Source organism: Lynx canadensis, chromosome D3, assembly GCF_007474595.2.
Source record: "Lynx canadensis isolate LIC74 chromosome D3, mLynCan4.pri.v2, whole genome shotgun sequence".
NCBI classification, from domain to species: domain Eukaryota; kingdom Metazoa; phylum Chordata; class Mammalia; order Carnivora; family Felidae; genus Lynx; species Lynx canadensis.
Window position 1 is genome coordinate 17,908,102 of NC_044314.2, and position 266,494 is coordinate 18,174,595.

Sequence of the window (266,494 nt, forward strand, 5' to 3'; positions counted from 1 at the left end):
CTCTGGGATAAACTCCTAGACGTGAGTTCTTAGGGCGCAAGGCACGTATGTTTTGTTATGTGTTTCTGAATTTCCTCCCAAACAAGTTGCACCTTGTGCACAACCACCGAAAGCTTTCGAATGCCTGTTTCCCCATAAACACTGTCAGCACAGTGCAATTCCAGACTTTTTTTTTTGTCTTTGCCAGTGTGATCGGTGAAAAATTGTTCCTTACTGTTTTGCTTTTGCATTTAATTAACGTTTCTTTCATTGGAAGGGGCAATCATTCACGCTGGCTGGAAATTTAGGGAAGTTCAAAACGCAGTACTGATACACAGCATAGGCTGCTCTAACTTTATGGAAGAATTGGAACACCCTTCTTTCTATTGCTCCAGTGGTGGCCACCAAGGCTTAATCACGTCCTGGTTCTAGTAAAAGACAAACTTTTCTTGTACTGGAGGCACACCGTTTCTGGACGTAAGTAAAGAAGAGCAAATCACAACCCGCTAAGTAGTAAGAACCAGAGAGAAGTAAGTTGTTTAGGAGACTTTAAGATAGTGGTGGGTTGTAGTTGGTCAGATCTTTCCGGAAGCCAATCTCCAGATAATAAATATCCAACAGGAGCGATGGTTAAATAAATCAGCAGCAGAAGAAAATACAACTATTGGGAATGATGACTATGCAGACCATCCCACAAGAGCTAATAGGCACATAGGGTGCCAGGGCAATGTTCTATGCCAAGGGAGACCACAAAGGATAGGGCCCGTTCTTGGGTATCAAAGGGCTCACAGTGCTGCTGGGAATGATTACAGGTAAATGGTTAACATACAAGGGCTAAAGGCTTCCTTATGCTATGGAAACTATTGTCTGGGGATGTGTGGGGCAAGGTTTACTCAGAGCAAGTTACTCTGGGGATGGAGACAAGATAGATGAACGAGGAAGACTTTTTTTTTTTTTTTTTTTAAGGTAGTCTCCATACCCAGCGCAGGGCTTGAACTCACAACCCTGAGATCAAGACCTGAGTTGAGATCAAGAGTTGGACGCTCAACCGACGGAGTCAACCAGGCTCCCTGAGGAGGACATTTCAAGCAGAGGCAACATGAAGTGCTAACTAGAATTCAGTGAACTGCAAGCAACTCGCAATAGAGGGAGTTTAGGTCGCAAAGGATGAGGGTTGAATTTGGGAATGTGAACCGCTTTCGTGACACCACGGTAAATGACGAACACAGCATAAGACAATACATACAAACTTCTTACGATCACATAAAACTATGGCTACCTATACTAACAATGGCCCCAAGGCAATTTGGGAAATGGTTGGTTCATCATATGAATTCAGTTTAACTGGTGTTATCAACTCAGTTCAATGGGATGTTCATTAATCACATTTTCATATAGAGAGATCGTAGGTAATTGAACTCTTTGTAGAAAAAAATAACTGTGGACTAATGCTTTATATTTATGTATTCATGAATATGAAAGAAAGAGAAATGAACTTTAATAATGTGCTGAGGACTGATACGTCCCCTAACACCTCTTGCACGTTGAGCATGGGTAGTAACTAACTGAGAGACACTTAGTTACCTTGATGGTCAAGATTTCTTTTGCAATCATATTTTTTTATTCAAAGTGTTGGTCAGAAGAAAGAAGGCAATAAGTAGTAAAGGAGGTGGAAAGCCTATAAATCAGAAGGAATTTGGAAAATTATTTGTGCAGACTACAGATTATATCATCTCTATCCGTTGTTTTAAATACCATTTAAAAGAAAGTGGGGCAGACTATTTGAAGCTTCTAATTTGGCGTGTTGCAAAGACAGATTCACCTAATAGATACCTTCTTATCATGTTTAAAATTCTGGAGCTCATCTGGAAGACGGCTGGGAAGAATTTATCTTCCAAATGCGTTAAACTGGACTGTTCTGCATGGGTTACAATAGGACCTAGTCCTGCATGGGTTACAATAGCATGAATACCTTTCCACTGGCATTAAATGCTTTAGCTTAAATGACCACCGAGCTTAGTAAAGAACTGAATACAGGCAGCATCACCTCCCTTTAACATAGTTTTTATTCTTGAGCTCATATCTTGTAGAACAAAAAATTCTAGGACATGAATTTTCACTAAAATTGAGCTAGACCTTTTGGTAACCTCCCCAGCCTTCCTACCCACATCACGGAAATGCATAGGAGTGTTGCCAAGAAAGGAAAAAAGAAAAAAGAAAAAAGAAACAAAAAGAAATAAAGGAGATTGCGAGCTACAAAATCTGAAAAGCATCGTCATCCTTATTTAGAAATGACTGTTTCGGTTCATTACTTTCCCAAGTGTGGTATTATTTCCCCCTTGCAAGGTAAAGGTGTTGGTTGCCGAATGGGAGTGGCTTCTCAATAAAACCAGAATGCAGGGCGCCTTGGTGGCTCAGTCGGTCCAGCATCTGACTTCAACTCGGGTCATGATCCTGTGGTTTGTGGGTTTGAGCCCCACGTCAGGCTCCGTGCTGACAGCTCAGAGCCTGGAGCCTGCTTCAGATTCTGCGTCTCTCTCTCTGCCTGTCCCCTGCTCGCACTCTATCTCTCTCTTAAAAATAAATAAACATTAAAACATTAAAAAAAAAAAAAACCCAGGATACTATTCAATCCCATTGGGGTTCACTGAGAAAGAATCACAGAGGCTGGTGAAGTCAGGGCTGCCGCTAAGACAAAGAGGTGACTCACGTAAGACACATTTCAAAATCAATCCTTGTTGCATGCATGAAACACTTCCAGGGATTGACCTGACAGGGCACCCTGAAATTTGGCATGGATCTTTCAGAGAGGACAAAAGTCAGGACTTTGAGTTGAGCTACTTCCTTTATCAGCAACAGCAGCAGACATGTTCTGAGAGTCGCCTTTTCAATGACCCGGAAGGCATTATGGGAGGGAAACTCAGTAGGACGAGGTTTGAACCTGCCTTTGTCTGGTGGGTTCTAGGTGAAATGAGTTTCCGAAGAATTTCTCTCACCTGGGATGAAACTCTTTCGCCTTGTTACAAGTCTTCTTCAAATCCAAATCTCTTCATGAAGCCTACCCTGGCATTTGTTTAAATCTGCAACAAAATTGCAATTCATTCTCCCACTCCTAATCTCTTCGCCCTGCTCTATTTGTATTATTTTTTAAGGTAAAAATCTTTTTTTTCCTATTTTTTTAAAAATCTTTATTTTTGAGAGAGAGAGAGAGACAGGGTGTGGGGGGCAGGTACAGAAAGAGGGAGACACAGAATCAGAAGCAGGCTCCAGGCTCAGAGCTGTCAGCACAGAGCCCGACACGGGGCTTGAATTCACGAACCGTGAGATCATGAAGGTACAAATCTTAAGCGTACAGGTCGATGAACTCTTATATATGTATACACTCCTCTAACCATCACCCAGATCAAGATATGGAACTTGAGAGGCATCTTAGAATTCTAAGTATTCTATCTGAATATTCAGAATATTTAATTCTTTGAAAAATGTTCAAAATGCAATTTAGGAAGATTCAAAGCAGCTTATAGGATAAAGGGTAAAGGGTAGTACTTTTACAGGAGGCTAGAAGTCTCCCGCAGTGGCCTCCTCCCAGACAGTCCTCCTCTATTTTTTCCAAAGCATTTTCACTTTTGATACAATTTGCCTGATTGGTTCACTGATGTATCCAAGCAACTAGAACAGCGCCTACTATGTGAAGTTGTTAAATGAACGAATCTTTGAAACATTCCCCATGATGTTCCTTTATCCACACCTCTCTTCACTCTCCACTCCACTGAGAAACAAACCAACTTCAAATCTTCAGTGTCTACACAGGAATATTAAATGCAGCCATAGCAGTGTTATTTATCTGATCTGAGAGCAGGGTGGATTGGATGTGTCTTAGGATAGTCTCTCTTCTGTGCGATGTTTTCTTAGATTGAGCACCTTCTTGTAGACCTGCAAGAAGGAAGGATCCTTCCTTTAATCTAAAGTCATGTCCTGATTCTTGGGTTTATTGGCGTTTCTCCTAGTAGGGCAGAGCCCTCCTCCTGACTCTGTTGCCCCTACTAATGCCAGCCGCTGGTCTGGAGAACTTGGGTCAGCTTCGTGCCTCTGTCTGCCACTCAGTTGCAGATTCTGGCCACTCTGTGCCCTGTCACTTCTCCTGCTGCCGTCCCTGAGAATTCCTCCTTTTTTCCTTCCCCTGGCAACTCCTTCAGGCCCGCCTTTTGTTGCTTTACTAGCTTCCTAAGTGGTGCCCCCATTTGAGTCTTCTTCCAGGCTAGTCCCATTGCTTTCCCTAAAACACAACCTGGATGTCACAGCTGTAATCACCAACTTTCAATGCTTTGCAGGTGCTGGCAAAAGGAAGCCGAAACTCCTCAACCTGCCTTCAAAGGCTTCTAGGCCCTGATTCCTTCTCCAGCCTTATGTATTACCACCACACTGTCAGCCAACTGGTCTTCCCCATCGTAACTAACTGGGCCCTATGTTTTCTAGCTTCTTCTTCTTCTTCTATTTTTTATTTTTATTTATTTAAAAAAAAATTTTTTTTTTTAATGTTTATTTACTTTTGAGAGACAGGGAAGAGCACGAGCAGGGGAGGGGCAGAGAGAGAGAGACACAGAATCCGAAGCCGGCTCCAGGCTCTGAGCTGTCGGCACAGGGCCCTACGTGGGGCTCGAACTCACCAGCCGTGAGATCATGACCTGAGGCGAAGCCGGACGCTCAACTGACTGAGCCACCCAGGCACTCCTCCTTTTTTTTAATGTTTATTTATTTTTGCGAAAGAGAGAGAGAGGGAGACAGACGATCCAAAGCAGGCTCTGCACTGACAGCAGAGAGCTGGATGTGGGGCCCCAGTTCACAAACTGTGAGATCATGACCTGAGCTAAAGTCAGATGTTTAATCGAGCCATCCAGGCACGCCTGTGTTTTCTGGCTTCTGTACCTTTGCTCTGGTGTTGGGCTCAGAAACTGGAAGGAACCATTTGAGATAATCTGGTCCGGTCTCACTTATAGATGAGAAAACTGAGGCCCAGAGAGAGAGTGAATGACTGACCAGCCGACCCAGGCAAAAGTCAAGTGTGTAGGGGCACTGGGCTGGCTCACCTGGCAGAGGGAGAGACCCTTGGTCTGGGGGTTCTGAGTTGGAGCTTCACATTAGGTGTAGAGATTTTTTTTTTTTAATCAAGTGTGACTAATGAAAAAGAAATACAGGGTAGTTTATGGTTTAACAATATCAGTTGATTCATGCACCTGAAGATCAAAATGAGTGGACTACTCTTTGAATGTCTTCTCCGTGTAAGTCTGATCCCTAAAAGTGTGGACCTCCGAGGCCCATCTTAAGCATGGCTTCCTCAGAGAAGACACCCAACTGGGAGCCTCCTTAAGCCCCTAGTTGAGTGTCTGAATTCACACTCAGGCTCATGACCTGAACCTCTCTGATCTGCAGGTAACTAGATATTCACTTAGGAGTTCTATCTCCCCTACTACATGTTAAGCAAACCTTTTCATTCATCTTTGACTTTCCTCCATTCTCCTTAGTGACTCTTGCTAGTGGGTGAGCAGTAAAATTCCGCGGAGTGGAGTTTCCGATGTGGAGTGTGATATATATACTGTCAAGGAGGCATGAATGCAAGCCCAGACCCCAGCTAGCAACCACGCACGCGAGCCAAATTTTCCAGCTACTCCTTGCCATTCACCTGCTGCACCTCGGCTGCTTTTGACCCCAAACCCCTAAAGGCAGAGGAGCTAGGTCTCCGCACAAAGCCTGCTTGCTTCGACTACGGTAAGTTTCTCCAAGTCTTTTGGCGCCGGCCCCTTCCCCACTCCCTGCGCAGCGAACCGCGACGCGCGTTCGGTGACCAGTCCTGGAACGTGACTTGGCGGCGTCGAGAGGGTACAGCTCCCCTTACCGAGGGGGGGCAGGTCCCAGGCGAGCCGCGGCCCGGCCAGCTTTCCGGGCTGGGGAGGTCACCGACCCCGGGCGGCGGCCAGGCCAGCCGAGGGCGGCGGGAAAGTGACGCGAAGCTGGTGGGGCGGGGTGGCTAGCGCGGCCCCCCGGGAGGCGGGAGCGCCAAAGGAGCCGACAGCGATCGCAGCTGCCAAGTGGCAGGTCGGGCGAGGCAGGGGACGAGCTCGGGGCACCGCCTGGGTGCCCACTTGCCGCCAGGGCGCACGGAGGGCGCGGGGCTGGACCTGGGCCGCGTGTGCCCGCCCTGGGGCTCGCCGTCCAGCCCCTCTCCGCCCCCGGGAGGGACAAAGGGAGGGCAGACGGCCGGGCCCGCCCCCAGCCCCAGCCGCGGCTGCCAGTGAGAGACTGGAGGCACCACCCCGGAGCGGAGAAACCAGTTTGGCCGGTCCCGGGGAGCGGAGGGAAAAGGGCGGCCGCCGAGGACTGGCGCTCGGACGCGGGGCGGGGGAAGGCGGGGAGCCATTGGCGAGAGGCGAGAGCCGGAGGAGCCGCCGCCAACTGGACACGCTTCCCGGGGCCCCGGGCCAGCCCCGTGCGCCATGAAGCGCTAGCGCCGCGGCCAGGGCTGGGGCCGGGCGGTGGCGGCGACAACGGCCAGGTGCGCAGCGAGCGCGCGGAGGGGCGCGCACCCGACGGATGTCCCAGCAGGGGCCAGCGAGCGCCAGGTAAGGAGGGGCGCGGCGCCGGGCCCCCAACTTTTCCCACGCAACCGGCCCCGCAGTGTCCCACAGGTCACCTGGCCGCCCCGAGCGGGCGGACTCCCAGGATCGGGGATGCGGTGGCAGCAGCTGTCCGCGCCCTCGGGCTCCGGAGCCCGCACCGGTGGGACTTAGGCGGGGGTCGCGGGAGCCTTCTCGGCCTCGGGGATGGGGAGGCAGCGCTGTGGAGACGTCCGTGCGGGTTTCACCTGCTGGGAGGCGAGGAAACTCGCAGGTGGCGTTTGGATCGTTTGGGTTTGCCACGCACATGTCCGGGGTTAAGCTTTGAGGGGCGAGCGGGGCAGGACTTGCGGGTCCTTGGGGAGTGCCGCTGGCTTCCCTGCAGTGTCTGCCGCCCCTCTGGAAGTCTCCCTGGCCGGGTTCTGCTGGGGCCCCCTTTGGGAGCCGATACCAACGAGTCTGAAAAAGACCTTAGGACCTCGGGTACCCTGGCGCACCTGCGGGGAGGGATGGAGGGCGAGACCGCCTCCGCCGCGGCGGCTGCAGGACCAGGCGCCCTCCTGACATCTACCGCGAGCTTTAACTCAGGTTGGGAGGTGATGCGGAAGAGGGACGTTTTCCCCGGTGACCGTAGGGTCGTATCCGCCAGCTCCCGCGGCGGGGCCCCAAGCCATCTCCTTCCCTCCCCGGTGTGATACCCGGCGCTGCGGCTTCGCTGGTGTGCGTGCAGAGGGGCAACGTGTTGGGGCGGGGCGGGGAGGGTGGCAGAGAGTGGCAAGTGTTGTAACCCCCCCCCCCCACCCACGCCCTCACACCTCCCCAAGCGAAAGAAAAGCCTTCCGTTGTCAGCCCGACTTCTCCGAGGGGCTTGTGCGCGCCTGGTCCTGGAACGCGGCTCCGAACTCGCATTGGCGACGGCTGTGGGGGATGCAGAACGGGGGAAGGGAGTTGACACCGGGGAAGGGAGTTGACACCAAAAGTAAGGGGCGGGTGGGCCCCATTTCCTCCCGATGAGTCCCGCTCAACCCCATCTGACTCCGTCGGCCTGCCCGCGGTGCCCCCGGCGGGCTCCAAGTCCTTCTTGGGTAGCTCCGGACGCCGCCGAGTTCCCCTCCCGGAAACTGCCCGCCCTGTCGGCCTGAGAAAAGATTCTCTCCCATCTTCCTGGTTGCATTGTCTGCAGATTTCTGTCTCTGCTCCTTGAGAATTAAGTGAGACAACACAGGCCAAGTGCTTGAAGATCACCGCGCGCACAGTAGGTTATGGAGGAAGGCTGACTGCTTTTAGGAACAAAAACTATAAAACATGTGTGATAAAATCTCCAGCGATAGTACATGCAAGCGCATATGAAAAAGAGGAAACACAGACTGTGCAGTGAAAGTTCTAATTCTCATTGTCTCACGGGTACTTTTGTGTTTCATCTAAAACGCCATTCATTAATCCTGGGCCTATCTGGTGAAGGCCTCATCTGAGCCTATTACAAATGGTTACGCAAAAGATATTCAATGTTTATTAGCCGATTACTTTCTTGGGGGTGGGGGAGTCTGCCTGCAATTACTCTCTGAATTTTCTTAATGACTTCCATTATGTCCTTGTGCTCATTTTAGGTAAGAACGCTTAACCATTTTCTTCATTCGTTATGTCCTGGTGGCTGCGCTTTGGTAATTCTTGGTGATTCTCTGTGTCTGTTCCCGAGGACCAAACGAGACTCATGTGGCTTAATGCTGGTGAACACAAGCGCCGTCTGAGCGAGGGCAGCTCTGGCTATCTTCAAACTTTCCTTCTGGTTTTTATTTTAAGGAAAATGCATGCCGATGTGCCCTTGTTCTTGACCGTGACAGAGCCAGGAGATTTTTTTTTTATTTTGTTTTTATTTAGTTAAAACATTTTTTAATAGGTATTCATTTTTGAGAGAGAGAGAGACACACACACAGAACCCAAAGCAGGCTTCAGGCTCTGAGCCGCCCAGGCATCCCCCTATTTATTTAGTTTTTTAAAGTTTATTTATTTATTTTGAGAGACGGGGGGGGGGGGGGGGGAGACAGAGACAATCCCAAGTAGGCCCCATGCTTTCAGCACAGAGCCTGATGCAGGGCTTAAACCCACAAACCATGAAATCGTGACCTGAGCCGAAATCAAGAGTCAGTCACTTAACCAACTGGGCCACCCAGGAGCCCCTAATTTTCAGTTTTTAAGTTGAGGCTTTAAAATAATAATTTGGTAAAGCAAATGGCTTAACAAAAAGAAGTCTGTGCGATAAGGCAGGCTTAGTACTGGTCCCATGTTTCATTTGGATTTCAGTCTCTGAGACGTTAGCATTCATGGCATTGACCAGATCTGGCTATAGGTTTCTTTCCCCCCTGTCTGCCTGCCTTCCTTTCTTCTTTCCTTTCTTTTTCTTCCTTCTAAAGCAAGGAGTAGTGGATTTAGATTCCCACAAGTTTCCGTTATTTTACTTATTTTAAATTGTATTTGATTTTTAGAATTTATTTTTGTTATATTTACTTTTTTTTTTTAAAGTTTGTTTTGAGAGAGCAAAGGCACATAGGAGCTGGAAGAGGGGCAGAGAGAGAGAGGGAGAGAGAGAGAGAGAGAGAGAGAGAGAGAGAGAGAGAGAGAATGAATCCCAAGTAGGTTCCTCACTATCACTGCAGAGCCCAGACCCGGACATAGGGCTCAAGAACCGTGAGATCGTGACCCGAGCTGAGATCTAGAGTTGGATGCTTAACTGACTGCACCACCCAGATACCCAATATGTACTTACTTTTTCAATTGTCTAACTTTAGATGAATTCCTGAATTTTCTGAACCTTGATTTATTAAAAAAAAAAAAAAAAGATGTTATCAACTTCCTTTGGTTGTTGAGAGGATTAAATGGCAGAACAGGTGACTGTCCCTCATACACAGTAGGTGTTCTTATGTTGTTTTATTTTCTTCATTAAACTGATATTTTAAAAATAGTATAATGCCCAGATGTTTAGTGTGTTTTTATTTTTTATTTATTTATTTTTTAACATTTATTTATTTATTTTTGAGACAGAGAGAGACAGAGCATGAACGGGGGAGGGTCAGAGAGAGAGGGAGACACAGAATCCGAAACAGGCTCCAGGCTCTGAGCTGTCAGCACAGAGCCTGATGCAGGGCTCGAACTCACAGACTGTGAGATCATGACCTGAGCTGAAGTCGGACGCTTAACCGACTGAGCCACCCAGGCGCCCCAATGTTTAGTGTGTTTTTAATATTGCCTTGCTAGTTTGAATTCCTTTTTAGTTTTTCATAAACGACATTCATGAAATCCAGGTGATCCTTATAACTTGAGAGAGATTTGAATCTCCTACTTACCTTTGCTCTTTAGTTTCATCATTGTAAAGGAAGTCTGTGCTCTTATGAATGCAGAGGAACTTGCTTTCTAGTTACCAGAACAAGTTTTGTGGGGTCCCTTCGTGTCACGTATGTCTAAAGAAAACTGCTTTTAAAGTCTCTTAAGCACTGAATTTTAGATCTGTTTCTATATTTGCTCCTCGATTTGTCTCCTGGGAAGTTTCTGTGTGTGTGTGTGTGTGTGTGTGTGTGTGTGTGTGTGTGTGTGTGTGTGGTGGGGGGGCGGGAGAGGAGACCCCCCCCACCCGGGTTGTGAGTTTTCAGGTATTTGTTAGCATCATCAATTAGATTAATTGTACTCATAACATCTGTAAGTGCTTTGTTACTTATTGAGATCAGTAAAAATTAATTTGCTGCCATAGAGTTTTAATAACACAAAAAGAAGGTGGTTTATCCTTTATTTTGTTAACCGAGTTACTCCTGAATCCCCATCCCTGTGCCTGGTTAAAGTGAACTCCCAGTCTAAGATCTTTTAAGGTCCTGGGTTATTGAACACCTGGCAGGATGGAGGAAGAGTCTAGAAAGCATGGGTATATAAAATAGTCTTGTTTCTTGTACTTGCTCGTAGAAAACAGAGGAATTATCATCTGATCAGCTAGGAATACATTAGTACTTTTCCTAACACTTTGAAATGTATCATACTTTTAAATAAATTGTTTCCAGGGACACCTGGGTGGTTCAGTCAGTTAAGCATCCAACTTCAGCTCAGGTCATGGTCTTGCGGTTCATGGTTTCAAGCCCCACGTCAGGCTCTGTGCTGACAGCTCAGAGCCTGGAGCCTGCTTTGGATTCTGTGTCTCCTTCTCTTTCTCTCTCTCTCTCTCTCTCTCTCTCTCCCCCCATTCCTTGCTCGCACTCCATCTCTCTCTCTCTCTCTCTCTCTCTCTCTGAAAAATACATATTAAAAAAAAATTTTTTTTAATAAATTGTTTCCAAAACATGCCCCATGGGAAGTATGTTTGATAACTGGTTCCCGGGGAGTACGGAGCCCAGAGGCAGCAGTAAAATAGAGGTTGGTGACACATGCTTTGGAGTCCTTTGACCTCGCTTGGAATCCAGGCCTTACTGCTTTCTTAGCTGTGTAACCTAGGGCAAGTTACTTAATCCTTTTAGCTTACAGGTTTTTTAATCTGGAAAATGGAATAATAATAACAGTACCTCACAGGGTTGTGTGATGAGTTCCAAATGAGAGAACTGAGCGAACTTTAGCTTGGCCCAGCCCTCGGTGAAAAGTAGTCGTTAATATTCCTGTTGTCATTGATACAGCTCAGTAAATATTTATTGTTCATCCAGCAATGGCCTTTCTCTTAGACGGTGTAGGAAGCAGGACTCACTCTGCGTGTTTGTATTTATTTAGCAAACATAGGTCCCCGTTTGCACTGGGCACTGGTGAGAAAGCGTTCCCTAAGGTAGGGGAGAGATTCTAAACCTCCCCATGCAGGGCTTGAGTTCCGGACCACAGGTGTCCAGGGACAGACAGTGTGGTGTTTGAGGGTCCTCTGTGACCCGGGGATGTGCCTGCGCAGTCACAGCCACGAGTTGCTGGGTGTTCCTTCTGCACAGCGGAGGCCCTTGGGACGTCAGAGCACTTCTGTGTCGACTTTACCCCCCACTTCCTATCTCTTTCCTCTCCCTTGGCCTCTAGATTTCCCCCAATATAAATAAATAAAAAATCAATTCCTTTTCCCTGTTCAGCACTCAACACTCACGAGCCGAAGCCTGAATCTTCCTTAAAGGATCGGTGCTCTCCACAAATGGTTCTCATTTGGGTTGTCTAGTAAGCGTCGCTAAGAACAGAGACCCTTGGGACAGTCCCATGCATTCCTTCATTGTAAAAATGCCCGTCTTCTCCCGGCGCTGTCCTGGGGATTACCTCCTGGCTTCACTGAAGCCCGTTAGGTTGCAGAGGGCCCGAGTTGGGGGTTTTAGGTTTTCTTTCCTTCCTTGGTAAGAAAGCAGACCCGGTGTTTTCTTTCTCTCTGCTCTGGACACTGCCCCTCCTTGCAAGGAGGGACGGTTGTCTAAGACCCTGGAGGATGGCCCAGCTCACTTCCTGCTTGAAAGCTCTGTGTCCGTGATTGGTGTCCAAGCTAGCGAATTTGCAGAGCGGGGCCTGGAAGCTGGCTCTCCGTCTGGGAAAGGGCACTGACTCCTTGGGTGGCTGAGGTCACCCTTGTCCTGGGACAGCCTTTCAGTGTCAATGGCCACCTCCCCTTAGTGTGACTGAGAATCCTGTCGCTTCTGCATTGAGTACGTGTGTAGCCTGACCTTTGGCTAGTAGCTTTGGTCTTTATTTACAGGGCCTTCGTCGATGGCTTTGTCTCTTTGCTGAGTGGCTTTTGTTCCACCAGACTTGAGGTTTGTTTGATTTAGAACAGGCAGTGTTTGAAATCAGTTTGCTCACCTTTTCTCAAGTTGAGCTGGAATATCTTCCTTGGAGCTCCTCAGGCACCAAATACTGTTCCTACATAGCCTCCAACTGTCCATTCTTGCTGTTAAGGAATCTCCCATGCATTGGATGCATTTTTTTATTTTATAAAGTGTGATGTGACTTGTACACAGGTTCTTACTCTGTCTTCTTGGGATGCAAGAGAGTACGGAGACTATTCTCCGAGATGTGCGTATATGATCTCTGGATCCAAAAGAAACATTGAATGTTCTCTATAAGAAAATAGATAACCGGGGTGCCTGGGTGGCTCAGTCGGTGTGTCTGACTTCGGCTCAGGTCATGATCTCACGGTCCGTGAGTTCGAGCCCTGCGTCGGGCTCTCTGCTGACAGCTCAGAGCCTGGAGCCTGCTTCGGATTCTGTGTCTCCCTCTCTCTCTGTGTCTCTCCTGCTCACGCTCTGTCTCTCTCCTTCAAAACTAAATAAACATTAAAGAAAAGAAAAGAAAAGAAAAGAAAATAGACAACCATTTGTCTTGGATGGTTTAAATATTCACGTTCGTGAGAAGGTGGGTCAGATTTTGTACGTTTCATGCTGGAAAATATTGGCCTTACTGCCATATTGGGAATAAATTTGTGGCCTTCTAAGCCAAGCACTAGCAAATGCTATATCAGAAATTCTGGAGGCTTATGACACAAGCAAAGTGACTGTGTGGGGTTCATCAGACGGAAGAGATTGTAAGGATTATGTGAAAATCTGTATTCTGTTCTGTGCACCAGAACTGCACGATCTCACCTTCGTGCAGAAGTTTACTTCATGGGCGTTTTGCTTTAACTGTGGCAACATATTCGTAAAATTTACCAGTTTTAAAAGTGAACTCAGTGGCATTAAGCACATTCGTGCTGTCAGGCTACTATCACAACTGTCCATCTCCAGAATTTTTCCATCATCCCGTTTTGAAATATTATACCTGTTAAACAGTATATATCCCCATTTCTTCCTCACCACAGCCCCCAATAATCTCTCTACCTATTTGTCTCCATGAATTTGGCCAAGTTCCTCATGTAAGTGCAATCATGCAATATTTGTCCTTTTGTTACTGGCTTATTTCACACAGCATAATATCCTCATGCTTCATCCGTGTGGTAGCGGATGTCAGAATTTCCTTCTACTTCCTTTTCATTGCATCTTTTCATCGCATCTTATCCTATTGTGAATAATGTCACTGTGAATATGGGCAAGTGGCTGTCTGCTTGTTCATAGGAGTTTTTGAGATCTTGTTTGGTTTTGCGAGATTTATCTTTCCTAGTAAGTGGCTTAAGGGGTGCCTGGGCGGCTCAGTCGGTTAAGTGTCTGACTTCCGCTCGGGTCATGATCTCATAGTTTCTAAGTTTGAGCCTCTCATCAGGCTCTGTTGTGATGGCTCAGAGCCTGGAGCCTGCTTTGGATTTTGTATCTCCCTCTGTCTTTGCCCCATCCCCACTCACCCTCTGTCTCTCTCAAAAAGAAATATACATTAAAAAAAGAAAAAAAGAAAAAAAGCAAGTGGCTTAAGATGGGCAGGCCTGATTTCTCCCAAATCACCTTTCTCTTCAACAGCCTGTCGATGAGAGCACGTGGGACTGCTGGAGGCTGGATGCGTGGAGGGCATGTGAAGGGCATGACACATTTCTCCTTTTCACCTGCAGCTGCCCTTACCAAGCTGGTCCATGATGTGGCTGACAGTCTGCCCTGTGCCCAGGAGACCCGGCTTCACAATCTGGAGACTTCTGCAGAGCACAGATGTCTTCCGGGGAGGACATTGTGTAGTAGACAGAAAAAAATCCTTAACTTTCCTTCAGAATTGACTTGGATTAAAATAAATGTATTTTTTGGTGGAAGGACGGTTAGAATGTGATATTTACATGCTTGAAAAATTGAATACCTGAGAGATTGATTTCTACCTTGGGATAGAATCCATGGTTTTCAATAGAAGCTTCAAGGCCAAAGGTCAATTATAGACTGTAGAATGGAGGAATGATCTCATGTTGCTTATACATGTAGCGGGATAAAAACCAGAAGGCCTTCTCAAATGATTAGATGTCAGTCTATTAGGTTAAAGATATCTTTTTTTTTTTTTAAGTTTATTTATTAGAGAGAGTGAGGGAGGGAGAGGCAGAAAGAGGGACAGAGAGAGAATCCCAAGCAAGGCTCCACACCGTCAGCAAGGAGCCCGATGCAGGACTCGAGTTCACGAGTCCTGAGATCATGACCTGCGCCAAAATCTGGAGTCAGATGTTCACCTGACTGAGCCACCCAGGTGCCCCTAGGTTAAAGATATCTTCATCTATATTTTCTAAAGAACAACGGACTCTCATGAGTTTATGTTCATACTGGGCCCTAAAAATTAGCCAAAATAATCATTTGCATATTTTAAAAGCAGAGGTTTTTTTACAAGCAGAGTTAAAAAATCTTCAAACTGGGGCGCCTGGGTGGCGCAGTCGGTTGAGCGTCCGACTTCAGCCAGGTCACGATCTCGCGGTCCGTGAGTTCGAGCCCCGCGTCGGGCTCTGGGCGGATGGCCCGGAGCCTGGAGCCTGCTTCCGATTCTGTGTCTCTCCCTCTCTCTCTGCCCCTCCCCCGTTCATGCTCTGTCTCTCTCTGTCCCAAAAATAAATAAACGTTGAAAAAAAAAATTAAAAAAAAAAGATCTTCAAACTAAGCCCAAATGCCACATCCTTGGGTGTATTCCATCTTCCTATCCTATCACAGCCACTAAAAGGAGGTTGGGGCTGCCAAGGCTGATCCCTCAGAGGTTTGATACTTTGTCTAGTTCTACTTCATGAAGATGGCTTAGAATTCTGTTTTATCAGTCTTTAGCTTGGAGAAACCTGGTGACAGTTGTCAAAGGTCATTTGGAGAACCTCAGACTGTGTGGGGAGTGAATAAATGGCATCCTGGCTCTTTGAGATCACTTGGACCGACACTCTTTTTAACGTTTTATTTATTTTTGAGACGGAGACAGAGCATGAACGGGGGAGGGGCAGAGAGAGAGAGAGACACAGAATCGGAAACAGGCTCCAGGCTCTGAGCCGTCAGCACAGAGCCCGACGCGGGGCTCGAACTCACGGACCGCGAGATCGTGACCTGAGCTGAAGTCGGACGCTTAACCGACTGAGCCACCCAGGCGCCCCCCGACACTCTTTTTAAAGCTGCGTCTTGGTTAGCTCTTGGTCTCCCTTCCCGAGTTCCAGGGTCAAACAAATACCCTCTGGGTGTCTCCTAGGGAACTTCCTATCTCCCCAGTCATTCCACAGACTGGACCCTCCTCCTTAGCCCTACGGTCTGAAACAGAGGCCTCCTTTATCCATGCTGCCGGCCACCCAACGGGTGTTAAGCACATCCTGTGTGCTGGGCACTTGACATCTGTCAGTGAACCAAGTAGATGAAGAGCCTTGCTCTCATGGAGCTCACGTTCTAGAGGAGGGGGGAGACCGTAGATAATAAAGGTAGCAAAGGGGTAAATGATGCGGTATGTCTGGAATAAGTAAAAGGGGGGATAACAAGAGAAAGCTGAACAGGGGAGAGGGGGAGAGGGTCAAGGGAACAGGTTGTATTTGTAGCGTGGAGAAGGTGACATTTGAGAGAGAATGTCTCCCTCAATGTTCTCTCTCTCAGCAGAGAGAAGGGGAACCATGAAGACCTGGGAGCGGAGTGGCCCAGGCAGAGGGGACTGAAGGCTCGGTGCAGAGGCCCTCATGGGCAGGTGCTCGGCTCCCGATTCTTCTGATGAAGTCAACGAACAGGTGGTTGGCTCTTTCTCAACCCTGTGAGCATGGAGGGGGCTGGGAGAAGATGAGCGGGTAGGGGAGCCCCACCACGAAGGGCTTCCTAGGTGTATAAGGACCTTGGGTTTGACTTTGTGTGCAGGATGCGGGGGGCAGTCGGTGCAGGATGTTCCCCACTGGAGTAGCGTCATCTGTGGTCTGGTTGCATTTTAAAAGGGTCATTCTGGTCGTGGTGGTCCTAGGCAGGAAGACCAGGTAGGAGGCTGACCCAGGTGAGCCATGATGGAGGCTTGGACCTGGGTGAGCTGAGAAAGTTGTGAAGAGGCTCTTCAGAAATGTGCATATTTGTGTCAAGTTTTGGTCCAGAGAACTTTACCTTTGTTTATCTTCAGGGCCTGTCTTCCTGCTTTTGGAAGGGGCGTGGGGGAGAGGGCCGGTGTTAGAAAAAGAAAATGATTTGCGTAAAGCAGAGGCCCTTACTGCACTGGAAGGAAGATGGTCCGTAATCCACGGGGTTTGTGGGGCAAGGAGGCCTTCGGTGCCGGAGAAAGCCGGCTGCCCCTCCAGGGCTGCTGCCCCGGATGCCACCTCCTTGCCGGGCATTGCCTACTTGGGAAGGCAAGCTTTTCCCAGCCCTCGGGTGCAGGCAGGCCACCTACATCTCCATTCACATATGCTCTCTTTTTTGAAACCGCTTTATGGAGCTATAATTCACGTGCCATACCGTTTATCCTTTCAAAGTGTCCAATCCAGTGGCTTTTAGGAGTTACAGAATTGTGCAACCATCACCCTACTCCATTTTAGAACCTTTTCATCGCCCAAGAAAAGAGATCCTGTACCTGTTAGTGGTGCCTCCTATTCTTTCCTCCCCTCAGCTCCTGGTGACCTCCAACCTGCTTCCCGGCTCTATGTATTTGCCTATCTGGACGTTTTGCATAAATGGAATCATACAACATCTGTTCTTTTGTGACTGACTCCTTTTACTTAGCAGAATGTTTTACCTAGGATTCTCATCCCTGCGGTAGTGTTGATCAGTACTTAGTTCCTTTTCCTTGCTGAACGCACAAGTTACTTTTGCACATGATGCATTCTTGAAAAAAAAAAAAACACAGGAAATGTGCGTTAATCACAAACAACATTAACTTTCATGTGACAAAGGGAATTGTTTGTGCCCGGAGAGCCGTGTGTGTGTGTGTGTGTGTGTGTGTGCGTGCGTGCATATGCATGCTTGCATGAATTTGTTCCCTTTCACAGTTGAATACAAAGTGCATGAAATCTGTGAGCGCATCTGAGGACCAGTGGCTTTCTGGTGTCTTAATGATTTTCTTTCATTCAGTGATTCAACAATTACCTATCAAATCCCCACTACACACCAGGGCCTGAGCTAGGTAATGGTGGTTAATAGAAGGATGAACAAAACAATGTCCTCCTCTTCATGGAGCTTACAAGGGTCGTTTGGGGTGGGGAGGTAGGAGTAGATATTAAGATATTGAACAAAGGAGATATGAAACCAACTGATATTAGAATTACAATCTATGAGGGGCGCCTGGGTGGCTCAGTCGGTTGAGCATCCGACTTCAGCCAGGTCACGATCTCGCAGTCCGTGAGTTCGAGCCCCGCGTCAGGCTCTGGGCTGATGGCCCAGAGCCTGGAGCCTGCTTCCGATTCTGTGTCTCCCTCTCTCTCTGCCCCTCCCCCGTTCATGCTCTGTCTCTCTCTGTCTCAAAAATAAATAAACGTTAAAAAAAAAAATTAAAAAAAAATGGTTAAAACAGTACATTTTTGTTTTTGTATATTTTACCACAATGAAAAAAGTTAGCCCAGGAGGGTCTTTTGGAAGAGATTATACTTGACAGCTGAAGGATGAGAAGGCACCAGTCAAGGCTTCCCCTGGTCCAGTCGATGGGAACGGCACATGCAAAGACCATGTGGTGAGAACTTGGTCTGTGTTCTAGGAGCTGCGAGAAGGCCAGAATAGCTGGGGGAAGTCATGTAGGACCAAGAAGCATGGGACGAGGTAACTCAGACTATGATGCGCAGAATGGGTTTGGGGGGGCAGGAAACCAGTTAGGGGGCTCCTGCAGTGTTTGTGAGAGAGGGATGGGGGCTCGGAGGGGGGGCCAGGATGATGGGAATGGAGACGAGGTGTGGAGGGTAACAGTTGTGTTTGAGAGGTGGAATCTTGGTCTTGGTGTGGATCAGATTTGCGGACCTCATAGAAGGGAAGTGTCAGGTGATTCTTGGATTTCAAACATAAGCGACTAAAGACATTGGGGTCAGCGGCAGAGGGGCAGGTTGGAAGGGGAAGCATTTAGCTTTGGCCCAGGTCCAGTTGCTGGGACACCCTGGAGTGGCTAGAGGTCAAGGTTCCAGAGGTTCAGAAGTCTCGGCGAGAGACACAGAATTTGGGAACTTGGCCATGTGGAGGTGGGTTTCCAGAAATCCACAAGGACATGGGAAAACTCATGAAACCAGTTTCTATCCTTCTATCTTCCAGCCTTTTAATTTTGATAGATTTTTGTGAAATTATACATTCAACTTTTTTTTTTTTTTTTTTTTTTTTTTTTTTTAGCAATAAACCATTTACATTTGAGTACAAAAAGCCCTTATGCAAATACACAGGCTCTGCTTTATGGATGGCGAGGACAGGGAAGGTTGATGCAGTATTGTCTAACAGGCGGGACAACCACACACATCGAAATGCTTATCAGATGCAGGAAGCGGCCAGTGTGTTTTGAACGGGAACTTGACAAAGTCCGGGGATTTCTCATGGACACCAGGGCATTGAAATTGTGTGGTATGTGTATTGACTGGCCCCTTTGTGTAAGGGAAGGAATTGTAACCTGCCTCAGATCTCAGAAACCAGAAATCGAACTCCATTTTCTCAACGCCCAAGGTGAGAGCTCCTTCCAGAACCTCCTAGCTGAGAGTTGGAAACGCAGTACAGACGACTCAGAAATTGGTTAGCAAATAAAAATACAGGGCACACAGTTAAATTTGAATCTCGGATAAAGAGTGGGACATGCCGTGTTTGGGACATACTTATACCAAAACAATTATATTGTTTTATCTAAAATTTGAATGTAACTTCATGTCCTGTGTTGCATTTGGAAAAATTACCCAGAATTGAACTTTTGGAACATAAAGATATTTGCGATTTGAGGACTACTGGGATATTCCACTTGATGACTTCTGGATTTTCTATACATGTTTTTAAAATTTGGGGAGCGATGGGGCGCCTGGGTGGCGCAGTCGGTTAAGCGTCCGACTTCAGCCAGGTCACGATCTCGCGGTCCGTGAGTTCGAGCCCCGCGTCGGGCTCTGGGCTGATGGCTCAGAGCCTGGAGCCTGTTTCCGATTCTGTGTCTCCCTCTCTCTCTGCCCCTCCCCCGTTCATGCTCTGTCTCTCTCTGTCCCAAAAATAAATAAACGTTGAAAAAAAAAATGGCAGACTTACTAGTATTTCATCATAAAGCACTGTGGTAGACTCTTTTTTTTTTTTTTAAAGACTTTTTTTTTTTTTAATTTTTTTTTTCAACATTTATTTATTTTTTGGGACAGAGAGAGACAGAGCATGAACGGGGGAGGGGCAGAGAGAGAGGGAGACACAGAATTGGAAACAGGCTCCAGGCTCTGAGCCATCAGCCCAGAGCCCGACGCGGGGCTCGAACTCCCGGACCGTGAGATCGTGACCTGGCTGAAGTCGGACGCTCAACCGACTGCGCCACCCAGGCGCCCCAAGACTTTTATTTTTAAGTAATCTCTACACCTAGTGTGGGGTTTGAACTCACAGCCCTGAGATCAAGAGTCGCAGGCTCCACTGACTGAGCCAGCCAGGCACCGCTGTGATAGACTCTGATAAAGCCCAGGCTATTGCTTAAGGAGGAAAGCATTTAATACAAAAAGAAAAAGAATGACAATGACATATTTGATCATTAAAATGCTTTCAAGAGGAAAAAGAACAGGAGAAGAACTTTTCTTTTAGAGGCAGTTGCCTCCACTAACTTTACCTGATATGAAATGTCGTTGAATTCTAATGCGACAGAACACAGTGCTCTGTCTCGGGGTCTCTTCCTGCCCTGCGTTCTTTGCCTGTGACTCCCCTCTCCGCCACTACCTGCTGACCAGGTGCTATTTCCTCCTTGAAGACTTCCTGATTCTTCACCCTCCCAGGTCAAAGTGAGGGGCCCCTCCTCTGTTCTGGTCACTCTCTGTACATTCCTGACCCAGATCTCACCATCTTAGAGATGGTAACTAGCTTTTACCAAGGCAGCTTGATTTAGCGGTAGTTACCTAGACACTGGTTTTCTTTTTTTTTTTTTTTTTTTTTAACCTTTATTTATTTTTGAGACAGAGAGAGACAGAGCATGAACGGGGGAGGGTCAGAGAGAGGGAGACACAGAATCCGAAACAGGCTCCAGGCTCTGAGCTGTCAGCACAGAGCCTGACGCGGGGCTCGAACTCACGGACCGCGAGATCACAACCTGAGCCGAAGTAGGACGCCCAACCGACTGAGCCACCCAGGCGCCCCCCGCCAAAATTTTTTTTAACGTTTATTTACTTTTGAGACAGAGAGCATGAATGGGGGGAGGGTCAGAGAGAGAGGGAGACACAGAATCGGAAGCAGGCTCCAGGCTCCGAGCTGTCAGCTCAGAGCCCGACGCGGGGCTTGAACTCACGGACCGTGAGATCGTGACCTGAGCCGAAGTCGGACGCCCAACCGACTGAGCCACCCAGGCGCCCCTAGACACTGGTTTTCAAAGAACAGTCCCCAGAGCCGCAGCAGCAGCAGCAGCAGACTTACTGAATCAGACACTTGGGAAGTAGGACCCAACTGGTTCTGAACGAAACTCTCAGATGATTCTGATGCCTGCTCCAGGTTGAGGTCCGCTGGTCTAGAAACTTCCGCTGAGTAGGATTCTGAGGTCACGTCCAGCCATGGCAGGGAAGGGTGTATCAGGATTCCTTGGTGATATCACCTTGCGCAGGCGAGAAGCAGGACAGATGTGGACCCGGGGCTGTGCCGCCTCTGAACTATATTGTAGTCCCTGGTCTATTTCTCTCTGCGCTAGGCTGTCACCTCGGTGAGAAGAGGGTCTGTTTGGGGCTCACTGGGGCAGCCCAGCCCCCAGCACAGTGCTTACATCGTAGTAGCTGTTCTACAATGACGTGGTAAGCAGTGCAGTCAGACAGATGCCTTTTTCCACACTTACAGTCACTGGAACTAGCTGCCATTATTAGAAAATGTCCTCTGAGGAAAGGGGTTCGAGGCTGGTTATTGTGTAGTGACCCCGGGATAAAAAGAACCAACCGTGGTCTGATCAAGTGAACTTTATGGTTTTCATTCCTTTGGTAAGATGCCAGACGCCTGCCAGTAACCGCGTTCTTGGACCTTATTGCTTCTTAAAATAGTCACACACGCAAATTGATATTTTAAGATTTTTTTTTTTTTTTTTTTAGCATCAGCTTCTGGTCCATATGGCCATCCTTTGCAAATGCCACAAAACACCAGGGATTACTTTTAGTTAGCTCCTACTTGGGAAAAGCAGACTCTTGTGACATCTTGGTCTGGGTAAGAGGTCTTTTTCCTACTGATACTCAGAAACTTCTCGACCATTCGATAACTCTGAGCTATAAAATATTTGCAGGTTGGGGCGCCTGGGTGGCGCAGTCGGTTAAGCGTCCGACTTCAGCCAGGTCAAGATCTCGCGGTCTGGGAGTTCGAGCCCCGCGTCAGGCTCTGGGCTGATGGCTCGGAGCCTGGAGCCTGTTTCTTTTTTTTTTCCAAGTTTTTTTTTTTTTATTTTTTTTTTTTTCAACATTTATTTATTTTTGGGACAGAGAGAGACAGAGCATGAACGGGGGAGGGGCAGAGAGAGAGGGAGACACAGAATCGGAAACAGGCTCCAGGCTCTGAGCCATCAGCCCAGAGCCCGACGCGGGGCTCGAACTCACGGACCGCGAGATCGTGACCTGGCTGAAGTCGGACGCTTAACCGACTGCGCCACCCAGGCGCCCCTGGAGCCTGTTTCTGATTCTGTGTCTCCCTCTCTCTCTGACCCTCCCCCGTTCATGCTCTGTCTCTCTCTGTCCCAAAAATAAATAAAAAACGTTGAAAAAAAAATTTTTTTTAAAAATAAAAAAAAAATATTTGCAGGCAAGGGAAAAACAGCTAGCACCAATCTCCACTCACTGTTTCCGTTTGGGTCTATGTTTGTTATCAGAAGACTGAATAAAGACAAAGAGTCTTCAAGATCGTTAAGACTGTAGTGGGGTTAGTACCACTACACGTGTTTCTTGTTAGATAGAGCAAGGTCAAGTTTAACATGGGGCCTGGTTTTATTCAATCAATTCTAGTTGCTTGTCCACAAAGCCAGAACATGAGGAAGTTGAAGGGATTTGTGGGGCTCTTACCCTAGGCTGGTTGTGAACTTTCAGGACCGAAGTCAGCAGCTTTATTAAAGGCTTTGTAAAAGCATCCCTAACCTCATCAACCAGAGGCGATTTGGGGCCGTAGGGGACATTTTAGGGTGTCACAACTCAGGGGGTGCTGCTAGTGTTTACGACACCTCACGAATGCCTTCAGCACGCAGGACCCCTCCCACAACGAAGTGTCCCCGCCCACAGTGTGCAGTGCGGGGGTTGAGAAGTCCTTCCTGACACCATGGACGGGAGTCTTCTTAAAATGCCAGTTCCCCAGGCGCGCTTCCCCTTCCGTTAGGTAATTTCCGTTTCGGTATCCTTGACAGTCGGGTTCCTGGTGGGTTTCCGCGGCAGCCAGCTTTTTCTCCCTGCCAGCCTGTAGTCTCCACTCGTGTGTCTCCAGGGCAGCGCGGTCACAGCGCATCCAGTGCTGACCCCCCAATCGGAGACCCCTGGACTCGAACCATGACCCCTTTTCTCCCCCAGATTGCACCACCCAGACCTCCATTTCCAATCTGTCTCTCAGATCTGCTATATCTACCTCCACGAGATCTTGAGTTCACCTGGTCAGCTCCATTGCCATCCCCTTATTCAAGCCGCCACCATCGCCACCCTCCTGGATGCCCCTCCCCCCAGGACCCCCCTCACTGATGTCTCCGTTCCCAGCCCAGAGCAGCCACTCAGGTACTGGTGCACACCGGTGCCCAGCTGCAGACTTTTTTGTAGCTCACCACTGCACTGATAACACTTCCCTCCTTCCCGTGGCTCCCCAGGCCCAGCCCGCTTCCCCCACCCTCCCCTCCCATTTCATTCTTGTCCTACTTCAGCCTCTGGAGCATGACGAGCCCCTTCCCTCTCCCGGGACCTGCTCATTTGTTGTTTTCTCACCTGAAACGCTCTTCCCCTCGAGGACTCCTTATCTTTTGCTTTTGGGCTCATGTATCATTTCCTCAGAGCATTCTCTGACCACCCCCATTAAGGTAGGTCTCTCCCAGGGCATGCCCCTTGCCCTCTTTCTTGTTCCTTTATTTACTTGTGGGATTTTTGGTGTGCTGCCCCCGGAGTCTGGAAGCTTCCTGAGAAGGGACCACATGTGTCCCGCCCTCCACAGCTCAGTGGCTGACAGAATGGCTGAAGCTTGTTCTTGGATTACTATTTGTGGGACATTAGTGGGAGTGCTTGCTGCCTGGGTGGCCTGGTGAGTGAAAGAAAGGAAATTAGCTTGCAGGGGTGAGGGAAGGAGGGAAGTAGGAAATGTCAGGCCGCGGGAGCACCGAGAAGGGAGTTATTAACTCAGGTCACGGGTGTTCAGGAAGCTTCCCAAGAAGCCGGAGGACAACCTTGAAGAACGATTGGGGGTTCCCCAGGTTTAGGAAATGATAAAAAAAATTCAGCTGGGGTGGGGGAAACGCTTGGGATTAAATGGAGCCTAAAGAAATTTTGGCCTCTGATATGCCCACACGTGGATGCGATGGACCACCCAGAAAGTGGCTTCTTCCACCGTGTAGACCACTGCCTTCTCAAGCATCAATGTGCATTTGGATCTCCTGATGAATCTTGTTAAAATGTAGACTCGGGATTTGGTGGAAGGTGAAGTCCTGCAATTCTCACGATCTCCCCTAGATGATGCGCCAGCTGCGGGTCTGTAGGACCCGGAGGATGGGGCAGACCAGTCCTATTGAAAGAACAACAGTTCTGTCATCATGTGCCCTTTGGTAAATGGTAGAACACATGGCTTCCGTGTTTTCGCCAAGATTTAACTTTCTTCCCGACTTTCTCGTGAAACGCAGGAGGCATCTGATGGCTTCGTTTTAGGCAGCATCTCCCAGGTGTGTTTGATAACCTTAAAGTCCTTATTTTACACAGGCCTTTCTATGTTATCAAAGGAAATAGAACATAGAGTTGTTGGTGAGCCCCTTGCGTCTACCCCCTTATATGTCTGTTGTCAAAGGACCACAGCAGGCATGTTAGGACTTTGTTAAATATAAACCCACTTACATATCCCTCCTGCTTTCCTCCAGGTGCATCGTCCTGTAATCTGCACATTGTCTCTTTTATGGTTTCTCTGAAGCACGTTTGTAGCTCGGACAGTCTGTTCTGTGACACCTGTCGTACTTCTGTGCGCCCCCCCCCCCCCCCCGCCGCCTCCCCTATAAGCCAGCGTATCTTTTTTTTTAAAAAAATTTTTTTTTTTCAACGTTTATTTATTTTTGGGACAGAGAGAGACAGAGCATGAACGGGGGAGGGGCAGAGAGAGAGGGAGACACAGAATCGGAAACAGGCTCCAGGCTCCGAGCCATCAGCCCAGAGCCTGACGCGGGGCTCGAACTCACGGACCGTGAGATCGTGACCTGGCTGAAGTCGGACGCCTAACCGACTGCGCCACCCAGGCGCCCCAAGCCAGCGTATCTTTAGAAAAGACAAACTAGTATTAATCCAGGCCAGTCATCATTCAGGGGGCAAAGCCATTTTCCTAAAAGAACCGCATCACAGTCCAGACTCAAACAAACGATTTCACATTATCTGGAGTCTTTCTTAAGATGTATAAACCAGAAATGACTGAGAATTGTCTGTGTGGGGGAGTGTTCGGTCTTCTTGGCCTTGCAGTAAATGAGGTTCTCAAACTTGGCTGCACATTGGGGTCACCTGGGGAGCATCAACTGCACTGATGCCTGAGTCCCCTGTGGGGGGATGCTGGGGAGGGGGAGTCTCCCAAGCAGGGGAGTTCCGGGGTGGGGGGGTGGATTCTAATGCATTGTCGAGGCTGAGAATTGCCTGGAGCGTAGATGCCATAGGAGTCTATGGGATGTCTTTTACTGTGTCAAAAATTCACCCAGGTTTATGGAAATGTCTGAGGATCAGCATAGGGGGGAAGTGATTGAAATAAAGGAGCAGCGTAACTCAGACACCAGACTGGGTTCTGTAACCAAGGCTGGGTGGTCTTGATCGAGTCCGTGACCTCGTAGCTCACATCTGCATAGTGATTTGCTGATGACAAAGCACCTTCACGTGCAATATCTTAGTTTCACCAGAATTCTAAAGCGAGGGCCGAGCACCTGTTTCCCCTCTGCCCTTTCTTCAAGGAGCACAATCGGTTAGGATTCAGCTTCAGTGTTCTTCTGGCCTGGAGCCCCTCCCAGGCACTTCCCAGGGTGCCTTAGGGACTAGCCTCCACGTGTGGTCCTCTCCTGGTACTTAGGGTATTGAACTGTCATAATCTATTACGGTTTCTGTCCCCTTGAGGGCATATCCTATGCCTAGTAGACATTCAGCAACTGATGATTTAATTCATCCACCCATCATTACTTGCCAGGTGGGGGACCCTGGGCCCCGGGAGATGAATTACAGTTCAGTGCTCACCACCACCCCCCAACCTTTTCTGAGACCCAGATTCCTCTTGTAAAAATGAAGAGTCTGGAAATTTTCTCCAATATCCCTTATAGCTCTAAAATGGGTGGTTCTATCTTACAATTTTACCTATTTGTTGCAAAACCTCAACAAAGCTCTCCAGTCTCAAGAATAACGAGGAAAGAGGTAAGATGAAGGCGATTCACCAGTTGGCAGGAATTGGAAATTCATGTTTCACTTCAACCTGGACCGGTGACCCGGTCCTGACTGTCGTGCACCCGAATCACCTCGGGAGGTTGAGAAAGTAGAAAGTCCCGTGTTGCGCCCCTTTTGGTGACGTTCCCCAAGTGATTTTGAAGTAGGCCAAGCAGTGTTTAAGGGCCGCTGTTTGCTGTCCTGGAGATTGCTCCCATCTGAGCAGCGGTGGTTTTATGAATGAAATTTGAGCCCGTTTTTGTGAATTCTAAACCCAGAGTGGCCCCGTTGGTGCAGCCAGCGTCGGCCAGCTGCATTCACTGCACACGTATTGCCCAGACGAGGAAGGGGACTTCTGTTCAGAAGGGGATGGAGTCGGGGACGCGGCTTACTGAGACCCGGCTCTTGACCACTTAGGAATCACTTCCTAATCGGGGTGAGGAGGGGGCGGGCAAACAGAAGGAAATGTGGAACCATATCTTCCTCCTCGAGGGTAACACTCTTCGCGGAAAAAATAAATTGTTCACATAGTGTGTGCCCTCTTATTTGCATCAGGCAACCCCTTTGGCTGAAGCCAGTTAAGAGATTTTGAGGGTTGTAAAATGGAAGGGCCAGCCAAGTATATCTGAGAACTTTTTCGTTTAAAAGGCGTGTGTGGCCTTTTGAGATCTAGTCTCGTGAGATCTCATTCCACTGCATTCTTTTGGCCAAAGCAGGTCACAAGGCCAGTCCAACTTCAAGGGGTCAAGCGGCAGATTTTCATATAGGAATGAGTGAAGAAGGGGGCTATTATTTTAATCAGTTTACCACAGTGATTATTATCATCATGATTAGTAAGTGGTTATCAAACGAACTTAAAATTGTATTAATTGTACTCGTCTGTTTCCCAGTGAAGATTAAAATGAATAATTTTGTAACGTGAGCATAATAATGTTGGTATTTATTTAAATTTCTCAGGTTTTTTTGGAGTTATAGGCATATAATTCTGGCTTCCCTTTGCTTGGTTCATGCTGCTTTCTATTTCTGCATTTAACTCCACTCAAAAGTGTTAATAGAGTTTTCCTCTTTTATTTAAAACTACCCACAGAAAAATAATAGTTAAATATACAATCAAGGAGGCAATCATCAACCCCACTCTGGTCACCACCTCCAAAAATGCATCCATATAATAAAAAGACTTGACTAAATGAGTAAAAAAAAAAAAAAAAAAAGAAAGAAAGAAAAGAAAAGAAAATCCACATTGTCAATGTAATTGTACTTTCCCTGCCCTGACAAACACCTTCCGAGAAGTTTTCTTTTTCTAGGTCTTTCCCCCCACCCCCATCCCAGCTCTGATTGGAAGCCAGCCTACCATCGCTCAGCAGTATGATAAGATCTGACTCCTAATTGTTAAATTCCCGAAGCTGTTAATGTATGTCAACATGCAACAGGATGTTCTTTACAGCTGCACATCTTGACTTGGGAGCCAGGCCAAAGGGAGCCATTTATGGAGTAAATCCTGTAAAACCTTCGGTTAGGTTCACAGTCATTGTGAACTCAGGCATTTTCATTGTAAAAGGTCTTTTTCAAGAAATTGACAAAGTAAATATTTTTCAATCCTTTCAAGGGTTTACCGAAGTGAGTGAAAGATTAAAATGCCTTGTTTAAATTACAACTTCAGATGAAAAAAAAATTCTCCATATTTATTGGCTTCAGATGAAAAAAAAATTCTCTGTATTTATTGGCTTCTCCAAGATAGTTGCCCATATACAGACAAACTTGGGAATATGAGATTCGTGATAATCAAACAGGAGGATCTGCAACGTGGACTTAAAGGTCAGTTGATGTATCTGACTTTTGAACTCGGGTATTTATATCTGCAGTGATTTGCAGTGGGCTCAGCAAAAAGAGAATGTTTATATGATTACCTGGGTGTTTTGTTTCTCTTTTATCGCATAACACAGGTTAACAGGTGACCATCACTCCCCCCAAATAAGATATAAACACTACATTCAGTGTTGCTAAAATAAAAAAGCAAATGTATCAGACCAGGGCTGATACCACTTTGATTTTATTTATTTATTTATTTTTTTACATTTATTTATTTATTTATTTATTTATTTATTTATTTATTTTTTATTTTTATTTAAAAAAAAAATTTTTTTTTCAATGTTTATTTATTTTTGGGACAGAGAGAGACAGAGCATGAACGGGAGAGGGGCAGAGAGAGAGGGAGACACAGAATCGGAAACAGGCTCCAGGCTCGGAGCCATCAGCCCAGAGCCCGACGCGGGGCTCGAACTCACGGACCGCGAGATCGTGACCTGGCTGAAGTCGGGCGCTTAACCGACTGCGCCACCCAGGCGCCCCAACATTTATTTATTTTTGAGAAACAGTGAGACAAAGTGTGAGCGGGGGCAGGGACAGAGAGCGAGGGAGACACAGAACCCGAAGCAGGCTCCAGGCTCTGAGCTGTCAGCGCAGAGCCTAACACAGGGCTTGAACTCACAAACCGTGACATCATGACCTGAGCCGAAGTCGGACGCTCAACCGACTGAGCCACCCACGTGCCCCAATTTTTTTTTTTTTAACATTTATTTATTTTTGAGAGACCGAGACAGAGTGCAAGTGGGGGGAGGGGCAGAGAGAGAGGGAGACACAGAAGCAGAAGCATAATTTTTAAAGCTAATTTTGACTTTTGTTTTTGCCTCCTCTGGAGCCTTCCAGCCCTGTGAATGCTCATGGTGCTTCACATCTACCGCTGCTCTTTGGAGGGAAGTCGTGGCTCCTGGCTTTCATTTTACTGCTAGACCTCCTCTCATGCTTGGTCCATGCGAGCTGTCTCAAGGGACTTTTTTTTTTTTTTTTTTTTTTTTTTTTTTTTTTTTTTAACCAAATTTGGGGCCCTGCTAAAATGCTCCAGGATTCTCCTCCGTGCGATCTGTGGCTTCTGCTGTGGGTGGGTGGCCTCGCTCCTTGGGTGGGAGCTGGACCTGGTGATGCACTTGAAACGAACAGAATACGGGAAACGCCCTGGGAGGTCACTCCCAAAGCTAGCATGCAAAGCAAGACCCTCCTCTGACCTGCTCTTAGAGAAGCCAGCCTCCCTGTGGAGACACGTGTGTGGCCCGGAACCAAGGGCAGCCTCCAGCCTGCGGCCCACGAGAAGCAGGATCCTGCCAGCACGCAGAGCTGGGAAGCGGAGGTTAATCAGTGCTGAGCCCACTTGTCCCTCCAGGTGCCCAAAGCCTTGGCGGGCGCCGTGGTAGTTGCCTCAGGTCAGGGCCCAAGATCCTGAGCTACTGAAGCTGAGATAATACTTGTGTTTTATTTATTTATTTATTTATCTATTTATTTATTTATTTATTTATTTATTCGTTCGTTCGTTCGTTCATTCATTCGTTCATTCATTCATTCATTCTGTGTATTTGGTTTCGCGAGAGAGAGAGTGCGGGAAGGGCAGAGAGAGAGGGGGACAGAGGATCCAAAGCGGGCTCTGTGCCAACAGTAGAGAGCCCGATGTGGAGCTCGAACTCCCAAACCGTGAGATCATGATCTGAGCCGAAGTCAGACGCTCAACTGACTGAGTCACCCAGGCGCCCCAAAACTTGCGTTTTAAACTGTTAGATTTGGGAGCCGTTTGTTACGCAGCAGTAAATAACAAACGCAAGGACAGAGGTTTAAGGTGCAATTAAAACGTGCCCTGCCTTTGGGGCGCTCACCATCCGTGTAGTTAGTAAGCTCTGTATTCGCCAAGCATCATGGGTAAACCAAGATGTGACACCATCATTGTCATTTTCTGATGGAGGACTCCAGCAAAAATAATTTCCAAGCTTCGGTTTTGTCGCACGTCTTTTCCAGTTTAATGTTGTGAATAAGCGATACACGCGAATGATGCAATCTTCAAAAGGTACGAAAGGGTACAAAGTGTAAAGACAGTCTTCCCCCTTTCGTGTCAGTGCCCATTTCCCTTCCCACGGTCAACAGCTATTACCAGCTTATCGGTTAACTTTCTAGAGATAGTCTTTGCATTTACAAATGTGTACATTACCAATGTGTACAGACCTATCCCGCCCCCACAAAAAAACTCAGATGGCCGTGGAATTTGACTTTCAACTTGGACTTGAAATCAGGAGTACAGTTGATACACAACAGATTGAAGACTTAATGTAATTTCTGCCACTGGATTCTGCTCTGAACTTAACAGATAAGAAATTAACTTAAGGAAACCGTTGAAAACCTTTGAGAGAAAGAAAGATAACGAGTTGTGTAATGATTGGGCTGAGAGAAACCATCTGGTTTGCCCACTTGGCCTTGGGCCGGATAGTTTTTTTGTGTGTGTGTATTTAAAAAATTTTTTTTTAATGTTTATTAATTTTTGAGAGAGAGCGTGAGTGGGGGAGGAGCAGAGAGAGAGGGAGACACAGAATCCGAAGCAGGGTCCAGGCTCTGAGCTGTCAGCACAGAGCCCGATGCAGGGCTCAAACCCACAAACCGTGAGATTGTGACCGGAGGCGAAGTCAAATGCTTAAATGACTGAGCCACCCAGGCGCCCCAAATGTTTATTTATTTTTGAGAACGAGACAGAGTGCAAGTGGGGGAGGGGCAGACAGAGAGGGAGACACAGAATCCAAAGCAGGCTCCAGGCTCTGAGTTGTCAGCATAGAGCCCGATGCAGGGCACAGAGCCTGACGTGGGGCTTGAACTCACAAACTGTGAGATCATGACCTGAGCTGAAGTCGGACACTTAATGGACTGAGCCACCCAGCCGCCCCAGGCAGGCTAGTATTTAAAACATCCAGATGAGCTCCTCTGGAGAGCCTTCCATAATGAAATATCTTCTTGATCCTCAGGGGAAAGGGGGAGATGAAAATAACTCTCCGTATCAGGAAATGTCCCCACAGTTGTTCCAGTCTTTTCTCCCTAAGAACCCTTCATATTGTGAAAAATTAGGGGTGTGTGTGTGTGTGTGTATGTGTGTGTGTGTGAGGTGGGGGGTTGGTTTGCTTCTGGGACCAAATCACCTTTGGGGAAGTAAGATGCCTCCCGATTAGCTGTGGAGTGAGTCCCGAGAGCAGATGTGAAGAGAAGGGCTTGCTCTCTGTTCTTCTTTTTACTGCCTCAGTGGTAGAGACTCAGAGTAACTGTCGTTAATGGTGTGGGTGGTGTCCCGGGCCGTGGAACAAGTGAACTCCTTCCTCCATTGGCCTTGCGACCTTTGCAACACATCTTAACCTGTTCTTGTCTCCGTTTCCTTTCTGCAAGGTGAAGGTAACGAAGCCTCAGCTTTAAAGGATGGCGGAAGCCTAATTAACATGGTCTGGGAAGACCAATAAATGCCTTGGAAGAAAGGTGCCTTATGAATTTGAGGTGGTTATTATCATTACAGTCATTACATTTAAAATTATAGGCGGCATGCCAAACGAGTCACGACAGAGGTGAAAGAATAATTGGACAGAATTCAGCTGAATACAGATGTTAGTTTTGTTTCCTTAGTGTATAGTATCGGGTTTGAATGGAATTGGATCGTAAAGGACGCTCGCCAGATAGGTCGATGCATTACATTTATTGTTCGGAGCATGGTCGGGGAGAGCACCTTACAAATAACAAGGATGGTGGTTATTCAGCAACTCACGGCTCCTTTGACTAGAGTCCAATGTATGGTCTGTTCCTTGTTCTGGCATCGTTAGTAGAAATTTCTTCTTTTTTTTTTATATTTCCTTATTTATTTTTGAGAGAGAGCAAGAGAGAGAGAGTGGGACAGAAGCAGAGACAGAGACAAAGGATCCTAAGCAGATTCTGCACTGAGAGTGAAGAGCCCGACATGGGGCTCGAACTCACGAACCGTGAGATCATGACCCTGAGCCGAAGTCAGACGCTCAACCAACGGAGCCACCCAGGCGCCCCAGTAGATACTTATTTTTATTCTCAAGCAACACATGAATGGATAGATTTCAAGTGAACGCTTGCTTATTTCACTGCTCTCTGACAAGACCTCTGTCTATATGTAGAAGTCTGTGAACCAGTTAATGTTCCTTTATTTTAGGCCACTCCTCTGTGACCCCGATGATATGGAGTGAGAATTCCTTCTTCCTTCCTGCCTCCTTTCTCCATCTCCTTCCTTCCTTCCTTCCTTCCTTCCTTCCTTCCTTCCTTCCTTCCTTCCTTCCTTCCACCAAACATTTGAGTACCTGCTATGTGCCAGGCACTGTTCTAGATGTTCTGAATTCATCAGACAAAAAGAGATCATGTCCCTGCCCTCAAGGAGCTTCCGTTCTCATGGGGAGAGACAGAGAATAAGTGCGCTAACAGGTGTTTGCGGGCTGGTGATAAATACAACCGGGGGGGGAAAATAATTTGGGACAAGGGGGTAGAGAGTGACCATGAAGGTTTACTGTTCTGCATGGGTGACTAGGGAGGCCACAAGGTGAGCGTTTGTCCACAACCATCTATGAGATACCTACTGTGTGTTGGGCTGTGTTTATCCACAACCATCTATGAGATACCTACTGTGTGTTGGGCTGTGTTTATCCACAACCATCTATGAGATACCTGCTGTGTGTTGGGCTGTGTTTATCCACAACCATCTATGAGATACCTACTGTGTGTTGGGCTGTGTTTATCCACAACCATCTATGAGATACCTGCTGTGTGTTGGGCTGTGTTTATCCACAACCATCTATGACATACCTACTGTGTGTTGGGCTGTGTTTATCCACAACCATCTATGAGATACCTACTGTGTGTTGGGCTGTGTTTATCCACAACCATCTATGAGATACCTACTGTGTGTTGGGCTGTGTTTATCCACAAACATCTCTGAGATACCTACTGTGCTCTCGGTGCCCAGTTACCACGGCATTTAAACTGTGCAGGCTCACCTGCCCAGTGCCCCTGGTTCTCCTTTACATCGCTTTCCATATCACTTCCCACGTTCTAACAGACTTGAACATGTACTTCTGTCCGTCTCTCCCACCGGAACGTCCACTCCCTGAGGGAAGGGAGTTTTGTTTCTTTTGTTCAGATGTGTGCCTAGCATCTAGTGAAAGCAGCTGCCTCTCTCGCTGAAAGGTTTTCCGCGAGCCCTGTGCCTGCGCTGCCTTCGCTTTGCCTCTGTCTTGATCATCTGCAAGCCAGAGGACCGTAGGAACTTCCTACAATCTTGTTCGGCCACAGATTGACATCATCTCTCCTAGGAGTCCCTGGTCAGGGTTATCATTTCTAAACTGCATATCTGATTAGGCAAGTTCCGGTAGAAGAGGCCCCAGGCTCTTTACACAGACGGTTTCCCTCCTTCCACGCTCTGCTTATGCTTTAAACCCCAGAGCCGTCCTCACTCGTCCTGGGACGTCCCTGCCCCTTCCCACATCTCCATGTCCTCGCTGTCCCCGATACCTCTCTGTCACAGTGTAGCTCCTTCTGTGGACCCCTATTCCTGTCTGTCTCCCCCGAGACTGAACCTTCAGAAGGACGGGAGCCGTGACTTCCCCACCAGCAGCTGACTGAGTACGTGTTGGAAGGCTTGGAGACGTTTGTCCAAAGCACGAGAAGCTCCTCATGGCCTCTGCTTGCTTAGCCTACAAATTCCAAATGCCTGTCACCTGCAAGGCCTTCCCAGCCTTGCCTCAGTCTACCTCTCCAGCCTCCTCTTTCAACCATCATTTTCCAACCCCCACCTACACTGTAGGTGTAATCCTGCCTCCCATGGTTTCATCTCGTGAAATGCCTCTCTTCTCTCACTTCCCTGATCACCACCCAACTTGACCTTCAGGGCCTGACTCAAATAACTTCCCTCCTCTCTCCATCCTTTCTTGGAGTCCCTGCTCTCCTCTGTGGCTTCTTCTTTTAGCACCTGTCACACTGAATTATGGTGAGATGTGTATTTGTCCCTGTTGCTGCATAGACCATGCATATGAAGATAAAGCTCCTATTTTATATGTCACTATATACTTTACATACCTCTATATATTTCATATTTATATATATATATCTTTATGTGTTTGCAGATATCATTAAAAATTTTTTTAATGTTTATTTTTGAGGGAGAGAGCATAAGCAGGGGGAGACACACAAAGAAACAGAGGGAGACACAGAATGCGAAGCAGGCTCCAGGCTCTGAGCCGTCAGCACAGAGCCTGACGCGGGGCTTGAACCCACGAACTGTGAGATCGTGACCTGAGCTGAAGTCCGACGCTTAATCGGTTGAGTCACACGGGCGCCCCTGCAGATATCTTTAATATACTTCGTATATATTTCTAACTTGTTGATCACATGATTTGGGGGTTAATAGAAGAAATGGTGGAATTTTACAATTTTGGAGGCCTGCTCCCTATGTCTGTAACTCACCGATGTTAACAGAGTTACAGGTTTGACCGCCGTGCAGGAAGGTTTCCTGTGGTGGGAATTCGTGGCTTTACAGTGTGGCTTGTTTGTCTCAAAGCCAAAGGGAGAGCCTGCCTGTTTCTTCTGAGAGATTTTTCATGAGTTTCTGGGCCTCAGGCTGTGCCTTCCTGTGTCTTCCTGAATGTGGTTTTCCTGCTTCATTCAAGAAAAATGTGGAGGGCGCCCCTTGACGTTACTGAAAAACTAAATTCTCTTGTTTGACACTACTCGGATCTTTGGAAACTGGATGTGTCCTGATCAGATCATTGGTCTCCAGCATCGGGGACTGTAGGAAAATTTAGACCTGAGACAGCACCCCAGAGCTGCTGTGCGTGTGGCCTGAGTGACCGACTCCTGAGGCTGGTCACTTATCACAAAGGAAACACTGCGACAGACTTAAAGTGCAGGTGCCTAAAAATGTCTACTCAGCCTGATTTTTAGAAGCTTAGTCAGGGAAACCTGGTAACCTCAGATCACTTAGGAATTAGGAAGAAGGTGAACTGAAGGGTCAGAAGCAAAGCAGAAGAGGGAATTGTCTTGCAATATGAGATGCCCAAAGCCCACTCCTGGGGGGGGGATGGGCTCTATGAAGCTCACTAAAGCCATCTGTATGTGCAAAGGACTGCTAACCTATTCGCTAGAGTAGGGGGCTTGTCCCCAAGAGAAATGGCTCTTTTGTGAGTTTATGAATTGTTTGGGGGGGTGGGAAATGACCATCTTAGTTTTTCCATCAGCTGTACTGGAACTGAATCCAAATTTCCTCCTGATAAAAATTGAAGTCCATATCTCTACTAGAGAGGGGACATTAGATAACCCTTGTCTGACTGTCCCTTTTCTGTTCTTCCAGCTCTCTTTAACAGTAGGGCATGCTGAGGGGCACCTGGGTGGCTCAGTCGGTTGAGCGTCCGACTTCGGCTCAGGTCGTGGTCTCGGGGTTTGTGATTTCGAGCCCCATAGCGAGCTCTGTGCTGTTAGCTCAGAACCTGGAGCCTGCTTCGGATTCTGTATCTCCCTCTCTCCCTGACCCTCCCTTGCTCGTGATCTGTCTCTCAATTTCTCTCTCTCAAAAATAAACATTAACACACACACACACGCACACACACACACACACACACACACAGCAGGGCATGCTGAGATGTTTTCCCTTTTAGGTGTATCGCCGTGCACTTGAAATCTGCCTCAGTAGGCAGGCGCCAGTATACCTGACCTTGTATGTGCTTTGCCCCACGGACAAGCCACTCTTCTGGCTAGCTCGAGGTCCCCATCCCACCTGTCCTTCTCCTCCAGGCCTTTGCCCCCCGCCCCCTTGAAGCTTTTGTCTCACAGTGGGTTCCAGGGAGTTCCTCGGTGAGTCCCAGTGGGCCGGAACGAGTAGAAGGAGCTTTGTGTCTCATGCAGGCCACAGAGTGAGCCAGGTGAAGAGTGGGGAGAGGGCTTCTGCCAGTCCACGCTGAACAGAAAGAAACATTGTTGCAATGGTGACTAAATCCCATGGTACCATTTTGTGTAGAACACAGGCCTCTCAAGGCAAAGGAGCATTTTGTGGATGACCCTGGAAAGAGATCCCTTCTGATCTTCGCATAGCAAACTCAAATCTTTGAGTCTCTGGGTGAGATTCAAGAAAAAGGAGTTCCGGGCATGATGGGTTGTGAGCAGGATGCTGGGACTGGACTGATTAGATTTGAATCTGGGCTCTACAACATGCTGGTTGTGGGATCCCGGGAGAGTTTCTAGGCCTCGGTGTCTTCATCTGTAAAATGGAAACGACAGAATCTAATCTCCCTGGGCCCTCGTGAGCTCCAGACGCATTTGCTTATTTAATGTTAAGTGCTTGGGAGAGTCCCTGGCACATAGTATCAGCTCAAAAACTGCTGGCTAGTGTTATCAACACATTAAATCAGAATAACAAGTAAACAGTTCTTGGAGACTCTATGTCATTTGCTGTGTGTCTGGAATGCTCCTGGCATGGCCCTTCCGATGAACCAGCTCTCCAAGCCCCGTCTCCATTTTTTCCGGGGTCCTCTTTGGTGTTTCCTGCCACTTGAGGTAATCCACAGGCTAACTACTTCCTGCTTTACTTTGGCACCCAAGGGGCCTAACGCAGAGTTTCTTGCCAGTCATTGCTGATTTTAACCAAACCAGGAACTGGTGAATAAATGGCCTTCCACTTGTGGTGATTTGGAGTGGAAAGGCCATGGACGTCCCTGAAAGGGCTCTAGAGAAACTGGTTTTAACCTGAGGAAGGGTTCTAATCAGAGCATGGAGGAGGGAGCCAATTAGAGCTTCATTTCCAGCCCTACAGGGCAGATCTGGGCAGAAAACAGGGCTGGGGCAGTGATGGCTGGGCTCTCGTGGTTTTGAGCAGTGCAGACACTCCGCTCTTGTTTCTTTCTGAGATGCCCCTCCCCTTAACACGCCTGGGCGGGGCGAATGTTGAACAAAGAGGTGACATGTGGTCTGCCTCTGCACTCTTCCCAAAGCCCCCTGTCCCTTGGCATCAGGACCTTGCTCAGATAACCTGGGAGGACCTGTCTCCTCGCTGGGAACTTGCCTACCAGATCCTTCAAGGGGGAGGCGGAGGGTGGGAACTTGGGTGTTGCCTCCATATTCAGGTTCGTCAGTTAGTTTCTGCACAGCTGGGAAAAGAAAAACATATCTGGATTTTTATTTGTAGCCGTCCTCACCCTCTGCTGGCTTCTTGGCTTTTTAATTAGCTAAAAAATGATGGCTGGTATGGTCAGCCCAAGGGTTAAGCTTCCCGCCTGGGCGTGTGTTTCATTTTACAGCATAACTCATTTCCTCCCTGCATCAGTTTCCAGTTGTCCTGGCTGGGCGTTTGTTACCAGCTTGGCATGAGATGTCTCTTGCCCTTTATTTTTTAGAACTTAAAGTAAGGATTAGCAATGTAATATTATGAATCCTGTGTATTGAATTGGGTAGAATACACAATAGAGAAAAAGCCTTCAAAGCTTAGCTGTTTTTGGCAGGTAAGCAGTAAAATGGCCTTGTAGAATTTTAATCTAGGGTGTTTTATCCTCCCTCAGTTCCCCTGGCTGGTTACTTTGAGGATTTAGAAGTGGCTTTGGAGAGTGATTCTAGGATTCTTCTCAGTGGCTTGGAAAAAATATTCTTCCTCTGTCCTTATACAAGCATATGATGTCTGTCTAGGGTATTTATAGTGCGGACATACATCGTGAGAAACTGCCAATTGTCTAGGTTTTTACTCTGTAATTAAAAAAAATCAATTTAGAGCTCCCTGTGTGTTTTGATTCACGAAGGCTCAGTTACATGCTGGTTTAATGCTATAAAACCGAGATGCCTGGCAAGTCTTTTTCTTTTTTTTTTTTTTTTTTAATATTTATTTTGAGGGGACGGAGAGACAGAGAGAGAGAGAGAGGGAGACGGATGATTTGAAGCAGGCTCTGCACCGACAGCACAGAGCCCGATGCGGGGCTCATACTCACGAACCATGAGATCATGACCTGAGCCGAAGTCGGACACTTAACCGACTGAGCCACCCAGGCGCCCCGCCTGGCGGGTCTTAAAGCCAGTCTTGCTTTCTGTCTCAGGAGCTAGAGCTGGATCAGGTGGGATAAACCTAGAATCAGAGGGACGTGTGCCACTGTCTTCTCCCTAACCCCCAGGCAATGTCTGTGCTGGACTTGAGGCCTCCCAGAGAGGTAATGATCTGCCCTTAGTTCTTAGAGTTAGAGCCTTTACTGCTGGAAGCCCTTCCTGAGGCTCCATGTTGCCTTGAGGAAAAACTCTAAGGTCCTTAATGCTGTTGATACTCTGCTTACCCCTCACACCCTCCCGTTCACTTTCCCTTTCACCCTCCCACTTCCCAGCCCAGGGAAAGTCTTGGGTTCCGAGAATAGGCTATATGCCTTCTTCCCTCTAGCCCTTTGCAAATACTCTGCCTTCTGCCTGGAACGCCCTTTCCCTTCCAGTCACCTGCCTCTCTCCTGCGTGTCCCCTGGGTCAGTTTAGATGTTCATTCCTACAGCACCTCCTCTAGGAAAGGCTTTCTTGGTCCCTCCTAGGACCGATAGGTGCCCCTGCTGGTAGGCATCCTAGGTTGATCTCCATCATAGCCCCTACCACATGGGATTGAAATCGCTTATTTACCTATGGGTCTCTACCCTTATACTAGAGCTTCTCAATGTGTGGTCCCTGGACGGCAGTATTAGCATCACTGAGGAGCTTGCTAGAAGTGCAGATTCTCAGCCCTTGGCTCTGACCTCCTGCATCAGAAATTCTGAGAGTTGGGCCTACTAATTTGCAATTAACAAGCCCTCCGGGGAAGTCTGATGCCAGGCAGGACTTGAGAACCTGCTGAGCGGAACCGTAGGCCCTGTGAAGGTGGGGATCTATTACGTTCTATGTGCCACTGTGTCCCTAGCCTGTAGCACACTGCCTGGCTCAGAGTAGTAGATCCTTAAGAAATACCTCCAGAAATAATCAGTTATTCTTTGGGCAACTTGTCCGGTCCAGAAATTTTTAGCCAAAATCAATTTAAATCTCTTTGTTCTCTAGAGGAGGTAACGAACAACTGAGTACTTTTTGTTGTTGTTGGGGTAAAATTGAAACAAAATAACAAAACTTACCATTTTAACCATTTTTAACTGTACATTTCAGTGGCATTAAGTAAATCTTTTTTTTTTTTTAATGTTTATTTTTGAGAGAGAGAGAGAGAGAGAGCGCGCGCGCGAGCAGAGTGGGGGAGGGGCAGAGAGAGAGGGAGGCACAGAATCCGAAGCAAGCTCCAGGCTCCGAGCTGTCAGCCCAGAGCCCGACGCGGGGCTCGAACTCACAAGCTGTGAGATCATGACCTGAGCCGAAGTTGGACGCCTAACTGACTGAGCCACCCAGGCGCCCCGAAGTCGATCTTTATTGTCGTACAGCCATCACCACCGTCCATCTCAAGAACTTCATCTTCCCAAACTGAAACTCTTCCCGTTAAACAGGAGTCCCCATCTCCGTGTATGCCCAGTCCCTGATAACACTGTTCTACTTTCTGTCTCTATGAATTTGACTGTCTCTAGATACCTCATATAAGTGGGATCATAGTGTGTCCTTTGGGGACTGGCTCATTTTACTCGGCATCATAGCTTCAAGGTTGTAGCATGCGTCAGAATTTCCTTTTTAAGGCAGAATTCTATTCCATTCTATGGCTATACCACACTTTGTTCACCCATTCATCAGTTGATGGCCATCTGAGTTGTTTCTACCTCTTAGCTATGATGACTAAGGTCGCTGTGAACACACGTGTACAAATACCTACTCAAGTTTCTGCTTCTGTTCATCTGGGGATATACCCAGAGGTGGAATTGCTAGAGGATATGGTAATTCCGTGTTTAATTTTTTTTATTATTTATTTTTATTTTTTATTATTTTTCTATGCTTGATTTTTTTTTTATTTGAGAGAGAGACAATGCAAATGGGGGAGAGGGACAGAGGGAGAAAGAATCTCAAGGAGGCTCCACACTCAGTGCAGAACCCAATGTGGGGCTCGATCCCACGACCCTGGCATCATGACCTGAGCTGAAATCAATAGTCGGACGCTCAACTGACTGAGCCACTCAGGCGCCCTTGTATGTTTGAGGTTTAAAGGAAACACCAACCATAATGTTTTCCACAGTGGCATCACTTTATATCCCACCAGCAATGAACAAGGATTCCAACCTCTCCACATCTTTACCAACACTTGTTATTTTCTGGTTTTTGACAGCCAAGAACTTAAAAGAGAAAAGCTTACTTGAGGATAATGTCAGAGAAAGTGCTCTGAACTGTCTTAAATGTATTTCCTTGATCACTTAAAACTTAAAATACGCTGAGGACTTATTGTATAATAAGTTGTTGAATTAAAAGAAAATCGTTAGAGGGGCACCTGAGTGGCTCAGTCAGTTAAGCGTCTGACTCTTGACTTCAGCTCAGGTCGTGATCTTGTGGTTCAGGAGATCGAGCCCCACGGCGGGCTCTGTGCTGACAGCATGGAGCCTGCTTGGGATTCTCTCTCTCCCTCTCTCTCTCTGCCCATCCCCTGCTCATACTCTCTCTCAAAAATAAAAGAAACATTTAAAAAAATGTTAAAAAAAAAAAAAAAGAAAACAAAAATTGAAAATTCCAGTTGACCCATGGAAAGGTTTGTTGGAATTTGAAAAACAAAAAAGCATATGAAACTTTACATAGTGAAATGTTACTGGTTCCCGATGCAGTTTGTGGAAACAACTCCAACTATAGGGAATAGTTTTTTGACAACCCTTCTATACTTGGAATTTATCCTAAGGAAATCACTGAATAACTGCAAGAGTGTATGTTCAAGAAGTTTCATTTAGCCCCCGAATTTCATAGAATTGCAGATGTCAGTTATCTTTGGATCAAGGGAAGTAATTTCTTTTTTTTTTTTTTCCAAGGGAAGTAATTTCTATCAACACCTGGTTGGCATCTCTTAGAGTTCTTTAAAAAAAAAAAAAAAAAAAGTTTAAGGCTCTAAAGTCATTGTGATGTATCCTATCTGGGAAGCACACTACATATCCGGAAATACCTATGGGTTTGGTAGTTTAAGTGACAGAGATACATCCCGTTGGAAAGACATCATAAGTGCTCAAAGGGAAAAGTGGAAGAGCAAGAAAGTAGACTTCTGTGTTGATGTTGTATGTATGGACCTTATACCAATGTTCCATGTACATATCTTTGATTTGCCCTAACTTCAGGATCAGCACTAAAGCTCGTCCTACTCGAGGAGGTATTTAAACTAGGAAACCTATATGTCATTGTACATTTGTCAAGCCCCATACAATGGACAACACAGAGACCGAACCCTAATGTAAACTGCAGACTTGAGTTAATAGTTAATTATAATGTGTCAATATTGGCTCCTCGCTTGGAACAAATGTATCATACTAATACAAAATATTCATCACAGCTTCAAGACCAAGGGCTAAGGGGCTGGATTGGGCATTTTCTGTACTTCTTGCTGAATTTTTCTGTAAACCTAAAACTATTTTTGAAAAAGTCTAATTAGAAAAAAACATTTTTTTTTTAAGCTGATGAATTTAAGAAACTTCGTGCCAGAAGGGATCTCAGACATCTTCTAGAAAAGCCTTAGGACCTGTTCCCCGGTCTAGTTTCAGGTATGGATTAGCAGTCTATTGTTTTGAAAAGCATTCCGTGGGATTCTTGCGTGCGGTCAGGTTTTAGAACCAGTGATCTGGTCAGGAACCTTCGCTGACAGATGAGAATCTGAGTCCGGGTGGGGATGTGGCCTGCCTAAGGCCATACAGCGAATGCCTGCTGTGCTGGACCAGAGTGTAGGTCTCTCTCCACTACTTTGTACTATCTCGGGGACCTCCGGAAAGGCCACTGCATTTTATCCTAACGGTTACTTGCAGCGTAGATGGCACAATTTCTCTGGTCTCTTTAAAAAGAAAGAAGGAGGGGGCGGGAAATGATGCCGCTGGCCCCTTGGCTGGACAAATCCAAGCTCCTCTTGTTCTAAGAAAATCTTTTTGGTGAAGGTATTTTTGATGACTTCTTTCACTTTTAGTAATAAAAATTCTCAGTGATTACTGATTCTAGAACATGTTATTCCAGTTAGACATTCTGATCTTTTTAAATGCTTTCTCTGGGACAGAAGCCATTTTTTTTTTTTTTAAACTGTAGAGGTGCAATTTAATTAGAATCCATTAAATACAGATTTGAGGCGTGTGAATGATATCTATTTATGTTAGCTGTATTTCTCTGAAACAACTTTTGGGCTTTACAGTTTTGTTTCTGCAATGTCCTGGTGAACAAAGAGCAGGGTGATCATATTTTCTTGTCAGAGTTTCACGAAGGGGAAAAGCTGTCACAGGAGGTCTGGGAATAAACTCCAGGCCGTGCATTACTCATGTGCTGTATCTTGTGGGAGCCACTGGCTTCTCTTTCCCTCAAGGGAGACCGGTTTTCAGTTTGGCAAAGGTGGGAGGGAAAAGTGAAGGTAGGGACGGGCTGGCTCTGGGAGGGGGTCCTCAGGCATTTCTGGAACTGGCTCTGCTCTGCACGCCCTGTTCCCAGCCTTTGGGGTCTTGGGGACAGGACTTTCCCCTCAGGTGGACCTAGGACAGAGGCTCATGAGATGTTCCATCCACCCAGGCCTTCTCCCACAGTGACTGTTTTTAAAATGTGAATCCCCTGAGACTATTAATTATGTTGCTACACTGAATTCATCTGTGGCTTTCTGCCATTTATATTTCTGTGTGCTCATTAAAATCACTGATCACTTTTAGTCATTCTCTTTGCCCCCTTGTACACGGGAGCGATTGGCAAACCTGGAGAAGTCCCGTACCATGGCACGACCCCCTTCCTGTTGGTGCGCAGAGAGCTTGGCGTGCTGGCTCTCTCCGGCGCCTTTGAGTTTGGGCGCTGGCGACAAAGTGGAAGAATCTCCTAGTGGCTCTCCTTCGTGGTGGGAAGGATGGGAGGGTGTCAGCAACACCAGTCGGAGAGAATTAGCGTTGAGGTGCAGTTGACTTGCCAAGGCTCAGGACTGGTGGTGGGTTTCCCAACAGTGGTAATGGATTTGTTTTGAGTCATCCTAACTTAAAAAAAAATTTTTTTTCCCCTGGTTCCTTTTGACATGAGGTGTCAGAGACCTGTCAGGGATGAAAGGTTCACAAAGCACCTTTCTTTTTTGTTCCCTTGCCATATTTAGCTTGCTACCATTGGGGTCACCATTTTAGATGGAAATGTGGCCTGGGGAAAGTCCCTGGAAGTCATAAGTATCTTGCCTGGATGTTAATAATAAAGTCACTGTGGTAATATAATAGCCCTGGTAAACTTGAGTTCCTGGAGGCGAGCTGGACCCTAGACCGACCACCCACTCTGGAGTGCTGGATGAGGGATTCTGTCTTCACAGAACGAGGAAAGGGAGCAAAGCATGGTGGGATCTGTGGATTTTTCTAAAAAGTCTCCCAAGGAAATGATGTATACACACACATAAATGGCTTTCTACTTGTAAACAGTGCCTGAAGAGTGACTTCTAGTGATTTCCGGGCGATATTAAGTAAAAGAAGCAAATGCAAAGGGGCATATATGTTGCACTTCTGTATATGAAAGATAAAAAATAGGCAATACAGGGGCGCCTGGGTGGCGCAGTCGGTTAAGCGTCCGACTTCAGCCAGGTCACGATCTCGCAGTCCGGGAGTTCGAGCCCCGCGTCAGGCTCTGGGCTGATGGCTCGGAGCCTGGAGCCTGTTTCCGATTCTGTGTCTCCCTCTCTCTCTGCCTCTCCCCCGTTCATGCTCTGTCTCTCTCTGTCCCAAAAATAAATAAACGTTGAAAAAAAAATAGGCAACACATATATCTGCTTATCTTTTTGAAAAGAAACGCAGGGAAAAGAAGCAAAAATTAGTGAAGTTAATTACCAACAAGGAGTGGGTGGCAAAAAGAAGGGGATGTGTGAGAGAGAGCCACTTGGCTAAGTAAACCTTTTTGCAATGTTTTTGTTTTGACTTTTGGGAGCACGTTCATGTTCTACATATTCAAAAACGAAATTTAAGCCAACAAGGAAGGAAGGAAAAACCCTAAGGTGGAAAACAAAATGAAATGAATGAACCCAATTGCTTTTCAAGATTTTTTCTTAATGTTTATTTAGTTTTGTGAGAGAGAGAACAGACAGAACGTGAGCTGGGAGAGCCACAGAGAGAGGGAGACATAGAATCTGAATCAGGCTCTAGGCTCTGAGCTGTCAGCACAGAGCCCAACGCGGGGCTCAAACTCGTGAATCACAAGATCATGACCTGGGCCGAAGTCAGATGCTCAACTGACGGAGCCACCGAGGTGGCCCCCCAATTGCTTTTCAAATGAATACCACAACCACAAAGAAGAGGGGGGGGGGAAGAGAATGAATCCAAGGAACTATGAACACAGTATTTTACTGTCAATACTCAGTCTTCGACAATGTGTGGGACAAAGGCAAAAAACATCCTCAACTGGTTTTATATAGTGATTTTGGCAAAGCGATTCTGAGGCAGTTGTATGTTAACACTGTATGTCAACATTGATGTTAACATTGTATGTTAACATTGATGTTAACATGTATGTTAACATTGATCAAATGAATAAGTGTATGGTTTGGGGAGCCAAGCTTCTCACTGAGGAAGAAGGAACATACAATAGTTGTAGTTGTGGGGATCAGTTAGAATTGGAGGTTTTGTCATGAGCTCAATTTCTGAAATGTGTATGCAGAAGCATTCCCGTATAACATGTATGTGTTTGTATGTGCGAGTGTATCTGTATGTATGTGTGTATATTCTGTCCACCAAAGGGCCAAAAAGCAAAGACACCCCAGCAGCAATGAGTGCATCTAGTGCCCAGACCTTGGTCTCTAATGCCCTTCCCCACCCAAAGGAATGGGCTGCGGTAGGACAGGTGCAGTGAACCCGGAACACCTTGTTCCTTTCCAAAGTAGGGTTCCTTTCCAAACCCTACTCCAAAGTATGGAAATACTCAAAGAATGATGAGGGCCCACCACAGGACATATGTGCCAGCTTGATGGGACTCCCACTGGTCACAGCTGGGGCAATTTGAACACTAAAGTAACTGTGGGCAGTAAGGAGTTATAAACCGTTAGGGAAAATAGAATTTAGGCTTCCATATTGATAACTGGTTGGTAAATAGACAAATAACCGGGAAGAAGGGAGACCCTGCTTCCAATGGAATGCTCAGGCCGGCTGACGCATACTGGAGCTGGGAGTCCTGTTCTGGGCACCATGATAGCCAAGACTGGATGGGGCAAGAATCCCCAGGGGACGCCGCAACCAGGAGGAAATTTTGATAACGAGCAGGACATTCCCATTGTCTTCGAGTGTCTCTCCACAGATTACAAGTTAACAAAAATACAGTGGAGAAATCAGACAACACCTTGACCGAGTGGTGAGAGTTAAATCAGCAACGAGGGGCAGAGGACAGACACTATGTGCCTCTGGCTGTGGCGTCCCGAGGAGGACACAGCATCACCTATGGCATGTTGCAGCAAGGGTGCATAACTTGGATTCAGTGGTGAGCAAACATCAAAGCCCAAATGAGGAATGCTCTGTTGAAAAGGAGAGGAGAGGAGAGGAGAGGAAAAGGTGGGGTGGAGACTGTATTCTTTAAAAACCTCAGTGCATCAATGACCAAAAAAAAAAAAAAAAAGAAAAGAAAAGAAAAGAAAAGAAAAGAAAAGAAAAAAAAACATTCCAGATTAAAGGACTTGGCCATTTGAAGTAATCTCTGATTCTAGTTTGGATCTCATCCTGGAGGAAAACCACTAAAGACATTATTGAGTCAATGACAAAATCAGAATATTAGATAATGTATTAATGTTGAACTGTATAAAGGTGATAGCTACATTATGATTAAGGGGATGGAAGAGACTACCCCGGAAGTAGTTAGGGGTCCAGGGATGTGGTGTCACTTACCCTCAAAAGGTTCTGGCGTGGGCGCGCGCGCACACACACACACACACACACACACACACACACACCGCACACACGTGAAGAGTGAGCTAAGCGTAAAGCAATTGGTGTAAGATGTTAACGGATGAATGTGGGTCAGCAACAACAAAGATTGCTAATCTGGAAATGGTCTGTGGTTCGGCAGATGATTTTTCTTTTCTTTTGCTTTTCTAGGAAGTTTTTGGCAAATTTGTGGCTCTCTTATGGATCCTAATTCAGAGCGGCCTGGGTGGATTAACTTCAGAGACCGCTTTCTCCTTGGCAGATAGAGAATTTGAAAATTGCCCAGACATGCCTTTGATGTGCTAATTCCTTTGCTAAAAGGGAAGGAGGGAGAAGCAGAGCCAGCACGGTCCTTAAAAACACCAGTTCTGGAGTGACATGGACCATGATTGCAGTTCCAGCTTGCCACTTAACTAATTGTATGACATTGAGGAAATCCCTAACCTCCAAACCTCGGTTTCCTTATCTGTAAGATGGGAACAGTAATGGTATGTGATTCTCACAAATCCAATTCCTGCGGGGGCAGGGGAGGGTCCGGCTGGGCTGGCCGGGTGGGGACCGTGGCAAGTGGGGCACAGGACACATCACTCAAAAGAAGAGCTGCTACCCCACCCCCGCTGATGGTTGTCTTGTCCAAATGTTTTCAACCCAAGAAAATTGGGAAATCTGGATTTTATCCAAAATCAACAGATTTTTAAAAATGAGGCTAATTAAAATGTAAATAAACCAGGAACCCTCACAGAGCCAAATAACACAGGCCGCAATTTACATTCAACTGGCAGGGGGTAGTTGCTGCTCTAACTCCAGTGGGGTCGGGGAGGCGGTCTGGGCGCTTGGGAATCTAATGTCTGTGCCCAGAAAGGCTGCCCCCATGTTCCGCTCTACAGGGTTCATAAGAGAATATGGGAGGATTTTCTGTAGTCAAGGCCTGGAAAGATTAGGCTATTGACTACTTCTGTCTATTCTGTAAACAGTTAAAAGTTACAGGCTCCCTCTGGGAGCTTGCCTGTGTCAACAGTTGAGGCTGAGCAGCTGACCAGGGAGGGAGCCCAGCCTGGGATCCACAGATAGTGAAGAAATCAATCATTAAACACGCAAATAATCAAGGATTAACTGGATTAAGCCGTCGACGTGAAACTGCCAAAACCATAAGAAATTTCCTCGAGGATTTTTTTTGTCTTGGTAGGGAAAACAAAAATGAGAAGATTCGGTGTCTTATAACCTTTCCCTTTCCAAATGTTGACGTGGTTCTATGATACGTGAGTTGTACTGCTCAACCGGGAGGCTATCCTAGGAGCAGTTTCATAAAGCAGTTCTGATGCGAGTGTAATATGTGAACACGAGAATACGTTCGGCGCGGGGCTCTCCAATGTACAACTACACATTGTTGATAAACAAGCAAGACTATTTTTGGCTGGCGGGTATCGCGTGTCTCTTGTTGGCAAGTTCTGCACCGTATATTGTGGCAAGGGTGTCAGATGGAAAGACGGCTCCTGTTTCTGAAAGCAACGCTTTCTCTTTCTTAAAAGAAAAGAAATACCCACTTTTATCCATCCGGCAAAAATATGGACTGGAAGGTGTTGCGTTTATCTTCTACTTTCAATTGCAGAGTTTGAGTTTTATGACCTGTTTCCTCTTTACTCAGGAGATCTGAAAAAGGAGGTAATGGATACACCCCCAGGCTGCTTTGTTGTGGGGCAGCTGGGAAAGTAACCTATCTAGTGTCTCTCTCACCACTAGGGTGACACAGCAGGTTACGAGCTAGGTATTCCCCTAGCTATTAATGATTCACAGGAAGGTAAATTTGAGCCCAGGCATGGGCCGTAGTAGCTTCTCAGCTGTTCCCGAAGTGTCAGTTTGGTCCCACAATTCTTAGTGTTTCAACCTCTCACGTGGGATTCACAACGACTGGTGTTTATTGTGCCTTCCCTTTGAGCCTGGCTCTATTCCGGGAGCTTTCTATACATCAGCTCATTTCATGCTCAGGCAACCCGAAGAGGCAGACACTATTATTTTACCCATTTTGCAGACAAGCAGGCTGAGGAGCAGCAATGTTACTTAACGAACTTTCCGCACAGTTGGCAGGAAGCCGTGGCTCCAGAACCCATACTCTTTTCCACTGCGCCGGAATGAATTGTAGGCAGACTGGGGATGCTGTAACCGGGCACAGTGAAATGACCTTGGCAACTGGAGAATTCGGACGTGGCTGTAGTTTCATCCCTTATGGCAACAAGCTGTGTGACCTTGAGCACTCCATGTAAACTTTCTCGGCCTCAGTTTGCTCATCCATGAAATGGGGGTAATAATATTTTATCACATGCCGGAGAAGAAAATAATGTGATGAAAGATGGGGACAGTGTTTGAGCTAAAAATTATTCTTTTTAAAAAAATTTTTTTGTTTATTTTTTTTAACATGTATTTATTTTTGAGAGAGACAGAGACAGAGTGTGAGCGGGGGAGGGGCAGAGAGAGAGGGAGACACTGAATCTGAAACAGGCTCCAGGCTCTGAGCTGTCAGCACAGAGTCCTGATGTGGGGCTCGAACCCACGAACTGTGAGATCATGACCTGAGTCGAACGAAGTCTGACACTTAACTGACTGAACCACCCAGGAGCCCCCAGATTATTCCTCTTTTTAATGTTTATTTTTGAGAGCGTGCACGTGTGCATGAGAGCGGAGGGGGCACACGACAGGGGGAGGGGCAGAGAGAAAGGGGGACAGAGGATCCAAATCAGGCTCTGCGATGACAGCAGACAGACCAGTGAGAGGCTCAAACTCACGAGCCGAACTGTGAGATCATGACCTGAGCTGAAGTCAGATGCTTCACCAACTGAGCCACCCGGGTGCCCCAAGCTAAAAATTGTTCTTAAAAGAAAGGCAGTTATAACGCACAAAACGAGGTAAATGCTAAATGTGCACAGTGATCTGAAGAGCAAATATGCCTCCTCTGGTTCGGATGGCACAGCCCTAACTTACAAAGCGTTTCTGTTTTCTATGCCCTTTCCGTTTTAGGAACTATTCAGTGAAATTCACTCTTTGTGAAATATGAAATGTTCCATTGCGTTTAAAAATACTCTTTTTTTTTACCCATGAAGAGACTTATTATTTAATATCTTGGTTATGTCATATCTGAGTTCTCAAGATGGGCCCGTGGTTCCTCAGAGCCTGTGTTATGAATTAGGACGCATATGCTTCAAATGATAGGGACCTAAGTAAAGACCTTAGTTTCTTCTAAATCTGGTTTATCGTTTCATTTTTTTTTAACTGGGGAAGATTTCAAACATATAAAATAGAAACGATCGTATAATGAAGGCCCCCCCCAACTTGTTCATGGCCATGGCCAGTGAATGGTCTTCCATTTACACTCTACTTCCTTCCCCATAGTATTTCAAGGCAAACTCAACCAGTGCATCTTTCCATTAACATTAAACCTGGCTTTGAAATTTAAGTTTGTCTTACTTGTTCATTCCACGATAAAGAGTGTTTGCTATGCAAACTTGGAGGAAAACAAAAATCTGCGTTTGAGTGGTTAGATTACCAACTCTCACTCTTCTCTAGATGATACCAGAATGATAGTTTTGCTTGTTTTCATCGGGGTCCACTTTTTAAGGGGTCTTGGAGTTATTTATAATCTAGAAAATATATGATGCCTTACACAGTCCCAGTTCTCTGAAACCTTACCCCAGTGGCTAGAGAAAGGGTGATGGAAGGGAAAGGAGGTAGGATTTGGATTCAGATGATAACCCCTCGTTCTGGCCCTCTGGCCCTCTGAAGCCTAACTTCAGTTCTCAGGCTTTGTAGGCTTATTATAGTTTTTAATAAACTTTTATTGAGAAAAATATTATTCCTGCTATCCTGTTGATGCTGTCTTGTTGCATTTTCTGACAAATGGATCACTGAAATTGTTCACTCTGTAGATGCTTGAGTCCCAGGTACCATACGCCCTGCTGAGGGTTTTACATGAGATTAAGGTTGAGGACTGTGTAAAGTAGGCCTTATCTTCATTTTGTAAATGGAGGAGGCTTATTGAGGATATTTTCCCCAAGGTCCCCCAGGTCATAAGTGGTAAGGGATTCCGCCTCACTTGGGACACAAGAGACGTAGGGTTTGGTCCTGAGCCTTTGGAATTTTCTATTAGAAACAAGACCAACCATGATACAAGGTAGAGTATAAAGAATGGGTTGGGGAGACAGTAAGTTCACGTGCAGATGAAAAAGCCATTACATCAGGATATGAGGATGTGGGAACAAAGTGCCTTGTTGGCCTTGGCGAGCAATATGTGAATGTGTCCCTGCGAGTGGATGGGAGACAGACAGAGCAGAGAGGTGCCTGCCATGGGGCGTGGGCGACAGGTAGACCAGGCTAATTTCTAAAGCTGTGTGACACTAATAACTTCCACAGAGGCACGTGACTCAGACGATCTGTCAATAGCTTGTGAAGACACCTGGAATAATCCCAGAGATTTCTCATCTGACCTACCACAGCCATTTCTTGAGAGCTGTTAACTCAGATTTCAGAATGTGTTGAACACTAACTGCGTTTTGTATTTGGTCTAGACAGCAAAATGTCAGTCTCATTCAAAGGAGTCCTCTCTTATAGATAGCCTAAGAGTTTAAACAGGGACCAGCATCTGTAATATGTACATCTCATGTGATACAGGCAAACATATACAAATTAGCTGCATCAGGGATGGGGCAGCATTCTTTTCCGGGCACGGGGTTTTCGACTTTGGAAAGCGAAGATACAAATTCGTTACAGCCAGAGCTCGAAGGTGAAAAAGAGGAAAAGGGAGGGTGTAGCCTCTGAGTTTGGGTTGGGGTGGGACAGACCTGTTAGGCAGGTCTGGCTGAGGAGTGCTCAGAGGTGGCCTCTTTTGTGGCCAAGAAATTAACATTGGGCCTTGAGTGTAGTTTGGCTTTTCATTGACTATATGATGACAAAGCATGTGTCACAACTATGAAATACTGAGGGACGGCCTTAGGTAAACCCAGAGCACAACTGATTTCAGAGTGCTTTTAAAACATGCTTCGAAAAGATTTTTAACTAGTTCCAAATGCTCGAAGTTCAAATCTATGCGGTATTCAAAGGCTTTAAGTAGGTTTTTTTACCCCCTTGGGTTATGTATCCGACTTTGGCTCAGGTCATGATCTCGCGGTTTGTGAGTTCGAGCCCCGCGTCGCGCTCTGTGCTGACAGCTCAGAGCCTGGAGCCTGCTTCAGATTCTATGTCTCTCGATCTCTCGGCCCCTGCCCTGCTCATGCTCTGTGTCTCTCTGTCTCTCGATAATAAATAAACGTTAAAAAAAAAAAAAAAAAAAGCCCTTGCGAGAGATGGGGGTTGAACTCTGGATCTATGGAGAAGGGGGGCTGTAAAAGAGCAAAAATATTCAAATGTATCTTGGTTGGCTGCTTTACATTTTGTTTCACTTAAGAGTTTAAATGAAAGCTCTTCCTGTATCACGTGACATTGCAAGTGGAGGTTGGGAGTGGGGTAGGTGTTGCTAAATCAAACCCAAGCCCTCACCACCGAGCTACTGTTCCCCAAAGGGAAGCAAATGTTGACAAAGAAGAGAAAATATCACCATAGAATGTTCTGGAATGAACTGGCATTTTTGGGGGGTCATGATTTTTTAAGAGATGGAGTAGGAAGCTTATTTAATTGGCATTCTGTAAAAACCTCTAAACATTTTGATGTTTTAATCAGTATTAGATACCTCTATGGGTTTATGTTTTCTCTTAAAGTGCAGATCAGAATAGAGGTTTGTGCAAGGCCTGCATTAATCGTACCTACCTGAGCGGGCTGTCCTTATATGCATTAAATACCGGTTTCTTCTGGGTATTCCCTGCAAATAATTCTTAAAACCTAGTTAAGTGGTAAAACATAGCATGTTTATCTTTGGGTAATTAGAAGAGAGAAAAGAAAATATGGTCACTTATGCTTTAATTATACAAGTTGTTAACAAAAGCTACCCACAGTTTTCCCCTGTAGGTACACAGTCATGGTAGGGAGGTGAATTCTGAATTTATAGACAGAATAAGCAATATCTGACTTTTAACATCCCTTGTAGGGGGGTGGGGGATGCTGTGTACCAGAAGTACTCAGAATTCGCTTCCATAGAATCCAGTGTTTATTATAGGATAAGTCTTTTTCTTTTTTTGGGGGGGGGGGGTGGATAAGTCCTTTTTTAAAGTGCTTATTTGGGGGCATCTGTGTGGCCGAGTCAGTTAAATGTCGGACTCTTGATTTCAGTTCAGGTCACGATCTCATGGTTTGAGAGTTTGAGCCCCGCCTCAGGCTCTGAGCTGATGGTGTGGAGCCTGCTTGGGATTCTCTCTCCCCCCTCTTTCTCTGCCTCTCCTGCAGCGTTCTCTCTCAAAAGAAACTTAAAAAAAAAAAAAAAAATTAAAGTGCTTATATGACACTTAACGTTACCAAAATGTTGCAGTAAAACAAAAACAAAAACAAAACTGAGCGGTAATGATAGCAAAAAAGATTTTTGAGAGGAGTATTTTATCACTGACCTTCTCCATTCATGGTGATAATAAAGTAATACAAATTATGACTTTTTAGTTGGTTTTGCCACCATTTTTTGAATCCTCTACAGGGGATGTGCTTTCTTATTACCGGCAAGCTGGACCAATGAACTCCTCCTCCCCCTGGTCGGTCCCGGCAGGAACAGCCTGTCCCTGAGTGGCTGCGGGAATTGGGATCCATTGGGACCCATTGGGATCCATTGGGAATTGGGTGCATTAAGGATTCTGCACCCAATCCCTATTGCGTGTGGTTTTTCCACACCACTGAACTATTCTCTGACACCAGCTGGGTGTCCTACAATTCTGCACAACTCTGACCCTGTCTACCTGGAGATAACATCAGGGCTCAGTTCCGCAACACTGCCTTCTCCCTGACTTCAGACACCCACTGCCAGTCTAGATTGTCACCTGCTGCTTATGACGGACAGGCTCTAGTTGGCCGGTTCCAACGACCCCCTTTTGGGGTAGACTTAATTTGCTAGAGCAGCTCGCAGAACTCAGAAGCATTTTACTTACTAGATCACTGGTTTGTTACAAAAGGAGGTGACTCACAGCCGGATGGCAGAGGGGCACAGGGCAACGCAGGAGGAAAGGTGCAGAGCTTGTGTGTCTTCTCCAGGCGGGTCATTCTCCCCGAATCTTCGCGTGTTCACCAACCCCGAAACCCCAAACCCCCTCCTTTGGGGTTTTTATGGAGACTTCATTACATGGGCATGACTGATGAAATCAGTGGCCATTGGTGACTGAATTCCTCTCCCGCCCCTGTCGGTCCCCTCTCTTTAGGTTACCTTAGGTACTTTCCAAAAGCCACCTCATTAACATAACAAAAGAAGTTTATCACTCCCATCACTTGGGAAATTCCAAGGGTTTTAGGAGCTCCGTGCCAGGAACGGGAAGAAAACCAAATACATATTTTTCATTCGAAATCACAATATCACGCACCTCTCCCATTCTTAGTTCCTTGGGAAAATGGGCTAAGGCAGGAGTCATCGTATCCTTTTATTTATTTTATTTTTGAGAGCCATAATTCCTTAAATAAAAATTCTCTAGTATTCTGTTGTCAGATTTGAAAGAGATGGAAGGGGCGCCTGGGTGGCTCATTTGGTTGAGCGTCAGACTCTTGATTTGGGCTCAGGTCATGATCTCAAGATCGTGGGATCCAGCCCCACGTTGGTCTCCACACTGAGTGTTGAGCCTGCTTAAGATTCTCTCTCTCTCTCTCTCTCTCTCTCTCTCTCTCCTCCCCTTCCCTCCCCTCCCCTCCCCCGCCATCCCCCGCACATATGCGCTCACGCTCTCTCTTAAATTAAAAAATAAATAAAAAGAGACATCAGACGAACTGCTGTTCTAGAATCTGTGCAGAGGAGCGGTGTGCAGGGGCACCTGGAAAACCACCTGAGCAGTCCGCGTGGGGAGTGTGCAGAGTAGAGGCCAGGGGGACACCGGGTAGCTGGAGGGACTGCTTCCTTCCATGTAAACAGAGGGCAGAAGGCATTTCATACAAAGTCAGAGACCTGGATTCTAGGTAATAGCAGAGAAAATCTCTTCCAAGGGTGGACACACACTTGCTAGAAGGGTCCTCCGGTTTATGCCCCTCCCTCTTTCTCATTTTCCACACACTCCAGCCCCGGAGTTTCGCAGTCAAGAGGATGATGGTGGGATGGCTGGACACGCACCCATTCTAGCTCCAACGTAAATTTAACTGTATGCCTTGTAGTTATTTGTCTCTTCAGGTTAAAGTGGATTAACTAGCTCTTCTCCACTTTGTGCCACGGAGATATTAATAGTACAATTAAGTACCGAGCGTTGTGACTAAGAGCATAGACTGTTGACCGGGAGTTTTATCCCAGTTAACCACCTATACGTGCTTGGGCAAAGAACTTAATCTCTGAATCCATTTCCTCATCTGTAAAATGGGGAGAGTAATTTGACTCTCGACAAATGATACTAAGTTAACGTATATCAAGCCATCAGCCCTGTGCTTGGTACACAGAATATGTGTCTGCTCTCTTGGCAACACTCACCAGCATCATCCCACGAAAACCCTGAGCGCTTCGGAAGCTGTTTAAGCGTTATTACAAATTCTGAGAACCATCGGCTATGTGGACACCGAGGCACCCCTGTTCCTTTACCTGGTCCAAAATCCGAGAGCCAGAACAGATAGTTAGAACTGTGTCTGTCAGAAGCTCTGGGGATGGTCCAAGCCAAATGCAAGTGTTTCCAGAGGACATATAAAATATTAACCACACGTTTGCAACACGGTCTTGGTCCGAACCTTCGGGTGTGAATTCAGCTGTCTGGGAAGGGTTTGTAATCTAAGTTGAATCCCCTGGGCTGACTTTAGACCCAGCAGAGGAGACAGTGATCAAATATAAGATGCGGCCCTCATCCCTTGGACATCTGGCACCCAGAATCTGTGAAGGCGTTAACTTTCAAATGGAACGCGACGTTCTGTTGACCAGACTCAGATATTCATGAAACCAGGGCAGTGTCTAGAAAAATATCTGGTAAGCGTCCCAATCCTACTTGATGTGTCAGTCATACGTGATATCCGTTTAAACCTTGGGTGCATATTTATAGGTGAATATCTGGCAAACGTGAAGCCTACTTACGTATAGAAAGGGTGCAAGGAGGGAGTTCTAAGACTGCTTGTATTTGCAGTGGTGGAGGCCACAGAGCTTTACAATGCAGATGACGAGGGATGAGGAGCTAACTTTTCAAATCACTCTGTTACTGGACCTGTGTCCAGGGCTCTTGAGGGCTGTTGTCCTTGGAGCATGAAGGTCACTGGGTTGGGGTCTCCATCCGTATAGAGTTTAGGTCAGTGAGGATTCTCTCTGTCTCTCTCTCTCTCTCTTTTTTAATGTTTATTTATTTAGTTTGAGAGAGAGAGCAAGCCTGTGAGCATGGGGGAGGGGGAGTGAGAGGGAGGGAGAGACAGAATCTGTACTAATAGCCCAATATGGGGCCAGATCTCACTAACCGTGAGACCATGACCTGAGCCAGAACCAAGAATGAGATGCTTAACCAACTGAGTCACCCAGGCACCCAGCAAGGGCTCTTCGAGGGGAAAAAACAGACAGACTAGACTTCATGGCATCTTAGGATGGTTAGGAGAGAACTGGAATCTTAGCATTTACTAAGGCTCTGGGAAGGTGCAGTGATACAAAGGAGTAAACGTGGTAGGTTTCACCTTTCCTGCCCCAACACGGAAGCCCTCGCTTCTCTGAGATCAAGACACCTCCTCTGGATGACACCAGCCTGCTCTAGTGCGGCTGTTTTTGGTTTTTCAGTCATTTGCAAAGAGAGAGGCTGATAGTAAAGAAAGCGTGGGTGGCCATAGTCCTCATACCCTGAGGCAATTTTTCTGCCTCTGTGACAGATCTTAAGAAATTTGGGGGCAGATAGATCTGGTTGAAACCTCATCGTATGACCTTGGAGAAGTCACCTAACCTGTACTAAAGCCTTCAAAGCGAGGATGATAGTTTCTTTGGGGCTATGTTGTAAGGATTTCATGAAATGAGCCCAGGACGTAACTGACAGCTTGGTAGTCTTTGGCTACAAGGGGTAGGTAGGGGTTACCAATTGGTGATTATTTTGGAAAGAGAAACACACACTGTAAGTCTCTTCTTTCAGAGCAAAAAATTATTTTCTAACATGTGCCTGTGTATTATTTACAAAGCTGCAGCATTAGGACACAATTCTGATTTCTGACTTCCCCTTTTAATGTTGTATTGAAAACATTCCCTACGTTTCTCTGGCTGCCATTTTTAGTGGCTACCCTAAAGTCATCATTTATAGCACCATTATCCTCTTGGACTTTCAGGTGGTTTCTGTTCCTGCTTTTTATAGCTAACCATGACAATCAATCCTTTTGTGTGAATAGTTATTTTACTTGTTTGTTTATATTGGCAGACCTTCTATAGATGAGATCACTGGGTCAAATGTTATTAATATCTTTCGTGTTCTTGGTGCGTAAGATGTTGTTATATTGTTTTCATACATAAGGAATGTACCACTTTCAATGCTAGCAGCAGTGTGTGTGTGTGTGTGTGTGTGTGTGAGAGAGAGAGAGAGAGAGAGAGAGAGAGAGAGAGAGAGAGAGGTATGAGAGAAGGAATTCATTCATTCAGCTAAACCCAGGCAGCATGAGATGTAGTCATCGAATATGAAATTAACAGGCATAAATGGTGTCTTGGTTTTCATCCGTGTGCCTTCTTTGATTGCTAGAAAGAGTAACTTTATTATTCCAGTTACTTCCACGTCTGTGTGTTTCTTATTTGTGTTTATTAGTCCAATTACTTACACATCTGCATCTTCTCTTTCCCCTTCTATTCAAACAAGCAGTCCTATTGACTCTGAATGGGGAATATAAGCTGTCCCTTTGTAGATGTCAAATGTTAAGGTTTATTACAGTTAGTTCTGGAAAACTATGCTGACTCTTATGTCTTTCTGTAGTGTAGTCTTTATGTTAAATGTGTCCCTTTCTCAACAGGTTGGTGACTCTTCAACCATGAAAGTAAATAACTCGACAGATTTATTTTTCATTTTTCCTTGGAGGTTTGCTCTCGGGCAGTTATGAGTTGTAAAGCCCCAATAGTTTTATAGTACTTAAGCATGAATATAATTCAAAAACCTAATCGTAGAGGCAATCGCAACAAAGTCAAAATGAGGCCATTGTCACTGACAAGTGACTATGAAGCTTGACTGCAAAAACAACAGTGCTTTTTTCCTGGTAACTTTCGGTATTTATCATAAAAATACATTGTGGATTGAGGCTGAGTCTCTAAAGTAAACATTTGGGGGAATTCTGGCATTATTATCCTATGGGAACCGGTTCTAGTCTTTTGTTTACTTTTGGGTTTTTTTTTTCCCCATAGTTTTCCAGACAAAAGCATGGCAGCCCCACCCGGCCTTAATTTGAAACACATTTTTCCAGTTTGCCACCACCCTAATTCAGGCCTTTATTCCTCCTTGCTTCAGTGACATTCACACAAGGAGTGTTGTTTCTGAATGTGGCTGCGGAGGTAATACGACTCGAACTGCTTGGTTTTACAGATGACGAAACCATGACGGACGATGCTCGGTGTTCAGGGTGACCTCTGGCCAGTGTCCCTGCCTGGCTCTCACCTTCCGGGCCACCCACACTCCCTCCTCTATCAGATTAATCTTCCCGAAGCACCGTGTGGGTCATGTTCCTTTCCTTGCAGACGCCTTTGCTGGTTCCTCTGGCTCTCTGGAACAGAGCCTGGCCAAGCCCTCATGGACCAGGGAAGGGGACTCCAGACAGCCCTTCCCCAGCTCTTCTCTTTGCACCCCTAAACCTCTCAGGTGGGCAGGTGCCTCACACTGGATGCTGCCCAGCCTTCCCCCTGGCTCTTTCTTCCTCCTCCCTGAAAACCTCTCCCCCGTCCACGCTGGGTGCTGGCTCGCCTATACGACTCCCATATTCCCAGCTCAAAACACCTAGGAGAGACGGTTTGAGTACACGGCTACGTGATAGAAACTGGGGAGCATTTAACATTTTCCCGCCCATTGGTGTAGGAGAGATCACAAAGTTTGCTTTCTTTCGCTTGTCAGTGTCTCCATTTCTCTCGCTTCGGTTTTTCTCGTGACTGATGGGGCGCCCAGTTGGTGTGTGGCCGGAGAAAGCAGCGGCTGCTTGAAATAGGGGATCAGGCTCAGGAGTTTCCTGGACAGAACTTGAATTCCAGTCTGCAGCCACCTGTGTTGACCGAACCGCACGGTCTGTATGGCACAGACTTGGCCGCGCAGGCAGAGGGCTTGACTCTCATCTGATGTCACCGGGCTTCACCACTCTCTTTGGTAAAAGGGCAACAAATGCGCCTGGCCGCACATCTCAGAATAAGTCCGTGATGGCCGTGGGAGGCGCGGGGTGTGAAACTTACTTGGGGAGCTGTAAGAGGGCGCCTCATATTAACAGGAAGTAGTCGTCCTTGCTGGAGGACACCAGCCAGCTCATGACAGAGTTGGGACGATATCACCAAGAAATCCTGTTAAGTTGCACCAGGAAAAAGAAAAAAAAAAACTGCCCTTCTCTGAGAAGTCAGAGTTCTTAGGTTTCCCCTGCACCTTTTGCGACGGTAGCCAGCAGAGCCGTACGTATGCGATGGTGGTCAGCTCCTTTGTGGCAGAGCGCTCCGCGGTGGACTTTCAGAGGAACCGAGAGCTTGACGCTGCGGACCTAGAGAAGCTTTGTCTTCTTCTTTCTTTTTTTTTTTAAGTAAAAAAAAAAAAAAAAGTTTATTTTTGAGCGAGATTGAGACAGAGCACGAGTAGGGGAGGGTCAGAGACAGGGCTTGAACTCACAAACCGGGAGATCATGACCTGAGCTGAAGTCTGGTGCTTAACCGACTGAGCCACCCGGGTGCCCTCAGAGAAGCCTCTTCTATCCCGAGTAAAGGTCTTGGCTGATTGACCCCCACGGTAGTGACATCAATGGTCCCTTAGTTTTATGATAGTTATTCCAGGCTTCCAGGCTTTCTAGGTTTTGGTTTAGGAAGAAATAAAAAAAAAAGTTATATATATGTGTGTGTGTGTATATATATGTGTGTATATATATGTATATATATGTGTGTGTGTGTATATATATGTGTGTATATATATGTATATATATGTGTGTGTGTATATATATGTGTGTGTGTGTGTGTATATATATATATACACACACATATATATATATAACCCCGTTTGTCCTAGGGACAGTAGAGTCCTGTTGCTTCGGTAACTGTATAAAGTTTAAGTTTAATCTAGATCTTAGATAAGCTTTATTATCATTGCTTCAAGAGATCGCCTAATTATATGTCATCAAGCTTCTCGGATTTTACTCTCAAGAGTATCGGGCAGATTCCCAGTAGGGTGGGCACGTGTCTAGTGCCAACTAGGATAATAGAGAAGGTTTCTGCCGCCCTCCTAGATTGGGCTCTTCTTCAGGATAACTGGGAAATAATCATGGCCGTATTCGTTACTTACCCAGAATCATTATTATTTGTGATCAAGGATATGCGTGTTAGTTCTCTCTTGTTCCAAAGTACTCCAAAACTTGGCAGCTTAAAGCAACACCCTTTTGTTAGCTCCCGGTTTTTGTGGATGAGGAATCCAGCACCACTGAGTGGGGTCCTCTGTTCCAGGGTCTCTCTCACAAGGGCGCAATTAAGGCATCAGTCCAGGCTGGGGTCTCATCTGAAGGCTAGAGTGAGGCAGGATCCACGTCCAAGTTCATGTGATTGTTGGCAAAATTCATTTCCATCCCCCACCCCGAAAAAAACCTTTTTTTGCAGTTTTATTGAGGTATAATTGCCGTATAACCTTGTTTTAGTTTAAGGTATACCACATAACGCTTTGATATAGGTATGTACAACTATAAACTTAGTTAATATTCATCACCCTCATATACTTAGAATTTTTTCTTGTGATAACTTTTAAGACCTACTCTATTCATAACTTCCAAATATACAATACATATGGCCAGCTGTGGTCCCCTTGTTGTACGTATTCATTTCAGTGGGGGTTGTTGGTCTGAAGAGACCAGCTCCTTGCTGGCTATTGGCTGGAGAGTCACTCAGTTTCTTGCCATGTGAGCCCCTCCATAGGACAGCTGCTTCATTAAAGCCAGGAAGGGGAGAGAGCTGGCTGGCAGAAGAAGTCATAGTCTCTTGTAACCTAATCATGACTAAAACATCCCATTACCTGTGTTATATTAGGTTGGTTGAAAGCAAGGTGTTACGTCCAGCCCACGCTCATGAGGAGGGGGTTACGTGAGAGCGTGAACGCCAGGCGGTGGCATCATGGGAGGCATCACAGTATCTGCCTGCCAGAGTTGTAATTTGTTATATTTAGTTTAGAACATATGTTTTTATATGTTCTTTATGTGTATGTATATGTACATATACATACATAGTATAGAAGACATAAAAATCTAATGCACAAATTTATTATATCATGATCTACATTATGTTAAATACTTTGCATTATCGTTAATAATATTAATATATTAATTTAATTAAATTAATTTTATATTTAATATAGTATATTAAATCAATATGAATTAAATATAATTAAGACACATCTTAGAAATACCCTTTCTTGTTGAGGGCTTTAAGAGTCATAAAAAAAAGATTCTGGAAGTAGAATGAACAAAAATGAATTTTGTGACTCTTACTGTCTAATTGGACAGGAATCCAGTCCTACGACAAAGCTGTCATTGACCAGGCACACTTGGCCTTCCCCGGCCTCTGAGCCCCTTGCGTACGCACACAGATCATACCCTAGCCATGACAAAACTCAACTTTTTGTTCCTACTTTTCCTCCCTTTAAATCGAGAAACCTTGTGATCGCAGCAAAAGGTTGTGTTTTCGTTCCTGCTGACTTAAAGCTTTTATTGCAAAGCAGAAAGTTCATTCTTTTTGCCTGGGTTCTCTTTTTCTCACTCCTTTGGCGCCTCCTCTCCCACAAAGGAATAAGGATTTCATTCATTCATTCATTCATTCACTTTGCGGGTAGCTCGTAGCCAAGTATATAAAGGTGACAAGTGATGGGGTGTTAGGATCCGGGTTTGAAAACTCTGTCCTTCACCCCTTTTGTCTTTGGGGGTTTATGACCAAGAGGGCTGAACACAGCAGAAGGCAGGATGGAAGATGAAGTGCCACTTTATTAAGAGCCGGAAAAGACCCAAATCGAGCTCTGGTATAAATGATGCCTCTTGGTTCCTCTCCTCCCCCATCATCTCCTCTACCCTGTACTCCTTTTTTAGGCAGGCTTGCAGAAAAGTCTGGAGTCTGCTAACTGGACAGGGACAGAACAGGGAGAGAGGAGGATGGTTGCCAGGAGGCACAGCCCATCCTTGCGTGTTGCTCTCATGGAGATGGCAAGGTGGGGAGCAACCCACACACTACCTGACTTTAAACTCAGGTAATGGGATCACATGACCCCCCCCCCCCCCCCCACTTAGGGCTGCAGGCTCTGATCGGTACTTGTATCAAGGCCCCTTTCTTGGGAAGGAGCAAGTGGAGGGGACGGACGAGGAGTTGTCCCCTGTGGCAGGTGGATGTTAAGTCTTTGTTTTGCACATCCATCTCTTAAGGAGTCTGAAAAGAACCTGATGGAAACTAGCATGTATATTGTACCTACTCTCTGTGGGCTATTTCTAGGGGCTTTTACAACCTTCGGTTATCAAAAGGAATTCTCACAGTATTTGGAAGGTAGATATCCCCTACCCCTCTTTCTCTGTCTCTCTCTCTCCTTTTTTTTTTACACATGAGAGAAAGGAGCTTCCAAAATGTGAAGGAATCCACCCAAGTTATAAATTAGTGAGTGGTACAGTTGGGAATGGAATCCAGACCCATATTCTTTTCAATAAACCATGCTGCTTTTCAGATTAAGCAGGAGCTGAGTAAGAATAATTTCTAAAGATCATGTGACCAGAACAATCCTTGAATGCTATATCCCTTTGATGAATTAAAAAAAAAATTCTGATAAATCTTTTGCCTACTTGCCCTGACATCTAGTCCCACTAACTTTGGACGCCTTGGTTGATTGTTGTCCCACTAACTTTGGACGCCTTGATTCCAGAGAAGTACCACCCTGCACCGGGTACGGCTGTGTTAGTAGACACACGATCACCACTCGCTCATGCGACGAGGGAGATGATGGTCTGTTGGCTGGGCCAGCGTGTGTCCTCTCCAGTTACACAGCTTGCAATAATTGAGACACTACTATTCCCAGTCAATAGGACAACTGTATTAGGGGCATTTTCCCACCACTGCCCCTGGTCGTTTGTTTCATATTCCCAAACCAGGCCCGATTTACCCAGGTCGGTGATGATTTCCTCTGGTTGTGAGCCTTTGATATGAAGCACTTGTTTCGCCGCTGTCTCTTAGTATCTTTTGTTTTAGTCCACAGGTCAACGGACTTTTTCTGTAAAGAGCCAGATAGTAAATATTTTACAGTCTGAGGCCATATGGTGTCCATCACAACCATTCAACTCTGCTATGGTATAAAAGCAGCCACTGACGATACAATGAGGAATAAGCAAGGACGTGTTTGAATAAAACTTGATTTGCAAAAACAGGTGGTCGGCCGAACCTGGCCTGTAGGCTGTAACTTGCGAACTCCCCTCCGGACTCTAAACCCCCTAAGGGACAGAGGCAAAAGGGCCTCCTGTGTGTTAGACACTTGTCATGTGGCAGGAGATAAAAAAGAAAGATCAGGGCTCAACTTCAATACCTTCAGTACCTTCCCACAGGCTGATTTAGTTTTGTGTATGTAGTAAAATCTTAGGCAATAAGTTTTCAGTGGCCTTGATAGAGTGAGGCTCCTAAAAATCTCCACTGTGTACAACTTCCGAACGTAGAAGTTTTTCTTCGCTCTTATCATTGCCGTCAGCTTTCCCCCTTCATCCAGTGACTAATTGAACTCTTTTGCGGTGTGGTGGGTAGGAGCTATGGAGCGATGGTAAAGATATCTTTGTTTTTGGTAGAAGATTACTCTCTAAGTCCTTGAGGGCTTTATCAAAAGTGAATTTGTTCTTTCCCCCAAATCTTTGAGTGGCAACTAGAGGGTAGGCACTGAGTATTCCCAGATGGGACTCTGTTCTTGTAGAGTTTGTAGTCTCGTGGAAGAGGCAGATGACAAGTAAAAGCAAATGTATATTTAAAGATCGTGGTAAGTGCTAGGAAGGAAAGAGAAAAGTAAGTGTTTTGGAGATTGGTGGTGGTAGGAAGAAGAGGGCAGATGCCTCTTTAACACCATCAGTGAAAGTGGATATTGAATTTGAGAGCTAAAGACTGAGAAATAATAGCCATGAAGAGAATTGAGAGAAGAGCTTTTCAGGCAGTAGGAAGGGCATGTGCAAAGGCCCTGAGGCAGGAAAGATTTCACTTGCTTAAGCTGAAAGCAAGGCCATGGGGCTGAGGATTAGTGAGGAAGAAAGAAGTTGTAGGAGGGCGCAGAGCTCCCAGAGTTGGGGGAAAGCTTGGATTAAAAGAGTAGTGGGAACCCATAGTATATTGATCTGCTTGGGCTCCCGTAGCAAAATACTACTGAGTAGGTGGCTTAAACCACAGACATTTATTTTCCCATATTTCTGAAAGCTGGAAGTCCAAGATTGAGGTCCCAGTAGGGTTAGTTTCTGGGGAGGCCATCTTCTTAGCTTGTAGGTGGCCGTCATCTTTCTGTGGCCCTTCCTCTGTGCGTGCACAGAAAGAGAGAGAGAGCTCTGTGATGTCTCTCTCTCGTCCTGTAAGGACACCAGACCCGTCAGATTAGGGTCCCACCCTTATAAAATTATTTACCTCTTTAAAGGCCTGATCTCCCCACACAGTCACATTGGGGGTTAGGGCTTCAGCCTATGATTTTTTGAAGGGGGCACAGCTTTGTCCCTAACACGTAGGAAGGGTCTAAGCAGGAGAGTGGCAAGAAGTTGATTGAAAGCTGTTCGGAAGTTGATTGTAGGCGTGTAGTTAGAGTGTATTTGCAGCATTGCAGCAGCGAGGTGATGGCAGTGTGGACTAGGGTGGTGGCCTTGGAGACGGAGAGGCAGGAGTGGACGGGAGGTGTACGTTCAGGCAGAAATGATTGGCCTTGCTGTGTCTCGCGGCTGTCCAGTTTACTTACCTGGATCCCCGAATGACCTGGTAGTCTCCAAAGGGTCTGTTCCCCGTGCCTGGGTGAAATGTGAGCTGCTTCTCACTTGTGCATTCACCTGGCAGGTGCTTCATGAGGGCTGAGCAAGTGCACACAGGGCTGCAGTGTGCTGCAGGGGTGGTAAGGGACACAACAAAGTTTCCAAATCCATGTTCTAGACGGTGCCTGCCTTCTTCACATCATGGCTTAGAGCAGGAAAGTGGCTGACGTCACTCAGGGCTTCAAAGAAAGGATTTCTTCCCACTTTTTCTCTGGTCGTGCTCTGATGAGAGAGCTAAATGGTTCCCATGTGTGTCTGCATTTTACACACGCACGCACACGCACGCACACGCACTGCAGAGAACTTCCACTCAGCTCAGAGCTCTGCTTTCCAAGCAGCCCACACAGTCTGGCCTGGGGCGGATGTTCCAGTGCTGAGCTGGCCGGTTATGCAATGCCTTTGCTCACCCTGGATCCCATCCTCCTGGCCGTTGAATCCACTGCTTTGTGTCTGTCTCCTCCCCCCAACCTCGAAAGACTGGATCCAGTCTTAATGTGGGAAATAAGCACGGAGACACTTGGCCGTAATAATGATGAGGGAACCGATCACATACAAAACGTTTCCAGAATGCGCTAAACGCCCCTGACCTGGACACCTAAAAATGGTTAAAGTGGTTAAGTTTATGTTAGGTACTACAATAAAAGAAAAATTGTTTCTATACTGGTGCTTTCAGACTCATTAATATCGTACATGTCCCTGTAACGGAGACATGAGATCCTAACTTACGCCACTTAGCAGCTGACCCTCAGTGTCCTTATCTGTAAGATGGGACAATATTATCTATCTCACAGGGTGGTCCTGCTTGAACCACTTCCATTATTTTTGTTCTGAAAGATTGTTGGCAAAAGTTTTGCCGTTAAGAGCTTGGGAATTTTAAAGAGAGCGTATTAAATTTAAATAGCAGCTAAAGCATGGGTGGCAGTATATTACAAAACCACAAATGAGACATGTTTGGAACCCCGAGATAGAGTTATTTACTAGCGCACAGAAAATTGGGAGAGCAGGAAAATGTTTCCTTCTGCAATCAAAAGGTTTTTAAACGGAATCCGCCTGTGCTTAAGTATAGTCCTATAATAAATAGTCTAATATGTTACCTCCTGGTGAGAGGCAGATACAGTTTAGAAGTGATTTCAGGAGATGGAAATGCAGGAAGGGATAAATCCCCACACCATTTCATTTGTTATCATAAAGGACATTTTTTCTAGTTCTGGAAAGAATTGAAAATCACGAAATCACGTTTGCGTACTTTCTGTCGTGTTAGCACTGTATTGGGTATTTACTGTATGCTAGGTACTGAATCGAGCACTTGACATGGGTCATTTCACGTAAAGGATGCGTGACAATTGTTGACGTTTTGGACAGTGAATATATGTCTGAGTAACTGGGACTGTTCTATACATACGGATTGTTAACCCACCTTTCAACTCAACATGTTTGGACTTTTCCAGGTCATTAAAAACGCTTCGGGTCATGATCTGAATTGTCTCATAGTGTGACGATATCACAATTTATTTACACAGTTACCAAGCATTGGACACCCAAGTTGCTTCTGGGTTTTATGGTTGTAAATAATATTGGACAAAATATATCTATATTATAAATATATACTATATGATAATACATATTAATAATAGATAGTATAAATATTTAAACATTTCATACATGTTCAATTATGGCTATAAAACTTCACAGGTCCAAGATGTTAGATTTGGTACGAAGCATGCAATCAGCTAAGTAGTTCCACTCACGGCAACTAACCCTTGATGAAAACGTATAAGATGCTGTAACAGAAGAGTAGTATATAGAAGATCCCTCCTTGGAAAGCAGTTGTTTTGCTGCAAATTTTTTTTTTAAGTAAGCTATACACCCATCATGGGGCTTGAACTCATGACCCCGAGATCAAAAGTTGCATGGTCTACCGATTCAGCCAGCCAGGCGCCCCTTTGTGGCACGTTTTTAATAATTATTGTGCAAGCTATTCAGAGAGTTGTGGTTTTCTCCTCTGTAGAGTAGGAATAACAATAGTACCCTCACCAGGGTCGTGTGGGAAGTTTCAAGGAGCCAATGTCGGTGAAGCAGTTCATGCAGGGCCTGGAGTCCAGTTAGCGCTATATAAATGTGAGCTGCTGTTATTAACAACGTCAGGTACATGGCAATATGATGCTTATATAAATAACGCCAGGCTGCATGGCTATCTTCATGTGACCCATGGTAGTTGTGTAAATATTTTCCTAATATGACTAGAGTTGTGCTTATCACTTGTGCATTCACTTTAAACAGCAGCATACACACAAGCACAAATTCCAGATACAGGATGTCGGTGGGGGTAGTTAGGAAGAGAGGTGAGGGAGTGCTCCCAGGAAGTAAAAGGTGAGGATCTAAGACTTAAATGTATCACAGAGTGTGGGGCGCCTGGGTGGCTCAGTCGGTTAGGCGTCCGACTTCGGCTCAGGTCATGATCTCCCGGTTCGTGAGTTCGAACCCCCGCCCCCCCCACGTCGGGCTCTGTGCTGACAGCCTGGAGCCTGCTTTGGATTCTGTGTCTCCCCCTCTCTCCGCCCCTCCCCTGCTCATGCTCTGTGCCTCTCAATAATAAATAAACGTTAAAAAAATTTTTTTAATGTATCACAGAGTAAAAGCTCAGAATATTAGCATTAGGGGAAACCAGATGTCTTGGGGCACTGTGTCTCAAACTTTGCCAGCAACCCGCAGTAAGAAATGCAATTGCATTAAGACCTACAATGCAAATAAATGTGTGTGTGTTTCATCAGACGGTTTCATCAAACAGTACTGACTCTTACGACGCCTGCTGTGCCCCGATGCTTTATTAGCTGTTTCATTTTATTTTAATGTTGGTTATGACTTAAATTTATTTTGCTTGGTAGAGACCCGCAATTTGAAATACTACCTTAAAGCTTGTATACGCTTAAAAAAAAAAAGTTTGCAGCTACATTTTTGTTCTTAATTCTTGCTCAAGCATGCAATCACTGATGAATGGTTTTCTTTTTTTTTATTTTTTAAAAAGTATAATTTATTGTCATGGTAGCTAACATACAGTGTATGCAATGTGCTCTTGGCTTCGGGAGTAGATTCCCACGATTCATCGCTTACATACAACATCCAGTGCTCATTCCAACATTAATTTTTTTAATGTTCATTATATTTGTGAGAGAGAGAGAGAGAGAGAGAGAGAGAGAGACAGAGAATGAGCAGGGGAGGGGCAGAGAGAGAGGGAGACACAGAATCTAAAGCAGGCTCCAGTCTCTGAGCTCAGAGCCCATCGCGGGGCTTGAACCCACAAACTGTGAGATCATGACCTGAGCTGAAGTCAGATGCTTAAGCAACTGAGCCACCCAGGTGCCCCATGAATGGTTTTGTTCTTATTTGCTTGGTAATTTGAACTTTGGGGTCATTGTTCAGACACACTTGCACGTTCATTTAAATTATGTTCCGTTAAAAGGGCATTGCTACTGGGCGCAGGCAGAAACTGGGCTCGAGTCATAACTCACTCTGGTTTCTCTTTCTTTTAAACCAGGTAGTTCCAGTTTGCCAGCAGGATGAGTTCTGAAAGAGACTCAGAAACGACATTTGAGGAGGATTCTCAGCCGAACGATGAAGTGGTTCCCTATAGTGACGATGAAACAGAAGATGAGCTCGAAGACCAGGGAGCTGCGGTTGAACCAGAACAGAACCGAGTCAACAGAGAAGCAGAGGAAAACCGGGAGACATTCCGAAAAGGTAACCTCACTGGGACCGGAGACTGGGTCCCATCCTTGTCTGTCCTCACTGGGCAGCGACCACAGGTGCACAGGATGGCCAGTCTGTGTTAGGTTGGCCAGGAGGTATCTTCCTCCTCTTCGGATACAGCTGGGAGAACGGGGGCAATGGGCTTGGACAACAATGGGTTTGGACGCTTCGTTCCCAGCGTGCAGGGCTGGTCAACCCACCTGACACGTTCTGTCCAGAAAATGGAAGGTGTTGGTTGGTGTCTACTTTTAGGAGGGACTTGTATGCGGAGGAATTTGCTTGTTACTGCATCAGGAAGCTTGGAGTTGGCACACCTTTGGTTCAGCCGTTTGTGAATATGATTCGGTGTGGGCTGCTTGCTATGAGGGGCAACGGCAAACAGCCCTACCTGCCCAGAATCAGGGCAATGTCGAGGCCCGGTCTGGACCAGGGGTCAGGGCCAGACAGTGACTGTTTTAGGCTCTGTGTGCCACACGGGCTCTGTCACAACGACTCAGCTGTACCAATAGTGCTTAAAGATAGCCGTAGACAGTCAGTCCTTGAGGCCACAGCGGAGTGTACCTTACTTTTATGGGGATGCTTTTCCCGCTGTGGCTTTTCTATTTCGTTTTCTGCTGGTTCTCCCACCCTGGCAAGAAAATGGGGTCTCTCCCTGGGGCGGTTGTGCTCCGTGAGGAAGCTGAGCCTTTTCTCTTCGGGCCCCAGATTTGCTCCAGGTTTCAGGTTCAAAATATTTCTTCCATGGTCTCTCAAATTCCAGCTGAATAACTTTAGATTCTCATTTCTAGGAATCTCCACGAAATTACTGTTTCTGACTCTCTGGATGCCTGCCTCCACAGCCTCAGTCAGAATAACCTCTGGTTCTATCTGGCTTCCCCAAAGTCTCCGTCGCTGCCCTTCTGTCCTCCCGGATCCCCCAAAGTCTGCTTCCTTTGTGTCACTCCTTGCTCCCCTCTTTTTTGCTGCCGGGTTCTGCTCCCTGGTCAGCTTGGGGTTGTTTTGTTTTGTTTTGTTTTGCTTTTCAAACTGTTTCACCGGTAGAGAGAGCAACATGCAAGAAATGAGACTTTGGGGACGATTCCTCCTGCTCTGGTCAGAGGCTGCCTCTCTCCAGCTCTCCCGTGTAGGGAGGATCTCCATGGGGGAGAACATATGTCCAAATGGGTCCCCTCCAAACCTGGGCCCCAAAACCGGGCAGGCCATTGATCTATGTATACTGTTTGCCGTCCTTAGTTTTCTGCATCAAACATTTAGAACGATCAGAACTTACTGTAGATTTCCAGCTATCATTTTAAGCTGTCGAATGTTGAGCTTAAGCGCTTTTCTGCCTTGAAGCAGAAGGTATGAAAATCACGGTAGCTGAGCTAAATTAAAATGGAATCACTGCCAGTCTGAACAGGAAATGTGGCCTCTGAATAACAGGTCCAGACTGGATGTTCGAATGGGGATAAAGCTGAAAGAGCCTGACAAATTAGCGGGGAGTTCTAGCTGGCTGCCTCACATCATGAATACGGCGTTTCTTCCTCATTCTTTCCCCAGCTGAACTTCTAAGTTGCCTGTCACAGTCTTGGAATCGCTATCAGATGTGGATATCTGATGAGCTGGCAGAGAACCGGCTCCGTGGGGTTCAAGGTGAACCTTGCTGTTGGTGCTTGGTGCCACGCTATCAGCTGTGTGGTCCGGGACGTAACAAAGGACCGGGGTTGGGTGCCTGCAGAAATGTCAGAGAAGCACGTACTCGGTGGGAACTCTCACCTCTGGTTTTTTTCCAACTCTACCTTCAGATCCAGGTTCTCAGGGCCCTTTCCTGATCGCTCAGTCTGTAGGTCATCCCTCTTATAGATTTCTACTGTCGGAACGCGGGTCGCCAGGGAGGCCAGACTTGATCTTGGCTCTTCATGGTCTCTTCCAGTGGTGGCTTATATTTCTCGGGGAATCTGGTGGGTCTCATTTCTTTTTCTTTTCTTTTCTTTTCTTTTTGAAGATTTTCTTTTTACGTAATCTCTACATCCAATGTGGGGCTCGAACTCACAGCCCCACAATCAAGAGTTGCACGCTCTACGGACAGAGCCAGCCAGGTGCCCCTGCTCGTTCTCATTTCGTAAAACTCCTGTCAAACAACCTTGCTTGTGACTTTTAGAAACACACCTCTACCTGCCCTTCCCCAAAGCACAGAAGACATTCAGTAAGTGCCAGACCTCTCTCCTGCATTCCTTCTCCTGCCCTGCACGCCCCCCAACAGGTCTGCTTCCTCCCCTCCTCCCTCCTTCCATCCTTTCCTTTTTCCTCTGCACCCCTCCTTCTCCCTTCTTGTTTTTCATATTTTCGGTCATTTTCCCAGTTAAGGTCAGCGTCGCTCCTTTTTAAATGACCCTCTGTCTGTCTTGACGTTTTCCATGAAGGATAGTTTTCTCCAAGGAATTAATTCTTTAGAAACCAGAGCGTGAGTCACTCTGTGACGTCCTGTCAGGCTGAGGAACACCAGAGGCCAGTGCGCTCTGTAGCAGAACAGGATCTCTTCAACAGCATCCTTTTAGGGCAGAAAGTTGGTTTTTTAAAGATGCCCTAGCGCAGCTGAGTTAAGCAAGCGTTCTGAGAGCTCCATTATGAATGCTTTTCAGTTGAAGGACGTTTGTCGTGAGCTGTGAGGCTCCAGAGCAAGGGTAAGTAAACACGCTGTTAGAATGTGCCACAGAGGGGCGCCTGGGTGGCGCAGTCGGTTAAGCGTCCGACTTCAGCCAGGTCACGATCTCGCGGTCCGTGAGTTCGAGCCCCGCGTCGGGCTCTGGGCTGATGGCTCGGAGCCTGGGGCCTGTTTCCGATTCTGTGTCTCCCTCTCTCTCTGCCCCTCCCCCGTTCATGCTCTGTCTCTCTCTGTCCCAAAAATAAAAATAAAAACGTTGAAAAAAAAATTAAAAAAAAAAAATGTGCCACAGAGGAAGAGATAAACCCACCGATTTTACTGGAGTAATTTTACCCTGAGTTTACTTTGAGCAAGGATTGGGAAGAATAAGTGGGAATGTTTCCCATGCTACGGGATGAACCTTCATTTCCTGATGAGCACACGGGAGCAGTATTTCCCAGTGTGCATCCTGGGAAACCCTTCTTTTGCAGATGCTCCAAGGCACAAAGATTCTCTAGCCCCTGAGACCGGAAGCTCCGAATTCTTTAACCTCTTCTTGGAGTTTAAGGTTGTCCATTAGCTGAAAAGGATCCAAGAAATTCATGCACGAAAGAAACCAGTTCAAGGGCGCCTCGGTGGCTCACTCAGTTCAGCGTCCAACTCTTGGCTCAGGTCGCAGTTCATGGGACCGAGCCCCGCATCAGGCTCTGTGCGGACAGCATGGAGCCTGCTTGGGATTCTCTCTCCCTCCCTCTGCCCCTCCCCCGGCTCGTGCACGTGCACATACTCTCTCTCTCTCTCTCAAAGTAAATAAAGATTAAAAAATAATAATAAGCCAGTTTAATTTTATTCAGCCACAGGTTCCTAAAATCCCTTGACTCTAGAATGCTGTGGAGTTTTTTAATTTGCCTTTTTTTTTTTTTTTTAAACCATCCCACCCATCCTGGTGTCCGCTAGGTCAACTCAATTCTGTGCCGGCCAGGAACCAGCTTAGAGATGAAGCCCTTGGGAATAAATAAATGCTCGGGGTAGCACTGGATCAGTGCAGACTGGCCCTTTCTTCTGAGCCTGGGGATGAATGAGAAGGCTGTCTCCTGCCTCCCAGGGAGCACTGCTCTCCGACCTCTCCCGTCTTCCTGCTCTGCTGGCTCACAAATCACGGATGTGCTCACTGTCCTACCACAAATTCCTGCCTGAATCCCGCCTTCTGCCACAGTTGGTGTCCTGTCTCCTGTTCTCTTGGCCAAGCTTCTGGAAACCCATTTCTCTCGTACTGCATCCTCTTGGGCCCCTGGATTCCTCCTCTCCATGGGCTGCCCTCTGCCCTCCACGTAATGCTGTCTTAAAAGTCACCAAGAACCCCAGTGCCAAGGCCAGTGAGCTTTCTGTCGGCCGTCATATTCCAACCTGTTTTCCCCGAAGTGCTTGACCTTTATAACAGTCTCTCCTTGGAGAGTGCTGACCTTGGCAGGAGACAACACCCTCTTGCCCAGCACCCCTCCTGTTTTCTTGTTCCTTTTGAAGAATGTTCGCAACCCTCCTTCGTACTCCATTCTCTCTCTACAGGGCTTCCTTGAGCAAGCTAACTCCCTTTAACCTGCTCACCTACCACATCTCTGCGTCACTCTGAGAGGCAAGGTACATGGTGAGGAAGAGGGAGGACGCTGGACTGCTTTCTAGCTGTGTGACCTTGAGGAAAGGGCTTCTCTCTGTGCCTCAGTGTCTCCATCCATGAAATGGGCATAATGTAGTTGTGAAGGTTAAATCAGAAAATAAAATGGGGCACGTGGGTGGCTCAGTTGGTTGAGCGTCCGACTTCAGCTCAGGTCATGATCTCCCGGTTTGTGAGTTCGAGCCCCGCATCGGGCTCCGTGCTGACAGCTCAGAACCTGGAGCCTGCTTCAGATTCTGTGTCTCCCTCCCTCTGCCCCTCCCCTGCTTGTGTGCGCGCGCGCGTGCTCTCTCTCAAAGAATAAAGATTAAAAAACAATTTTAAAAAATCAGAAAACAAACGTAAAGGATTTAGCACAGCTTCAGGCACACAGTAAATGCTCAATAAATAGTAGCTCTTATTCTCCACTATCCCCTCTGGCCAGTTCCTCCCTTAATGTCTTCCATATCAAAGTGAAAGTGTCTACCCTGCCCTATCATCTCCTCTCATCTGTCCATCATCGAACCTTCTTCTCGACCCCTCTACTTTCTTTTGGGGCACTCAGATTCTCCTGGACCCCCAAGGTTAAAGCTGTGGACTCCTTCTTTTATTTTATTTTATTTTTTTTAAATTCTTTTTTTCAACGTTTATTTATTTTTGGGACAGAGAGAGACAGAGCATGAACGGGGGAGGGGCAGAGAGAGAGGGAGACACAGAATCGGAAACAGGCTCCAGGCTCTGAGCCATCAGCCCAGAGCCCGACGCGGGGCTCGAACTCACGGACCGCGAGATCGTGACCTGGCTGAAGTCGGACGCCCAACCGACTGCGCCACCCAGGCACCCCTGGACTCCTTCTTTTAAACAGCTCCTTCTGTCCCCACATCCAAGGATGATGAATGGTTGGAGAGGTGGATGGGATAAAGAACAGTTCATTTTCCCACCAGTGAATTTGCCCGCATATTGAGGAAATTGGGGGTGATTTAGGGTCAGTCACCCCTGCCTCTGCCATCTTCTAAGCCTTTCCCATGAACACAGCCTTCTCCAGTCTTTTTGTTCGCGGACCTGTGGACTCTCATGCCACTCCCACGTCTGCTCTCCTGGGCCCCAGTGGTTTCTCAGGTGAAGCTGTGGGTCTGGGCTGAAGTAGGGCAGTCTACCTGCAGGAGGTCAAGGCGCAAGTCTCTCGAAACAGAGAAGGCAGAAAACGGTGGAAAAGTTAACCCCTGCACACGTACAGCCGCAGGGACAAAGCTAAAGCTTGCAGAAAGAGCCTCACTCATGCAATGACTTGCTCTCCTAACGGATGGACCTGTGGTTCTGCTCCAAGGGCTGGGACACAGGAGCCTGCCCTACTTCCTTGTGAAAAAGGTTGCCTGGGCTGCCAAATGAGAGATGAGGAGGAGCTCATCAGGGGAAGGGAGAGGGGAGGCAGGAGGGTCCTGAGTAGGGGAACACATACAGAGGCTCCACGGCAGGAGGAAGGCGGTACGCCTACCACATGCAGAGGAACTAAAAGCCTGGGGAGCAAGGCAGTTATGACAAGAGGAGGTCACTGTGGGCTTCCCCACCAGCTTTTCGGCACCTCTCTCAGTGAGACTTAAAAACTGAGTGACTGGGGCTCCTGGGTGGCTCAGTCAGTTAAGCGTCTGACTTGGGCCTAGGTCATGATCTCGCTGGTCCCGAGTTCAAGCCCCGTGTCAGGCTCTGTGCTGACAACTCGGAGCCTGGAGCCTGTTTCAGATTCTGTGTCTCCCTCTCTTTCTCTCTGCTCCTCCCCCACTCACACTCTGTCTCTCTCTCTCTCTCAAAAATAAATAAACATTAAAAAAAATTTAAAAATTGAGTGACTATGATAGAGAACAAATGGAGGATTGATCAGGGGAAGAGGGTGGGGGGATGGGCTAAATGGGTGATGGGCATTCAGGAGGGCAGTTGCTGGGACGAGCACTGGGTGTTGCATGTAAGTGATGAATCACTAAATTCTACACCTGAAACCAGTATTACACTACATGTTAATGAACTAGAATTTAAATTAAATCTTGGAAGAAAAGGTACAGTTTGTAGATACCCTGCCCACCAAAAAAAAATCAAAAGCTGAGTGACTCGTTGTCTATTGCCCATCTTCCAGCTAAGCTGTAAGTGCTACAGGGCCCGGGGGCTAATCTGTCTTGTGCCCCGTTGGGGTCAGGGCACCGGGCTCCGTGCCTGGTACATTGGAGAGGCTCAGTGGGCATTTGTGATTGAACATGTCAGAGAGCTTCACAGGTATGACTAGGGAACCAGGTGAGCGCTTTAGCGGCCTTCCCTGGTCAGGGAAGGCTTCCTGGAGGTGACAATGCCTGAGCTGAGGCCGCAGGAAGTATGAGAGGTAAATCAACCCCAGTGGTGTCAGGAGCGTGGTGTTCCAGGCTGAGGCACCTTGAAGGGAGGCTCCAAGGAGCTGAGCATTCAGGGAACAGAGAGTCAGTTTTGGAACCTAGATGATGGGCCATGCTGGAGTTTGGACATGCTGAAAATAACATGGCTAGATGTGCAGTAGCCGCCTCCCACCGCGGCTTCTCCATAGTCATGCTTGCTCCTCCCAGTCTGGCCTACATGGGGGACAAAGACTTCACTGCACGTGGGATCTGATGCCAGCTCCTTCCATGTGGCTGACGACTCCTCCCCCTTCGGCTCTCGGTGTTGTCTCACTTCCTTAGAGAAGCCTTCTCTGAGCCCCAGCCTGGAGCAGACCCCCTGTAGTATGAGCTTTCCTTCATACCCGTGAGGGCACTTATGATTATATCCTTGAATGACCGTGTGACTCTCTCCCACTAGACTGTTGACTTCATGACAATTGGGGCCATGTTTATTCCATGCAAAGCACATAATAGTCACCCAATAAATATAGTGGGTACATGGATTTATTTTAGAAATCCCATGTTGGCAAGAGCAGGGAGAAGGGAGTAGACAATAGTCCAAGAAAAACTGGTGAGGACCTAAACCAAGATGGCCGGGATAGAGAGAAGGAGACAGATCATGATGAATGTTAGGGATTTGGGGGCACCTGGGTGGCTCAGTCACTTAAGTGCCCAACTCTTGATCTTGGCTCGGGTCATGATCTCCCAGTTGGTGAGATTGAGCCCCATGTCTGGCTCTGTGCTCCCAAGCACTACTTGGGATTTTCTCTCTCCCTCTCTCTCTGCATCGCCCCCATTCACACACATGTGCTCACTCCCAAGCAATCACTCAATCAATCAATAAAATTAAAATGTTAAGGATTTGACATTCACAAGTCCCATTAGATCTGAGGGTCAAGAGAAAAGGAGGCCTGAGGAATAACTTCTGGCTTAGGTGCCCTAGGGGATATTCCAAGTTATCTACTGCTGCATGAAAAACCACTCCAAACTTACTGGCATAAAATCATCATCATGATGTTCACAGATTCTGTGAGTCCGGAATTCAGACAGGACATGGTGAGTGGTTTGTTTCTGCTCTAGGATGTCTGGGCCCTCAGCTGTGAAGGCTTGAACAACTGACATGATTTGAATCATTTGGGGCCCGGAATCGTTTGGAATCTTCTTCACTCATGTCTGACACCTGAGCTGGGTAACGCAAAGGCTCAGCCGGGTCTGTAGATGGGAGCATCTCTGCATGGTTTGGGCATCTCTATGGCACTGGGCTGCAACGGAGGGTCCCATGAGGGGGGCCACCTGAAGAACGAGCATCCGGAAAGGTCAAGATCAAAGCAGAAGCTGGTTGCAGAATTCAGGCAGCCTCACTTGTGTTGAGCACCTCTTGGTTACGAGAGAGTCACCGAGGCTAGGTCTGATTCAAGGGAAGGGAAATTAGATGCCGTTTGTTGATGAGGTGTAAGAAGGTTACATTGCAGATTGGAAGATATTGTTGCAATGGCCTTCGGAAGTGCTTTCTGCGAAGGTGGATAACAGAGCCGTTTGTAGGGATGAGTAATGCAGGGGGAGGGCCCATCGTAGGTCAAAGAGAGAGCTGTTGTTTTGAGCCTCACTAGTTTGGGATATCGGTGAGACATCTGCTTGTGTTGCTGGGTACCTGGCAGTTAAAAATATTTGATGAAGTGGTAAGAAATGACTTAGAATGGAACAGCCTTGTTGCTGGGAAGTGATAGCCTTTCAAATCCTTAACCGCGCGGTGATAGACAGCACTGAGCTTCGGTTCCCAGACTGCCATCCCAGTGAGAGTAGTTACTTGACTCCTGGAGTTTGCTGTGCCCATGTAAGTGGCACGGAGGGGACCGAGCGACTGCAGGTAATGGCTGTAGAGTCTCTCCAGTGAGGACATGCCCCTGACCCCTTCCACAAGCACATGTGCACACTCCCACCCAGCACAGCCAGCCGCCAGCACCCGGGCTCCTGGGGTGTTCACTTGCCTGCTTTGCATACCTTCTCGTGCTTGAGGTTAGCAAAGACACGGGACTACTGCGTATTAGAACTAATTCTGATTCTACCGTTTTGGAATTAGGGCCGATTCAAACAGAGGCTCCAATGTCATTTGTCTTTGATTTTCGGTTGAAGCCGAAAATAGCATTGTGAACAACATCATGCAGGGAATGCTAAGCCGCTCCCAGAGCATCTTCTAGGCACCTCTGAGGCGTGTGCCTGGGAGAAGCTGGTTCATTCACACCCAGCTGTTCTTTGCAAGCAGTCCCAAAGACCTTTCTTCCCGGCTGGGTCGAGTGGCTCTCTGTGCTTGAAAATATACAACTGCCTTTCTTTCTCTTTTTCTTTGAAGTCAGCTCTAGGCCCAATGTGGGGCTTGAACTCACAGCCCCAAGATCAAGTATTGTATGTCTACCAACTGAGCCAACCAGGCACCGCAGAATTGCATTTCTTTAAAACTCTCTTCCAACTCAGAATGCTGCTCAACATTCTGCTCAGGGGCGAAATGATCGGCGGTTAAGATGGCAAGTTCAATTGTTAAGGTTTAAACGTATCACTGCGTGCACATCAAGACATACAGAGGAAAAGAAGTTGTCCTTGGTATGATTTCAGATCGGATGTGGCGTCGACAAAACAAAGACACCGTCTCCCTGATAGAAGGGCTATCTTCCGAGAAGAATCTGGAAGTAAGGCTGTGGCTCTCTAGAGCACCTATGAATTAATTTTCACCTGGGATCAAAAAACAGATTAGCCCACTGAAATATGTAAATCATAGAAGATCCATGAAGCATGCTGGGGGGAGAGCTCTGTTCTCCACTCAAGTGGATGCATTGTGAATTTTCGACCATGGGGAAATTCCACACTGGCTATTTCTTTTTTTGTCCCTAAGAAGCTGTGGCCTGCCTTCTACCGCCTTAGCTTTATGGTTACCATAGCAACTGTCAGCTTATAAAACGAAGGGTGTGTGGGATGTTCCTGGCCGAGTGACGTGTGATGGGGAAAGGAGAGATGAGACTGTGCTACCTCATTTTATAGAACTTGCTTGGGAGTAACGTCATTTACGACCGAACCTTGACCAGGAAGCTCTTACTCATGGAGACCAACTTGGCTGTTGTTTTTGTTAGTGCCCGTTTGAAACCCGAGTCTCTAAAGCAGATTTTTAATGATAGGAGTGTCACCTTAGGAAGACACTCTAAGGTGGTGGTAGTCGGGCGGGGCGGGGGGGGCGTGGGGGGAGGGTGTGGTCTCAATCCCTCGGATGCAGCAGAATCTTGGGTGGAGCATTTAAACTCCACAGGTGCCTGGAATTTCATTTTAAAATGAATCCCACCGGGTTCAACATCACATCGGTGCAATAGTCTGACGCATCCCCTAGAGCACCTGCTCCTGAGAGCGAGGTCTATTAGCTAGCCTTGCCTGGGTGCTAATTAAATGCAGAACATTGGGTTCCTCTCAGCCCAGCCAATCAGAGTCTACTAACAAGATGACTAGTACGCGCATCAAGTTGGGAAAGCACCACGAGAATAAAGATTCTCTGAGGGAGAGAGACGTTAATTTCAAAAGGCAGTCGAAAATTTGAAGTCCTGCCTTGCTCAAACCCTGTGGTATGTTGCTTCCGTGACAAGGGAGGGCTGTCGGGAGGACTGGTCACCCTCAGGTGGGAGGGAAGAAGGCGAAAGACTGAGAAAAAACCCTCCTCCTGAGCAGTGGATGGCAACCTCGCTTGCAAATTAGGATCGCTTGGGACCTTCTCTGGGCTCAGCCCGGACTAAAGCAAAAATCCCTGGGGCTGGAGCCCTGGGCATCAGGATGTGATAAAAGCCCCTCTCGGGGATTCCCAGTTGAAAGAAACTCATCCCGCCGAGTGCATAGGAGTCCATCTGGGATCTTGTTAAATTGCCATTCTGGTGCGTGGGTCTGGGGTGTGTGGCCTGAGGTTCTGCATTTCTAACCGGGTCCAACTTGTCCACACTTTATGTAGCAAGTGCCAAGAACAAGGAGCAAAGTTGTGTGTGTGTGTGTGTGTGTGTGTGTGTGTGTGCGCGCGCGCGCACGCATAAACAAGCCGCAGCATCTGGCCTTTTGCTTTCATTCTCTCAGTGTTTGAGCTCATTGCTTTTCTTTTTTGGGGAGATGGGGTGGAGTAAGGGAGCAACAGAGCTGAATGCTCTGAAACCAGCTGAATACACACAAACCAGCAGATAAACATCATTTCTTGACTCGTCGCTCTTGCCTGCCCGTGGCTAATGTCTTTCTCGCCTTCTCAAGAGCTGTTCAAACCATCAGTGCTCTCCCGAGGGCACCCACTTTGAGCCACCTCCTCTCCATGTGAGAAACTCAAGGCTGTGCAAACTCACTCATCCTTCTGCGCCCCTCCCCTGGGGTGGCCTCCTGTGTCCCCGCTTTTCCTGTGTCATTACCCTCTCTGTCCTGGCTCCTTCAGTCTCCCTCCTAAAACCACCTCCATACTCACTTCCGATGTGATCCATTCACGCTCAGGGTTTCAACCCGAATCTGCATATCCAGTACCTTCCAATCTGTATCTCTGCCCTCAACCTCAGCTTGGAGTCCAGATCTGTTTTTGTGGCTCCTGGATGGTTTCCTTCCCCATCCCCCTCCCCCCCCCCCCCATGCATCCTAGAGGTTCTTCAGTTCACCAGCCTCCCAACTAAACTTCCACCTCTGTGTTCTCTAGCTCACTCTTGGCATCTCTGTCCATCCAGTCACCCAGGCTGGGATCCTGAGGTCACCTTTTTCTCACTTCAAGTTCTCATTCTTTCTTGCCCACATTCAGACAGTTGTCCTATAAGTTCTTGGATCTGTCTGCTATTTCCAGTCCCTTAGTTCTGGCTTGGGCTCACATCAATGGCTGCAGTGGTCTTCTGCCCTGACACTTGTTCCCTTCAAATACATCCCGCTCACTGCTGCTAGTGTGACCAGGGCAAACCGCCAACTGACTGTGGCATTGCCGTCCTGAAGCCCTGTGGCTTGGCTGGGCATCAGAAGCCATGACCACATAGACTTCCATCCTTTCCTGTATTCTTCCCTCTTGATTTATCCCCACTCACCATTCCACTGCCTTTCAGAAAAATATTTTTTTAAATAGTAAATAGAATGGTATAATGACTGTAAGAAATCAAGCAACATACACACTGGCTTTATATGTAAACCTATAGAGGGAAGGAACTGAATTGCAAACGTACTGTTTTGAAAGGTAGTACATGCATTTGGAGATAATTATTGAAGGCAATGGTGAAAATGAAGTCTCCTTCCGTGCCTCCTCTGTTCCTCAGCCATGCAGTTTTCTTTCCCAGAAAGAAGCTGATGTTGTCAGTGTCTCAAATGTCCTCTTGGAAATATACATACACTTGTAAGTGCAAAGAAGACTTACAGACACGTGCCCTTGCATACCCATAGATCCATAGACACACGTGTGCCAGAATGTGTACGTGCGTGCATCCCTACTGTGCGTCAATTCTGTGTGTCACATGGCTGAAAGCACAGTATGGTACACATCCCCTGCTTTTGTTGCTTAGCGTAATTTGGAGATCTTTCCTCTGAGTCCATAGAAACCCGCCTTTTTCTTTTCTTTTCTTTTTCTTTTTTCTTTCTTTCTTTCTTTCTTCCTTCCTTCCCTCCCTCCCTCCCTCCCTCCCTCCCTTCTTTCTTTCTTTCTTTCTTTCTTTCTTTCTTTCTTTCTTTCTTTCTTTCTTTCTTTCTTTCTTTCTGACTGCTTAGACTTTTGTCATGTCAATGTTTAACCGGCTGCTCGTGGAAACATTTGGGCTGTTTGTAATCTTTCTGATAAATAGGGCTTCACTGAAGAATGCCGAGCCGCATCATTTCTCCCATGTGTGAATGTGTACATGGGGGATCGATTCCTAGAAGTGGGATCGCTCCTTCAGTCCGTGCATGTGTGTGTTAAAATCTGGTAGATATGGGCAAATCGCTGTCCACGGAAACCACCTAAGAGCGCCTGACCCTCCACTCTCTTTTCAACCCAGTGTGTCCTCACATTCCTTACTCTTGCCAACATTGTGCCATTACGAGATAAAAAATTGGTACTTCCCTGAAGAATTACGCTTCTTTTCTACTGAACTTGAGTAGCTTTTCGCGTATTGAAGAGCCATTTGAATTTCTCTTTGTAGGAGAGGTCTATTCATGTCCTTTACCCAATTTTCTCTTCTGTTGTTTGTTGCTTTTTCTTTCTGATGTTAAGCTTTTGATCTCTTTCCTCTGCTGGCTGACTACAGTCCGTACCCACCCATGTAGCTATTTGGTTACTGGTGTCTAAGCAAGAATTCAGAACCAGCAGTAAGGATGCGGGGCCGGGTGAAGTTTACTTCCTTTTCCAAATGGCAGCAATCAAAGGTTTTTGGTGACCGTAGGAACACTCTGAGTATCATGTAGTAACGTGTAGACGTATTGAATACACATTTACCAAATTCGGGGATGGTTTTGAGCCACAGCTGGTTGATGTTAAATGCATCTCTGGACACATGCATTGATGACTTTACACAACGTTGTTAGTTGATATCTTCCTAGCTTTTTACCGAGGGGACACACGTGCATTTTTTGCCTGTAAATTTATTATTTCTTCTCTTTTCTTAGTCAATATTTTCATTCTAGAAAATGGGACAAGATATCTTCTTTTTTGAAGTAATTTTTAAAATTTTTTAAATATTTTATTTTATTTTGAGAGAGAGCGAGAGAGTGCTAGCACGAGCAGGGGAGAAGCAGAGAGATGGAGGGAGAGAGAATTCTAAACAGGCTCTGCACTATGGTGCAGACATGGGACTCGAACTCATGAACCGTGAGGTCATGACCTGAGCCGAAACCAAGAGTTGGATGTTAACTGACTGAGACACCCAGGCGCCCCATGGGACAAGATATATCCTTTTTCTGTAAATTAGCCTTGTGGTCCAAATGTTTTGTAAAGTTCTCTGTTCCAAGTGAGTAATTAGTTAATGTTTGATCAAAAAGACAAATCTTTCCGAATGTTATTTTGCTACTCTTCCTAAAGGTATGTGCTTTAGCAGAGCATTTCTCAAACCATATTAGTAGGTGTTCAGTAATTTTAACAAAATGTGCCTGTGGTCACATTGATTTTGAAAAGACTGAATTAAATAAAATTTTAAAAATGCCTTCTTAGAGCCTTTAGTATATTACTGGGCCCATTGAATGTCCAAAGGGGGAAAAAAAATAAAGGATGCAGTATTTTATGCTGTCTTTTGCAAATGTATTTGACCACAGACACAGCTTTTGCTTTTTTTATGGCCTCTGCTTGAAATATTCCTCAAGCAATTAGCATAAAACTCAGGGGAGGATTAAGAGAAGGCATCAATTTATTTCCCTCTGATTTGTCTGAATTACGCCAGACAAGAAACCTTGTTGGAAATGGGGTTATTGACTATTTGACTACAATCAGATTTCTAAAATTAACTAGAAAACTCCTGCGGTTAAGCTCAGTATGTTGCAGATGAAGATAACGTGGTTACTTTCTCTGGTCTCCCTAAGATGTTATCAAAAGCATAAAATTAAGAGACCGAGGTCATTTCCAGTAAACCCTCCACGGGTCCTGCTTGAGGCCAAATGCTACTTTGCGTCAGAGGCGTCCACACCAAAATGGCTGGGGATGAGGTGTGGTGCTGGGACAGACAGAGGAGCCACTAGCTGGGGGGTTTAATGATGAGGGAAAAAGAGCCAGGAGGGGGACCAAAGAATCCAGCTCATTACAAGGGTGGCTTATTCTTTCCTGTTGAGTTTTTCTGGGATCGATTTTCATCCCTTCCCTTTGGCCTTTTCTTGATTCTTGAGGAATCCTGTCAACGTTTTTTTTCTCAGCCTTCCTGAATCTTAGAACAGCGGCTCAGTGAAGTTCTGGAACACTGGTGCCTGGAGGTGTGTCTTAAGTCATCAGCAAGCCAAAGTAAACCACTAAAAGCACATGCATTTTCAAATTTCCGTGACATAGAATAGATTTAGGATTATCCCATAAAATATCCATTTTACCTACTTTTATTTAGGTGTCCTATTTGAGTGGAAAAGAAATGCTCTGATTGCATACGTTATATTCTGATTGCATAGTAGATAATGCACATTGCAGTAGAGCTTATGAGTTGTCTTATGGTTCCAGTTTAATCTTCCCATTTGATAAAATTGCACTTTAGCTACAGAGGTGCTGGGAGCTTCTGCGTTTGCAATGACACGATCATTATGATTGCCCGATGAAGGGCAGCCAAAATGATGCAAGAGGAGTTTTCAGTAATGGTATTGTGGTGTTTAAAGAAGGAACAAGGTTAATTATTTGCATTCTTCAGCAGTCCACGCTTGTCCCTTTTGCAAAATTATCTGTACTTCCGATGAGGGAGAAGTCTAGAAAGTGAATCATTTGAAAAAACGTAACACATTATTTTTAAAAGTCTATCTTTGTTGTGATAATTATATAAGATGGATACTTTTAGAATTCTTTACTTGAAAATGTTTTTTAATATCTTCCCGTCTCCAAAACTAGTTGAGTCCCGTTAGTTGTTAATTTCCCTCCCTTACCAGTTTGCAGGGGGGGAGGGGTTCATCAAAACTGGGCTCACCCACACATGTGTATCCCACGGTCGGGGGCGGGGTTGGTCTAGCGTGCACGTTCAAACACAAGTCACTGGAGAACCTAATGCCAAGGAGGTGCTTCCTCGATTTTTCTTCGCGATTGATAGCATCCGGTCTTGAGCCTTCATAGCAGTGGATGCTTATGCCTCTGCCTTCCCGTTAGGAAACCAAGCACAACCTGATATTTGACTTCCGCCGTTCCTGGTGGAAAGGTCAACCCTATGCTCATAAGCAACCGTCTGACGTCAGCTCGTGGGCAGAGTTCTCAGGGTGGTTTGGAGCACAGGTCACAAGAGAAGGCCCAGTCAGGACAGCAAAGTGGACAGAGTAGCCGGACTACTTGGCCCCATGCCTGACACACGCTAAGCACTGAACATGTGTTAGCCACCGACCTATGCATGATGGGACTGAAGAAGTCAGGAGTAGATGGGCAAAGACAAGCCAGGTGGGTGGAAATATTTTTCCTCTGCGGAGGTAGCCTGACTGCCAGGTTCATCATCTCTATGTTAGAGAGGTCCCTTGAGCTGAAATTTCCATGAGGTGCTGGGCTCCATCAATAGGTGATCCATTGAGATAAAAAGGACTTGAGCCAGAGATAAACTAGACCTCACCTTGTGAGCTGTGCCTTTCCTATTCATTCGGAAGGTCTGCAAGCATATCCTCCGGGGGGACTTTCAGCGTGTCATGGGAGGCCCCGGCCTGTCCCCAGAGAGCTGCCCAGTGTGGTGGTTGCAGGCCCAGAGACTACCTGCGAACCTGCTGCCCAAGCAGCTAAACGTGCAGTAGTGGGACCCTTATTTCAGCTCTGCACAGTGAAGGCTCCATAAGTGGACAGGCTGGAAGCCAAGGAGTCTCCCAGCCCAGTGCTAACGCTCGGAAGGAAAGAAGGGAGGACCAAACCCAGTAGGAGGAGCTCCTATCACCACGGGGTAGGTGACAATGCTATAAGATAGGGTGGCAGGTCAACTCAGAAACCCACCTCCAATGAGTCTTCAGCTAGCTGTGGAGCCACTAGAGAGGACAGAAAGAAAGAAGTCTGGATCAGCCCAGGAAGCAGCAGCTGCAACCCCACCACAAAGGACCCCAGGATATTTCACAGACCAGGGAGGAGCCCATCTCCTGCTGATTCTGGAAGAGAGCCACGGGGTTGGTTGGCTCTCCATTGAGCAACGTCAAAGCCAGCTCTAGCACAAAACAAAACAGTGGTCCCACCGTGAGACAGAGAGGTGTTGGTTCCGAGGCTGTGGAGGGAGGAACGTGGAGACAGCAGAGGGTAGCCAGGGGCTGGGTTTGGGGAGCAAGGTGGCCCGTAAACTTGGAGTCTCATTAAAAAGGAGACAGAGGAGCAAGCTACTGTGGGGGCCCAGGCTCGGAGAAGAGTTGCTGGAGCCCGTGCCAGCTTTCCTTTCTGCAGGTTAGATAAACAGAGAGACCATCTCAGGATGGAACAGATCTTCTGTTGGAATCTCTGTGTCCCACAGGCAGCGGCAATTTCACAGTGGGCTGATGGTTCGATGTCACCACGGTGTAGCTTGAGTCCCCTGTCTCCGGTCAGAAGACCCCAACCTCACGTTCATGCTCTTTAGAGCCAGTGCGAGGATGCTGCCTTGCTTCACGCCTTCCCGACTGGTTCCCCAATGCTGTAGCTGAAGTCCTACCGTCACCACCTGCCTCTCCTCTCCTTTCTTCTCTCCCCACCGCCACCCCCCCCCCACCAAGGGGTCCTCAACATAGACCGGACTCCTGTCCTCTCAAGGGACAGTCGAGAGAAGGAGGAGGGGTGCAGGAAGTTTATGGGCAAGTAAAAGAGGAAAGTTATCACCCAGACTTCCCACTCCTAAGTAGATACCTGGGGAAAAAAAAAATCTTATGAGTTCCAGAGAATGTTTATTATTATAGCAAAATGATTCGTAACAATAGCAAGACGCTAGAAACACCCAAACTATTTACCAACAGAAGAACTGATCAATTTTGGCATATGCATGATGCTAGAAAACAGCGGCAATGAATAGTATATTTTATACTACACCACATTAGTGTAGATGAAAGTTATAGTATTGCGAGTGGAAAAGCAATTCACAGAAGAATACAAGTGATACAGCTCAAAACCGGCCTGAGCAACTTATTTTGGGGGATACATACCTGATAAACCTATACGGAAAAATAAGAGGGCAAAGATAAGCACATCTGATAAGCACAGATGTTAGGAATGTTGTTGGCTGTAGGGGGGGAAGTAGGAAGGACGTGATCTCAGAGTTGGGAATTGCCCTGTTGAACCAGTAGACAACATCTGCCAGTAAGAGTGGAGAAAACTACCCCCAAGAAGAATCAGGTCAGAAAGAGTGTGGGGAGGGGTGAGGGGTGGATTAGGAGAAGTGTTCTATGAGACACCTGTCAGGTGAGGAATGTTCCCCCCGGCAGTAGAGATGCTATGGACTTTCTCAGATACCTTGGAATTTAGACATGCCAATGGAATGGACCGAGTCTGCTCAGTACTGTGTCTGTGACACGAAGCACATGAGGTAAAGCAGCACGTGCTGATCTGTGCACAAGACTCAAAAGTGTTGGATTAGTTGGGTGATGTCCTTTTTCTTTGATTTTTTTCATTCCCTCGATACTCGGTTACTGATCTTATAAACCAAGTGCATGAGTCTGGAAAAAATAATTTGACTTAATTTAGCTGTGATCTTCCAGGGGCTCTGGGATTTTGTTCGGGCCATGTTTAAATGAGGATTACTCTTTTAGAACTCCAATGTTCCATGAACATTCTATGAATCACAGCATGTCCGTTCATTGGCTAGGGCTGCCGTCACAGTTGCACAAGCTGGGTAGCTTCAACCGCAGAACCTTACTGTCTCACCGATTCGGAGACTATAAATCTGAGGTCAAGGTGTGGGTACAGTTGGTTCCTACTGAGGCTGTGAGGGAAGGGTCTGTTCTAGGCTTTTGTCCTTGGCTTGTAGGTGGCCATGTTTTCCCACCAGCTCCCAACTGTGCATATCTGTGTGCAAATTCGCTTTTTTTTTTTTTTTTTAAGAAGGCCATCGCCTTATTGGGTTGGGGTCAACTCTAATGACCTCACTTTAACACGATCACATCTGCAATCACCCTATTTCCAAATAGTCATACTCTGAGGCCTGGAGGAGGAGTTTGGACTTTACCAGATGAACCTGGGAAGCTCACGGTTCAGCCCACAACAATACACTAATTTTATGCTTGATGGACTACTTTTCTCTTTCTTTTTAAAAGATTGTACATGGCAAGTCAAGGCAAATGATCGAAGCTTCCATGAACAGCCTCAATTTATGAACACAAAGTTCTTTTGTATTAAGGAGAGCAAATATGCGGTAAGTGGATATTAACTTTCTAAATTAAAAAAAAGTGTTTTTTAATGTTATTATTTATTTTGGGGAGTGGGGGGTGGGAGGGAGAGCGAGATCGAGAGCAAGCAGGGGAGGGGCAGAGAGAGGGAGACACAGAATCTGAAGCAGGCTCCAAGCTCCGAGCTGTCAGCACAGAATGACGTGAGGCTTGAACCCAGGAACCATGAGATCATGACCTGAGCCGAAGTCTGACGGTTAACTGACTGAGCCACCCAGGCGCCCCATGGATTTTAACTTTCTAGCTCATCTTCGCTAAGAGCCAGTTTTTTCCAATAGCCATCATGCTTAGCAACTTCATGGGACACGTGCCTTCCAGATAATCCCTGGCCTGTTGTATTGATTATCATTGTCCGTCGTATAGAATATCATTTTTATTCATCACTTTGAATTTAATAAAGGTGAGTAGGGGTAGCTTGACACAAGCCAGAACACAGTTATGCAGATTGAAAAGTTCCCTGTGTGCGTGCAGAGCTCTCTTAATGTTTTATAGAAGAATATACAACAGTGTCACAGAAACGTTATGTTTGAAAGTAATAAGAATTTGAAAGGAATCTTAAGAACCTATTTCCCCCTTTTCTGCCTGTGATAGATTTAGAGACCAAAGATCTTTTCACCCCAGAAGTCCTTATTACCTTTAAAATACGATCGGGGCACCTGGGTGGCTCAGTCGGCCGAGTGTTTGACTTCGGTTCAGGTCACGATCTCACGGCTCGTGAGTCTGAGCCCCACGTTGGGCTTGGTGCTGACCGTGCAGTGCCTGCTTTGTATCCTCTTGTCGCCTTCTCTCTGCCCCTCCCCTGCTTTCTCTCTCTCTCACTCTCGAAAATAAACATTAAAGCAATTATTAAAAAAATAATCCAGTATGATCAAGGGTCCCCCGTCAGGTGCGTGCTTACACGTCGTAACGTGTCTTTTAGTCGCTAGGACAGCTGCAGCAGAGCCACAGACGGGCTGGTTTAAGACAACAGAAATGTATTCTCTTACAGTTTAGGGGCCATGAGTCCAAAATCAAGGTGTCAGTCCGGTTGGTTCCTTCCGGAGGGTCTGAGGCAGCGTCTGTTCCAGGCTTCTGTCCCGGCTTCTGGAGGTTGCCGACAATCCTTGGCCTTCCTTGGCTTGTGGACGCATCCCTCCACTCCCCGGCTCTGTCTCCACACAGCCTTGTCCCCGTGTGTCCCTATGTCTGTGTCCACTTGTCCTCTCCTTCTTCTTCTTCTAAAGGCAGCAGACATTGGATGAGGGCCCACCTTCATCCAGCATGACGTCACTGTGACTTGATTACAGCTGCAAAGACCCCATTCCCAAATAAGATGACAGTCACGGCTATTGGAGTTAGGACGTGAGCATATGTTTTAAAAGGGGCACACGATTCAACACACAACAGTGTCTTTTATTTTACACAGTAGACTTCATCCCCCTTCAGTAAAAGAGTCGTTCGGGCTGACGTCTCCCTTTGCCTTGTTTTCTTTTTTTTTATTGTTGTTTTTAATGTTTGCTTATTTTTGAGAGAGAGAGAGAGAGACAGAGCATGAGCGGGGTAGGGGCAGAGAGAGAGAGGAAGACACAGAATCCAAAGCAGGCTCCAGGCTCTGAGCCGTCAGCATAGAACCTGACGGGGGGCTCGAGCTCACGAACCATGAGATCATGACCTGAGCTGAAGTCGGACGCTTCACCGACGGAGCCACCCCGGCGCCCCTGCCCTATTTTCTAAGAGGCTCTGAGGAGTCCAGGAATCTTCCAGCCGTGTCCGTTTGCTCAGTCAGATTTGCCACAGAGACCTTTGAAGTGAAATGTCTGCTGCTTGTTGCTGTCTCTGACCTAAGCCTCCAAGGAGTCATTCTGAGGCCTGATTAGAATTAAAAGCGTAAAGGAAATCTCGGTGTCTTCCTGGCCCATGTCCCTGTGTCCCTGTGGGCCATCAGGCTTTAGTGATTTTCACAGGGGTGTATACATCAGGATAAAAGCGCGGCCCCATGTAGAATGACCCTTTCATTTTTTTTTCTTTTCCCAACAGAGTAACGCAATTAAAACGTACAAGTATAATGCCTTTACCTTTCTACCAATGAATTTGTTTGAGCAGTTTAAGAGAGCAGCCAATTTCTATTTCCTGGTCCTTCTTATCTTACAGGTAATGCCCTTTGATATCTTAAATCTGTTTTGAGTTATGATGACTCAGTAACATTTAAGTTGTGGACACATGTAATCTTAAAAGTTGTTGTATTAACATCAGGCTTTTTGCACACAAGGAAATAGTGCCTCATACAGAACCAGCTCGACAATGTTAAATAAACAGGGAAAGGAAGCAAATGGAAAGAGTTTAATTCTATATTTAAAAAAAAAAAATCAGTCGCATACTAATGTGAATGTTAAAACTGGTTTCCCTAAAGTGAATACAATTAAAACCTTCACACTGTACAATTATTTGTACCCTAAAATTCTATTTATTGTGTGCCTGCCCTTTGTTTTTCATGTAGGTGCTTAATTTCGTCAAGAATATTATTTATTTGTACCAATGTTTGGGTCATAATTCTCAATAGATTATTTTTGTGAGTTGGTTTTTGTGTTGACAAAAGGCCTATTCCTTTCCTGAGGCTGTTTTTTTTTTTTCCTTGATTGTGGCAAAGGATCCACTTATCTAGAGAGTGTTAATTTTACCTATCTAGAAATCGTTGTTATAATCGAGGGAACTCTACACCCTCTAGTTACCAGACTATCAACCTTTAGCACTTGACAACAAGCCTTGGATTTGGAAAACCGTCTCATCTGCTGGGATTTACCGAAGAGGGTTTCACGCAAATGGGAACATGTGTGTGTCCGGGTGGGGATGGGGGAAGCAGGGGGCGGCGAGGAAGCAGGAGGGACAACCGGATCCCCAACAGATTTAGTAGGATATGAGATCTACTGGCTTGGCAGTATAGAATGTTCCTGTTACCAAGAGGGACCTCTGAAACCAGCCCACGTGGAGACAAACACTAAAATTTGAAGGTACTGCTATGTCATAAGTGGGCCAGTCTTCCCTTCTTTCCTTCTAGCAAGGAAAAGGGGGAGTTACATTGATAATACTGTGGCAAATGATCGTTCTCTCTTTCGACCAACCCCCAATCATCTTCTCTTAAGATCTAGCCATTTAAGTTAAAGTGATAGTAATAGGTTTAGACAGTCCTTCGCTGGTTACTTCACTTAATTCTTGTACTCTGTAATGTAAATGCTATCATAACCTCCATTTTCAGAGAAACTGAAGCCCGTGAGGCACCGGAGCTTGTTCAAAGTCCCAAAGCCCTAAGCGAGAGAGTGGGGCAGGACTTGGATCCAGGAACTTCACCGCAAAGCCTGTCATTTTATTTTTTTTATTTATTATTACTTAAAAAAAAAATTTTTTTTAACGTTTATTCATTTTTGAGACAGAGAGAGAGCCTGAATGGGGGAAGGTCAGAGAGAGAGGGAGACACAGAATCTGAAACAGGCTCCAGGCTCCGAGCTGTCAGCACAGAGCCCAACGCGGGGCTCGAACTCACGGACCGCAAGATCGTGACCTGAGCTGAAGTCGGACGCCCAACCGACTGAGCCACCCAGGCGCCCCAGCCTGTCGTTTTAACGACTACGTCATGTGACCTGATGATCCGTAGGATGGTTACAAGAGATCTTTACTCAACTCACTTCCCAATCTTTTGTTCCAACTTCAAGGCTGTCTTGATGGAGGCAAGGCTTCCTCCGAGGCCCAGCGCAATCACTGGCTTTCAGAGGCAGCTACTACCTGTTGCCGTCCTTGCCTCCATCATGAGACCCTTAGAGACCCCTGGCTAAGCAACCAGCAGTGGACAGCCTGCTACATGCATTCCCTATAAAAGCTGAAGGACTACTTGTCCCAGCTCCCCACACGGCCCTCCCTCCCGTTAGTTACGATTTTCACAAAGAGTTGGGAGCAGTTCTCTTTTAGCCCCCCTGGTGTCCAGTTAAGGTCGCAATGAGACAATTTCAGGAGCCACTGTTCTCTGGGGCCTGTTCCAGGAGGCCATAAGCTAGAGAGGGCGGCAAGAAGGTGGTCGGCTGGAGGCTTCGGTGACTTTCCTACCTGCCCTACAGGACGTAGGCTTGGAGGTTAGAATCAGCAGTTACCTGTAGATGCCGTGCCTTCGTGGGCACACACGTCTACCTTGTATTTCTTTCAGGCAATTCCTCAAATCACGACCCTGGCATGGTACACCACCCTGGTGCCCTTGCTCCTGGTGCTGGGCATCACGGCCATCAAAGACCTGGTGGACGACGTGGTAAGGATTTCTGGGGCAACTTTCTCCTCCCTGCTGTGAGCTTATCTTAGTTTGGCGTTAATATCTCATGTTTGGAGAATATTCAAATAACCTTTGCCCTCCTCTCTTCTAAAGGCTCGCCATAAAATGGATAATGAAATCAATAATAGGACGTGTGAAGTCATTAAGGATGGCAGGTACTGTGTCTTCCTTAACTTAGTTAGAAGAACAGAACGGATAAGTATGTCTAGAAACATACTCAGAGATAACCATTCCAAACTTGGAAGTCTATTGGCACAGCAGCCTTTTCGTTATAAGAGTCTCTCTTAACTTACTAAGACTTGGTACCCTCCTTGTGACCCAGGGGCTACAGCCAAACTGGGTTGTGGGCACTCGTCCTTTGAGCCCCGTGGCATCAGCACTCGTGTGTTTTCATGGCTCCTTCAGCCTGGAGCTCCCATCTCTGCTGTTCCCAACTTAGGTGTTCCGGGACTTTGCTCGAATGTCTTGACCCCCCTTTCCTGGTTCTCCCTTCACTGTGCAATCAAGACCTTGTCGCTCTCATCTTTCTTATCAGAATTATTTGTGTGTGGGCGGGGGGGGGGGTGCCTGGGTGGCGCAGTCAGTGAAGTGTCTGACTTAGCTCAGGTCACGATCTCACAGTCTGTGAGTTCAAGCCCCGTGTCAGGCTCTGTGCTGACAGCTCGGAGCCTGGAGCCTGCTTTGGATTCTATGTCTCCCCCTCTCTCTCTGTTCCTCCCCTGCTTGTGCTCTATCTCTCTGCTTCTCAAAAATAAATAAATGTTAAAAAAGAATTAAAAAAAAAAAAAAGAAAAGAGAATTATCCATGTAGGTGTCTTCCCTTCTGTCCTGAACTATAAGTTTCCCAAGGGGACTGTCTTGATGGTAACTGGTTGTATTTTGTCCATCAGAGTCTCCAACGCACAGAAAGGGCTCAATAAATGTTAAATAAATATTGTCCACTGTGACCAGTAATGAGTTGTTTTCTCAGCAAGCGCCTGGAGGCAGAACCGCAAAGTCAAGTGCTAAAAATAGCGACTAGGAAAATGTCCAGTCGCTATGATGTCCACCTGAAACTGTAGGCTATTGTATGCCAATTATACTTCCCTAAAAAGAAAAAAAAATAGTGACGAAGGCCCAGTTCAAAGACTTTTTTTGTGTCAACACTGAGAAAAATAAGGTGATTTGCAGGCACTGTTCCACTGTGTCTAATTTGGAGATAGACTGCGTCAGCCTATACATCTGTTGGGATGGCTTTTTTCCCCTCCCAAATAAATGGATTCTGTTCCGAAGGGTACCTTTCAAGTCACTTAGAATTGCTCTGATGAAGAGCTGTAGGTTCTTAGCCAGCCCGCACAACTGTGGCCGTGGCTCACAACCTGGCTGACTCCACTGGTAAAGAGTAGCTCTGAGTGGCCTTGAATTTGGGGGTCAGAGTGCATATCTGATAGGGCCACGGCTCCAGCTCCCCCTAGAGGAGGGTCAAGCCTGTGTGGGGACTTGGGCATTGTGGGGCAGGGCAGCGGGACCTCCCAAGGGGAAACCACATGTCACAGTGGAAAGGCTCAACACAGTTGCCACTCACACCCCCAAAGAGCTGTGGCAGGAAGGTTCTTAACTTGCTCGTTTATAATTTGACACCCATTTGCAAATTCTAATTTACAGTTTTAGAGATGCTGAAATGTAAACTAACTACGACTTAATTTATTGAAAGATAAGCCAAATTCTTTTTTTTAAATCCTGAGATGGAGAAGTGTGTGTTCGATTCTAATAAAATTGGTCACGCTGGGGTATAAGCGTATATTTAAAGTGTATTTTAAATGAAAAGACACTGTCTCAAAAATAAATAAAAACATTTAAAAAAAATTTTTTTAAAGTGGGGTGGGGGCACCTGAGTGGCTCAGTCGGTTAAGCGTCCGACTTCAGCTCATGTCATGATATCACAGTCCGTGAGTTCGAGCCCCGTGTCGGGCTCAGTGCTGACAGCTCAGAGCCTGGAGCCTGCTTCAGATTCTGTGTCTCCCTCTCTCTCTGCCCCTCCCCTGCTCATGCTCTGTCTCTCTCTGTCTCAAAAATAAATAAAAACATTAAAAAAAATTTTTTTTAATAAATGAAAAAACAAAACTGTAGTTTCAATCTCCAGGTCTCTCTTATCCATGAATTAATGGGAGGACAAACATGGTAATTGGAGTTCTGCCTCCGAAAATACTAAGTTTATTAGTTGTGATAGATTCATAATCTCTGTTATGGGTATCTTTTCTATGTGTGAAAAGTTTTCACACAGACCACTGTATTTTAAAACTTTTTAAAATGTTGATTTGTTAGACATTTAAATGGCTCTTTCCTGTGAAACTTAAGACAGAAAAATAGTCATCTGTTTAATTTTATTTTGCATTTGATCAGTGTCCTTATTAGGCTCATGAGAAAAGCAATGCGTGCTCATTGAAAAGGCAACTTAATAGGGAGGAGGCATGCTCGAAAGTTCCCTGAGGATTCCAGGTGGCCCGTGCAGGAGCCAGAATGTGTTCCTGTCCTGGGACCACCTGGGTCCCGCGTCCTGAGCAGGTGGTTGACAACCCAGAGGCAAGAGAACAGGAGACTGGAAGCCCAGGACGTGAGCAAAAAGATAGGAGGAGCCCAGTAGCTCCTTGCCACACGTTTGAGTAGCCCCATCGAGCCTTCCTGCCATGACGCCACATGGAAAGAACACATCAAAGTCATTACCATCATCACCGCTCCCTTCAGAGGATACTGTGATTCACGTGACCACTTCATGGGGTTTCATCATGAAATTGGCCGACGTTTCAGGAAACCTTTTTTCTGGGCTCTTCACGTTTCCCCAGAAATCATTGGCTCCTAGAGAGAATAATTCCCAATCCTTTGCCAGTAGTAACTTTTGAAAGGCCGGTAAACTCTCATTCCTTTTGACATTTAGGTTCAAGATTGCCAAGTGGAAAGAGATTCAAGTTGGAGACGTCATTCGGCTGAAAAAGAATGATTTTATTCCCGTAAGTGAAGAAGCCCCGCGTCCCTCATCTATTATCCTCCCGTCTTCCGCGGGCGCTCAGTTTGGCCCTGGGGATGTCTGTATCGTTGATGTGTCTTGTTTTGCACAGGCCGACACGCTGCTCCTGTCCAGCTCCGAGCCCAACAGCCTCTGCTACGTCGAAACAGCTGAACTGGATGGGTAAGCGGGTCTTGGCTGGGCCCATTTTCAGGCCGACCGTTAAAGGCGCATTCGTTGCATTGAAAATTGCATCAGAAGGGAAGCCCTGAGATCTAGCCTTGCCTCTACCCCTTGCTGGCTGTCCCGTGGTGTCCCTAGCAGACCGACCTCTCTTTTTTCAATTCCGTCTGTAAAGTGGGGCTCTCACGCCTGCCCTTCCCCCCACTTGTAGGGAGCGTTGAAAGGGATGGACACCTGAGCCCTTTGTGTACAGCTGAGCAGTGTCCACACACGTGTGAAGGACGATCACAGTAATGAATTTCCGAGAAAACAGATTTTTTAAAGTGCTTGTCAACGGACGACTCTGAGTTTTCTCTTTGTTGGCTTTGGTTAGTATAGGAGCCCTTCAGGGAATCGCGTTCTGTTTTTGACCAGTTTTGAATACATTCATTGAGTGCCTGCTAAGTTGCATTAGCTTCATGTGTTAGCTCACTTAATCTTCTCAGCGACACGATGAGATTATTACCTTGACATTGCCCTTGAGGAAAGTGAGACACAAGGAGGTGAAGTAGCCAGCCCGAGGTCACTTAGTAAGTGGCAGGGCTGGGATGGTGCTCGCCTGTGCTGGCTGCCCAGGTTAGTGTCTGCATCGCCCCCTCTGATACGAACACCCTTCCTCACACCCTCGATGCGCGTAACTTGTTTGTGGAGCGCTGAGATCATCTCGGTGCAACCAGGTCTGTCTTTGGTCTATAAATTAGTCAGGTGATCAATCATACCTATGAAACAGCTATTATCCCCATGAGTGAGAGACTCGGAAGCTTTCCGAAGGTAGCAAATCCTACGTGCCCTGTCAGAACAAACAGAACAGGGAGGTCGAGGGCCACAGTCAACTTCTGAATATATGGAAACCCCCGAGTCTATCTTCGTGGAGGCTGCAGAAGGATGTCTGTCATGTGCAGACAGCATCGCCGCCCCGATGCCCAGCCTGACTCTCTGTGTCCCTGAGCACACGCCTTCCCTGCTCTGTGGGTGGGCATACCAAGTATTGGAGGGTAAGGTTCCCACCTCCTTTCCTAATTTTCTAGATAGAAGTATCTTTCAAAAATAGGGGATCCAGTTGTTCACTCTGGAAAATAATAGATTGATAGGGTCCAAGCACTTTCCGTAACAAATACGTCTTGTAGAATCATCTTAATGTGAAGAAGCTAAAATTTTTTTAAGTGTATTTATTTTGAGAGAGAGAGAGCAAGAGAGAGGGTGCACCAGCACATGAATGGTGGAGGGGCAAGAGAGAGAGAGAGAGAGAGGGAGAGAGAATCCCAATGTGCTGAGCCTGATGTGGGGCTCAATCTCACAACCTTGAGATCATGACCTGAACTGAAATCAAGAGTCAGAGGCTGAACCCACTGAGCCACTCAGGCGCCCCTAGAAGCTAAGTTTTTAAATAGCAGTGTGGTAGTTAAGTTTAGACTGGCAGTAAGAGGTTAGTAAGAAGGAGGACAAGAAGCTTGTAAATGCCTCCGTCCCATTCATAGTGCTCCACAAAAACAAACAGCAAAGGGGACCAGCATCTTCCAAGTCAGGAATTTTTCTGTAGTTCAGGAAATAACCTCACTAAACTCCAAGTTCCAAGGCAAACTGAGAGTTCGAAAATAGGAAAAGCTAATGATCTGGCTTCTGCTTCCAGATATACCTAACGTTACTTTGCACAATTTTTCTTACGTGCCTTTTTGAGATCCTGAATTTGTTCATTCAATTCCTTTTCTCCCTCTCCCTTTAGAGAAACCAATCTCAAGTTCAAAATGGCGCTGGAAATCACACACCAGTGTCTCCAGAGAGAAAATTCACTGGCAGCATTTGATGGTTTGTGCAGACATGCCTTACTTTGTTTTCAATTTTAGTTGCTCAACTCCGTCCCAATTAATTAAAACCAGAAAATCTTTCATGTGTGAATACTTATGTGAATCGTATTTTTCTGAAGGTTTCGTTGAATGTGAAGAACCCAATAACCGACTGGATAAGTTTACAGGAACGCTATTTTGGAGAAATACAAGTTTTCCTTTGGATGCTGATAAAATTTTATTACGTGGCTGTGTAATTAGGAACACCGACTTCTGCCATGGATTGGTCATTTTTGCAGGTAATTTCAGAGTTTCTTGGAAAATTGATGTGATACATGCTTTTAAGATTTTTTTTAATGTTTATTTTCTTTTTGAGAGTGAGAAACAGAGCACGAGCAGGGGAGGGGCAGAGAGAGAGGGAGACACAGACTGCGAAGCAGGCTCCAGGCTCTGAGCTGTCAGCACAGAGCCCGATGTGGGGCTTGAACTCACAAACCGTGAGTTCATGACCTGAGCTGAAGTCGGACGCTTAACCAGGCGCCCCTGATATGTGCTTTTAAGATTTAAAGGAACGGATTGCTCTTCTGTTCATTCTCCATCGAAATGAAACGAAGCATTGACTTTCCCAACTATTGATTGTATTGAATTTTCCATTTTTAGGTGCTGACACGAAAATAATGAAAAATAGTGGGAAAACCAGATTCAAAAGAACTAAAATTGATTACTTGATGAACTACATGGTTTATACGGTATTTATTTTCCGTTTCAGTAGATGAGAGGCTAGACTACTGTCTTTTACTCTAATTTTGTTGTATGTTTTTCTTATGTAGAGAAATCTTAACCTCTGCAGGCCAGGTAGAAAAATGCGTGAGGCATTCCAAGAGAGAGAACTCTCTTACTTTTCCTCAGAAACGCCATATTCTAATTGGAGAATCCTTTTGGGAACCGAGGTTCCACTTGTAGGGTCCCCTGAATGGTTGAGTATTTTGTCAACTGGAGTGACCAGTTGGAAAACCAGGGAGCCTGAGATAAGTTAGTGGGGCCGGGCTCCTGTCAACATAAGGTTGATTTTACTGCTATTAGTTTCCCACAGGGGTAGTTCTCTTAAAAGCAAACTTTCCTCCCCAGCATGTAGTGTACAAGTCTAAATATAAGGCAAGGCTAAATATAAAGTGTGTTGAGGGCCCCCAAGACCACCCCCAGGTTTGGTGATTCACTGGAAGGACTCACAGAATAAAACATCTAGTTGCCCTCATAGCTATGACTTATTGTGACTTATTTACAAAGCAAGATCAGCAAAGGCAAAAGGCTCATGAGGCAAAGTCTGGAGGAAGCCAGGTGTAAGCTTCCAAGAGTTTCTCCCAGTAGGGTCACATGGCAAGACACCCTCCATTTCCCTAGCAACAACTTGTGACAGCCCATGTGAAATGTTGTCTCTACCAGGGAAGCTCACTGGAGACTCAGTGCCTGGGGTTTTATTGGGATCTGGTCACACAGGCCCCATCTGCCAGGGATGTACCAAAATTCCAGATTCCCTGAAGGAATGTAGGGGATCAGCATAAACCATATTGTTTTACACAAACAGGCACCATGAGCCGTTCTTATCAGGGAATAAGAAATAAGGAGAGGAAGGGGGAGGAAGAGAGGAAACCCTTCCAAAATCTAAGTTCCTAGATGCCGGCCAAAGGCCAACCTTGCAAGCAGGACAGCGTCTCAGGCCCAGCCCCAAGATGTTGGGCAGTGCTCCAATTTCCCAGTGAGAATTAATTTTTTTCCCAAGTATTTAGCTTAATTTGAATGCATAAGTTTTTAGAGACGTCAAATACTTACCATACTTTAATTACATATACACATTTAAAGTCGTATAAAAGTAATACATTAAAGAAACAGTTCTTTTTTTCTCTCATCTCCCATTTCGTGAAAACTTTTCATGTGCATCTTCCGTGTCATTGTCCCGGTTATGGCCAGAGTACTCACGACGAGTTCCTCTCTCACCCTGAGCCCTGTGGTTTTGAGATATAGCAGTTTTGGAATCTGTGGCCAGAAATTTCAATCTGTCCTTGGAAATCGTCTTCCTACCACAATTATCCGAATACCACTGGGATGGTCGACTTTTGCATTCATCCCAGAAGTATATTCTCGTCATTTCCATAACAGAATACTCACTGTACCGCTTCAGAAATGGTCTAAACCTTAAGTGGTAATGAAGTCTTCAGGAATAATTACCTGAATCGGGGTGAAATTCCCTTATGTTCTCTTTTAAAAAGTTATTTCCGTCAACTATTTTCCATAAATGTCCCAGTTCAGCGTTATCTGAAATTATTTCATCCTAAGGTATCTTCCCCCAACAGTATGGTATTATTCAAAGTAAAAGTAATTGATAGGATGCCCTGTAATGTGAGAATGTTTAAGGATTTGAATACCAGACACCAACCTTCTCTTTCGAACAATAGTTTTGGGAAGAAAACGGCACCTATATGTATTATGTAGGATAAATCAACCAACCGTAGAACTCAAATAGGCTTTCAAAGCCTTCGTAGGCACTGTTTTTCCTTTAAGTGTGTTGTGTTTACAGACTACTAAGTTATCATAAATGTGCTGGAGTATTGAGTGAGGTTAATTAGCATCTATGAGATTCTGGGGGTTGGGGGTTGGCGATCCATCTTCCAAACACTTCAGTGTGTTATGTCTTCCAGATCTTTGTTGTTCTCATTCTGCTTTCTGCTGGTCTGGCCATCGGCCATGCTTACTGGGAAGCTCAAGTTGGCAATTATTCTTGGTACCTCTATGATGGAGAAGACTTTACACCCTCCTACCGCGGATTCCTAAATTTCTGGGGCTACATCATTGTTCTAAACACCATGGTGCCCATCTCTCTCTATGTCAGGTAAGGCTGTCCTCTCTTCGGCCTTTTGCTTTAAGGAAGAATGCAGTACATTTTCCCAACTTTGCCCCTTCATCTCTATCAATAACTGTTTCAAAGGTCATACGGAACAAGTAAGAAAATAGCTTCATTTCAGAATTGGGGGTAATATAGGGAGAGGAAATTAACTTTGGAGTGTCTGTTCTGTGCCAGGCACAGCACTTTGTATCTTGACCACTTTAGAGATAAAGACAACCGGGGTTCAGAAGTCACTCACTTGGTAAGATTGCTCTCAGTGGACTCAAAGCCCAGGCTTCAGAAAGGGCCTTGGGAGAAAGCTGGAGATTTAGACTGACATGGGAAAACTTAGTTGTTTTTCTTTTTAGGAGCCTTCCTAATCTCTTTTCTGTGTCTTCCTTATTCACCTGGTACATCCATTGCCTGTAAAACGCTTGCTGGGAATGCCTCTCTCCCTGCCCTCATTCAGCCTCTCAAAATGTTGTTTCTTATCTTAATCTGAACCGTAATAAAGGAGTCAGGGTCATATCTGTGACAAACAGTGATCACCTTGCTGAGTGAGATTTCTTCTTCTTCTTCTTCTTCTTTTTTTTTTTTTTTTACTTTTTTCTTTCTTTACTGTCAAAGTTCGCTGTCATTCATCGATTGGATTTTAGACCATTGGAAGAGGAGTTGTGCCTTGGAATATCCCCAGCAGCCAGAGTCTACCTTGACCTCCAATTAAGTAACAGCCCAGAGACATACAGGATCACATACACTTCTGTAATTAGGAGCACTTAGCTTATTTTAATTTTATTACATGTGCATTTGTTTTATTTTTAATCTTATTACATGTCGTTAACATTGCTCGTTCACTAGTAAGTAGAGCCCTGGGGAGCCATGTGTTTGCAGTCGCTTTAAAAAAGGAGAAACAACCACAGAAACCTGAGATAAGATTTACCTTTGTGGAGGGAGCTACCAAACAGATTATTTTGTCTAAAACCATGAATGTATGTTATAAAATAAACCGTGTATGTCGTTTTTGGTTTTAGAAAGTCATGTCATGTAACTAACATGGTTTCCTTCTTTCTCTTAGAAATAAAGGTCCTTCTACAGCACAAGGTGGATCAGGTCGTTCTGCTTTGTTTTCTACCCTTTGTTTCCATTTCATTCAGGATAAACTCATTATGGAGGCCACACTGTGACCCACAAGGCCCAGCATGGTCTTGTGCTGTTCATCCCCTCGCTCCTACAACCTCTTATACGTCCACTTCCTCCTTGGTCTCCCCCAACATTAGCCTCCCTGATAGTCCTCACGGGTGCCAGTACCTGCCACAGAGCCTTTGCACCTGCTCTGGTCTCTGTCTGGAACGTTCTTCCCTCTTATCTACATAGTTGCTCTTTCATTTGCTTCAGGTCTCTGCTCAAATACCACTCCGTCTTAAATATCATGCTATCCCTTATTCTGTTCTCGCCCTGCTTTGATTTTCTGTGGGGGATTTTCACCACATGATAGATGTACAGGTTTGTGGATTTGTCCCCATTAGAAGGTAACCTCCTTGAAGGCAGAGGTTTTGTTGGGTTTGTTTCCCTGGGGAGCCCCCTGCCCCCCCCCCCACCCCGTACCTAGAATGCTGTCTGTACATAGTAGGCACTCAGGAAATATTAGCAGGGGGAGGGAGGAGTTCTTTTTCCACCTCTTTAACTTATTATAAAGACATCTTTTGCCCAGTTAACAATTGCTGGATATGTAAACAGCTTCCTTATAACTGAGATATATTTAATCCCTTAGAGTTTTCAAATTGTGATGATTCCTTTAGACTGTCTTATTTGGGATAGTCTATAACCTTATAAGACTTTAGGGGGAGAAAACACTATGTTTTTTCAAAGTGTGGAATCACAACGTAGGGGTCATTTGCCAAAAGCACACCAATTCTGTAACCTAGTGGAACCTCATCGACAACTGGGGGCAGAGGTAAACATGGGAATAACGGGGGCAGGGGTGAACACGGCCATTCCAGGTGTCCCGAGTGTGATGGGAATGAGAGAAAAGAGAGTAGAGATTGCCACATCGTCACCATGTCCCTCGTCCCACAGGGCTGTGTTCTGAGCATGGGGTGCTGTGGCCAGATGTTGTCAGGAATGAGTGGGAAATCGCACCAAACGAGGTGCGTTGACCCTGAAGCTGGAGAAGGAGGTGTCTGGTCGGGAGAACCCAGAGGCTTGGCCCACGGGCCACCACGTGGCTTGTCTCTTGGCAGATGAGCAGCTCGCCGTGGTGCGCACAAGTCGAGACAAAGCTCGCCGCCTGCCTCTCGTGTCGGAGAGCACCGTCCACGCTAATGTGTTGTCTTGCCTTCCTAGCGTGGAGGTGATCCGTCTGGGACAGAGTTACTTCATAAACTGGGACCTGCAGATGTACTATCCTGAGAAGGACACGCCCGCCAAGGCGAGAACCACCACGCTGAATGAGCAGCTTGGGCAGATCCATTACATCTTCTCTGATAAGACAGGGACGCTCACGCAAAACATCATGACTTTCAAGAAGTGCTGCATCAATGGGCAAATATATGGTGAGTGGAAGCCATCGCTCCATCCCTGAGCACGCGTGACCAGCACCTGCCGTCCCAGAATTGCTGGTGCCGTCCAGGCACACGGCCCCGGTGGCCACTTGGGGCCGAGTCCTGAAGTGGCTTCGCTGGCGGCACTGGGAACGCGCGCGTGGGAGAGGTCAGAGGTCAGAAACAGGCACACACTCCTCAAGAAATCAGACACAAAATTACCATGTGATCTGGCTTCGGAGGGGATCCCGAAAACACCAAAAACAGGGACCGGAAGAGATCTTCGCACAACTACAGTCATACGAGCATTATTCACAGTAGCTAAAGTGTGGAAGCAACCCAAATGTGAGTCAGTGGATGAGCGGATAAACAAAATGTGGTCCCACATACAACGGAACCTGGTGTAGCCTTAAAAAGGAAAACATTCTGGGGCGCCTGCTTGGCTCAGTCAGTTGAGCGTCCGACTTGGGCTCAGGTCAAGATGTCACGGCTCATGGGTTTGAGTGCCATCAGCACAGAGCCCGCTTCGGATGCTCTGTCCCTCTCACCCTCTGACCACCACCCCCCCTCCCCCCCCACTCATGCTCTGTCACTCTCTAAAAAATAAACCTTTTTAAAAATTATTAATACAGTGTTTTACATTCTTTCGCCACAGTACTTAAAAAAAATTTTTTTTTAATGTTTATTTATTTTTGAGAGAGCGTGAGCAGGGTAGGAGCAGAGAGAGAAGGAGACACAAAATCCAAAGCAGGCTCCAGGCTCTGAGCTGTCAGCACAGAGCCCGACACGGGGCTCGAACTCACGGACCACGAGATCACGATCGAAGCCAAAGTCGGACGCTTAACTGACTGAGTCACCCGAGTGCCCCTGAAAAATAGACATTTGAAAACAAATTTTTTTTTTAAGAAAGGAAAACATTCTGACACACGCTGTAGTGTGGATAAACCTTGAGGACCCGGTGCTCAGTGAAATGAGCCAGACACACAAGGGCGCAGTTAGTATGATTCCACTTATATGAGGCCTTAGAACAGTCAAATTTATAGAGACAGGAAGTAGAATGGGTGGTTGCCAGGGGCCGGGGGCAAGAGAGGATGCGAAGTTATTGTTTAATGAGTACAAAGTTGCAACTTTACCAGATGAAACAGCTATGGAGTTGACGGTGGTGATGTTATGCAGCAGCGTGATTGTATCTAGTGTCACTGAACTACAGACTTCAAAATGGCTAAGGTCTGGGGCCCCTGGGTGGTTCAGTCGATTGAGCGACCGACTTCGGCTCAGGTCATGATCTCGCGGTTCGTGAGTTCGAGCCCCGCGTTGGGCTCTGTGCTGACCGCTCGGAGCCTGGAGCCCGCTTCGGATTCTGTGTCTCCCTCTCTCTCTGCCCCTTCCCCGCTCATGCTCTGTCTCTCTCTGTCTCAGAAATAAACAAACACTAAAACAAAAATGGCTAAGGTCAGGGTGCCTGGGTGGCTTAGTTGGTTAATGATCCAACTCTTGATCTCAGCTCAGGTCATGATCTCACAGTTCGTGAGATCAAGCCCCGTGTTGGGCTTTGTGCTGGCAGCATGGAGCCTGCTTGGGCTTCTCTCTTTCCCTCACTCTTTCTGCCCCTCCCCTGCTCGCAGACTCAATCTCTCTCTCTCTCTCTCTCAAAATAAATAAACTTAAAAAAGATGGTTAGGGTGATAAATTTTATGTTATATGTATGTCACCTGATTATTTTGGAAAAGGTGATTTCCATTCTAATATTCTGAAACATGCTGTATATTAACAAAAATATTCAGGCTAATACTGTATTCAATTCAAATGCTCTAACTTTTAAATAAAGACTTAATACAATTTTTTAATAGCTACAGGAACACTGTGCTTTCTCCTTGTAGAAAACTATACTATGAATATGTTTTCACAGAAGGGGCATCTCAGATGTGGGAGCCCATGAAGAAGGTGGGACACTGGGGAATTAAGGAAGTGGTTCTCACGTACATGGTGACAGTCCCTTTCTAGCTGGGGGATAGATAAAGCACTTCAGAGGACAGGGGTCTGGCCCCAGAGGAGGATGCGGTATGGAACAAGAGAAGCACCAGTGTGTGAACCTCTAGACCAGGGGTCTGCAAACTCCTTCTGTAGAGAGCCCAATAGGAAATATTCTAGCCATTGCAAGCCAAAGGTGGTTCGTATCAGACTTTCTTCTTTGTTATGTTCTGTTTGGTTTTTACAACTCTTGAAAAATGTGAAAATCATTCTAAACTTGAAAGCTGTCCCCAACAGGCCGGGACCCTTAGAACCAAAGCAGGGGGAGGAGGAGGGACCTCTGCACGCAGGGGAAGACTCCATTTATCTTGTCCTGTTTGTTTCTCAGGAGACCATCGGGACGCTTCTCAAAACAATCACAGCAAGACAGAGGTGAGTCCTTTAACTGAAGGGAGGGTTTGGGGGTGTATTAGTTGCCTATGGCTGCTGTAATGAACTACCACAAAAAGGGTGGCTTAGAACAACAGAAATTCTACAGCTGTTCTAGAAACAGAACAGAAATTCTACAACAGCTCTGGAGACTAGAAGTCTGAAATGAAGGTATCAGCAGGGCCACGCTCACTCTGAGGTTCTAGGGAAGAATCTGCCCTGGCCTCTTCCTAGCTTCTGGTGCTTGCCTGCAACCCTTGGCGTTCCTTGGCTTATAGACCCAACACTTAGATGTCTGCTTCCATTGTCACATGGCGCTCTCCCTGGGTATCTGTGTCTGTGTCCAGATCTCCCTCCTCTTATAAAGACACCAGACATTGGACTAGTGCCCACCATCCTCCAGTGTGACCTCATCTTAACTTGATGATATCTCCAAAGACCTTATTTCCAAATAAGGTCATAGTCACAGCCACCGGGAGTTGGGATTTCAACATATCTTTGGGGGGTGGAGGGAACACAATTCAACCCACAACAGGATGTCTCTTTGTTTTAAGACAAGGGTGAGCCTCTTGACACATTAAAAAGTACGTTATAATCCTAAGAAAAATTTTCCATAAAGACTTGGCTTCCAAGAGAAGCTTCTATCATTTGCTAAGCCCACACTGTTATTTTTAAAATCACATTTGCTCGTCCTCCCCCACCTCTTTCAGCAAGTGGATTTCAGCTGGAACACGTTTGCTGACGGGAAGCTTGCGTTTTACGACCACTATCTTATCGAGCAAATCCAGTCGGGGAAAGAGTCGGAAGTTCGGCAGTTTTTCTTCTTGCTTGCAGTCTGCCACACGGTCATGGTGGACAGAATTGATGGTGAGTGTTTCCTGGCATCTCAGACACGGGGGCCCAGGTTTTTAGTTTCCAGGTAACTCGTGCCCGGCGCCCAAATGCACGTTGAGTAGTATGCACGACACGTCTGGGTGAGCACCCACCCTGATGGTCTACGAGGCAGCAAAGCGTGAGACGAGCCCCCAGTCTATGAAAATGCACATCTTCTTCACAGGGATAGCTCCCAATGCGTTTATCACTTTGCAAGTGAAATCTTATCGTTAAAAGAAACGATTGACTGTTGCATTATGCGAGAAGAATCACAATCTTCCCGCCCTGTGATGACTTGACATTTATTGAGCGTGAAGAGTCAAGTCTTATCTGGATTGTGGCTGGACTTCGAACTTGAACAATCTTTACTGCAAAATAATTTCAGAGAGAATTTATTTTCTAGATTCAGATATGTTTGGGGTTTGAAATAATACCCGCCAGAGCCTCGGCTTCCTTAAGGTGCCTTTTTCATCGGAAGGAGCATAATTAACGTGTATTTGCGTGGGAACCAGCAAAGCTGACGCGTAGATTCTTTTTTAAAAAATGTTTATTTATATATTTTGAGAGACACAGAGAGTGAGCAAGGGAGGGGCAGAGAGAGAGGGAGAGGGAGAATCCCAAGCAGGCTCCGTGCTAGCAGCATGGAGCCTGATGTGGGGCTTGATCTCACGAATCGTGAGATCATGAGCTGAGCCGACATCGAGAGTTGGACGCTTAACCGACTGAGCCACCCAGGAGCCCCTCCTTTGCAGAGTTCTTAAACGCAGCTCGTGCCAGCTTTGCTGTAGCAAATTTGTCCGATGTCAGTGAAAGCCATTTTTTCACATGTGGACATTACACTAAGTTACACACCTGTGCGTTATAGAAAGAGGAAATGGAACCCTTTTGGCATTTCTGCAGGGAAGCGAAGGCTGCCTGCCCCTCCTGCACTTGAGTGAGTGCAGCACAGGAAGGTGCCTTTCTGTTTTCTGACCCTGAGCTTTTGTGTGTGGCAAGTGCGAAATCTCCAGAGGGGGAATACGCAGAAAAACTGCATGTGTAAAACCTCTATGTGCTATCTTTCAGCAAATTTCAAAGAAATCCATTTCAAGCATGGGCATAATGGTCCGATAAAGCAAGATGACGGCGGAATTCAAATTGGGGCAGATACATGGAAGGTTATTAGCAGCCAAAGTGGAGGAAGACAGACATGCCAGGTCATGAATAACCCACATAGAGGTCAAAGTCCGTTTTCTAGACAACCACGTTTTACTCATACGATAAGAATCAAGCATGATTTTTCTGAGCAACTTGGTTATTTTAGGTCTTGACTCATTAGTGAAATTATTCATCCTTTTGTGTATGTGTGTGTGTGGGGGGGGGTGGCATTTTGAGAGCTAACCAGCCAACTTAGGCAAATATAATTCTATGGTCTCTATTTTCTCTTCTTTTCACTGGGATATTATGGGAAGAGCCCTATTCGGCTGGAGATGGGCCAGCCCAGCTTTGGTTCCTACCGGAGCACCCAGTGTAGACCAGGATCTTCGGTCCAAGCATCAACTTCCTCAGTGTTGCGAGCAGAAGGTTGGAATTCAAGGTTCCTTTCAACCTCACATTGTGCTGGTCTCTGTCCCACTGTCTGCTGAGGCAGAGAATTGTACCTCCTGAGGAAACTTCTCTCACACAGCATGTGATGGGCCATTGCTCTAGCCACTATGAATGGAGAACAGCTTGATCTCTAGTGGGAGGAGGTTAAAAGAGAAATTAATCGCTTTTGATACGTGAAGTACCTTGAAAGGGTCCCTTGGAAAGACCTTGGGAACCCCTCCTCCAGGTATGATAGATAAGGACATTCAGACCCAGAAGGCACAAGGACCTGTGTGACTCAGACAGCAGGTCAGAATCCCTTCCGGTGGGATCCCCTTGCAATCCCTGGGGTGGGGCGCCTTGCTCCTGTGTTTTCTCTCTCTTTGTAAGACTAACGGAGACTGGTCAGTCTTTTATTACGCATAACATCGACAGGAGAAGGGAGGAAATCCTTTCATATCTGTTGCCATCGAGTGCTGAGTCCCCGTGGAGGCCCATGGGGGCAAGGTGTGGAGAGGAGGCATCGGGTTTCTGTTGAATTTCCACAACTCAGTAGCTGAAGACACCCATTCTTTAGCTCATTGTTCCCTAGGTCAGAAGCCTGGGCACGCATGACAGGGTTTTCTGCGCAAGATCTCCCCAAAATCAAGGTCGGTCACGTTCTCATCTGGAGCTCGGGGTCCTCCTCCGAGCTCACGTGGGAGCGCAGGGTTCAGTTCTCCGCAGCTGAAGGACCGAGGCCTCCCTTCTTCCTGGCCACGTGGCCCCCTCCATCTTCAAAGCCAGCAAGAGAGAATCCCTCTTCCGTGGAACCCCTTATATGCTTTGAAGCTCTCTCCCTAGGAAAAGCCCTGTGTCTTTAAGGACTCACCTAATTAGGTTGGGAACACTCAGATAATCACCCTGTCTTGAGGTCAACTGATTTGGGCCTTCATTACATCTGCAAGATCCCTTCCCAGCAGTACCTAGACTAGCATTTTGAATAACTGGAAGGAGGTGCTGTTATGCTGGGGGGGAGGAGGGGGGAGGGAAGGGTCCTTGGGGCCCTCTGATTCCTACCTCCTGCAGAGGCTGTGTGAGAGCAGGGTGTGGAAGGCTTGGGGACCTCTTCTTCACCTGCAGGTCATTAAGTCAGGATGTGCTGTGATTAGAGGTGGCGTTTGAGGAGGCGGGAGCCTGGAGACACGGGAGACTGGGTTGGAAGCTGAGGGTCTGGATTATGGTGGGGTCTTTGGGAAGGATGAGGAAGCCATAGATGGGGGGGTGGGTGGGGAGGGCATTCAGCGCGTGACTTGAAGGGGGTGAGATTGTTGAGGGGAAGGAGTGGTCTGAGAGGTAACTTGTTTCAGGGCAGGTGACCAGGGGGTGGGCTCATATCTGCCACAGGAAGCTACGGTGTCAAAATCACCAGAGACGGGATTTGCGGTTTGAGCATCTTTTTTCATTGGCGCCGTTTTCCTGCTCCGCAAATTAGTTTATGAAAGAAAACAATGCCTCTCTGGTTGCCTCTGAGTGTAGAGTAAATAAAAGAGTTCTCACCAGAAATGACTGCAGAGGATTATTTTTTAGTCCTGGTTTCTTCCTGCAAACATCAAGTTGGAGTTTGGACCAGCTCTCTGAATTTCTTCCTGTCTCCATTAGCCTGCAATTCTGTGACTCTATTGCTCGAACCAAGTGGGAGGGTTTTTTGTGGGGTTTTTTTTTGGTCATGATAACAATATCGGTGTTTGCTCCAGATATGATTGTCTCAGTCATGGGAACTTTACCACCTTTTATCATTTCGTCGCTCTTTTTCTGTTGGAAGTAAGCTTGCCGTCAGCATGACGCGGGGAGATCACTGTGCCAGCTACACTTGCTGAAGTGGTTGTGTCCCCACTGCTGCTTGTTCAGCTCCCGGGGCTCCTGGGCAGCTCAGTCGGTTGAGCGTCCTCCTCTTGATTTCGGCTCAGGTCGTGGTCTCGAGCTCATGGGATCGAGCCCTGAGTTGGAGCCTTCTTGGGATTCTCTCTCTCAGCCTTTCCTCCACTTGCACTCCCTCCCTCCCTCCCTCTCTCTCAAAATAAACATTAAAAAAATAGTTTGCCCTCTGGCAGCCGTGTGTGCTTGAGGAAATGGATGGATTTGGCGTGTACATTCGTAACTTCTGATGTATGCCTTTCTGGGTGAGCAGAAAACAACCTACAGTGTCCTCTTTAATTACTAATTGGGAATTGATTGATACTGACTTGGAGTGAGCCATCTGAGCAGGCGTGCGGGGGTACAGCCCTCCCTATAGCCGATTCCCCCAGGAGCATCCTCTCCTTCTGTGTAGCCTGATGTTTTCAAAAGCTGCCCATCCATCCATGGTCTGCTTCCTGCTCAAACCATGGTGGAAAAGGAAATGCCTTTTTTCTGTAAACATTCACCTGACCGTGGAAGTACTTTTCCTTCTGCTTGGAAGCAGAATAACGAAAGTAGAAACACGGAAAATCTTTTTCAACTTTTTACTGGAGTACAACAGGTGCACGGAGCCCAGCATGTAGCTCAGGAGGTTTTCACAAACTGAATCCTCCCGTGTCACGAGCACCCAGATTTTAAAAAACCGACCGTTATGAATCCCCCAGAAGTCCCCTGGTGTTCCCTTCCAGTCATTGCCCCTCGAGGGGCACTAGTCCTGACCTGGAATAGCACAGGGACGCTTTGTCGGTTTCGTGGTCTGTGTAGACGGAATCACGCGGTGTGGACTTGCGTGTCTGGCTTCTTTCACTCAACGTTGTGACATTTATTCCAGTTGTTGAAGCGTCCTTGTGACGAGAAGGCAGCTTCCCATTAATTGACTTTAAACATCAAGAGGTTGAACAGACTGATGAACGTTGAGGTTTTATTTTAATATGGCTATGCTGAAGAAAGTACACTCTTCCAGAGCAAAGATAAAGTATACAACCCTTTTGGAAAACAAATGACTGATATATGCCAATAGACTTGAAAAAATCAGTATTCTCTCTCTTTATGTTTTACTTATTTAAGTAATCTCTGTGCCCAATGTGGGGCTCGAACTCTCGACCTCAAGATCAAGAGTCACATGCTTTTCCGACTGAGCCAGTCAGGTGCCCCCAAAATTGCCAGTTTTCTTTAGCTCGGTATTATCACTCTAGGAAGCTATCCTTAGAAAACAGTCAGTCAAAACTTTATACATACACCTGCAAAATGGTCGCTACAATGTTATTTTTGAGAGCAGAAAATTTGGAAATAGCCTAAGTGCGTATAATTGGAAAAATGGGGACGTGTTTACATTCATAAAATAATGTTTAGAAAGAATTTTTAAAGTTATGTCAACATGCTCAGAATATTGGGTCAAAATAACAAGAATGTAAACGTATGATAGAAACTATTACCGAATTCGGCATTTTCGAAACGACGGGAAAGAATGATAAGAGCATGCCAGTGGCTCTGTGTTTCCTCTGGATGGTGGCAGTCTGGGAATTTGTTTTCCTATTCCTGGACACTTGTCTTCTTTTCCTCTGGTTTATATTACTGTTTGTAATTAGAAATAAAACCATAAAGTTTGAAAAGTGTTGGGGCGCCCGGGTGGTTCATTCGGTTAAGCGTCCAACTTCGCCTCAGGTCGTGATCTCGCTGTTCATGGGTTCCAGCCCCGCATCAGGCTCTGTGCTGACAGCTCGGAGCCTGGAGCCTGCTTCAGATTCTGTGTCTCCCTCTCTCTCTCTCTCTCTCTGCCCCTTCCCTGCTCGCACTCTGTCTCTCTCTCTCTCAAAAATAAATAAACGTTAAAACAAAGAGAAAAAGAAAAGTGTTAATGTTGGCATACTCTTTAAGAATCAATGATTTGTTTTCTTGGGGATGTGTTGGGCTTTGTGAGACATCCTTGCCCCCCATGTGAGCCTCAACAGTGAGCCCTCTGTCTGGTTTTTACAGATTTTCTGGTTTTCTCTCCTGCCTCCTTTGTTAGGTCAGCTCAACTACCAGGCGGCCTCTCCTGACGAAGGCGCTCTGGTGAGCGCTGCCAGGAACTTTGGATTTGCCTTCCTCGCCAGGACCCAGAACACGATCACCATCAGTGAATTGGGAACCGAGAGGACCTACAGTGTTCTTGCCATTTTGGACTTCAACAGTGACCGGAAGCGAATGTCTATAATTGGTAGGTTTCCCTCAAGAGTGTGTCTGCGAATCGCTCATTGAGAGGTTGCCTTTTATGCATTCGATTTCATGGCACCAGAATAAAACAGGCGATGGGGGGACCACTCAGCTCCTGGGAGATTTCCATGGACTTCTTGAAACACGTTTTTTCCCTTTATTCTGCATGGGGTCCATCACTCACGGGGAAAATGGTAGTTTATCTTGAGTCTTGCAAATGTTGACATTCTTCAGCAGTGTGAGCTGCAGCTGCAGGCTGCAGAACCTTCGGTGGTAACAGTGGGTGGTGGGTCCAGAACACGTGCTTTTGTTTTGTGAGGCCGTCCGAGCCTGTCTGCCCTATACTTGGCGGCAGGGAAGGGAGAAGCAGCAGGACAGGGGTTCAGAGGAAAGCAAGGCTGTGCTTATGGAGTAGAAGTGAATCTCCAGGGCAGGCTGCCATTCACTATGGCTTCCCAATATTGAAATTTTTAAGTTCACAATTAAAAACAATTTCAAATCTACAGAAAAATTCCAAAAATGGTTTAGAGAACTCTTGTATTCTCTAACTCGACTGTTGGCATTGGCCACGTGTTGTCATTTTCGTCATATACAGATTCTTGTTTCCCGAACCATCGGAGAGTAAATTGCAGAGCTAAGGCTCCTTTCCCCTAAATACCTAAGTAGGTATTTCCTATGAACAAGAACATTCACTTATATGTAAATACGATGATCAGAATCAGAAAAGTCAGTGTGAGACAATATTATTATCTAATCTGCAGGATGTTTTCAGATTTTACCAGAAATTTTCTTTTCCCTGCCTCCCTCCCTCCCTTTCTTTCTTCCTTCCTTCTTGGTTCAAGACCCAAGATTGCATACTGCAGTAGGTGATTGTTAACTTTGGTCTCCATATGGAGAAACTGTTATATATATATACGGAGAAATGGATCTGTCCGATATTCCCTCGTGACTGAATTCAAGTTACGCATCATTGGCAGGAAGGGTGCGTGGATTGGTGCTGTGTCCTCCCAGCATATCACATCTGGAAGCACAGGGTTATTCGTGGTGTTAGGTTTGATTGCTCAGAAAGTGTTCATGAGATTTCTCCACTATGAGATTGAGTTTTTCACCAAGAAAAATATACAAGTTCAACTGTCTACTGAACTCTGATTGGGCACATTTTTACTGAGTGCTTTCTGTGTGCCTAGCACTGATCTAGGCCGATTATCATGTCTGGCGTTTACCTTGAACTCAAAATCAAGTTAGCTCTGAGGCACGTACTATCATTAAATTATCTCACAGATCCAAAAATCCAAGAAAATGGTCACAAGGAGTCATGTTCTGGTCTGAGTATTAAAGGCAGTAAGCGTCCCAGGTTTATAGGTAAGAAAGATTCCTACAGCATGGACAAAGAAGGCATTATAGAAGATATTAGCACAGGGCATGGCACATAGTAGGGAATCAGTCAATATTTGCTGAGAGAATAAGTAAGGATAGGAAAAGCTGAGCTGACTACAGCATTCTTTTCATATTTATTTCACTGTATTTCATTGTATGTAGACAGTGGCTTACCGACTTTGCTGAGAGGGAAGTTTTTCTAGGTGCATTTATGATTTTAAACTAATGGTGAGTTATTAGCAGAGTCACCCTTGAAATGAACTTTAGAAATGTAGTTTTCTATTAACAAATCAAAGCTAACTTTATGATTTGCTTTTCCTTCTCTTACTACTAGTAAGAACCCCAGAAGGCAACATCAGGCTTTATTGCAAAGGCGCTGACACAGTGATTTATGAACGGTTACATCAGATGAATCCAACAAAACAAGAGACACAGGATGCCCTGGATGTAAGTCCCACCGTCACCCTTTCTGCCGCAGATTGCAAACTTCCTTTCTGATACTGTCTTGTGAGCTGAAATGAAAGCTCTGTGTGAACTGTTGACCCTTCTGTTGTCTTAGTGCAGTTGTGTGGAAAGAGCACCAATGTAGGAAAATGGCAGCCGTGTTCTGGTTCTGCCCCTGCTGCTGACTTCCTAGGACATGACCATGGTGTTCTTTCCCAGCATCCCGGTTGGCAGCATCTGTAGGACGGGCCCGGGAGAATGACTGGTCTGTCTTCCAGTGACCTTGAGCAAGCCACATAACTATAGTGAGCTGTAGCCTTAGTATCTGTGTGGCCTCCAAGAATCCCACCAACCTCTTAAGGGACAATGAAGGAAAGAAAGCATTCATGTAGGATGGGGTGTGACAAAGCAATGTGTCGGATAACTGAGTTCTACCTTTGTTAGTAAATCAGTTTGGTCTTCATTACTTCAAATTTGTTATCTAAGGGGAATGTGAACTTAGTCCAATGATACTGCAGTTATTCAGAATGCTTCTGGAAATTTCTCTCTTGGAATTGCTTACCAATGCTCACATGGTTTTTGTTCTATTAATGATGGCAATGAAGTATGGAGGATACCCATCAGACCTGGTATCCCAGTTCTGCCTCTTCGCCTGTTTTGTGTCCTTGGGGGAAACAGTTGACGCCTAGCTGAAGCATTAATGACCTGTGTGAAAGAGGAAGAGGGTAATTCCTACCAAAGAGAGTCCTTGCAAGGGAAAGATCTTGCACAATTCCCAGGATTTAGTAAGTGCTTAGTAAAGGGTGATTTCTTCCCTGGGTCTGGTCGAGTTTGGGGCCAGTCAAAGGTCCTTGAGGAAGAAGCCTGTATATGTTGTTTACTTACGGGGGTCTCATTTTAAGATTGATAGGTTGTTGAAGCAGTTACGATAGATCATTTCTCATGAGGATATGAACACTGGCAATTTAATCAAACAGATGCAGAACCTTCCAAAGAATCTTTGAAAGCAAACACTTAGTTGGGTGATGTGTTGGAACAAGATGTGACTGAAGTACTAAAAACATTTTTACTGGCTCATATTTAAGCTGTTTAAAATAGCTTAGGGGCGCCTGGGTGGCTCAGCAGGTTAAGCGTCTGACTCTTGATTTTGGCTCACATCATGATCTCCCAGTTCATGAGATCCAGCCCTGAGTCAGGCTCTGCGCTGATGGCATGGAGACTACTTGGGATTCTCTCTCTCCTTCTCTCTGCCTCTCACCCATTCGCACTCTCTCTCTCTCTCAGAATATATAAACATTAAAAAAAATAAAATAGCTTAAATCTGTTCACCATGATTAAAATTTCCAGCCACTCTTTTTCATTAAAATGTTTTACCACAGCTTTAACGGTGGCTCAGGTATTTCCGAACTGGTTTGAGGATATAATGCTTGGTTGAGAGTCCATAGTTGATTGGGCTTGTAACAGTTTGTGGGAACAAATTATAAAGTTGTCAGGCCTGTGTTTACGACATCATCACACCCCCAGGCAACTCCCTTGTCTGCTATTCTCTGCGTGGTTACGAGAAAGAGTTTTCTTCTCTCTAGTGACTTGATTTAGAGGAAATGTATACCTTTCTCTTTAACTAATTTGGGAACTACAAATAGGACCCTGAGAATACTTAAAGTGGAAAACAAAGTATTTGTTTAATCTCCTCTACAGAATGTATTTATTCAGAGTCCATTATCTTTCATGACCTCTTTTTAAACGCGCGTACTGTTTTACTTCAAAGAAAGATTTCAAACTGGATCTTGAGTTACATAAAATTAACTCGTCTTTGTTGGGTGGCTGATCTTTTAAATAGATCTTTGCAAGTGAGACTCTTAGAACTCTGTGCCTTTGCTACAAGGAAATTGAAGAAAAAGAATTTGAAGAATGGAATAAAAAGTTTATGGCTGCCAGTATAGCCTCAACCAACCGGGATGAAGCTCTGGACAAAGTGTATGAGGAGATTGAAAAGGACTTAATTGTGAGTTTTAACCTTCATGACTTGCTATTCTAAACAGAACTGGACGTTTTACTAAGTTCTGTCATATTTTTTTTTTAATTTTTTTTTTCAACGTTTATTTATTTTTGGGACAGAGAGAGAGCATGAACGGGGGAGGGGCAGAGAGAGAGGGAGACACAGAATCGGAAACAGGCTCCAGGCTCCGAGCCATCAGCCCAGAGCCCGACGCGGGGCTCGAACTCACGGACCGCAAGATCGTGACCTGGCTGAAGTCGGACGCTTAACCGACTGCGCCACCCAGGCGCCCCGAGTTCTGTCATATTTTTAATCTCATTCTTGAAAGATAATTCTAACTTCAGCATTTCAAATTGGTGCAAAGGAACTAGGTCACTTGAATTTCTTCTGTCCAGTGAGCGAGACAGAAGTTGCCACTATGAGAAAACAAAGGAAAGAAAACGTTGAGCTTCCAATCTGATTCTGGTATTTTTTATCTCGCTTATTATAATTCATTATGATTTTTACACGATGACAAATCATATGTTTTATTACACTTTGAGAATTACTGGACTGATTTGTATCTTGTAAAACCTCGAAACAAGAAAATGATACCATTTGTAAATGAAATTTCTCAAAGTTTAATACCTATCGCCTGTAGAATTTAGATTAGAAGGAAATAGCTAGTATTGACCTTCAGGGAGAGGAAGTGGCTTGTGTCCACGTAAAATAGCCTGTGTGTAACGAAAGTATATGTTTAACATCCTTGATTTTGTACTTACATTTTTACCTTGGTAAACTACTTTAAGCGAAAAGGGCTTGAATGTTTTATTTTTCGGTATGAACCGCAGCCACCCCTGCTGTTATTACTGGCCACCAGCCCCAGTAGAGCGCCAATCGGGGTATATAATTAGCCATTCTGCTTATTATAGGCTGGCAAACTGCAATTACAGAACATTTTGAGCTTATTTTGCTAATTCCTTTTTTTTGAAATGTACATTCCAGCTACTGGGAGCCACAGCTATTGAAGACAAGTTACAGGATGGAGTCCCAGAAACCATTTCAAAACTTGCAAAAGCTGACATCAAGATCTGGGTGCTCACTGGAGACAAAAAGGGTAATTCAGTTTGCGGGGAGGCGTATCTGTTAATTCATTAAGCGTTCGTAGTTCCTGTGTCCCTTGCCCAAGATGATTTTCTCAGACTTTCCATCCTGCACAAATACGGTCCATTCCTTTGAGACAGAGATGCTTTCTTTAAGAAAACCTTCTCCATTATTCCAGCTTACGCTGACAGCATCCTTCCAGAAACTCCCTCGGTAGCAGAGTTTTATTACACTTGAGCTCCTGGTCAGGCCATTTTAACTGTGTGGTCAGTCTGATCTTTCCAGCCAGACGTGAACTCCTCTCGTGAAAGGACCATCCCTTTGGTCCCTTTGTCATTTGTTGGGCACAGAGCAGAACATAATACAAACTGCTGAGTAATAACTTTTGCTTTTTTCACCCATTTTATTGCCTGAAAACTATAATTAAAATTTTACACCCAAGGGATGATTTGAATTTTTAAATTTAGAGCTCAACAAGGCATTATTTGGCATTGATACCCTTCTACAAGCCTCTCATGGAAACCAGATAATTTCTCTTACTCTGACATCATTTGTGAGTTACACACTCTGATAAGCTAAGGGAAGTCCTGACCTTAAACAAATAACAGTGGGTGGTGATGGGAAAAGGGGAAAAGTCTCCAGTAGGGGCCCCATGTGAGGGTTTATGGAAATAATTATCTTTTTTTTCCATAACAGAATGATTAAGCCACATGAACTGAATGTGCTTAGTAATTCAATGAACATTGATTTGTTAATCAGTTTGTATATTTATATATTTGATAATAGAGTACATTTTATAATTGAAAACTTCTCAAACCAGACTTTGAGTTCTACTTATTTTATCACAGAAAAAAGGCTTTTGCCCCCCTTTTGTGTATACACATTGCTACTGAAAAAATAAAACAACTCCCCATATTTGATTGAATCTGGCTGTTACTTGAAAAAAAAATGCTTATTACTAGATAGTCAACTATTCATCAATAGGCACAACACTTAGTTGTTTTTTTTTTTTTAAGTTTATTTATTTTAAGAGAGAGCACGTGTTAGTGGGAGGACAGAGAGAGAGAGAGAGAGAGAGAGAGAGAATCCCAAGCAGGCTCTGCACTGTCAGCACAGAGCCTGATGTGGGGCTCGAACCCACGAACCAAGAGATCATGGCCTAAGCCGCACCCCAACACCTAGTTTGTTTTTTTTTTTTTCTTTCTGTTGTAGAAACTGCTGAAAATATAGGATTTGCTTGTGAACTCCTGACTGAAGACATGACTATCTGCTATGGGGAAGATATCAAGTAAGTAAAGGCAAATCTAGATGTGGTAGACACAGCAAACACGGAGAAATGGGAGCGAGAATGTCAATTCAGACAGTTTTCCTCACATTTAAATAAGGCAAGAGAACACAGGTAGTTCCAGGTTATCATGGCTGGATCTCTTTTTGAGCAAGTTTTAGTGTTAGGGGAACTTGAGGCCCTTATTCACCCTTTCAGGGGCCATTTCTCTGCATTTCTTACAAGTCCTCAGTGCTTGCCTGCTGATAAAAAAAAAAAAAAAAAAAAAAAAAAGTGAGCCTGAGACATCACCAGCCAACTGATGCTGGAGTGCTGCCTTTTCAAGGAATTGTAATTTTGTAAGAAACAAACAGAAGGAAAGAAACCGCACAATTTTGCTTGGAAGGAAACGGGTGGATGGGACACACCTCTAGTCTCGTCTGGATGGGGCAGGATATTTCGAAGCGTAGCCTGTCCTGAAACACTCGAGAGCCCAGAGTCATAGGAGACCTGGAAACGTGTAAGGAGAAGCCCCGCCTGGTGGTGAAGCCAGAAACGTGTGGCAGAAGTTACGAGGTGGTGCTATCTTGACAGTTTTATTTATTCCTCAAGTCCTTGCCTTACGACCCCTCCCCCGGGCTGTCATGAGGCCAAAAGCTGTGAACTTGCCTCATTTGGTAAGAGGCTGGAGGGAGTCGATGGAGGTTGTTAGTCTTCTTTCCAATGATGGTGACAGAGCTTTCATGAGTTGTTCCAGTATATTGGGCACTCGGGCTAAATTAGACACACAAAATCAGCGGCTCTAAAATCTACATCCATCAGTTCTGTTTGAATGCATAAACCATGCCTCTTGGTGCTTTTAGCTTTTAAAAAATAGCAACAGACAAATAAATAGTAACATGTTTACTTAAGTAGTTTCTTGGTTTCAAATACTTTGGTTAATTGCCAGGTTTTATTTCTTGTTGGGGGGGGGGCCCTAATAGATTTCTGGTCTCTCTTTCTAAAGTGTTGAAAATTGGGCCCTGAGCTAAATTAGAAGATAAAATTTATGCAAGTAGCAAATTTTATGATCATGCTCTTAGCTAAGTTAACCTTTCTAGAGGGCTGAACCATCTCTCTCTCTAGGTGGTTCCTAAAAGGATGATTCCTATAGAATGGTTTGAATGGGTAACTTCATGCTTTTTTTCTTTCAGTGATTTGTCTTCATCACTCCTTATTTTCAACTTGAAAATGAGAAATTAATGTGGAAAAAAGAATAAAAAATACCTAATCCTCTAGTGTAGTGGTTCTCAACTGGGGGTGGTTTTGCCTTGCAGGGAAATGTGGCAGTCTGACAGTTGACACTGAGCTTAGCCTGAAAGACTCAAGAGGAGGCTCCTTTTCCATACTTAGCCCCTCTACTCAATTCCACATTACAACTTTTTCCACTTGACGGTATAAATTTCCTTGCTCTGTGAAAACAACAACCCTAATCTGTTCTATTATGTGTTGATTATCTTGTCGGGAGTTAACGATCTTGCTATTTCTACTTTGCACTCAGCGCCCCTGCTTGAATTATGCCGAGATATTAACATTCTGGTGCAGCCATTTCTCAATGTTTCCAGACATCATGAATCTTTGGTTGTTTTAATATGGAAGGAAGGAGAGGTACTACTGGCTTCTAATAGGTAGAGACCAGGGATGCTGCTGAATATCCTACAGGGCAATAGTCAGCCACATACAACAAAGTATTACCTGGCCCAAGACATCAATAGTGCTAAGGGTGAGAAACTTGCTCTTGAAGGTGGAGAATGGTGGCTGTGTGTAACAAGGAAAGCTGTGGGCTGAGAGTAAGGAGACCTGAGTCTTCAGTCCCTTTGCCTATCAACTTACACCAGGTGAATCGCATCCTCTCTCATGGGCTTGCACTTCCTTATGTGTAACATGAAGAGTATGGATAAGATGTTCATGGAGGCTTCCACTCTAAAATTCCGTGACTAATTTTTCTATCACATGAATGTGTTACATGTGGTCTTCTCAATTACTTTTTGATACAAAGCACTGAGAATTTCTCAAAAGCAAACATAACTTTATGTGGAAGTAAGCTTCTTTTTGCCAAATAGCAGCCACTGTTTATAATACACTGTATTATAAATTATAATACACTATATTATAAATTATAATACACTATATACCCAGGCATAATAATTCAGGTCAAGATTGCCTTCCTTCTGTTGGTCCTGAGCATATTTTCAATTGTATCTTCCTTTAGCTGTCTTTGGCAAATAACGGAACACCAAGAACAGGATGCCCCGTGGGGGAGGAATTAGGACTTAAATAAGATTATGTCACCTGATTTAAAAGTGGGCTAAGGATTTGAATAGACTTTTCTCCAAAGAGGATATATCAATGGCCAACAAGCATATGAAATGATGCTCACTCATACGCTCAAGCATATGAAATGATGCTCAGACATTAAGGAACTGCAAGTTAAAACCAGAATAAGTTATCACCTCACACCCTTTCAGGATGGCTCCTATCAAACAAACAAACAAAACCAGAAAATAACAAGTATGGGCAAGCATGTGAAAATTGGAGTCCTTGTGCACTGTTGGTGGGAAAGAAAATGGTGTAGCTGCTATGGAAACCAGTACGGTGGCTCCTCAAAATAGTTAAAAAGAGAATTACCATATGATCCAGCAATCCCACTTGTGGGTATATATCCCAAAGCATTGAAAGCCAGAACTCAAAAGAGATATTTACACACCCATGTCCATAGCAGCACTATTCACAATAGCCAAGAAGCAGAAGCAACCCAAACGTCCACCGATGGATGAATGGACAAACAAAATGTAGTATATCCATACGCTGGAATATTATTAAAGAGGAAGGAAATTCTGACATGTGCTATAATAGCAAATGAATCTCGAGGACAGGGAGATAAGCCAATCGCAAAAAAAAAAAAAAACCAAAAACAAGTACTGTGTGATTCCACTTATAGGAGTTCTCTTATAGTGTTCAAATTCGTAGAAACAGAAAATAAAGCAGTAGTTACCAGGGACTAGGGGAAGGGGGTCACTTAATTGGTATAGAGTTTCAGTTTGGCAAGATGAAAAAGTTCTGGAGATTGGTTACAAAGCAGTGTGAATACACTTAATACTACTGAACTGTAGAAATAGGTGAGATGATAAATTTTACGTGGGTTTTTTTTAAAAACACAAATAAAAATAGAGATTATATGTCAAAAGTACTTCACAGTCAAGGGCCCATTTATAGTCTTGTGCTCTTAAACACTTAAATTTCTTTTTCCCCCCAGTGCTCTTCTTCACACAAGGATGGAAAACCAGAGGAACAGAGGTGGAGTCTATGCAAAGTTTGTACCCCCCGTGCACGAACCTTTTTTTCCACCTGGTGAAAGTCGTGCTTTAATAATCACGGGTTCTTGGTTGGTGCGTATCTTTACTGTATCTGTGTGTGCCTTTGCCTTAAACTACAGCAGTTCATTGTGGACTGATCTGAGATGGTTTCTCATACAAACCAACAGCCTAAAAATCTCTTGGCCTATGAATGAGCGGCAATTTCCCAAGTGTGAGACTTCCTATATGATACATGAAAGGAAATCCATCAGACTGGTAATGGTGGATAGCCCCGGTTTATCAATCAATGAATAATTGTAATTTTTTTTCTTTGTACATTTGTGTTTTCTAAATTTCCATGGTAAGTAGGTTTTATAATCAGAACAGTATCATCCATGAGATAACCCAAGAACCATCCTCCACACGATTAAAGTCTTGGAAATGGTACCCTCGAGATAAAAACTAAGATGGTTGTAATCCTCTCCCTCTCAAATCTCACAGAATGAAATTCTTCTGGAGAAAAAGACCAAGAGAAGTAAGATTCTGAAGCTGAAGTTCCCGAGGACGGAAGAAGAAAGACGGATGCGGACGCAGAGTAAAAGGCGTCTGGAAGCCAGGAAAGAGCAGAGGCAGAAGAACTTTGTAGACCTGGCCTGTGAGTGCAGTGCAGTCATCTGCTGCCGGGTCACCCCCAAGCAGAAGGCAATGGTGGTGGACCTGGTGAAGAGGTACAAGAAAGCCATCACGCTGGCAATTGGAGACGGGGCCAATGATGTAAACATGATCAAAAGTGAGTCTCACCCAGGGCCGATGCCACCTGAACTGCTTTAGAGAAGGAAAGGCAGGAATGTTTCTGAGGGTAGTAGTTCCAAATCCCATAGCTCAGGCTCTGAGAGAGCAGCTGATAAAGGCATGTAACCACGATGATGACACCTGTGACCCTGCCCTGAGGAAGCTCAGTCTACCCCAGTAGGAGAGAGCAGGTAGGACAGTGCCCCTTAGAGGATGCCAAAGAGAAGACGAGCTCCACATGAGTGAATTTGGCCTCCTCTGTTTCCCTCTTTTACACACATGTGGATTTGTTTTGTTTTCCCTCGCTTACTGCTTCTCCTCCTCTATTTCCTTAAGGCTTATTAGAATCCTATTTAGTAAGCTTGGTGAAAATTTCTGCTGAGCGCGGAGTAAATTGTTGAATTCTCTTTAGTATTTGAGAGTATTTTGCTTTCTTATCTCAGCATCTTTTTTTCTGGGGCTTTCTTCTTGCCTTTGGGAAATTGGGTGACCTCGTATGAGCCCAAGGGAGCACATGTGGCATTGAAACACAACTCTAACATGGCCTTGCCATCCTCCTGACCTTCCTAGGAGACTGCCAAGGGTCGTTTCGCTGGTGGGAGGGCTTTACGTCTTCACAAATTGAAGAACTGAGCCCTGTCATGCAGAAATACATTGTGCCAGTGTTAGAGCATGCAGAACTGAAGCTTCATCAACACGCCTGAGTCCTGGGTGGTTTTTCCTCCCTGTGTTACTGTCAGGGAGCATCTTGTAATGAAAACGCCCCAACTAGTGAGCTGTGAATGCTCGTTTTCATTCCACCAACATGCCGTGTCACCTTGGGCTTATGCTCCGGCCTCAATTTTCTTATCTGAAAACTATGATTTCTGAGGTCACTTCCAGTTTTGTGATATTATTAGTTCAGAGGAATTATGACATAACCACGTATGTTCTACTAGAGAACTAAAATGCATTATGTACAACTAGACTTTTAATTCAAGCCTGTTTTGTAATTCATGTGTCTCTTTCTTTTCTTAGAGTCTCTTCCTCCTCCTCGATCTATACTAAGAATATTCCAACTTTATCTTCCTCGGCAGGAGTCAGCTATATGATGTATGTCTTCTTGCTTCTTTATCATGTGTCTGTCTGTGGCCACTGCTGGTTTAATTTCTTCTCCAGGGTGTTTTGCATGTGCCAATCCTACCATACGACTGGCATTTCTTGCCCCAAATTACATCAGTCTCTTTCCTCTACAGCCAGTTCTAGGTTATTTTCCATTGTGTACCCTTAGCATAAATAGCTGTGCCAAAAGGGCAAGTAACTCAAACATTAGTTTTACTCAGTTACAATGGAGACTTCTAGATGTTGGAGAGAGGGTTACCTTGCAAATTTACCATCTGACTATGTGACTTAGACTTGAAATTTTTTTTGTTCCAAGGAGTTTACCAATTGATAGCAAAAGGGATCACAAAGTCAACATAAGTAACCTTATAGAGACTTGTTTTCTTAAGTTGTTCTAAGAATTTTATTAAGCTCTGTTATATGGTCGGTGCTTTTATATATAACAGGGAACATCCATCTGGGGTGCAAATCAAAGAAACTCAGGTGTCCCTGGAAGTCCATAGCTTTACCCAAGTATTGATAGTGCCTTTTTGTATTTTAGAAAAACTGGCATTGCTTTCACCTGTATAAAATACAATATACAGAAATTATATTTGTTTCTAAAGAAATACAGTAAAATTTAAGTGTCAGAAAAACTTGGCCATTTGTTAGCATGTTCCACATTTAGTAGAAGTGGAGGGAACTGCAACCCCCCCCCCCCCATGTTTTTGCCTCTAGCAAGGACGCAAGGACTCTCATGGGCTCCCCTGTCTCCCTCTCTTGGGCCTGAAGATGTCTGCTGGCTGGTGGGTGGTGTTTTTTTCTTGGTCTAAGACCCTAAGAATAAGCAAGAAGCACGAGAGGGGAGACAGAGCCACAAAGGCTTGAGGCAACGATGAGTCTGTTAAGGAACTGTGAAGGAGCCTACCAGTGAGGCATCTGAAACCACATTTTTGAAACTTCAGGAAAATCTAGGTGTCTATATTTTAGATTATAGGGAAAAAAACATGCAGCCCTATAAAGTACATCTCCTCGGTTGCCTTGAATCCCCTGTGAACTGTGGCTGTGTTCTTTCACACGCTGTCCTTGGTGTGCTCAGCGAAAAGGCTGGGCTGGACATCAGGGGCTCCTTCTCCTTGGCTCCAAGAGAACCTCAACATCTCCCTTTGTTGCTTGATCGGAAAAGTAGCCCATGGTTCGGCAGGAAAGCACAGTTTGGCAACCACGACTAGTCATAAGAATTATTTATGTGTTTAAAAAGAAGTCATAAATATTGAATGAGACCTGCAATTCATTCTACTTTTTAGAATCGCGAAGTGTTACTGAAAACGTAGGTTTGGCCAAGTCACTGTGTCACTTTGAATTTGCCAGACCCTGTACTCTGCCACTAAGGCAGGATTTTTGGAGCCGCTTTCAGTTGGAAACCCTGCTGAGTTGGCAGTCACGTCTCTGGGTCTGAGTGATAATAGGTTATGTTCTCCAACACACATTCTCTAGCAGATCTCAGTATGTCTTTAGTTCCATGCCTCTTAAGACCTATATAAAATTCGTAATTTGCTAAGTTGAAACTGTGACTAAGTGACTATTGGAAGGATGGACAGAATTGTCACTTTCATTTTTATCCATTCTGGAAACCTTCTGCAGCCAAAAAAAATGAATAAATAAATAAAAATGTGTCTCTTAAGGTCACGGTGGGCCATGACTAAATGCTGGAAGTTTAATATCTTAGTTAACTAAGTATATTATAGTTATCATATACTATATAAACTAGTATCTTAGTTAAAACACTTTTGATTGTAAATATTAAAGAACAGCTAACACAAGCTTAAGACAAAAAGAAATTTATTTTATTTTATTTTATTTATTTTTTTTTTTCAATGTTTATTTATTTTTGGGACAGAGAGAGACAGAGCATGAACGGGGGAGGGGCAGAGAGAGAGGGAGACACAGAATCGGAAACAGGCTCCAGGCTCTGAGCCATCAACCCAGAGCCCGACGCGGGGCTCGAACTCACGGACCGCGAGATCGTGACCTGGCTGAAGTCGGACGCTTAACCGACTGCGCCACCCAGGCGCCCCAAGAAATTTATTTTAAAAGATCTAAAGATGTTTCATGCCTCCCAAAAAGCCAGACCTCAGGAAGATGCTGGAACCAGGAACCCAGCTTCTGTTCAATCCTCCTTCTAGACCACTTTACTTCTGCCTCTCAGAACCCCTTGGAAATAAATATATCTGTCCCACAACTCAAGAATTTAGAAGTTAAAATGACAAACACAAACCCAAATCTTCGTTCCAAAATGTGAAAGAGACACGGATTGGTCCAGCTTGGGTTCTGTGCCAAGGATAGTATAAGAAACAGACCCCCCTGGGTACTTTAAGCAGGAAGTGATTAATGTAAGGGACTAAGTGCTCACAAAAGCGCTGGATAGACTGAAGAAGTAGGTGCCAGGCTGAGCCTCGAATGTCTTAGTCACGCACCAGAGGAGCTTCTAACTTTGAGGCTTCTGTGAAGGGCTTTTCAGCTGAAAAACTTTTGTCCGTCAACCTCCAGGCAGCTGGAGAGAGGATATGAACTCTACTGCAGAAATGCCACAAAGGGAAGGGCTGCTGGGCTCCAGGTGGCTCGCAACGATGGAACCCAATTCACAAATAGAACCTTGCTGCGAGGAAGTCAGAGCGGTGTTAGGTTTTTATCTGCTTTCCCACCTTTCCAATAGAACAAGGGTGACATGAAGGTTGGGAGAGCCAATCTGTATATGCTACCGATGACCTACCAGCCCAGAGCTGACTCAGCTGTGGCCAGGGAGGCAGGGACACACAGTATGCACGGATTCCTTGGGTTCCCTCCGTGGGTGGGAAGGATGGCTTATGAGCTGGGCAGAAAACCCAAATGGAATTTACCACCCACCTGAGATCCTTCCACAAATACTCCTCAGAGCCCTTGCCTTGTGCTTTTTTTAGCCACTTGTATCTCTGACATAAAGTTGAGTTCAGAAGCTGGGGCGGGGCTGGTGAGCAAGAGTTTTCATTGCTCCAAGAATGTCTGTTTCTTTGTTTTGCTGTGGAAACATTTTTATCATCTCCATGTTTTGCTTTAAAATTAGCTTATGATTCACTGTCTTCTCCCTCCACCCCACAGCTGCCCACATTGGTGTTGGAATAAGTGGACAAGAAGGCATGCAAGCTGTCATGTCAAGTGACTACTCCTTTGCCCAGTTCAGATACTTGCAGAGACTGCTGTTGGTACACGGCCGGTGGTCTTACATAAGGATGTGCAAGTTCCTTCGATATTTCTTTTACAAAAACTTCGCATTTACGTTGGTTCATTTCTGGTACTCCTTCTTCAATGGGTACTCTGCACAGGTAATATAAGAATTATTATCTGATGAATAGAACTCTTACATAAATAAAAGTCTACTTCTGAAAAAAACCTTTCCCCTCCATATTTGCAGTTTTGAGGCTCTCCTAATGGTTGAGGCACAGATTGAGATTACAGATGATGTTTCTTTAAAAAAATTTTTTTTTATGTTTTATTTATTTTTGAGAGAGAGAGAGAAAGAGAGACAGCGTGAGCAGGCGAAGGACAGAGAGAGAGGGAGACGCAGAATCCAAAGACAGGCTCCAGGCTCTGAGCTGTCAGCATAGAGCCCGATGCAGGGCTCAGACTCACGAACCGTGAGATCATGACCTGAGCCGAAGTCAGACACTTTATCGACTTAGCCACCCAGGCACCCCGATGATGTTTCTAAAATGTTTCTGGTGCTTTAAAAATACTTTAGCTTGCCTTTGAAAAGTTGGGATTTGTTCCTGGCTTTTGTTTATGTGTTTTGCCTGAGATTTTTTATAAGTTACCTTGCCATTAAGAACAATAAGGGGCACCTGGGCGGCTCAGTTGGTTAAGTGTCTGACTCTTGGCTTAGGTTCAGGTCATGATCTCACAGTTTATGAGTTCAAGTCTGGTGTCAGGCTTTGTGCTGACAGCACAGAGCCCGCTTGGGATTCTCTCTCTCCCCCTCTCTCTGTCCCTCCCGTGCTTGCTTGCTCTCTCAAAATAAATAAACTTAAGGAATAATGATAAATTATTCAACTTTGATAGCAAATCAACAATGCTATTGTGATCAAGGCTAAAGGGATTATCTAAATTTTGGATGATCACAGATCTGTTCTCAATCTTTTCTTTTTTTTAAGTTATGGCTGAAATGGGAGTGGGGGTCATATATGTTAAAACGGTGATACGGCAGAAAAGCATCACTAGTAAAATTGAACCTGTCAGCGCCTGTGGTTGTCCAAACTTCTGATGGTGTGCCTCAAATGATATCAGAGGAGCCTTGGGAACCGTGGGTCAGGAGCAACCTTGAACACACGAGGGCCTTCTTCCTGCTCCCATGCAGGACCACCACCACTGGTGGTGACCAGCAGGCCTGTTTCCTCTCTGCCACCCTGAGGATGTGTGTGTGCGCGCAAACCCTGTGCATCCTTTTCAGAAGCGTATTTTTTTTAAACGTTTATTTCTGAGAGAGAGCAAGGCGGGAAGGGCAGAGAGAGAAGGGGGACAGAGGATCCGAAGCAGGTTCTGCACTGACAGCACAGAGCCTGACGCAGGGCTCGAACTCACGGACTGTGAGATCATGACCCGAGCCGAAGTCAGACGCCTAACCGACGGAGCCACCCAGGCGCCTGTTTTTAAAATTCAAATTCTGCTTCACAAAATGTTTAAATAGAAATGCTGGACTTGCAAAGTAAAAGCAAAGAACATTCGAATGACACCTTATGTGCTTCTTGGGCCGGTCTGTGGGTTTATGTACTCCGAATTTGTTAACAAAGGGATACAGAAAGGATAGGCACCAACATATTTTCCAGCATTCTTCACATAGAATGGACGGACTCCCTTCCCAAAAAATGTTTTGGTGTATGTTCTCCCATTCATTTTAGAAGGAAGGTCTGTTCTGCGGAGTGTGGATTCTGCCCATTCCGTTGAACCCAACTCACACCTTCGGCAGATGCAGAGGAGTGGGGTTTACTCTGGCAGAAGCCCCCACGCATGCTGGGGGCCTCCCAGTTGAGAAAGAATGCATGTGCATTGACTAGGCCAGCAGCAGGTCTTGGTTTGTGACGCAGACTCTAACCTCCCCACAGACGGCGTACGAGGACTGGTTCATCACGCTCTACAACGTGCTCTACTCCAGCCTGCCCGTGCTCCTCATGGGGCTGCTTGACCAGGTAGGACCTCGTGCTCACAGGGACACGTCAGGGCAGACCGAGCACCTGTTCGAGAAGCAAAAAGCAAATATTATTTCACTGCATTCTTTTGGTTTTCCCTTCTTCCTGAGAAAACCCTATGGCTGTCCTGTTGCCAGGCAACAAGAGGAACTGTGCTTCCTGTTTTATAGTAAGAACGAGGATTTCTGTGCCTGGGTTGAATTCATTGACAAAAAAGTGTATTATCTTCCTTTTGGACACTAACAGTTTCTTGTTCAGACACCCGACAGTATAGTATGTCTCTATAACTTACTGTAAACATCAACTATTTTAATATTTCTCTAAACTTAGGTGTTTAATTCCCAAATTAGTTCACATTCTATCTAGTAGCGATTCTTGGTACTTAAAGTACTTTAATGAATAAAAAGAATAATTTGGAATTAACCCATCAACTTGTATGTGAAAATACTTTCCCAAAGAATTAATCAGAATCTGTTTTCCCAGGAGGTAAAAATAGCCTCCCTCCATTTTTTTTTTTTAATTACTAGTTTGCTTTCTTTCTATGAACAGCAAAATAATAAATTTCTACCTATCCGTATCTTAATTAAATATCAAGTAATGGTGGACTAAGGTAAAGAGGTTGGCCTCTGCACACTGCCAACTCATCAGGACTTACCTTGTTGAGTTTTTGCCTTCCTAAAACTGAGTAAGTTGACACTCTTTGTGAGGTATAAACTGTAATGGATCTCGAGTTCTTCGATTTCTGGCGGATACTCAGCTAATGGTGTTTTCCCTTTAAGGATGTGAGTGACAAACTGAGCCTCCGCTTCCCTGGGCTGTACATAGTAGGACAAAGAGACTTACTTTTCAACTATAAGAGATTCTTCGTAAGCTTGGTGCATGGAATTTTAACATCGATGGTCCTCTTCTTCATACCTCTTGGAGCTTATCTGCAAACTGTGGGGCAGGATGGAGAGGCACCTTCAGACTACCAGTCTTTTGCTGTGACGATTGCTTCTGCTCTTATAATAACAGTCAACTTCCAGGTACATGGCTTTGGTCAAGTGTTCTCTGTATCTGTGAGTTACCAGGATTTCTGTACATACACCAGTGCGCATAGCCATCTGGCTGTCACTCTCCCTCCAGCTAAGCCTTTGCCATTTTACAAAACATGAACGCTATCGTCACCCCTTACACCAAGCACATTTCCTACTTCTCACCTGAGCCGAGGGCAGTTTCTGTTTGTTTAGTATTCAAGCCAGACCATGCTTAAATTGCTGAATTCTGTTTTCAGAATCCTTGGATCCTATATTTCTTGGTGACTCCCCAAAATGAGTGCTCTTTCTCTGGTTTCCCAACAGATTGGCTTGGATACTTCTTACTGGACCTTTGTGAATGCTTTTTCAATTTTTGGCAGCATTGCACTTTATTTTGGCATCATGTTTGACTTTCATAGTGCTGGGATACATGTTCTCTTTCCATCTGCATTTCAATTCACAGGTTGGTATTTTCTAAATTCCAAACATAAAGGTGTCAAGAAATGTTATTAGTTTAGATTCTGACATAACTTCTAAGTAAAACACAAGGTGCAAATTATTGCTAGTGAAAATTAATGTCCTGACTGGCAAATGAACAACAGTGGTGGGCTGGAAGTGTGGTAATGTGACAGTAAGAAAGCAAAATTAAAAAGTTTTAAAGGATTCAAATAGTTTATTTATTTTTTTAACGTTTATTTATTTTTGAAACAGAGAGAGACAGAGCATGAATGGGGGAGGGGCAGAGAGAGAGGGAGACACAGAACCAGAAGCAGGCTCCAGGCTCCAAGCCATCAGCCCAGAGCCCGACGCGAGGCTCGAACTCACAGACCATGAGATCGTGACCTGAGCTGAAGTCGGATGCTTAACCGACTGAGCCACCCAGGCGCCCCAAAAGTTTTAAGATACAATTGTGCATCTGTTCAGTTAGTTTTTATCCCCACCCCCAAAATCTAATATTGGTAGGTAATGAGAAATTGAGTATGCATGTAAACTATTAATATAATTTAATTTTTTCAAAGCACTATCTGGAAATATGTCACGTCCTATAAAACTTCTCATACATTTTGACCTAGTATTTCCAATTGGAGAAAACACCTTAAGATAAAACATACCAATTTTTGGAAAAGCTAATTTGTACAAAGATTATACCACCACCACGATTCCAATTATTTTTAAAAAGTGGAAATAATTCAAAGACCTAATAAAAATAGTATATTAGCTAATCAAGCTATGAATCACGTATGAGGAAATTCTAGAATTCAAAGGTAGAAAACTGGGGGCGCCTGGGTGGCGCAGTCGGTTAAGTGTCCGACTTCAGCCAGGTCACGATCTCGCGGTCCGTGAGTTCGAGCCCCGCGTCAGGCTCCGGGCTGATGGCTCGGAGCCTGGAGCCTGTTTCCGATTCTGTGTCTCCCTCTCTCTCTGCCCCTCCCCCGTTCATGCTCTGTCTCTCTCTGTCCCAAAAATAAATAAACATTGAAAAAAAAAAAATTTAAAAAAATAATGAACACTTACTGTGTCTTTAAAAAAAAAGAAAAAAAAAGGTAGAAAACTGTAACATCATTATAAAAATGAATGCAGAGCAGTAAATTTTTAGAAATACTTTATAGCCATATAAAATAGGACAAATGATAAATGCTAGAATGTGAATTGCTATTTCACACATATTTTAAAATTTATATCATGAATCAGAATTTATAAATTTCTTAGAGTAGCTTTGAGTTCACAATGGAAAAAATAAATCCCCATGAACTAGTTTCCCTGTAAAAAAGATGAGTTTGTATTTTTTTTTTTTATGACCAGTTGTAAAAAGACCATTGCTATGGTAACCCTTTTCTTGGGATTAAGCTCATTTTTTTTTTTTTTGTGATTGTTTTTGGTTGCACTGTTTTGTGTTTTAAAAAATTTAGTGCCCTGTTAGAATATTCCCAAAGGGAATGTTTTTAAACACATTTTTAGCAGTATAACAACACATTTTTTTCAAAAAAGGCATTTTTATAAACTTACAGTGTAAGTACAGAAAACACTCTGACAAATTTGGCTCTAGGGGATGTTAATTATAGCTTTAAAATTGGGTAGTAATATGATTACCTGGTTGCATGATAGAATTGTTACTTCCTCTGCCATAAACCAGCAGCGAACTGCAGTGGAAAAAGTATGGCTCTAGTCAAATGGATGTGGGTTTTAGTTTAGAAGTGGCCATTGGTAGTTTTGTTACCCTGGGCGAATCTTTTTACTTCTCCACAATTTTCTTATGAGGCAAAGAGGAAACTTATTTATCCCTCAGAGCTGACTAAATAGCATGACCCAAATAAAACACCTAGTGTTAAGACCTGTCATACAAACGGCAGTGCTAATTGTTATTGTTATCTGGAGTTTCAAACTATAAACTTTGAAAAATAAATTCCTGGAAAAATTGAGAAGTATAATAGATTGCCTAATTTTGCATTTTTACCTAATACGATGTCAACAAACATACTTTTTATTTTTCGCTTAGTCATTTGCTGATGTACATTTGCCTTCCTGATTTTGTTTTGCTTAGTCCTGTTTTATTTAAAATTTTTTTTAACGTTTATTTATTTTTGAGACAGAGAGAGACAGAGCATGAACGGGGGAGGGGCAGAGAGAGAGGGAGGCACAGAATCTGAAACAGGCTCCAGGCTTTGAGCAGTCAGCACAGAGCCCCACGCGGGGCTCGAACTCACGGACCGCGAGATCATGACCTGAGCGGAATTCGGACGCTTAACCGACTGAGCCACCCAGGCGCCCCTGCTTAGTCCTATTTTAAAATGTTCATTCCTTCAGCAGTGATGGAATGTTCTGGGGAGGCCAATCTGATTGTAAAATTTTACCATAGACAATGCATGTAAGGGTTACGGAATATTAACTATGTTCTTCAGATGAAGGACCTCTGTGATTCATCCTCCACGTTTTTGCAGGCACAGCATCAAATGCCTTGAGACAGCCGTACATTTGGTTGACCATCATTCTGACCGTTGCAGTGTGCTTACTGCCCGTCGTTGCCATACGCTTCTTGTCAATGACCATTTGGCCATCAGAAAGTGATAAGGTATAGAAAAACCAGTATTCTCCTCATTCTGAGTGCCCCTCACAGAAATCAGAGCGTGTCCCCACAGCAGCTTTCCTGCAAATTCTAAACTCATGGGAAGTTTGGTATGAGGTTTATTTAATACTACTTCTCTTTAACCGCGTCCCTTTGGGACAGGGATTTTTCTTTTCATGCTTTTTATTTTAAACATTATCAAAGGGAGAATAGTATAATGAACCCCCATATGTCTATCCCCTAATTTAACAATTACAATATTAACATTTTGCCCTGCAAATAGGTTGGGGTATGTACGTACGTATAGAAAATGCCACCTCTTCTGGTGGAATGTCTGAGCTACAAGTTGTTCAAACAATGTATCACTTCAATTCACATAATCAGCAGCAGGCTTCAGGCTCTGGGGACTGAGCACCTAAACGTCTGTCAAAAGCACTGGGGTTCTTTCCATCTCTCCCCTCTGCTATCCTCATTATGAGCTTCACCTTGAAGTTGGGGGGATGGCTACTGCAGTTCCAGGCACCTCCTTCTGACACACCCCTGTCCAGATGAAGACAGGAGACTGCTCCATAGCTTTCTCTTAGCAGCCCGAGAATTGTGCATGGGAGGGCCCAGGCCACATCATGCAGATCTCCTTAGCCAGATGAGGTCACACGGCCATTGCCGGACTCGTGCGGAGCAAGGGAAGTCAACCAGCCCTGCTCCTGGGAGCAGTCTCCACAGCCCAAGAGGGTTGTGACTGTATGCAGGAAAGGTATTCTTGACTCTACTCCTTCTTCATCAGGAAGGAGAGAGAAGATGCTAGGCAAGCAACCTTCAGTGCCCCCTATTCTCCCATGTCTGCTGACCAGAAGATGCAGTAGCAACAAGGGAAAGGGAACGACGGAATTTTCTCTCGAACCTGTCCCAGTCTAATTTGTCAGTGGCAAAGAACGGTAGCGGAGGCGAGTGGGAATTCCGGCTCCCCGTTTTCCAGAAGGTCCAAGACCTTGAAAGTGTTACGTAACCGCTAGGCGTGCCGTCCCCTATAAAAGGAGCGCGGCGATGCCGCCTTAAACAAGACAGACTTCAGGAGGGCCCCCACCCCCTGGGCGTTAGTGCCCGTCCACCTCCGCCACCACAGCCCTTCCATTTCATTGTCGGCCTCGCCCGCTCCCCCCGCAGATCCAGAAGCATCGCAAGCGGTTGAAAGTGGAAGAGCAGTGGAAGCGGCGGCAGCACGTGTTCCGCCGGGGCGTGTCCTCGCGGCGCTCCGCCTACGCCTTCTCGCACCAGCGCGGCTACGCGGACCTCATCTCCTCCGGGCGCAGCATCCGGAAGAAGCGCTCCCCGCTGGACGCGATCATAGCCGAGGGCACCGCGGAGTACCGGCGGACTGTGGAGAGCTGATGCGGCGGCGAAGCCGGCACACACGCCCACACACAGATGTCTATTTTTTTATGAAAGACTCTCAGGACTTTTTAAAAAACCAAAAACTGAATTTGTCACGAGGATGTTAAAGACAACAACTTTTGTAACAAACCACTTGGGCTGGACTATTGCAATGGCGAAGCCAAGAATACCTTTTTCAAAAGTCCTCTTGTTCAACTGCTTGTGTCCATTAGGCTTCAGAGGGGATGTCGTAATCCAGTCTCGATCTGGGACAGAATTAGAAACTTGTATTTCAGTGCAAATGGTACCGCATTATAAAATTACAATGAGATCATTCCTACCTGGGATCTTCAACATACATAACCAGAGGTTACTTTTTTTTTTTTTTGCCCCATTGGGTACCTTCTTAACAAAGACCTTTTATTTATAATGGCCACGACAGAAAAAATCCTGAATGTTCATCACCTGGAAGATAATGAGCTGCATGGTTTCATGTTCTCCTGTTGGTTCAATCAAGGAAAATCACTTCACATTTCATAAGTACAAGGTTTCAGTCTGCTTCGGTTTACTACCAGGTTAAAAGTGTGCATCACCTATGTTTACTCTTACTACTGCATATTTTAGCCACTTCCTTCCCTCCATTTTGAAAAGATGCATTTAAATATTTATGGACTTCTTTTTTTAAGTTCTTAAAAACTAGGGGTAGCCGTGATAAATTGTGACTTTGTAACGCTTTCTTTTGAAAAGCAAACTTTGTGCCTGCCTACATGTGTTTTATAAGGGATTTGAACAGAGACCCCACTTTTTCACTTGTCTTCAGAGAAAAAAAGGCTGTTGGCAGCCACATTTCTAACAGAGTATCCTTCAAAATTGAAAATGATTTTAAGCAATTATGGAAACTATCCTCAAAGAGGCAAAAGTTATTTTTCTCGAGGCTTTTCACACACTAGTTTTTCACATGCTAGTTCCCATATTCTAGTGAAGATACAGAAGTGTTTTCAATAATTCTGTTCTTTACCATTAGGCTGTGAATGTTCACAATACCTGTCCCTTTGAATTCCTATGAGGAAATCACAACATGTATATCATTCATATTCTAGGAATGATGAAAGAATGTATGGCTCTTTATTCTATGGAAGTAAAGTTCTGGAAGTTTACAACTCTTGTACATAAACTGTAAATTGTTTTTCTTTCTTTCTTTGGTAAAGAAAAGTTGCTTGTATTCTCCGTTTTCTCTCCTGTTTTGTGAATTGTGGGAAAGGTCGACAACGCAAATGTGTCAAAGACTTACACTGCTGGGTGCAATATTAACAATTGTAAAATGCAAATTGCTTTGGATAAATTATTTCTATATTCTGTAAATCAGATTTAATGTATATTTTTGTTTAAAAAATAAATGCTTTAGTAAAATCTTTGGAAAGGATATTTCAAGTAGGGTATGTGACAGAAGAATCTAGGTCTGCAAGGTTTCTAAAGAAACGCAGGGGTCCTTTGGTGAGAAATACAAGTTAGGGGCAGGGTATTGAGTATTAGGGGAGAAGCTACTGAGAAAAGGCCATTAGACCTGAGAGGCGGTGGGTATGGATTTATAGTTGGCAAGACCAATTGTGTCCAGGGAGGGTGGATCTTAGCATACTTAGATGAGGCACGATTTTTTAAAATGACCTAGGTTCTGAAACCAGAATAAAAACATAGGTAACTTTCCACCTATGGGGCTGGGAAGTGAGCAAATGATCAAAGGGGAATCAGGATGCTGAAGGGCAGGAGAGCAGAGGAGGCAGACCTGAGGCTTGAGTCTGGGAGGGCTGAATGGGCTGAGCCAGCTGCAGTACAGGCAGGCAGCTCCCAGTGACCCCACTAAGGAAATGGGACTGTGACACAGAGAAGGAGGTTCTCTGCAGAAAGACACCGGTGGGGGGCTTCTTTGGGAGGCACAATTGCCCAGATGACGGTTTCAGCCTAGGGGTGCTTTATATGGTGCGAAATCAGGACCTGCCTCTTTCCTATTCCACAACTGACAGTCTCCTGGAGGGGAACTTCATGTCCGGATCTTTGGAAATGGGGTAAAAGGAGATGGGACAGATTAGACTCTGCAACAGAAATTGTATGAGAAAAAGTTCTGAGCAGACCTGGGAGATAATCCCTCAAAAAAAAGGAAAAAAAAAACAAACCAGAAAACAAAACCACTTTTCTTCCTAAGATGTCCTACTGTATTTAAATTGGCTGAGGAATATACTGTTTTAATCAAAGAGCACCACCTAAAGGTTCATACTGATGATCAGTACCAGAAACTCCAATAATGATATCCAGTGGGGATAAAATGGCTCTAAAGAGGTTCCAAGGTGATAGCAAAACGTACCTTAATGGAGTCTGTATTTTAAGTTGTTGCCTTCATGTGATGTGGATGAAGCTTAGTAAAATTGTAAGACGGTTTCTCAAAGTCCTATCAGAATCTGCTTGAAAGTTATAGCTACAATAAAACTTCTGGTGCATTTATAATTACAAAAAGGCCTATGAAAACAGTGTAAAAATTGACTGTCTTGACTTAAATAGACATTTCTTCGAAGAGGATATATACACGGCCAACAAGGGTATAAAAACGTCCTCAACATTAGTCATTAGGGAAATGCAAATCAAAACCACAGTGAAATACCATTTCACACCCACTAGGATAACTATAAAAAAAAGGAAGGGCACCTGGCTGGCTCAGTCAGTAGAGCGTGCGACTCTTGATCCCAGGGTTGTGAGTTCAAGCCCCAAGCTGGGCTTGGAGCTTACTTGAAAAAAAAAAAAAAAAAAAAGTGTTGGCAAGGATGCAGAGAAACCGGATCCCTCGCCCACTGCCGGTGGGAATGTGAAGTGTTGCACCCACTGTTGGAACAGTTTGGCAGTTCTACAACAGGAACAGAATTACCATATAAACAGCAATTGTCCCAAGTAGGTATATATATACCCCAAAACCTTGAAAATGAGCACTCAGATACCTGTACATGAATGTTCACAGCAGCACTTACAACAGCCAGAAAGGAGAAACAACCTAAACGTGCATCAACAGATGACTGGATACACAAGGGATTTACATATAATGGAATATCATTTAGTCAGAAAAAGGAATAAGGCTCCTTCAAGATGGAGACATAGGAAGATCCTGAACTCCTCTCCTCCCACAGACACACCAGATGTACAGCTACAAATGAACAATTTCCTCTGAAAACCAAAGCTGAGGGACTCCTAACATCGGGCAAACAGCTCGCACTGAAGTGTTTAGGAAAGGCAGGGATGCAATCTTGCCGAACCCCGCCCCCCCCCCAGCATTGGAAATCCAGAGCTTCTCAGGGAGGAGTGAAGGGTTTGAACCCTACATCGGGAACCCCAACATCTAAGACCTACCGCTGAGAGATAAGCCCCTGAAACTTACAGCTTTGAAAGCCCACAGGGTTTGCATCCCTGAGACCCAAAAGGCTATCGTGCAAACTGAGAAATGGCTGTTGAAGGGCTCAGGCCCCTGGACTCACCGGCACCAGGCCCAGTGCAGAAGCGGCTAGACTTTACGTGAAAGCAGCTTCTTTACCTATCTTAAAGCATCGGCCTGAGAGGCAGGCATCTAATTCAGCACACATCTAGGGGCCGGCCCGCCGGCATACTCTCCAAGGATGGAGGCCAGCAGACACTTTAAAAAAAATTCTTTTTAATCCAGGCTCCTTCTTTTTTTCCCCCAGCAGGCATCATCTTTATGCCCTCCCTCCACTGCCCTCCAGAGCACCAGTATCTCCCAGAGGGGAGCTGTTACATGCACCTGGTATTGGTTTTATACCGGGTGTCTCCGTTTTCGCAACTGCCACCCAGTGTGAACGCCCCTTGGGTCACCTGGCTCTGGGGGCCAGCAGCGCCTGCATTCTGGGGACCCACAAGACTGTAACAGTTGGAGAGACAGTTCATGGCCAGCTAACACCACGGCAACATCTGCCCAGTCTTCCTGTGATAAAGGACTGTTGTGCTTGTCCTGGAGCTTCGGCCTGAGGGGCAGGCTTCTGGCTTGGCACATGTCCGGAGGAGGCCCATTGACGGACTCTCGGGGAAGGGAAGCTGGTGGATGTCATGCTTGCCCTCTTTCCCTGCCTCACTCCGGCTTGTCAGTATCTCCCAGAAAGGAATTCAGACCCTCATCGGGTGCCCCAATTCTTGCAGGTGCTGCAAGGTGACATCTCTAGACCGCCTGGCCGTGGTGGCCGACCGGCTAATGAGTCACACAGGACTGTCACCAACAGAGAAAGAGTTTTTGACTGTCTACCATTTCCAGAGCAAAGCAAGAGGCAATGGTCCGAAGAGCCCAAACTTTCTGTGAAAGAGGCCTGTTGGCTAATCTCCATGGCTACGTCTGAGGGATAGACTTGCAATCAAACACACATCTAAGGGCCGACTGCAGACCTTTCCGGAGACCTCAGACGGCTATCTTTCTGTTCTCTTTCTGCCGTGCTCCAGTATCTCCCAGAGGGGAGCTTGTACAACGTCCGGTGCCCCGTTTTTACGTCTGCTGCCTTGTTTTCTGCAGCTACCACCTCGCGGATGCCCCTTAACTGCTCCGCTCTGGTGGCCAGCAGGGTCGGCATCCCTGTATCCCGTACGACTGACTGCCACAAACGGGCAGGCAGTCTCTGGCCTGCTGCAAACCCCAGGGCACAATACAGACTGAAACACACCCCCATTCTTCCTGTGAGAAGGGACTATTTGCGTGTCCTGGAGCTTTCGACCGAAGGGGCTGGCTTTTGTTTTGACATACATCTAGAGACCTACTAAGATGCTGTACTTAGCCGGTAAGTCAGTAGATGCCACCCTGTGCCCTCCATCTGCCTTGCCTCAGATAGCTGGTATCTTCCAGAAAGGAGCTCATATAGTTGCCTGGCACCCTAATGTTTGTGACTGACACTCAGGGTGCCAGCCTAGGTAGATGGCAGGACCTAATGCTTGCAGTCTATAGGACTGTATATATTTGTATACTTTAAAAGCTGCTGCCTGACAGTCTGATTTACGTACAATCAGCCTGAATCTAGGTGCTGACTTAGGTCCTCCTCCAAGGGACAGCTAAAGAATACAATAAATGAACTGAAAAATAACCGGAGGGGTTCAACAGTAAACTGGATGAAGAAGAAGAAAGGACATGAAAACTCAAATACAGGGCAGACAGAACTCAGCCAATCAGAGCAGCAAAAATAAGAAAAAAAAAAAAAAACCCAACAATGTAGAAAAGAGAGCTTATAGGACTTATGAAATAACATCAAACAGACCAGTATTTGTATGGAAAGGTTCCAGAAGAAGGAGAAAAGAGAAAGGGGCAGAAAGCTCATCTGAAGAAAGAACAGCTACCTGAAAATTTCTCTAAGCTGGGACAGAAACAGAAATCCAGATCCAGGAAACCCTGAGAGTTCCAAATACAAAGCTGAAGAGACTCAAACGCATTATAATTACAATGTCAAAAGTTAAAGACAAGGAAAGAATTTTAAAAGCATCAAAAGAAAACCAATTTCTTATGTAAGAGGGATTTTCCTCCGTAAGACCAGATTTTTCAGGAGAATTTTGGTGACCAGAGGGAATGTTATTCAAAGTGCTGAAAGAAAAAAACTTCCAGCCAAGAATACCTACTGTACCTGACAATGTTTTCATTCAGAATTTAAGGAGAGATAAAGAGTCTTCCAGACAAGCAAAAAGAAGTTCATCAGCACTATACTAGCTTTAGAAGAAATTTAATTTTCTTTTTGAGAGAGAGAGAACCAGAGAGGAAGGGGCAGAGAAAGAAGGGAACAGAAGATCTGAAGTGGGCTCCATGCTGAGAGCAGAGAGCCTGATATGGGGCTCAAACTCACTAACTGTGAGATCATGACCTGAGCCAAAGTTGGACACTCAACCAAACGAGCTACTCAGTTGCCCTGCCTTAGAAGAAATTTTAAAGAGATTTCTTGGAGCTAAAATGAAGGGTGCTAATTAGTAACAAGAAAATACAAAAGTATAAATCTCACTAGTAAAGGTAAATACATAGTAAAATTCAGAGTCTAATGTTGTAAAGGTGGTGGGTTAATCACTTACAAAGCTTGTATGAAAACTGAAACATGAAGTAGCAAAGATAGCTATAACTACGATAATTTATTAAAGGATACACAAAATAAAAAGACTTAAATTGTGAACAAAAACATAAAACGGGTTGGTGGGGGTTAAAAATGTAGCGCTTTAGAAGATGTTCAAACTTAAGTTCTTATCAACTTAAAACACACTGTTATAAGTTGTTACATGTAAGCTTCACAATAACCAGGAAGCGGAAACCTACAGTAGATACACAAAAGATAGAAAAAGAATCAAGCATACCATTATAGAAAATCACCAAATCGCAAGGGAGGAGAATAAGGGAAAGAGAAAAGAACTACAAAACGGCCAGAGGACAATTGACAAGGTGACAATTAAGTACATACATATCAAGAATTACTTTAAACATAAAAGAACTAAATTCTTTAGTCAAAAGACACAGAGGGGTGCCTGGGTGGCTCAGTCGGTTAAGCATCCGACTTCGGCTCAGGTCATGATCTCGCAGTTTGTGAGTTCGAGCCCCACATCAGGCTCTGTGCTGACAGCTCAGGGCCTGGAGCCTGCTTTGGATTCTGTGTCTCCTCCTGTCTCTGCCCCTCCCCTGCTCATGTTCTGTCTTTCTCTGTCTCTCAATAATAAATAAACGTTTAAAAAAAAAGCCAAATGTACAAAAGACACAGAGTGGCTGAATAGATAAAAGACCCATCTATATGCTGCTTACAACAGATTCACTTCAGATGGAAGGACACACACAGACTAAAAGTGAAGAGATGGAAAAAGATAGCCCATGCAAAAGGAAACCTTAAAAAGAAAGTTGGGGTGACTACAGTTTCAACAAAGATTGTAATAAGAGACAAAGAAGGTCATTATATAACAATAAAAGGGTCACCCACCAAGAGGATATAGGATTTGTAAATATTTATGCACCCCAAAATGGTAAAATATAGAAAGCAAATATTAACAGACATAATGAGAGAAATAACCAGTAATACAATAATACTACAGTACTTTAACATTCCAATTTCATCAGTGGATAGATTGTCCAGACAGAAAATCGATAAGGAAACACTGGCTTTAAAAAATACATTAGGCCAGATGGATGTAACAAACATATACAGAACATTCCATCCAAAAACCAAGTCTCAAGCGCACAAAGAATATTCTCCAGGACATATCACATATTGGGCCACGAAACAAGTCTTAATAAATTTAAGAAAATTTAAATCATATCAAGCATTCTTTTTCTTACTATAATGGATGAAACAAGAAATCGGTTACAAGAAGAAAACTGGAAAATTCACAAATACATGCACATCATACAACATGCCACTGAACAACCCATGAGCAAAAAAATACCAAACAGAAATAAAAAAGTGTTTTGACAAAGATGAAAATACAACATACCAAAACTTACAGGATGCAGAAAAAGCAGTTCTAGGAGGGAAGTTCATGGCAATAAATGCTTACCCCAAGAAACAAGAAAAAATCCAAAAAAGCAAAACCTAACTTTACACACCAAAGAACAAGAAAAAGAGGAGCAGGGCCCAAATTTAGTAGAAGAAAAAAATAACAAAGATCAAAGCAAAGATAAGTGAAATAAAGACTAAAAAAGCAACAGAAAAAGATAAATGAAAGTAAGCTAGTTTTTGAAACGATAAACAAAATGTGTAAATCTTTAGCTAGACACACCAAGAAAAGATTGGTGCCACAGAAATACAAAGGATCATGACTGACCGCTGGGAAAATTATACTCTAAACTGAACAACCCAGAAGAAATGAGAAAAATTCCTGTCAACCTACAATCTATAAGACTGGATCATGAAGAAACAGAAAATCTAAACAGACCAATTTTACTAAACTAGTAAGGAGACTGAAGCAGTAATCAAAAACCTCCCAACAAACAAAAGTCCAGGACCAGAGAAGTTCACTGGTGAATTCTACCAAATAATGCCAATCCTTTCTTTTAGAACTCTCCGAAAAAACAGAAGAGGAAAGAGTACTTCCCAATTCATTTTATGAGGCCAGCATTATCCTGATATATACCACAAGAAAATCACAGGCCAATATACTTGATGAACATAGATGCAAAAATCCTCCATAAAATATAGGTAAACAAAATTCAACGACACATTAAAAGGACCATATGCTTAGATCAAGTGGGATTTATTCTAGGGATGCAAAGATGGTTCAACATCCACAAATTAATGTAATATAACACACTAACAAAATAAATGAGAATCACAAAATCATCTCAAAAGATGAAAAAAAAAAGCACTTGACAAAATTCAACATCCACTGATAAAAACTCTCAACAATGTGGGTATAGAGGGAATGTACCTCAACATAATAGAGACCATATATGACAAGCCCGCAAGTAACATGATATTTAAAGGTAAAAAGCTGGAAGTTTTCCCTCTATCATCAAGAACTAGACATGGATACCCACTCTCCCCACTTTTATTCAATAAAGTATTGAAATGCTAGCCAGAGAAATTAGGCAAGAAAAAGAAACAAAAGGCCCACAAACCAGAAATGAAGAAGCGAAACTGTAACTATTTGTCAATGACATGATATTATGTATAGCAAATCCTAAAGACATGACCAAATAATCGGTTAAAACTAAAAAACTCAGTGGAATTACAGGATACAAAATCAGTATAGAAAAATCTGTTGCATTTCAATATGCTAATAACAAAGCAGCAGAAAGAATAATTAAAACAATCGTACTTACAACTGCGTCACAAAGAATACCTGGGAATAAATTTAACCAAGGAGGTGAGAGAACTGTACACTAAAAAATATAAAATATTGATAAAAGCAACTGAAGATGACATAAATAAATGGAAAGAAATTCTGTGCTCATGGAATAGAAGAATTAGTATTGTTTAAATGCCCATACTATCCAAAGCAATTTATAGATTTAATGAAATCCTGGTCAAAATTTCAATGGTATTTTTCACAGAAATAGAACAAACAACCCTAAAATTTGTAGGTAACCACAAAAGACCATGATTATCCAAAGTCTTCAGAAGTAAAAACAAAGCTAGTGGAGTCATACTCCCTGATTTCAGACTATGTTACAAAACTACAGCAATCAAAACAGGGTGGTATCGGCATAAAAACAGACACATAGATCAATGCAACAGAATAGAGAAATAAACCCACACACATATAGTCAATTAATTTACAAAAAAAGAGCCAAGAATATACAATGGGGAAAGAACAGCCTCTTCAATAAATGGCGTTGGGAAAATTGGACATCCACACGCAAAAGAATGAAGCTGGACCAGTATCTCACACAATCCACAAAAATACACTCCAGGGAAGATGGTGGAGGAGGATCCTAGGTTAACCTTGTCCACAGATACACCACCCACACTCGTGTAACTGACACAGAAAATGACCCAAGGACTGGCAGAATGGCTCTTCAGAGGTAACTGTAGAAAGGAGGCTACATCCAAAATGGTAGGAAGGGCAGAGCCGGTTAAAAAGCAAACCAACCTACGAGACTAATCACAAATGGGAGGGACACACCGTGTGCACAAAGGGAAAGGAACAGATCCCACACCAGGCACTCTGGACACAGGGGACGTACACTGGGAAGACAAATCCCCGTAACATGCAGCTTTGGGGTCCAGAGGGGCTTAACTTCGAGTTTGTACAATTAGTGGGGCTTAACGCCAGAACTTTAAAAATCAGTGGGCTGTCACTGGGAAAGCCGGAAAGCAAGGGCATAGGAAACGGTCCCTGCCATATACAGTGTATATATACAGTGTGTGTGTGTGTGTGTGTGTGTGTGTGTGTGTGTATACAGTGTGTATATATATATATATATATATACAGCGTATATATATATATATACAGTGTATATATATATATATACATACAGTGTATATATACAGCGTATATATACATACAGTGGAATAGTACTCAGTAATGAAAAAGAATGAAATCTTGCCATGTGCAACAACGTGGATGGAACCGGAGGGTATTACGCCACGTGAAATAAGTCCGAGAAAGTCATAAAGGTTTTCACTCCTATGTGGAATTTGAGAAACTTAACAGAAGACCACAGGGGAAGGGAAGGAAAAATAAGTTACAGAGAGGGAGGCAAATCAGAATAATCTTAAATACAGTGAACAAACTGAGGGTTGATGGGGGTGGGGGTTTGAGGGGCAGGGGAAATGGGTGATGGGCACTGAGGAGGGCACTTGTTGGGATGAGCACTGGGTGTTGTATGTAAGTGACAAATCACAGTAATCTACTCCTGAAGCCAAGACTACGTTGTGTATTAGCTAACTTGACAATAAGTTATTAAAAAAAAAAAACCACACCACCAACAAAAGATAATATAAAACAAACAAAAAACAAAACAAAAAAAATCCCCCCCAAAGAAGCAGCAGTTTGAAAAGTGCCTGGGGTACACGGGAAGGAGATTTATTTACTAACCTCAAAACATGCACTGGAGTGGCAGAGATCTTTGGGAACTTCTCCAAGAACCAAAGAGCTGGTGGGCACTGTCTGCCCTCACCCCAGCCTGGACACACAGCCAGCTGTGGGAACCAACGTGAACCCTCACCACCTAGCTTGCTAACACCACGTCCTGCCCCTGCATTCTCCTGTGGACTACCCGATCCGACTGCCCCGCTCGGCGGGAGTCCATGCAAAGCGACACCACAAGCTTCTCCTTGTGCAAGCGGCTCCCTACCAGCCACTCCAAAGTGACTCCTGCCCTGGGGACAGGGGAAAGTAACCGGTAAGAGGCTGGGTGCAGACATCTGATCTGACCGCTGGCCCTGCCTATGAACAAAAGCCTCACAAGGAGCAGTACAAAGAGAGAGCCCGGCAGTTCCGGGTCACCACAACCCCAGCAGACTGACTGGGGACAGATGTCAGGTCTGACTGTGGGCCCCGCCCATCAGTAAAAGCCTCTCAGGGGGGCAACGCAAGGAGAGCGCCCTGAAGTTCAGTGTGACCAGTTCTGGCAGATGGGCTGAGGAGGCATCTGGCCTGACCCAACTCAAGCCCAGGGCAGCCCCACACTGGCCCCTTAAGACCATTGGGACCAAACTCTGCCCTCAACAGGCAAAGAGGGCCACTGCAGACACCTGGACTGAAGGCGAACACGGCTCAACCACAACAGCAGGGCACACACTTCTCGAGCCTCTGTCCCCATCTGTGGGAGGAGGAACAGTGTGGGCTTCTCTGTGGCCTCGCCGCTAGAATTTGTTGCCTACTTAGATATCATTGTTGCCTCTGTGAAGACCCCCTAAATAATACGTGGGCTCCCAGGAAAGCATTACTTTAACATTTATCAGGGACAAAATGATTCAACCAAATCTCAAAGCATGGGACCTCGCCCTGCCCTGAGCCCACATTTTACATCTGCCTTATTTTTTTTTTAATTTTTTTTAACGTTTATTTATTTTTGAGACAGAGAGAGACAGAGCATGAATGGGGGAGGGGCAGAGAGAGAGGGAAACACAGAATCGGAAGCAGGCTCCAGGCTCCGAGCCATCAGCCCAGAGCCTGACGCAGGGCTCGAACTCACGGACCGCGAGATCGTGACCTGAGTCGAAGTCGGATGCTTAACCGACTGAGCCACCCAGGCGCCCCTGCCTTATTTTTTTAAAAAATCACCAAAAAGCATTCCAAACGTAAAGATAAAAAACCTTCCTGGTTCCCATAATATTAAACAGTCATTCAGCCTTGGGGCGCCAGGCTGGCTCAGTCGGTTAAGCGTCCGACTTTGGCTCAGGTCATGATCTCGCAGTTTGTGAGTTTGAGCTCTGTGCTGACAGCTCGGAGCCTGGAGCCTGTCTCTGTCTCTCTCTGCCCCTTCCCCAGCTCACCCTCTCTCACTGTCTCAAAAAGAAATAAACATTAAAAAAAAAAAATTTTTTTTTTAAAGTCATTCAGCCTTGGGGCGCCTGGGTGGCTCAGTCGGTTAAGCGTCCGATTTCAGCTCAGGTCATGATCTCACAGTCCGTGAGTTCGAGCCCTAGGTCCGGCTCTGTGCTGACAGCTCAGAGCCTGGAGCCTGCTTCAAATTCTGTGTCCCTCTCTCTCTGCCCCTCCCCTGCTCATGCTCTGTCTCTCTCTGTCTCAAAAATAAATAAAAATATTTAAAAAAAAAATAAAAAATAAAGTCATTCAGCCTTGCACATACTAAAACCACGAGAGAAAGTCAGAATTTTCTAGAATGCTCTTTGTCATAATAATTTGTAATCTTTATGTGAAAAAACCATATAACCCTGCACCAAATGTTCCTTCCCCAGAGCACTCTCTTTGTGAAGACTGTGTATCCTGGACAGCCGTACTAGCTTGGGCTCAACTCTTTTCCTTTTTAAAAATTTTTAAAAAGTTTGTTCATTTTGCATTGACATTTCCTGGCACAGCTGGCAGGACATCAGAGCAACTCACCTGAGAACACCTGGGGGTCGCCTGGACCCCGGCTGCTCCGTGCCAGCACCGGCCCCTTGTGCCACTGCAGTTTCTCAGCACCTCACAGGTGTATCGGGGGACTTCTCCTGATACCCGGACTTCCTCAATTTGAGTTGATGATCCTGACTTCGATTCCAGCTGTTGATGGTTACCGGTAGTGTTCTCTAGGTGGGAATAACCTAAAGGGGTTGATGGATTATTTGTTTTATTTCGGCATTATACAAATTGATGTTTTAATAGAAGGCTTGTGTAAATTTTCTGGCTAATAATATGAGAGTCTAAATCATTCAGCTCCAAAGAGAACTGAGTGGGAACAGACTCTGTACCTCTCTCCCCAAAGAAGGGAGACCTGAGACGGGCCTCGTCTGTTTCTGTAGCCTGCATAAGGGTGGGAGGATTTAGTTTCCACACATCTCAGCCTGCTGGGGCGAATTCTGTCTGATAGGCACACTTACAGTTGTGATCCTGTATCTAAAGGGAAAATCTATTTTATCGTGACACTGCTGAGCCTATGTATGTTTTGAGCTCAGTAAAAAGATGGCCACTAAATGGATCGTTAAATTATCACACCGTCTCGCAACCGGAGTTACTCTGTCAGAGATCAAATACAGGAGATGAGATTCCCTACATTCAGGCTTTTAAGCTCCCCCATGATAAAGATGCTTCATTGCATCGTTATTGCTCCCCAAGCAGGGGAGCTCAGGCCCCGGGCTTCCACCTGTGCACAGAGGGGCCGCACCCCAGATCCTATACCCTGAGCCTGGGGCACTGTGACCACTTCTAAAAATACTTCTTTTAAAATTAAAAAATAAAAATAAAAATAAAGATGCTTCAGTGGAAGTGACCCGACTAACGGACCAGAGAGACAAGTGTGGACAAAAATCTAATAAGACACCTGACCCCCTTCCCAAAAGTCGGAATGAGGAAGAGGAGGAGGGAGACGGGCAGACACTGGACACCCTAAATCCACCGCCCCAAGCCCAGGCACCAGAACCAAAGTCCAACCCACGGCCTGCTCCTCCTCCAGCTCCTCGAAAGGGCTGAAAAGCAACCAGGGGAAATGCCTGTTTCGCAGGAGGGAGAGATAGGAAACAGATGGAAAAGTGTTAGTCCAAACTTTGAATCTGCCTCTGGCCTTGCCGGGGGTGCCCCTGCCACCTCTGCCTCTACCTCCCCCCTCCTCCTGTTCCTGTACCTCCACCTGGGCTGCTCCTATAAGATCCTTGGGGCCGTCAACACCAGCAGCTCCTGCTCCCCCCACCCTCACTATCAAGGAGCAAAAAGCACCCCAAGCTGTCGGGCTACTTCCTTATGAGGTTCAAACTGAAGCACCTCCCAAATCAGCGTGAAGGGGCCCAAAGACTCCCCTGGACTTCAGTGGCCCACTTCAGATTTCCCCACTGGAGCTCCAGATAAAACTGACAGTGGGGAAGGAACTGACTTTTTTTTTTAAGGTTTTATTCTCAAGTAATCTCAAGTAATCTGAATGAAAATGTTCAGAGCCCAATATGGGGCTCGAACTTGCAACACTGACGTCAAGAGTCCCATGCTCCACCCACTGAGCCAGCCAGGTGCCCCAATCAACTTTTTGGTAGACACAGGTGCAACATATTCAATATTAAAGCTACTTCAAGGTTGTTGGTTTCATTAAAATAGACATGAGTTTTAGAGTTATCAAGATCAAATATAATACAGATATCAGCTTTTACTCTACCTGAATTTATGAGCTAAATTTGTGTTGTATCTGTTGCAATGTCTCAACAATGACTTAAAATGATTGTTGATTTTGTCACATGCAGTTCACATGGGTAATTTTAAGAACAAGTGGGTTAAACATATAAAAAGGTTTATAGCTTTCAAAATCTTTAGTAGCCTTGAAGTTTTGCTAGGTAATTAAATAATAAATTGGTTCAAACTCATTGGATATCTAAGCCTTTTCCAAATAAGATAAAATGAAACATTAAATACTAAACACAGGTTTACCTACACTGTCTTATTATAAGAAAACTAAAGATCAGTTTGGGTTTGTTAATAAATACGTTTTATGCTTTATTAAAAGACTGTACTATGAGGAAATATGGTTTTAGAAATTATGAAATATACTCATAAATGTGCCAATCTACAGAACACGGGGGGGGGGGTACCTGGGTGGCTTATTTGGTTGAGTGTCTGACTCTTGATTTCAGTTCAGGATCTCACTGTTCATGGGTTGGAGCTCACATTGGGCTCTGTTCCGACAGTGTGGAGCCTGCTTGAGATTCTCTCTCTCTCCCTCTCTCTCTGCCCCTCTCCCACTCATACATACACACTCTCTCTGCCCTGCCCCTGCTTGTGCACTCTCTCTCTCTCAAAATAAATAAATAAATGTTAAAAAAAAAAATCTTTAAAGAATACTAGTATAACAGTTCACAATTGCTTACTACTCAGTTTCTACTAGAAATTAAGGTTTCTAAGCATGAAAAATACTGATAAATGTAATTGAGACTACTAGAAATAATAAGGAAAACATCTCTGTACTCAATCAAGGGATGTTAGAGATATGTTTTTGGTAAGATAAAGTATGGGGAATAAAAATACATTTTTGTTGAGGGAAAAGAAAGTCATTATGTCCTGAAATGAGACTGGTTAGAGACAAAAAAAACTTAGGGCAAAATCTGAATGAAAAAGAAAAGTTGTAGGTTTGCAAAAGGGAATCTCTGGAAAAAAAAATTTATGAATGTTCAGAACAAAAACTGGGATGGAGGAGTCTTAAAAGTACACTAATATAAGATTGAAATTTGTTTTTTCCCTCTACGAAAAAAGCAAAGTTTTCCTGGATTGTTGGTCTGCTCTTGATAAATTATAAACAAAGTTTTTTGTTTTCCTTTATCTGCCCAGAAAAAAACAAGATTTCTATATTTGGTTTTATCAGGGTCTTGATTACTTAAGAAAACTAAATCCTCTCAACATTAAAGGAGCTAACTTTCAGGGTGCCTGTGTGGTTCAGTCAGTTAAGCACCCAACCTCGGCTCAGGTCATGATCTCACGGTTCATGGGTTCAAGCCCTGTGTTGGGCTCTGCACTGACAGTATGCAGCCTGCTTGGTATTCTCTGTACCTCTCTCTTTGCCCCTCCCTGACTCATGCTTTCTCTCTCTCTCAAAATAAAGTTAAAAAAAAAAATAAAGGAGCTAACTTTTGCTAACAACTATATAACCCTATATATTTGCCTTTGTAATCTTCTGTTGCCACCTTGGTTGAATAATTAAATATTGTTTTATAAGAATCTATGATCCTATTTAGGTATGTTCTTTAGAACCTTCTGAGGTTTATAACAAACTTCCCCAAAATGCAAATTCTAAATTAAAGGCTTTTTAACTAATTAGGCTTGTCTATTTGGTGTGTTGTTACACGAGAAGTGTGCACAAACGGTGATAAATCTGAGGCTCTATTGTGTGAGTAAATGCTGTGAGTAAATGTTCCAGAAAGTATATAAAATTCCTAAAATTTTAATATGTTCTGGAACAACGTTATCACTTAAAATTCTAATTATTAAAATGCTGTGCATCACAAAAATAACCAAATTTTCTTGTCAACTGTTTTATAAGGGACTCCCATTGGATTTTTAACCATGCCCATTTTTGAGTTCTGCCATTTACAGTTACATTCTGATGTTCTTGCAAATGTGTTCCAGCTTCAAGAAGATTCATAAAAAGAACTTTTTACAAATACAAATTTGTGGTATCTTCAAGATCATAAAGCTAAACTGGGTAAGAATTTCTGGAACTAAGGGAAAAGCTGCATTCACACAAAATAGGAATTAATACCATGGGACTAAGTGAACTGAAAAATATTATAGTTATTATGACTTATTGGAAACACTGCTCGTTATCTAATGTTTGCTCTTTCAGATTTAAGGAAAATTTTTCTCTTATGACATCTATTACTTACAGATATTTGATAAAATATTCCTTTGTAAACAAACTGAAACATTTATCTTTTCTCTCTACCTGAACCCTCCAGAATTCATAAGCTCTCAGTGAGTATTCTTTCTTACGTGGCAATTATAATTATTTACATAAGTTCAATAAGAATCTGTTCTCCTTGTAACAGGGCACGATTGGAAACACTGGTTATACAACCAAGGCTTTGACTGGAATGTCATTATTTGAGAGAGACATTCATAGACTCAGATGTGACCAGACAGCTGTAAGGAATGAAGGTTGACTTTATGGAGCCAATAAAGCCCCTTGGAAATGTTAGCCTGACACCTTGCTTACAGAGTTCCCAGCAGCTTTACCAGGTGAGTAAAGTGCAAGTGCAGGAACCTCAGATTTTGGAGACCTTGAGAAAAGCAACTCACCCAAATCTACACGTATTGAAGGCAAATCTGACAGCAAGTATTTGGACTGGTTTCTGGCCTTGAAAGGCTATTAAAAGTTTAATTGAAAATTCCTTATAAAAAGTTACAGCAAACAAAATATAAATATATATTATATATATGTTTACATATATATGTAAATATATATTTATATTTATATTTATATATATATATAAGCAAACTTACATAATCAGTATTCTTACTGTGCTTATGTAAATAATCAGGCCAAGTTTATTAGGACTGAACTTATTTTTCAAATAGGTTCATCTTTATTTGGCTATCTTTGATGGAAATGAGAGTGGCTTTAGAGAGAAAAAATTATGTTTCAATAACACCTTTGTGGAAGTTAGATTCTAGTTCTAACTCTCTTTTAATGTTTGTTGTTGGCCTAAGCTAGACAACTTGAGGTAACATTCAGAGAAACTGTCACAATAGCTCATGTATAGACAGTCTTAGCACCTGTTACTCTGTGGGGATGATGAAAGGACCCCAAGGGCATATGATTATTTGAACAGCTGGACGAAGGGATGGACTCCCTGACAACTATGTAATTCATCTGTCACCAAAAAGGTCCAGACAAACAGTAGGTCTACTGATTACCAAATTAATCACCTTGGTTGGTTCCTGGATAGGACTAGCTGGGGAAATAATTTACAACAAAGTCACAGCCACTGTGTCCATAGTGGTGGCTGAAACAGGACAGGGTTTTAAACTCATACAAAAATCATTAGACTCTCTGACTTCAAGCATCTTAGATCACAAATTAGCCTTGGATTATGTCCCAGCTGAATAAGGAGGAATAGGTGCTGTTGTAGATACATCTTGTTTCATTAATGTTTCTTGACAGGTGGAACAGAAGGCTGACGTCATCCTCCAGCAGGCAATATAATTTTAACAACCCCACTGCCCAAACCACCTGGGACTCCATTAAAGGGGACCTCCCAAATGTTGACTTGGTTCTTGCCTTTTCTTGGGCCTTTGGTGGCCATGTTATTGCTGTCACTTTGTGGGTCCTGTGTTTTTAACCTCCTGGTTGACTTTGTGTCTTCTAGGCTTCAACAATTCCAAGTCAAGCTAATGGTGGTGGAAGGGTTCCAACCTGCACCAGTAGAGGATGAGCCCAGTCCTTATAAATCATTAGAACAGTCAGCAAGACACCTCCAGGGCAGGGCAGGGACAAGAGGCCCCACTCAGCAGGAAGCAGTTTCTGAAGATGAGACCTTTGGCCCCTTTTCCATAAGAATAAGGAGGTCACAACACTTGGAGTGGGGTTTGAGATGGAGGAGGGACTGGACTTGGGTCCCCTCAACCCTGACTGCTAAATCGGGGGTTCTTTGGTTGCCTCCATAAGGAAGGAAAAAAAAAAAAAGAAAAGCTAAAACTCTGTGCCTCTTGAGTAGTACATCTTGCAGGAATGCAGAGGGGAGATGCTTACTGAAAGGAAGATGCTTACTACAAAGACTGGCAAAGACTGAGTCAAAAGAGTCTGTGCCATGATGGACCTCACTGCTGACCTTTCACCAACTTTCTCCTTCATTATGATACTAAAAATCACACCCAGGGTGGAGATTTAACATCCTAAATACACATACGACTCATAAAAATACATGATCTTTAAGTGCACACGTGTCAAGAAATTCCCCACCTTGGGGCACCTGGGTGGCTCAGTCGGTTAAGCGCCCAAGTCTTGATCCTGGCTCGGGTCATGATCTTGCAGTTCGTAAGTTTGAGCCCTGCACTGGGCTCTGTGCTGTTGGTGCACAGCCTGCTTGGGATTCTGTCTCTCCGCCCCTTCCCCCACTTGTGCATGCTCTCTCTTCTCTCTCAAAATAAGTAAACATAAAAAATTTTTTTAAAAAGAAGGAAAAAAAGAAATCCCCACCTCTACATGCTTATATGTCACCCTTTTCCCATCAAAGTTTCTTTAAAACTCTTTCTGACCTCTCCTCAAGCCAGCCTAAAGGCTCTTCCCTTTGTGGTGTCTCCCTTGTGCTAGAGCATAAGCCTCAATAAAGGCTTGCCTGGAACTCCTGTTCAGCCTCTTGTCAAATTCTGTTGTTTAGAAAGCCCAAGAGCCAGGTTGGTAACAGCACTATAAGACCATTTCTTCATAAGGCTATAACTTTCAAGACCAGGAGATGTAGATGACGTTCTTAACACACAGAAACAGACACACAGAGTTTGATAAAATGAAGCACCAAAGGATTATCTCCCAAACGAAAGACAGGACAAAAATCACAGCAAAAGTGCTAAATGAAACAGAGATAAGCAATATGCCTGATTATCTGATTATTTTGAGAATTCAAAGTAATGGTCATAAAGATACTAAACTTGAGAATAGATTACAGGATCTCACTGAGACCTTCAACAAAGAAGTAGAAAATACTTTTCAAAGAAAAATCAGACATGAAGAACTCAGTAACTGAAATTAAAAATATACTATAGGGAATAAATACTTGACTAGAGAAAGCAGGAGAATAAATCAGTGAGCTGGAAGACAAAGTAATGGAATCCAACCAAATGGAACAGTTAAAAAATAATAATAAATGAAAATAGGGTAAGGGAACTCAGTGACAGCATCAAGTGTAATAACATTCATATTACAGGGATCCCAGATGGAGAAGAGAGAGAAAAAGGGGCAGAAAATTTATTTGAAGAAATAACAGCTGAAAATTTTCCTAAAGTGGAAAAAGAAACAGGAATCCAGATCCGGAAGGCACAAAGAGCCTACAACAAAATCAACCTGAGGAAGTCTGCAACAAGATGTGTAATAATTAAAATGGCAAAAAGTGAGAATTTTAAGAACAGCAAGAGAAAGGAAAACAGTTACATACAAAGGAAACTCCATAAGGCTATCAGCTGATTTTTCAGCAGAAACTCTGCACACCAGAAGGGAGTGCTCATTTGTGCTGAAAGGAAAAAACCTCAAACCAAGAATACTCTATCCAGCAAGACTATCATTCAGAATAAAGAGATAAAGAGTTTCTCAAACATCACCACTAAACAAGTCTTACAAGAAACGTTAGAGGGAATTCTCTGAGTGGAAAGGAAAGGCCTCAATCAGGAGCAAGAAAATTAGTAAAGGAAAAGATTTCACAGGTACAAACAAATATAATAAAAGTAGTACATTAATCATTTATGAAACCGGTATGGAGGTTAAAGCACAAAAACAGTAAAATTAATTATATCTATAAAAATCAGTTGAGGGATCCACAAAATAAAAGGATGTAAAGTACAGTGCCACCATATGCATAAAATGGTGGGGAGAGGGGAGTCAAAATTTAGCACTTTTAGAATGGGTTTGAACTTAAATGACCATCAACCTAATATAGACTGCGTTATGCATAGTATTTTACATATAAACCTAAATTTGAACAGATAAATTACTAGCAGTAAAATTGAATCAATAATCCCCAAATTCTCAACCAGTAAAAGTCCAGGACCAGATAATTTCACAGGTAAGTTCTACCAAACGCTTGAGAGTTAATACCCATTCTTCTCAAACTATTCCAAAAAAAAAAAAAAAAAAAAAAGAAAAAAAAAAAAAAAAACAGAACAAAACAAAAACCAGAAGAGAAAGGAAAGCTTCCAAATTCAGTCTGAGACCAGCATTGTCCTGATACCAAAATCAGATAACGACATTATTTAAACAATCAAACTACAAACCAATATATCTGATCAACACAGATGCAAAATTCCTCAACAAGATATTAGCAAACCAAATGCAACCATACATTTAAAAAATCACCACAATCAAGTGAGATTTACTCCTGGGATACAAGGATGGTTCAGCATTTGCAAATCAGTAAATATGACAGATCACTTGAATCAGAGAAAGGATAAAAACCATATGATCATTTCAATAAATGCAGAAAAAGCATTTGACAAAGAACAACATCTATTCATGATAAAAAAAAAAAAAACCCTCAACAAAGTAGGCTTACAAGGAACATACCTCAACATGATAAAGGCCATATGTGAAAAATCCACAGCTAATGTCATAATAAATGGTGAAAACCTGAGAGTTCTTCCCTTAAGATCGGGAGTAAGACAAAGACGTCCACTCTCACCACTTTTATTCAACGTATTATTGGAAGTCGTAGCCACAGCAATCAGACAAGAAAAAGGAATAAAAGCCATTTAAATTGGTAAGGAGAAAGTAAAACTGTCATTCTTTGCATATGACATGATACTACATATAGAAAGCCCTAAAGACTCCACCAAAAAACTACTAGAACTGATAAATGAATTCAGTAAGGTTGCAGGATACACACACACACACACACACACACACACACACACACGAATATTACTCAGCCATAAAAAAGAATTGCCATTTGCAATAACATGGATGGAACTAGAGGGTATAATGCTAAGTGAAATAAGTCCGAGAAAGACAAATACCATATGATTTCACTCATGTGGAATTGAAGAAACAAAGTGAAGAACAAAGAGACAAACCAAAAAAATTTAAATATAGAGAACAGGGGAGGTGGGTGAGTTAGATGGGTAAAATATGTGAAGATTAAGAGTTCACTTATAGTGATGAGCACTAAGTACAGAATTGCTGAATCGCTGTATTACACACCTGAAATTAATATAACTGTATGTTAATTATACTTAAATTAAGAAACTAATTTTAAAAACTTCAAAATGGAACAAAGACCTAACTGTAAGACCTGAAACTATAAAGCTCCTAAAAGAAAACATAGGCAGTAAACTCTGGGACACTGTCCTTAGCAACATTTTTCTGGGTATGTCTCCTCAGGCAAGGGAAACGAAAGCCAAAATAAACCATCAGTACTATATCAAACTAAAAAGCTTTTGCACAGTAAAGAAAATCATCAGCAAAACAAAAAGGCAACCTACTGAAAGATATTTGCAAATTATGTATCTGATAAGAGGTTAATATCAAAAATATATAAAGAATTCATACAACTCAATAACAACAAAAACAAGAATCCAATTTAAAAATAGGCAGAATTGGGGCACCTGGGTGGCTCGTCGGTTGAGTGTCTGACTCTTGATTTCGGCTCAGGTCATGATCCCAGGGTTGGGAGATCGAGCCCTGCACTGGGCTCTGCACTGACAGGACAGAGCCTTGGGATTCTCTCTCTGTCTCTGTCCCCCTTCCCCCACACCTCATTTATGCATGTGTGCACACACACACACACACAGACTCACACACACTCTCTCTCTCAAAATAAATAAGCATTTTTTAAAAACTAAGTAAAAATAAAAAAGAATGGAGTGCTACTACATGTGCTGCATGGGGGGAAAACCTCCAACACATTATGCTAAATGAAAGATGCCAGGTTCAAGTTTACATATTTATCATTCTATTTATATGAAATACCCAGAATAGTTAAATATATGGAGACAGCTGATATGTGGTTGTTAGGGGTTATGCGTAAAAGGGAATTGTAGTATAAGCCCTGACAGTTTTGTTGTTGTTGTTGTCTGTAATGCAAGTGCCTGACTTGAGCCTTCATTGCCCAGGCATCCACTTCAAGAGGGGATCTCGAAAAAACACATGGCCGGCAACAACTAAATAAAAAGCTAGGCTGTCTACTCCCACTTAGGCTCCTTTGTTTTAGAGATCGTGGTTGATTTTGATAACTGACCATTTGGGCCACTTGCCTTTTCTCTTTCCACACTTTGACTTCATGCTCTTCTGTTTTAAGTTTGCCAATAGAGTGAGCCTATGAAACCACAGACTCCACTCCCCACCCCCAATAAAAGCAGAACCCCTTGCAGTGTAGCCCCAGGCATGCTGTGTCATTTCTAGGTCCTGTAGGTAATAAACTTATTTCTTCAGGTTCCTGATGGGCATCTTGTAATGATAATAAGAACAAGGGTGGGTCAAACCATGACATTGGTTATTGACAGGCTGAGACCAGCACACAACAGAAATAGGGATTGAATTTAATGGGTGTATTAGTCAGGGTTCCCCAGGGAAGAAACAGTATCCAAAGGAAGGATGTATGTATGTATGTATGTATGTATGTATGTATGTATGTATGTATATGTATATGGAGGGGAGAAGAGCTAGGGTGGGGAAGAAACTGACTGGCTGATTTTAAGGAACTGCCAAGTTTGAAATGTGCAAGGCAGCAGGCCGACAGGCTGAAATTCCAACAGGGGTGGATGTTGCATTTTTGAGTCTAAATGATGGAAACTGAGGCAGAAATTTTATGGTGCAGTGTGGAGGCCAAATTCCTTCTTCTTTGGGGAACCTCGGCCTTTTCTCTTAAGGCCTTCTACTCATTGGATGAGACCCATCCATCCACATTATGGAGGGTAATCTGCTTTACTCAAAGTCTTTTGATTCAAATGTTAATAATATCTTCATAGCAACACCTGGATTTGTATTTGACCAAACAACTGGCACTATAGCCTACCCAAGTTGACACATAAAATTAACCATCACAATGGGTATTCGTTTTTTTTGGGGGGGGGGGGTAAAGGGGGAGATAAAAATGTTTGGAATTAGATAGACATGATGGTTCCACAACGTTATGAATGTGTTAATGCCACTGAGTTGTACACTTTAAAATGGTTACATTTATGTTACATGAATTACTGGAAAACTTGATTTTCTCTTTATACAAACAACAACAAAGCAAAACCACCTTAGCCTTCAAGATGATATAATTTCTTTGGGATCAGTACAAAGATCTTCCTTTACTCTTGCATACAAAGAAGAAATAGTATCTCCAATAAATATGAGTAGATAACTCACTGCCCATTCCTAACCTCCTTCTTCCTTGCCTACCTCCACTACAGAGACTGGAAATGTAAATACTCACTTTCCCAAACTCCCCTGTAGCTAAGAATAGCTATGTGACCTACTTCTAGTCAATGAGACAAAAGGAGAGTGTGATGGAAGATTCATTTTACTTGTCTCTCACCTCCCTTCTTCCTACTTTGAATATGATTAAGATGCCCAGAGCTCTGGCAGCCATGTTGTGATCATGAGGCAACGAGCCAACATGTTAAGAGGGCAGAGAAAAATATCAGGTTACTGATATGGCTGAACTACTGACTTCCTACCTCCAGACTACTTCCGTGTGAGAAAAATAAAGCCTTATTTGTGTAAACTGTGTTAGGTTTCCTGTTATTTGTGGCTGGAAGCAATTCCAAATGATACAATCCATGAAAGAACAGCAAACCCAAGGAAAAGAGAGGGAAAATAATTTGAAAACAATTAGACCAAAAAAAAAAAAAAAAGAAAAAGAAAAGAAAAGAAAGAAAGAAAGAAAGAAAGAAAGAGAAAACCTCCAAAACCAAATAAATTAGAGATATAGAATTTTCAAGGAAGGAAACAAATCTATCATTTTTGAAGGGGGTATGGTGGTATTCTTGGAAAATCCAAGAGATTCAACTAAAAAAAAACTATGATAATAATTCAACAAGATAGTAGAAACAAAATACAAAGGTAACTTCCATTTTTACAAACAACTAATAGAAGACGTAATAGGGAAAAGATCATTTTTGCGATTGCTATTAAAAAGACAAAATACTTGGGAATAAACTTTAGAAGTAAGACCTAAAATGAACAATGTCAAAACACCAGTGTATTCAGAAGAACTGAGCAAGTGAAAGGCATGTCATGATCTTGGCTAAGACATAACACCATAAAGAGTCAATTCTCTCTAATTTATACATGGCATATCATCCCCATGAAAATGACAAGTTTTCTTTAATAGGCTAATTTTAAGTGTGTATGGAAAAATTAGTGAGAGCCAGAAAACTGCAAAAGACAACGAGGAGAGACTACTCCTATCAGATAACAAATCATAACTTAAAAAGTAATTTAAAGTGTGATTCTGATGCATAATTACACAATCCATGGGACAGAACAGAAAACCCAGAAATGGACTCAAACACACAGAAACTAACCATACATAAAGAATGGTATCAGAGATCAGTAGGGTAAAGACAGGCTTACCTCTCACCTCACATTCCATTTCATTTTTCATTTCCTTTTATTTCTTTTCTTTTCATTTTATTTCATTTCATTTTATTTTCGAGAGAGCCAGAGAACATATGAGCAGGGGAAAGGGGCAGGAGATGAGACAGAGATTGAGGGAAAGAGAGAGAGAGAATCCCAAGCAGGCTGCATGCTCAGCACAGAGCCCGCCGTGGGGCTCAGTCCCACGACCCAGGGATCATGACCAGAGTCGGATCAAAACCAAGAGTCAGATGTCCAACCAACCGAGGCACCTGACAGGTTTTTAAATTAAGGGTGTTGGAACAACAAGAAAACAAACTGGATACCACACATTTTAGTAGAATAAAGTCCATATAAAAGATATAACTGTAAAAATAAAAAAACAACTCATAAGGGTACTACAAGAAAAACATGAGGGGGCACCTAGCTGGCTCAGTCGGTTAAGCAGCCAACTTTAGCTCAGGTCATGATCTTGTGGTTCATGAGTTCTAGCTTGCGTCGTGCTTTGTGCTGACAGCCCAGAGCCTGGAGCCTGCTTCAGATTCTGTGTCCCCCTCTCTCTGCCCCTCCCCCGCTCGTGCTCTTTCTCTCCCAAAAATAAACACTAAAAAAAAAAAATTTTTTTTAAAGAAAAACATGAGAAAATTCAACTAGAGCCTAAGAGTAGAGAAAGCCTTTCTAATTAAAATTAAAAATCCAAGCCTCTAAGGAAAGGCTAATGAGTTCAAATGCATAAGGAGGAAAGCCTTCTTTATAGAAGAAAAAAAAATGGTATAAGCAAAGTCATTGGCAAAGTGGGAAAAATATTTACAACTCATATCACACAAAGGGCTAATCTCTCTAATACATAAAGACTTCCTTGGAACTGAAAGATTCTGACAATCCAACAGAAAAAAAAAAATTGGCAAAGTACATGGATAAAAAAAAAAATCACAAAAAGAAGAAATACAAATAGCTCTTAAAAAAGACCTGTCAGGGGCACCTGGCTGGCTCAGTTGGTAGAGAATGTGACTCTTGACCTCATGGTCATGAGCTCAAGCCCTATATTGGGCACAGAGCTTACTTAAAAAATAAAAAAATAAACTTACCTGTACTAAAGAAACGCAAATCAAAACGAGTTTGATAGACCATCCACACCTATCGACCTGACAAAAAAGGAAAGGTCTGGTAACACTGTTGAGACCATGGGAAAACAGGCTTTCTAACTTATTATTAGCAGGAATATAAATTGATGAAACTCTAGGGAGGGCAACTTAACAAAATCCATTAAAATTTCAAAGGCACATACACTCTGATTTAGCAATCACACTTCTCAAATTTATCCTGCAGTTCTATTTGCCCACAGAGGGGAAAAACAAACAAACAAACAAACAAACAAAAAACCATGTATAATTATTGTACTGCAGCACTATTTATAATAGCAAAACATTGGAGATGAGCAAGAAATCCATCATAAGGGACCAAAAGAATTTAACAAATACATCCCGACAACAGAACACGATAAAACTAAAATGGAGACTGAGGGAGAAGATCACCATGATTCACTAGGAAGTGAGAAGAGCCAAATGCAGAACTGTGTGCACAGTAGCCTTTTCTGTAAAAAAAAAAAAAAAAAAAAAAAAAAAAAAAAACACAAAAAAAAAACAAAAAAAAAAAAACAAAAAAATGGAGGGAAAGAGGATGAAATGATCTGTAGAATTAATGCAATCCCAATCAAAATCCCACAAGATTTTTTGATGAAAATTGCCAAGCTGATTCAATTTCAATTCAGTTGACAAGCTAAAATTCAAATGGAAATGCAAAGAACCTAAAATAACCAAAATAAGAAAGAAAAATAAAGTTGGAAGGCTAATGCTACTTGATCTCAAGAATTACTATAAAGCTATTATAATCAAAACAGCCTAAAGGCTGGTATCAGCCTAAAGGCAGCAAACAGATCAATGGAACAAAATTAAAAGTCCAGAAATAAACCCACACACATATATGGACGATCAATTTTTTACAAAGGTACAAAGACAAAGGAGAAAGAACAGACTTGTCAAAAGGTGATGCTGGAACATTTGGATATTCATATGCAAAAAAAAAAAAAAAACCCTAAAGAAATAAAACCTCCCACAAAATTTAGATCCATACAGGCAAAAGATTTGAACAGGCACTTCAACAAAGAAGATACACAGGAGTGATGTCACCAAGATGCCAACATAGTCTGTTCCTGACTCGACTCCTCCTCACCAGGAGTTCGACAACTAATCATAAACAAGACACCACTGAGAGAATCCTAGAACATAGGCTGAAGCACCCCTTGCATCATAGAAACCAAAAAAGACCTCAATAGAAGGGTAAAAGGAACAGTTATACATTGACCTCATTGCCTCTCCCCAAGGCTGACACAGCAATGTGCTGAGAGGTCTCCCCGAGCCTATAGTTCCTCCAGTGGAAAGAGAGAGCCCAGGGTGGACATCCAGCTTCCCCAGCATTGTGGGTTGTCTCTTGGGAGCCTCTAGTTGGACTAACCCCCAGGGACTGTGGAGGAATCTAGAGGGCTCAACTACTGGAGACCTGATTGCAATAGAAAATGGGGAACGACACCAACAACCAGCATTCAAATCTTGCTAAACCAAATTCCTACCTGCAGCACCCACGGAGCAGTTCCAACCAGCAGTTTTGCCTGTGCAGAGCCAAGCCAATAGCACAGTCTGATGAGGGAACTCAGCAGGATATAGGTTTGCCTGATGGTAGCGTCCTCAAACAAAGAGCTTTGTAAGCCCTGTGAATGGGCCTGCCCCACACAGGCAGAGGTGAGTCACAGCCTGGCACATGGCTGACTGTAACTCCCAGTCCTTCCAGATCAGAAAGCCTGATCTGGTTCACCTATGAGGCTGCTTGAAACTAGCCTGGGCAGAAGTCATAGACCTGCCCATTGCTGAATACAGCCTTCAGCCCACTCAATCAGAGAACCTAACCACTGCACACAGGAACTCGCACAGTTCATCCAACAGCCCTGCTTACAGCAGCTCTTGAACAGAGAGCGCAGCCTGTGGCTTCCCCCTTCTGCAGAGCAAAACCAGCGGCCCCATCTGGCCAGGGAATTCAGTGCACAGTCTTGCCTGATTCAGGTTCACAAACAATGAGCTGCACAGCTCCTGGGGCCCATCCTGCTGCCCCACCAGGGAAGAATATTCACAGTGCCCTCTATTGTTGAGTATAGTACTCAGTCCTGACCGTCTAGTAAGCCTGACCAGAGAACCCAGGCAAACGCAGAGCCTATCCTACAGACTCACTTGGGCAGGGAACCAAGCCAGCAGTCCTAAGTGTTCTCAGGCAGCAGTATCTGCACCCCCCAGCCTCAAACCTGGGCAGTGGCCTCCACAGCAGGTCTCCTCTGCCCAAGGATGTTATCAGCAGACATGTCCAATAACCCACACTGAGCTGACTGGTCTCTGCCAAAGTGAATCTAAAAGTCTAAAAGAGGAAACTGCTCACTCAAATGCACAGATACCAATATAAGGAATCAAGGATGATAAAATATCAGGTAAACATGACACCACCAAAGGAAACTAATAAAGCTCTGATGACTGATCCTAAAGAAATGGAAATCTATAAGCTGTCAAATAATTCAGGATAGTCCTCTTAAAGTTTAGTGAGCTAAAAGAACATACAGAAAGAACATACATATAACTAAACATAATTAGGAAAACAATGCATGAAGTTCAATAAAGAGAAACACACACACACATAAATCCTAGAGCTGAAAAATGCAATGACTGACAAATTCAACAGAGAGCTTCAAAAGTAGACTCAACCTAATGAAATGGAAAACAATCACTGATTTAGAAAATATGACATCTAGGGGCACCTGGGTGGCTCAGTCGGTTGAGCGTTCGACTTCAGCTCAGGTTATGATCTCACAGTTCATGGGTTCAAGTCCCACGTCAGGCTCTGTGCTGACAGCGTGAAGCCTGGAGCCCGCTTTGGATTCTGTGTCTCCCTCTCTCTCTTCCCCTCCCCTGCTCATGCTCTGTCTCTCTCTCTGTCTCTCTCAAAAATAAATAAACATTAAAAAAAAAAAAAAAGAAAATATGACATCTGAAATCAGAGGAGCTAAAGGAAAAAAGAATGAAAAAAAGTGAAGAAAGCCTACGGTACTTATAGAATATAATCAAAAGAAACAATATCTGCATTACTGAAATGCCAGAAGAGAAAAAGAAAGGGACAGAAAACATATTTAAAGCAATAATAGCTAAAAACTTTCCAAACTTCAGGAGAGAAATGGACATCCAGATCCATGAGATCCAAAGAATCCCAAATAAACTGAACATGAATAGGGCTACCCCAAGACACATTATAACTGTCAAAAGTCAAAGACAGGAAAAGAATTCTGAAGGCACCAGGAAAACATGGAAGTTTCATATAAGAAAACCTCCATAAGACTATTGGTGGATTTATCAACAGAAACTTTTCAGGCTAGGAAAGAATGGTTTGATATATTAAAAAATGTTGAAAGAAAAAAAAATCTGTAAACCAAGAATTTTATACCCAGCAAAGCTTTCCTTCAGAAATGAAGGAAAGATAATGATTCTCCTTAACAAAAGCTGAGGAAGTTCATCCACCACTGTACCTGTGTTACAAGAAATATTAAAGGGAGTTCTTTGAGTAGAAGTAAAAGGGCACTAATAAAAATTAGTAACATAAAACTCATGGTATTGGTAAATATATATAGTCAAAGTTAGATTCTGTAATATGGTAACGTGGTGTGTAATTCACTTACAACTCTAGATAAAAGTTAAAAAACAGGGGTGCCTGGGTGGCTCAGTCGGTTGAGCATCCGACTTCAGCTCAGGTCATGATCGCTCAGGTCATGATCTCGCAGTTCATGAGTTCGAGCCCTGCATTGGGCTCCATGCTGACAGCTCAAAGCCTGGATCCTGCTTCAGATTCTGTGTCCCCCTCTCTGTCTGCCCCACCCCTGCTTGTGCCCTGTCTCTCTCCGTCTTTCAAAAATTAATAAACATAAAAAAATGTTAGTTAAAAACAAACATAGTTAATATCCTTAACTACAATAATCTGTTATTGACTACACAATATCAAAAAATGTGTGAACCTTAGCATCCTAACTTTAATTGTGAGGGGGAGAAGTAAAAGTTTAAAGTTTAGGAATGCTGTTGAAGTCCTTTTCAACTTAAAAAAAAGGGTGTTATAGGGGCGCCTGGGTGGCTTGGTCGGTTAAGCGTCCGACTTCGGCTCAGGTCATGATCTCACGGTCTGTGAGTTCGAGCCCTGCGTCGGGCTCTGTGCTGACAGCTCAGAGCCTGGAGCCTGTTTCAGATTCTGTGTCTCCCTCTCTCTGTGCCCCTCCCCTGTTCATGCTCTGTCTCGCTCTGTCTCTCTCTGTCTCAAAAATAAATAAATGTTAAAAAAAAATTAAAAAAAAAAGGGTGTTATAGTTTTAAGATAATTTATTTGAGCCTCAAGGTAACCTCAAGGAAAGAACCTGTAGTAATTACACAAAAGAACACGATAAAGAAGTCAAAGCCTACTGATACCAAAAGACATCAAACACAAAAAGACAGAGGATAAGAAACAAAGAACAATGGATCTATAAAACAGTCAGAAAACAATGAACAAAATGGCAATAGTCTTTACGTGTCAATAATTACCTAATGTAAATGGATTAAATTGTCCAAATAAAAGACATAGATGGCTGAATCGATTTAAAAAACAAAAACAGAAAACAAGACCCAATAATATGTTGCCTACAAGAGACTCACCTTAACCTTAAAGATATGCACAGACTGGAAGTGCAGGGATAAAAAACAGTATTTCAAGAAAATAGTAACCAAAACAAAACAACACCCCAAAAAAGGAGTAGCTATGTTTGTATCGGGCAAAATAAACTCCAAACTAAAAACAGTAAAAGGAGGGGCGCCTGGGTGACTCAGTCGGTTGAGCGTCTGACTCAAAATATTAAAAGTAGAACTACCATATGATCCAGCAATCCCATTTCTGAGTACGTATCTGAAGAAAACAAAATGCACTATGTTGAAGAGATATCCGCGCTGGCATGTTCACAACAGCATTATTCACGATAGCCAAGACGGAGAGAGAATCTAAGTGTCCATTGATGGATGGATAAACAAGTTGTGGTGTATTGTGTGTGTTTACATACATGTATAAATACATATACACAATGGAATATTATTCATCCATAAAAAATGTGGAAAATGTAAACATTTTCTTTGCCCTCAGAAGAGTCTGAGTAACATCTTAAGGACACGTCAAATAAGTAAAAGCTCTAACAGAATTTAAAAGAATGTTTCAGATTAAAAGACAGGTATATAGAGCATATATAATAATTTGAAGATAAATAAATATGGCTTGTATATTTGAAACCTATATATATCAAAGACCAGTGTAGATTTGCCTCTATGCTGTCCAATCATCAGCTAAGACGATCTCAGTAAACAAGATGCTTAGGAAGAAATAACTCTCATGGTTATCCAATCATTAGAAATTTGGCCCCAAAACTTGAATAAAATTAGAATACAGCTGTTTACAATAAATATGAGAGGAAGAGGATCTAACACGGAGAGAAATCCAAACCTCTGACCGTGCTTTCTGGTTAAAAACCCACGGCGCGCCTGCCAAATACAGGATATCAGTCACTCACTCCAGGTAACTTGTTTATCATCTCCAGCTGGGAGTGGTCAATGCTCCTTTGGCCTCTGATGCTATTAAACAACAGCAGCCATTCTGGAAGTGCTGTCATAGCCCTGGAACGCCTCCTCGTTTCTTTTTCACCATAGGATGAAAGATACTGGATCTGACTTGTGAAGCCAACCTGGGAGGGTTCTTAAGCAATTCTCATCAGCAATCAATTCTCCCAGGTGCTGAGAATCGACCGGTAAAACCAGAGGCCTGATACCAAAGGCCCTTGGGCTTAATAAACAATAGAAATTGACCAGAAGCCAATCCCAATCGGGAGTTCCAAGCAAGGTTTTACTGGGGCTGATGCTCCTGCACAAGGGAGACAGCACAGAGGAAAGAGCTCTCGGGCTAGCTCCCTGAAGACAGGTCCAGGAGAGCTTTTAAAGAGACTTCGGTGGGAAAAGGGGGACATCTGCACACAGAGAGGTGGGGAATTTTCAGCTCTGGTTTCCTTAAAGGTCCTGCTTCTTTCTGCGTTACATGTCTAATCAGCATGTTGAATCTCTACCCTTGGGCAGGATTTTTATTATAATAAGGGAGAAAGTCAGCACTGGGGTCCATCGTGGCACTGACTGGTTTGGCTCAGTCTTTGCAGTAAGCATCTGCCCTCGGCCATTCCTGCAAGATGTACTACTCAAGAGGCACAGAGTTTTAGTTTTTTGTTTTTTTTCCTCCTCCTGGAGGCAGCCAAGGAACCCTGGATTTAGCAGTCAGGGTTGAGGGGACTTCCTCCATCTTAATCCCCACTCCAAGTACTGTGACTGTCCTTATTCCTATGGAGAAGGGACCAGAGGTCTCATCTTCAGAAACTGCTTCCTGCTGAGTGGGGGCTCTTGTCCCTATCCTGCCCTGGAAGTGTCTAGCTGACTGTTCTAATGATTTATAAGGACTGGGATCCCCCTCTACTGGTGCAGGTTGGAACCCTTCCACCACCATTAGCTTGACTTGGAATTGTTGAAGCCTGGAAGACACAAAGTCTACCAGGAGGTTAAAAACACAGGACCCACAAAGTGACAGCAATAACATGGCCACTAAAGGCCCAAGAAAAGGCAAGAACCAAGTCAACATTTGGGAGGTCCCCTTTAATGGAGTCCCAGGTGGTTTGGGTAGTGGGGTTGTTAAATTATGTAGCTATGTTGCCTGCTGGAGGATGACGTCAGCCTTCTGTTCCACCTGTCAAGAAACATTAATGAAGCAACAAGATGTATCTACAACAGCACCTATTCCTCCTTGTTCAGCTGGGACATAATCCAAGGCTAATTGGAGATCTGAGACCATAGAAACCAGAGAATCCAAGGACTTTTTTTTTTCTTTAGAATCTAGAGATTTTTGTATGAGTTTAAAACCCTGTCCTGTTTCAGCCACTACCAGGGACACAGCATATGACAGAGCTGTTTTAAATGATCTCCCCAGCTACTTCCATCAAGGAACCGGGCAAGGAAACTATTCTGGCAATCAGCAGACGTACTGCTCATCTGGTTCTTCATGGTGATAGCTGAGTGCTCCAGGGGTCATGGGAGAATACTTGAATATCCTCGGGGCGAGGGAGGGGTGCAATATACCCCGCAGTCCAATCACCGCTAGTATGGTTGGTATCGAGGTATTGAACTGCTATCCCCTTCCCATCCACCACTCCCAGGAACATGATTCCTTTAGCTAACCATCAGAGTCCTGGGTAGGGGTGGTTCTAAGGGACCCAAGGATGGGTGGTTAGGGGGAAGCCACAAAGAGTACCTGTCACTGTCTCTGTGGTTTTCAGCGTTGGCAGTCCAGGACTCCTGTGACCCTGTGTAACAACCTGAGTAACACCACTACCGGGGCCGTATCTTCTGGATCTCATGCTGTGTCCGAAGCGCAGACGGTTGACTGTACATAAAGTGGAACAGGGCTCAGGGGTAGGGCTAACTACCTTTTGGTGGACAGGTGCATTTAACGGTACTGGGCATGTAGGTTTCTCTAGCAGCCTGGCTGCAGGTGGGGGTCCTTCAAAGAGCACAAGAGGTGTCATATGGGGGAAACCTGGGATCTACACTGGTATACCAGGTCACGGCTGGTGGACTCAACATTTTGCTGTCAGGTTAACGGGTGATGGGTGGACATGGAAGACTGGGTTTGAATGATTTTGCTGGCTCTGTAAATGGGTGTTTTGGACCTGGAACCATTCTGTGGGGGTATCCCCACCAGACTCTGCCTGTTATTACAGACCTCAAAGGCCTCCACCACCAAGTTTGACAGGGGAGTCCAAGAACCAGCCCCCGACTTCTGTAGTTTTCTCCTAACACCTGGAGCAGACAGGATAATAAAACCCATGGCAAGCAATGCCCTTCCTTCTGTGCACTCCAGGTGTACAGGTCTGTGTCAGCATGCTTTCTGAATGTCTGTTACCCAGCTCAGAGAGACTGCCAGGTTTTCATCCTTCCCTTGAATGATCTCTAACCTTATCATAATTTACCAGTGTTATTATATACGTTTTCATCCCTCCGGACAAACAAGTGATAGAACGCCTCATTCTCGTTTGGCCAATATTGTCCAGAGTCTCAGCAGGGGACCTGTTCTGGGACCACTTCACCACATACCCTGCAGACTTAGTGGTGAGGATAAGCGGTTACTAGACTGTCTGCACTCTCTAGCCTTTCTCATAATGTGATCTCTTTCATCAGGGATGCAACAGTGTGCATGATGTGAATGACACTGACGTCCTGCCAGGTCAGTGAGAACATCAGCCCCAGTCTGACAAACTCATCCCTAAACTTATCAGCATTTTCTGAAAATCTATCAAACCTTTCTTTGCATGCCCCTAGAACTCTTACAGAGAAAGGGACATGTACTCTGGTAATTGCCCCATTCCCAACAACCACCTCCCGAAGGGGATAAAGCTCCTGGGCCTGGTGGTGAGGTTAAGGAAGGAACTAGCCTGGAGCCTTACAAGGGATAGTGCTGGGGGCTCCAGTTTTGGGGGTTCTGGTTCTTTAGGAGCCTGACTAGGGAAGATGGGGCTTAGGGGCTGTTGCAGCAGGAGGCTGAGAGAAGCCAGCTGGGACCTGTAAAGGAGGTTCTGAATGGAGACGGTTTGGCAGTGGCTGGAAGGTAAGATCATGAGCAAATCTGGCTCTCAATCCTTTGGAGGTGAGGTAAAAATGGAGGCCAACACATACATCCTGCAAGTCCTGCCAGCCTGGGTCTTGGCACAGTTTCATACAGGTCTGTACATAAAGGATCTCTCCCCACTTTTGAGAACATTTACAAAACAGATCCAATTGTAAAACAGAATTTATTTTTTTTACAGTTTATTTTTGAGAGAGAGAGAGAGAGAGAGAGAGAGAGAGAGCGAGCGCGTGAGCAGGGGAGGGGCAGAGAGAGAATCCCCAAAAGGCTCTGCGCTGGCAGAGAGATCTATGACTTGGGGCTCGATCCCACCAACTGTGAGATCCTGACCTGAGCTGAAATCAAGAGTTGCACGCCTAACCGACTGAGCCACCCAGGCACCTGGTAGCCATTTCTTTTGATCACCCAAAGTATACTGGGGCCAGGCCGAGTTACAAAGAAAACTAATTTCTTTTTCTTCAAGGCATCTAATTAGAACTGGTTGCAATCATTAAGAATGCAACCCAAGGGAAAGTCTTTTGGAATCTGCCGAGCATTTCCCATATTTACAAATAAATTTGGTGTCCTGCTTTCCTTAGTCCATCAGAGAGAGCCAGGTTCAACCCAAGTCTGCAAAGTGCGTGCACAGTGCGAGGCAGGCCTCTCCCGCCTCTGCTGGCTAGTTACTGGCCAGAAAGAACACGCTCTCACAGGCTGAGAGGAGCTAAGCCGAAGCTGTCTGGTAGTCACCCTACAGAGTAGAAGGAGGGGAAAGAGCAGCGAAAAGAAGAGGAAGGTTAAAGGAGGAGGGAAGGGAACTGGGAAGGAAGGGAAAAGGGAACTGCATTGCCTGAATGAAAGTAGGCAAACCCCCGACGCTGGAGACAGACTTACTCAGCGCAGTGACACTGAAGCAGCCATGAAGGGATTGTGTCCAGCTGCTCTAATGGGTCCCAGACCCTCTCCCAGAGTGGGAGAAAGATCCCCTGGGATTCCCTCATGGTCCCCAAAGAAGTATGATACTGAATCAGGCTCTTGTGCTCTCTATGCAATAGAAGTTGACAAGAGGCCAAATGGGAGTCCCTGCTCTGTCCCAAGTGGGACTCATCTTGCAGTTTCATCACAAAATGGTTCTGCTGAGCCAAATGTATAATAAATAAGCCAGTCTACGGAAATTCTATAAGAGGCTTCCAGTTACCATCAGCCTTGAGACTCCTACCTACCTTCAGTTTCCTTATTTAAATTTCTGTGACCAACACAAAAATTTAATGCTTACTCGAGAGTTCAATAAAGTAGTATTTCTAAAGGGAGAGTTTTGGTTCAAGTTTCTGGAAAGCTTGCACCAAGATGTCATCACGGCAAACATCTTCAGTAAATGTGAACCCAGAAGAGCCCTTTTTTTTTTTTTTTTGAAGTTTATTCATTTATTTTGACAAAGCACACAGTGCACACGAGTGAGGGAGCAGGGGAGGGGATAAGAGAATCCCAAGCAGGCTCCGCACCATGAGCACAGAGACCAACTCAGGAGGGGATTGAGACCTGAGCTGAAATCTAGAGTCGAACACTCGACCAACTGAGACACCCAGGAGCCCCGTCCCCCAGAAGAGCTTTTTTAAAATTGACTGGAGCCTGCTTCAGATTCTGTGTCTCCTTCCCTCTGTGCCCCTCCCCTGCTCACGCTTTGTCTCACTCTGTTTCTCAAAAATAAATAAAATGTAAAAAAAAATAAAATAAAATAAAATAAAATTGACTGGATTTGTTAAGACTTGGATATTTCTAAGGATTTTGTGGCTTGGGGTGAAGATACTTTCATGACCTGTTCCCATAGTAAAAAATAAAAAGCCTGACAAACTAAGAAATCATCAGCTGGGCCGGAGACCCCTGGAGACTCACTAGGGCCTCAGCTCCTGCCAAACGGACAAAGTGAGTGCTCTTCAAACCTAGAGGTTAGTTCTCACAGCTTTCAAAGAACACCATTCTGCTTTGAAAGCTTCCCAGCTCCTTCTCCATTTCACTCTGTCTTCACCTTTCTTAAAGGCTCTTCCAAATCCCACATCATGCTCAAGACAACTCAGTGAAAAAAAGGCTAAACTGATGTTAATTATGCTTTTAGGAAGAAATGGTAGGCTAGAGCACAGCCTGGTGAGTCTATAGGGGCACTGGGGTGGATCCTGAGAGCAAAGGGAAATCACGGAAGGTTGACAAGTGGAGAAAAAATGTTTTTTTGTTTTAAGTGTTCTCCAGGGCTTGAATGGAGAGCTGTGAGGCTTCGGGAGACAGGCAGAGGGGTTGGCAGGAGAGAGGATACTACTTGGATCGTACTAGAAGGAAAGCATAGGTGTTGGAGAGGAAAGTTTGAGGGCTGTTAGGGAGGACTATCAGGCAGCTACTACTTAATAGCTTGAAGCAAAAAAACAGGTCATTTGCTGAGAGCTGGGGCAGTGAGAAGGGTCTGTAGATTCGGAGACACGCTGGGATACTGAATTCCTGAGACGTTCAGCAAGGGAAGAGCTGAGTGGGTGAGGGTGCAAATGGGGCAGGTCCTTCAGCAGTTTGGTTGAAGGCTTGAAGATGTGATTCGTGCAGAATCGTGAAACAAGAAATTAATGATGTTTTTTTAATACCATTTCTATTCTAACTCAGGAGGCTTACTGTATGCCAAGCACATACGAGGCATATTTGTATACTTGATCTCCAATAAACTCACAACAGCCTTTCCAGAAGATTATCATTTTACAATGGAAAAATCTGCGCCTCACACTGGTGACGGAACCTGGACGGCGTCAGGGAGGCAGAAGATAGAGAGTCCTGAATCCTATGTATGTAGCTGGCTTCAGCGCCCCAGCTGCAGAGTTATCATTATTCACCATCCTTACAGGGTAAGCATCCAGCAGGGTTTTAAAATGATTTCGCTCTTTTTTAAAAAAACTTGTTTTAGAAGGAGATTATAGATTAGGTGCTTATGAACGAGTTCACAAACATCAAGGAGCCTGGAAAGCGCGGAAATTAACGAACAAACCTAAGTGCTTAAACTTTACAACGAGAAGGTAAATTACAATCCTGAAGCTAACAGTTTCATCGTCATGGTAACTCCTACGTTTTATTTGCAGTTTCAGGCAGGTTTTAAGGAGGACGGGGATTTTTGGACTGCTTGCCATCTCGCCAATTAATTGGGACACTGGGCCTCCCCTCCCTCCACCCGTCCCCGTTCCCGGCCTGGGGATGGGTAAAGGAGCCTTAGAGGTGCTTACAGTGTAGTTCGCATCTTCTCTCTCCGGAGACTGTCTCGAGGAGCACATCGCTAGGTGCAGGAGCGAACTCTTTAGACGTCTGCGGGATTGCTCCGAGACAGCGCGGGAAAGGCAGGGCTTCCGCGACGAGCGCGAGCCCGGAAGCTTCCACGCACACCTGGAGGTGCTGCGCGGAGCCGAAAGGCAGGACCAGGTGAGGTAAAAGCGGAAGTGGCCGGAGACAACATGGCAGCGCTGGCATCGCGCGCCCTGAGTTCAAGCAGGCGGTCCGCTACGGTGGCCCGTGAGAGCCATTACATAATTAGGTCAACGACTCTCACCCCGCGCCTGGTGGAGGGAAGTGTAAATCAGCCCTGACTGGGATGACCCTGAGCCCTGAGTGGCCGCAAAGGCGGGCCCTCGAGCACATGAGAAGGGGGCGCCCCCAGCTGGCCTGAGTCGCATAAGGAGACAGAGGAACAGTGCATTTCATTTATTTCATTTCATTCATTCAGTTTTGTTCTTGGAAGTGACCCTTTCAGCGATACTGTAGGGAAAGTTTCGGAGGGAGATCGGACTAAGAGACTGGTCGGCCAAACCCTTAGTGCATGAAGGGCAGTCCAAATGACAATTTCTTAGAGCCACCTGTCAGGAGTTAGATGCAGCCAGCCTGCAGCGAGGGAGCTGGGGGAATACCCCAACCTCACTCTCCTCGCTCTGCTCTCCTGCCCGTGCTCCTGGCTAGCTGTATCTCACCAGAAGGCAGAGAGCCTGTTGATGTGTTCCCCATTAGTCAGCCTCTGGGACCCAGAGCAAAGTGAAGAGGAGAAATTCATCTGGCTGGGCTGTGACGGGCAGCCCCTAGGACGGTTCCCATTGAGCTTCGCCTCCTGGTATTCACCCCCTCGTGTAATCCTCTCCCGTGCTGTACTACGTTGGTTTGTGTGACCAGTAGAAGTAGAAATGATGAAACGGGATGAAATGTTACCTCACTAATCAGATCACAAAAGGCACTTTAGCTTGGGATTTGGTCACTGTGGGAGGCAGCTTTCCAAGATGGCCCCCTTGATCCTCACCTCCTAATAGTCATGCCTGGTGTAAAACCCTGTGTTTGAGCGTAGGCTGGACCAAGTGACTGGATTCTAACAAGCAGAATATGGTGAACGTTAAGGATGTCACTTCTGGGAGTAGGCTGCAAAAGACTGTGCCTTTCATCTTGTTTGCTTGCTGTGATGTTTGCCCGTTGGAGGGCCCATATGGCAAAGAAATGAGGCCAACTGGCCGCGAGGAACTGAACCCCGCCAACACTCACCTGAGTGTGGAAGAAAATTCACCCCAGGTGAGACTTAAGCATCTTAAATTATGATGACTGCAGCCCCAGCTGACACCTTGATTGCAGCCTTTTGAGAGACCTAAGCCAGAGTCCCCAGCCAATCCTTGCCCAGATTCCTGGTCCACAGACATGAGAAGCCAAATGTTGCCAGTTTGAGGGTAATTTATCATATACAACGACAGGTAATTAACACAGCTTCTCTCTCTCTGATCACTCGCTTTGGGGGAAGTCAGCTGTCCTGTCATTAAAAGCACTATGGGGAACCCAGCTGGACAAGAAGGCAAGTAGGCCTTCTGCCCACAGCCATACGAGTGAGCTCCGTAGCAGATCCTCCCCTAGCCAAACTTCAGAAGACTGCAGCCCCTGCCCACAGCTTGATTCAGGAGACCCAGAGCCCCAACCCCCAGCGAAGCCACTCCTGGAATTCCTGGCTCTCAGAAACCGTGTGTTTGTTGTTTTAAGCGCCCAAGGTTTGAGGTAATTTGCTTTGCAGCAACAGATCACTAATACTTGTGTGGACAAACAGAAAAAGTTAGCAAAGAGGGAAAGGGAAAGTCCGTGAAGTTAGCTGAAGTACTCTTGAAGAAAAGTATTTGATTCCTATTCCCCATAGAGTCTGAACCTATGCACGTTGTTATTTTTAGTTCCTTTCATAACAAAAATAAGTTTTCCTTTGACTCAAGGACAAACTCTGGTATTCCACTCAACAGAGAATGATGACCTTAGCTACCTTTTTTTTTTTTTTTTTTTTAGTATCTATTATGCACTGGGCAGTGTACTTGTATCATCCTTCCCAAATAGGGAAATTGAAGCATAGACAGGGAATTTACCCCAACGCAGTTAGTAAAAGGCAGAACCAGAATTTCAGCCAGGTTTGAAGCCTTAGTTCCGCATTATTATGGCCTAAGAGTGATCCTTACAACTTTATATAAAAATATTCATAATCCAAATCATAAATACGTAAGTACTGTACGTTCATCCATTTACGTTAGTAAGTTAAAGCATCTTCATATGTCACAACAGGCAACCCATGTGAGGGCCTCTTCTGTCCCTCACCCTCATCCCCACCTCGTGGCTAGCTCTCAATATATTTGATGACATTAATTCCACAAGCATTCCAACATTTGGGGATACAGAGCGAAACTTCTGGTCTGATTTCCAAAAGGGCCCCAGCGCACCTACAGCTGGGGGCAGAATTCAGCAGGGAAAACAGGCAGGTGGAGACCATAGGGAAAGGATTGTAGCCCCTCCCCCGGCTCCCGGGTCTAAGCCTCCTGGGAGTTCCCAAGGGAACAGTGCCGAGAGTCCCTCAGCACGCGGGGGCGGGGCGTCGGACCCGGAAGTTGTCTCTGCCCGACCCAAAGATGGCGGCTACAGTGACGCCCGCCCTCATGTCGTATCTTCCTGTAACCAATGCGCCCTGACGCTCGGGTGATTCGCCGGGGCGGCCTATGCGCGTCGTTCTGATGCAACGTCCGAGTCGAGGAATCCTCCGGTGCACGTTGGGGTGACAAGGCGGCAGTGCGTTGCAGGCGATGTCCTTGGAGGTGACCGGGCCGACCGCAGGGATGGTACTAGGTGAGCGGGGATCGGGGACCCAGAGTGTGTAAGTGGAGCGATGCCCCTGCGTGGGGCAGGAAGCTAGTTGCAGTGGATTGCCTGGTCCCCAGTGGGCGGTCCACCGCTATTTATTCGTGAAAGATGGGAGCGAGGGAGGGGCCTGGACCCCCGCTGGGTCCCAACTCGCGGAGCGGGGCCCGGCTCCCCGGGAACCCCCAATGTCCGGGGACTGCGATGGCGGCAGCCTCGGACCCTGCCCCACGGCGAACCATCTCGTGATTCAGCTGAGACTTGGGCACTGCGAGGCACTGTGAGACATCAGAGTAATCCCCAAATATGTAAGCTCTTCCAAGAGATCATCCCGAAAGGACTTGTGAATGCTAATTCGCTTTCACACATCCTCATTTATATTGAGATTTCCGGGGGACCATATGGTGCAGTAGAAAAAGGAAGACAGAGACCTGGACTGATGTCACTGTTCACACTCAACTAGTTATAAGGCCTTCTGCGGTTTGTTTAAGCTCAGAGCTTCGGTATCCTTTAAAGATCAGACGGAGGTGGTATTTATTTGACATCTGTGCACTGTCACTGGGATATCTGTTTTGCATGTGTTATTTCGTCCTCCGTGCAGCCGATCAAGATGGGTATCATGTTTTCCCTCATTTCATAGACAAATAAGCTCAGAAAGGTTAAGTGAATTCCCGAGGATCACCTGGCTTTTAAAGCACAACATCCAAGATTCCAGTCTGGTCTGGCCAACTCCAAAGCCTTTTTTTGTTTTGTTTTGTTTCGGACTCCAATAGATACAGAAGCAGTCTCACAAATTAGAATCATCAAAGTTCATTTTGAAAAGCCAAATTTGTAACTAGTGTGTTTTTATGTGATGTCACTGAAATAAGGGAGTGGGAAAGTAATTATGATACTTCTTTTGGACTGTGGTAATTTTTGCTTATCAGTTGCTTGTTCTGTTCACAAAGGTAAAGAATGGATGAAGTAGTTACAGTATGAGGTGACTAATAATTATTGGCCAAGTGAGTAACTTACTCTCCTTTTGTAAAACAGAGCTCTATGTCTCGGATCGAGAGGGAAATGATGCTACAGGTGATGGAACCAAGGAGAAACCTTTTAAAACAGGTCTAAAGGTAGCGTCTCATTAGGAAAATGGCTTTGTGTTTATTAATGACTTATGTCTATTGCTCTGTGAGTTGTCAATGATTTTATTTCAGGAAGTAGATTGTTTTTTAATTTTTTTTATGTTTATTCATTTTTGAAAGACAGAGACAGAGCACAAGCAGGGGTGGGGCGGAGAGAGAGGAGGACACAGAATCCAAAGCAGGCTCCAGGCTCCGAGCTGTCAGCACAGAGCCCGACGCGCGGCTCGAACTCACTAACCTCGAGATTGTGACCTGAGCCGAAGTCGGATGCTCAACCGACTGAGCCACCCAGGCACCCCAAGAAATAGATTTGAAGAGAATTTTCAGGAAAGAGAAAATGAGGAATGTATACAGCTGTGTAGCTTTAAGAGTATTGGATGAAGAAGGTTTTAACCTTAATTTGAACATTTTGAAGAGGTGTCTTCTTTTTCTTTCTTATCACCCTGAGAGAGAACATGCGAAACTCGAGGATTTTTAGATCATGAGAAATAATAGTACGTTAGTAAATTAGCATTCTGTCTTCACTCTACAGACTCCTGAATCACGGAGTGTCTGTTCTGAGAAACGGGTCCATTCTTAGTGTACTAATACAAATTAGATTCTTTGAGTCTCAGGACTCAGGATCACATCTAGATTCTAGTGGTAAATTCACTAAGAGGCCTCTTGGGAGATTAGAAGAAATCTGGGCATGAATTTCATGTGAGGGAGGCTGAGTCATAACTTTTAGAGGGAAATCTTTCATTTCCAGGTGTTTTGGGGTGATTCCTATGGCTCCCCAAAGCTGACAACAGTGTTTAGGTGAATGTTTGCAGAATGTCACTATTAGCAAAAGTGTGCCATTCTAATTTGGGGAATTAAAGTTTGGGTCTTTCAATTTCAGTGATAAAAAAAGAGCCATCAGTAGAGAGTGTCAGGTAGCAAATTCCTAATGATTTACAAACATCTCTACAAAGTCTGATTATTAAAAAGAATTCCTCCTCTTGGATGTTTTTAAAAGATCCAGGTTCCCTCCTCTGCGATGATCATTGAGTTGGGGTTAGCGTTAAGACAAGATGAAAATTATTTTCCAGGTTTGGAAACTAGACCTTTAGTTTTTGTAAGCTGTAGATCCTGTACCTGGAGAGACTAATTTGTTACATTTCGTGGTTGACTGAATCAAGTAATATAAACTATGAAATCTAAATGACACAGCAACACCTGATATGTCTTCATATTTATGAAAAGAGGTGTTCTACATGGAGGAATTTTTCAAATTAAATGAGGCTTATTTAGCCTTAAGGTTCTCAACCATTGTTTTTGTTTCTGAAAGAGTTTCAGAAACAACTTCCTTGATTTCTTAATGAAGATTAACCATTTAGGTGTAATCTGTGACTGTCTTTTATCGTTAGCTCTTTCTCCTCTGTCGTTCTCCGTATACTTCCTGCTGGTCCCCACAGCCCCTTAAAATCTGTTTCTTCCAGTCTGCCTTATACTGGGAAACTGTATACAGTTGATCCTTGAACAACACACCCCCGCAGAGTCAAATCTGTATATAGCTTTTGACTTCCCTAAAACTTAACTACTAATAGCTTCCTGTTAAGCAGAAGTTTTACCAATCACATAAACAGTCAACACATATTTTGAACGGTATATATATTATATATTGTATTTTTTAAAAAAGTAAACAAGAAAAAAGAACATGTTAAAATCATAAGGAAGAGGGGCACCTGGATGGCTCAGTCATTTGAGTGTCCGACTTTGGCTCAGGTCAGAATCTCACAGTTATAAGTTCAAGACCCACATCAGGCTCTCTGCTGTCAGCATGGAGCCCGCTTCAGATCTTCTGTCCCCCTCTCTCTCTCTCTCTCTGCCCCTCCATTGCTTGCACTCTTTCTCTCAAAAATAAAAATAAACCTTAAAAAAAAATAAAATAAGGAAGAGAAAATGTACTTACAGTACTATACTGTATCTGTGGGAAAAAATCTGCATAAGTGGACCCACTCAGTTAAAAAAAATTTTTTTTAATGTTTATTCATTTTTGAGAGGCAGACTGTGAGCAGGGGAGGGGCAGAGAGAGAGGAAGACACAGAATCCAAAGCAGGCTCCAGACTCTCAGCTATCAGCACAGAGCCCGACGCAGGGCTTGAACTCACAAACTGTGAGATCATGACCTGAGCCGAAGTTAGACGTTCAACCAGCTGAGCCACCCAGGAGCCCCTGGACCCACTCAGTTTAAACCCGTGTTTAGGGGTCAACTGTAATGTGCAACCGAACTTGCTAGAATTTTTGTGAAAGGACGTGAGCACTTCTACTTTAAGCAAAGTGTTTTTAGTACATCTGACCAGTCATTCTATGAACATTGACTTTTGGCTCTTGGGGTCTGTATGCTTTTCTTCCTGGCTCTTGATTATGTTCTAGATAGCTGAAGTTGCCTCATAATTAGGATGTTATTTTGATTTCAAATATTGTACAACGTTAAAGCAATTTTCTTTTTCTCCCTTCCCACCCAAGGCTTTGATGACGGTAGGAAAAGAGCCCTTCCCCACCATTTACATAGACTCACAAAAAGAAAATGAGGTAGGTGAGCTAAAAAACTCAACAGAATTACATTTTATGAATAAATTTGCATCAGAACATGGAGGTCTTGAAAAAAATATGTTTTTCTCTCTAGAGGTGGGATGTTATTTCTAAATCACAGATGAAGAACATTAAAAAAATGTGGCATAGGGAACAAATGAAGAGTGAATCCCGGGAAAAGAAAGAGGTGAGTCATGACTTTGCGACTGTGAACGGTTTTGGGGTTAGAATACTAGAAACCGTGTTAACAGATTGCTTTATTGTTAAAATTAGGCAGAAGACAATTTGCGAAGAGAAAAGAACCTGGAAGAAGCAAAGAAAATTACCATCAAAAACGATCCAAGTCTCCCAGAGCCAAAATGTGTGAGTGTGACACGTGTTGTCCCAAGTATCGTGGACTTCCCACGCCAGACTGTCAGCTCTGTGTCTGAGGGGCGTGCCCCATGGCCTGTTCCTTTGCACCATTTACCCTTCCTTGCCTTTTAGAAGGCGTAGAGGGAAATTACATTTTCGAGTTATGAGGCTGGTTCTCCTGGGGTTCGTTTTATTATAAAGTTTAGTAATTAGGTGTTGAATGGTTCCTGCCCTGCCTAAAAGCTGCCTAAGTGTCCTCCCTCCCTACCTGTCCATTTCCTCACCATAAAATAAGGGGTCAAAATCCATGATTTTCAATATTACTTTTTTTAATAGTGATGTTTCTTTTTTAATATTTATTTTTGAAGGAGAGAGAGAGAGACAGAGCATGAGCAGGGGAGGGGCAGAGAGAGAGAGGAAGACACAGAATCCAAAGCAGGCTCCAGGCTCTGAGCTGTCAGCACAGAGCCTGATGTGGGGCTCAGACTCACAAGCTGTGAGATCATGACCCGAGTTGAAGTTGGACACTTAACCAACTGAGCCACCCAGGCACCCCTGTTTTCATGACTTTTTTAAACAGATAAAACATTTTGTGATTTTGTGAATTGTATGCCTCTGTATTTTCTCTAGAACAGATGCTGGGCTGTGAGTGGACATACTTAAATGTCAAGTCGTTCTTGCTCCTGATGAATTTTCCTATTTTTCCTGTGTCCTTAACGATGAGCTGTCTTGGCTGCATTCATGCTCCCCTTCCTGTGCTCCTCTCTCCTTACCCCTCCAAAACAAAAGCTGGCCTTGCTTAGCTTCCACCTTTCGATGTCAGGAGGGACTATGAGGGCAGGAGAGGGCTCTGTGTGGACTGGTTGTTGCTATTATGACTTCATTTCATCATTGCTTATATATCAGTATCTGAGATTCCCGATGTTTCTCAGGGTCAGTTTTACACTAAGAGAAGACTTGGATTTTTTTTTTTTTTTTAACCACTCCAATATGGTGAAACTTGTTGGTTCCGACCTGCTGTAGAATGACTGTAGTTTTGTACCATTTGTGAATCTTTAACACTTTTACTGTCATCCGTCTAATAGTAGTGGAGAAGTTGATATGTGGTAAATTACACAGTTGGTCAAATGTTACTGATTTCAATTTGACAGGTGAAGATTCATGCACTGGAAGGATACAGAGGCCAAAGAGTAAAGGTATTTGGCTGGGTCCACAGGCTGCGTAGGCAAGGTAAATGGTATAGCTTTGCTTTTCTCTCTTCAATTTTAAACATCCCTGGTCTTAGGTGAAGGAGAACGTTAAAGACCTTTTCTTGGGAAGAGGGGTGAAATTTTTGGTATTGGAAGCTAGGTTTTAAAAGATGTGAACCATGGCCTTACTTTGTTCTTCTGTAATATGACTATTACAGGTTTAAAAATTACTTAAATGCTGGGGCACCTGGGTGGCTCAGTCGGTTAAGCGTCTGACTCTTGATTTCGGCTCAGGTCATGATCTCATGGTTTGTGACTTCGAGCCCCTCATCAGGCTCTGGGCTGACAGTGCAGAGCCTGCTTGAGGTCCCCTCTCTCTTTCTCTCTCTGCTCCATGCCCCCTCAAAAATAAATAAATAAATAAATAAACATTTAAGATACAAGTTATTTAAAGATTATTTAAATGCTATTTAACGGTAAGCAACCACAGAGATCAGAAGTATCCAGTAAATATTTGTCTACTTGAATTTAATTATTATTTTTTTTTTTAATTTTTTTTTTTTTTCAACGTTTTTTTTATTTTTATTTTTGGGACAGAGAGAGACAGAGCATGAACGGGGGAGGGGCAGAGAGAGAGGGAGACACAGAATCGGAAACAGGCTCCAGGCTCTGAGCCACCAGCCCAGAGCCCGACGCGGGGCTCGAACTCACGGACCGCGAGATCGTGACCTGGCTGAAGTCGGACGCTTTAACCGACTGCGCCACCCAGGCGCCCCTTGAATTTAATTATTTAATGAAAAGCAGGGGATGTATTACAGGAAGTACAAAGCCAGATCTGAAATTTATTTATGGCAGTAGTGTTGACTCTTATAATTAGTGTATCTGCATTCTACTTCTCCCTTGGCTCTGACTTTCTGCTTTCTCTTATTTTTATTTTTTTTTAATGTTTGTTTATTTTAAGAGAGAGTCGGGCACAAGTGGGGGAGTGGCAGAGAGAAAGGGAGAGAGAGAATCCTAAGCAGGCTCCTCACCATCAGTGCAGAGCCCAGCATTGGGCTCAATCCCACGGAACCGCGAGATCATGTCTGAGCTGAAATTGGGAGTCAGACACTTAACCGACTGAGCCACCCAGGCGCCCCTCGTATTATTATTTTTATTACATGTATTTTATTGTAAGGAGTTATCACATCCTTTGGAAATAAGATGGGGCATAAATAAAAAGAGTGATTCTGTGCAGCAATGTTTATGCCCCTCCCACTGAGCACACAGCACCAGGTTATTACAGGGGATGCAGGGGTGAATAAGACCTAATCCCTCGTCTCACATGGCTTACTGTCTTGCTTTCCCATGGTCACGTGGATCATGAGGCTCACATAGGCTTTGGGAGCAGAGTGCAGAAAGTAAAGAACTTTACGAATACTGAGTAGTGATATTACCAGTGGCTGCTTCGGAGGAAGGGGGCCACAAGGGAGGTTTGACCTTTTAACACTTAACCATGGAGTTTCCTTTTTTAATATCAAATTATGAGAAAGTACTTTTATGTGCCTTGAGAACCTTCTGGCTAAATTTTTCTTTCTCACGTTTAGGAAAGAATTTAATGTTCCTAGTGTTGCGGGATGGTACGGGTTATCTTCAATGTGTCTTGTCGGATGACTTGGTAAGTGTTTTTTCTTCCTTATAGCTGAAAATCTGATTATTTTCAGTAAGTTCCTTTACTGTTAGTTTTGGGAATTTTAGGAGCGGTTTATGTATTTTAAACTGTTATTATGGAAAATTTCCAACACATAAAAATAGGAAACAGTACAGTTGACCCTCGAACAACATGGGTTTGAACTGCACAAGTCCGCTTTGCACATGGGTTTTTTTACAGTATCGTAAGTGTACTTTCTCCTTTATGACCTTGTTCATGACGTCTCCCTTTCTCTAGTTTCCTTTAAGAATACAGTATATAATGCGCATAACATGTAAAATATGTTAATTGATTTTATGTTATTGGTAAGGCTTCTGGTCAACCTTAGGCTGTTAGTTAAGTTTTGGGGGAATCAAGTGATAAGTGTATTTTTGACGGTGCAGGGGGTCAGCACCCCTAACTCCCAAATTGTTCCAGGTCAGCTGTATGAGGAAACCTCAGGGGTTCATCACCTAGCTTCGTTAACATCTTCGTCAGTTTCAGCTGCTGTAATAAAGTACCATAGATTGGTTGGCTTACAAATAGAAACTTATTTCTCACAGTTCTAGAGGCCGATTGTGTTCTGGTGAGGGCCCTCTTCCTGGTTGCAGACTGCCAACTTCCTGTTGCATTTTCACATGGCAGAGAGCAGAGGAGGGGGGCAAACCCTGGTAACTCTTAAAAGGGCGCTAACCCCGTGACCCACCCTCATGACCTCATCTCATCCTCATCACCTCTGCGGGGCCTCACTTCCTCACCCCGTGCATTGGGGTGCAGGATTTCAACATACGAATTTTAGGGGGACAAAAACATTAAGTCATTAAGTAATGACTAATGTGTGGCCAGTTCTGGTTTTCTACACCCCCCCCCACTTTTACTCCCCAGACGTTGTACCATTTCATATAAATATACCTGAATTTGCATCTCCAAGAAAAAAAAATTTTTTTAAGTGTATTTATTTTTGAGAGATAGAGACAGAGCATGAGCAGGGAGGGACAGAGAGAGAAGGAGACACAGAATCCGAAGCAGGATCCAGGCTCCACACTGTCAGCAGAGCCTGACACAGGGCTTGAACTCACAAACTGTGAGATTGTGACCTGAGCCGAAGTCCGAGGCTTAACCAACTGAGCCACTCAGGAGCCCCCCCCCCCCCCCCCGCCCGCCAAAATATTTCTAAGATAACCATGCTAATGTTATCACAACTTCCTAAAATGAAGACCACTCCTAATTGGTTGGTTTGAATGAGAACCCACACCAGATCTATGTATTCCTTTGAGTTGATGCGGGTCTGAAATCTCAGTCTGTAACCGTTCTTCCTTTTTCTTTTCTTCCTCCATCCTCACTCCCTCCACCCGCCCCCCCACAACCAGCCCTTGCTGTTTATTTGTTTGAAAAAACCTAGTTGGTTGTCTTGTGGAACTTGTCCATTCTAGATTTGGTTGGTTGCATCCTGAGATGTCATTTAACATGTTCCTCTGTCCTCTGTATTTCTTATAAGCTTATCAGATTCAGGTTTTTGGGTTTTTTTGTTTGGTTTGGTTTAGTTTTGTTTTGTTTGTTTGTTTGTTTTTGACACAGCTACTTCCTGGGCGAGGCTCTGCTCTTTCAATCGCATCACATCACAAAACACATAAAGACACATGTTGTCTTTTTTTCTATGATTTGATGATAGTGAGTTGAAGTGTTGATAGCCTGACCCCTCCCTTATAAAGGTACTTGTCACTTTTGTCCTAATGATTTTAGTAGTATCGACGATCATAGTCTAGGTGGACTGTTTATTATTTCAACAGTCTGAATTTTAAAGAAAAAAAATGGACTGTTCAGGTATTTTTAAGAGATGTGGGCTACTGTCGTTTCTGCATATATATGTGTATAAAGTGTCTATTTACTTCTGTATGTTTATCTGTAAATAGATGGATCCTTCCCCCACAAAAATAGCTATTAATAGTAGATATTAGTACTAAATACTAATGGCCGTATTATTTTACCGGTTTTAGACCAGGTAACTTCTATGTAAGTAATCCCCTTAGCTTTCTATGCATTGGAACATATATTTTTACGTAAATATGAGTCAGTAAATTTGAGTTTTAATCTTTTTACAGTGTCAGTGTTACAATGGAGTAGTCTTGGCCACCGAGAGTAGCGTTGCAGTCTATGGGATGCTGAATCTGACCCCAAAGGGCAAGCAGGTGAGTAGATTGAATTCCTCACTGGATGAATAGGTGGTTGTTTGTTCTCCAGTGCTTTTCTTTTTGTACTTTCTGTATTTGGGAAATAAACCCGCTACTGTGATGTCCTTGCTAAATTTAACATCCCTTTACCTTTTCCAGCGAGATATGTACACTGTACATCTCACATGATACAACAAACTCAGGGATTTCCAGTTTTACAGATTTCTTAAATAACCTTCAGGGGCCATAGTAAAGCCACTTTGCTACGGATGTGTGAATAATTTTTCAGCAAGGTGGAAGTAAGAGCCATCTCCCCAAAAAATTTTATGAGAGGATAGTAACCTGAATCTGAAATTTTATGAACAGAATTTGAAAGTCTCTTTTAGAAAAAGTGAACTGTAATTCTGATAGAGAGTTGTTTGTTCTCCAGCCAACAGGCCCATAACCCACACCAGTTACAGCTACTTGTTGGTAATAATCGTTCAGGTAATTACTGTGTGGTTCTGCTTGCTGGCTGGGAAAGAAAACGAACGAATGTGGCATATTAACCACCAGAGGGAGCCCCTAGAGTTTTCCTGATAGACTAGAAATACCGATAAAAGAGGGTCTCCCGGACTTCATGTAAAAGAACCTACATTAAGAATAAATATCTGATTCAAGTTCACTGACGTAATGTCATTTGCAAAACGGAGTAGTCGTTATGATGTGTTACTTGCTCTCCAGGGTTTGGCACCAAGATAATTACATATATTCCATGATGCCTGGCTTCTAAAATGAATTGCTATTAATGAACTTATTAGGGAGAATTTGAATTTCTGTCATATATCTGTTCCAAAGAGAAAGAGCTTTTGGTAAAATCTTTGCATTTAAGGAGTTTTTTAATATAAGTGAAGTGTTATTTTAAATTATCGGGCAAAGGTGAGAAGATACGCTGGCTGGTAATGGTGGTTAGTACTTACTCCAAGTTGCAAGATTATCATTTATTTTCTAGTTAGTGCTTTTCTATTTTGTTTTTATTTTTTTTTATTTATTTATTTTTTTTTAATTTTTTTTTTCAACGTTTTTTATTTATTTTTGGGACAGAGAGAGACAGAGCATGAACGGGGGAGGGGCAGAGAGAGAGGGAGACACAGAATCGGAAACAGGCTCCAGGCTCCGAGCCATCAGCCCAGAGCCAGACGCGGGGCTCGAACTCACGGACCGCAAGATCGTGACCTGGCTGAAGTCGGATGCTTAACCGACTGCGCCACCCAGGCGCCCCTCCTATTTTGTTTTTAAATTGCATATTTACTCTGAGAGGAATATTAAAAATATCAATGTAAAATTGAATTATTGGGTCTTTGTGATTGGAAAAGTAGGCTAATACTGATGAGGTCTTAGAAATACCAGGTTACCAAAAATTTTGACATAAATTAAAATCCTCAATAATGTTAGTTTTTTTGTCTTCTCCTCTCTCTCCTTTCTCCCCACCCCTCTTTCTAAAATGTAGGCTCCCGGTGGCCATGAGCTGAGCTGTGACTTCTGGGAACTGATCGGGTTGGCCCCTGCCGGAGGAGCTGATAACCTGATCAACGAGGAGTCGGATGTTGACGTCCAGCTCAACAACCGACACATGATGATCCGGGGAGAAAACATGTCCAAGATCCTGAAAGCACGTTCCGTGGTCACTAGGTGCTTTCGAGATCACTTCTTTGATAGGGGATACTATGAAGTAAGTGTGTGTTCATCTTTTGTAAAACAAACGATACCTTCTGCCATTTTTACACTTGAATGGTGGCACTCACTAGCCTTTATTTACGCCTTTCCATTGGAACAGGTTACTCCTCCAACGTTAGTGCAAACACAGGTGGAAGGTGGTGCTACGCTCTTCAAGCTGGACTATTTTGGGGAAGAGGCATTTTTGACTCAGTCCTCTCAGTTGTACCTCGAGACCTGCATTCCGGCTCTGGGAGATGTGTTTTGTATTGCACAGTCATACCGGGCGGAACAGTCCAGAACACGAAGGCACCTGGCTGAGTACAGAATTGTCTTTTTATTGTTATTTAAAAAGAATATTTTTAAGAACGTATGTTTAGAGAAGCAATCTTTATGTAGGAAAATGATGACTATGTAAAAAAAAAAAAAAAAACTGACCTATTAAAAGGGTATGTGGAAGGCAGTTCAACAAATTAATGGAAGTCATGTATGGTTTTGCCTCCTAGGCCAGAGCTAGCTTTGGGCTCTTCTTTCACTTGGCCTTGATCCTTTATAAGGGATAAACAAATCACTATTCACAGAGGAAAGAAAGGGGCCCTAAAACTAAGTTGCTGAGTTGGGAGTTGGTTAGTGGTGCTGGAATTGCACATTTCTGGGCAGTTTTGCAATGTTAATGTCCTTGCTTGGGAGAAACTTGGCAGAAAAGAAGAGTGGCCCCCAGCTAGTGTCTTGTTCTTCAGATACACACACGTGGAAGCAGAGTGCCCTTTCCTGACCTTTGAGGAGCTCCTGAATCGATTGGAGGACTTGGTTTGTGATGTGGTGGACAGAGTCTTGAAATCACCTGCAGCAAGCATAGTGCACGACCTCAACCCGGTAGGAGTACTGTTTTATGGACATGCAAAATCATAATTTTTTTTTCGGAAAGTAATGAAGTCTTCACCATCAGTTTTTCTAGATTTAATGATGTGAGCTCTGAAATAACTCACTGTTTATGTGTATATATACACACACACACATATATACATATGTATACATATATATGTATATGTATACATATACATACATATGTGTGTGTATATACATATATATACATATATATATATTTAAACATACGATTGGTACATAGCTTTATTATTAGTTTCAGGTGTACAGCATAATGATTTGATATACAATTTGTTCTTACGATGCAACCTTCTAAGATCTATTCTCTTAGCAACTTTCAAATTTATAAATCGAGTATTGTTAGATATAGTCCCCTTGTTGCACATTATATCCTCAGGACTGACTTATTTTATAACTGGAAGTTTGTACCTTTTGACCACGTTCTCGCATTTCTGTACTTATATTTTTTTTTTTTTTTTATTTTTTTTAAATTTTTTTTTTTTTCAACGTTTATTTATTTTTGGGACAGAGAGAGACAGAGCATGAACGGGGGAGGGGCAGAGAGAGAGGGAGACACAGAATCAGAAACAGGCTCCAGGCTCTGAGCCATCAGCCCAGAGCCCGACGCGGGGCTCGAACTCACGGACCGCGAGATCGTGACCTGGCTGAAGTCGGACGCTTAACCGACTGCGCCACCCAGGCGCCCCTGTACTTATATTTTTAAGAGAAACTTTGATTCCATTTGTAGGAATGTCCTCGTTGTTTGCTAGTCTGAAATAACATTTTGCAATAATGATGAACAGTTTTTCTTAAAATGGAGCTTTTAGTGTTACTGCTTCTTCACATACACTGTATTTTTTCTTTCCGTTATAGAACTTCAAGCCCCCCAAACGGCCTTTTAAGCGAATGAACTATTCAGATGCTATTGTGTGGCTGAAAGAACACGACATAAAGAAAGAAGATGGAACTTTCTATGAATTTGGAGAGGTATGTATTGCTTTCTAATTGTTGTTTCAAAGGTGTCATTGTGAGTAAGTGGATTGCTACTCTGGTTATTTAACCAGTAATGCAGGAGGCATCTGCTTCTGGTCAAATAAATGGTAACAACAGACCCACCTCCTCCCTGGGGTTGTTAGGACTCAGAATCCGCAAGTGTAGAGTAAGCCTTAGAACGGTACATTTCTGTAGTATTCAATAAGTAGCTGTCACATCTTCTCTTTTGCCTCTTTCCTCTTCTTCCATGATCAATCCATGGTCTAGATTTACTCTAGTGGTAATTCTCAAGACTAGTGGGAGGCTTCAGAAAGGTGTAAACTTTAAAATTACATGCAGGGGGCGCCTGGGTGGCTCGGTCCTTTAAGTGTCCAACTCTTGATTTTGGCTCAGGTCATGATCTCACGGTTCGTGAGTTCGAGCTCCACGTTGGGCTCTGCACTGATAGTGTGGAGCCTGCTAGGGATTCTCCCTCTCTCTCTCTCTTTCTCTTTCTCTCTCCCTCTCCCTCTCTCCCTCTCTCTCCCCCTCCCTCTCCTTCCCTCTCTATCTGCCCCTCCCTCACTCATGCTCACTCTCCCTCAAAATAAGTTAATTAATTAAAAAAAATAAATGGAATTACATACAAAATATTGGTATGTTTATGTTCGTTTTATTTGTCTGGAGAAAGTAACCTGGCTCTTTCAAAGAGGATTCCTCTCCCAAAAGAATATATTAAAACTTTTCCAGGTGGAGAAGAGTCAAAGAAAATAGCTGTTGTTTGAAATGCAAACCAAGAGAGCAGGGTAAGGTGGTCTTGATGGGGAAGGTGGTCTAGTGTTTCAGATAAACTGGGAATGTATATTAGAGGTATAGATTGTTAACACTATTAAGTCCTCTTCCCTGTGCATTTAATCATTTCTTACATAGTATTTGCAAATCTGTTTTTATAGATAAAATTTGAGTATTGCTATTTAAAAATATATATATATATGAGTAGCTACTGCTAACTAGAGTTTTGTTTCATTTTTGGAAGGAATTTACAGAGAGGACAAACAGTATATTAGACCTCTATAAATTACTTCTAGTGTTTCAGTTGGTGGTGTATAATAACAAAATTTTGGGGCCGCCTGGGTGGCTCAGTAGGTTAAGCGTCCAACTTTGGCTGAGGTCATGATCTCGTGATCCGTGAGTTTGAACGTCAGGCTTTGTGCCGACAGCTCGGAGCCTGGAGCCTGCTTCGGATTCTGTGTCTCCCTCTCTCTCTGCACTTCTGCCGCTCATGTTCTGTCTCTCTCTCTCTCTCCCCCTCTCTCCCTCTCCCTCCCTCTCCCTCAAAAAATAAGGAAACACTTTAAAAAAATGTTTGTATTGAAGATTTGAGAATCGTTATTACCTAAAACTTAGCAAAGTAGTGTCACAAAGTTGAGTGGAAAGAGCACAATGTTTGGAGTAAGAAGCCCTCCAGGTGGGCTTAGCTCCCACCTGTGTCCTTACTGCTGAGTAATGGGAGGCCAGTGACCCCACCCCCTGGTTCTTTATCTCTACTGTGGAGGTAAGAGCAGCTTTGCCATGTTGTGAGGACTCCGTGAATTGAATGCTTTGAGGCTCAAAAGGCCCTCGAAGCTTGTCAGCATTTATTGTATGCTGATGTCATCCCGTACACATGAGGACACCAGAGTACATACGTGGTCCTCCAACTTTTTGGAATGTGCAGTAAGACCATTTCCTCCCGGGGGCGCCTGGTGGCTCAGTCGGTTAAGCATCCAACTTCGGCTCAGGTCATGATCTCACGGCTCGTGAGTTCGAGCCACGCGTCAGGCTCTGTGCTGACAGCTCAGATCCTGGAGACTGCTTGGGATTCTGTGTCTCCCTCTCTCTCTGCCCCTCTCCTGCTCGCACTCTTTCTCTCTCTGTCTCTCTCTAACATGAATAAACGTTAAATTTTTTTTTTTTTTAATACCATTTCCTCCCAGTTAAATCTCACTCTAGTAGGTAAAGCAGACGAAAGCTGAGGGACCAGTATTATCCAACTCATCTCCCATTTCCTCTCTTTACTTTAGAGGGCACAGGCCTCCCGGGACTGGGGCTTGGTGACCCCTGTGCCAGGTGATTGCTAAGCTCCAGTTTGGCTCTTAGGTTAAACATACCAATGAGTCTTGTCCTGTTCTCTCGGTCAGTTTGTACTGAGACAAGACTTTACAGGTTTAACTTGAATTTATGTGTGGTTTACCCAGATGATGTTTCGAATGAGAAGCAGATTAGCCCTGTTCTTCATCATCTAACATTTCTCGGCCAACTATTCTACGTGCGGTTACGCTTAGGAACTTGATACTGGTTATTTGTCTTACGACTCTTGTCTTCCTACCATTGAAGCCACATAGATTTATTGTAACAGGAAAAGAAGTACAGATGACAGGAGAGTTTAAAGATTAGTGTTATTAATAACACACTGTGCATAGACCAGTGATATTCTGGAGCATTCACTGATGATCTTATGCCATATGGGACTAAGCGGACCATGTTTGCTTCAGAGCTAGACGAAACTGGCCCCTGAGAAAAGAAACTGAACAGTATCTAGTCACAGTGATAACGACTTGAGTGGTTTGGTTTTCGTCTCTCAAGCAGCATGGCTCTTTTTTTTTTTTTTTTTTTTAATTTTTTTTTTCAACGTTTATTTATTTGTGGGACAGAGAGAGACAGAGCATGAACGGGGGAGGGGCAGAGAGAGAGGGAGACACAGAATCGGAAACAGGCTCCAGGCTCCGAGCCATCAGCCCAGAGCCTGACGTGGGGCTCGAACTCACGGAACGCGAGATCGTGACCTGGCTGAAGTCGGACGCTCAACCGACTGCGCCACCCAGGCGCCCCTCAAGCAGCATGGCTCTTGAGATGTACTGTAGAAGGAAGCGGATCTTTTTGCGGTTGGTTTAATAACTGCGTGTGAGTTTTTAGAATACCTTGATTGTTTTTGAAAGAAACTGTTGCTTCCACCCATGGGTATGGGTTGTGGATGGGTGTGTATTCTCTGCTGTGTTGCATTCATGAGATAAGGGCTGCTTCTGGGTGAGAGCTGCCTCTGTCGTGTTGCCTTTCGAGTAGTAAATGTTAATGAAGCCTTGTTTCACCGCAGGATATCCCAGAAGCTCCTGAGAGACTGATGACGGACACCATTAATGAGCCCATCTTGCTATGTCGATTTCCCGTAGAGATCAAGTCCTTCTACATGCAGCGATGTCCTGAGGATTCCCGCCTTACAGAATCTGTCAGTTTGTGATTCAGATCATAATTTTGCTCCTTAAGGGGGTGGGGACTGCCACTGGAATAAGATACAGCTCATGGCAAATGCTGCATTATACATCTAGAATGGCAATATTTGAAGAAGTGGGTTTTGTCTTCTGATTGGGTTTAACATTTCTTGTTAAATTACAGGATTTGAATATTACATCCGTAGTGCTCTGTTAGCTGTAAGAGCTTCATTGTGGTTTTCCTTGAAACTAGAGCCGTGTCATGACAGCTTGGTAGTAACTGCATTTTATTTACTTGTTTTTAAAGGTGGATGTGTTGATGCCAAATGTTGGTGAGATTGTGGGAGGCTCAATGCGTATCTGGGATAGTGAAGAAATGCTGGCGGGTTATAAAAGGGAAGGGATTGACCCCACTCCCTACTACTGGTACACAGATCAGGTAAGAACAGTTTTGTTTTGGTTTTTACACTCTTAAATGTTTTCATTATAATAGTTCTGTATAAACTGAAACCTAAAAGGCGAGAAGTCAGTGTGGTACTTTGGTGTTTGAACGAGCTATATTCAGCTTGATGTTCTAATAGTGTGGCATGGGATTATTACTAGTTTTACCGTTGTCCAATAATATGTGCACTTCATTTGAAAAGCTACTAGCTGCTGGCCTTGTCACTGCTACTAAAATTTTAAAAAATTGTTGTTAGATTCTACCAGCGTCTAGGCTAGCTTTCATTTCCCTCTGATAAACAGAGACGTTGACTTAGTTTAAAAGTTTGAAATCTCTTCTTTTCAGGGTGACACTTAACCCCTGGTTTATTTTTCATACCAAATCATTTCTACACACGTGGCCTATGAAAGCAAATAGAATAAGAGTTCAATTCTTGGGGCGCTTGGGTGGCTCAGTTGGTTGAGCGTCTGACTTCGGCTCAGGTCATGATCTCACCGTTTGTGAGTTGAAGCCCTGCATTGGGCTGTGTGCTGACAGTGCGGAGCCTGCTTCGGATCCCTCGCCCCTCTCTCTGCTTCTCTCTCTCTCTCTCTCTCTCTCACAGATAACATTTAAAAAAATTAAAAATAAAGTTGAATTCTTAACCACGATAAGTGAACTCATTTCACAGTAGAAAAATTTTAATATCTTAGACAAAATTTTAAACATCTGTTCTTTTTTTTTAAACAGAGAAAATATGGCACATGTCCTCATGGCGGATATGGCTTGGGCTTGGAACGATTCTTGACCTGGATTCTGAATAGGTATCACATCCGAGACGTATGCTTATACCCACGATTTGTCCAGCGTTGCAAACCATAACTGATTCCTCCAGAAACATTAAGCAAAGAATACAGTTTATGAAAGGAACAGACTGCCTCTTTCAAAAAAAAAGCCAAAATCTTCCCTTTTTTATTCCATTCATGTTTATCTATTTCTTTTTTCTCTACCACCAAAAGCAATCCAAATCATTTGAATATCACGTAACATCCATATTGTCTTTGGTTTTTTTTGGTACTGTCATTTAAAAAAACAATATCCATCAGAAAGTTTGGGGGAAACATGTGGCATGTAACACTACAGTTATAAATCCATTTCAGCATTTTTATCTAATTATAGGTTATAATTTTTGCATCATATATGCCGCATATATACTTAAACAGGTTTTAATTATGGACTAAGACATTCCAGTAACTTAATCGTTTCGTCCTGTTAAGTGTAACTGGAATTCTTTAATTTATGTCATTTTATTGTATCCGTGAGTTAGAACATCTTGGGGGAAAATTAACAGTGTGGTGTAAAAATCTGCTAGTATTAGAACAATGTGATTCAGTAATAGATACTGGAATCAAACACACTTTTGCATTGGTTATTAATCTTTTCTAATTGTGTAGAGCTGCTTATAATTCTGAAGCATATGAATTGGTGTGGAAGAATTTGTAAAAATGGAATTGCCCTAAACAATTCGAAGTTACGGCAAAAAAATTTTTTTTTTTGCTTCCTAGCGTTAGGTTAAGCTAAAGAGGCAGTGAGCTTCCCTCTTTCCTGGTGATTTCTAAGTAATTAAGAATAAATAAATTCCAAAAGAATTTGCAGCTGGAATGTTAATGACAATTGTACGTGGCTGTCTGAGTCTTCCCACACCGTGTCTTTAGATCTAATCTGTGTTACCTTATTAACTCCTAGCAGGCTTATTGAATGCCTTCATTTCAGATTTGGTTAATTTCTCTCCCAAAATGCATGTCATGTATTCTCAATAGGCTGTATTCCCAGCAATCAATAAATGGACACACATAAAAACTATTTGCTTGGCTTAATTTTTCTAAAGCTGAACATCTCAGTCTTACATTAGTTCATGCCTTTTTCATTTTTGTCAATCTTTTTATTTTTCATAATGTGTATATGGGAAGTTAGATATTACCAAATTTAGTAGCTTTATTAAAATTACATAATAGTGAAGAGGAACAAGTTTTAAAAATTAGATGTGGGTTCTAGTTAAGTTTTGTAATCTTTGTTATTTTTGGACACATTAGATTATATCCTATTTTGCAATTAAGTGAAATGGCAGATGGAAATGGGGCATTTATAGTATATTTGGCCTGTGGGGTGCCTGGCCTGCTCAGTCGGTTGTGTCTGACTCGATTTAGGCTCAGCTCATGATCTCCCGGTTCATGAGTTTGAGCCCCACATTGGGCCCTGCACTGACAGTGTGGAGCCTGCTTGGGATTTTCTCTTTCTCTCTGTCTACCCCTTCCCCACTCATACACATGCATTCTCTCTCTCTCTCTCTCTCTCTCTCTCTCTCTCTCTCCCCCTCCCTCCCCTCCTCCCCCCCCACCCGCCACCCCCTCCAAAATAAATGAATAAACTTAAAAAGATATATCGTATATTTGGCCTGTATCTTTAAGTAAAAAGTACTTGGAAGAAAGTGAATGAGCTCTGACTGGATTCAACTAGGCAGTTCATTTGATCAGAATTTGAGGAAGAGGTTGGACCCAGTCTAAATTTTAATTGTGTAAATGAATGGAGAATTTTGAATGCTGAGAGAGAGCTGTGGGATTAGGTGGGGATAAATGCGTCAAGGTCATGGTGACATCGGGCCAAGAATCTGAGTGTGGCGAGCAGCAAACCTTATGCACGCGGACGTTCTTCCCTTGACCGTGTAGTTGTTACTGCCACCTGGTGTCACAGCCCCATCCTGAGGCTCCACCGTGTGTCCAGCCACAGACACCCAGTTCCGAGTTCCTGTTCCTGCGGGACTGTCCTCTCACGGCTCTTTCCTGACGTGGCTCTTTAAGTTGATTCTTCCCCCTCAACCCCCTTTACCTTTGCTACTTGTGCAACAGGCCCGCTTGAGGTTTTGGAGACGGACGGGAGGCTACTCGGCAATTCAAACGACTTTGGTATTAACTCTCCCTCTTGTGTCTGGCAGCCGCTTGCAGCCACCCAGCTTTTACCTTTTTGCTCAGCGTCTCCCTCCCCGCTCCTCACCTGCTTGCCTCTAGCATTTACTAAAACTTTCTTCTTTAGTGTACAGGGCAGTATGACCCTGTCAGAAGCAACCTTCCTTCCCACGCACTGGAATCACTTGGGGACCTTAAAAATGCCGATGTCTGGGTCTTATCCCAGACTAATTGAATCCAAAGTTCAGAGTTGGGTCCTGGATGTCTTTCAGAAGCTACCCAGGTGGGGCTTTTGGACAGCCAGGTTGACCATCACTGAGTAGCTCCCTGCTACTTTTTTTTTTCTTTTTTTTAAGCTTATTTATTTTGAGAGAGAGAGAATCCCAAGCAGGCTCTGCACTGCTAGTGTAGAGCCTGACGCGGGTCGCGAACCCACGAACTGTGAGATCGTGACCTGAGCCAAGATTAAGAGTCAGATGCTCAACCAACTGAGCCCCACCTCCACAGGCGCCCCAGCTCCCTACTGCTTCTAAACGCAACCTTAAGCCTCTCTTACTATCACTGTAGGTGATAGTAATTTAATTATTCGTATCATTTAATTATCTCCCATTAGTCACTGTAGTTGAAAGGGGAAAATTTGGGTAAGGCCGAGGCTGTTCAATACCGGCCATGGCTACAAAAGCACTACATGTGTTTCCATTTAGCGTTCAAGGCATATTGACAAGTTCTCGAAGTTAGGACAGCTGCCACCGGTGCTGCAAATAGGGCTTTGTGTCAGGCCACGCACTGTCCTGTGCTTCTGTCCTCACGGTAACCTTCGGGTAATTTGTATTAACCCTAAGACAATGGCTGAGAAAGGTTAAGGCACGTGCCCAAAGCTGCGTGGTTAGTAAGTGGCAGAATAAAGTTTTAAACTCCCAAATTTGAAGTGTTTTAAAACTTAGAATCAGCACATTTCATTCAACCCTTCTAGAAAAAACAAAAGGTATGTACGTCATGATGTCCAAATACTATAGTCGTATTGGTAATCACTGGTCAATTAAATGGTTTGGTTTCTTATTCTGGAAAGTTTCTTTCTACCTCATGAAACGTTACTAATGTGATTAGTGAAGAACATCAGGTAGTCATAGTTCCATCTTCCCACAGAAGCGTCTGGAGCCTCTGTCTGCTTTAGTCTCAATTATCCACCCTCTGTTCACGGAACACAGTTATCCAGAGTTGTCTTTCACAGTTCCCTTTGCCTTTCCGTGTCGGACATCCTATTTCTGTATTGGACATCTTATTTCCAGTATTTTATGTTTCCCTCCTGGGTTACTTCCTCATTTTGGTGGCACACATTCTCCAGTAGTTTATTGAGGAAGGCTGTGGGGAGAGTAAATTCGTTGAGACCTTGCATATCTGGACACGCTCTTGATCTATCTTTGCACTTGAACCATAGTCTCCATATTAAAATGTGGGCCAACAAGCACGTTTCCTTCAGAATTTTGAAGTCCTGACTTCCCGCGTTGCTACTGAGAATTCCCAAGCATTCTCACACCTGGTCCTTTCCATATGACCTGTCTTTTCTGGAAAACTTGCCCCCAGTGTTCCAAAATTTCATATTTCTTGGGACTTTGCATTCATTCCCACTGGATGGTTGACCAGCCCCTTTTACATCCAGAAAATCGTGCCCTGGAGCTGTGAAGAAGTTTCTTATGTTGCTTCATTGAAAGTCTCCCTTCTGTTTTGTTTTTGTTTTGCTTTCTTTCTAAAACTGTTATTCAGGTATAAGGCTTTTTAAGTGTTCTTTTTTTTTAAAGTTTTTATTTTGAGAGAGAGAGCAAGTGAGCAAACATGTGTGAGCGGGAGAGGGGCAAAGAGTAAGAGCGAGCGAGATGGGGCACCTGGGTGGCTCAGTCAGTTAAGTGTTTGACCGGCTCAGGTCATGATCTCATGGTGTGTGGGTTCGAGCCCCGCGTCAGGCTCTATGCTGACAGCTCAGAGCCTGGAGTCTGCTTCCGATTCTGTGTCTCCCTCTCTCTCTGCCCCTCCCCCGCTCATGCTCTGCCTCTCTCACTCTCAAAAATGAATAAATGTTGAAAAGAAAAGAAAGAGTGAGAATCCCAAGTAGGCTCCAAGCTGTCAGCGTGGAGCCTGATGTGGGGCTCAAACCCATGCACTGCAAGATCATGACGTGAGCTGAATTCGAGAGTTTGACGCTCAACCCACTGTGCCACCCAGGCGCCCCTAAATGTTCTTTTATCTTTTTTTGGTGGGGGAGGGGGTTTGGTATTTTCTGGAAGTTCCTCAACTTTTTCCCAGTCCTTCTATTGAGTTTTTCATCTCTTAGCAGAGTAAAGGATGAAAAATTTTTTTAATTCTTATTCTGACCTCAGAAAGTTCCATCTCTAAGGTCTCTATTCCAAATTTTCTAACTGCATCTTCCCTGTTTCCTCCATATTGTTTTCTTCTACTTGGCTGGGTGTCTTTTTCCAGTTAGAGGCTCTCCTCAGTTGTCGGGTAGTGCTTCATGGTTACCTGCCGAGAATTCCAAACAGGGCTGGAAAGGCTTCCAGCGTGTGGGTAGATGTGCACCTGCTCTGCAGTGCACCTGCTATCTTCAGCCCAGAGCCCTGGGCGGCCTCCCAGCAACCTCACCTCCAGCCGGCTGCTGCAGTTGGGGGGATCTGGGAAGTCTGACTTCTTTATCCAACTTTCAATCCGTCGCCTAGCATCCCTCTCTCCACCCCCACCCCCAGAGCCACCTGGTAGCGCCAATCCTGAGCCGCCTAGGGATTCTGTCGTGTGACTCTCGATGGTTCTTAGGATGGCCAGCTTAGGGTTCTTGGGTTGCTAAGTCATTAGCCATTTATCCATCTGCCTTCCGGGTCCCAAAATTCTGTTGCAGTGGTTCCCTTTTCTCCCCACTCCTTCTAGGTTTGCGCTTGAAACCACCAGCACTGTCTCCTGTCTCCTACCTGTTCTCCCCACCCCACGTGTCTCGCGCTCTGTAGCCTGCACACCACTCGCTCAACTGTTTTCCTCAGTGCACAGCCCCCAGCAGGCTCCGCTTCTCAGGGACCGTCACGACTATCCCCAGTCCGTGAGCCCCTCAGCTTTTAACTCTTAGTCCTTCCCTCACCCTGTGCAGTGGTGACGTGAATGCTTTGCTCTTGGGTACTGTGTGCTTTTCTGCCTCCGTGGCGCCCCCTCACGTTGAAGACATTCCAGTTCCTCTCTTCTTGTAAGTTCTGAGACCACTTGGATGAAAAGGCATTCCTTCCTCCTCTCAGCCTGAAGTCATCACTGACTTTTATCCGGGAAACCTCTGGTCACCTCTAGCTCCCCCGCGGTAAACAGATCGATTTATTAAATAAACATAATTCCCTCCACCTCCCAAATCTCAGCTGAGTGTGAAAGGCATTAGAAGCAGAGGGCAGGGAGGTCTGAGGGTCTCAAAGCCAGGGCTTTCAGGTTCGGGTTGAGGGTTAGGGGGAGAACTGAGCCCAGATAAAGACACAGGGAAGGTGCTTTTTAAATATATTTTTCTTAAATATATTTTATTAAATATATAATTAATATATTATTATATATTATATAATATTGTATATCAATATTAATATTTACTGTCTTATTGAATATATATTATTAATATATTTTATTAAAATATAACTTACAGAAAAGGTCATATATCATAAATGTGCAACTCCATGAGTTTCCACAAAGTGAATGCATTGTGTACCCAGCTCCAAGAATGCCCAGACAGAAAGGTGGAAAAAGGGCAGGACCCCTTCTTGCATGAAGCAGGGCCTCAGGGCTGGTTCTTCTGTGAGAAGTGATCTAGAAAATTGGCCTTGGGACCCAGAGAAGGACAAGGAAGGCTGCCATCTGCTCAGGGCTCTGCTTAGGGAATGACAGCTTCCTGGAAAGAGTCAACGCCCCTGGTTTTTACACAACTGCCAGGAGCAGGAAAACCAAGCTGAGAAATGAACACCCACCCTGTGTAAGACTGGCGGGATCCCTGGATCCTGGCAGAGTCAAACCAGAAAGTCTCTTAGGGATCCTTCCACCACCCAGGGAGCAGAGAACTCTCTGGGAAAAAACACTCTGACCCATATGAACTTAAAAAACCCCACAACCCAGAGAAGAAAATGAACGAATTTGGTCACACGGCAAGTGTCTTAATACTGGCTAAGGAGCTCCCATCTATTTCCCACACTGCAAAGTGAACCTTCTGAAACACTGTGGATCACTGTGCTAAAGGGAGATGGCTCGGGGGACCACAGTGTTTCGTCACCTACAAAGTCCTGCATCAATCGGCCCAAGTTTCTTGCCGCTTACCCCACACGCTCTGCTTAAGACACATGGGTCCCCTTGCTGTTCCTCAAAAGCCTTGCTATGGGTACCCTCCCCCGCTCACACTCTGTCTCTCTCAAAAAAAATAAACATTAAAAAAATTTTTTTTAAATGGGGGTGCCTGGGTGGCTCAGTCGAGCGTCTGACTTCAGCTCAGGTCATGATCTCACAGCTTAAGGGTTTGAGCCCCACGTTGGGCTCTGTGCTGACAGCTCAGGACCTGGAGCCTGCTTCAGATTCTGTGTCTCCCTCTCTCTCTCCCTCTGCCCCTCCTCCGCTCACACTCTGTCTCTCTGTCTCTCTGTCTCTCTCTCTCAAAAAATAAACATTAAAAAAAATAAAAAATAAAAAAAGCCTTGCTATGGGTTGTGTCCCCTACAAAGATATGTAGAAACCCTCACCTCTGCTACTTGCAAATGTGACCTTATTTGGAAATAGGATCTTTGCAGATGTAATTAATTTAAGATGAGGTCAATAGGCTAGGTCCCTAGGGTAGGCCAGTATTCAACAAAACCCCGATATGACTGGTGTCCTTATGGTTACGAAAGGACAGACACAGAGAAAGTCCAGTGACGATGGAGGCAGAGATGGAGCGATGCAGCTACGGACCAAGTACGGCTGAGGATTGCTGGCCACCCCGGCAGCTGGGAAAAACAGGGAAGGATTCTCCTCTACAGATTTAAGAGGGAGCACGGTCCTGTTGGCACCTTGCTTATGGACTTCTAAGCCTTCAGGGCTGTGCATTTCTGTTGTCTTCAGCCACCTGGTTTGTGGTATTTTTGTCCCAGCAGCCCCAGGAAACTAACCTAAGCTTCAAATGTGTTCCCGCCTCGCTGGTCCCTCTGCTTGCAAAGCCCTTCGGCAGAGAGCCCCCTCGCTCTCCATGGGTCCCCGCTCAAATGCCACCTTTGCAGAGAGGCTATGTCCAGCTGCACCACCCAAACTAGCGCTTCCTGCCTCTCTCCACTCCTTTGCCTCTTTCACTTTTCTTCATGGTCCCTAGTCACATCCGACATTATATTGTGTATCTTTCACTTATTGTCTTCCTTGCCGTCAAGAATGTAAGTTCCAGGGCGGGGGCTTGGGGGACTCAGTCGGTTAAGCGTCTGACTCTTGATTTCGGCCCAGGTCATGATCTCACGGTTCGTGGGTTTGAGTCCTGCATTAGTTTCTGCGCTGACCGTGCGGAGCCTGCTTGGGCTTCTGTCTGTCCCTTTCTCTGGCCCTCCCCCGCTCTCTCAAAAATAAATAAATAAACCTAAAAAGAAAAAAAAAAAAAGAGCCTAAGATCCATGAAAGTAGAAAACAGTGTGGTTCATTGCTGCAAACCCAGTGCCTACTATGTACCTGACATAGGTAGGCTCTCCATGCTATTTGCTTCATAAATGAATGAGTTCCTTGAGAGTACATTTTGCTGTTTACTTTTTTATCCTTCCCGTTGCCTGATACATGCTTTGCTTATCGTGGACTCTCAGTAAATATGTATAGATGGACTAATAAATCCCTCATCACTCGTGGCTTAAGGCTCTGTGTGGTTAAGAGAGGAAGTCAAAATGCACACCACATTGGCCTGGATTTGGTGGCCTCTTTGCTGTAAAACAATTGTGGGGACAATCGATCAGATTTCTCTGAGTGATCATTACAGCTCACCATTTGTCTGCCTCACGCAGCCACGGTTTCTCTTGTGCTGCACACCACCCCTTCTTGCCCTGTTGTTTTTCTGATTAAGGAGACAGAATTGAGTAATCTAAATTTGGTGTGTGTAGCTCAGAGGTGCCAATCATGACAAATAATGAATTAGGTGATCCCCCTGCCCTTCCCTGAAGCATTGAGCTGAAACCAACAAGTTCATTTTATTTAGGACCAAAGGCTGAACTCAGAGGGCTGTCTGTGACAGCAGAGTGCTTTTTTTCACTAATTAAGTCACCCAGTTTCAGACAACCTTTCTCCTGTGCGGTGGGGGTGCAGCTTATCGAGTTGACCCTGAGACTGTGCCTTTGGCCTTCTGTTTGCTAAGACAAGTGGTATATACCTTTGTTACAAATACGTAAGCCAGAAAAAAATGCATTTATATGTACATATGCACACACATGCACACACACACACAAATCTCTTATTGTTTTATAAATTTGCTTAGCTGTTTAAGGGGTTTTCTGGTTTCCTTAATAAACCCACATTTAGAATTTTTGGGTGAAGGGCTGTGTTTTCTAATCAGTTTTGGAAACGACCAGTATAAAATGCATTTTATCTGCTTTCATTTCATAAAAACATAAAAATGCACTTGTTGGGAAGCTATTATATTTGATATTTGTGAGAAATAAGCCAGAGATTAGAAATAACAGTTTTTATGATACTCTCTGTTCAGGAAAAATAATGAAGTTCTGTTTCCACCTATAACCTATGAGTCTTAATATGTGCATCGGGGGGTTTTGTACATGAGGGATTTTGAATTTTTTTTTCAAGTGAGTAAAAATGAAAATATAAGATGTGAATAAAATGTATGCAACTGCTAATTCGTTTTTTAAAATGTTACTATGTTGATATATTTCATAAAGCATGTGTTGCTGGTTCCTGGGCAGATACCCGTCCTAGCTGTTGATTATGTGAGATTTGGCACCTTTGTGCATTGTCACTAATCATCAGCATTTCTCTAGGAGGGGCCAGAAGCCTCTTGTTATCTCCACCTAGCAGAAGGGGCACAGCCCTGGGGAGGCAGGGGTGACTTATCCAGAGCCTTCCAGACTAGCTAAGAGCCTATCCAGCTCAAACATCTAAAACCCTTAGTTAGCCTTTCCCAGTTCTCAGGACTTGTCTACACTTCGTCCAGCACAGCATTTCAAAACGTAGAGGCTTTCTGTGCAGCTTACTTAAAAGAAATGTGTTTAAGCTTTAGGTAGAGAAGTACATTATGAAGATCACCTCCAAAGGTCAAATTAAATGCATGTAATTTTCATTATGAGCGTAGAGAGTTAGCAGAATATGTAGGAGAGCAGTTTAGCACTTGGGGCAAGTTTTACTGTCCATTTCTCAGGGGACATCTGCTTGGATCTGAAGATCACGTAGGTAATATGAAAGTCACTTAATTTGATGTTTTATATTTGGCTTATAACCATAAGGAGGACCAACTTTAATAATAAACTAACCAGGAACAAATTTTAGCTACAGAAAAGTGGTTTTCAACTCAAACTCCATCGTCCCAAAATATTCCACATAGCTTGCCCCCCTACTTCCTTCAGGCCTTTGTCCAGATGTCAGTGAGAATTTCTCTGACCTATCTATTTCAGATTGCAGTAGAGTCTCCCCTTCTCCATCTCCCTTATATTACTTCCTTCTTTCTAAGGCTCATCATCACCCGCAACAATACATATCCTGATTATTTTGTCTCTCCCTCAACCCTTGTTGTCTTCTCTGTTCACTGCTGTTTTTCCAATGCACACAGTAGGTGGTCAATACTTGTTCAACGAATGAATAACGCCTGAGACCTTTCTGTTCCAAGGTTGGTCTTGTACTTCAAGGCGCACAGAACAATGGGTACGGTTGGCAGGTGGAAGTGTGGGAATGCAGGAATGGCTAGAATTGAGAGCAGTGCCTGTTGCGTGTGTGGGATTGGGACCAGACAGCTACCTTGCGACGGTGCGCAGATATACGGGCAAACTTCACCATGCCATCCCTCCCAGAAACCCATTTGCTGGACTGGCCTTCACTTTTCCTAACGTTCTCACGTTAGCAGTATAATGTTTGCTTTCTGGTCCCGCCTGTCAAACTGTGCTGTATAGAGATGCCACAGGGAAATTAAAGATGTCATTCACGAGTGTCTCATATAAAACAATTCCTTTTCCTATTCTGAAAACCAAGCTTATAACAAAGCAGGGTCGGCACAGTTGTACTATAACGAGGCAAGCAAACTGGAGAAGTGAGGCAAAAGCATTCTCATATCTAAGTCATAGTATTGAAAAAGTCTGGAAAGCCCTTTGCCGAGTTGTGCCGGCGGTTTCCGCCTTGGCCAGACTAGCAATGCAACGAGGGCGTTCGTTCAGGGTGACCGGGGGCGGGAGAGGGGCTGCTGGGCTGGAACTGACGGCTGGTGGGGCGGGGCCGCTAGCACAGCCTCGGGCCCCTTTTACCCCTTTCTCCCCCTCCCCCCGCCGAAGGCCCCACGCCCGGGCCAGCTGTCTCGAGGGGCGTGTCTTCCCCTGGCCCCGCCCCCGAGCCCCGGCTAGGCCCGGCCAGGCAGCGAATGAACGGGTCCGCCGCGAGGGCGCAGGGGGCCGCAACTTAAGATAAGGCGGCCTGTGGTGGCAGTGCCAGCAGCTCGGAGCTCTCCGGGCCGATACCCGATCGCGCCGCCGTGGGAGGAACCCGAGTCCCGGGCCGAAGCTGCCCCGGGAAAGCTCTCAGGCGGCATCAACATGGCTGCGGCCCTGCGAGCTGCGGGCGCCCTGCTCCGCGATCGGCGTAAGTGAGGCTGTCGCGGCCGCCACCGCTGCCGGGGTCCCTGCGACGGCGTGGGCAGCGCAGCTCGCGCCGGGGCCCTCCGGCTTGAGGGGGTTCCGGGAGCGGCGCAGGAAGCTCCGCGCTGTGGGGCGAGGGGCGACCTGGAGAAGGGACCGGAAAGGGGCCCTCCCCTGGGAGGGGCTGAAGGGGGGCGGTACACGGGTCGTCTGGGGTCCCTGGGACGCGGCCAGGAGAGGTCCCGGCTCACCATGAGTCAGCGGGGTTACCGTGAGCAATGCCGGGATTTATCCGCACCTTAGTTCTTATCTGTAAAAGCATAATAATGAGCGTCATGGGTTGTGAGCATTATGGGAGGGAGGGTGTGTTACATACCTACCACTGAGGACGGTAACTAAGGCATCATCATCGTCATCACCACGGACATGGGTCATGGGGTTCCCTCCCTGGCGATGGAGGTCGCAGAGTGCCCACTGCTCCTCTGTCTTAGCCCCTGGCGTCACCCGGTGCTCACTTGTCCTTAGGCAGGCAGCACCCACTGCGAGGGAGTCTGGGCTAGTATTTCCTAGAGATTTTTGGAGAACGAGCAAGACCTAGTGACAACCCAACATGTTTCTCATGCAAATTTTGAATGTAGGATGCTTCTAGGATGAGCTGAGGAGTTTGCGCGAGAAACACCTGGTTGGCACACTAACTCTGCAGCATTTTTAACTGTGACCCCTTGAGTAAGGCACTCACCTGGCTTGAGTTTTGGTAAAGGTGAAAGGAGAAAGATAATATACTTCACGGGCTTGGCATGAAGATTAGCTGGATGCCAGTAAAGCTTGGAGCACAGTGCCTGTCATGCAGTAGATACATTGAGACCCTTAAATGTTCAGTTATTATGTAAAAGGCTGGGGCACACTAAGATGCTTAGTTAACGCATTTGAATGATGACAGGACACAGACCTGCTTTATTTTTCTAAGAAGTTCCCAAATTCTTCAGTCTGGCACCTACTAGGAGGGAATGGAGAGAATCCACTTTGAATTTCCATATCTTATTACAGGTGCCTTTGTGAGGAAGATAGTAAGGACCCAGTTTGTGGTGAGGGCCAAGGCACAAAGGGTACGTGGAGCAAAAGGCATCTTTTTTTTTTTTTTAAGACGAGGAAGCACAGTGCCAGTAATGTGCCTGAAAGATGTATTGAATTAGCCTTTTCTTTCATCAGCCATTTCTGTGGCAGAGTCTTACAGGTTTTAGATTTGAGGTCATAGAACAATCTAAGAAGCTTTAAATGATTTGTTCCAGATTATAAGTAACTAAGCGGAAGGATTCAGAAACCATAGCAAATGTGAATTTGAAGTCCAATTGAATTATGAACTCTGATTTTTAAGATGTAGTTATAATACTTTAATCATCTTGTTGATATGAAGGAATTAACATCTGAGTGAGAAAAAATTGAGTAGTATTTCTGAAAATGAATTCTGAAAGTAAAAGTACAAAGTTTTACACTAAGTTTTTAGCATATTACAGAATCAATAAACTCCTTGACGTGGACCACATACTGTATATACTATATATATTTTTGAATTAGAAAGTTGGTAGACTAATGAATTATTGTTTTTTCTTTTTGCCTTTTCTTTCCAAATTTTCATCTTTCTTTCTTTCTTTCTTTCTTTCTTTCTTTCTTTCTTTCTTTCTTTCTTTTTAACGTTTATTTATTTTTGAGAGACAGAGAATGAGCAGAGGAGGGGCAGAGAGAGAGGGAGACACAAAATCCAAAACAGGCTCCAGGCTCTGAGAGTCAGCACAGAGCCCAACGCTGGGCTCAAACCCATAAACCATGAGATCATGACCTGAGCAAAAGTCAGACGCTCAACCAGCTAAGCCACCCAGGCATCCGATGTCTTTCATAATTAGAAAAAGAATCTAGAATAATGAAGAAGAGTATCAATGTTTTAATTAAGGACATTAGAACATTTTGGTGCCATACCAGAAAATAATTCTTTTTTTAAAGCCTCCCCTCCCCAAATGTTTATTAATAATCACAATATCGGATGTTATTTATGTTCATTTTAACTTTCTAAACTTTATTTACTTATTTTTGAGAGAGCAGGGGAGAGACAGAGACAGAGAGGGAGAGAGAGAATCCCAAGCAGGCTCAGTGCCGAGCCCGATGTGGGGCTCAAACTCGTGAACTGTGAGATCATGACCTGAGCCAAAATCAGGAGTCGGATGCTTAACTGACTGAGCCACCCAGGTGCCCCAGTTATTTGTTAGTTTTTTAAATGTTACCTATTTTTATAAGTACCTTTTGAAATAAATCTCATCTCCTATGTGATAGGAAGTGGCTCTGGGGTGCCTGGGTGGCTCAGTCGGTTAAGCAACCGACTTTGGCTCAGGTCATGATCTCACAGTTTGTGAGTTCAAGCCTCACATCAGGCTCTGCAATGCACAGCCTGCTTAGGATTCTCTGTCTCCCTCTCTCTCTGCCCCTGTCCCCCGACCCTCCTTTCTCTCTCTCTCTTTCTCTCTCTCAAAATAAATAAATAAACTTAAAAAAAATGGCTTCATTATATGTTAAAGTACTTGTGTGCCTTGCTTTATAACCTCCCCTGCCCTACCCTAAGCATCCAAAATATTAAATAATTTGGTTTTGGAGAACCAGTTAATACCCATGAACCTCTTAAATCATATATATACTTTTGAATGCTTCACCTTTTGGGTTTGTCCAGGAGTTACGAAGTCTTGCTTTCTTTATATTCTCTTCTGCATTTTCCTAGTTTTATAGCTTTTATGGTTTGTAGGCCTTTAAAAGGTAGAGCAGCAGTTAATGTCATAGGTAGGGGTAGAAGGGGTTCCTGGGTGGCTCAGTCGGTTAAGCGTCTGACTTCAGCTCAGGTCATGATCTCACAGTCCATGAGTTCGAGCCCCTCATCAGGCTCTGTGCTGACAGCTCAGAGCCTGGAGCCTGCTTCAGATTCTGTGTGTCTCTCTCTCTGCCCCTCCCCCACTCGCACTCCGTCTTTATCAAAAATGAGTAAACGTTTACAAAATTAGAAAAAAATAAATAGGGTTAGAATACCTGGTCTCAGTTCATAAGTGGGCAGGTCCCTGCTGTTGAGTATTTTTACTTCTTAACCGTATGCAGTGTGCCAGGCACTGTTCTTGGGTCTGGACATAGATGTAAAGATTTTTTTTTCCTGATGTTCACAACAGCCCTGCAGGGTTGGCCTGATCACCATCATACAGATGAGAAAAGCGAGGCTTGGAGTAGTTCTTTGAGTTGCCCAACTACTCCCACACACAGCCTATTTGGTCCTATCTGGGATTTCTGCTAGATGTCTCTGGCTCTGGAACATATGCTGTATGCTATACAATGCTGTCTGTGCCCTTGGATTTCTTGTAAGCTGTGAACTGAGTGTCTTCAGGAGTCTCAGCTCGTCCTTTGTCTGAACAATTACTTAAAACTCCTTTAGCTACATGTCTGTTGGTCGTTTGGTCAGAGACTACTCTTAGTTTCTTTGGAACCTTCAGATCATTAGGGGAGAGGAGTGTTACAGAGAAGTCCTTGAGAGGGGGGTGTATTAACCCTACGTCCTGAGCACAAAGGATCCATTATTAGCAGCATTGCCTTCTGAGAATTTGTTCGGCCACAGAGAAGAGGATTTTGTTAAGTATAGGGCATGACAGTTTGAAAAACTACCCTCCCAAATTGTGCTAGGAAATACTAATGTACTAGTTGATGACTCTGGTCTCACCCGGATTCCCTTCTGCCACTCCCTTTTTAAGATTCACAGGAGGAAGGCTTATCACCAGCAGTCAAATCATGTAATGCCTAAATTCTATTCTAGTAGCCCATGGAATCCAATATCTCATTCATACCAGGAATCGCAGACATTGTGGCCTGATTGAGAACCCGGTTACATCTCATGCAGTTCAGAATTGAACTTGTCTAAAATAAGGAGCTGCGAGTTGGCTTGAGACTTCATTTGAGCAGAATTGAACTTCTATATGTCAATCTTTGCACTTCCACTTTGAGTTAATAAGGACTATTCAGCACAAGCTCACGTAATTGGCTCTGTTGGGAATGTGCACAATATGGAGAGTTGGAAATCTGGAGATACCATTCTCCTGTATTTTATAGGCAGGGTAGGTGAAAAAACATCAGAGCAGGTATAGTCCCTGTGCCCTAGACACTTCCAAATGAAACTAATGCCAGCACTAATCGTACGTGGCAGGCGCTGTGCAGAGTGCATCGCTGGTCTTATCTGCTGTAATCGTCACAAGGATCCTGATAGCAGGGTGTTGTCATTTTACCGGGGAAACTAAGGCTCGAAAATGTATAGCCTGGTCCCAGTCACGTTGCTGGTAAGTGTCAGAGCTGCATGAGGTCAGAACTGCTGGTCCACAGCCCGAGTTCCTCACCGGGACTCCTCTGACTTGGAAGGAGGAGGAGGGCAGAGGGAGACTGATCTCAAGCTGGTTTCAAATCGGCTGGTTTGAGAATGGGTCATGTGTACGGTGTGGGGCTCAGCGTCCCCCCATTGCTACCTTGAGTGTCTATTGTATAGCTTCAGTTTAATTTTACTGTATGCCGTTCAAGGATGAATATTCTTCATGGTACAACTAAGTATGGCCCATGGACTTCTCAGTCTAGGTGGGTTCTCCAGGCCCACAGCTGACTCCGGCGGGGCGCAGGACAAGAGTGCACATGGAGACCCATGTATCATATGTGGGATCGCCCGCTAACAAGCTGTGAAGTATGTTCTGTTCTCCAATACTGGCAAATAGACCTTCGTAATGATCTGGAAGGGTGAACTGTTGAAGTCTTCAGAGTTCCCACAGAAGTGTCGTGGCCTTGGGAGCGTTGCCTCTGGTCCGTAGGCTTCCCTGCTTCTCTTTCCACTGCCAGCTGTGCCCTGAGTTGTGAAGAGTCTTGTGCATTCACCCATGTGGACACTCCAGTCTAGGTTCAGGTTCTATTCTTGCTCCTGCAAACAGCTTCCCTTAGGTCAAGAATTGCTCGCACTGATGGCACAATCAGCTTTCAGGAGAATAGAGCTAGGAAAGAGGCCTGTACAGTCCCCGAAGTGGGTGTGGGCCTTTGGGGACAGGGAATTCTGGGTACGGGGAGCCTGGTCAGGAATGTAGGTCATGGGCTCTGGGGTCCATGGATCTTTGGCTGTGCAGACTGCATACCCTGTGCGGGAGGCTGCAGCACGAGGAGGGCCAGAAGGGGCCCTCTAAAGTAGAACCCCCCACCCTTGTCAGTGTCCAAGGGCAGTGCTGGGGTTCTCCAGCCCTGGTGCTTTATTGGGGGAGGATTATAGGCAGATGCGAGGTCTGTACAACTGGTTGAAAGCTGGCTCAAGTAACACCCCGTAAACCGGTGGCTCTGAACACGTCCCGCGGCTTCTCCCTTTCGTGTGAGCAGCGCACTAACTTCCGTATGCATGCGGTGATTCTCCTGAGGGATCACGTCAGAATCTGCCAGGGCAGAGTGAGAAGGTGTGTTTCTCAAAAGGCTCCGTGCAGGTCCTGAGAGGCCAACCCAGGAGGCGCCACCCCACCCCTGGCAGAGAGGGCTTAAGTGCCAAGAAACGCCGGGGCAATCACCTGTGCTATAGCGTCTCTTTAAATTTTAAGTCCAGGACTTCTGCTCGGAGGACCCCCTCCAAAGACATTGCTTCCCAGCCGGATTTCATGCCGCTACTTTACTTTTGTCACAGTGGTGCCTGGAAGCTCAAGGGCCCGCCAACCACGGAGGGGCCAGTCGATTGGAGCCATGGCGGCAGCTGCCACAGAAACAGCCCGGCGTACCAGAAGCCCAGAACCTCAAGTTCAACCGGGGAAGAGGTATGAATCTAATTTTAGGTACTAATAAGAACCTCTTTTTGTTGATGCAGACACCGGTGAGTGGATACAGGCTGCCTTAAGAGGAGAGCTGCGGGGGAATGCTAGTGTGGAAGGAGCGCAGTGTTGTTTTCTTGGCTTTCTTTCAGTAGCTGGAAGGCTACAAGTTGCACCCCCCCACACACACACACACACACACCGCTAAGGTTTTAACATTTTGGGGGAATTTTTACAGATTTAAAAAATTGTTGTGAAAATTTTTTTCCCCGGCTTTTTTGAGATATGATTGACAAATAAAAATCCCACCGGGCTTTTGTTAAAGGACACGTAACTCAGGACCAACAGTCTGCAGATCATGTAGGAATTTAGTTCTGGAATATGTCATGTAACACAAATTTCATGGACACTAGAAATGTATTTATGAAACTAACATAATTATACCTATGAAATGTATGTTCTGTTTAGGATAAGGAGTGACTAATCCGTCAAGAATTTATCTAGTAAACCCTGCCATTGTTTTCCACTGTTAACAGGGTGAGCGGAATTCGAAATGACATAATACGATTTGTGATTTATTAAAGGGATAAAGTACCTGTTTCGGACGTCACCCCTGCTGTTTACGGGTGGATGTCAGCAGGCCTGGCGTTGTTCCGGGCTGCCTCTTCCATCACGGAAGCCACAGCTCTTCTTAGGTCTTCCTCTCATACAGGGGCAGCACAGGACTCGAACGGGCAGTTGTTTAGCTGGGTGCCTAGAAATAGCCCACCCTAACGCTAGCCGAGCGAAAGAAGGAGATGGGTTGCAAACTAGTAACTCCTTGACGGTTCCTCTAGCGATAGAGCTATGAAAATAGTCCTATTTTGTGGTTATTTTTCATTGTGTGAACTTGGGTACGTTGACTGAACACTGAGTAAACTGAGGTTTGAAGGGGGATAGAGCATTAGGGGTGGGGCCTCGGATCATCTCTTTTCCACTCTCTGGCCTCCTAAGTGATCAAATCTGGTGAGGAAAAGAGGAAGCAGGGATGCTGTCTCTGTCCTGGCGGCTTGGACACCATTCCTGTGTGTCCCCACAGCCCCGCTTTTCTCACCTTAGCCATGGTCCAAAGTGCTTTAAGTCCTTAGGGTTTAGGGTGAGTATTTGATGTAACCTGAAGAACTGATTCAGTGTTTCTGGGAGAAACTGAATTCAGTGAATCAGGAAGAACTGATTCAGTGATTTCTGGGAGAAAAATTATTTCATTGCTATATTATCCTAGTAGCAAAAGCCAATAATATAACCTTAATATCATTAAATTAAATACAAATCTAAAAATATCTAAATTCCATTAAGTAACTTTGTATCATCTTTATACAAAAGAAATGGGTTCATTTTAGGACATGTAGACGGGCAAAAAAAAGATTAAAAAAATCACTATAATCCCACCACCCAGTGTTTTGTGTCTATGTCTGTACCGATTGATATTTATTCAGTAAATATTTACCAAAATGTGACAGTCGTGCACATAGTATTTTTTAATTTTTTTCTTTTTATTTATTTATTTTTTTTAACATTTATTTATTTTTGGGACAGAGAGAGACAGAGCATGAACGGGGGAGGGGCAGAGAGAGAAGGAGACACAGAATTGGAAACAGGCTCCAGGCTCTGAGCCATCAGCCCAGAGCCCGACGCGGGGCTCGAACTCACGGACCGCGAGATCGTGACCTGGCTGAAGTCGGACGCTTAACCGACTGCGCCACCCAGGCGCCCCAATTTTTTTCTTTTTAAATTTAATAATATATCTACCATATAAATATAAATATTCACCATTATTTTAATAGCATACGAGTATTTTACGAAATCACAGTTTATTTATCCATTCCCATGTTATGGGGCACTTGCACTGTTTCTAGTTTTAAAATAGTAGAGATGATGAAGTGATCAGTGTTTCTGTATATCATTCTGGTGCCAGACCTGAAGGCCTCGTGCTGTGCAGTGCTCAGACTATAGCAGATGAGACCTCCACTAGACCGGGGGTCAGCCGACTCGCCCGTAAAGGGATAGATAGTGGGCCATTTGGTCTCTTTTGCTGCTATTCAACTCTGCTGTTATAATGTGAAAGCAGCCTTAGCGACTATGTAAAATAATGAGTGGAGCTGTGTTCCAATAAAACTTTATTTACAAAAATAGGCAGGGTGTGTATGTACAGATCTGGCCCGTGGGCTGTAGTTTCCCAAACCCTGTTCTAGAAGCAGCATAGATCCTCAGGCCAATTACATCTTGGAGGTTTCATGAAGAGGTAGAATTTGTGTCTTTATCTTGATGCTGACTATATACAGTATAATTGAATGATTCTGTTTCTTTATTAATTGGTGATCTTAAGTTTCTGTTATGTACAATTAGTAGCTCAAAGGAAAAACCTCCTATTTTGAGAGTCCCAGAATATAAAAATGGCAGAATGTTGAAACCTTTTCAAGCGAGAAGTTTTAAATATGTTCCCCTATTTACACCTTTACGTTCAAACAAAGGGAACTTGACATTCAGAGCTTTGTCTCAGATGGGCTCTGTCTGGAGGAGAGGAGAACAGAGACCACGGCTAAGGCTTTGCACTTCGCATTCTCGAATAGAGGGTGTCAGACTAGGGCAGCTAATGCGCCATTCGTCATGCATAACACAGTTTTGAATTAAGTGCACGTGTATTTAGGTATTTCCAAATCATGTGCATCACTTTCATGTGTAAGATCAACATGGTTTATAAAACACGGGTTTGCAGGGCAGAGTCATATCCAATTTAAAGCCACTCTTGTTCTGAGCTCAGGTGTTATAGATGAAAAGCAGTTCTAAATCTCGTTTGCACATTGATACCCTCTATGGCTTAGGTAAGTCTCTTAGCCTGGGGTTTCTTAACCAGTAATCTGTTAACTGGCAGCAATCCATGGAAAAATGCGCTTAATTTATTGTGAGTCACAGATTTTGAGGGTGAGAGACAGGATCTCAGAGCACGGGTGGTCTAAGTGGAAAGATTAAGGGAGCATTTTACAATTTCACAACATAATGAATCTGGAATTTTTAGGTATTAAGAAAAAAACCTAAACACCAGCTTGTTAATTCATTGATAGGACTTTTGGTGAGAGGAGGTGGGAAAGTTGTGGGACAATGACATCCTCCAGAGTAGTTGCTTAGTAAAAAGGAGATGAAACCCCCTTCCTCTAACCCAGTGGTTCTCAGTAGAGGGAGGGGGATGCTCCCCACCTCCAACATATTTGGCAATGGCCATGTCTGGAGACGTTTGTGGTTGTCACAGCTGGGACGGGGTGTGTGCTGTGCTTTCCGGCAAGTAGAGGCTGGGATGCTACTAGAACCCTGCAACATACACCATAGCCCTCCACAGCAAAGACTCATCCAGCCGAAAATGTCAGTGGTGCCGAGGAAGAGAAATGCTGTCTAAGACAATGATGTGAAAGGCGAACTTAGTTTGTCCTTACAGTGGGGTCTAAATTAGGAGATCTCTGACTTCACTGGAATGCAGCATTCCGCTAACCCCAGCAATTTTGCCTCAGCTTGTTTTGCAAATTTAGGTTGAGAATTCAGATTTCTACCTCATTCACCTGTAGTGTGTTTGGCAAGAAAACAGTTTCTTCCTGTATGAATTTGACACACTCTGCTGCCTAACATTATCCCAAGTGTTGTTAGCACTTGTTTAAAAATTGCAGTTAAAGTGTCATCCTGATCTCATTGGCTTTAGCACACGTTAGGGACAGTCTTCCAAACAGGATCCATGTCTGCAGGATTGGCTTAGTCACTGCGGTAGCTGGAGGTGGCCTTGATGTAGGAGGCTTAGACAGCGGGACCCCTCAGCCTTTGTACCAGTGGAATTTTATTTTTTTAAAAAAATTTTTTTTTTTTTTAACGTTTATTTATTTTTGGGACAGAGAGAGACAGAGCATGAACGGGGGAGGGGCAGAGAGAGAGGGAGACACAGAATCGGAAGCAGGCTCCAGGCTCTGAGCCATCAGCCCAGAGCCCGACGCGGGGCTCGAACTCCCGGACTGCGAGATCGTGACCTGGCTGAAGTCGGACGCTTAACCGACTGCGCCACCCAGGCGCCCCACCAGTGGAATTTTAAATAAACTTCAGGCTGGTTGTTTGTCACTGCTTTATCAAGAGTGAATGGAGAGTACATCCATCCGTGCTGTGGAGTATCATTCAGCCATAAAAAGGAAAGAAGTACTGATTCACGCTGTCACGGGGATGAACTTTGAACATTTTATGCCAAGTGAAAGAAACCAGGCCCAAAGGGCCACATATCACGCGATTCCATTTCTATGAGTAGGCAAATGCATAGACTGAGAAAGCGGAGGATTAGTTGCCAAGAATGAGACAGAGGGAGGATGGGGAATGGTTCTAGTATGTGGGAATATTTTTGGGGGGTGATGAAAATGTTCAGGAATTAGAGAGTTGTTATGGTTGCATAACTTTGTGTGTATATTAGAAAGCACTGAATTGTATTTTAAAATGGAAAGCTTTATGGTATATAAATTATATCTACATTTTTACAAATGCCAAAAAAAAACCAAACCAAAAAACCATGAATGGAAGAAACACTCCTTGTCCTGTAGTGTCCCCACCTGCAGACTCTTTCACTGCACGGCCCCCAGTTCTCCAGGGCCTCATCTTAGGCTCTGACCCCATGGTTCCATGTCTCTAGCCTTGGGCTTCCGGTGGCTACCGGAAGCATGCGGGCGGCACCCGGTCCCACTCTGGCCCCTTCTTGCCCCCTGAAGGTGTTTAGGAATGGAGAACTCATCTCGGCCTGGCTCACTTTAGTCTGTGCAGGGTCCAGAGCTCCTCTGGATTTTAGAGGTTCAGAGCTGGCATGGTCCTTTTGTTGATTTAACTTCCCCCAGACTACTTGATTTTCTTTTTGCTTCTTCTTGTTCCTTCAGTGCTTGATTCTGTAGCCTGGGACCTATTTGAGTAAGAGCAATTTCTTGCCAGCATCCCTTAAGCAGTGGCTCTAGGTAGAGGATCAAGAGGTGAGCGCAAAGTGAGAGGTGTACTTTATCGTACAGGAGACACTACGGGGGAACAGCGGGCTCTGGAGAAGGAAGCAGAGTAGCAAGAAATCATTTGTCAAGAATAATAGTTTAACTAAAGGGAAAGGAGCAGATAAAAGAATGAGAGATGGGCTGATTATTATACTGTGGAGGTTTAAAAGGGAAACCGTGGTTTCTCTGTGTATGATAGAACTTACTATATGTTCCAGATCATGCTAAATAACTATGCTGTCTATTCTCAAAACAACCTTTTGAGGTCGTTGCTGGACTCCCTGTATACGAGGAGACTGAAGTTTGGAGAGACCAAGTAATTTGTGTATCTGTAAGGCATTCACATAAATGTTTGCTTCAGCCTCAGGACAATTTGAGCTTTATACCCTGACTCTCAGTCCTTAAAGAATGGGAGGGATTTTTGTTCAGGACTGACAACTTAATGGGGAAACATTTCAAGCCCAGAGAAGACCAGTGCCATGGATGGAGCTGGGAGACCAAGGTCAGAGTCAGAACTGGGACCGTGCAGAACCGGAGGCGTTGTGCCTTCCCAGATACGCAGCCAGGTGATAGCAGTGAAAAGATCTGTAGGTTTGTACCTCTGAACAGATTGGATGTGAGTTTGCTAGCTGAACCAACAGTGTACCTTACAGAAAAATAAAAAGCTACAAGTCAACTGCGTTTTATTTTATGTAGGAAGCCGAAGACTGGAATATTAATGCTGAACATGGGGGGCCCTGAAACCCTGGGAGATGTTCACGACTTCCTTTTGAGGCTCTTCCTGGACCGAGACTTGATGACGCTTCCTATTCAAAAGTAAGACGCGTGGAAACACCTGCACTTATTCCTAACTTGTGTAGTGCATCTTGCCTTACGTGTACGTCAGTTCTATAGTTACAGAAAATAAATGGTTTTTGTGCATATCTGGTGGTGACTAGAGCAGCATCATTATTTTCCATTGTATAAGAAGGATATGATGTTGAGAGAAATGCAGGGGAGAGAGAAAGCAAGTTGGGGGGCCTCTCCTTGAGCCCTTTCCTCCCTAGAGCTCTGGAAATGGCAGTTGTCTTGACACACCTGATGTCCCTTTAAATTTTTTTTAAATTTTATTTTAGGGAGAGCGTGCAAGCGGGAGTGAGGGGCAGAGGGAGAGAGAGGGAGAGAGAATCTTAAATAGGCTCCATCCCACGACCCTGGAATCATGACCTGAGTCAAAATCAAGAGTTGGCCACTCAACCGACTGAGCCAGCCAGGCACCCCTGATGTCCCTTTAAAGTTTGTTACCGATATATTTGTACTTGACCCTCAACAGCTGATTAATATTCAGGGAAGCAATGATTATTATTCATTAATAATATTGTGGCTGTCCTCTTCCTTTCAAGCCTCCCTCCTTCTTTCTTTTCTTTCTCTTTTAAAGTAGGTTTTTGTAATGAAAAATTTATCCATGCACGTAATAAAAAATGCAAACAGCATAAACATGTTCACAGTAAAAAGCAAGTGTCTCTTCTTGAACTCCAGCCTCCCAGTTACCCACCATGGAGGTTACAGATGTAACCAGAAATACAGAAATCTGCAGTTGTACAGATGTATTTCTGGTGACCATCCAGAAACAGTCCATGCATATCCAAGCATGTACTTGTCTATATATCTATAAATATAGATGTATATGTATATATATGCACATATATATCTCCCCTGTCCTTTTTAACACAGATGGGAATGTACTTATGTATATTATTTAACACTTTGCTATTTTTTTTTTAAATTAACAATGTATCTTGGAGATTATTCTATAACAGATTATATAGGCCCGGTTTATTGTTTTTTTTCATGACTGTATAGAATGCCTTGCCTGGTCATAACTTAATTTATTTAACCAGTGGCTCACTGGTGGACATATATGTTGTTTACAGTGTTGCAGTGAACATTCCTGTGCTGTGCATTCAACTTTGCTCACATATTCAAATGTATCTGTGATTAATAAACATTTTCTTTCTTTTTTTTTTTTTTTAATACATTTTCTTAAAGTAAGAGTATTTTTTGCTTCCGAATGTCTTACATATCCTAGTTCCTGCTAGGTGTAGGATCAGGAAGTGTTAAGATAGTGGCTGGCCCGCATCTAGGGTCTGCGCCTGAGTGGTGTCCTGAATCTTCAGGGTGAGTTGCGAGAGGAACTCGTGGGGCAGAGGTGGCTAATCCCCAGAGAGTGTTTTGTTTTCCTGTCTCTAAAAGAGACAGCTCCAAAAGAGCTGGCTGTCGTCAATGACCTCAAGCCTCTATTTTTAAAGGCTTGATCTTCTTAGGCTCTTCTTACAATTTTGCTTATCTTTTCTATTGAGTAGTTTCTGAGGTTGCTAAGGTGGAACAAAAGCCACTTACCTACCTGTTAAATGATTTAGTAAGCTGGCACCAATCATCGCCAAACGCCGGACCCCCAAAATTCAGGAGCAATACCGCAGGATCGGAGGCGGGTCCCCCATCAAGATGTGGACTTCCAAGCAGGGAGAAGGCATGGTGAAGCTGCTAGATGACTTATCCCCCAACACAGGTACAGTGTTTCTTCACTAACATCTCAGTTTTGTTCTTTCAAAGTAGGTACGAAGTTCCAAACGCTACTGGACGGCACATGGAGTTCTGTCGGTTTGCGGGGGTTCCTACGTGACGCGTGATCACTTAGCTCAGTTCTCGAGGCACTATCCTGGCCTTGGCTGTGGAGCCTGTTCCTTCCTTATGTTAGATATGGAAGAGCTCAAGGTTTGGAACGTTAGTTTCAAAAGGAAGCTTGAGGTGTGTGTGAAGTTGAGCTGGGTTATAAGGAAGAGGCCACATCCCATGTATACAAGATGCGTATGTCATTGCTCTGGAAAGAAGTCTTGGGGCTGCTGTCACTGCTTTTTCTTTCTGTGTGGAGAGATGATTCGATCAACAGAGCAGAATTAGCTGCCATCGTGCAGCCGCGAGACCGTAAGCATCTTCAGCAACTGTTCTCGGCTCTCGGCAACACCAGTTAGTGTGAGGTCCTGAAAAGAGGATTGTGTGTGTCTGGAGACTGTCCTCCGAGAACCGCTAAGGCAGAATAATAATGTGCAGAATGCAGCAGTCACTATAGGAATGAATTATAAGTGCCGTGTTTAATTGCATTCCAGATGCCATTGATTGTGGGACCCACCATTGTTTTTATATATACTAAGACAAAAACTCTGCCGGGTAGTTTTGAGACCACATCTGTTGCGGGTGTGCACCAGTATGAGAAATGTTCAATCAAAAAATGTGCATGTTAGGACACATGAAATACATTCATTACAGATACATCTTGGGGCTTCCGGATCAGGACAGGTGTGTGACACAGTGGCCACCTTCAAGGACAGTGGCCCCACCAGGCAGGCCCAAAAGCATTTCCCTCTTCTCTGAGAAAACACCTCTAAGTGTCACCTCAAGCTGCTCTCAGAAGCCACCGTGTCCCATCGCACACAGGGACAAGGGCTGTAGCCCTCAGCTCATCGCACTTGGAAAATTGCTCAATCATGCTTCTGCGTATCGAGTTTGCTTCCTGCCTTGGCCGTGGCTCAAGGGCATTTCTTATTGCCGTTCAGCCACACGTCCCACAACGTATCTTGAAAATGTTAGACGAGGGACACTCACACCCACCTGATAGAGAAGAAACCGTCTCTCTGGTCATTAACAGTTTATCATGATAAAAGGTTTAGTGTGAATCAGATCTGCAATTGCTCTGCTGTCTCCAGTGGACAGAGGAGGTGGCAACATGCCATTGTTTCTGTTGGCCTGGTCGTGCAGGCTCCATCACCATCGAGGACCCTAGCAGAGCTGTTAGAGTTGAAAAAGGAATGTGGATGGACGGCATCCTTCCCACCTCCTCGCCCCTCTGTGCTGGGGCTGCCGGGTTGTCCGGACCAGACAGGCCAGCCGTGGCTCCAGCCTCCTGGGTTGGCCTGGAAAGAGTCCTATGGAATGACCCGGATTTAACCCACTGCCCCACTTACTATCAGACATCTGATTATTCCCATCTGCGGCCATCTAGTACAAAGGAAGTTGCAATCATCTAGATTCTAGGATTATTCCCTGCTTTGGCAGGGACCAAAGAATAGTAATAATCCATGTCACATTTTCATAGTCAGAATTGTGAGAGTGATTTTTAAATTTTTTTTAATGTTTTTATTTATTTTTGAGACAGAGACAGAGCATGAGCAGGGGAGGGGCAGAGAGAGAGGGAGACACAGAATCCGAAGCAGGCTCCAGGCTTCGAGTTGTCAGCACAGAGCCTGACGCGGGACTCGAACTCATGGACCGTGAGATCATGACCTGAGCCGAAGTCGGACGCTTAACCGACCGAGCCGCCCAGGCGCCCCTGTGAGAGTGATTTTTAAAACATGAGTGATTGGTCATATGACCCTCTATCCTATAGAGACTTACGTGAAGAAGGGAGTTGATTCTTCACTATAACTTTGGGGATAAGTTTAGGGTGTCTGAGGCACCGGCAGCTCAGCGGCTTGCCTGTCTAGTCACTTTACTAACGTCCCAAGCAATCATGCTTCCTCCTTCCTCACGCCATTCACTTGCCCTTTTGCTCACTCACGTACCTGCTCGTTCACATATTCATTCCCACTTCCGTCCGTCCTTCCACCCAGCCCCACCACCGGGTATTTATAAGCACTGGCTACACGGGGGATAAAGTAGTGAGTGAGTCATACCCTTACCTTCATGGAGCTGAGCTTCCTGGTAGTTTTCACTGAGGCAGAGAGTAAATTCTCTAGGGGGCTACTTTTATTTCCTCTAGAACTTGGAAGTTTGTCCAGGGCCTGGTCCTGAGAGGGCTCTGGTACCGGTGACCCTGCGACCTATCGCCGTCCTCTGTGGTTCACGTTTGGAGCCCTGTGAGCAGGCAAGTTAAATTATTGCTGTCGCCTGCATGGTAGGTGGCCCCCTGACAGCTTTGGCACACCTGCTGTGGGGTTAAGGCTGTGGCGCTTAATGAGGCCCAAGAATGTCCACTCGTTGATTCGTCAGTGGCACCTTGGGTGCTTCTCAATACTGCTTCGATACTTCGGCACTTCGATACTGCTTTTCGTATTCAAAACTGCGGTTTCTACTTAGGAGCTCTCGGGCCAGTGGGAGGGACCGCCGCTGCAGGCTCGTCCGTTAAGTGACAGAGAGAAGACCTCGTAAGACTTACCGGAGAGATGCTACGTACAACGAGTATGAGGGCCGGTGGTCGCACAGAATGCAGATGTAGGAAAAATGAGGTGGCTTCAGGTTTGGAAACTGCCTTGGGGAGCTTTGTGCCGAAGACCCAGATTATCAGGGGTGGCTCTGTGGCTCCGTCAGGGGCTCGCCCACATTATCTAGGAAGAGATTCTGTGTACTTCACAGATGGACCTGAAGCCCAGTCACAAAGACCCAGGTGCCTCACCCCCTTGGTGTGGCTTTTCCTTCCCGCTCTCTGGCTTCTCTGCCTCTCCTCTGTTCCTGTCCTTCTTCCTCCTCCCTTCTCCTACTTTCCCACAAAATTGTAAAGTATACTTTTTTTAAAAATATTTTTAATGTTTATTTACTTTTGAAACAGACGGAGACAGAATGTGAGTGGGTTGAGGGCAGAGAGAGAAAGACACACAGAATCTGAAGCAGGCTCCAGGCTCTGAACTGTCAGCACAGAGCCCGACGTGGGGCTCGAACTCACGACCTGTGAGATCATGACCTGAGCCAAAGTCAGATGCTCAACCGACTGAGCCACCCAGGCGCCCCTAAAGTATACTTTTAAACTGTGTCTATTTGTTTATTTCTATTGGGAAAGATTCTCTTTCGGCAAAACAATGTGATGATAATGGATAGAAATGTTTCAAGCTCTTATTTTTAAAAAAAGTTTATTTTATCTGTTTTGAGAGAGAGAGGGAGAGAGAGAGAACTTGCGTGCAGGGGCGGGTAGGAGCAGAGACAGAGAATCCCAAGCAGGCTGCACGCCGTCCTCACAAAGAACGATGAGGGGCTCAAACTCAATGAACCTCAAGATCATGACCTGAGCCGAAATCAGGAGTTGGACGCTTAACTGGCTGAGCCACCCTGACACCCCTCAAGCTCTCATTTTTTAGGGAAGTAGTTGTGGCTTGGTGGCTGGTATAGAAATTGCAGCTTGCACTGGCTTTGCATAGAATTGACTACTAACTCACAGGGTCAGTTTTATGAGGGAATATAACTTGGAACTGGTTTCATGTGGCTACACCACATTATAGGAATTTAGGGAATACAGAAGGAACTAGATGAGAAGTGTAATCATTTCACAAAAGTAAATCTAAAATACATTCCAAAGATGATAGTTTAGTTACGTAGAATCTGACCGCTTTTCACGAAGCCGTACGTGCTATCCTGTAGAACTCTGTTCTTTTTTTTTTTTTTTTTTTTTTTTTTTTTTTTTTTTTTTTTTTTTTTTTTTTTTTTTTTTTTTTTTTTGTAGACTTCTGTTCTTTACAGGATGCTTGATGGGGAGGAGGGTGGCTCTTTTCAGATGGGGCTGGCTTCCCCAGTCCTGGTTGTAGGATTTTAGGCAGATGACTTACCCCACGAAGCAGCATCTTGAAAATGGGGGTGGTAACAGAGCCCCACTTCTGGGATCATTGTGAATATTCAATACGATAATCCCGAAAGGCATCAGCCTGGGGCAGCGTACGTGACAAAAATCCCTTAACTGTGAGCGTTCAGTATTATTCATCCAGGGCATAGGGCTCGTGATGTGATACAAATTAAAAAGCATTATGCTATATATTTCACACCTTTCTCTCAAAGAGTCACGCACAAATCAGACATTTGAACTGTTGTGGAGCTAAACTGATGGGCTGGAAATGAATGAAGTTTCGCTGTTCAAAAATCCAATTCTGAGTTCTTTTTTTTTTCTTTTCCTGGGTCTCACCAAAGACTGCTGGGCAGTGGCTCCAAGGGCAGACTAGGCTGGGCCAGTGAGTCGTGTGTTTTGGTCTCACCGGAGCAGATGCGCCCCCTGCCAGCTGTGGTGGTCGACATCCGTAGGCTATTTCTGTCCCTGTGCTCCTGCCGGTGACCTCCGGCTGCGGTGTGAAACCCATCCCAACTGGCGAGGGCTCTTTGGGAGACATTTGTTCTTTCCTCGGGACAGGCCCGGTCAGAGAGGGAGCACAATGCCACTTGCCTACAGTCCGCTTGTGCAGGCCATCTTCAGTGGAACAGTTTAGCCAGTCTTATCTGTTCCTTCCAGAATATTTTACTCACCCTCACTTCAAAGTGAGGCCACCACCCTGCCTTTATCTGCAAGGGTGTCCCCTCCACCTCTCTTGTCTGCAACGAACTCCCAGGCCCCAGGCATTGAGGCTGCAGCTTTTGGAAGGTGAAAAGAGAATGCCAGAAGCTGGTTGGCCTGTAGCCTTGGAGGATCTTATGGTAGAAATCTAATAATAGTATTATCTGAAAGCAGATTAGAAAGGAAATTCCACTTCAGCCTCAGCTTAGATGCCCCAGAGCTCCTTAGAGATGGGCTCGATATGGGGTGCCTAGGTGGCTCAGTCGGTTGAACGTCCGACTTCAGCTCGGGTTGTGATCTCATGGTTTGTGAGTTCAAGCCCCACATCAGGCTCTGTGCTGACAGTTCAGAGCCTGGAGCCTGTTTCAGATTCTGTGTCTCCCTCTCTCTCTGTTCCTCCCCTGCTCACGTTCTGTCTCTCAAAAGTAAATAAATATTAAAAACCAAACCAAAAGAAATGGGCTTGATAGTGTGAACGTTGGCAGTTTTAGGATGAACCACATAGTCCCTGAATGCTCTCATTTGGAGTTTGCTTATGGAGTCGTGCCCTCTGGTGTGTTTCAACTGCCGTTCACCATTTTAGGCAACAGAACGTAAACTTGGTGGCCTAGAAAGGACAGACAGCTGAATATGATTCTGCTCATACCCCTTCCTTCCTCTTTTTGCGGTGCCCAGCCAGAGAATGTTGGACCAGCCATCCTTCCATGTGCGCACGTGCTTCTCCCTCCCGCCGTCTGCTCCCGTCCTTGGGAACTTGCGCCATCGGCTGCCGGTTCCCCGTGTCCAGTCACTGTGGAATGTTTGATGCAGATAGGTGAACAATGGGCGGTTCTCTTTTCCTTCACTTCAACCGGAATGTTTCTCTTTTCCTTCTTGGGGCAGTTTAGTGTCCTGTACTTAGTGGCAGCCGCTGCTAATGCTTGGACAGTAGCATCATCTTGGTTCTGTTATTGTTTAATGTTTATGTAGTGTATTCTCAGTATCCTCTCCGAGTGTGAGTTGGGCGTTATCCTATGAAATGACAGGTAATGTGAGGAAACTTTCAGTTTTATGATTTTATAAATGCCTAAGAAATTGTGTGGCGGTGGGTACTTTAAAAAAATTTTTTTTTCAATGTTTATTCTTGAGAGAGAGAGAAAGAGCGTGAACAGGGGAGGGGCAGAGAGGGAGAGAGAATCTGAAGCAGGCTCCGGGCTCTGAGCTGTCAGCTCTATGTGGGGCTCGAACCTATGAACCGTGAGATCATGACCTGAGCTGAGGTCGGACACTTAACCGACTGAGCCACCCAGGAACCCCATGTGGTGGATACTTTTAAGATACAGGACAAAAAGATGGAGAAGGACAAAGGAGGGACAGGAGAAGGTGTTTGTAAGGAACACATGGGGAAGGAGTGCAAAGCTGTGCACTGAGTTGGGCTGTTTACGTGCTCGGAACATTTATTTCAAATCTGAATCAGTGCCTCCAGTTTGTGTGTGTGTGTGTGTGTGTGTGTGTGTGTGTGTATGTATGTGTGTGTGAGTGTCTCAAAATATTTATTTTGAGAGAGAGAAAGCGAGCATGTGAGCAGGGGTGGGGCAGAGAGACGGAGAGAGAAAATCCCAAGCAGTCTCCATGCTGTCAGAGCAGAGCTCCATGCAGGGCTCAAACTCACGAGCCTGAGATCATGACCTGAGCTGAAACCAAGTGTCGGATAGTTAACTGACTGAGCCACCCAGGTTTTTTAACCCAGCTAAAGAAAAATGTTTATGTATTTATTTTGAAAGAGAAAGAGAGCAAGAGTGAGTGCAGGTGCGGAAGGGAGAGAGAGAGGAAGAGAGAGAGAGAGAGAGAGAGAGAGAGAGAGAGAGAATCCCAAGCAGTCTCTGCTGTCAGCCCAGAGCCCAACATGGGGCTCCATCTCATGAACCAAGCACAAGATCATGACCTGAGCCAAAATCCAGAGTCAGATGCTTAACCGACTGAGCCACCCAGGCGCCCCCTCAGTGCCTCCAGTTTAAGCTTTGTTGTTGAGTTTCCTTAATCTATTAAATGAGGAGAATCATTTCAGTCATTTGTTATCCACGCATTTCTGTTGGGTATCCCAGAGCTTAACTGGGCGACCTGGAATCTGAGGGAACAGGAGGAGGGAACCGCGGGTGGTGGAAACAGGCTGGGGGGCATGGAAGGGGGTGGGCTCTGGAGTTGGGGAGACCCACATTAAATTTCAGCTCAACCACCTGTGAGGTGTGACTTTGGATAGGTTCATGAACCCCTGAGAGTTTCAGTGTCCTTATCTGAAAAATGGGGTGTAAGTGAAAGAAAAAATACAAGCAAAGCCTCCATCAGTGTCTGGTATGTAAGAGGAGGCTGAACCTCAGGAATAAGTGTTAGTTCTTCCTTCCTTTGAGTCTCTCTTATCTCAGCCAAGAGCAGAGAATAAGGAACAGAAGCTTGAATTTTAAAAACTGCCGTGCTAATTAAGTAAAGGGGTGTGTGTGTGGTGGGATGGGGGGTGGGGGAGTTGATCCCAGAAAATAGTGCTTAAAAGTCCACGCACTAGCTGAAGACTGGATAAGATCCAAGGAATATTCTAAACTTACCCACATTATCAGCTTCAGAGGAAATTAGGTTAACTGTCCTTTGTTCCGGGCTTTGCGTTATGTTTGGCGACTCCAAGGAATCTATATAAAGATTAATACTTTCTCCTCTCCACACGTGCTTTCTAATAGCCCCTCACAAATACTATATTGGATTCCGGTATGTCCATCCTTTAACAGAAGAAGCAATTGAAGAGATGGAGAGGGACGGGATCGAAAGGGCTATTGCCTTCACGCAGTATCCACAGTACAGCTGCTCGACCACAGGTGAGCCTTCCCCTTGGCAGCGGGACGGTGGGTAGGGATGGCCCCGGCACTGGTAGCCGGGGGACCTGGGTGCGGAAGGAAAGGATAAATCATTTTCAATTTGAATGGCAAATCCAGCCCGTCTGCTTTAAACACGAGAGTTCAGGTCAGTCCATTTGAAATCTCATGGTTCATCTGTCCCCTGAGTTATGGGCCAGTCGGCCGGGAATTACAAACGGTGGGTGGAAGGCGGTCTGCTGCTGGTCCTTCAGTGCAGTTGTGTAATGGATCAGTGATGAACCTTAAGCCGCTTTCTATGTTTGCGTAATAAACCTTACTTTGATGGCAACCCTAGTATTCTTATTAACGTAAAAAGGTGATGGCTGCTTCCATTTTGAAAGTGGAGGTGCCCAGGTAGCACTAGAGATATTGGTGTGTGTTTGTGTTAAGCTTCATTTGTGGGCTGACTTACTGGTTAAACCAAAGCCCAGCTCGAGGTGCCCTTTGTAAACTTCTCTCCGCGTTCTGAACTTTGGAGAATATTACCGTGTGTTGCTTACTATGTATTTAGCTGGAGCTGGAGAAAATAATCATGTGTTCTCTTCTCTGTATCACCGGTAATAGGTAAAGCTTCTTACTGTTGCCCACAAATACATTTGTTTGCATTCTGTTTCAAGGACTGGGATCAGCATATTTTTACTCCCAGATTGCTTTTGGATGTTGGTGCATCTTATTTCTATAACTGTAAAGAAAAACAAAAGGCCGTTGGAGGAAATATTCAAAAGCTGTTGTGTGCCTTAAATGTTTGTTCAGAGCCCCTATGAAAATGCCTGAGTTTTCAGACACCCTCAAGGGTTTGAGTTGTGACTTCTTTTGGAAATATACCTCTACAACTTAAAATGTCTGGTAACGTGTTATTGGATAATGAATCAGATTTTATAAATTTCTAAGCATACTTTTGCGTTGCTTTAAAAAATATACCTCAAATGTAGATGTCTGCTCTAAAAATCAGACAAGTTAAGAAGACGATTATTTGTATGACAGAGGATTGACTACGGGTTTCATTTCACAGCTGACTCTACCAGTATGTTTCAGGTGTTGGTGAGTTTTACTGGTACATCTCTTGTGAGAGGGCAGGTACATTTCACTTCTGAGATGCGAAAGCTTTTAGAAAGCACATCCAGGGGCTCCTGGGTGGCTTGGTCAGTTAAGCGTCCGACTTCGGCTCAGGTCATGATCTCATGGTCTGTGAGTTCGAGCCCCGCATCGGGCTTTGTGCTGACAGCTCGGAGCCTGGAGCCTGTTTCCGATTCTGTGTCTCCCTCTCTCTCTGCCCCTCCCCTGTTCATGCTCTGTCTCTCTCTGTCTCAAAAATAAATTAAAAAAAAAAAAAAAAAAAAAAAAAAGAAAGCACATCCATTCTTTGAGACCACGAGAGTGTTGTTTACCCGTTGTGTCATTTAGACACACACATTGTTGGGGCACAGCCAGTGTAGGCTATGTATCAATCACATACAATTGTTTTGGTTCTGTTTTCCGCTTAATTACTACTTCTGCTAGTTTATCAAATGTTTCTGAGTGGCCCTGAAGAACTAATGTGGCTTCCAGAAGTCCTTTTGTGGCTTCAGAAGTCTTGAAAATGATATTCACCTGTAAAATGTGGCCTGCAGTATGAATGTGATGGTGACTTCTCCACGATTTCTGGAGAGATTGTTTTTGAGCCTGCAGCAGACTCAATTTGGATTTATCTGACTCGCTGTATTCCAGAATGGAACTCATTTATCTTTCTGAAAATTAAGTTTTAGGCTAAGTGTACATTTGATTTAAATATGGCTATATCCTGGCCAGTATTTTATTTTATTTTATTTTATTTTATTTTATTTTATTTTATTTTATTCTTATTTTTTATGTTTTTATTTATTTTGAGAGAGAGGAAGAGTGTGAGCAGGGGAGGGGCGGAGGAAGAAGGAGAGAGAGAATCTTAAGCAGACTCCATGCTCAGCATGGAGCCTGACATGGGACTTGATCCCACGGCCCCTGGGATCATGACCTGAGACGATATCAAGAGGCCGACACTTAACCCGATTGAGCCACCCAGGCACCCTACCGGCTGGTATTTTAACATGGAGACATATCAGATTCACAGTCCTCGTAGTTAACAGAAACCAGAGGATGGGTATTGGGAAGCAAGGAAACGCTTTGGAACATTTGCCCTATGTTAAGATTGAGGAAGAGGCTCTGTGTTAGGGTGAGTTGCATAGGATTAGCCTTAGCCCCAGCGCCAGCTCCACTAGGCCAAGAAAATGTTGAATTGTGTGCGTACCACCTGCCTTCCTTCAGTCTTTGAGTTTTTGTGATTTTGACCTCTTGGTTAAAAAGACAAGTTTTGGGGTGCCTGGGTGGCTCAGGCGGTTAAATGTCGGACTTCGGCTCAGGTCATGATCTCACGGTCTGTGAGTTTGAGCCCCACGTCGGGCTCTGTGCTGTCAGCTCAGAGTCTGGAGCCTGCTTCGGATTCTGTGTCTTCTCTCTCTCTCTATGCCCCTGCAGCACTCGCACTGTGTCTCTCTCTCTGTCTCAAAAATAAGTAAACACTAAAAATTTTTTTTTTTTAAAAAGACAAGTTTTGTTAGATTACTTGTAAGGATTTGGTCTCCATTTAACTTAACTCTGGGAAATGATGAAAATCTTGTAGAAGCAGGTAGAAATAAAGAATGCTCATATAAACCTTAACAGACTGCTCTCAATAAGCTAGTATTCTTATCAACAAGTCATTTAGGGGCACCTGGGTGGCTCAGTCCACTAAGTGTCCAACTCTTGATCTCAGCCCAGGTCTTAATCTCATGGTCATGAGTTCAAGCCTTGTATCGGGCTCCACACTGGGTGTGAACCTACTTAAAAAAAAAAAAAAAAAAAGAACCCAAGTCACTTTAAAAGATGGCTGTAAAGCTTTTATTGTAATGTAGAAAATATGGATCACATCATATTAAGTAAAAATATCCCAAGTACTCGGGATACAAAATTGCATACATACTAAAATGACAACTTCGTGAAACAAAATAGCTATAAAGGAAAGTGACTAGAAAGAACTATGCTGGAGTAAAATGATGAGTGTATTAGCATGCTGGGTCATGGCCAGTTTCTTTTTTCCTTTCTTCCCTGCCTCCTACATTTTCTGCTGGGGTTGATTACCTTCATAATGTGTGTGTGTGTGTCGGGGTGGGGTGGGGGAATTAACATGCTTTTGGTTGTTATAACTGGTCTCTGCAAATAGCGACTGCTCATATTTCATAAATACTCTGCTGTCGTGTTTCTCACTAGAAATGGCCTCACTGGTCTTTGAAAAGCCATTGAAATTGATTGCTTTTTAGTGATCTCCATTTGCAGGGTAGTTAAATCTATATGCATTTTAGAGCATTGAAATAATTGTGATTAGACTGATTCAGTATAGAAGCAGTTACCTATCTTGACCTTACTGCCTTTCCTAGTCTGTTCTTTATTTTCACTATAATCAACGCACATCTACTACGTGGTCCCCTGTATATTTCAGGCAGCAGCTTAAATGCCATTTACAGATACTATAGTGAAATGGGAAGGAGGCCTGCGATGAAGTGGAGCACAATTGACAGGTGGCCCACACACCCCCTCCTCATTCAGGTAAGCTAGCCCCTGCCAGCAGCTTCCATCAGCCCAGCTTCCAGCGTGGGTCAGGTTCTGGTCCCTGCCTCGTTTGTGGCGTCCCTCTGAGCCTTACCGTTCTTTTGCTTAAATGGTGTGCTGGGATTAAAACACAGTATTAGAGTCTTCATTTATTATGACAAGAGAAAATAATTATAAAGGTTTAAAGGTTAGAGTCTTTCCTTTCCTCACATTAACACTGTTAGTTCCAAACTGTAGCAGAATTGTGTCCTGAGTTTTGTGTTTCCCAATAACCAGGACGTTAAAGGTTATACGAAGTGTTTCAGTCAATTTACATAACGGGGTGACCAAGAGATCCTGTATTTTCTAAAGCCTTTAAAATGACAAAATGTTTGAAAATTTTTTAAAGGTACTAAATCTACACATTCTGACATGAAAGTAGATTTAACATTTCAATTGAGAAAGTCATGTATTAGGAGAAATTTCACATTTTGCCTACACAATTATATTTCCATCAACAGGTGCTTGATTTTTGGAGAATCAGTTAAAACTATAACTCAGAAGCCAAAAGCTTTGAATTGGTGTTATTATATCCTTTTTTGCCACTTGTACGAGAGTAGTATTGGTAATTACCCTAAAACGTACAAATACAGTTTTTTTCTGTCCAAGGAGGCTTCTGCCTGTGAGTTAGTTTAGGTAGGAGACATATTAAGTGATTCGGGTTTCCTCCAGTCTATTTCACTCTGTGGACATTCTGTGGAAAGATCCCAGGTTACCATCTTTTTTAAAAGCCTGGAGTCGCTTAAAATCTCTACCACTAGATGGTGCTAGACATTGTTTAAAAGCAGGCCTGCTCTTCCCCTGGAGCAGGCCAGGTTCCTTGGGCACCGAGGTGATGTCAGGGGTTAACACTTAGGTTGAAAAACAGTTTTAAGTGCAAATGAAAAGAAGGTGCCTTCCCTTAGAGAGAGGTGTGGTTGTGGTCTCAGTGCCCTTTGCTGTACTGCTGGGTCCAGGTAGCCCAGTATGCTCTGACTATTTTGCTCCCGGAGGCCTGTGGGTGGGAATGAGGGGTTTCAGGTCAGCACCGACATGTGGTAGCAGAGAACGGAGGGATCTGCACAGCATCTGCCTGCCCTGATCGAGTGAGTAATTAGATTTGCATTAAAATTCAGCCCTTTGAAAAGGGGGGAAGCAGAAAGATGGAAAGGTCTCTTAACTGAGGAAGTCTCCCTTCACAAAATGAAAGGGAATTTTAGAGGTATTTATCTGCCCTCCTAGATGGTGTGATTGAAGGCTCTGAGAGCCGCCTGCCTCTTTCATTCTGCAGAGAGATCGCACATCGAAAATACCACAGATGGATTTGGGATGATTTAAGTAGCACTTCGGCTGGCCCATGGCTCCTCAGTTTTGACGGTGTTAGCGTCTGTTGTAAGCCGTAACAAATTGTGTTTCTACTTGTAGTTCTGTGAGCTGAGAGAAGGAAAAATACTAAAATTTTGGGGAAGTGGAAGTTTATAGATAGGCTTGATTCTTAACATTATGTAAATGACACAAGGAGATTTGCTATCCAGCAGAAACTTTAAAAAAAGTCAAAGCCTCAACTAATTGGAAACTAAAAATAAAGTTAAAACCTAACACTAAAAATACTCTTACCTGTTATAGGTAGTAATTACTCGAAGCAGTCTTTTTACTACTGTTATCTCTAATATTGCTGTTTATCTAGCTGCTGGGGTAATTGGAGTAAACATATATTCTAGTCTCCTATGTAAACTTGACAGTGGGCCTCCTTACCTAGGCCACTGTCCCTCTAAACATGATCCTTTCTGAACGTCCTTAGTGTCCAAACATTGCAAAAACCACTGGTTTTGTGTATGTCTAATCTTACTACATTTACTCTGTAGATAAATTATAAATTTTGAAAAGGAAACTCTCTAGGCACCTTCTTGTACCTTAGCGTATTTATTTACCAAATTCTGAGCGTTTGGGAAGGTTAATAGTATTTCAGTATTGATTAGGGAATTTATTTGCCCTTCTTATGGTATTAGCCATTGATATGTCAAAATACCAACACAGGCAAATGTATGTGGTCCTGGTAAATCGTCCTTTATAATTTTTTAAAAACCGTTGTATTTGGAAATCAGTTTAAACATGCAGAAAAGTTACAAGACTAAGTATAGTACAGAACTCTACTCTTTGCCTAGATTCATGTATTATTAGCACTTATTCCACTCGCCAGCATTTGCATCCTCTGTGTGTGTGCATATATACGTGTTTTTTCCCCGAACCTTTTGAGAGTAACTTACATCTATAAAATCACCCTTTCCATCGAAATAGCAGGAATAGTCTCTTCTGTAACTGTGACACAATATTCAGCCTCAGTAAGTTTAACATTGATACTTAAATTTATCTAATCTGCACTCATATTCCAGTTTTGTCAATTGACCCATTGATGTCCTTTGTAGCATTTGCTTTATGAGTTAAATGACAAGGAATGATTAAAGCGCGAGATGAAAGAAAGCCTCTTCAGATCGGGTATTTCAGCACCTATTGATGTAAATTGGAAAGAGCCAACTAGACGGAGGGAATTAACTGGTCTGGTGGACAGAGATTTGGAGGCGGAGGCGGGCCTGCCTTGTAGCCCAGGTCCCGCAGATGTGACTGAATGGGCCCCCACGTCGGCCGCCTCTTCCCCCCTCTGTGAATTTAATGAGAGTTGCACAACCTCTCGTCTGTTGTTATGAAGGTTGTTATGAAGATTGACTTAGCGAGGATGCTGGGCTCAGAAGGAAAAGGTCGTAAAAATAGAATAGTATTTTCTTATTCCTCTACTATTTCTGTCTAATGTGTTTTAATGTGATAGGCCTGAAAGCCAAACTAAGGAAGATTTAGAAAGACCCCGTAAGCTGTTTTCCTGCTAACCGAGCAAATGAGAGATCTTAAAACAACTTCTTCCCATCTGTGTTTCCTTTCCATCTGGAAGTGTGCCCTGTTCCTCCCGAGGGGAAGCAGATCCAGAGCGTTCATTTTCAGTGAGCCATTAGCGAGCTTTAGAAGTTTCCCATCAAATTCCCTAGGCCCCTGAAACCGTTATGAGCCATTTTGATGATGAACCACGGCAAGAGGAGACTGTACTGTTGGCAATTTTTTAAAAAGAGAGTTCCAGTTTTTGAGGGTTGCCATGAAATTTCTTGTTGTACCTCTCATTTTAAAAATATTTTCTTTTCCTTCCATTTCTTTCTTCCCAACTCCTTCTGACCCTCCTTTCTTGCTGTTCCCGCAGTGCTTTGCAGACCACATCGTGAAAGAACTGGACCACTTTCCACCTGAGAAGAGGAGTGAGGTGGTCATTCTCTTTTCTGCTCACTCACTGCCCATGTCTGTAAGTAAGAACGTTTTGTTGGATGACCTAGCGCTAGAGGATTTCTGAATGCGTAAACGGGACCCGCCTTCCAGAACATCCTGAGCCCAGTGCAAGGACGAGTTCTAAAATCTCAGACTTCACCTAGGTGCTACATGTAACTAGACTCATTCCTGGAAACCCAATAATAATTAATTCAAATTATAATGTTGTGAATAAATATCGTCTTATGAAACCTCTTTAAACGATAACTTGGCGGTGGGTTGTAGAGGAGTTTTCCTGTACGTGAACAGGTGGAGCAGGTAGAGGAAGGCTGCTGTTACCTGCCCTGTTGAAGGAGCGCACCCGATTTTCAGTCAGTATCTTGCACTGAAGAGCCTCCGTTCACACTCCGTCCTGTTCTTTTGTCAAGACTTGACAGGGGCTGTTTGAACTCCAGGAAATGATTACAGTTTCTAATTTGCTCAGACCAGAGCCCACGTTTTAGCCAGTGAGTATGGCGTGTATCGAGTGGTCATCTGGTTATTCCCCAGTTTATCACGCTGCGCTGGGTGTTCTCGAAAATACCGCCTGTGTGCCTGAGCTGTCGCCCGTTTGCCAACGAGAACGATGGAGCCAGTGCGCTGCAGGGTATAGAGATGTGCGTGGAATGAGCGGCCAGTTTCATCAGCTCAGAACTATCACTGTGCCCTGAGCACATTGCTTTCAAAGCCAGAGAGGCGAAGAATTACGTCTTCGTAGGTGTTAAGGGTTTAACTCCAGAGTTAATGGAGTTAACCCCAGTGCCTGGGGCCACCCCTCTAATCGGTCTTTACTGCCACCTGGTGGTCACGGGGGTCGAGCCCTGACAGCTCTCCCGCTCCTGCGTTCAACCGAGCAGGTGCCGGTGCAGCTGGAGGAGGCTCGGGAGTATGTTCCTCCCTTCTGGAAGCCTGCCTGTTTTACTCTAACAAGTTCATACTCTCTCTTCTGGTATCACGCAAAGCCTCTTCGCATGCCCCTCCGGCCGCTCGGCCCGCATCCTTTTCACAACTGTCCTAGGTGTGATGAGGCCGTGTCTGACGTGCCAGAGGGAAGCTCTTGGGCTGGAGGGGGTGAGGTGGGGGGGGGGGGAAGGAAGCACGTTTTTGCACGTGAACAATTCCAGGTGCTGCCTTCCCTTCCCTCAGTCACTCCCCCATCCTTTCCTCCAGGGCCGGGCACCCTGTTGCCAGGCTTCTCTGCCACGCGGGCTCCCGTGTGGGACGGGCTGTGCCATGAAGTCGCGAGGATGAGGGAGGGTGGGGAAGACCGGGACTGTCAAGGAAGCAGACTGTTCTAGCAGGCTTCTCTTTTCCCCTGTACTTGCTGCTGCTCACCCTTCCTTCTTGATGACTTTTCAAAGACTTAATATTTGGAAGTAATTTTGGACTTACAGAAAAGTTGAAAAATAGTACAGAGGGTTCGTGTGTATATGTATATACATATATATATACATATACACACACGTATATACATATATACATACATATACACACACATACACCCTTCCCTTTGCATCTCCTCATGCCGCATCTGCACAACCGCAGTTCCTTGACCCAGACTGGGACCCTAACGGCGGTGCACTGCTGTGAGCCAGGGGCCAGGCTTTCTCAGGCTTCAGCATCGTGTCACGTTGTTATGTCTCCTCGGGAGCCCCCAGTCCCTGACAGTCTTCACGCTTTTCTTGTCTTTTGTGACCTTGATATTTTTGAAGAATGACTTAGTGGAATGTCAGTTATTTTGCATCTGGATATGTCTGGCATTTTCTTTTTTTTTTTTCCTTTTAATTTTTTTTTTTTATATAATTTACATCCAAATTAGTTAGCATATAGTGCAACAATGATTTCAGGAGTAGATTCCTTAGTGCCCCTTCCCCATTTAGCCCATCCCCCCCCAAACCCCTCCAGTAACCCTCTGTTTGTTCTCCATATTTAAGAGTCTCTTATGTTTTTGTCCCCCTTCCTGTTTTTATATTATTTTTGCTTCCATTCCCTTGTGTTCATCTGTTTTGTATCTTAAAGTCCTCATATGAGATTTTTGTCTTTCTCTAATTTCACTTAGCATAATACCCTCTAGTTCCAAGCACTTAGTTGCAAATGGCAAGACTTCATTCTTTTTGATTGCCGAGTAATACTCCATTGTATATATATACCACATCTTCTTTATCCACTCATCCATCGATGGACATTCGGGCTCTTTCCATACTTTGGCTATTGTCGATAGTGCTGCTATAAACATGGGGGTGCATGTGTCCCTTCGAAACAGCACACCTGTATCCCGTGGATAAATGCCTAGTAGTGCGATTGCTGGGTCGTAGGGTAGTTCTATTTTTAGTTTTTTGAGGAACCTCCATACTGTTTTCCGGAGTGGCTGCACTAGCTTGCATTCCCACGTCTGGCATTTTCTCACGATTAGATTGAGGTTATGTAGTACGGGGAAGAACACTCCATGCTGATTGGTCCTTCTCAGTGCATTGTACTTGGGCACATGATAATAACACGTCTTACTACTGGTGATGTGATCCTTGGCCATTTGTCTGAGGTGGTACCTGCTGGGTTTGTACATAGTAAAGTTACTGTTTTTCTCTCTGTAATTTAAAATATCTTAGGTGAGATAATTTGAGACTAGGCAAATGCTTTCTTTTTCCTAGACCTTTGCTCACTAATTTCAGCATCCTTCAATAGATCTTGCCTATAGTGATTATTTCTATGTTGTTCTAATGGCGACTTTATATTTCCCTCATTCATTCTACATTTAGGTTTCTAATGCTAATGGCTTTTTAACTAACTTTGGTAATATCATAAAATAGTTTATCCAGATTTCACTTCAACAGTATTTATTGAGCACTGGTCTATCGACTGTATTCAAAGTACTGTTTTATCCACTGTCTATCCATTGTCGTAGGATATGGGAATGAACAAAATAGACAAAAATCTTTGTCCCCAGAGAGTGGGGGTGGGGGACAGATAATAACCATATTACAGAAAAAAAATAGTATGCTATGTCAGAAGGTAATAAGTATTGTGGGAATAAATAATATTTAGTTAGATAGTATATAATAAGTATTATTAAATAAAGCAGCATAAGGGGTTGTGGAGTCAGTGCACAGCTAAATGTTAAAGCAGTAAAAATAAAATTCCTATTGAACATTTTCAAAAGTATTAACAAGCTGTTGTGTCAGGACCAGTTATCAGACGTTTGCTGTGCACAAAGCATTTGCCTTGCAGTCCGTTGCTGTGGGGAAAGTGGGAAAAAAGGAATTTGAAGGTATAGGTCATATTCTCGAGGAGCCTGGTGTGTGAACCCATGAGCTGCTTCTCTCTTCTGTCTTACTCCACCAGCATTTGCCCCTTCTGTGAAGCTGGTGCCGTGGATTCCACAGGTCCAGATGCCGTCCACACAATATTCTCGATTCCCGCTTTCCGTATTTCAGATGGGGAAACCGAAAGACCCATCCTCCCTCGTTAGACATCAATCTCCTACGAATAACAGAGAACATAGGATTTGACATATTCCTAGCTACTTAGAGAGGAGTGAATGCGGTGTTCTCCTTTGGCCCATGAGGAAATAGACCCGAGGAAGTTTGGCAATTGAGTGCAGAAGACAGTGGGGAAGGTCCCCGGCTTACACGGTCACACAGCACAGTCCAAGGCTCTTGGACCCCTTCACAGTGTTGGCGACTGAACACCCATGTGTCTCTGCTGCAGGTGGTCAACAGAGGGGATCCCTATCCTCAGGAGGTGGGCGCCACTGTGCAGAGAGTCATGGATAAGCTGGGTTACTCCAACCCCTACCGACTGGTTTGGCAGTCCAAGGTAGGTGGCTTCCATACGTTTACAGTCAGCTTTTCTGAGGACATCTATTTTAGGACTTAGTTATGAAATGATTAGATCTGGCTCTTTCACATACGCAGAATGTTCTATCACCTGGTGGTTCACCATGAGCAGAAGGAACTCTGCAGGCAGGTCAAATGGAGGGGAAGTCAAGCAACCAGTTGAATTTCATTGATTTAATGTATTATTTGTTTTTAGTTGTAATGGCAGAAATTGCTATTTATTTATATTATGCCAACTTCTAGAAGGATTCGAGCTTAACAGAGAAATAGCAAAGCCCACTAATGCGAATGTCAAGCGTGGCCCTCACTCTCAGCAGCATGCGGGTGTGCGTCCAGGGCGGTGGGCTGTGGCGTGTCACAGACACGGGGCAGAAAGGGGTCCCTGTGTGTGTTCATTCTCCTTTCTCACAGGTTGGTCCGATGCCCTGGCTGGGCCCTCAAACAGACGAGACCATCAAAGGGCTTTGTGAGAGGGGGAGGAAGAACATTCTTTTGGTCCCGATAGCGTTTACCAGCGATCACATTGAAACGCTGTACGAACTGGACATCGAGTACTCCCAAGTTCTGGCTAACGAGGTAAATGTGATTATTGGTTCCATTCGTAAGTTGTGATTTGTTTTGGAAGGAAACTTTCTCTGCAACGATATAATTGCATCATTCAAAAATACCGTCCGGTGGTTATCGGAGAGCACGTGGGTGGGCGGTGAGCCAAGTAAGGGAAGGGGACTGAAGAGTACAGGCTCATCTTGACGAGCACTGAGGCACACGTAGAATTGTTGAGTCACTGTACTGTAAACCCGAAACGAATATAACGCTGTATGTTAACCATACTGGAATTAGAAAAAGATTTTGAAGGGATAAAATAATATGTTCTTTGATAGATAGGTTTGCCTGTACCGTGGCCTCATTGTTCCAAATAACATTTAAACTGAGTTCGTCTGAACACATTAAGTTAATTCCACGTCAGCAGAGAGGAAGCACTTTTGTGCCTTTGTGAACCCAGGTGCCGAGCCGTGACTGGGAGCAACATCATTTTATCTAGTTGGAGACACTGTATATCACCTGGAAGTACTAAAGCTACATTTTCTTAAGACAGAATAATTGGACTTCTCGCCAGTTTGGAGGAAAAGAATTGTATTGTGTTAGCATTCCTCTGGGCCTAATAGTGCCCTCTACTTGGGGTTTTACACGGTTTCTTGTTGGATTTTGTCATTTAGGAGAAGACCATTGAATGAACACTGAGGCAGAGTGTGTTGTAATTTCCTTGACTTCTTTGATACACTCAATTAGCCGTTTGCTACCGTGTTGTGATCAATCTGATTATTGAAATAAAGCCTACCGTCCTTAGTGTCTTATGATGTAAGATGGATGTGAGTTCTCATTCACAGTGGCGACGAACTTACTGTTGCCCCATCTCATGACTTCGGGGGGCCGGCCCGAAACCGGAATCCAGTGTATAGCATTGTTTCTATGGGGACTGTGGAAGCTCTGGGATCCCAGAAGCCCTCGCCTGCCGCCCCATCTTCTGCCAGAATTCCCGGCCCTGGTCGTCCCCATGCGTGCTCGATGGAGGCCTGGCCTCAGAGGCTACCTCACTCTCTCCGGGACTGAGAATGGGTGGCACGCACGGGACAGGGTGCGAGCGGCTTGGAGAGAGCTTTAGCCGGCATGTAACCCCACGGGGTTCTGTTTATGCACGCTGGTCATCAAATGTTGAGGAAGTTGGAGGGTGTCAGTAGTTCTGATACAGAAATGATGGGAAAGTGGTTGCAGCATTGTCTGTGGACGTCATGTAATGGTGCCTCCTGTATCCCACCGTGACCTTGGCTGGTCGTGAGCTTCCTAAAGAGACTTACGTGCAAATATAGTTCGTACCAGTGTGTTCGGGAAATATGTTTTTGTATTGCATGATAGTTCACAGTTGTTAACATTACTAAACCGAGATTATTTCTTAGTAATCAAATGGATTATTAGTGATGAATAGATTATCCATAGAATAAAGAAGACCATCTAGCTACAGTTTACTTCATTGTTTTGATGGGAGAATATGCTGTGTTTAAAACAACTTTCTTTAGGGGCGCCTGGGTGGTTCAGTCGGTTAAGCGTCCGACTTTGGCTCAGGTCATGATCTCACGGTCCATGAGTTCGAGCCCCGCGTCGGACTCTGTGCTGACAGCTCAGAGCCTGGAGCCTGCTTCGGGTTCTGTGTCTCCCTCTGTCTCTGCCCCTCCCCCGTTCATGTTCTGTCTCTCTCTCTCTGTCAAAAATAAATAAACATTAAAAAAAAAAATTTTAAACAACTTTCTTTAAAAAGTAGTTTGAATTTTTCCCCCAAGATGAAATTACTGCTTATCGATAATAAAAATAATAAAGAACCCAGACAATTTAGAGGAGCATCACATTGAGAGTAGAGCTCACTCAGAATCTTACCCCTGAGAGATAGTAAGTTAATATTTTAATAAAATTAAGTCCCCTTTTTTCTCTAAATGTATGTGTACTTTAAGAAAAATGGTATTCTCCTACATGTTTAACAAAAATGGTATTTTATTCATACTGTTTTGTAATTTTTTTTTCTTAAAAATATGTTACAGACCCAAGTCAATAAATGTAGTTAGATCTGTATAATTAACAAATCCTTGATCGGTATGCATCAGTATGTTTCCAACTTTGTACTTTCCTAAACTGCTTTGTAATAAACATCATTTCCTTTTTACTTTTCCAATTATTTTCTTAGATAAAATTCCTAGAAATGGAATTTAAATGGTGGTAGATATTTTACTGGGTTGCCCTACAGAGTTGTATCCTGTAACTGTCGCATGAACAGTGTTAAAGACCACTGCCAGTGTTGGTTATCCTGCCGTTACTGACTTCTACATGAAGTTTTAGAATACAGTCTCTTTTTAAGTTGAGAACTATGTGTTTGCTGATCTCACCATTTTCCCTTGTCAGTTGAAGTTCACTTAAACGATAAAGCAACAAAAAAGCCATCTGCATTTTAGAAAGAAGATTTTGACTACCTGAGTGAACAATAATTAGATGTTTCTTAATTATTTGGGGGATCATCAACTGGGTATTTGGGGGGAGGGAAGCAAGGATGATAGTGAAACAGTCCTCAGGTTTTATTTTGGATTTTTCTGTGTAAGAATATATTTAAAAACCCAACTCTGCATTGGATCCCATCTAGGTTCACCAGACATTAAATTAATTTACCTCTTTTGGCAATTGGAATCAAAACGGGCATAAAGATTTATTTAATTAAAGCAACATTCTGCTTAGGTAGAGTCTGTAAAAGTATGCATTAGAAAGGTAGATTAAAAAAAAAGAATGGTAAGCAGATTTGAATGACTTGAGAATTCTGTCAAATATAGCCTCGAAAACGGTTTGGAAACTAAGCACTTATGGGAAGGTAATAGGGTGGGGGAAGGAATAGAAACTGAGAGCAATTTTATGATAACAGAGGTGAAAATCAACATCTGTGTCTGGTCCCGTGGCTGTTTTCATTTCTGAGCAGTCTGGGACCACTTTGGAAGTAGCACTTTAAGTTGTGTATGTATCTATGTCTGTTTACTTTTTTGTAGCGGTTTCTTTAAAAAAAAAAAAAAGGAAAATAAAATGTGTATGTGGTTTTCCCTCTTTTTCTCATTTGATTCAGTGTGGAGTTGAAAACATCAGAAGAGCAGAGTCTCTTAATGGAAATCCATTGTTCTCCAAGGTATCTATACTGTTGCAACCATTTTCGTAGAACATATCGGAGAGTAATCCTCTGAGAAGCTCTTACAGAATATTGGTTTTCTCACATATTAGAACATTTTGAGTTCCAATTAATTACAAAAATAAAATCGAATTCCTTATGCTCTTGCTCCTTTTTCGTTTAGATAGCCCCGATTTTCTTATTTTCTACCCACCTATAACTTTGTCTGATTTAAGATCTGCCTTTCAGAGACCAGATTTAGCAGGTGGGGTAAGAGGATTTTCTTCTCTAAAATCTCTATCTTAACTTTTGTCTAAGCCGAGGATCCTTAGGAAACGAAGATATTATAGAATCCAGTTCAAAGTAGCCATAATTCAGACGAAAAGAAACCCCCAGCCATAGTGATTATCTGGGCAGATGGGAGGGGGAGGGAGGCGCGTGGGGAGAGAGCAGACTTGATGCTTCTGAGGAATCTTTGCTTCTTGTCGCCCGTCTTCCAGGCCCTGGCCGATTTGGTGCTGTCACACATCCAGTCAAACGAGCTGTGCTCCAAGCAGTTGACTCTGAGTTGTCCGCTCTGTGTAAATCCTGTCTGCAGGGAGACTAAATCCTTCTTCACCAGCCAGCAGCTGTGACCCCAGCCAGAGGACCCCGTGGGATTAGGCAAATGCCCAACCCCCAGATACCTCCATTGTGGAGGAGATGTATTCAGAGATCAGGGAAGAAAGTTACATTGGTATCTGTACCGCCTTTGGGCACAAATTGTGTGATTTCTTGAGGAACAGAGTCTGAAATCCTTATTGGGGTTTTCTATTTTTATATCCTAAAAATATATCCATTTATATCCCCCCTCCCTGGGTAAAGTTACCGGTTTGGAATGTCCACTGGGCTATTTAAAAACTAAGTTTTAAAAATTTATCTTAATAGATGCACACATATTTTAAATACCGATTTGGGGTTTATTGCTCAAAAAACCTGCATGGGTGATTAATGGAGAGTCCCCTCTGTGGGCTGTCAGTGTGAATGAGATCTGTTTACAGTCTTGTGCATATAGTTGTCTTGTTTTTTAAGTGAACAGACTTGACTGAAGGAAATATAATTTGAAAAGGAACTGTTACCTAATCTTTCTCTAAGCCCACGGGTTACAGAAGGCCAGTAATGAGGCAGGATGGTCACCTATAATGGCTGCTTTTTCAGCAATTAATGGTGATGTCCCCATTAACTGGTCACTGTGGTACTTACGTGTGAACCTCACTTTTCTCACCATAAAACCAAATCGAGTACAGATTCCAAAAGTGCGTTAAGATTCCCCAGGCACACAAGGCTAATAAACCTGTAGAAATCCAGCATGGGTCACACTTGCCTGGTGAGGATCTGCAGTGTCACAGGAAAGGGGGCTCTCACTGCTTCCCGTCCCCAAGGACTGTGATGCCGGGAAATACTAACAATGGGCTTCATCTCTAAAGCTGTCCCAGGACCTGGTGAAACTTTACATGGAGCATCTTCTTTATTTTGCTTGAATGCCTTCTTTCTTCCCGTTTGTTTGAAGAATTACTTTATAAAGTCAGCTGTTTTGTAATCTTGAATTCTTTCTTAATTTATAATTTTTACCGTGAAAATGACGTAACCCTGCTCTTGGAAATTTGAAAAATAGAGGGAAAAAAAAATCACTCTAATGCAACAGCAATTAATCATATTCTTCTATCTCATGCCAGTCTTTTCCTGTGGATATTTTTAATGTCATTGTAACCTTGAATTTGTGAGTGAAAAGTTGTTCTAAAATTGTAGAAATAATGTAAGATCAGAATCTGATCTCCTTTACTTGGATTTAAATGGATTAAAAAATCTCTGATGGATCCGTAATGAATTTGTAATGATTACCTTCTCTTTCGTCCAAGCTCGAAAACTTTGTTCTTCAAAAGAGCGTGTCTTTGATGTTTTTAAAGCCAGTTCATAAAGTGGAAGTATTAGAAGAATCATAGATCTCCTATATTCAGGATTTACTGTGCTAATAAATATTATCACATCATTAAGGTGTTAACTATTTGATTCATGCTCTCTGTTAAATCAAAACTAATGCAAGTTCATTCATAATCAAACTTATTAAATAGGAGGAATTTAGTTTGTAATACAAGGAAAGAAACATGCCATCCATTTTAGTTCATAATTTTCCCACTCTGATAACAGCTATGAAATTTGAGTAATGTGCTTTTTTTTTTTTTTTTTTTCAAATTGGTTTTCCTATTGGTAGATTGTGTTTCCAGAGAAAGGTACAAGGCAGAGATAGTTGGCTGTTTCCGTGAGCTCTTGGGGGATTAGTTTCAAGGTAGACTGAGTCCCACAGTGAAGGCAATTCTCTGGGTTAGTGAAGGCGGGTTAGGCTTGCAGCCATTCCCTGTGCTTCAGTCATGCGGAGGGCCTGCTTCAGCCAAATACATATTATTATGGAGATGTTACAGAAAACTGCAGCTCAGGAGCTCTTGCTAGGGTATCTGAAACCCCTCGTTTGCTAAGGGAGCTTCTGAATCAACAGTGACTGGGCTGTCTGGAATAATATCCTTGATTCTGAGGGGGACCAGCCCGGCCTTTGTAGTGACAGACAAAGGGCGAGTTATTGGGATCACTGCCCAGGGCATTTGTTGTCCTGAGGAGTGTTACCTTTGACTGTTCTTAACCAAAGATGGGCGAGGATCACACTCAAGGGGAGCATTTTGTAGGACAAAATCAACGATTGCTCGTGGCAGAGCTAATAGCCTTTGAGAAAGGTTATCCTATTTGCCAACTTTGAAATATACACGTTTGCCCTGGTAATTAGCAGTGAGCTGCTGGCAGCCAGGCAGACCTGGCTTGAACTGATGAATCAGCCTGTACAGGAAACTTGCAGGGGCTGTGACGCTGAGCCGGTTCAGCTTGGCCCGGGTCCTTGTAAGGCCCAGCTCCCTGTATGGACAGCACAGAAGGAAGGAACTCTTCTAAAGGATATGCATTCTGGAACTACTAGCCTTTTTTAAATGAAAAGAAATGTTTGCATTCAAAGAATATTTACTTCATATCTGGAGAAATGAAACTCAACGTTAAAAGCCCTTTAAATGTGTATCAGTGATGCGGGGGGGGGGCACCTGGGTGACTCAGTTGGTAGAGCATCCAACTCTTGTTCTCAGGGTCATGAGTTCAAGCCCCACATGGGAAGTGGAGCCCACTTAAAAAAATGTGTATCGGTGACTTTTTGGTGCTAAATAGTAACTACTCACGACTTCCTGATAGTACCTCAGAGTACACATCCTTGCTCAGTAAATCCATGAACAGAATGTAACATTTCTCTAGGATTCCATTAAATTTTTCTTTGTGACTGGGATTATGTAGACAATGATGGCTATCTAGATATGAAGAGAAAGTGGGTTTTCTGCTCCAAGTCGCCCAAATTAAGCCTGTCAGAAGATGCATTGTATCCACCATTCTAAAGTCATATTAGGTCATTTACATGTTCAGCTGATCTTGAAAATAGGTGTTTTCAAAAAAAAAAAAAAAAAAAGAAAGAAAATAGTTTTTTTTTTCTCTTGATTTCTTTTTGATAGATTAATTTGGTGGGATGAGTTCCCTGGAATAAAATGTTGCATTTTTTTCCCCCCTCGGCTATCTGTTCTCATAAATTGGGTATTTAATCCAAGAGACTCTAAGGTATGTAAGAGAGGTTGTTTGCTCAGTCAGATGCCGGTGTGTTTATCTAAAATACGTTATTAAATGGGGCACCTGGGTGGCTCAGTCAGTTAAGCCTCCAGCTCTTGGTTTCAGCTCAGGTTATGATTTCACAGTTTGTGGGTTTGAATTACCCATCCCCCCCCTCCCCCACCGCTGTTGGTCTCTGTGCTGACAGTGCAGAGCCTGCTTGGGATTCTCTCTCTCCCTTTCTCTCTGCACCCCCGCTCACGCCGTCTCTGGCTTTCTCAAAATAAATAAATAAAATAATAAAATGTTATTAAGCCATGAGGGTGAGCCCACACCAGTGAGTAGGGGCAGCGGTAAGACTTGCACTGGTCCCAAAATATAGGAACATGGGTCTCAGTCCTAGAACTCTGCTGCGTTCAGGCCTCCATTCTGGGGGTGGGTGGGCCTGGGAGAAGGGGCCAGCTTGTATAGCTACAGCGGGAGGGCGTCAATTAAAGATGGCGGCCATAGACAGGCCTCAACGGAAGTGTGCGCATGTGCCGGTGCAGGTGCATAAGCCAGGGGCCACGGAACGCATCTGTTTTAGTACCTTGTCTCTAAGCTCTTAACCTAGCCTGAGAAACCCCTTCCGTCAGAATCCTGAAGATGGCACAGGAACATGCCTCCCAACACTAGATGGAACAAGGAAATTTGTTGAGATGTCACAAGCTGGAAAAGAAAATTCTAAGCTGCTAATAAAACTAGTGCCCTGAATTAAAATCATTCAGTTTCGCAGTCTCAATAGCAAAATGGAGAATCCTCAGAGGAAGACAAAAGCTAACCGTTCCTTTCATTATTTCCAAAAATTATAAAATTAAAGACATTTCATCAAGGTCATGCCCCAGGAAGGCTTTGTAAATATTCTCAGGAGTTTTGTCCTAATTGCCTAATAACTGAGATCCCTTTGTAACAAGTCCCTTCAGTAATTTCCCAGTCCAGGTGGCTTTTTGTGACACATTTCATTTTATGGAAACTAGCATCATGAGGTTTCAGAGTATATACAGCAAATGGATTGAATCTGAATCAAGAAATCTGCATTATGTTTGAATTGTTGCCAGTTAAAATAGGTAATCATGTCATAATTGTGTTGAATGTACTTACCTAATCAGAATTCCTGGTTAATTCCAGCAGTGGCACCTGAAAACATTTTTCTTTTTTTTTTTTGAGAGAGAGAGAGAGAGGGAGCGAGCATGTGTGTGAGTGAGTGGGGGAGAGGGGCAGAGGGAGAAGGAGAGAGAGAATTTTAAGAAGGCTCCAGATCCAGGGCAGAGCCCAACTCGGGGCTTGATTTCATGACTGTGAGATCATGACCTGAGCCGAAATCAAGAGTCAGACGCTTAATCAAGTGAACCACCCAGGCATGCCCCCCTTCTTTTTTGGGCTGGATTTCTTCCAGATGGACAGTTAAGTGGTATGAGTATTATCTGCTCTTTCTTAAAAGTTGTGCCTCTTTTCAAAATCTAGTATTTTGGAAAGGATAAAGTGTGCTGAGCTGTATCGCCCCGAGCTGAGTACTGGTGGGTACTGAAGAGAAATAGGGTGATGTCATCAATATTTGCCGAACGACACTAATATGACCTGTAGTAGCAGGTGATACTCTCTAGTGGGACCACTGCTCCCTGCATGAGATGAGTCTTTGAAGAGCTCTTGGCGGGGTGGCCGGGGGGGGGGGGGGTAGATACCCTCTAGAGAACACATTCATAACTGTGGGTCCCAGGGGAGGAAGTAAGCCTTTTGCTCTTGTTGCGGGAATCTTATTAAGCCTTTCTGTGGGGAGAAGGAAGGGACAACAAATGCAGCCTGTGATAATCAGTTTCTTACAATATACTTTGATGGCACTGACTTAGTTGTTTTTAGCTGAAATCATTAGCTTCCATTTTTAGTATAACAAACTACTGGCTAAATTAGGCTACCGTAAGCCATTAAGATGGATGTCGGAATTAAAAACATTTTTGGAAAAAAGCCTGGTTGGAGCCTTTGTTATAAGCCCTGGGGCAGGAATCGGGTCCTGTTTCTGGTCTCTTGATAGCTGTCACTCTGACGTTCCCAGCATACACTCGGCCTCCTGTTCCTGAGATGGGAGCACACAGGCCCACTTTCCTCCTTCTGGTCAAAGCTTTACTTTCTTGACATTTTAAGGAATAATGGATTTTACGCTGAGAATAAATTCTGTCAAAAAGGAAAGTAATACTCAAAATTCATCACTTCTCAATTATTTTACTACATTTTCTTATCTTTGTTGTAGCAGTGACTTACGTTTATTGTGCCTGTAGGTTGGAAATACCACAGAATGATGTGTTACTGTGCCTCTCTTTCCAAGTCGGTTCGGTGACATCATGGCAGCTTGCCCTTGGCTGTGATAGGGCTATTTACACTGTAGAAATCAGCAAATACTGTACGTTGGGACTTGACTCATTGTTTTGTTGATTATCTAGACTTAAGAAAGTGATGGAAAAAATATTAATAATGCCGATATAAGTTGTCATCTATAGCCTTTACATTGCAAATAGCACAAAGACCTGAAATAGGCTTCCATTATTTGAAAACTATTATCCAATGTATCCAAGTGAAGTTTCGACACCCAGAGGAGTTGTTTGACATTTGTATTACTCATTAAAATAAATCAACATTCATGTCAGAACTATACGTGTTGACCCACTGCAACCATAGACTGGCTACAGATGCAAGAGCTTGGTAAAAATCAACAAAGGATTTCTTTGAGGATCAATTGGCTATATGGAGTTTAAAGAGTATTGTGTATTTGATTATTATTTGTGTAAAGTGTGTCTTCTTTTATTCTGGTAAAATGTACAATAAACACACACTCCACACACAGATGCATCGGTTGTTTTTTTCCGAGAGCTCGTTGGGGACTGTTTACCACACTGGTGCCTAAGGGGGAATTTTCTGGAATCCTGGAAATGGTACACGTGGACTGCATACTGGGGTTGTTCTTCAGATTCACTACATATGGAGGCAAGTCTCTCCATCACTGTCTATTCAGAGTGGAGGCCACCCCGTGGTGAGTAAAAAGATTTCAATCTTTTTAGTAAGATTCCAATCCTCTCCGGCAAAACCCCCATGAGCCTGTCGTACTCACAAAACCCCTGAACCGTGCACGTGTGACTCTCCCGATCAGTTCCGGCCAGAGGCCGGGATGGGGCCTAACGAGGAGGCCTTCGTTCTGCCTCTCGCCTCACTGGGCCCCAGAGAATGGTCTCGAGTGAAGACCCCACGCCGCAGCTGGCACTCGTTCGGGGAACAGGATCTTCCTTAAGATCGGCAGCAGCTCCCTGAGCGCCTGCTCCTGTTTAGTGAGGGTGCTTGCTCGTTGCTTCACGTCCATTCCTCGGGGAGGCCGAGCCTCATGATGTCCGTGACGGCCACAGACAACGAGGTGGCGCGCCCTCTGCAGAGCTGGCCCCCCCGACAGCCGCCCGGTGGCCTCGCCCCAGGATGACCATCAGATCCTCATGGGTCCGCTTTTTCCTGAAGGAAAGTGGTCTTAGGGCTGGGCTCTGCAGACAAGGATTTGTCTTTCATTGGTGTCTTTCTTATGTCAAGCCTGTGGCAGAAGAGAGAAAACTGCGGCAAGCGGTGAATTCTAACCTCTTCCTGTGCCTCAGAACTTGACCGGAATAGAGACAACCTGCAGCCACTTCACCCTTCTGTGCTTCTGAGATGCTTTCTTTTGTTCCCGGCCCCGTGTGAGCCTTTGCCGCAATCCCCTTGATCCTCTGGAGCTAGGGAGAGCTTCAAGGTTTTCCTCCTCATCCCTCCCGTATCCCCCTCAAGGCCAAGTACGCGGATGGGCCGTGGTGGCGCTAGACCGCAGTAAGAAACGCCTTCCCTTCCGGACTCCTGGAGAACACGCGCACACGTCTGACTGCGGCTGCGCAACGTGACGTAGCGTTCCGAGGGCCTGTGGCGGCTCGGTTGCGGCCACTTCTCAAAGAGATTTAAATGGATACCCCCCCCCCCCCCCCCGTCCCCAGACTAACAACCTGCGCCAGGGAATGTCCCTGCCTGTTACTTCTGTCCGCCTTAGCACCATCTGGACCGAGGGGTCTCCTGCCCAGGCCTCACTTCCAGCCGGGTTGTCCACAAGCGCAAAAAGAGCAGACATTGTTCACGCAGCGGAGGGGGCCCGGGGACCTGGAGACAGAGCCGTGGCCGACAAGCCGCCGGGTCCCTCAGAGGGCCGCCCCGAGGGAAGTCTCAGGGACCAGGACCCAGGAGCCGTCTGACCCAGACCCGGCGCCCTCTCTCGGGGGGCTGCCCACTCTGCTGGTTTCAACCGTGAAGTTTAGAAATAAAAGTGCGCTAGATGGCCTTGCTTGGACTTTGAAGGAGCCACAGCAAACTCAAGTGGCCGCAAGGTGAGTGGAGAGGAGGCAGATTGGCAAGGCGTTGTGAATATGGAACCGGTTCTCTGAATAATGCGTCACCATTTCAAAAGAGCGTTCACGTCCTGCTTTGGTGGAAGCAGGTGTGATCGTGTTTAAAGCAGGGGTCTGGGGAGCTGGACTTGACTGCAGTGCGTGCATTTCTACTTCTGAGAGCCTGCAGTGCTGGGCTGCTGACGGTGCAACTCCTGGCTCTCTGCGTGGACAAAAAAAAAAAACACCCTGATTTACACTGTTTGCCGCTTCCGGTCGTGTAAATACTCCCACCACCGCAGATCCCGGGCTACCTGTGTGATGTCACTGATGGCAGGCACAGGAAGAGACGCCAACGACTGTCTTTCCTAAGCGGGTAGAAGCCAGCTCCGTGGCACTGCTCTCATCCGGGTCAGAGATTTTGCTTCGCGGGTGTTCTGGAATGTTGCCCCGCCCCCTCCCTTCCTGCCCTGAGCAGAGCGGAATCCTGGAGAACCTGAGTCCTGGGGGGCAGCGGGTGGTGGCGGGGGGGGGGGGGGGACCCAAGGAGGTAGGCGGCGGATGGCTTTGAGAGCCCCGGATGCAGCCGATGGCACAGGGCTCCCCTCAGTGGTCGCGGGGGGCTTGGAGGGAAGGGCCTGTGGGCCGTGGCCAGGGGCAGCCAGCACAGGCTCCACACAGGCCTGGGTGCTGCCTGCCCGAGAGCTGAGGATGGGCCCTGGCTTCTTGGTACCTTTCTCTTTCATTTTTGTGTATGTGTTTCAAAATCTCCGGAATTCCAAAACATCTCCTCTGACTACCCGAGAATGTTGCCCTGAGGGTCAGCTGAGACGATGTAGCAAATCTACATCATAGACTAGAGAGGGCTTTGTATGTGTAATGGGCTATTATTAAGCTTATTAACATCTATGAATATTTGGGCATAGTACCAGGCCATAATTAAAAAAAATAATTTTCTTGGGGTGCCTGGTTGGCTCAGTTGGTTGAGGTTCTAACTCTTGATTTCGGCTCAGGTTCCTTGATTCCAGGCTCCTGGGATGGAGTCCTGCTTAAGCCCTGCCCAAGATTCCCATTCATTCATTCATTCATTCATTCTCTCTGTCTCCCCGTCCCCCCCACTCCCTGTCTGCCCCTCTTCCCTGCTTGTTGTCTCTTTCTCTAAAAAATATTTTTCTTACTGGAAATTATAAAAAATTGGGGGGGGGCGGCACCTGGTGGGTGGCTCAGACGGTTAAGCATCCAACTTCAGCTCAGGTCATGATCTCACAGTTTGTGAATTCCAGCCCCATGTGGGGGCTCCAGCTCAGAGCCTGGAGCCTGCTTTGGATTCTGTGTCTCCCTCTCTCTGCCTCTCCCCCACTCGCACTCTTTGTCTCTCTCTCAACAATACATATTAAAAAAAATTTTTTTTAAGAAATTATAAAAAATCAGAAAGTAAGAGAAATAAAATGAAGAAAAAAAGTCACTGATAATCATACTTTGATGAATTTCATCACATACTTTATGCATATATATGTATTACCTACCATAAATTTGTAAAAATATTCATAGTGTTCCTATTCTTCTATTGCTTACCAAATACTATCTCCTAGACATATTTTCTTTGTAAATACATCTTTTACAACATAGTTTTAAATTCTTTTTTTTTTTTTTTTTTATGTTTGAGAGAGAGAGAGAGTGAGCAGGAGAGGGGCAGAGAGATAGGGAGAGGGAGAATCCCAAGCAGGTTCCACGCTGTCAGCATGGAGCTCATCTTGGGGCTTGAACTCCCCAACAGTGAGATCATGACCTGAGCCGAAACCAAGAGTCAGAGGCTTAAAACTGACTGAGCCACCCAGGCATCCCTACAACATAGTTTTAAATGGCCACACAATATTATATTGTATGGCTATATTGTAATTTTTTTTACCACCTCTCCATTATTGGAACTTTTTCTTATTAATTTTTTTTTTTAATTTTAGAGAAGGGGGGAGAGGGGCAGAGAGAGAAAGAGGCAGAGAGAGAATCTCAAGCAGGCCCCACACTGTCAGTGCAGAGCCTGACATGGGGCTCGATCTCATGAACTGTGATATCATTGACCTGAGCTGAAATCAAGAGTCAGAATCAGGCGTTCAACCAACTGAGCATCCCAGATGCCCCAGAACTTTTTATTTTAATTTCTTTTTTAAAAATTATTTTCAATGTTTATTTATTTTGAGAGAGAGAGAGAGAGAGAGAAAGGCAGAGCATGAGTGGGGTACGGGCAGAGAGAGAGGGAGACATAGAATCTGAAGCAGGCTCCAGGCTCCGAGCTGTCAGAACAGAGCCTGATGCGGGACTCGAACCCACAAACCATGAGATCAAGACCTGAGCTGAAGTCAGACGATTACCCAACTGAGCCACCCAGGTGCCCCTATTTTAATTTCTTACTTAAATATGATTAACATCTTTGTAGACAAAGTCTTTGGACATAGCCTCCGTTACTTCCATGAGAAAAATTCCTAGCAGTATATTTTCTGAATCAAAGGATATTTTTGCAGATTAAAAAAAAAAAAAAAGGATTCAATGAGATCACATGCACAACATATTTGATACAGTGCAGTGCTCGGGGTGTGTGTGTGTGTGTGTGTGTGTGTGTGTGTGTGTGTGTAAGGCCCAATAAATGACAGCTATCATTGTGTTATTCATTTGATTAGCAGACTATTGCTTTATTGCTCTCAGTGGTAACTTTATTCTAGGAGGTGGACTTTTACTGTGTTGTTTTTCGGGGGGATATTTTGAAGAGAGTGTGATGGCAGAATGGATATCATCCTAGAAATTCAGAGCAATCACAGAGCCTCCAGGAATCAGGGATCAATTCTCTAGTCCTGCCTTTGATGTTCCTTGTTGCATTTACTTTTGGTCACTTGCCCTGAGAAGGTCACGGGTATAGGGAGAAGAAGCAGACTATAAAGCTGTCAATCCTTATTCATCAATAACTTTGCAAAGAGTTTGAATGTTGAGAGAAACTTGAGTCTCAGGTTAAAACAACTTGGGGGCTTATGTGTGGATTTCGCTTACCCTTTATGGGTCTGCAGGTACCTGAGCATCGCCTGTGTGTGTCCCACACACCCTCCTGTCCCCGTGTGCCTCTGAGATGGCTCCCAGAGGGCAGAACCATCCATCAAAGCCGGGCAGGCCTCCAGCTCAGGTAACCACCGCACTTACACAATTGTCCCTTTAAGAAAGGTCAGCGGGGGATGTGTTCCTTCCTGCTTCTGTGCTCCTGAAGGTTTTCATGTCCACACTAACCCACTGTGGGCCTGGGCCAAGGCCAAGTTGCCCATCAATATTTTAAAGTAGCGGTGTTATAAAATTTATGGAAGACGCACAAAGGACAATTCCCTGAAGTGACCAGCCCGCTGAGAGGGGATATTGGCTAAAAGGAGATTTCTCTTTGAAACAGTGTGAGATCAGCTGCCAAGCTGGGGAAACCCTTTATATGCATGGGCTCGGTGCTTGGGGGAGAGGGAAATCTGACCTGGTTTCAAATCCCACCTACAACTGTTAATTTATTTGGTTATCTATTAACAGTCTCCTGGCAGCTTACTTTTATGTTTAAAATTAAGTGCTTGATTGATTATTTTCTAGAACAGTGATGGGATGTTGTTTTATACTTAAGCCAATCCATTAGTGGGCTCTCTCATTACTGATCTCTTTTCCTTCCTTTCTTGGTTCATTGTGTGTGTGCCTGTGTGTGCACCTGAAGGTTGTGAGAGGGGAGGAAAATGGGGCTTTTATATATTCCCCAAACTATGGTGTCCACCGCGAGGTGGTTCATTCTCGGTATGACTCACAGGAGGGAGCAGAATCCCAGATAATTTTTTATTACGGTGATCTCATTTTATCAAAACTCTTGGCATAAGCTTCTATTTTTTTAAAAACCTCTACTCTTGGTTTACCTGCTTAGGAGGCGTCTTCAAATATTTCCAAAATTCTTTAGATTTGCTTCTAAGGATTTGGAACTCTCTCATTTAAAAAAAAAATTAGGTTTATTAAATATTAAATACATACAAAAATAAGCTTTGTGAGGCAGGGCCTTGTGACTCTTGGGCTCAGGCAGGTTTCTTGGTGTTCTGGCTGCTTAGTGGTCTATCAGCCCTTGGGGTGGCCAGGTGTGGCCTGTGGTGGCCTGACCTCCCAGGCTCGTCACGTCTGGCCTCCCAGAACAGTACCAGCCGAGCAGGGTCTGGCCTGTGTTGCACCTGAAAAAGGTAGGGAAATCACTGGAATAAGGTCTGAGGGGTGACACTGCACAGCGCAAGGGCTAAACGGTGCTGTCTTTTCTCACCGGCCCTCCTTTGGGGTGGAGGGTCCTTCCGGTTTATGGGCACAGGGAAGGATGACTCAGTCCAGCAGTGGCAATCAGGAGCGTGTGTCGCCCTGCCTGTGGTGCGTTCTGTCACAGGGCTGTCTCACAGGAAGTGCAGCCGTCTGCCCTGCGCTCGTTGGTCAGGAACAAACAGGCAATCCGCATCGCGGACCATGTTTTGCGTATAGGCGTGTCCCTAAAATTTTGCCCGGCAGCGGAAGTGTTGTAAATCTAGTTCATTTCACATATATTTGGGAGGGATGGGAGTCTAAAGGAAACCTTCAATGAAGCACAGACCCTTTCTCTAACACACGCCCTCCTGGGCTAATTTGGAAACCTAAGATTTTTGACTCAGGCTGGAAGGTGGCTGGGTTCAGTTGCGACGTCTTGCTAAGAGAAAGAAGCTGGGTTCCGTTAAGTAAAAGGCACATGGAGAGATAGTCCAAAACCCCATTATTAGCAGCTTTACAGTGGTAAAGAGCCTGAGGACACCTGGGCTGGGGTTGGTGCTCACCTACCAGACGCTTCTAGCTCTTCTGCTTCCTGGAAGGAGATGTCACGTGGACAGCAGCCAATGCTGGGGCCTCAGAAGCCTAAGTAATGACTCTGCCTTCTTGGGAAGAACTTTGGTGCGGTAGGCAGGTGGGTGGGGGGCGGCTCCCTCTGGGTCCACACTTCCTGAGGACGCCTGCAGCTCTTCCCAAAGGCAATGCTTACTCCACCCTTCATTTCCTGGGGCCGCTGTGACAAAGTACCACCAACAGGGTGGCTTAAAAAACAACAACAACAACAAAAAAAACCCAGAAATTTATTCTCTCACAGTTCTGAAGGCTGGAAATCCAAAATCAAGGTGTCGGAAAGGCCAGGCTCCTTCCACCGGCTCTGGGGAGAACCTTCCTTGCCTTTTCCAGCTTCCGGTGGCACCAGGTGTTCCTTGGCTTGTCTCTGTGTCACTTCAATCTCTGCCTTGGCCTCACGCAGACTTCTCCTGTGTCTTCTCTTCTGTCACTTGTAAGAACACTTGTCGTTGGATTTAGGGCTCACCCAGATCACCTTGAGATCCTTGATTATGTCTGCAAAGACTCTTTCCCCAAAATAGCTTATATCACAGGTGCCGGAAAGACACGTTGACGTCTTTCTGGGGGACACCATGAAACCCCCTACACAACCCCTTCTTGCCTTTCCCAGAAAGCACTCCTCCACACTCCTTAGGACCCGCTAGCTTCACATCTCCCACTTATGAGGCAGCACCGTATGGTCAGAGCATGGAAATGGGGTCTCAGGGCTGAGGTGGGTGTTCCAAGCACAGGCCTGGAATCCAGTAGAACCTGGAACCCAATCCTGGTTCCCCGGATGAGACCTGAGCAAGGAATCAAACCTCTCAGGACTCTGGTTCCTCATCTCTAAGACCAGGAGAGTAACATTTCTGTGGAGAGAGCCAACGTGATATGTAAGAAGTAAACGCTCCGGGTGGGAGGAATCCTTCGCTATCATACCATTATTATGAGCTGGGAATGGAGGAACCCAGGCTTCAAGTCTGACTGTTCCTGACTAGCCCTGTGACCTCTGGTGGGCCCCTAAGGAATGTATAAAGTGTCCGAGTGTCTGCGATCTAACAGTGACTCCTGGCCTTTTCAGCCACAGCAGCCTTGAGCCCTTGGTCCGGCAGAAGCTGTCCAGGAGAACTCTGAGCTTCAGTGTAGCTCATGTATACTCCTGGGGCTGGGTTTCCAAAATAGCACGGGAGAATTTTGCAGCACATTTAAAAATAATATTTGCTGCTCAGTTATCACTGGGAACATGGTTTCGGTGGGCTGTATTTCACTTCTCCTGGAAAGGAAACAATTTGTGGAAGCCCTGAGTTGGAGAATAGGGTTAGAGAAACAGCGGTTTAGTCCGTTCTCCTGTGTCCAGAGGAGACTGTCCAGAACCAGAGACATCGTGCTGTCCAGGCTCCTTCGCAGGGCCTGTGCAGGGCATGCCGTGGAAAATCAGAAGCATGCTTTGAATTTACAGGTGGAGAAATTGAAGCTCAGAGAGGGGAGGTGGCCTGTGTGAGGTCATCCAACTGGGGGACCGGGCCTCTTCCTTTCTAGACTTCTTTCTGGGATTCTTCTTTCATCTGACATTGCTTTGGGGTCCACTGTGTAGGACACGTTTTTTTTTTTAAAGTTTATTTATTTTAAGAGAGAGAGTGTGTGTGCACAAATGGGGGAAGGGCAGAGAGAGAGGGAGAAACAGAACCCCAAGCAGGCTCTGTGCTGCCAGTGCAGAGCCTGACTCGACACTCAATCCCATGAACCACGAGATCACGATGTGAGCCGAGATGAAGAGCCGGACGCTTGACCGACTGAGCCACCCAGGTGCCCCTAGGACACATTTTCATCGAACACTGTTGTGCTACTATTCAGTTATAGTTAAAAATATATTCATTCCTCCCAGGGAAATTACAGTCTAATGCAAAGTTAAAAGAAAAGGAGGAGCCTGGATGAGACAGAGCAGAGAGAAATTCTTCCAAATGGAAGATCTGGAACAGGAATCTGGAGGCTCCTGCAACTTTCTCACGTTTGCTGTAGAAGGGACACGTATTTTATTTGCAAACAAGCCTTCATTTAAAAGGGTAAGGCACATAGGGCACTTGGGATGAGCAATGGGTGTTGCATGTAAGCGATGAATCACGGGAATCTATCCCCAAAACCAAGAGCACAGTATACATATTGTATGTTAGCCAACTTGACAATAAATTATTATTAAAAAATAATAAAAATAAAAGGGTCGGGCACAGGAGGACCTGGGTGGCTCAGTCAGTTAAGCGTCCAACTCTTGACTCTGGCTCAAGGTCATGATCTTAAGGTTCATGGGATCGAGCCCCAGGTTGGACTCCTCGAAGACGGCACAGAGCCTGGTTGGGATTCTCTCTCTCCCTCTCTGCCCTCCCCCCACTCATGCTCTCTTCTCTCAAAAATAAATAAAAATTAATTGAAAAAGGGGCGCCTGGGTGGCTCAGCTACTTAAGCGACCGGCTCATGGTTTCAGCTCAGGTCATGATCTCATGATTTCGTGAGTTCAAGCCCCACATCGGGTTCCATGCTGGCAGTGCAGAGTGTTTGGGATTCTCTTTCACCTCTCTCTCTGCCCCTCCCCTACTTACGCTGTCTCCATCTCTCTCAAAATAAATAAATACACTTAAAAAAAAAAAAAGAAGTAAAAGGGTAAGGCATATCTATTTCTTTTCTCCCCAAGGCCTGGTATCTGAACACAACTTTTGCTCATACAGACTTATTTGGCAAAGTCCTAAAGATCTTTTTCCCAAGATCAGCATCTTACCTAACAAGCTAGATACACACACTTAGGTATTTATTTTTTAGAGAAATAAAACTTTAATAGTCATGAAACCAGGAGTATCCCCTGCTTAACCACCTCACCATGTGAAGAGGATATTTCAGCAATTCAAAAATGAGTCTGACCTTTGCCTGGGGGCATGTGTGCAGGTATTAAGGGCTGTTGAAGGACAATCTGTATAGTACAGGAGGCGACATCTGTTCTACAGAATGTGACAAGGCCTCATCTTCTCAGTTGCCTGCTCTACTGACTTTCAGCCTGTTTCTGAGGATGGTTCCAGTGGCCGAGGAGAGAGCACTTGGCCTTTGACGGGTCTCACTCATTTGTCCAGCTTAGCACCGGGCAAACCTTCAGAAAAGAAAATGCTTGATTTTCAGATAGTTGCATTGTAATGACCAGAGTGTGTGTGTGTGTGTGTGTGTGTGTGTGTGTGTGCGCGCGCGCACACGCGCTTCTGTGTGGACCGAGGCAGGGGTGGGGGAGGAAAACAATTTATAAATCACATCTTGCAAATCCTTCCATTCTGAATCGGTTGTAAACTCATTTCTTTGCTTTTCTCAAGCTTTGATTTATGTATTGGGATCATGGGGTTTGTGTCCCTTCTTCTGACTCGAAGTTTGAATTTAGCAGGGTGCTCCATAAAAATGTTGGGTAATTTGCATGCTCTGGGCTGATTGAGTTGCATTCTTTATATGACCATTTTTAGATGGATTGTCTCTGTGGGCCCCTGTCCTTTTGTTTTCTGGGGTTCAGAGGTTACATCAAAAACCTCCCTGCCTGCTGCCTGATGTGACCTTTGAACCCCAAAGGGCACAAGATCACGAGGCCATAAAATCAAGCACAAACACTAAAGGTGTCAGTCTGATTGTCCTCTGAGGACAGGAGTTTAGGGCTTGAGCACATGATTTGGGGGAGTGGGAATACTGAGAGAGCAAAAAGCAGGGAACACTGAACATCTGAACCTCAGTCCATAGCCAGGAAGGATGTAAAAAAAAAAAAAAAAAAAAAAGCCCAGGGGGATAGACATCGTGCAAATTGCTAAAAATGTCAGCGGCATCTTTCTCCAGGCATTTCTGGTAGGACAGGACCGAGAATGTCAAGCATGCCAGATCTGCAGACTGTGGGGACCAGATGCTATTTTCCAACTGTGTCGCCATAATCTGGGTCGCTTTTCTGTATGCTGCCCGCCCTGGCCAGCGTGAAGACGGCAGGAAGTCATCGGAAGGAGGTCTGCATGCTGGCTCTGCTGTTCAAACTCTCAGGAAGGACGGGCTGAAATCTGAGAGCCGCAGCCTGCACGGCTTGGAAGGAAGAGAGCTCTGGATTAGCTGTTGGTTTTTTAAAAGGGGAAGAAGCACTGGCTCAGTGTCAAACCTCCAAAGAGTATGTCATTAGAAAGGGGAAAAATCTATTTGGAATAATGATAAAGGTCTCCTTGTGGCTGGCTAGCATTTCAGGGCAAACCAAAACAAACATGCAAGGGAAATGCAGTGGAGCCCTGCAGGGCCCAGGTTGAACAGTGAAGGCTCAGGCTCAGGCTCCTTGACACCAAATAAATTATCCAGAATATTCTAAAACCATAAATGAACTTCTACTGATTTATGCAGAGGTTTCCGAGGTCTTTCAAAAATGCATGTGAGGAGCAATTACGTTCCCCAGTGGCATGGAAAATGTTCCACAGCAGCAGAAAGGAGCAGAGCGGAGCGCGGCTGAAAGCCTACAGCTGCAAATAAGCTGCCATCGTGGAAAAAAGCCCATAAACGGGAACAAGAGTAGGGGGAGGGGTCGTCCTTGGGGAGAGGTCAGGGTCTACTCTGGATTGCACGGAGGGGGAAACCGAGCCCCACGACAAAGGTGACCCAGAGACATCTGTCCCCAGATGTTATTCTCATGCCCAAAGGGGAGGGAAGGGTTTTGTTTTGTTTTGTTTTTTTTAAAGAATGTATACAAACCTGAGTCCTCCCCCGACCAGGGCAAGCAAGGAAAGAGGATACCCCTGACCTGAAACTCGGACAGAGGCTGTGGGTTTGAAGGCCTTAAGCATCCAGACAGATAGGGGCGTCTGGGTGGCTCAGTTGGTTAAGCGTCTGCCTTCAGTTCAGGTCATGATCTCACGGCTCATGGGTTCGAGCCCCGAATCAGGCTCTCTGCTGTCAGTGCAGAGTCCACTTCAGATCCTCTGTCCCTCCACCCCAGCCCTCCCCAACTCTCTGTCTCTCTCTCAGAGGTAAATTAAAAAAAAAAAAAAATCCAAGCAGATATTTGAGAGTTTGGGGCTAATTCCTTGAGAGTTGACTGCTGTTAAGGAGTGAGGGGTCCAGGTAGGGATGGGGAGGGAGGACAGGACACAGGGGCAGTGGGAAGGAACGAGAAGAGCCGTGGCGAGAAGATGGCTCTCGCTAGGATGACTGGTTCTCAAGCTGGGGAGGGATTTGCAGATGTGGATGAGGAATGGAGTAAAGTTGTTTTCTCTGGGATGACTGGGTCTCATACCTACTCCAGGCCCCTGGCACTTAGGGATTCGTTTCTGGGAAGAGCTGAGCAGCTAGAACAAAACTCTTGTCTGTTTCCGCTTCTCAGAGTAGTTCTTTTGAAGGTGGGGACCCTGAGTTTCAAGTGTGTGATGCCCCCGTCTCACCAGGGGTGAGACCCCGGTTTCCTGTCGTCTGGGATCACCTGCCTTGTCTCCTGACACCTGCTCTCCCAGAGGTCAGAGGGCCCCACTTGGATCCTTGTGCTTTCTTGGACTTGGACTAGTGGCAGTTTAAACCCCTGAGTTTTCCGGGGCGCCTGGGTGGCTCCGCCAGTTAAGTGTCCGACTTCCTCTCAGGTCATGATCTCGGGGTTGGTGAGTTCAAACCCTGCCTCAGGCCTCTGCTCCCTGCGTGGAGCCTGCTTCAGATCCTCTGTCCCCTTTCCTCTGTCTCTGCTGCTCCCCGACTTGTGCTCTTTCCCTGTCTCTCTCAAAATAAACAATAAACTTAAAAAAAGTAAACCCCTGAGTTTTCCTGGTTTGCTTGATGGGAAAGAGGGGCAAATCCTGACGCCGTAGGAGAGTAATGGGCAGAGGACAATTTAGTTTGACTGAAGATCTGGGGAGAGGCCAAAGAACACCTTCTGGCAGGGCTGGCTTTTCACAGTGCGGTGGGGAAGACGCTCCTCCAAGCACCACCCAGCTGGCTACCCTGGCCTGGGGGCGGCCTGCCTTTTCCACCTGTTTGAAGCCCACGTTTCCAGGGTAAATTCCCCCACCTTCAGGAAGTCTTCCTGGACCAGCCAGGTCAGAGCGATCTTTCTTTTCTGATTGTGCGGCGTGCCATTTGTTCGGCGCGTATTATGCTTGGGTTTCCTACTCTCCACCACACGGACTGCCCGCGCGCCTGTGCATTTCCCTGGGCATGTATCTACTCCGCGTCGAAACCCCTTCTGCAGCTCAGATCGAGACTCCTCCAGAGCAGGAGCTTTGTCTTTCCTCCCATCCATCCCCCTCTCTAAAAATATTTCCTGGTTCATTGACATATTGACTTCTTGGGTGCACCACACATCTCTCTTTGATGGACGTCCATTTTATTAGAAGCTTTCGTGGGAAAACGGTGATGCAAAATTCTCCTGGCTTCCCTACTCAGTGTTCCGTGAGTCCTTGGATGCATGGGACACCCACACAAACGATAGCACAGTCGTGTGTCACTTCCCACACAGTGGTGCTCTCGGGGGGCCTAGGGTGCAAGGGCGTTCCTTTTTGATGGGTGTGTGCAAGTGAGTCAGGCTGGGAACAGGGGCGCTGACACTTGGAGACACCCTCAGAAGGTGTAAGTGGTTTGAGTCGGGACCCTGGTGTAAATATTTCCTACGAGCTCCCCAGATGGCTCTAACGTGCCTCCAGGGCTCGGCATCACTGGTCTATATGGTGAAGTAAGACTATCTCCTGGTTCCTGGTTTATCGGTTACAATTTCCGCCCGCACAAGGTCTGCAGTCTCTGCATGTCAATTCCACATTCGTGGGGAAGGACATTTGATTGGCTGACTTTGGGACTGCTGTCTTGTTTGGTCCAATTAGCTGTGGCCAAGGAGTGCAGGGGGAGAGTGAGGTCATGAATTACAAGCCTGGAAATTGCTACTCCTTTAGATTTGGGGTCTATCTCCTGAGAGTGGGAGGTTGTACAGATATCCGCAAAGGTGACTTTAGATGTGGGATCTATTTCCTAAGAGTGGGAGGTTGTGCGGATACCCCAGAGGTGACTGGTGTACCTCCTTGTGCCATTATGGTGTCAAACTTTACTACAAGTGTTTGTTTTGCGGTGTGTGAGCTCTTCAAGGGCAGAGATTGTCATTTTTGGAGACACCATGTATTCATCACATTTTTAATTTTCTGTATCTGATGATGCCTTGACTTCTTGGAGCCTTGCAGCCCCTAGGGCGGGACTACCCCTTCTAGGGTTGTCTAATTCCTAGAGATAGCAGACAACTTATCTGCAAGCATGCCTTTGCTGTGCACACCAACCAATCTCAAGTCATGGGCTCCAACCACCTCTTGTCCTCAGGACATTATCCTCCTGCCCTAAATCACCCATTCCAGGGCCAGGCACCAGGAAGCATCCCTAGAGCTGAGAGCCTGCTGAAATTCTTGAGACTATCCAACCTCAAGCTTGCCCATCTGTTTACCCTTCCTCACCCATTCTTTCCCACAGAAACCACAATAAAGGCTTTTGCCCATAACTTTCCATTTGTTCCTTCGGCCTCCTGGCTGACCCTGGTGCTTCTTCGTGTGACCCCGCATGGCATGGCATGGTGTGCCCCCTCCTCTTAGGAACTGTAAGTTCCTAAAGTTCCTAAAACTGTAAGGTTTTTTTTTTTTTTTACATTTGTATTCATCCTTATAACAACCATGCAGTGCGCCTTATATAACATATGAGCATGCCAGAGGGTTCCCTTGTACCACTTCTCTTTTAAAATTAATTTATTTATTTTGGGAGACAGAGAGCAAGGGAGGGGGAAAGAGAGGGAGAGAGAGAATCTGAAGCAGGCTCCGCACTGTCAGCACAGAGCCCAACGCGGGGCTCTAATTCACAAGCCGTGAGGTCGTGACCTGAGCTGAAATCAAGAGTCAGACGCTTAACTGATGGAGCCACCCAGGCGCACTCCACCTTGTACCCCTTCTAAGTCAATACCCACCCACCCAGAGGTAGCCACTAGTCTGGCTTCTGTGAAGTTTTAGGTGTTCTTGAACTTGGTATAAATGAAACCCTTTTGTATCTGGCCTCTTAACACTCATCGTTGTGTCTCTGAGATTCATCCCTGCTTCTGCACGTGTTTGTAGCTCGTTCTTTTTCGTTGCTGGGTAGGGTTCTCCTGCATCAGGCTGGGACCTACAGGGCTTGCGGCTGGGACGTAGTGAGCTCCCCTTTCGGTGGCAGCCGTCGTCTGGTCTGTTGGTCTCACCAAACCTGAATAAAACCATGATCCCTGGTACATTTTAGAATACCTGAGCACCTGGCATAGGGCCTTTCATGTAGAAGGCAAATGATAAGTATTTGCAGAATTGAATAAATGGGTGGGTGGCTGAGCAGAGCCTTGAGAATTTAGAGGGGGCCTGGGCATGACATGACGTGGCTGGTCCAGCCCTGGGGGATGGATGCCTGGCTTACTTCTTTCATGCTCTTTCCTCTGTCCTAAGAAGAACCTTAGGCAATTATAGCCCAATAATAGTATGGAGGGACCAGGAGACTCTCTGAAAAGGAGCAATCAGACTGAAGAGCCAGGGCGGAAGAAGAAGGTGCGAGTCCAGCATCCCTGACCATGTGGAGCCCATCACGGTGTTTGTAAATGGCAGTGATGAATGAGCATGTTGTGCCTATATGTCACCACGCCCGGCCTTCTCCCCTCCTTCCCCTCACATTCTCTCTCCAGGATAAAAGATGCTTGGCGCTAAGGAACCCTTGTCTCTTCTATTCAGAACTGGGGGAAACTGACAAACTCCATTCTAGTTCATTAGACCCTGCGGTGAATTATGGGAAATGGAGGGAACTCATGACTGGAGCACACTTAATGAACCCAGGAACTCCAGTGATGGATGGATAGATGGAAATGAACATTAATCTACTCTCGGTCACTCCGATGATGTCATTTTTAACCAACCGTGAACATCACCCAGAAGCCAACCTGGAGACAGAGCAGTGATGATGGGGGGGGTGGGGGGTGCGGCAGCCAAGGGAGAAATATTAACCGGATTTCAGAATCCTGACAGTGGGTCCTTCTACGAGTTCATTTAAATGCTCCACTTAGCTCTTGAATTAAAATAAGACAGGGCTAAAACTTTAATCAATCCAGTTCAGCCGCCACACTCAGGCACGAGCAGAGAATAAAATGAAGGTCACAGGAGAAGTCCGGGAGAGAGAATTTGACAGTCTGTGCAGATGAATGGGGTTATGCCAAATGGCCTTTGAGATGAAAAGGAGGCCCAGGCCGGCAGTTCATTTAGAACGGGAGTGGCAATCTGTCGATAGCGGGTGCCAGATTCCTGATCCCTGTTTTTCTAGAGGATGCAGGTGTGTGTGTGTGTGTGTGTGCACGCGCGCGAGTATGTGCTCACCTGCCCTAGTGGAAAAATAGGTGAGAAACTGCTAAAAACCAAAACAAAACCCCTCTTCTTCAATGTTTACTTAATTAGAAACTTATTTATGTTCGTTAGCAACTAATTTCCATGGAGGGTGATTCCATTTTGATGCACGTGGTGTTTCTTCACATATTTAGATTGCTTAGTCTGAACGCCTGAGGAATTCATAGAGGTGGTGGGGATTTAGAAACCCAGTGCATAGAGCTGGCAGGCCAGGCCTGTGGCAGTGTGGTCATAAGCAGCTAATGAGGGTGAAGAGCAGGAGAGCAGGGGACACCAGGGTCCAAAGGCCAGTTTCTCCTGCATTTTTGCCTTAGTCCCTGGCAAACACCCATCCACAGGGTACAAGGGAGGCCGGCTGTCCCCCACGTGCCCGCGAGATGCCTGGCAGTGGGGAGAGGACACTGGGCAGTGGCCTGGCAGTGAGGAGACAGAAGGATACCGTGAAGACCTTGGGGGCCATCGGTCACATCTGATGTGACTGCAGCCCAGACATTCCCTATTGTGACACCCACCTTCATTGCCTTGGCCCTTCATAGCCAGAAACCTAGATGCTACTCTAGGAAAGGAGGAGACAGGCCCTGTATTAAGTAAGCCTATCTCTGTCCTTTCTACCCAGAAAGCCTAATAGCACCCTGCTTGCCTGCCAGCTCTCTGACTTCTCTCTCCCTCCCTCTCTCCCCTCCTCTCTCCCTCCCTCCCTCCCTCCCTCTCTCTCTCTCTCTCTCTCTCTCTCTCTCTTGCTCTCCACACTGGTCTCCTTGCAGATCTGTCTATGCCAGGACACACTCCTGTCTCAGTGCCTTTGCATTTGCTGTTCTCACTTTCCAGAGTGTTCTATGCCCACATACTCTCATGGTTCCCCTCCCATTCCACTGTTTAAATGTCACATTTCAGAGAGGCCTTCTCTGACATTTCATTTAAAATAACACCATCCCCCATCACTCTGTGTCCTGTTTTGTCTTTAGAGCACTGATCACCACTGACATTATGTATATGTGTATGTAGATGTATGTATATGTCGTGTGTGTGTGTGTGTGTGTGTGTATAATTTGTGTATTGTGTACTGACATCCTCAATAGGATGTCAGTCAGCTCCATGAGAGCAAGGACCCGGTATTTAGTGCCCACAGTGCTCAGTGCCTATGCATGAACACTTCCTGAATGAACGTGTGAATCCACCCAGGCACGTGTGGAGCACAGGGGACTTGGCTTCAATCCGCCCCTCAGGGCTTCTGTCACACACCTCTGCCTTTGGGACTGGCCATTTAAGCCCTCTCTTCTCTCTACTTCTCCACTCCCTCAGCCCAGAGAAACTTTATCTAGCCTGGGGCAGAGCTGTCTGGCTCTGACTGATCACGTATTCTTCCAAATCTATTATTTATGCCTCCACCGTATGCCCAGAGTCCTTCAGGCCTGAGGCTTCTTACACTCAAAAGCCGTGCTTTGAAACGCATAAAGCCTTCTTCCCCCCTTAAAACTATAGTCTCTACTGTGAGTTTCCAAAAGCCTGTTTTGTAACGAAGAAGCGAAAGCTGGATTCCTTTTACTGCATTTTGCAATGTCATCGCTTTCCTGATGCAGGGCCGGTGAAGGTCCCTGTGGCTGCCTGCATCAGAGAGCAGGCCAGAGGGTAGAGGATAGGGTGGGGTCGGTGGGGCCAAATACTATCTCCTCACACTCTGGAGAGAGGAACTCCCACGAAGTATTGCAAGTGTAAATGACCTCAGTGAGACCTCTTGAAAAGCACTTCCTAATTGTTGTTAAGCAATTAACAAACACAACGAAAAATAATAAAACCCAGTGCTACTGGGGATGTGGGGAAACAATGCATTAGTCGATGCAGCACTCATTTGCTCCAGGATTTCTAGAGAGCAGTCCGGCATAAGAAGAGCTATGAGATAGTTAATCCTGGTAATGCGCTGGTATTGCCCTGGTAACCCCCTCAGGGGAATACACTCAATGAGTATAAGCGGGAAGGAGCAAATGAAAAAGCAAAATTTGTTCAAAGATAATTGTGGCAGTATTTAGCAACAATGAAAACATCCGAGACAGGAGGACAGAGGTTAAGCAGACTGTGATGGGTTAAGATAATAGCCAAGTAGCTAAGGATAGTAGCCGAGTCTGGGGTCAGGGTAGGATAACTGCTTTAACAAACGACATCAAGGCTTATCACAGTAAATGTTGATTTCTTGCCCACATCACAGTCCAGTGTGGGTCAGTTGAGTCTACTCTACAAAGTCACTCAGGGACCCGGGCTCCTGCCATTTATTGGCTGCATCATTTCCTCTCTGTATCTGATAGATGCATGAGGGAATGAAGGGGTAACAGAGGACCGCAAGGGAGATTCCATGAACCAGATCTGGAGGTGGGGAGGGGGGCAACATTAAGACTACACTTTAGTGGCCAGAATGCCGCCATCTAGCCACACTTAACTGCAAGGGCGGCTGGGAAATGTAGTCTCACTACATGCCCAGAGTGTGAGGGTGATAGGGTTTGGTGGACACATAGCGGTGTGGCATCATCAAAGTGATAACGCTTGTTGACTCTGCTGGTCCATGGGAACTCAAATACTAAATAATAATAAATAGAAAAGGCAGAACACAGAAGCACTAATTAGGACTAATTGCTAAGAACTACGTAATTGCAGCTATGTGTATTCACCAACTTGGAAGTGATTTTAGAGTATGATGGGCTTCGTAGTTGTGTAGGGTCTTGTTTTCCTCCTGTGAGATGACAAAGCACGATAAGCGGAGGGACAGTGGGTGCGACAGGAACACCCTGTCCCCTAGGGACAGGAAGCCAAGGTTGCACTCCATCATACTGTTTACCTTTTTGAGACTTTTTCGTGAAAAATACCGAGGCTTATCTCAGTAATTTTTTTTTCTGGCTATAAGGTAAATATTTTCCCTGTCACTAAAGTTATTCCAAATATTCATGTCTTTACAATATTCCGTTCTGTAGATATGCCACGATTTATTTAATTTATTTTTTTTAGTTGTGTAAAATATTTTTTTATTTTTAAGATAATTTATTGTCAAATTGGCTAACTTACAGTGTGTACAGCGTGCTCTTGGTCTTGGGGGTAGATTCCCGTGATTCATCGCTTACATACAACACCCAGTGCTCATCCCAACAAGTGCCCTCCTCAATGCCCATTACTCATTTTCCCCTCTTCCTCACCAGTCCCCCCTCTGCCCCCCGCCATCAGCCCTCAGTTTGTTTTCTGTATTTAAGAGTCTCTTATGGTTTGCCTCTCTCCCTCTCTGTTTGTAGCTATTTTTTCCCGTACCTTTCCCCCCATGGTCTTCTGTTAAGTTTCTCAAGTTCCACATATGAGTGAAAACATATGAAGATATGCCATAATTTAAACCACTCTCCTATTAGGGGACATTGTTTCCATATTTTATTGTTATAAATCTCTCTAAAGAATGTCTTTTACATACATTTCAGCCCACCCTTCTGATTACTTTTTAAGACTGGGTCCTTAAAGAGGAGTCACCAGGTTAGAGAGTATAATGATTTTCAAGATTCTTGATACATAATGCCAAACCACCTTCCAGAAAGATCATATAGTTTCTATTCCTCTCTCACTTCACCTCTGCAGCATCTGGCACGATCAATCTTTCTATTTTATTTTAGTTTTTTGCTAATTTAAAAAGCAAGAAGCTCTACCTGGTGACTCTGTTTTTTAGTTTCTTTGATTACTTTTTTATGGCTGAATAGCTTTTCTTATGTGGATTAGGCAGACATTTGTATTTTCTGTCTTATAAATTGTCTATTCATGACCTTCCCCCACTTGAAAACTTCTTTTTCTTATTGATTTGTATGGACGCCTTATATATTAAGAGTATTAACCTTTTGCCTGTCATGTGTGTGGCTCATATTTTTTCAGTTTATTGTTTGCTTTGCTTTTATTTTTTATATCTAGAGGTTTAAAATCTTTGTGTGATATAATCTATTAGTCTTTTCCTTTGTGACCTCCTGCATTGTTTTATGCTTGGAAAATTCTTTCAATGCAGAGAGCAGATAAATAAATACTTACCTACATTTTCTTATAGTTTTAAAAATAATTTTTGGGGGCGCCTGGGTGGCGCAGTCGGTTAAGCGTCCGACTTCAGCCAGGTCACGATCTCGCGGTCCGTGAGTTCGAGCCCCGTGTCGGGCTCTGGGCTGATGGCTCGGAGCCTGGAGCCTGTTTCCGATTCTGTGTCTCCCTCTCTCTCTGCCCCTACCCCGTTCATGCTCTGTCTCTCTCTGTCCCAAAAAAAATAAATAAACGTTGAAAAAAAAATTTTTTTAAAAATAATTTTTGGGTATCATAATTTTGATACGTCTGGAATTTATTTTATTTTGCCATGTGAAATGAGGACTTAGAGGTTTTCTGCCACCAGAGAGCCGATTTTTCTAAAATCACATGTGAACAACTTATTCCTTTGTCACTGACTTGTGATGCCTCCTTTATTAGCTAGGACGCTCTTATTAAAGTGCAGATTTTAGAAGCCATAAGGTGGAAATAATAATCGGTCGCCGAGTACCTAGAGTTACCATGAAAATCAAATGAGGGAAATCTATGTGAAGGGGAAATTGCAAATTCTGAAGCTTTCTACAGATGCTTTGGTGGCTAACGAAAGTTAAGGAAGGGAAAGAAAAATTGATGCCAATGTGCTCACCATGTTCTTACAGAAAGCGTATGATAATTATAGGCAAGTAATGTTACGTAGGGCTTGAACCACTGTGAGTATAGTAAGGCCTTTTATGTTTTCCTGTTTCATAATCATGTGTCTCTTTGCTGGTATTCCCATGCTGCCAAAAAGCCAGGAGGAGAAAAGGTGGGCTGTTTTTTTACTCAAGTCTTATAAAAGTGGGGAGAGAATGGTTTGGAGAGGAAAAGGATGGGGGTTTACAGTTGAAAAAAAAATGAACAGCAGAGAAATCTAGAGATTTCTTGTCCTTATGCCCCAGGTCTCCAGACAAGAGCTGACTGGAGTCAGCAATTCAGTTAACTGAACAAGGGGGGGACGGAAGTTCTGCCATGAGCACGGCACATGGGCTTGGCGAGAGACACATGGAATGGAACAGACTGTCATGTGTTCCAAGGCAGACTAGCCCATGAAAAAGCCAAGGAAACTCAGGTAATACATGACCGAGGGCCAAATGGGGGCACAGAAGAGCCAGTGGGAATTGTTAAGTGCTCCTGGGAAATAGAAAAAAAGAACAGCCAATAAACATATGCTTTTTTGTGTGGGATCAGTTTAGACAAGAGCATGCAGAAATGACAGCAGGAGGCAGGTTCAGAATATAAACAGAAATGACCCGAGATCAGGTTTAGGTCCGTTCCCCTGGATAGCAGGCCGAGTGGACTTCTGCTGAACGAGAACGGACCCACGGGGACCAGGGAGCCACACACCAGGGACCGAAGCTTCCGTGGACACTCTGAGCAATGGGCAGTTTTGTTTGTCAGTTTCTTAAAAAATAAAAGCTGTTCCCCAGGAGCAGAAACTTAGGGACAGGAGCAGGTTTGGGAAGAGAAGAAGGAGTAATGGACAAATGGCTGGACATTTTCATGGCATTTTAGTTCATCATGCAAACCCTTAGTTGAAAGTGGTCTTCAAAAGGTGATGTGCTCCTACGTAACAATCAGCTCTGGGCTGCTGTACTCCTGATGAACTTGATCTCCGTGACTTTGGGTTTGACCCTGCTCCAGGAATGGAGAAAGCTGACACTCTTACTTTCTTATGGATTTGATCATGTCCATCCCCACCGTGCAAATTTCAGGCCCCCCAGCCCTCCTGCTCCCCCAACTTCTCTTCTTCCATTTTTCAGTGCAAAACAAAGTCCTGAGTGCTCAGTATTCGGAAGGCTGTGAGTCTAGACAGGGAATTGTTAATTTTTTTTTTTTTTTCCATGGAGGACAATGGTGAAAGAGCTAATATCCACTCCACGTGGCCCTGGGTAATTTTTTCTTCTGTCATCTTTAAGGATGATGCACAACGTGTGAATATGGCCCACAATTGAGGCCTAATTATGATTCTCCAGTGAGTGTGCTGCATTTTGGAGGAAGTCTTAAACGAGCACTTAAGCAGTAATGCCTCTGAGCACACCACTGTGGATTTGGAGGAGAGCTTTGATTCCTGCACCAGGAGCAGACTACTCCCACGCTGCTCCCACAAGCGCTTTTATCACCAAGTTATTAGACCATTATGGTCTACGATGGTCTTTTACCGCCTTTGATTTTTTTCTGTTGTCAGACGTGAGGAAAGTGATGTGTAATACGATCCAAAATGCTCTTGTTTGTTTTAATCTACTGTTTTAATATATTGTGGCTTCCTGCCATTACCCTTCTCTGGCAAGGCCCTCGGGCCCTTTGGAGATGGTGCGAGCCTGGAATGTGCCGGGCACTTTGGGGCTATGGCCTAAAGTGTGGGCATGCGCGTTCCTGCCAGGTGGGGACTCAGCCACACGGACGCTGGAGGTCACCCGGAAGGAGAGTGGCCTGGGCACTGGGCAAGTGGAACTAGTCCCCCAAAGAAATGTCTTACAAGCTCTGAGTCCCAGCGGGTGCTTGCACCAGTTTGGGGGTCCAAAGCCTTCTTGGGCTTGAGGTTTAGGTCAGTCTCCCAAAACCCAGCTTGGCATTGTTGAAGAGAGACTTGCCTCCAAGAAGTATTTCAAAATGAGACTTTCATGCGTTAGGACATGGTTCCAGGTGATGTAGATGGTATGTGACAATCGTCCGAGAAACTCTGGTCTTGGCTCTGTCACTAACTGGGCAAGTCCCTTTTCCACTCAGAGCCACTTGGTCCCTCATCTCTAAAAGGAGAGTGTGAGACTTAATGACGCAGGGTCCCTTCGTAATTTCCAGCCCTTTCCTTGAGACCCCCTGTCATCTGGCCAGCCTTTCTGGTGGTGAATGAGTGTCTTATATGTGGGAAGCTGTTGGCTTGTGAAGGCTGTGACCAGAGCTATCTGTGCCTCCTTTGCTTTTGTGGTGATCACCAAAGTCATTCTGGAAAGCCCACTGGGAGAGATGATAGAGCCCGGTCCACTCTGCATGCTAGCCTGGATGCTGGCAGGGACGTTGATCACTCTTTTTGGCTTTTAGCAGTCAGGCCCTTAGAATAAGACACCTGCCTTGAGCCTTTCATTTAATCACTCAGCAGAATCTTTTGAGGACAGAATATGTGTCAGTACCTTAGCTGTTTTCCTCCTTATACCGGCCCCATCAGACATGCAGGAATGGTGTTTATGTGCTGTGTACAGACGAGGCAGCCAAGGCTCACAAGTGTTAGGGAACCACCGCAGAACAGAGAGGGTCTGCACAGAGACTAGAATCCATGTCTCTTCACCATTAGGCCAGTGTCCTCACCCTATATTGTAGATGACAAAACACAGACAAACCCTTGATCCTCAGTTCCCCCAAGCACTCATTGTTAGAGAAGGAGAGGGGGAAGGGTTGGTAGTGTCTCTACACATTCCATAAAAATGTTTCAAGTTAAGAACTTTGGAGA

At 44.8% G+C, this 266,494-nt stretch overlaps 3 protein-coding genes, 1 long non-coding RNA gene and 1 other non-coding gene across 12 annotated transcripts; 3 read left to right on the plus strand and 2 right to left on the minus strand.

Annotated features, from left to right (window-relative positions):
- The first annotated feature begins 6,528 nt into the window (after nt 1-6,528).
- Nucleotides 6,529-132,487, plus strand: ATP8B1 (ATPase phospholipid transporting 8B1). 3 transcript variants are annotated; one of them, XM_030336243.1, is made up of 28 exons: nt 6,529-6,596; nt 67,708-67,910; nt 86,443-86,540; nt 88,591-88,704; nt 90,746-90,844; nt 90,959-91,020; nt 93,780-93,852; nt 93,961-94,031; nt 95,794-95,876; nt 95,995-96,153; nt 96,515-96,603; nt 98,551-98,741; nt 101,079-101,287; nt 103,635-103,678; nt 104,386-104,542; nt 110,064-110,252; nt 111,960-112,072; nt 113,910-114,074; nt 115,053-115,164; nt 116,364-116,439; nt 119,711-119,843; nt 120,252-120,540; nt 124,761-124,984; nt 126,758-126,841; nt 127,621-127,866; nt 128,182-128,320; nt 130,797-130,927; nt 132,086-132,487. In XM_030336243.1, the coding sequence occupies exons 2-28, from the start codon at nt 67,730-67,732 to the stop codon at nt 132,308-132,310; spliced, it is 3,756 nt and encodes a 1,251-aa protein (XP_030192103.1). In that variant the 5' UTR covers nt 6,529-6,596; nt 67,708-67,729; the 3' UTR covers nt 132,311-132,487. The 3 variants fall into 3 exon arrangements, with proteins under 3 accessions (XP_030192103.1, XP_030192104.1, XP_030192105.1); XM_030336244.2 differs by lacking the exon at nt 6,529-6,596 and adding an exon at nt 16,019-16,143; XM_030336245.1 differs by lacking the exon at nt 6,529-6,596 and adding an exon at nt 41,395-41,588.
- On the minus strand, nt 124,381-170,349 carry LOC115528271. 5 transcript variants are annotated; one of them, XR_003973197.1, is made up of 7 exons: nt 170,165-170,349; nt 144,791-144,990; nt 132,484-132,558; nt 128,041-128,331; nt 127,685-127,777; nt 126,748-126,886; nt 124,381-124,976 (listed from the first exon to the last, which is right to left on the minus strand). It is a non-coding gene; the product is annotated as an uncharacterized LOC115528271 (long non-coding RNA). The 5 variants fall into 5 exon arrangements; XR_003973196.1 differs by having other exon boundaries at nt 126,613-126,886; XR_003973195.1 differs by having other exon boundaries at nt 126,389-126,886.
- A 2,558-nt stretch (nt 170,350-172,907) lies between these two features.
- Nucleotides 172,908-191,214, plus strand: NARS1 (asparaginyl-tRNA synthetase 1). The gene is made up of 15 exons (XM_030336535.1): nt 172,908-173,054; nt 174,099-174,178; nt 176,681-176,746; nt 176,841-176,933; nt 177,020-177,109; nt 178,252-178,330; nt 179,877-179,947; nt 182,062-182,148; nt 183,620-183,841; nt 183,947-184,146; nt 184,566-184,701; nt 185,584-185,697; nt 188,816-188,947; nt 189,238-189,369; nt 190,102-191,214. The coding sequence occupies exons 1-15, from the start codon at nt 173,012-173,014 to the stop codon at nt 190,231-190,233; spliced, it is 1,677 nt and encodes a 558-aa protein (XP_030192395.1). The 5' UTR covers nt 172,908-173,011; the 3' UTR covers nt 190,234-191,214.
- A 9,641-nt stretch (nt 191,215-200,855) lies between these two features.
- FECH (ferrochelatase) lies at nt 200,856-238,644 on the plus strand. 2 transcript variants are annotated; one of them, XM_030336066.2, is made up of 11 exons: nt 200,856-201,104; nt 206,814-206,940; nt 212,661-212,780; nt 214,364-214,512; nt 221,955-222,089; nt 225,619-225,725; nt 228,991-229,089; nt 232,797-232,904; nt 233,336-233,500; nt 236,577-236,636; nt 237,116-238,644. In XM_030336066.2, the coding sequence occupies exons 1-11, from the start codon at nt 201,059-201,061 to the stop codon at nt 237,248-237,250; spliced, it is 1,251 nt and encodes a 416-aa protein (XP_030191926.1). In that variant the 5' UTR covers nt 200,856-201,058; the 3' UTR covers nt 237,251-238,644. The 2 variants fall into 2 exon arrangements, with proteins under 2 accessions (XP_030191926.1, XP_030191924.1); XM_030336064.1 differs by lacking the exons at nt 236,577-236,636; nt 237,116-238,644 and adding an exon at nt 233,928-234,286 and having other exon boundaries at nt 200,972-201,104.
- On the minus strand, nt 217,635-217,719 carry TRNAQ-UUG. Its single transcript has one exon. It is a non-coding gene; the product is annotated as a tRNA-Gln (tRNA).
- Nucleotides 238,645-266,494: the final 27,850 nt, after the last annotated feature.

What these genes read in the sequence shown, in the direction of transcription:
- NARS1 (XM_030336535.1), top strand. Translation starts at nt 173,012, where the DNA reads ATGTCCTTGGAGGTGACCGGGCCGACCGCAGGGATGGTACTAG. An exon ending in CCACAGGCTGCGTAGGCAAG is followed by an intron (nt 178,331 to 179,876) that starts GTAAATGGTATA and finishes TCTCACGTTTAG; the next exon opens with GAAAGAATTTAATGTTCCTA. An exon ending in GTGTCTTGTCGGATGACTTG is followed by an intron (nt 179,948 to 182,061) that starts GTAAGTGTTTTT and finishes ATCTTTTTACAG; the next exon opens with TGTCAGTGTTACAATGGAGT.
- FECH (XM_030336066.2), top strand. Translation starts at nt 201,059, where the DNA reads ATGGCTGCGGCCCTGCGAGCTGCGGGCGCCCTGCTCCGCGATCGGC. An exon ending in TGACTTATCCCCCAACACAG is followed by an intron (nt 214,513 to 221,954) that starts GTACAGTGTTTC and finishes GCTTTCTAATAG; the next exon opens with CCCCTCACAAATACTATATT. An exon ending in CACACCCCCTCCTCATTCAG is followed by an intron (nt 225,726 to 228,990) that starts GTAAGCTAGCCC and finishes CTGTTCCCGCAG; the next exon opens with TGCTTTGCAGACCACATCGT.
- ATP8B1 (XM_030336243.1), top strand. Translation starts at nt 67,730, where the DNA reads ATGAGTTCTGAAAGAGACTCAGAAACGACATTTGAGGAGGATTCTCAG. An exon ending in TGATGTAAACATGATCAAAA is followed by an intron (nt 120,541 to 124,760) that starts GTGAGTCTCACC and finishes TCCACCCCACAG; the next exon opens with CTGCCCACATTGGTGTTGGA. An exon ending in TAATAACAGTCAACTTCCAG is followed by an intron (nt 127,867 to 128,181) that starts GTACATGGCTTT and finishes GTTTCCCAACAG; the next exon opens with ATTGGCTTGGATACTTCTTA.